Source organism: Micropterus salmoides, unplaced genomic scaffold (genome assembly GCF_014851395.1).
Source record: "Micropterus salmoides isolate LMB-PRFRI ecotype aquatic unplaced genomic scaffold, ASM1485139v1 Ms_hic_scaffold_18, whole genome shotgun sequence".
In the NCBI taxonomy this organism is placed as follows: Eukaryota; Metazoa; Chordata; class Actinopteri; order Centrarchiformes; family Centrarchidae; genus Micropterus; species Micropterus salmoides.
Window position 1 is genome coordinate 27,351,066 of NW_024040928.1, and position 274,157 is coordinate 27,625,222.

The 274,157-nt window shown below is 40.3% G+C and overlaps 2 protein-coding genes, 2 long non-coding RNA genes and 12 other non-coding genes across 23 annotated transcripts; 14 read left to right on the plus strand and 2 right to left on the minus strand.

The window, feature by feature from the left end:
* The first annotated feature begins 60,185 nt into the window (after positions 1–60,185).
* On the plus strand, positions 60,186–110,943 carry LOC119908502. Its single transcript, XR_005445299.1, has 4 exons — positions 60,186–60,449; positions 107,103–107,187; positions 107,267–107,299; positions 110,881–110,943. It is a non-coding gene; the product is annotated as an uncharacterized LOC119908502 (long non-coding RNA).
* col12a1b (collagen, type XII, alpha 1b) lies at positions 91,732–243,300 on the minus strand. Of its 8 annotated transcripts, none has more exons than XM_038726224.1 (78): positions 243,168–243,300; positions 242,244–242,355; positions 238,649–238,765; positions 236,958–237,101; positions 234,368–234,427; positions 233,091–233,354; positions 232,286–232,450; positions 230,565–230,738; positions 229,697–229,987; positions 228,401–229,003; positions 225,564–225,842; positions 225,202–225,477; positions 221,542–221,817; positions 211,990–212,259; positions 209,488–209,754; positions 207,505–207,697; positions 206,128–206,252; positions 203,375–203,524; positions 202,621–202,740; positions 200,747–200,911; positions 200,092–200,238; positions 198,054–198,193; positions 191,266–191,395; positions 189,220–189,365; positions 187,056–187,185; positions 186,038–186,174; positions 183,766–183,895; positions 181,060–181,199; positions 178,285–178,417; positions 178,139–178,156; positions 175,740–175,879; positions 169,356–169,485; positions 168,236–168,375; positions 167,575–167,704; positions 165,879–166,018; positions 165,667–165,796; positions 165,381–165,520; positions 162,601–162,730; positions 161,742–161,881; positions 160,003–160,132; positions 157,903–158,042; positions 157,580–157,706; positions 155,495–155,634; positions 154,066–154,195; positions 152,862–153,001; positions 151,878–152,007; positions 148,041–148,183; positions 144,057–144,186; positions 141,719–141,861; positions 140,247–140,376; positions 138,447–138,566; positions 137,837–137,983; positions 136,710–136,826; positions 133,428–133,580; positions 132,426–132,500; positions 130,161–130,300; positions 129,512–129,635; positions 129,288–129,431; positions 128,803–128,967; positions 128,652–128,690; positions 128,423–128,561; positions 125,346–125,488; positions 124,033–124,142; positions 116,899–117,057; positions 115,957–116,034; positions 110,923–111,009; positions 108,341–108,394; positions 107,939–108,034; positions 106,165–106,218; positions 103,070–103,123; positions 102,914–102,967; positions 102,443–102,514; positions 102,319–102,354; positions 101,576–101,642; positions 101,246–101,431; positions 99,944–100,012; positions 96,864–97,034; positions 91,732–92,672 (listed from the first exon to the last, which is right to left on the minus strand). In XM_038726224.1, exons 2-78 carry the CDS (start codon positions 242,317–242,319, stop codon positions 92,551–92,553), a joined length of 10,944 nt encoding a protein of 3,647 aa, XP_038582152.1. In that variant the 5' UTR covers positions 242,320–242,355; positions 243,168–243,300; the 3' UTR covers positions 91,732–92,550. The 8 variants fall into 8 exon arrangements, with proteins under 8 accessions (XP_038582152.1, XP_038582153.1, XP_038582151.1 ...); XM_038726225.1 differs by having other exon boundaries at positions 236,958–237,098; positions 243,082–243,261; XM_038726223.1 differs by having other exon boundaries at positions 243,082–243,261.
* Positions 166,027–167,674, plus strand: LOC119908503. The gene is made up of 3 exons (XR_005445300.1): positions 166,027–166,945; positions 167,030–167,091; positions 167,593–167,674. It is a non-coding gene; the product is annotated as an uncharacterized LOC119908503 (long non-coding RNA).
* A 3,678-nt stretch (positions 243,301–246,978) lies between the features above and the next one.
* On the minus strand, positions 246,979–252,945 carry LOC119909213 (cytochrome c oxidase subunit 7A2, mitochondrial-like). Its single transcript, XM_038727317.1, has 4 exons — positions 252,792–252,945; positions 252,352–252,441; positions 248,685–248,769; positions 246,979–247,242 (listed from the first exon to the last, which is right to left on the minus strand). The coding sequence occupies exons 1-4, from the start codon at positions 252,813–252,815 to the stop codon at positions 247,187–247,189; spliced, it is 255 nt and encodes an 84-aa protein (XP_038583245.1). The 5' UTR covers positions 252,816–252,945; the 3' UTR covers positions 246,979–247,186.
* Positions 252,946–254,627: 1,682 nt separating this feature from the next.
* Positions 254,628–254,716, plus strand: trnay-gua. The gene is given in 2 exon segments: positions 254,628–254,664; positions 254,681–254,716. It is a non-coding gene; the product is annotated as a tRNA-Tyr (tRNA).
* Positions 254,717–255,510: 794 nt separating this feature from the next.
* trnay-gua lies at positions 255,511–255,599 on the plus strand. The gene is given in 2 exon segments: positions 255,511–255,547; positions 255,564–255,599. It is a non-coding gene; the product is annotated as a tRNA-Tyr (tRNA).
* Positions 255,600–256,268: 669 nt separating this feature from the next.
* trnay-gua lies at positions 256,269–256,357 on the plus strand. The gene is given in 2 exon segments: positions 256,269–256,305; positions 256,322–256,357. It is a non-coding gene; the product is annotated as a tRNA-Tyr (tRNA).
* A 6,633-nt stretch (positions 256,358–262,990) lies between these two features.
* trnay-gua lies at positions 262,991–263,079 on the plus strand. Its single transcript is given in 2 exon segments — positions 262,991–263,027; positions 263,044–263,079. It is a non-coding gene; the product is annotated as a tRNA-Tyr (tRNA).
* A 1,015-nt stretch (positions 263,080–264,094) lies between these two features.
* On the plus strand, positions 264,095–264,183 carry trnay-gua. Its single transcript is given in 2 exon segments — positions 264,095–264,131; positions 264,148–264,183. It is a non-coding gene; the product is annotated as a tRNA-Tyr (tRNA).
* A 511-nt stretch (positions 264,184–264,694) lies between these two features.
* trnay-gua lies at positions 264,695–264,783 on the plus strand. The gene is given in 2 exon segments: positions 264,695–264,731; positions 264,748–264,783. It is a non-coding gene; the product is annotated as a tRNA-Tyr (tRNA).
* Positions 264,784–265,065: 282 nt separating this feature from the next.
* Positions 265,066–265,154, plus strand: trnay-gua. Its single transcript is given in 2 exon segments — positions 265,066–265,102; positions 265,119–265,154. It is a non-coding gene; the product is annotated as a tRNA-Tyr (tRNA).
* Positions 265,155–269,101: 3,947 nt separating this feature from the next.
* On the plus strand, positions 269,102–269,190 carry trnay-gua. Its single transcript is given in 2 exon segments — positions 269,102–269,138; positions 269,155–269,190. It is a non-coding gene; the product is annotated as a tRNA-Tyr (tRNA).
* A 1,009-nt stretch (positions 269,191–270,199) lies between these two features.
* On the plus strand, positions 270,200–270,288 carry trnay-gua. Its single transcript is given in 2 exon segments — positions 270,200–270,236; positions 270,253–270,288. It is a non-coding gene; the product is annotated as a tRNA-Tyr (tRNA).
* A 509-nt stretch (positions 270,289–270,797) lies between these two features.
* trnay-gua lies at positions 270,798–270,886 on the plus strand. The gene is given in 2 exon segments: positions 270,798–270,834; positions 270,851–270,886. It is a non-coding gene; the product is annotated as a tRNA-Tyr (tRNA).
* Positions 270,887–271,166: 280 nt separating this feature from the next.
* On the plus strand, positions 271,167–271,255 carry trnay-gua. The gene is given in 2 exon segments: positions 271,167–271,203; positions 271,220–271,255. It is a non-coding gene; the product is annotated as a tRNA-Tyr (tRNA).
* A 2,053-nt stretch (positions 271,256–273,308) lies between these two features.
* On the plus strand, positions 273,309–273,397 carry trnay-gua. Its single transcript is given in 2 exon segments — positions 273,309–273,345; positions 273,362–273,397. It is a non-coding gene; the product is annotated as a tRNA-Tyr (tRNA).
* The last annotated feature ends 760 nt before the right edge of the window (positions 273,398–274,157 follow it).

Consider the following 274,157-nt stretch of genomic DNA (forward strand, 5'->3'; position numbering starts at 1 on the left):
TTGAGCCAAGAGCTATTTAACTGTCTTTGGGATAAGACCTTGTTTTATTTTGTTTTATGGCTGTTTGTCAGCACGTGCGCAGCTCTTCTTTTGTTGTGTTCTGTAACAGGTACTCGGGTTGTAGTCGGGTCGTAACGGTTCCACTTGTGTATAGAATTCTGACAGACAGGTTCTCTGTAGCTCCAAGATGAGATGGTTATGCATAGAACATTCTTGGTGTGCTAGAGCCAAAAGAAAGGTACAAATCCCAAAATTATCCACCACAAAACATATAGTGCTCTAAAAACCCTTGTAGAACGGTTCTCAGACCTGAGCGCAGATTCTGAAGATACCTTTTTGGTACTATTATGACGTTGTAGTTCTACATTACATTATAACAGGGTGGTCTGTTATGCCAAGCTGATATTATTCTATATAGAACCTTTTAATTTTGGTACTCTTACCCAATAAAAAGATCTACGTTACAGTGCTGAAACGATTATTAGTCTTGGTTTTCAGACCTAAGGTCAGATGCTAGAGATTATGGTTCTATGACGATGCTGTAGTTATGTAGTTCTGCATGCTGAAATGATCTACCTGGAAACTGTTCAGTGATGTAAAGAAACCTTGTTGAAGGGTTCTCAGCTGAGCCAATTAGAACCTTTTGCAGATATTATCGGCCGATATAAGCTATTTGCAGATATATCTGCATCAGCGTTTATAAAAGCCGATACGAAAAGAGAAACTGAGTCGGATCCTTCCCTCATGTCGTGAGTGTTGCATAGCTTGCCCACCAGAGGGCGCGCTGCAGTTCCACAGAACAAAACATACTTAACTTAATTCAAGGGCAGCGTTTCCTCTGCGTCACTGTGTCATAGAGACAGCCTATGTAGGAGAGCCCTGTTATGTTATCATTATGATTGCAATGACCTGAGAGATGATATATGCTATTATTATTTTTAGTAGTATTATATTGGTATATTTTGTAGATTCTGTTTCGCTGGTCCCCACAATACAATATTTAATCTTAATTATTAGGAGTAATCAATAATTTAAAACAAGTCAGATATTTTAAAAATGTTCTGTAGTTTTATACATTTGACTCTTATTTATCAAAACTTTATTATACTTTGTTGTACTTTTGTTCAAAGTACTATTTATGATTCTACATGGAACATTTTAGTGCTAAATCTCTAAGGGTTCAACCTAGAATATTATTGGTGTTTTGACGATCTGAGGTACTTTATAGCACAATGCTCAAATGATCCACCACAAAAACGTCTTTTTGGTGCTGTTAAAACATTCCTGCCATGCTCATGTTCATATCCTACATTTCAATCACTGCCCGTTAGAAATGTGTCAGACTATTCACTCTTCTGTGATCAGCAAACCAACAAGTGCGTTCACAAGAGAGAACAAACATTTTTCTTCCTGCAGTACCGTTGAGTTTGATGCCAACTATTTTTATTAACTCTGGGGTTTTCCAAATCGCCTGAGGTGTTTGAATACTAGCTACATAAACTCTCCTCCTCCTTTAAAACCCATGCATGCGTCAAGTTTACTGTCATCCTTTATCCTCACTTGTTAAGCCTGCTCAGCTGTTTCATACATTTCTGTGGTCAGTGTTTTTGCCTTGGTTGCGCTTGTTTTTATATTCTTATGCAAAAGAGGAAGCATGCATGTTCAGCTTTATATAAAAGCAAGGACTTAATTTAGCCCTTTGGGAAAAGATGATAACCGTTAACTCTGTGTTCATATTTCATCACTTCTAATTGTCGCTTTGTTGCTAAACCCATCAGCTGCGTGAGGATGGGATTTATTTCACAGACACTGGGGCATGTGCATGATAAAATTATATGGTGACATGTCACATGGTGAATTCTCGGTGTCCACAAGTGTTTATTTCACAAACATGTCGTGAAAATGTTGATTTCCAAACATTTTCATGCCACATTTTAGGGCACCACCCTTCATTCATTACAAATTTTGAGCCCAATAATCCACATATGGGAATAATTTTGCTTGGATAGCTGCCTAAAACTGTTGTTTGCATGTGTGTTAATTAACCATGCCAAAATATAACAAATATATCAATCAACCTATATAGTGAAAAATACTTTTTATATCAGGATTTAATCATTTATCCAATGACATCAATCATGTGTAATGCTTTTTAACAAAAATCAACCACTTAGATATGATTATCACCAGTAAAGCAATATAAACTGATCTTTTAGTAACTTAGTCGAAACATGCCAGGGGGACAGCTGCTGATGTTCTACTTTCTTTACCACCTAGTCTCCAACGGTGTCTTTCTGCTGTCTGGTGCTGGACAGGGAGTGTAAGGTGGGTTTATCAGAACTTGTTGCAGAGCAGCTGCCTAATGCACACTAGAGGATTTTCAGATCTTAAACAATAGATCTGGGATACCACAGACATAACGACAGAATTAACCAATTTTTAATATTTTAATTATAAGGACGCACACATCAGACGATTCAGCCCACACGCAGGACGACACACTTTATACTAAACAGCTTCAGAGTGGCGGTACCCGGGGATCTCGCAGAATCAAACGTGACTTCAGACAGAAACAAACTTGGAAGAAGACTTTTGTCATCAGCTGGTTTACCTTGTGTGTGTGTGTGCGCTGTGTTTTGCACAGAAAAATAAGAAAGGGAATCAAACTGTGGACGATCTCGAGGCTGAGAAGAGGGAATCAGCAGGTTTATACATTTTATAATGGTCAGTTTGCTTTCATTGGCTGCTGTGGGTTTCTGAATAATCATATTTATGATTCAAAATTGGGGAGCCTCCGATCCAGTCTGCAACCTTAAGATTATTTCTATAAACCCCTCAGGATGATTTGGGGTGGTAAGCGGTTCCTCGGCTCGGGAGGGTGGTTATGCAATTATCCTCTAGAGTGCAACCGGCTTCATGACAGCAGGTGTGACTGAATCAAACCAATGAGCTAAGGCCCCATCCACACTATCCACACCATAACGATCTCCATCCACACCAGCATTTGAGCTGCGTATATTTCCCACAAGCAGGAAGTGATTGCGTCTATATTAAAACGACTGAAATCTAGTATCTGTTCACGCACACTGGACATGCGTGCACCGGTGTAAACAAGAAGCAGATGGTCTACTCTGCAGCTGCAGAAGATTTGTTGAAAGAAGAAAGTACTACAGACGAAGAACCACACTAGATATTTCTTTTGCATGGACCAACAATTAGGTGGAACTGGTACTTGTGTTGCTGCTTTGTATGACTTATAAGACCCAATCAGAAAGCCAAATGTGAGCGTCTGCGTCATCATTTCTAGTCCTCCGTTTTTGCACATCCGCACTAATACGCTACCCGGAGTGTTAAAATGAAAACGGTCAGCAGGGAGTTTTAAAACAAAAAGGTAGCAGAATGGATGGAGCCTAAAAGGGGCTAAAACATTTGGTTCATGTGAAACTTCTGATTAGTATAGCTTTACATTTATTTTAAATATCTTCATTGCATCAAAATGCCATATATTTCTATATGTACTTGTTACAGATTTCCATCAGAAGAAGACAGAAGAATTCCATCCTGATAAGTTCCTGATAAGACAAATCAGAAAATAGAAAAAAGTTTATTCATATTAGAACTGCATATTTACAGTATATAAAAAAAAAATTGACCTATTATTCCAGTCTCATCTGCTCACGTTGACAGTTTTGCGGTCACGTGATGAAATTGACTCCAATCCCATGGGAATCTTCCCAAAAATGCCTGCCTCTTATCTGCAGTGCGTCGTTTTATTACACAATTTATGCATTTAATTGATTAGATATGTTTGTTTTGTAAATCCATCCTTTTTTCAAACTATAGACCTATTCATTCAGACTAATATATTCCAGATTTTCCCCTGATGTTGCATTTTAAGAGCCTCTAATCCATGTGTTGAGTTTAGTGTCCCCTAAAAAGTTTTTCCAACAAAGACATAAATTTAGGAGGAAATAAATTTCTTGGAATTTGTAACTCCTATAAGTCAAATTTAAAGGAACGAGCCGCCACTGATTTCTAACTAAATCTGTTCATGTGTTTGAGTGCATTTTGCAGACAACAAAAGCTTTGAGAAAAAGAGGGATATGCAGAGATTCATGAACACGTAGTTAAAAGCATGTTGTGTTTTTTTTTAACTAAGCTGTTTGAAAAGTGGAGCCTCTTCAAAGAGATACCAATCCTTAAGTGTATTTCACCAAATGTTGGAGTGCTTCTTAAAAATAGTGCTGGCATAGAATATCTGATCCCGACGCTTCAGGAGGATAAAAAAAAAAATAATGCTTTCTTTGCTCACAGATTTGAAGATGTCACTGTTGTTGCCTGTGATACGGATTAATTAAAGCAGGAAACCGTCGCTCACAGTCAGACAGGCTGCACAGTCATGTGTGAGATCTCTCTCTCTCTCTCTCAAACAGCGGCCGTCAGAAATAATAGCAGGAATGTCTGAACCTGCAGGTGGTCTGAGGCCTCCTCGGTATCAGCAGACTCAGATTTCTCCTCGGAATTAAAACTCATAAATTTCTAGTAGCTGAGTTAGGTTTAGGTCTTTTAACTTTTTTTTTCTCCCCCTGAATCCTCAACGGTGGCTCAGAATCCTCCAATGAGCTGCATGACTTTCCAGTCTTACAATCATACACAAATTCACACGCCCGCTTTGTATATTGACGTCATGTTTTGAACAGGATGTGTTCCTGTAATATTACTTTGGGGTTACATTAAAAAATGTAAATAAGTTGAACTGCCATGAAACAAACTTCATTTGATTTGTGTTTTACTAGATTCTGGGACAGATGTCATGTGGACGAGCAGCAAACGTCAGCGAAAGGGAAAAAATTGCTTAATATATGTGCTCAAACATATTTGTCATGTTTTTGTGGCTCCAGGACTTAAAACTTCAGAATAGCTAGAAAATGCAGCTGTCACATTGACATGGAGGATTTTTCTTCCCTAACAAGTGCTGAGAATGTGAACTTCTGATGACAGTGAGAAATAACAGAACCAGGATGATGTGTTCAATCTCATATCTGTCTAAGACTATTTGTTGATGATATCTCACATCAACACAGCTGTCGAGTCACTGCTGCAAAATAATTTCGGTTAAAAGTTCCTGGAAGGAAACTGATATGTACCTTTTTACATTTAGATAAAGATTCCTGGAAAGAACTATGTGATTTTCAGCTGGTGCAACTTCAAATTAATAAAGTATAAAAAATTGTACAGCAGGTCACCTAAATGTGCAAGAATGTGAAATGCAACAGCAGCCAACAATGCAAATGAACATATATGGAGAATAAAGTTTCCAAGAATGACTGACGGGGCTTAAATGGATCTCAGTTTTTCCAGTCATTAACATTTTAAAAGTTTTTTTACTCAGGAAATCAACAACCGCTTGTAAACTCAACAAAACTACCTAATCTGAAATACCTTCACAACTTTTTCTTTATGACCCTCATTACATAATTCTTTCCAAGAAACTTCCCAGGAAATTACAGACCAATAAAGTGTTACCGTCTTCCTAAAGTATTTTAGTCTTGAATCACCATCCAAAAGTTCTTCTTCTGTTTTATTTAGAATGGTCATGCTGTGTCCTGCTTCAGAGATGCAGGCTGCTCCGGCGGAAAACAGACTTAAAAATAGAGGCGCAGAGTCAACAGTTGCAAATTCAGATTGTCGTTTTCACAAACTTACATAATTATCTGATGCAGTCACCATTCAACCATCTGACAAACACCTTTGGGCATACAGAACACAACACAGCTGCTTCAGGTGGATATTTACGGCAAAGAGATTAATATTTCATCATTTATTATTAAATTAATTACATCAAAAACATTGTTGATGTCAGCCTAACACCTGATAAAATTTTTCTGCAGTGCCGTAAGAAGGATGTTAGAAGGAGTTTGTGTCTTTGTGAGTCCTCGCTCTGAACGAATTCCTCCCTCCAGTCGTTTACGTTATATAAACTAGAGAAGTCTGAGGAGGGGGGAGAGAGAGAGAACGTCTCGCAGGAACGTTCTGTCATTTATGAGCTGTAATGCTTCATGTTGAAATATGTGTGGTCAAAGCAGTAAAGACTCCCAGTTGATTCATAGTTGGAGACTTAAGTCTTAATTAACATAATCCAGACTTTTGTTTTTTATTGAGAAAACCACAACAGTTATTGTGACGCTCAGTTCAAAACATGCTTCAATGATACATCTATAAGTTTCGGTGTATTTGCTTTGCTTTACTTTGTCTGAGACATTTTAAGTGCTGTTATATATTTCAGAAGCACACAAAAACACGTACTATACCTAATTTATCAGGGTTTCCCTCGGGAAGTTGTTTTGCGGAGGTGGTGAGCCACCAAGATCCAGATTCACCTCGTGACTAATTTAGTGTTTCGTGTAATTCATTTAAAAATCAATGTTTTAATGGAGACTTGCAGATTAGAGGATATGTGCAGATTTAGCGTTAGCACGACCCATGGAGTCACAATGACCACATTTTTGGGAAATCATAGACTCCATAAATGAAGTGGACGTAGCCACAAGGACATCACCTGTTTTTTTTTGTTTGTTTGTTTGTTTGTTTGTTTTGAAGCCTTGAGTTTGGCATTTTGGCTAATTTTGCAATGACCTTTGGCGTCGCTTTTTAACGCCCTGGGCACCCGTTTTGCGTAATTTTTTTGAGGTTTAAGGTTCCGCGGTCAAGTTAGCAACGCTTAGCAACATTACATATGTAACGTGCAGTTACACTTTCAAAATAAAACGCTAACACTTAGAAACACTGCCATTTTGAAACGACACGGTATTAAAGTTGTGAAACGTTGCAGTTTGGTTAGGTTTACGCACAAACTACTTGGATAGGTTTGAGACACAAAACCACTTTGTTAAGGTTAGGAAAAGATTTGGGTTAAAATAACTACGTAAGTCAGTTAACTTAAGTCACTTGCGTAACTTACACATTTTACGTAGGCCCTAACTCGTCTAACTTCAATAACAATATTTACTTTTTCTTTCACAATTGACACGAACACCAGTCTTCTAGTTCAAAGTTGGGGTTCTGGCCTTCCATCCACCCCAACCACCTCCTTACTCAGTCTTTTGAGTTAAATATCATATGTACCTGCTTTAACTGTCAAAAACTGACACTGCAGGGCTTCACCCACTGCATTGAACTACGACGCTATTGGGATCCCCAGTGCGTTACAGTCTGACTCTGATGGGTCTTGACCATGCGTCCATATGTGAAGAGTCGGGGAGTGAGAACGGGTTGACTTAACATGAAAGAACATCCGACTCCTAACAGAGAGCCAGAACTTTTTAGGGGACCAGAATGTTATAGTTAACTTTTATGAGTGAAAACACTCTGTGAAAGGGTTAAAGTTCTTAGAAGAAAACACAGACGGCACCCAAAAACAAGTTCATGGCTGGTTAAATGATAATTTTTGCCTCCATCCTGACTGACGGGTCACTGAAGGAGCCCTGAAGCCTCCCCTGCTTTATCTTCCATGTTCCTCTAAATGGGACCATAATTTACTAAATGAACATCATGCTGTGTTGAAGAAGAATTGAAACTAGCGACTGAGACCATAAACTCATCAGGAAAGTGTTTGCTGAGGTAATAAATCAGCTGAGAAGTAGCCTCAGTTTCTTAGACTCCAACACAATCAGTTCTTGCTTGTGGGAAATACAGCAGGTTGAAGTACAGTGGGTACGGAAAGTATTCAGACCCCTTTAAATTTTCCACTCTTTGTTTCATTGCAGCCATTTTCCAAAAATCAAAAAAGTTCATTTTATTTCTCAGTAATGTACACTCAGCACCCCATCTTGACAGAAAAAAACAGAAATGTAGAAATTTTTGCAAATTATTAAAAAAGAAAAACTGAAATATCACATGGTCATAAGTATTCAGACCCTTTGCCGTGACACTCATATTTAACTCAGGTGCTGTCTTTTTCTTCTGATCATCCTTGAGATGGTTCTACACCTTCATTTGAGTCCAGCTGTGTTTGATTATACTGATTGGACTTGATTAGGAAAGCCACACACCTGTCTATATAAGACCTTACAGCTCACAGTGCATGTCAGAGCAAATGAGAATCATGAGGTCAAAGGAACTGCCTGAAGAGCTCAGAGACAGAATTGTGGCAAGGCACAGATCTGGCCAAGGTTACAAAAAAATTTCTGCTGCACTTAAGGTTCCTAAGAGCACAGTGGCCGCCATAATCCTCAAATGGAAGACTTTTGGGACGACCAGAACCCTTCCTAGAGCTGGCCGTCCGGCCAAACTGAGCTATCGGGGGAGAAGAGCCTTGGTGAGAGAGGTAAAGAAGAACCCAAAGGTCACTGTGGCTGAGCTCCAGAGATGCAGTCGGGAGATGGGAGAAAGTTGTAGTAAGTCAACCATCACTGCAGCAATCCACCAGTCGGGGCTTTATGGCAGAGTGGCCCGACGGAAGCCTCTCCTCAGTGCAAGACACATGAAAGCCCGCATGGAGTTTGCTAAAAAACACCTGAAGGACTCCAAGATGGTGATAAATAAGATCCTCTGGTCTGATGAGACCAAGATAGAACTTTTTGGCCTTAATTCTAAGCGGTATGTGTGGAGAAAACCAGGCACTGCTCATCACCTGTCCAATACAGTCTCAACAGTGAAGCATGGTGGTGGCAGCATCACGCTGTGGGGGTGTTTTTCAGCTGCAGGGACAGGACGACTGGTTGCAATCGAGGGAAAGATGAATGCGGCCAAGTACAGGGATATCCTGGACGAAAACCTTTTCCAGAGTGCTCTGGACCTCAGACTGGGCTGAAGGTTGACCTTCCAACAAGACAATGACCCTAAGCACACCGCTAAAATAACGAAGGAGTGGCTTCACAACAACTCCGTGGCTGTTCTTGAATGGCCCAGCCAGAGCCCTGACTTAAACCCAATTGAGCATCTCTGGAGAGACCTGAAAATGGCTGTCCACCAACGTTTACCATCCAACCTGACAGAACTGGAGAGGATCTGCAAGGAGGAATGGCAGAGGATACCCAAATCCAGATGTGAAAAACTTGTTGCATCTTTCCCAAAACGACTCATGGCTGTATTAGATCAAAAGGGTGCTTCTACTAAATACTGAGCAAAGGGTCTGAATACTTATGACCATGTGATATTTCAGTTTTTCTTTTTTAATACATTTGCAAAAATTTCTACATTTCTGTTTTTTTCTGTCAAGATGGGGTGCTGAATGTACATTACTGAGAAATAAAATGAACTTTTTTGATTTTTGGAAAATGGCTGCAATGAAACAAAGAGTGGAAAATTTAAAGGGGTCTGAATACTTTCCGTACCCACTGTATACTGGAATTTCCCTTTAAGTTTGGCCCCTCACCTGGGACCAAATACCCTCAGGGGACACTCACAACAGTAGTCTAAGATAAGGTAGAGATTCCTGGAGGGGAATTGCCGAAACCCGATATTACACTAGTGCAGAGGTCAAAGGTCAGAGCCACTCTGCCTACACAGATGACTGTATGAAATGAATGTATGAAGAAAAGAGGATTGTGTGTTTTCACTTGAGGCTGATGGGAACCGTGTGGTTTGTGGTTTTACGATAAACTCAGCTCAACAATGTGGAGGATGAGGAGTGGTCCCTCGCCACACACACACACACACACACACACACAGAGGAATGTGGAGAATGCTGGAAAATAAAACCAGTAAATGAACTGGTGTCGTCACTGTAGAGAGCAGCAGGGTGGAGGGAAACCTGGAGGCGAGGTAACACGCCCACATCTCTGTTTATCAGCGAGAGCTCTGCTGCCTTTTTGGGTTTTGTTTTGGTGGAACATCTGCACTTTTCCCTTGTGAACATTTTCCCACGACTTAGACATATAAGCAAGTGACGCAGACTTGTGCGTTTTTTTTCAATCACTTAAATCGACAGTTTGCCTTTTTATAACCATTTTTAGTTTGATTAATATAATAATATAACAAGTGAAGTGAAAAAAACCCCTCTAACCTATTGTGAATCCACGCACCTTTTATTTTTTATTTCCTTTTATCTTAATCATATTTTTTTTTTTAAGCCCTTTGCAAATTAAAAAAAAACAATTTCTTTGTAGATCATTTTTAAAACAAAAATGCTGGCTAAAGTGCTTTACAGAGATGAAAATTACTTTGGTTTTAGGAAATGCATTTAAATTGAAATGACAGTGATGAAAGTGAAAATAAGTAAATGGATGAAATGGTATCTACAAAATAAAAACAATAGTAGTTTTAGCAATATCTATGGAGACCTTTTTGGTTTAATTTTGAGCAGGTGTTTAGTGTAACATTTAAATGCCATCATATATTTAATTTTATTTTAGTAGTTTATTTAGCAGATAACATACAAAACAATCTTTCATGTATGCAAACCAGGGCCCAGTTCTTCATACGTCACCCAACCTAACCAAAATATATTGACTTTTCTCTTATCATCTTGTGTATCATAATGTTGAACAACCTGATCTCGATAGATTCTGCTTATTTCTTTGCTGACGCCTTAACTTGTCATCAGGGTCAAAGGTCCTTTTTTAACCCTAGAGGTCACGGAGAGCCCTGAGAAGGTGTTTGCTGGTGATTCTTGTCTGTAATTTAAGGTAATCAGCATGATGGACCAGTCTTCTCTCTGACATCTCATAAGATTTGAGACTGGGTTCCTCTCCTTCAGGCAGCCATTGACCTCCATTAATAAAATCAGCTTGCAGATACTTGAAACTTGCTGCAGTTAAGTATAATCCATCACAGTCCACATGTAATGAACGTACTTACTGGATCTGTTTTTTAAAGTTTCCTTATCCACCTGGGGGCAATTGCAAGCATGGATCATTTTGAAAATGTCTCCCTCTTAATTTTTGTTTTTGTTTTTAACTGAAAACATGGTTTGACGAAGATAAAGGTGCAGCATTTTTCATTAAGTCAACTTGGTGAATAATTATTTCCAATACATGCAGATGTGTGTTGGGAAATTTGCTTCCTTTGAATATGTTGCTATATGTTGAATTCCTCGTGTCAAGCTGCATTGTTTAACACCTACAGGTCACTACCATCTGGATAGACTTTCTTAGGCACATCCACACTACGACGTTTTTGTTTTAAAAAGGAGACCTTTTGCTACGTTTGCACCTCCCGTCCAGACATAACGGCGAAGACCCAAAAAGGAGAAGCTTGAAAAGTGCGGACAGGTTAAAAACGATGACGCGGGCGCTCACCTTTGGCTTTATGAATACATAAATCTACATCTAGTGTTTTTGTTTCGGTATTTAAATTAAATTATCAGCAGGAACAGTTCCACTTTGTTGTCGGCCCGTGCAAAAAAAAAAATCTTTGCTGTGGTTCTTCGTCTTTAGTAGTACTTTCTTCTTTCGCCAAATGTTCTGCAACTGCGGAGTAGACAATCTGCTTCCTGTTTTCACCGGCATACCCAGTGTACGTGAACGGCCACTTGATGTGTGTTTTCATTTGTTTTATTATAGACGGAGATCAATTCTGATACGCAGCTAAAACGCTGGTGTGTACCGAGATCGTTTATTTTAAAACTCCGTTTTTAAACAAAAAAGTTGGTAGTGTAGATGTAGTCTAACATTCATGTTGTCAACCTCAAGGACAGCAGCACTAAAGAACTGTGTTGTATTCTGGGTAATAATTATTTAAAATTTTCTTTAATTCTCTTACTCCTTTCTCTGGGTAACTACCCAATTGATGTTGTACACGCTAATAGTTCTTACTAGTACTGGAATCGAGTGTCACTTGTTGATCTCTTACTGATGCTTTATTGATGCTGGTATGTTCCTCAAATGTAAGTCACTTTGGCTAAAAGCTTCTGCCATAATGATGTTGAAATTTATTTTCTTTGGGATAACGATCTGTGCATAGAGACAGATATCAGAAAACGGCACATCATTGAAAGCACCTGTGAATCCTTCACTCAGGCTTTCTCTTCCACACCTGCCCTCTCTTGGGTCTCAGTCTTGCAGATTGCAGTTCTTAGTTTTCAAATGTTATTGGTGTCATTGCCCTCTTTTTATAAAAGGTGGTGTTGAAAAGCTACAGGCAAAAAAATATTCTTCTTCTTCTTTACTGACAGAATTCAGAAAATGAGCCAAGCTGTCAGTCCCTCCGTATCAGGTATAAGGCCTGCATTGCGTCCACCTAAAACCGATTCAATTAACACGACACAACTTGATCAGCTGTAAACACCTTGAAAGAAATTGTGCAACATCCGAAATCCTCCTTTGGCTGCCTTGATATTTTCCCTACAGGCATTTTCCCATGTTTGTCGCTGCATGGGATCAGATCTTCCAAATATTTTCAAGACTTAAATGGACAAACACAATTTGAATGTTTAGCGCCTGAAGTCGGGTCACAAATCCTGAGGAGCATGGAACATGTGTTATGTGATTGACATGATATCTATTTTAGCTAAATTGTCAGGATTTTCTGTGAATGAATTAAAGTTCATCTGTAATACAGTAATAAATGCAATACAGAGTTTTATAGACCTCTCCTCTTGAGAATTATTTTCCCAAACTTTTCAATATTTACCAGATTTGGGATGTTTATGATATTGTCATGTTATGCTGTGCCCTTCTTTTTAAAATACTTCAAATATTTTCTAAAATATTGAATTAATCATTTTTGTAAGTCCTAATTATGTGATTACATTTAGCATGATGTTAGCAAAATGTGATCGGTTTTGTGCTTATAGACACTGTACACCTTGTCCTTTGTCATGTTGGCCATTTGCCTGATGAAACGATGGAGACCTTTTTCAGTTCAATAAAGTTTTGGGAGCTTTAATCCAGTCTGTGGAATCTATTAAAACATTTTGTTTGCTCTATTGTTGTTTTGAATGGTGTTACATAAGGTAATGTCACTTTTTTTTTAGAAGGAAACGCCCCGATATGTACTAACTCATACAATGTGGATGACATACAGGTCATAGTTAACTGTTTTTAACCATTTTATACAGAAAATAAACAGGAAATGATACAAAATGCGTAACGTGAGACCTCAACCAAACTGTGGCAACTGCACTTACAGACATTAAAATGTTATTTTTTAAGATAGGGACACAACTTTCAATTCTATTTCATATTCTTGCGCCTCCAGCCGCCATTAGGGGTCAGCAGAGCTCTCTACAGGGCGTCACCGTGTGCAGAGAGAGAGTGGGGGTTGTCGTGGTGGAGGGGCTGATGGGTAGTGGTCCACGGTGATATCATTTTCCATCAGTTCCTCTACCTCTTTGCTGCTCCGACAGGCAGCAGCAGAACAGATGAGGTGAGGTGGAGGAGGAGGAGGAGGAGGAGGAGATTTTTCCACTACCACATTTAACCTCCGGGCGACCGCGTCTGGAAAGACAATATCTCCCCCCCAAAAAAAGAGGTCATCAGTCAGAGCGAACAACATTTAACCCAGAGACTGAGTGCCAGTGATTCCTGTCTGGAGTGAACATGCACGTTGTAGCCGGCAGGCAGAAAAGAGTGTGTTTCTGTGGATTGGGGTTGCACAGAGAAAACTCTTTATCCAATGCTCCATTTCAGTCAAACAACTCCCAAGAATCTGCTGCACATAAACTATTGTCACCCGTCTGTGTCTTGGATCGGCGAGTTATTACGTAAGTGGAAATTGTTGATCGGTGACGAAACTGACAGTGAAGTCCAAACATACAACATCCAACAAAATATTCATTCACTCTCCATTTCCCTTAATGGTTGCATGTTTCTTCTGGTTGTCAGGATGAAAATTTAAATGCGTCACTGGTCTGTGGCTCTAAGAGCGACGCTGCCAAGCAGACGTCCCGGCATTCGCAGCATCTGCTCTGACACAACCTCACAACATCACTGAGCTGCTGCAGGATAACTAAACTGTTTGTCTTTAACGTTCAGCTTTAGCCTGTTTCCCATAATACAAACAAAACTGAGCTTTACACAAGGCTGCAAAATTTAGGCTTTACTGTTTCAGATACACTATATTGACAAAAGTACTGAGACACATTATTTTTATCGCATCCCATTCTGAATCCATAGGCCTTAATATGGAGTTGGTTCCCCCCTTTGCAGCTATAACAGCTTCCACAACATTTTGGAGTTTGTCTTTGGGAATTTTTTGCCCGTTCATCCAGAAGAGCATTTGTGAGGTCAGACACTGATGTTGGAAGACAGAGCCTGGCTCGCACTCTCCGTTCTAGTTCATCCCGAAGGTGTTGGATAGGGTTGAGGTCTGGGCTCTGAGCGGGTCAGTCGAGTTCTTCCACACCAAAACTGGGAAAACTATTTCTAAGTGGAGCTGGCTTAGCACATGGGGGCATTGTCATATTGAAAGAGGAAAGGGCCAAACACAAACTGTTGTAAGAACTACTGTCTAAAATTGTCTGCTGTAGCATTAAGAGTTTCTTTTACAGAGTAGTGGGACAGGGGTGTTCATTTAGTGTCTGTGGGTCAACAATTTATAAAAGCCAAGAAGTGTGACCATGTTTACACATTTTTAAAGCTAAAAAATTGTAATCAATAATCCATTCTCATACACAAACTTCTACACGCCATTCACCACAACGCTGTTAAATATATTATGCACTATATTTAGACAAAACAACAACCCGAACCACTACAAGGCCATATTGATGTGTCCGTTGCGAACAAGTTGACTTTATTACCCCCCACCCCCCAGAAAAAGAAAGCAAAACCATAAACAACTTACACCTACTGTAATATACAGTATGTGTCTGTACAGAGTTTTGTAATTATTTTTTAACCATACTATTTCATCAGGAGGGTTTTATTTTTGGGAACACACTCTTTAACTATCAGAATATGTGTTGCATCATTTTTTTCTTACAACAAATAAGAATGTAACTTTTTAAAATTTCTTTTATCTTTATTTTACCAGGAAGGAATTGAGATCAAAAATGTATTTTACAAGAGAGAGCTGGCCAAGGTAGCAGCCACACATAAACACAACATATTAAAATGCATCACATACAACATGACAAAATTCCCAGTAAACAAAAAACACTAACAAAAAGTGCAGCTATTGAAACACATTCTTTATGACGTTCTTAAATTTATCATTTGATATACATATGAACAGAAGTGGTACTAAATAAATATCATAACAAAGCCATTGGTTCCTATGAAAACGTGAGTGAGTATTTGGTGCAGCAGGATGGCGTATAGGGGATTGAGTCAGAATAAACTACAGTGTGTGTGTTCGTGGTGATGAAGGAACATGTGACCCAGTGCAGCAGTGCGGCTCACTGATGGGGTTTAATAGTTTCTGGAGAACAATGGGGCTCTAAGGCTCAGAGGAATAATTGCGATACACAATATTGGTTAGCAGATACATTAAGTCGTTGTTTGTGGGATTTGTAGAAGAAAAATATAGAATATAACCAGATTGTTTCTTTAAAACATGCATGGAGACCTGCCCAGATGGTCCTAGTGTGTCCAAACTTGTACCTACTGTAGCTTACTATGGGTGGATTTCTATTTAAATGGGTACATTTCCACGATCACTTTTAAAATGGTCCAAGTACCTTTTGAAAAATGGCTGCTGACCTTAAGCTATTAATGTAACTGCATGACAAATCCCCAAAGCTAAACGCTGTAGCTGTGTGTTGTGATTTATTTCATCGCGTCACAGTTTTGTGCACTCTGTCTGCTGTGTGACCTCAGAGTGATTCAGTTTATTCACTCTGGTCCGTGACTTCCAAAACTCTGCAGTGTCGGCTACTGCTGTTTAAACCCGCGCTGACAAGTGAGACTCCTTATTTTCATTTTCCTACAGCTGTGGGGCACAGAGCACCGAGCTGGAGTGACACGATGGACCCAGTGCTGGTAGAAAGAGTCTCCCAGAGAACATGAGAGACGTGAGCATTTTTACAAACAGGCTACTGACTTCACAGTAGATTTTCTGAATCAGCCAGCTTCCTCACCACCTCTTTCTAGTTATTGTTTTAAAGTTGTCAAGATGCTGGAAAATGTATCCATGCTTCATTGATCAAATCAGAAATGTAACTATTTACTTTAAATATTTTGATAATCAATCAACATCAAAGCAGTTGTGTCGCCTTTCTAAAAAGAAGAGGTGTAAAGAATTGAGTGTTCTGACATAAACCAGTGATGTTAGCATGCCTGGCTAACTAGCTGATTGCAACCTAGCATTACCTCAGAGGCAAAGAGTTAGCAAGTCATTAGCTAACTGCTATATTATTGAAGTTAAAGGCCTCTTTATACTTCTGGATCGAGTCTACGCCGTCTTGAGCGTTTACGCTAGGGCATCGGTGTCTGCGTCGCTCTACAGTTACACCGCTAAAACGCTAGCTGGCTTACACTGTGTTGAGTTCCTTCTTCATTGGTGTAGGCTACTGCAAACAATAGGTGCGTTTGATTTCATTTGGCGCTGCACAACGCTGACTTGACGTGATGCATGCTGGATTAAAATAAGGCATGCTGGTTAGAAATCGTTTCCGACTTTCGCCGGTGCTGCAAAATGGCACCGTGTCACATGACATTAAAACCTTGCGGGAACAAGGCGGCTGCAGGCGCCGAGTCCGGCTGCCACAGTTGCTTTTTTTCCCGGCTACACAAAGTTGGAACCACACTTTTGCCTGATCTCGCTGCATTTTTCTTTGCAAATGTCACAAGATCAGTCATTGATCTCAGCACACAGTAAGCTCACGCAGGTAGATTGTGTCCGAATTGACGACTCCGTTTTTATTCCCCATCCCTGCAGTCGCATGCAGCTCACGTAAGACTATCAAGTCAGCCGTAGTCACCTCGAACGCATCTAATGGCAAGTGAAAGTGAGTGGATCATGTGGGACTTGGAGCTGATTGATGTTGAACAGGAGTGAATTTTAGTGAAATTACTAAAACACAGAAACCAGAGAAGACGTCGGAGGAGATTGTGTGTACAACCCTTGAACCGGTTGAGGCAGAAGAAGAAGAAGAGGAAGATGAAAAGCGTAGGAGGAAATGTGATGCTACCAAGCCGACCAATCACACTTCTTGCGATGTGCAGTTTAATTTCTGTAGAGGTACATGTCAGGCTGCAACGTAGATTCGACGCAAAAGTATAAATTGGCCTTTAAACATAATGTTAGAGAAAGCTCTGTTCAGGATTGAAACATGGGGCACGTAGCTTTAGCCTCAGTCCTTCTGCTTTACTCACTTTCACGTGGGTCAACCAGAAACTTTAAAACCTCAGCTGGAGATGGACTTTTATTTAAGTAACTCACAATTAGAGTTATCTGGATACAGCTAATAAAGTCTGCCAAATTTGTCAGTGAATGTTGATTTAACCGTGATTAAATCAACATTCACCGACTTTAATGACACAACTCTGTTTATCACTAGGCCATTAGCTGTTTACATTCGGCCAACTTTTTTCTTTTTCTGCATAATTTGGCAAATGTTTATATTGAGATTTCTACATATTTTCTCAGTCTGAAACTGAGTCATCCTCCATGATGGAACAAACTTTTCAGAAACACATTTCATACCTTCAGAGGGTCAGTAAAATCTCTTCGGTAGGATATTCTTAATATTAGTATTTATACTTATTATAGTATTATTTAGATTTATATAATAAAGTGAGATGAATGAATTTGTAAATTATTAGCCAATCGACTGAATTTAAAATATAAATGTGTGAGGTTTAAAAATGGTTCAGCCAAACAGCTTGTAAAGACGAAAGCCCGATTTAAGATTTTAAAATAGTTTGTGGCAACATAAAAGCTGCTGAGAAATCCATGAATCTACATCTGCAAAACTGTCTTCTCTGTGGTTTAGCTTTGACTCTTGACATTAATCTGCCTTTGTTCTATTAATTCATAACAAATGAGTGATGAAACACTCAGAAAGGCCTGGGAGGTGAAACATACGTCAACGCAGGGAGCGCAGCTACACTTAAAGTCACTACAGACATGAAAATGATTTGTATTTGCACCAGAAGGGACACATATGGACAGTTAGAAAATACTATTGGTGGTAATTTCTGGTAAAATTACCTGAAAAATGTTAAAAGAGTCACTCTGAGGCCTTGCTACAGTACATTATTTAACTGTGGTAATTAACATGATTAAATAATATTATAACACTTAATTAGTGGCAGCAGCTTCAACACAAATACATTAAAATGTTTGGCTGCCCTCTCTCATTCATGTTAATAGGAAGGTGTGTCCAAACTTGACTGGTACTATAAGTCTTCACATCTTCTCTGAAATGTGTTGAATTTGTAGCAAAATTAAAGTTTTTATTTTGTCATGTAATTTATTAGTAACTGTTGTCACGAAATTGATTTTAAACTACAAAAAGAGTATTGACAGATTTCTTAGTGTTGACAATCCAAACAGCCATTTCTAATTATTACAAGAGAAAATATGTAATTATTAAAGCTGTACTCATAATTTTTCCACTGATAGACGACAAGACAACAAGTTAACATATCCATAGTCCTTGTATCACTTGACCAACATCAGCAGCCCAAGTATGTGAAAAATAAATGCCGCTTTAGCTGCTAAATGTTCCACTTTTTTCACCAGATAGACATGATTTTTAACTGATGACTATGGGCTGATAAGGTGAGTGATATCTTGGTTGTCTAAAATGGTTTAAACAGCCATGCTAACAGCTCTGTGAGGCTGTTTTTGGGGCACAGTGGTGATTTGAGCTAAATGAAAACATCATCATGCTAACATGCTCACAATGACAGCATTTGACAGCAGGTATTTACCACGTTCACTATTTTAGTTTAGCACATTAGCATGCTAACCTTTGCTAATTAGCACTAAACAGAAAGTACAGCGAAGCTGATGGGAATGTCATCATTTTAACCGGTGTTTGGCCATAATCCAAAATTTTACCTGGTGAAACTTGAGGGGATCACCAAAGTTCATCCTGACGGGAACATGAATGTCTGAACCAAATTTCATGACAGTCCATCCAAATACTAATTGAGATATTTCAGTCAAAACCGCATGCTCCTCCACACTAGTGCTCAACACGGGAGCCCCCCACGGCTGTGTGCTCAGCCCCCTCCTGTTCACGCTGTACACCCACAACTACGTCCCTCGACATGAAGAGAACTCTGTTGTTTGCAGACGATACCACCATCATCGTCTGGATTTCAAACAACGATCAGACTTCATATCGGGAGGACATTAAAAATCTTGCTGAGGTGGAGCAGCTGAACAGTTTCAGGTTCCTGGGAATCAGCATCACAGAGAACCTGACATGGTCATCTCACATCTCCACGCTGGTGACGAAAGCTCAGAAACAACGGTACTTCTTGAGGAAGCTTAAGAAGGCCAAATTCCCATGGCAAGTTCTTGTAGGCTTTTACTGAGGAGCAATAGAAAGCATCCTGACTGGAAACATCACAAACTGGCCCAGGACTGTAGGGCTCTGCAGCGGGGGATTAAAACTGCTCAGATCATCGGTACCCATCTCCCGAGCATCAGTGATGTCGGTGAGGTGAGGTGCCTACGCAGAGCCTCATACTCAAGGACAGTACCAACTACATCCCCCTGCTGCCTTCTGGGAAGAGATACAGAATTTTCTGCTCCCACACCTCCAGACTGTAGAGCAGCTTTTCCCCCCAAGCTATTAGACTCTTAAACTCTAATTCATCCTCAGCTCTGCTCCAGTGATGATAGTTTATTTCTGTTTACCATTTTTATTGCTTTTGTATTAATGTATACTGTCTGCTATGTAGCAGAAGGGAGTTACAAAACTCAACTTCATTCTACAACTTGTTGTACTGTGACAATAAAACTACCTAACTATGCTGACCTCATGGTGGCTCTCGAAGAAAAAGATCATCTTCAAAAGACAGATGACGTTCAGACCAGTCACATTAAGTAGGTACAAAGCTTTAACACCACTCTCCCTCCTTTTTGTGTTCAACCTTCCTTTCAGAATAAAATCCAAATCACACAGTGAAATTCTAGTAACAGTGAGTCTGCCCTAAAGGAACTGGGAGGCAGCATCATGTGGTGTCCTCCACATTACGAAAGGTTTGTGGTTTGAGTGTCTGGTGCAGAGAGACCTCCGCTGTGAATTCACCACCAGGCTTGTGTTCTCTGAAACAACTGAGGCTTTATATCTTCCGTCTTTTTGGTTCCAAAGTGTTCCTGCAGGCTGTTTCTTCTCTCTCTCTCTCTCTCTCTCTCGTCACCCAATTTGACTCCTTCTCTTCCTGTGTCGTTTAATTTATCCACTGGTCCACATGTCAGAGGAATTAGTCTGGGCTAGATCTGGGAAACGGGCTTCAACAGAGAACAAATGTGTGTAAAAGATTGTGTTTGCACTAATGACTGGAGATTAAACTAAATAAATACCAGCCAACACTAGCAAATGTGACACTCTTCAGGCCTTCAACTCTCCAGAAAAGGGTTAGCTGCCTGGATAGACAATTCCCTGCTACCGTACTAGGGTACCACCAACTCCCCTGATCCACAGCACTACACTCAGGGCTCTTCCTAACCTTGATGGATCGGCTCATAGTAGTACAACTGGAATCAAAACATATTAGATGCAGAAACTATAGAAGCTACCAGAAGGCAATTCCACTGGCTGCGAAAAGAAGTGTGATTGTATAGAAGCCTGTGTGAAAATGAGGCTACTTCTCAGCTGTTTTATTCCCTCAGTAAACACTTTCCTCATGAGTTTATGGTCTCAGTCGCTAGTTTCAAGTCTTCCTTAACACAGCATGATGTTCATTTAGTACACTGAACAAAATTATAAACGCAAGGTCGCTAACATGTCTCGCATCTGCTGCACTGTGTACATTTGACCAGCCCCCTTTGAAAAAGCTTATAAGGAGTCAGCTGTTCATTTTCATTTTTTAATATCAGTTTGCATGAATTACAGATGCACCTTTTAAGTCAAGCTAGCTGGCTGGTGCCACCCTCTCGTCCCAAAATTGTCACGTCTGGTTCCAACATTCACTTTTTTTATACACACCATGAATTTAACCAGGGATGAAATTGGGATTCGCCGTCGGGGAGGGGGTTCAGTTTCTTATGGGTGCACATGTGACAAACTGTAAATAAAATATAACAAGGGGAGACAACCCTCTTCTCTGAACACTAGTCCAAGTCATTCTAGAAACTGTTGGCAGTGCGCAAAACTGCAGCTGATGATGTTAAACTCTTTCTGTAAGTGCACTTTCCTGTGTGTCTGTATGTATTTTTATATACAGTCTATGGTATAGAGTGAATGCATTTTTGAAGTAAACCATTTCACACTTTTGACAGTTATTTACGGTCGGCTAAGTGAAGTATTAAATACACTTTCACCTGTTGTTGTTCTTCTGTGTTCTGTGTCTGCTATTTCGTTTTTCTTCACAATAAGAAATGAATCCGGCTGATTTCCTGTTATTTTCTGTTGTCTGAGCTCTTGGATTAGGACTTTTGCCCAAACTTGAATAACAAAATGTTATTTTTCCCAAATGAAGCATAGATTCTTATAAGAACTGAAAGATGAATTCAGCCTTATTCATGAGGATTATTTAAGACAGCTGGTTTGTCACAATGTGCAGCAAATGAAACACAGAAGCACAAGTGCACAAATAAATCAAACAATGGATCTAAATATAACATTTTAACTATTTTTCCCTGTTGAAGAGACTCATTCGAACTTTATCATATTTTAACATGTTTTATATCTCATACAAACTCTTATAACAGACACAACCAGCATCAGCAAAATAAATACCACCGTAATAAACTTTCACAAGAGCCATTTTAGTCTAAAATAAAGAAAATTGCACATGATATCACTTCTTCCCAAACCAGTAAGACAGATAATTGCATCTCAACTTGGGTGAGACAAAACCTGTTAAATATTTAGTGAGGAACATTGTTATTTCCATTGTTATTTTTTTGGTGGTAAATGGGTCAACCATGATGCTCGCAGTCAAATTCACAGGTTGTGAAACGTGTTGTTCTCAGGTCAGGACAGAAATTAGTAAAAAAAAACAAACAAAAAAAACAGATTTTTTAATAGCTTTTAAATGCACAGAATCCAGACATAGAAATAATAAGTAATAGAAATCTGTTCTAATAATGGCGTCATTTTACGTTTAAAAGTGGTGGGGACATGAGGACTCAGATTGGGGTGTGACGGTACACTTAGCTCACAAGATGTGACGATACACGATTTTAGGTTCACCAGAACGAGAAGATATTTCTAAATCTTCAATGCTGGAGTATATAAGTGTGGGGCTGGGGGTCCTCCCCCATAAAATAGTGAGTATTAAACACTTCATTTTCTGCATTTTGGTGGAAATGTTTATTTATATAAAGGGAAACACAAAATTCAGGTGGCAGGTGACAATTTAAAATACATAAATATAATGGGATATATAATGCAGTAAGGCATTCTGTGTTGCTTTCAGATATGTTTTCTCCTTCAGATCAGCTTTTCTCATTTAATATTATCCCTGCTGAGCAAACACACATACAGGCAATATTTAGTTATGTTCACAGGGAAAGAACAGAAAACCTGGCCAAAAAGAAGCTGTAACAAGATTTTGATGAAGTTACTGATTGGTGCATACGAGTATCTTGTTTTTTTCTTCTTTTGTTTCTTCTATATTAAAATTTTATTGCATGTTTTCTTATTGTGCAAATAAACCTTCCTCAAAGCGTTTCCTTTTAATTAACTTTTGCAAACTAGTTTTCAAAACATATGACTCATAAGAAAAGTGATAGGGGAAAAAATCAGCCATTTCAAAGAGTGGTGGGGACATGTCCCAAGGATCCCCAGTGTAAATGATGTGTTTACAGCCCAAACTGTCATTAAACTGCATTGAAGATAATTTCCCTAGTTTGGCAAACGAACACCTGATAGCTGACGAGGGGAAAAGTTCACTCACATAATAAATTATCCAATTTGGGTTCCTCCCACCAGACAGGAGCACGGAAAAGTGAGTTTAGCGTCACCGTGTATTATTATGGCAGGAAAAAGACTAAAGAGATTAATCGAGGCTTTTACTTTGGCCCCAGAGGGAGCTAGATAGTCAAAATCTAAATTTAATGGAGGTAATTATCCTGACTACCTCATTTATCTCCAATTGTACTGTCCATATTCATGGATCTTTGCCCAGATCTAATGGAGTATCGCTGCCTTGATCTTTTGCTCCTAAAATTACACATTCACTTTGTTTTTCAGAGTAATTGTGCTTTATTTAGTCAAATTGTCTTAAAGGTTAATGATTGGCAACATACTTTGCAATGTTATCGCTCTTTTTTGACATAGAGCAGTAAATAAATGGGGATATTAGTTTCCCTCTAAATTTAACATCCATCATCAATCAAACCGTTCTTTTTTGTTCTCATGTCAATAATGAGTTTTTCTTTCTTTGCGTAAGTCAACTTATTGGTACAGTAGATGGCTCAATTTACCAGAAACGGCTGATTCATAAAATTAGTTTTATCGAGGTTTTTTTAAAAGGCCAAAAGAAAAACTAAATCTAAAAAGATGATCACACAAATTTATCACAACTGTCAAGTTTGATTTGTCCGTGTTAATAGAGCATTCAGCTGTAAAATAAAGTAGCTATTTACGATTCTGGGAGCAACAACACTGAGGATTGTTTTTAGACGTCGGGGTGCTCAGTGTCACGAAACAAACGCATACGCGTACTGAAGGCAACAGAAGAACTCACATCTGATAAGAATCTAAAGTAATCGTTGACTTTGTGACCTCTTCTTGAACATCCTGTAAAACAAAAAGTGGAAAGGCTGAAATGAATTTTAAATAAAGAAGGAAAAGAAAATATTGGGGGAAGTTTTTTCAAAGATAAGTTTTGGCTTTTTACTTTCCTGGTAGTGTGAAATGTTAAAGTATATTAAAACTGCACGAATAAATATTTTTATAGAAACAATGAATCAAATGACTCCATCTTAATGTTGGGGCCCCTTTTAAGCGACGAACCCACAAAGAATTATCACCCAACTCTGCAGTTCTCACACACAGATTTATAATTTTTCATCCCATTGTTTGGTTTTTACAGCACATTTAATTTCATCGGTATCATTTCCAGGTGTTTTCAGCTCTCAAGCTGTCTTAACACAGAATGGGAAAACCTCCTGTTATTCCGACTTGGGAGCGTTAATGCATTATTCCAAGATGGTTCCCTCTGCTGCAGATTTGCACTCACATAAGCCAAAAATTAGCTACTTTTGCAGTTTTATGTACTGGGAGTGGTTTGTTAACATGTGAAACCAGATACAAGCAAATGATTTAGCTAACATGAGTGTTAATATTTACATGTATCTTCCGGCAGTGGTGGCTGTGCAGCCATGTTCCTGACCGTTTGTTGAGACTTCCTGTAGTTCTTTTTACCATCGTCACCATCGACAATATTGTCACTGTCAGCAATTCCCATTAAATCAAAGAAGAAATTCCAACTCAGAGGCTGAGGTTAAGGTTATCTCAGACTCTGTTGCTTGTGATTATGGTCTAAACAGTATGACGTGAACACAGGAGAACAAACCCACTGTGCACAACCTACCGAGCACCAAAACAGCAGATGGTTAAACTGTAGACTAGCTGGTGTAGAAAGTGAAACATTTAACAACTTAAAAGCCAGATATTTTACTCGGGTATTGGTGGAGACCAAAGTTGAGCTAAAAGGAGAGCGAACGTCGGACAAAGCTCCAGACAGCTAGATTTTGAAAGTATCCAACTAAAAAAAACATCCCTTTCCTTCAGGCCTCCCTTCAAAGCCAGTCCCCGAAAGCAGATGTCCATGTGCAATGAGTACACGAGCAGAGTGCACGTCGGTAGGCAGGCATTTGGACCGAATAAACCTGCAATCCGACAAATGCTGGATTCTTTTCATTTTTGTGTCAGAGCATCTATTGATAGCTGTTGGGATGTGAAGAGAATTTCCACAAATATAACACAAAAAGCTTTTGAAATAAATTGTCTACTCCAGCTTTAACGTTGGATGGGTGTGTTGATGCTAATACCGAATCAGCACTTACCCTCCAATCTCTTCCTACACATGCCCTAATCTACCAAACTAAACTAAAACACTTACATCTAGTTTTGGGTTAGGCATCTTTTTTTTTTACCCCTCAGTTGAAAAGAGAAGAAAAACATTTTCTTTTTGTCCTGGTGTGTGTCTGTACATGTATTTGGCCTCTAGACCTGCTATGTTGCACCTTAAAGAAGTTGTGTTTCAGCACATATGCAACAAGTACACGGATGCAAAGGTGCAGAGTGTTAGAGTGCAGATGGATGCAGCCGTCGAAACAGATGCATCAGACGGAGAGCCTGATTCATCTCCTGCCAAGTTGGCCAGGAGCCTCACAGTGTTTCTGCCCACATTTGGTTGGTTTGTTGGCAGGTGTTCATTCAAACCCTGCAAACACATGCACAGGTACAAACACACCCAGACACTTACAGGATAACAGGAGTCCAAAAGTGGGTTCAGACTCAGTGTAAGGTAACGTTTTAGGTGTGGTAGTGAAAAACTCAGACATCAATATGAGTGAGGCAAACACAGAGTCTGTGCTCAGGTTTTCCAAAGAAACATCTGCTGCACACCTGGACAACATGGATGCTGCTGCCTGCTCATCTATTTTCTGCAGCAGTAGCTTAAAAGTTGCTCAAATGTAATTTCTTTGCACGGCCAGCACAATTTTAGTGACTTAATGTTTTTTACATCCCAACAAGAACAGTTTGGAATCTGGTGTGTTGTTCATAAAGAGCCAGATATTCTACACAGCATACTCTTATTTGTCTGACTCATCCAACAAACGTCTATAAATGGTTACACATTCATTTTCGTTTTCGGTGTACTTCTGTATTATTCATCAATCAAATTGTCTTAAAGGTACATGATTAGCAGTTAAGTTCCAAACATACTTTACAATAATGTTAGCTCTATTTTTTTATATGAAGCAGTAAATAAATGGGGACTTTAGTTTCCCTCTGTAAATTTAACATCCCTCATCAATTAAACCATTCTTTCTTGTTCTCATGTCAATTATTAGCTTTTCTTTAAATTTATATTTGAAGACAGTTTGGAATCTGATGTGATCCACAGCCTACTACTAGTTTGTTGATTGATTTCCAAACAGCCATGTGCCCAGTTTAAAAATAAAAATAAAAATTTGGACTTGATTTGAAACCTAACATACGGTGACCAGACATCCCAGCTTTACCGGTTTTAAGCTGGGTGTCCCAAGCCCAGACAAATATCTGTAAAATACTAAAATGTCCTGGTTTTCAGCACAAATAATTATAATATTTTTTGCAGCGGTTGTATAAATCATGTTCTGTCCCACTCATTATTACCAAGCCAATATAAAAACATAAACAATGCACCCCTCGTCTGAATACAACATTTATTTGTCTGTATGTGTGTCAATCAATCAATGTGTCATTTTTAAAAGGCTGTTGCTAGCCTGTGTGTCATTGGCAAGTGTGGCTCTTTCTAACAGAATCTGTCAGTATGCTAACGCTTTGCTGTCATGCTGAAGGGAAAGTTGGTCTTTTCATAAGGAGGCATACTCCTTCGTAAAGTAACTGGCAACGTAAATGCCGCATCCATGGTGATGAAAGGTGTGCTGAAACAATTGTCCCTAATTGCATACATGTATATGTGCATGAGCGTGTGGCCCAGTTTGGGGGTTTGAAAATATGGTCAACCTAAGATAACATATAGCATGCTAAAATAACCGTAATCACCAGAGTATACACCAACCATAAGCATACCTTGCTGAAGCGCAGCTTAGGTTGATGAAAGTTGAGTCTGACAGTGTGGCATGTTCTAAAATGCCCACTGTACAAAGAAGAAACCTTTTCACCACGTTTATATCACAGGGTTGGGATGGTAAAGATTGATATGTTTACAACTGTTCACATCACCAGACGACTGAAGACAGATGATTGGAGATTTGGGGGTTAAAAATACTGTGTATCAACAATATAACTTTTTTTTAATGCATTTAACTAATTAAATACATTAAGTTAGATATTTTTGATATTACCTTGAATGTCCATGTTTGTTTGTCTTGTAGGCACTTTGAATTGTCAAGCACCAAGTCAGATTTTACATAAACAATTTGAGTTTTCCAGTCCTAATTATGACTGGGATGTTGCCATTGATGCAATGTACAAGTAGGAATCTAGTAATTACTGGACATCAACACAGCATGCCACCCTCAGGACGAGCTTCTTTTGACCCTCAACGATCAAAGAATAACAAAGTTGTCTCCATTTTTCATCAAGACAATATTTTTGTTTTTTCAACTGTAGGCTAAGAAACAATACAGCTCCAACCATCCTCTGGTGTGGCTAAAGACACGCTAGGGTATTTTTCAGTGTTTACTTCACTGTGATTTCTCATTTACCACCTTTATTCCCAGCTGTTTCCATTCTAATGTGAGCAGACCTTTGATCTGATATCTCTAACTGGAAAAAGATGTTGACGCCGAATTAAGCAGAGGCTCTACTGTGGCTGTGAATATAATGTGGCCCACATCTTAGAAGGATCACAATCAGTTTAAATAGCAGAAAATTTCCCAGAATTCGTCATAGTGGCATTTGCACCGCTGCGACCTGCACAATTTATTTACTGACATATGATACAAACAGGGTTTCTAAATTCAAAATGCAAAGGAACAGGGCGCGATGACAGACAGTAAACTGTGTAACATTCTGCAGTCACAGCTGGCACCATCATGGAGGTAAAACATGGCAAATAACAAGTCCATTGGCTCCCAGACCCTTGGCTGTGTACTGTTACTGGATCACAGAATGTTTCCTACTGTTCTGCAGACTAAGATTAAATAGTATTTTAACAATCATCCATTACTCGACCTGCAGTGTTGTAACTAGCAAGTTTGAGAGAGCTTGGAAACATTTCTACAGGGGGTAAATTACTATAAAATATCCCAAATGAGTGTGTTATAATATGATGAAAATGAAAGATGAATGTTAATAAAAAAGGATCCATGATGCAAAACATGCTGAGAACCAGTACGCTTGTGTGATAAGATCAGATTTTTACATCAGCTATTTCACCTCTGTGGGGTCGTTATCAAGGTGATGGATACTGCTTGGGTCGTTAATGCTCCTGGATGTTGTAACACAGTTGTTGTGGTCGCTGAAGTTGTGAGGCCAAGTCTGAACGTCACAAATGCGGCCAAATGTTCGTTTGTTCAGTCTCCTGGAAAGAGATGAAAGTACAGCGTTGTAAGTGGTGTCTCAGACCTCCTCCCCTGTTGAGAGGTGTTTTGTCTACGTTGGCGTAGATGCCTTTTAAACCATCTGTCCTCCTTGTCCAAAATATGTACATTGTTGTCAACGAAAGAGTGTCCCTTGTCCTTCGTATGTACAGGTGTTGGTCATAAAAAATAGAATATCATCAAAAAGTTGATTTATTTCAGTAATTCCATTACACACAGACTGATATATTTCAAGTGTTTATTTCATTTAATTGTGATAATTAAAACTGACAACGAATGAAAATCCCAAATTCAGTATCTCCGAAAATTACAATATTACTTAAGACCAATAAAAAAAAAGGATTTTTAGAAATGTTGGCCAACTGAAAAGTATGAACATGAAAAGTATGAGCATGTACAGCACTCAGTACTTAGCTGGGCCTCCTTTTGCCTGAATTACTGCAGCAATGCGGCGTGGCATGGAGTCGATCAGTCTGTGGCACTGCTCAGGTGTTATGAGAGCCCAGGTTGCTCTGATAGTGGCCTTCAGCTCTTCTGCATTGTTGGTCTGGCGTATCGCATCTTCCTCTTCACAGTACCCCTTAGATTTTCTACAGGGTTAAGGTCAGGCCAGTTTGCTGGCCAATTAAGAACAGGGATACCATGGTCCTTAAACCAGGTACTGGTAGCTTTGGCTCTGTGTGCAGGTGCCAAGTCCTGTTGGAAAATGAAATCTGCATCTCCATAAAGTTGGTCAGCAGCAGGAAGCATGAAGTGCTCTAAAACTTCCTGGTAGACGGCTGCGTTGACCTGATGCTGCCCTTGATTTCCAAAGGAAATGCAAAATTTACTTTCATCAGAGAACATAACTTTGGACCACTCAGCAGCAGTCCAGTCCTTTTTGTCTTTAGCCCAGGCGAGACGCTTCTGACGCCGTGTCTTGTTCAAGAGTGGCTTGACACAAGGAATGCGACAGCTGAAACCCATGTCTTGCATACGTCTGTGCGTGTTGGTTCTTGAAGCACTGACTCCAGCTGCAGTCCACTCTTTGTGAATCTCCCCCACATTTTTGAATGGCTTTTGTTTCACAATCCTCTCCAGGGTGCGGTTATCTCTATTGCTTGTACACTTTTTTCTACCACATCTTTTCCTTCCCTTCGCCTCTCTATTAATGTGCTTGGACACAGAGCTCTGTGAACAGCCAGCCTCTTTAGCAACGACCTTTTGTGTCTTGCCCTCCTTGTGCAAGGTGTCAATGGTCGTCTTTTGGACAGCTGTCAAGTCAGCAGTCTTCCCCATGATTGTGTAGCCTACAGAACTAGACTGAGAGACCATTTAAAGGCCTTTGCAGGTGTTTTGAGTTAATTAGCTGATTAGAGTGTGGCACCAGGCGTCTTCAATATTGAACCTTTTCACAATATTCTAATTTTCTGAGATACTGATTTTGGGTTTTCATTAGTTGTCAGTTATAATCATCAAAATTAAAAAGAATGAACACCTGAAATATACTAGTCTGTGTGAAATGAATGTATACATTATACAAGTTTCACTTTTTGACTGGAATTACTGAAATAAATCAACTTTTTGGTGATATTCTAATTATATGACCAGCACCTGTAAGTAAACTGCTGAGTCTTGACCTGAGGAGCCACGTGTTTGTCTACAGGTTGTTTTGTTACCCCGATATACAGGTCTGTGCATTCTTCACTGCATCGAACAGCATGCACTAGATTGCTTTTCTTGTCTTTGGGTGTGCAGTCCTGCGGGTGGACCAGTATCTTAGCGTCTTAGCATGTTCTTGGGTTTAAAAAACACAGGGATGTGGTGTTTGTTTAGTTTCTCTAAAACTCCAGACACATATGGAATCATGATGTTGTTGCATTGAGGATGAAAGGCGAAAAGTATTTGAGTATCTTCCACCAAGTCCAGTTGTCCTTGATTTTAACTGAGCTTGAATTATCCCCTACCACCTTTAGCAATTAAAGCTTAGTTCACACTACACGATTTTTAGCTCAGCGACCGTCGGGCTGTGATCAGGGGTAAATCAGTGATCAATCGGCTCTTTTCACAAGTGTTTTCTTGACAAAACGTGGTTTGGAGACCAGCCGTTGGGTGACATAGCTGCTGGCAGCCACAACGACTTCAAGACTCCCCTCACAAGACGGCAAGTTGAGGCCGACGCTGAAAGTCCTGTAGTCTGCACGAGCCTTAAAGTCAGAATGAATGTGGAAACTGAGCCAAAAGAGAGGAAACAACCTTTAAATTGTCTAATCTCCACACATTCTCAACATATACTGCAACTGTTTTGTTGAAATACTATTTATGACTCTACCTAAGACATATTCAGCCATTATGTGCGGTCAGCAGGAGATACAGTGGCTGCAGGTGTTCAACAGATAAATTATCAGCAACCTCAGGAAGTAATAGTAATCGGACCTTTCCTGAGCCATGATTTAACCATTAATCCAATTAACCTGTTAGCTGTGACAGACTGTGATGAGACACGCCTCATTTAGTTCAGCACGATGAGGAAACGATCACACCTGAAGCAGTGAAGCAGCTACCTCGCAGAAACCTTGAGACACGCACACATTAACATCCTTTAATGATCCCTCCTCGACCTGCAGAAACTGTATCATCCTGCATTAAAGGCTCATGTGAAAGATTGTTTTCTCTCTGTCAAGCTCATTGCTCAATAATCCACGCAACCGTTTTGCAAGTCAAGAGTGCAGACCTTTTAAAGACAGTGGGAATTGTTACCATCTTGATGCAGAGACTGTTTTCTTTTTTCTTCTCTTCAGCCTCAGCGAAAATCCAGGCAACCACATGTTCTTGTTTTCTCATGTCAAAGTCGAACCGATTTGCATATTTCTGCACATGTGCGTTGCTCACTCTTGGCGTGACTTCCCGGGTTATTTGAAAGGTATCCTTGTAAAGAGTGACATCAAAAGAGGAAAAGTGACAGAGGGTCACGCACCGAGCTGCATTCTGAAGGAGGGATGTGTTTGTTGTTCGTCACATCTGTGTGTCTTTTCTGGGACAACATACACTCGTGTTCCTTACTAGCCTGTTTTCCAGATCCCATAAATCACAGGCAAATGAATATAATGGATTCTTTTTTGGGAACACTGTGCTTCATGTCCACACATGTGTGAACTGTTGGGGATTAAGGGGTTTGTTCAAGGACACCTGCGCTGTGTGGAAGAGGGAGGGAAAGGGGCGGCATTTTCTTATATTGGTGATGAAATCCACATCCAGACATGAGCCCGTTTCTCAAACCTTTAGGCCTTTGCTACCAATCACTGCTTCTACACATGTAAGGCAAGGCAAGGCAAGTTTATTTGTACAGCACACTTCAACAAGGCAATTGAAAGGGCTTTACATAAAACATAAAAGCAGCGTAGAAACCAAAACCAACCAAGGCTGAAACATGGTTCTCCACCTGCACGTGAATGTGCAAAGGTGGTGTTTGGAGACATGTGAGCGATTGTTTATTTTTAATATTTGTACAGATTTTAGTTCAGAAGTTCAGTTTCAGCATGGAGGACTGCAAAACATGTTGAGATGTGAGAGAAGATCCGCTAAGGCCGTGATGTGTGTCATTGCTCAGGTTGGGGTAGCATTTTATTGAATCTGAAGCTAAAGAATATTTTCTACATCTTTGCTAATTAAACAACAAGAGGAGAAATAAAAAGCTAGATAAGAGATTCAGCAAGTATTGGAGCTAAACAAATCTATTTTGCTGAACAGGCTTTGGGAATCCAGAAGTGTAATTCATGCCTCACAGCGAAGCAGTGATTTCAAACAAACTCAACCATGCTGACCTCTCATCAAAGATTTTACACCATCTACTAGTATTAGGTGATTTCTGTGATTTTAGTGCACAGAGAGGCGAGCTCAGCATCTAATAGTAATAGTAATATTTGACGCACAAAGGGGACCCTTCAAAGGGTTTTATGTTATAAGCAATGTTTCCTTGCATTGGTAAATATGCTGAAATCACCCACCTACAGCTTATATCTGCTGCTGACTAGGGTTGAGCGAGCTCTTGGTTGAAACAAGGATCTGGTACAGATAAATATTATCATCAGAGTAAAATATGTCAGTTTAGAGTACGGATACCGGGACAGATAATTTAGTTGGTTGAACAGATAGAGATAATGGTGTACTTGCTCATCCCTACTACTGATGTTATTCTCCTTGAAACCTACCCCCTCAAATTTGCAGGCAAGACAGTTTTCCAGACTTTCCACAGTGCAACATGTCCACATAACTACATGGCAAAATAGGTTGTTTGTCCGTGTCTGCCAAAACGACACATATGAGCATTTCCCGTACCGGTTCAGCGGCAGGTGTGCCGGATCTTAACCACATAACATAAGTCACATGACGTTAAACAAGTGGTTAACGTTGTGAAATGGTTGCTATTTGGTTAGGTTTAAGCAACAGAACGACTTGGTCAGGTTTAGGTTAAAGTCAGTGTGTTATGTAAGTCATGTGACTTAACTCACGTGATGGAAGTCAGTCATGCTATTTAACTTAAAACTCTAAATAACACAGCATTTACTTGTTTTCACATGGGACTCAAATGCCGTTCTCTTATGTGAAAGTCCTGGGTTTGACGCATCGATCTGCCCCGTCCACGTCCATGTGCGGACGTTCTCTCTCTTTTCGTCACTCGACTTCCTCCTTTGCTACTGTCACACAGCCATTACAGGTCGCAGCCACAATAAATGTAAATATGAGTCGTATAAAGCTGCTTGAGCAAATGAACTATGGTCTTTCTGGTGAGAGCAGGCTCCCTTTTGTTCTTTTGCAATTTCAGCTGGAAGACCCAGGGAACGTAGAGATGAGCCCTGTATTTCAACAGAGTCCATCAGTGTAGATAAAATAACCAAATAAAGTGAAAGGATGGATTGACTCATTTAAAACTCTTTCAATTCCTTATTTAGGCATTTACAGGTTTATGACATTATTCTGTATCCTGTGTCTGTACGAGGGTCTGTGAACCAACTCGGCCTCCAGACTCCTCTCCTGCCATCCTGCTGTCAGGACTTTAATTTGATGAGGTAATCTCTTGTAGTGACAACCTAGACAAATGATTAACAGTCTCTCAGAAAAAAAAATGTTTTAGGAGTTTGACTTTATAATCTGTGTTTATTCTGGTATGTATCTTTGATTGACAGCTCACTTAAGACTTGACATAGTGAGGAACGCTCCAGGTCATCCAAAGAAGGTTAAAGTCAAGGTCAGGTTTCCACAGCAGCTTGTTGGGTATGTTGTTTTCTCTTAGCTGTTTAGAACAAATCTATCCTTATATGTTAATCTTGATCTGAGCCATAAAAATATATTTAGTTCAATAATTGCTTAAAGACGTTGTGTTGGTGTTTTTCTTCGTCGACCGAATGATTGTTGATGAAAGTTAAGTGAACAGATGATGGATGTTGACGTGCAGAGGGTTGAGAAGTTCAACATCAACTGAAATAAGCAGAAAATTATCACAATTGCAGCATGACGTTACGGCAAGGTGAAAAATAAATGAGATTACATCCTGATATTAAGTTAATGAAGTTATGCAGGTAACAATATGACAAATTTTGTTTGGCTTTCGCTGGTGCAGGCTGAAATATCAACCACTCACTGTCAAGATGTTTTCATGGAAATTAGATAACATGTCAGCAGAGAGAAAATGGAGATATATGTAGGCCTTTAATTGGCTGTTACATCACTGTTCAGCTCAGTATTTTAGGTTTTGTAGGTCACATCAGCCGCAGGGTTCAACAAACAGTCGGTTCAGTCGGGCATAAATTCTTTCCTTGACTCTGCCGACACTGCATGTTAGACTTCGACCAATTAGAGCTTTCCATCATTCACAACGTGTGTGATGTCAATGGGAATGAGGTGGGTTTCTGGAACAACAATGTAAACAATAATGACCGTACCTCTGTTTCACAGTTTACCTCGCAGCACCAACAAAATCATTCCCCGCACTCTGTGCACCCACTGGTCAAGAACACGGAATTTGTCGTACTCTGCAAGAGAAGGCAAAAATAAACTGACACTTTCGTCTTTCTGTCGATGCAGATGCAGCTGTCGGTTGTCGTCCGGTATGATACACTACACAGAATAAAACCATCAATGGTCATGCCAGACGCCCATTTTTATTCCCGACGCCCTTCATCTGTCTGGTCGGGCTGATATCGTGGATCATTCCTTTTGTACACATCCTTTGAAGAACTAGAAAAAATGTGAAATTTACACTATTGACAATATCTTCCATTTATTTTAAAGCCAATACAAATACAACATGCAATATGAAGACATAGAATGTAAAGAAATTTCTGGAAAGAGGAGTAAAGGATTTGCCGGTCTGGACAAAGTGGGACTCATGTTGACCAAGCAACGGAATTCAGAGACTGTTGAGCCCACATCCTCACAGAGTCCTGCCCCATCTACATCCCGGATCAAGCACTCGCAGGCGGTCCATGTTCCGAGCTGTGAGCACAAGACTCCGGCTGTTTTACGTCGATTAATCTTGCTGCTCAAACGTAGTCAGATGGACTCTGTTTCCCAAATGTCAGACTGTTTATTGTGAACATTATCATATTATCATCTGGTTGCTGCTGTTTACATTCACCCCAGATGTAAATTCAAAGAATGCACTGTGGAACGTGTCTGTATATAAATAACTGGATGTGTTGTTTTATATTATTTGTTACCATATTTTAAAATGTGTTGTGTGTGTAGCATGAAGGAGCTACAAATTTCGTTTCGCTATGCAGCCTTGTGCCGTATAATGACTAATAAACAACCTTGTTAACAAAAGAGATGACTGCCGCTGATGAACTGTTTCTGTTGAATCTGCTATCACATCAGTATTAAACAAACTGGATTGTGTATTTTCTCTAAAAGAAGAACAAACAACTGCACTTTTGTTCATAAGAAAAGATGTGTTTGTCGTTCTTCTCCTTTGCTAAGTTAAATATACCATCTACGGTACATCACATGTTTCGTTGCTCTGATTGGTTGTAGGTTTATCCAATTGCATCCAGAAGCGGTTTGGTCTGCACCTGTTGATAATCCCCCTTGGGAATACAAAATGAAACCGCAAATTAGTCTGCCAATGCCAGGATACCACATAAGCACACTATCAGTTGAAATAGTCTTCAGTCTTCTTCAACTACACCACCTTATTTCATTTCAGTTTACATTGTGATTTAGTGGTGCGTATTCCAAAACCTCAGATTACTGTGAAGGAATTTTAGGGGTACTGTGACACAGGTTTCCCCAGGTCATGATAGGGTCAATCGCTGAGCTAAAGTAAGCCAAAGGTGACTCTCCAACAGTAGGTCAGACAGACTCTCCTCTATGCCTGCTTGGTCGACTGGCTGATTCATTACACACTGGCTTTATGTAGAAAGAGACTTTGGGTTAACTCAGGTATGCATAATGTCTTGCTTTGAACCATTATTCAATAGACTCTTCATGCATGTATAGTGGGTCTTTAAACACTGAATCTCTGTAGGTCTAGGAAGTATCCTTCAGATTTGGTGTTGGCCTTGCACGTGTTCATACATTGTATGCTGGCATTCCCTTACCGGTCCATTTGAACCATACTGTACAAGTCTTCATCAGTCTCTGAAACGTTTTCACAACACCTGAACCTGTCTCACTTTGTTTTACCACAAACCAACTGACCCACAGTAATCTTCTCGGGCCCCAGGGCGGTTGTCCTCTTCGCTCCTGATTTAGTTCCTCTTAAGAGATATCAGAAAACAAGTCTGCAATGTAGACTAAAAACTGGAAAACAAGCTGATATATTACTTTAAAATGGAAGTTAGACGGACCACCCGCCCTCCACTGTGTCGTCCTCTGCAGCTGTGCACCAGGCAGCCGCTTCCCAGAGGGCATCGCCATGAGAGAGCTGTTTGGATCGCTTATGCTGTTAGCCACACGAACTGCTAAAAGAGGGCACAGTGAGGAACGACGACCTCTATAATGCCGCTCCCCAGCATGTCGTCCTGCTCTCTCTCTATCGTGTGCACAGATGTTTGAAGAGCAGGTTCAGCAGGGGGTAAACGAGAGGACGCGTTATCAGCTCTGGGGCTTTTTACATCAGTGAGCACCTGCGGGTTTAAGGGAAGGTATTTCTGGTCGATACAAACTAATCATGACGCTGAGATGAAAGAGAAGTTTAAAAGAATTTCCACGCAGCGCAGACCATCGCAGCGATCTGATGATCGTCTGTTAACACTCTCCTCAGATAAAGAAGAACAAATGTGGCAGGTGTTCGCTGACAGATTTTATTCCAAAACACTATAAATCTGCTTTTGAAAATAAAACTTTTACCATGAAATTGATCAGTTTAGATTTTAAAAAGTGACTCAACGAAGGCAAAAAAATTTCAAATGCGGCTATTTTGTTAGCAGATGGCTGAAAATGTTGCGAAACTTCAACCATAATTACTTTGTTTTGCTTTCAAGATGCACGTTTTATTTGAGTATTTATCAATGACAGGGCTGATTTGAGGTTGGAACGGCCTCAACTTGAACCTCCTCACCCACAAGAAAAATTAAGAATTCATATAGCTGGTATCAGGACAGACTTGGTTTCCCATTGTAATATGTATGCTGTTTTAGAGTGAAAAAAGTTAACTTCTTTATGAATTAAACTATGAAATAAATGTCACTAATGTACTTTTTTGTACTTTTCATGTGTATCATGTTAGAAAAAGCTTGTTAACAATATATCTGTGCATAATATTGGTGAGTTTTTGTACAATAAAGGGAATTTATATCATTATACCATCAAATAATTTACAATGTTTCCATCCTTTTACAGAGGAGCAACTGTAATCTTTTCCTTCTGTGGTTTTGTGGGCAACAGATCCAAGTGACAGCTGTCCTGACAGACCGTCCTGTTATAAGTCACTTTGCTCTCTCTGACGAACACCCGTCCTGCCAGTTTGAAGAGAACCAGCTGTCCATGTGTCAGACAGATGTAACAGACAGTGACAAACTAGACGGGGTTTAGTGTGCAACAAAAAAGTCCAAAGACAGATGCAAACTTGAACTAATCCAGACGTCAGCTTCAGAGCTACAGTCGTGAGTCCAACAGGAGGGCTTTGCTGATCTAGTATCTCGCTTCTGTAGTACATAGTACTAAAACCTTTAATTAACCTTTACAGCCATCTGTTGTTTTCTAATCTATTATCCATCTTCTGTGTCTCTAGATGAGTTGCACCTACACATATAAATACCTATGGGTGCTCCTGATTCAAATTGCTGCCTTATTTAGTAGTAAATTTAGAGGAAAAGACAGAAATTAGTGCAAACAGTACAATGAAATATAAAATAAATGATAATGTGTTTGTGCTTCAAGTACAGAACTGGCAGTTTGTACTTGTCTGAGGTCAGAAACCTCTTTGATTCACCACAGTCTTCATTGTGTTCCCACTCGGAGAAATGACTTGGACCCTGTTGTTGTTGTTGTTGTTGTTGTTGTTGTTGTTGAAGTTTTGAATGCACATGGCTTTGGTCAGATGTGCCCAACAAGACTCACAGTGGGTATGACTGTGCTGCAGTACTGCTTTGTGTGCTGGAGAGATAATGGAAACAAGGCGAGTGTCAGAGGATGAAGACAGATGGACTATTTAACTTTAGGTGTGGTTTTTATAATTTTAAGAGGAAACAAATAAAAGAAAGCTTTAATAGCACCTCAAAAAGTCAAATGTGCCATATTCTGGTGCACCTTGTATTGTATACATGAAGTCATTATCAACACAGAGGACGCTGTTATCCAGTGAATTCATTTGGTTCTGGTTTTCAGTGGTTCCACAATTAGACCCAACGGTCATGTCAAGCTCAGTCAATTTTAGTACTACAGCCCAAAATCACAAATGTTAAAACTGCCTCAGAGGGCTTTACATTGTTTAACAGGAGGAAAATGGAAGAAACCTCAAGTAGAGTGCAATAGATGTGCAGAGCTGATTTGCTTGTATCAGTAGGAACTCATGACTGGATGATGACCAGATTAATAATCATCATAATTCCATTCATGTCCATTTTTAGGACATGCGGGCCGTCAGAGAGGTACTGCAGATAAGGAATAATCTCCTTACAGTCTTACAGTAAATTACAATCAAGTCTTTTTGAACAAACAAACAAAGAAACTTCAGATTTTTGATGCAAGATTTAATTAGATACCTGGAACAGAATTAAATTCCTATAACACATCGGCATGGTTTAGTACATGTTTGTAGAAATAATGGGCTAAAACATACAATGTTTCTTTAAACAGCTTATTAGTGAGCATGAAAGTAGCAGGAATTAGTGGAAAGTTATTTCAAACATTTTTTTAAACACACCAGTTGGATATTTAGTCTGTACTTAAGGGACATTTTTAGCCTTAACCTATATTAGTAATTTAAATAGGCGGTATTCTGCTTTTTGTCTTTTTCCGTCTCCTTTATTGAGTTATATACCTTTTCTGTGCACTTTTCTGTGCATGTAATAGGTTTGAAAAGTGAAAACGCCAGCCCAAAGGGAGTTCCCATCTCCCACTGAAAACTCTGCTCTGAACTGTCTGAAAACAGCTCGTTTGTAGTCCAGCCGCTTCCCTTTCCCTTCCCTGAAAGCTAAATGCGCCCTCATATAACGCTCCGACACGCCCTCAAAAACAGCGGTGGAAAAACAGCGAGCTGCAGCACACAGCTCTCCTCTTCCTCCAAACACTAGCTGCCCTCCAGGCAGTCAGTGGACATAAAGTTGTTCCTGTGATATAGAGACAGAGCTCAGTTAAAACTTTATGGATGAAAGATCCTTTTGTTACAGATTAATAACTCACCACTCTGAAACTCTTGCTCCAGTCCATGTTGCCAAGCTGGTCGGCAACATGTACAGCTGAAACAAAGCGTGTTTGCTTCTCACTGACCCGCCCTTCTGTGCTTCTGATTGGCTAGTAGTCCTTAACTAGGAACTGTGCATGTGCAACTCCCAATAAAGATCATTTAGAGACAAGATGTATCACTCCATAGCTAAAACGAAGCCTTCAACACAGGGTGAAAAGAGGAGACAAAAAATATGGTGTTTTTTGAAAATGAAACCATGTAAACCTGGTCCAACCTTTAAATAGGATTTTGAACCTGAAAATGAGCAGAATACCACCTCTTTAAAGTATAATTCTCACCTGTAGCGCTGTATCTTAGCCCCTTTAAGTGCTTCAGGGTGAAGGTGGGGAAACTCTTCTCAACCACCATCAATGCGTAGCACCCACCTCGGTGATGCACGGCAGCCATTTGTGCCAGACGCTCACCAAACATCACCTTGAGGCAGAGAGAGAGGGAAACATAGAGCCAGTTACACTGGGGGATGATTAGATTGCCAGACGAGAAAAGCCAGGATGGGAATTCTGACAGGACAACGGGGAGCCCCCTACTCTTTGATAGGTGATAAGTGCCATCTTTAATGACCACAATGAGTCAGGATCTTGATTTAATCAGAAGGACGGTATCTCCTACAGCACAGCGGACCAGAGGGAAGCCTGCACCCTACTGGCCCTCCAACACCTCTTCCAGAAGCAGCTTGGGTTTCCCAGGAGGTCTCCCATCCAAGTATTAACCAAGCTCCAACCTGTCCAGGTTTAGTCATTCAGCAGAAACATGCTGTTATGGCTGCCAGCTGTGTGCCGGGAACTGACTCCTTCATGTGTCATCTTTGGCCTGCTCTTATTCATCAGCAGTATGTGCATCAACTTTTCTCTTTGTATTAAAAATGAGAACCTTTGTTTATTTTTAATTTTTTTTTTACATATGACCCGTAACACTGATTACATCATCTGCATCGATATTTAACGGTGCACACGTTGCAAACAAAGAGCAGTGAATTTCAAAGAGGCCTCGTCTTCATTTTCTTTTCTTCCATACTGTTGTCAATAGTTATCACATTCAGTCTGGATTGTTTCCACGTGAGATTTAACAGCTTGAATCAGACAAACTGAATTAATTCTTTGCGTCATATAAAGGAAGGAATTCTCGTCTCCACAACTCGCAGCAGTGCTTTCATTTGACGCCAGCAGGAAAACTCAAAACACAGCAGACACCTTGATTCACTCATTCCTGGTTAACACAGGGTTTGTTTGTTTGTTTGTTTGTTTGTTTGCTACCTTTACTGTTCTCAACAAATTACCCTGTTTAATAGCACAGCACACATTACAGATGATATTTAAATCTGGTATGTCTTGGCTGTACATTTGGGTTGCATAAAGAAGGACAGTAAAAACAACACGGCTGTTAATCAGGGCTGCAGGAACTCGTTAACCTCTGAATCCTTTTATTGTCCTTGTGAAATTACCTTTTTACCTGGACAGAGTAAAGTCTGTATCAGCCTTTTTCACAGACGACATTTTGACATTTGTCAACAGTCAGCGGGGAAAGTACAAGTTTAAATAATACAATTAATGACGGCTGGATTCCATTAAGCTGTTTCAGTTCAGTTGAACGAAAGCAGTGTTGTGCTGTGTGTATCTGTGATGTTGTGGATATCTGAATGTGAATTGTGTTTGTCGTGTGTTTAATGATGTTGATGGGACTGTGTTTACAGACGTGTAAATAACACATCACACCTGCATAGCTGGGGTCATTAAAGTGTGTCCAAAACTCTGAGACTTGTGAGATCAAACCTTTGGGGTCCAACGGAGCAAGTGAACAATGATGAAAACTCCAACATAGTTTACATCAACAAACTTTATGCGCTTTTATTGTCTGTTTTTGAACCACTTGTTAAAAGCACAGAGAAAGTTAGAGAAACATCTGTTTGACGATTAATCAATAAATGGTATTTATGGAGTCTGCAGACAGGGTGTCTACTGCTCCCCTCGGACACCTGCCTCCTTGCTCATTATGTGGCTACTCGCACAAAGTAAGATGTTTCTTCTGCTGGGAGGAGTGAAACGGGCAACACGTCACACCTAAACGACAAAATAGGTCTATTGTCAAATGTCCCAAAACGACATGTAACCGTTGGAAAGTACCAGTTTAGCAGCAGGCGTACCGGAGGTCTTGTGACACGAGTCACATGACACGTAGTATTAGCTATGTTAGGTTTAGGCAACAACACGAGTTGGTTAGGTTTAAGGAAAAGATTATGGTTTGGATTCAAATAACTACATTATTTAAGTAACGTGGCATAAGTAAAATAAGTCACCTATGTAACGTTATTTAACTTAAAACTTTAAATAAGTCTACTTTGACTTTGTTTCACATGTGTTTTGAAACTCTGTCTCCTGAGTGTCATAGGTTACGTAAAAAATACGCAATTAACGTAAAGGCCAATTTATAGTCCTGCATAGGGTCTACGGTCATGCATTTATACTTATATACTACTGCATAGGTGCATTCTGCAATTACACCCCCAAACGCTAGTTAGCGGTAGCGCTACAGTGTCCACTTTGTTGACTTTTGCCGGCCGAGCAGGCTAACTTCCGTTTTAGCGCTCCGCTGACATAAATGGGGGTAAAATTGTATACGTGCAGCTGGTGTAGCCTTTTCAAATGTTCCCGACCGAATATAAATTGCACTTAATGTTGTTATATTAACCCAAACCATGATATTTTCCTAAACCTAACCAAGTACTTTTGTTGCCTAAACCTAATAAAATTGTGACTTTTCAAAACATTAACTACTAGTTAACTAGATGTTTATTATTACTAGCTTGACCACGTACCCGTATGCATGCAAAAAAAGTTACAAGTGAGAATGTGTTGACCAACCACCATCCATCCACCCTCCTCACTGACTTTCTCTTTACACTACTGCACCTGACATCTCAGAGGTCACAGCCAAACAATAAAGGTAAATATGGGTCCTAATAAGCTGTTGTAAAATGGACCTATATGTTTTTTGCGTTGAGGAATTGCTGGAAAAAGGATGTGACTAATGTATGAGTCCATAAAGGCTGGATCACACAAAGACTTTCACTGTCAAACCTGTGGTCACAAAGAAGAATCAGTTACAAAGAAGAGAGAAAAGGTAAACTGACAACAGGAAGCAATAGGGCTTTAAGTTAGACCAGATAAATTGTTGTTATTGTTACCTTGCACATGTAACCGTCAGGTGTCTGATTCTTTTTAAGCCCCCAAAAGTCTTGTTTCCTCCTCCCTCGGTGCACATGTCTGTAATCTCTGATCTCATCGTGAGTCATGAACAAACCAGATATATTCTTCGGAGTTTAAGAAACCAAAATGAATCAGTGATTGGCTTGATGTGATTCACTGATTAAAAATAACACATGTATTGTGTCATAATTATTAATGTCCCACTTCAAGCTTGAATTACCAAAGACACATGATTCATTCAGCTGTAAGATTCACATTTGACCACTAACATCACAATGTGTGTGCAGTCGTTGGCCGGGCTTCTCAGTTTCCACGGTGGAATCACACTTTTGGTTTCAGGAAAGTTTGTGAGCTTCCATAAAACTCAGACCAATACAAAATGATTCAGCTCTGAGTGAAATGGTGGGACGTAATGTTGCTTCATCGTCAGTGAACACACATCTTTATCTCTTTTGTTACATAAAGAAAATCGTCACATGTTCAATTTCATCTCTGAGCAGCGACGAAGGTTCTCCCCGTATAAGACCACCTGTCATCACATGACCAAATCTCCAGCCTTTCCTCACAGCTCTAAATATAGCTAGTAAGTGAACCTAGAATTCTTTATCACAGATTTATAGTTAGCTATTTTGGCTTCTGCTTAATGGATGTGATGTAACATTTAAATTTTTCGCTGGTACTCGCTGAATAACTGCACAGCTCGCTACGTTGATGACGTGGATTCTGTCCCAAAACTCATAAGCTATATCGTAGCTGGACTGTGTGATCATATGGATTTCCCAACCCTGTATCCCGAGTAATTATATTATATTGGACATTTATGCACCTTGTGATTTTGAACATGAGCCTACGTTCAGTGTCAATGCACAAAGTAACGTGTCCTTCGTAGAGCCAAGTGGATAATTAGATGTGTGTGTAGCACATCTGTCTTTCATGCAGGATATAGAGGCAGAAATAACAAATCAATTTTCTGATTTGAATTGTTTCATTTAGTTCAGTTCATTGACTGTGTAGTTCATTCACTTTTATCAATGCTAACTGCTCGCATCACCATTCAAATGCACTTCAGTGCGCAGTTTGGTTGTTATTTCCACCTCCGTCTCACAGCACAACCCTGTTCCCAGATTCAAAAACAATGAAACAAAACTCTTGATGTTATTTCAGCTGCAGAGTCAGAGTAAATATATTTGCTTTCTAATATGGTTAAGATTAGGGAATGATTGGGTCTGTGACTAAACTTCTGATTCCTGCATGAAAGTCCGACCTCCACACCTACTTTTTGTGTTGCTACATTAGCACTCTACTTCCCGCATTAGCGCCGCATGTTGGCACTGGATGTACATTTTCCAACATGAACGTAATTGCTGGGGCTACAGCGGTTAGCCAGAATATTATGACCCTGCTTGGGAGTGCAGAACTAAACCAGTCTCTGCCATTAACCAAGCTTTTTCATCAACATAAACAGAAAGAGAAAACGTGCCATTTAAAAAAAAATAATATGCAGCTTTCCTGGGGTTGCAGCACCTGTTCAGGAGCTGCTTTAGTTTGTCATTTAGTTCCACTGCTACACTTTAGAGAGCAGCCTCACTGTTTCCTGTAATGAAGTCGGTTGCTTAAACACTTCCTGCCGCTGCTTCATAGCAAAAGCTTTCCAGCTAGCTTACATGTGTGATGATTTTCAGGTGCATCTTAAACCTCCCATTTTATCAAGGTTAGTTGCATATTGCCAGAGCTGCCATCCAGTTCTGTTTGAACAGAAAACATCTGGTGCCACTGCATCACACCCTCTGATCACGGTTTCTACACAGTACCTCAAGCTGTTCTGTATTCAGTTCAGAATGGCTGCTTTTAATGGAATAATGTGTTATGGTTTGTTGTGATGGAAGGAAATCTTGCAAAATCTTGAAAAATCACGTGTCACAGCTGTATTTGATGTAGCTGTCAGTCAACACAAGATGTTTGTTATTTTTATTTTTTTTGGATTGTTAAAAATGCTGACTAACAGGCATTAAAACATATAGTGAGGCAGTTGGCACGTGTTTAAAGAAAGAAGTGTAAAATGTTTTCAATCATGTCCCATCAGCACAACACATTTGCTACAATATCTATTACATGAATTCCTCTTAAAAGTATTTTCACTGGAGGCCGTCAGAGGTTAAAATAATGTTATGCTTTGCACGCTCTCAGGCTGAGCTTTGCTCTCAGTGGGATCCACACTTGGTATGACCCCCTTTATCCAAATTTAAAGAACGGAGCATTTTGATACCAGATGCCGGAATTTACAACCTCATTAGCGTTTCCTTTGAAAGTTGGACTTCTTTTTAGATTGGGTGAAATAAAACCCCATGCTGCTGTTTCCGACTGATTCAACTTATTTGTTCCTGAAGCTGGAATCCTGGCGTTATACTTAATGTCTCTGCAGTTTTGCCCCTTCAATCACACAACACTGCAAGGACAAATGCATCATACAGCGGAGAATAGAGGGACTCAATACGCCTGAATAATGTCTGAGGTCCACAGCAGCTGTAACTTCAACAGTGGCTTGGTGACTGTTTATAGCAGGTGGTTTCTCTCTGGAGTCAAAGAAATCTTGCTGTTGCTGCAACAGGCTTCACAGTCAGGTTTCTATCCAAAAGTCTTAACACAATTTCCAGATAATCAGCCAAAGAAAATGCTAATTAATACGAGTTTCTTCTGTTATGTGAGTTTAAGGAGTTGTAGATAGTCAGCTTGTGGTGCAATTAAACCATTGCAGCAGAAGAAGACACAACTAGGAGGCGTAATTAAAACAGCTCTGGTCAACCGATGGAAAATCATGTAGAAAACATGATGGAAATATGACATTTCTGTTTGCTTCATGTGTTAGTGTGAGGAAGGCTACAGTCTCCTCATCGCTCCACACAGATCTGATGCTTGCGTCTCATCAACCTCACAACTGTTTTCCTTCTTTTTCTGTCCTTTTCTGCACAAATGTCGCTGAAAACAGTGCAAGCTGCTGGTTGTTTTCCATTTTGTTTTGATACAAGAACACAGGACAGTTGGTGTTCTTGCAGGATTTGCTGGGTCATCTTCCTCCAGAGCTCCAGTGTTTAATGATGAGTGGTTCAGTATGTCCACTCAGTGTGTCATTTTTACTCAGTTGTCGGGTTTCTGCTGCTTCCTTACTGTCTAAGACTAAAAAAACAAATGTGTGAAACAATGTTTATGTGTGGTTTGTGTGCTTTATAGGTTCCAGCTTGCCTTCAGATTAGTCCCAAGCTTTAGACAGCAAGCAAGTCAAGAAGCACTGAAGTTGTTCTGGAGGCTTGTGGTCCAACACCTTTCCTTGAATTTGTCACCCGTGTGTCTAAATATTATATCCACACAAGCAACAATACACACTGTTACTTTCCTCCTGGCGAGTCTGTTATTTACTGGCAGGTCTTTCTTTCTCTGCAAACTGTTGCAGCCTGTTAGTTGTAACTTGTTGAAAGGAAAAAGCAAGATGAGGAAGTTTTGTAACCAATAAAAAAACAAACAGACAAAGTTGAACAAACCTTCAGTAATCCTACTTACCAGAGTGAATCATTCCGATCGTTATGTTTTGCAATCTATAAAATTGTATTTTCTTTTACAACTTGTTTTCGCGCTTAACAACATAAAACCATCTATAATTTACAAGCATCCTACTCTACATAGTAAAAACACTACATGCTGTGAAAGGTAGAACATACAATTCCTTTGTCAAATTCTTAAGACGTTAACTAATTTTTATCGATTTTCCTTCTTAATTTCAACAACTGGTGCAAGCTAAAGGACAATGCTGGCGATATTCTCGATTTTCTAAAATCCCATGAAAAGATCAAACCAACAATGTGTCTCTCAAAACTTCCTTCCTCCGTCTGCTCCAAGCCCATTGGTTCCTACTAAAGCTGAAAGTCTTTAAAAGCAAAAATAAATATATGTTTTTAAAAAACCTCTGTAATTTCCTAAAACAGCTGCTCACTGTTGTTTTCATCAAATCGTTTCTCAAACAGGAGGAAACTGTGCATGAGCTGGGGACTATTTTCAGCGGCGGATGAATCCACATGTGTGCTCTAGTGAGTGTTTAGTGCAGCAGGACGGTGTATGTGGGACTGTCAGAATAAAATTCAGTGTGTGTGTTCATGGTGATGAAGGAGCATGTCACACAGTGCAGCAGTGAGGCTCTCTGATGGGTTTGATAGTTTCTGGACAAGAATGGAGCCCTGTGGCTTAGAGGAAGATATCAGGCTGCGAGACACACACAGGACTTGTTAGTGGATGCATTTACTTTGTTTTAGTACTTTTCATGGGATTTGTTGACAATAAAATATAGAAAATCACCAGATGTATCCTTTAACATCAGCTTGTTTGCTCTCTCTCTTCTCTTTTGATTGTCACCCGCTGCTCAGCTTCAACCTCAATGGCCAAACTAAACTTTATCTTTATTGTTCATCACAGTCTAGTCAGCTCATGGACCAAATGATTTAAACTCCAGGATTTAAAAGCTTGAGCCAAAACTCTCGAGCCAAAACTCAGGGTGACTGAAAGCATCAGTTTCCTGAAGTCTTATCTCTCTTCACTGGTGATGCAGCTGATAAAGTCTGTCTGCAGATTTCCAGAGCCTTGAAGAGGAAAGGAAACCAGACAAACCTTAAATGACCCCCCTATAAAAAAAAGTATGTTGAGCCACTTCCCCAAGGCTTATTTATGTATGTAAAAGACTTACAAGGTGTTACAAGGTGTAAAGACATTTCGTCCATAACATAGAGGATATTACATAATAAACCTTTATTACACCATTAAAACAAGCAACATAAACACAACGTAAAGAGAGGCATATTGAGTCAACGCTGTAAATAGTGTTTACATTTGCAGCCATAAAGTCAGTTTGTTTTATTATTGACTTGGGAACATATTTCACACTGTTAACCATGAGACACACAGGTGGATGGATATTTCTATTTTATTTTTGTCATTCATGCTCCATGTTTCTGTTCCGGTAATTTGTATTTAGAAGTAAAATTATTGCAATTTCTGTAAGTAAAAGTACAGAAATATTATCATCAAAATGTACTTAAAGTATAAAAAATAAAAGTACATATTGTGCAGTAAAGAGTCACCTGTGACTAGTGAGTATTATTATTATTATGCATTATTAGTTATTGATGCATCAGTGTTAGAGCAGCATTTTACTTGTGTACTGAGATTTGTGAGTGTGTACCTGAATCTGCAAATTAGTGTGTTTAGAATCCATGTGTGCATAATGACAAAAAAAATCTCCAAATCTGTATTCAAGTTTATGTATTTGTCACTGTTTGGACTGCTTTTACTAATGTTTCCTCTTTCTAAAAGATTGGATAATTGTACTTCTTTGGGCCTCAAACAGTTATTTAAATAAAACTATGGGGAAAGTCATAGACATCTGAAATGTGACAATTGTTTGTTTGTTGGAAGTCACAAGCTAAAAAGGCTGAAATACACTGGTTTCATTTTTAACAGTGTGTCTTATTTCATAAATTTATCAGGTATATTTTTATGAAAAATCTAAATCAGGAAAGTAAAGGTTTCAGAAAAATGTAGAGTAGACCTAATTACAAGTCGTCACACATGAACGCATGGTTAAAACCCCTTGGCGTAGGTTTGTAACACACTGGAAAGCTCTTTGGCATCATTTATGAACAGAAAAATCAAAGTAAGGAGGTTGGGGTGAATGGGTGGGACAGAAACTGGACTTTCACCCAAGACGCTGGAGTTCGTTAACCATGTGAAACCAAAAGGCAACATTGATTGTTACGTTGTTAGATTAGTTAGTTTGTTAACCTACCTAGGTTGAGTAAAGTGACTGATTGACGATACTGAACTTACATAAGTTAAGTCACATAGGTAACATAGTTATTTTAACCCAAACCATGATATTTCCCTAAACCTAACCAAGTAGTGTTGGTTGCTAAACCTAACCAAATTGCGATGTTTCACCACTAGTTTTATTTTGAAAGTCTAATCGGAGGTTGCATAATATTTATTTGTACTAACCATTGCTTGACTTTAACACAGAGCCCTACACGTCCAAAAACGATACTAAGGGGGTAGCCAGGGTGTTAAAAACTATCCCAGACTTGACCAAGCGTCCATTTGTGACGATGTAGGAGTGAGAATGTGTTGAAGCACAAGTACCATAAAATGGAAATACTCAAGTAAAGTGCAAGTACCTCAGATTTGAGTAAATGTACTTGGGTACTTGCCATGACTGGTAATTTATAACATTAACTCTGCTTTGCATAGTGCTACACAAATAACCTAGACTTGCTTTTGTATGTATAGATAGTGTTTATAAATACTATGTATATTTTAATGTAAATTAATCATCTATCTTTGTCACAAAAACATCTTACGCAATGAATAAAGATGGATCAATGGATCGAGCACTTTTTTAATATATTGGGACATTGAGGTGTTACAGCAGCCAGGTCACAATTAGAAAAGTACGAAGAAAATTAAGGGCATCTAAGCAAAATAAATAGGACCAAAAAGCTTTCCAAAGCTTCTTCCAACCAAATTTTAAAACATCACACTGAAAAGAGAAATAAACACAACTGCAAAACCATCTTTCATAATTGTGCAATAATCCAATAAAATAAAGCAACAGATAAGGTTACTGACTGACATGGAAAGCCGGTGTGCTGACAGAAATAAAAGGTTTCCACTAAATTCTGCCTTAATGCCAAGAAGCTCTGAACGAGTGATCAGTTCCAGGGCAGGATGTTCCAGTCAGACATTAATTATTGTTCAGACATTAATTGTTGTTCCATGTGGACGTGATTATTGTAGCAAGCTGGAATATCCACGTCTGCACAGTCTGTCTATCTATCTTTTTAAATGATCAGGTATATTATAACATGTTTTTAGCCATGCTAGCAGCGTGGCTCGGCTGATGGCATCGGGGGTCGTTTAGTCCAACACTAGTGGATGGATTCCTATGAAACTTCAAACAACATTCATAATCCTCAGAGGATAAATTCTACTTACTCTGGTTATTTTATCAACATCAACAAGTCAACATTTCCACAGGACTAAAACACAAGTTCATAAGATAGCCCAAAACAATTGCCGTAGGCTACTTTAAATCAGTGCTAACAGGCTAATATGCTAAATGTCTTTACTTTTCAATCAAAGATCCAGATATTTTTCTAACAAAGTTGTTCATCTTTTATACTTTCATGCCCAACCATGCCTCAAAGAGCTCCAACTCTCATTTTCTCATCGTCTACTTCAAGAAAAGTGGATGCCCAAAATAACTTCTTAAACTTTACAAGCAATGTTCACAACTCTATAAGACATTTTACCAGGCAACGTATCTACATAGTATACCAAGGCTGATGACATTGTTATGTGCCATCTGGTAACTGTTTCTTAATGTTGACAACCCGACAGCCCAGAAAGTAATAGACACACATGAGAAACAACGAGCAAGGGATTTGTTTTATCTTCCTTTTATCCTCCTTTACACACATGTTGTGGGGAAAAAATCAACAAACACAAAGCTGCAGTTTCCTTTTCTCATTTTCTTAAATGAATTACCATTAGTGCACAATTCTACCACCCACATCTTTTCTACCTAATCTTATAATCTAATTTCAAACACATATCAGCTCTCCACACCAATACGACACGAGCAGCATGTAATCCTGTTCATTATTGTAGTACCTGCGTCACATGTGGATAAAATTAGCAAACTGGAAATCCCAGACAGAGGTTTACTCATCCAGTGACGACAGGTTTCAGAGCAGAATCTGTGCATTGTTTGTTTCTGAGAAGTTATGATGACAATTTGGTTATTTTACCCGATTTGGAAAATTGTGATTTCCCCACAAACAGGTTCTGCTGTCATCAGAAACATAACTATGTAGTGAGTGAATGTCTAGAATTTTTCATCTGGTGTATCAGATGGCGAGGATTACATTTTTGACATGGTGAAAATATTTAACATGGGAACATTTTTTACTTTCATGTTAGCTTTTTGAACATCAAATTTATAGTTTATACACATTCTTGTAATGATAGGTTATACAGGGCAACGGGGATTTAACCTAAATGAAGAAGCAAGTGGTCTGTGAACTATAGAACAGGGGTGGTGCACAAGACCTAAGGTGGACGGCCTGGGGGCTGGACAGATAGGTAGAACACCTCTGGATGACTAGAAGGTGGACGGCCTGGGGGCTGGGCAGGGGCAAAAGACCTAAGGCGGAAGGCCTGGGGGCTGGATAGATAGGTAAAGCCGCTCTGGATGATTGGAAGGTGGATGACCTGTGGGCTGGAGAGCAAGAGACCTAGGGTGTAAGGCCTGGGGGGTGAACAGATAAGTAAAGCCGCTCTGGATAACTGAAAGGTGGACAGGCTGGACAGGGGCAAGAGACCTAAGGCGGAAGGCCTGGGGGCTGAACAGATAGGTAAAGCCGCTCTGGATGATTGGAAGATGGATGGCCTGGGGGCTGGACAGCAAGAGACCTAAGGTGGACGGCCTGGGGGCTGGATAGACAGGTAAAGCCGCTCTGGATAATTGGAAGGTGGATGGCCTGGGGGCTGGAGAGCAAGAGACCTAGGGCGGAAGGCCTGGGGGGTGAACAGATAGGTAGAGCCGCTTTGGATAACTGAAAGGTGGACAGGCTGGACAGGGGCAAGAGACCTAAGGCAGAAGGCCTGGGGGCTGAACAGATAGGTAAAGCCGCTCTGGAAGATTGGAAGATGGATGGCCTGGGGGCTGGAGAGCAAGAGACCTATGGCGGAAGGCCTGGGGGGTGAACAGATAGGTAGAGCAGCTCTGGATAACTGAAAGGTGGACAGGCTGGACAGGGGCAAGAGACCTAAGGCAGAAGGCCTGGGGGCTGAACAGATAGGTAAAGCCACTCTGGATGATTGGAAGGTGGATGGCCTGGGGGCTGGAGAGCAAGAGACCTAAGGCAGAAGGCCTGGGGGCTGAACAGATAGGTAAAGCCACTCTGGATGATTGGAAGGTGGATGGCCTGGGGGCTGGAGAGCAAGAGACCTAAGGCAGAAGGCCTGGGGGCTGAACAGATAGGTAAAGCCGCTCTGGATGATTGGAAGATGGATGGCCTGGGGGCTGGACAGCAAGAGACCTAAGGCGGATGGCCTGGTGGCTGGACAGATAGGTAAAGCTGCTCTGGATGATTGGAAGGTGGATGGCCTGGGGGCTGGACAGCAAGAGACCTATGGCGGACGGCCTGGGGAATGGACAGATAGGTAAAGCCGCTCTGGATGATTGGAAGATGGATGGCCTGGGGGCTGGACAGCAAGAGACCTAAGGCGGATGGCCTGGTGGCTGGACAGATAGGTATAGCAGCTCTGGATGACTAGAAGGTGGACGGCCTGGGGGCTGGACAGATAGGTATAGCAGCTCTGGATGACTAGAAGGTGGACGGCCTGGGGGCTGGGCAGGGGCAAGAGACATAATGCGGAAGGCCTGGGGGCTGGATAGATAGGTAGAGCCGCTCTGGATGATTGGAAGATGGATGGCCTGGGGGCTGGACAGCAAGAGACCTAAGGGGGAAGGCCTGGGGGCTGGATAGATAGGTAGGACACCTCTGGATGACTAGAAGGTGGACGGCCTGGGAGCTGGGCAGGGCAAGAGACATAATGCGGAAGGCCTGGGGGCTGGACAGATAGGTAGAACAGCTCTGGGTAACTGAAAGGTGGACAGGCTGGACAGGGGTAAGAGACTTAAGATGGATAGCTTGGTGGCTGGACAGATAGGTAGAGCAGCTCTGGATGACTACAAGGTGGATGACCAAACTGATGGCGAAGGCAAACCGAAAGTGTGACTGCACGGGCAAGGATGGAGTGCCAAAAGAAAAGGACAAGAAAAATCTAAGTAGCCATTAAAGAGGTGGTATTATGGTTTTTGGCTTTTTCCGTCTCCTTTATTGAGTTATATATCTTTTTTGTGCATGTAGGTTTGCAAAGTGAAAAAGCCCAAAGTCCAGCCCAAAGGGAGTTCCCATCTCCGACAGAAAACTCTGCTCTGAACTGCCTGAAAACAGCTCGTTTGTAGTCTTCCCTTTCTTGTGACGTCACAAAGAAAATACGTGTCATAATGCTCGCTGAGCGACTAGTCCGATACGCCCTCAAAAACAGCGGTGTAAAAACAGTGAGCTGCAGCACACAGCTCTCCTCTACCTTCCAAACACTAGCTACCCTCCAGGTAGTCAGTGGACATAAAGTTGTTCCTGTGATGTAGAGACAGAGCTCAGTTAAAACTTTATGGATGAAAGAGACTTTTAATAACTCACCACTCTGAAACTCTTGCTCCAGTCCAAATTAGCAACCTGGTCGGCAACATGTAGCCTACAGCAGAATCTAAGCTGTTTACCGTCTTTTTGCTGACCTGTCTTTCTCTGCTTCTGATTGGCTAGTAGTCCTTAACTAGGAACTGCGCATGTGCAGCTCCCAACAAAGATCATTTGGAGACAAGATGTATCACTCCATAGCTAAAACGAAGCCTTCAACACAGGGTGAAAAGAGGAGCTGCAGCAATGTGCAGTATGACAAAAATATGGTGTTTTTTGACAATTAAACCATGTAAATCTGTTCTGGTACAACCCCTAAATAGGATTTTGAACCTGGAAATGAGCATAATACCATCTCTTTAACCATTACTTTCTTATGAGCTCTCAAAGTAACGAATACAATATACTGTTGTATAAGTGACTTTCAAAATGTCTTTCACCAATTACCAATAGCTCACTCAAGCTGGTGAACAGGCTGTAACCTTAACCATAAATTAGGTCAGTCAAATTTTGAAATGCCTTCTTGTTCTGAGAATCTTTTCCTGGCCTTTTAACAGGACTTTAGAAAAGCCTAAAAGCCTTGTGTTTTTAATCACAGTCCAGTGATGCCATTTGTGGTGAGTGTGGTCAAATACTGACCAATCTTCCAGGGTAAACCATGAGTCACTGAGAGCAGACAGACCACATGTTTCTGAACAGGTAGTGTGTTTCTGAGGTTTTGTTTTGAAGGTTCAGTCTCCATGGAAAGCTTTTATTGAAGCCACGGAGAATGAGGAGGAGAGATCGACTCCCAGTCTTGGTTTATGTCCTGCTGTTTGAAAGCCTGACCTGGCCACTCTCGCTATTTCTGGGAGAAGTTTACTCAGCAGTTCAATGTTTAAATTATGCAAGCTCTCTTGACATTTTATTAAATCAACTGGAGACCTTTTTATTCATACAGGCATTTAGTTAACATAGTACATCTTCATCTCTTTTGTACTGTCATTTTTACTACTTTAATCTCTCTGGCATTTTGTTTTAGCTTTAATCAGTAGACCCCCTAATAAATTAAAAATAACGGACTGTTTCTCTGTGTGAATCTAATCTTAGTAGAATAGTAGTAGTAGTAATTAAGTACAATTTTGTACTTTACTTTTTATGTGTTTTTATGCATATTTATACTAACCTACTACACCTCAAGCAGCTCCAAAATGCTGTAAAATGCTTCTCTAACATTGATGCATTAGTGTTAACAATTTAAGGGTGTCAGATTGATTCAGATATCAGGAGACATTCTACAGCACAACATGGGCTACTCTGATGTTTGAAGTATATTCTGCTGATAATACATCTGTATTTTTACAAATGCAGGACTGTTCTGTCAGATGTTCTAATATTGTTTATGTTTTATGTTTGTCTTTTTCTTTCATTCTTGATCTTTGCTTTGTCCCTCTTTTCTCTCCACCTGTGTTTCTTTAAGTGTTTTGTTGTCTTTCATATTTTACACCTATATGGTCAATTTTGAAAAAGCAAAATAAATACTAACATAAAACACGTTTGTAAAATGTTCAGCAGTGGATCTACTAAGACACCGACCCACCCCTGCCACCGGTGTTTTATTATCTGTTTGATATATAGTATTAGATATAGAAGATATATTATTTCTGTTTTTGGTAATTTTATGATGACACATTTGTGATGCAGTTTTGATGCCACACCATAATGTCCTTGATGGATGAAATTCTTTTGTGAGCTGCATTCTCTTTATTTCAAAGAAACTTCATTGATTTATTTGATTTCTTCCCAGCATATTAAAAACACATTGGAACAGAGTTCTTGGTATTGAGCAGTTTATGGTAGGCTGTTACAGCAGCACATTAATGCCTATGGTTTGGGATCAGCTATCATGTGGGTGGATTATTCACGTGTCCACATGCAGTAGTGGAATCTAACAGTCTAACACTGAATATGCAATAAATACCTTGATGACACAGTAGATTAAGGTTAAAAGTCAACGCGAGTCTTGCAAAGATGCAAACATCTCGTTAAGAAACTACATGTGTGAAATAAAAAGTTAACTGATTTTCCCTCATTGATTTATTTAGTCTTTTAAATGTTGTGAAATTTCACTTATCCTTTGTCAAAGGCAAAATGTGGAGGAAAACAAGGACCCTAAACAGTTGTTTATGATGTTTTAAAAAAATGTTATTTACATATAATTACACATATAAAAAAAGAGCAATTTGTTGAAAGACATTCTCGCTTCTTAAATCTAGGTCATCCTGTTGCCCAGATTTTTTGTTCTCCGGGAGCTTTTTTCCAGGAACTTTCTGCAGTTAATCTGATTGTTCCTCAAGTTCTGACTCTCTTAAAGTAAAGTGTAATAAAAGGGACATCAGTCTGAAACAATCTCTAAAAATACACTTTATGCTGATGTACATATAGTGTAGGGATGTTAAAGGATTATTGTCATGAGTAATGTCGCTGGCACTGAAGAAGTGAGTTGTGAGTGGTTAGAAATATCCTTTAATCTGTGTTGAGGGGTTGTTTTATACATTTTCCAGAAGACGACTGCTGAGTCGGCATGTAATCTTTCCATGAACACTCACATTGATGCACATGAAAATTTATCGGTTCAGTTCTCATTTTTGCTAAAACACACTATAAAAATCTTTTTCCATCCCTTGGATTTATTTTAGCTATGCTACTGCATCATAACTCAGCATCTGTTACACCTTGGTGACTTGTCTGTTATTTACATACTTTGTTAATATGGCACATTATTAAAAGTAGTTAAAACCGGTCAGAAAGAAGACCTATAGTCCCATGTACTAGTTTTAGCATCTCTTCATTTGCTCTCTGTCACCTCTTGGATTCATGTCAACAATTTAAATTTGATTTACATATCATTACACAACGTGACACCTTTTCATTTCGAAGCTGCCCTCAGTTTGGAGCTGACAAACAAACGTCAAGCTGCAGTGTATTAATGTGACTTGTACACATAATGAGGAGCCATCAGCACAATATAAACCACATAACCGTTGTCCCAGTTCAGGATCTGGTCACCTGGATCGTTCAGAAGACACGGCTGACAAAGGTCAAAACTCACCAAAATGAATGGTTCAGGTGCTTCTTGTAAAGTAGTGAAGTCACAATGTTCATCACCAGTGAGTTGCCTATAGTTAAATTTTTAGTAGGACACTAAGAGCTGCAGAAAATATACTTATTCTCTGTGTCTTCTGAATTTGTGCCCTTGTGATGTTTTTTGTCTTGAAGTGCAGACTTTGGAGGATCTAGTCCCTTGAATTGAGATGCAGCCAGATATACTGACACTCAGGGTGTGGAAGACCATCTTTTCTAATGTTCACCACCATTCACCATTTCACTTTACAGCAAAAATACTCCTCTCAGGGCAATTTGAAAGGATGGACGGAAGATGATGTGTAAATCTCTACCAGCATTCATGTTAAATTCTGTTGGAAATGCCCAGATCAGTTTTTATTATTCCCGAACTCTGCATGCAATAGAGTATTTCGCAACTTGTAAACCATATTTTTGTTTTCCATTTTGTTACTAACACAATGGAAGATCCAGTAAACCCCATCAGGGTCTCTTCTGCTATATTAATCCCCATCTAATGAAGTCCTGGCCTCTGTGCTTCTGTACTGAATTGTAGGTCAAAGCATCGCTCCCAATAATCGTTGATTAAACCTTTCAGCTATTTGTGAACTGTAATGAAGCCCAGAGCCCAACACATAACTGAATAAAGCAGCTGCATGGGGCCCCCAGGGGCACCCAACCTTACAAAAACCCTCACAAATATATATTATTAGCAGTTCCAGCAAAGAGACATTTCCCTTCTACATGGTTTGATATGAAACTGTTTGAGGTTAAATACTTACGAAAATATGGCTATAAATTTGTGTATCACAATATCTCACAACCCCTCAGATTTGTGACCCCTCCCAACCCCTAGATTGGGAACCACTGGACTAAGCTAGCTAACTTTATATAAAGCAGTAAAATACTGCTCTGCAGAATGAGTACTTTTACTTTTGAATACATTTACCTGATGTACTTGGATTTTAAAGGAAGACCTTTCAATTGTAATGGGAGTATTTTTACATTGTGTTGTTATAATTTGACTTAAGTGAGAGTATTTCTTCCAAGAATCCAGTGTTATCCATTTAAAAAAACATTGTTTTGTTTTTTTCTACTTAAGCCCATCAAAAAGTTTTGGGCCAACTGACGTCATATGATATGATAAAATAAATAAACAGGACCTAATAATATTTGTTTCTAAGTAACCATATGGTTTAAATATGCTCATTGTATCAGTATGCTTTAAAAAGTTGTAATCACAACCATTTGTTTACAGGATTATATAACAGTAACACAATATCCATCCATGTTTGTTCAATTATCTAATAACATCATATATAAAATGTCGACGGAAATGTAATTGACTCCAAAACAAAAATCATCTCATCCTGTAACAGTGCTGCAGAGAAATGCTGCTTTGTGATTGTGGTTGTACTTGGAGAGTAACTGGAGAAGTATGAGGCACAGTGTTGCTGATAGAGAGCAAACACAGCCACAACACTCCAATTAGGCTAAATAAATACAGACACTTGACCTCTGACCTATCTTTCAACAGGAACGAAGAGCTGCAAAAACTTATCCTGTGAGGGCTGAGCTCTGACCCCGGCCTGTCAATCACTGTCACCCCCCAAAAATAAAAAGAGTTTTCTTACAAATGACTGAACCAACCACTACTCTACCCTGCCCATGTGTAAGTATTGGGGGAGGCTTTAGCTCAGTCTGTTGGGACTTGGTTTGGTCCCGGTGGGTCGCCAGTCCAGCATGGATTATTGCCGATGGTGCCCTTGAGCCTGAGGACCTGAACACCTAACTGCTCCCCGGGTGCTACACAATGCTGTAATTAGGATGGGTTAAATATAAAGAACAATAAATTCTAATCCAAACCTTTTTATATAATTATACATGTATAATAATTATATAAAATGGAGAATACAACAAAGAATATGGTTCCAGAGATACTGATATTGTTGCATCAGAGGTTATGATTGGCTGTCCTGGTGATGTGTTGCGCACATAAACATCATACACTGGTTTCAGAAACCAGAAATCTTTTCCCAGTTTTGAATAACCTGGAGCACTTTGATATAATCCAGGAGGCTGTAGCTTGTAAACGCCTGATCCTGGTTTCTGAACATTCCTGTTCCATGTAAAAGTCACATCCTGAATAAAATCCAAACCAGAATAAACTCAATACTGTGAAACTAGCGCAGATGTAAACACACTCGCAGATTTGCATGTAGCTCGGGGAAACCATAGATTTGTGATCTGGCTAACAGAGTGCAGATATGTGGCTATAGTTCAACAAAATATATGAAATTGTATCTGGACTTTATCTGGATACGAGACATTTGAAATGTCAGGTGTAACTGGGGCCTTAAATATATACAGTATATGTGTTTTAATGCTACATGCAGCAGCTTTAATTAAATGTGTCAAAAGAATTGTGATTCAATTTTGAATGTTTTGTTATATATTTGGTCTGCAGCACTAGTGTACAACAAGTCTTCCAAATGGCCCAGGGGTTTAAGGCACAGACCACGTACCACAACGTCCCCTTATTGGCCCTATTTTTAGTGATGTAGCCATGTTCAGGGTAAAGTATTATAGAGTATAGAGTTGCAAAAAGAAAATAAGCTGTCTTAAAATAGATACTGTACATTTTTGCTCTAAATACCTGGCTGCAGGTATCTTAGGCACAAAACAACAAACTTTTCTTTTCAAATTGCACAACAATTTAGCTAGATTAGGGACATTTTCATCACTGCTGCACATTAATTAATCCCTCAGCGGCTTTTCAAACTGGACTTAATTTCACCAGGCTCCAGCTGAGGGGAGGAGGGTTCCCCTCTTAGAAAGGTCCGTTTATTAAACAAGTAAATATTTCCACTGACATCATGCCCATTTTGGAAACACAAAGTGTAAAGTCAGAGGATCTGCTCCCGCTCTGTGGCACGGCCATCTCGACCGATCAGCGTCACTTACCGGCTAAATTTGAAGCAGCTGTTGGCTCGCTGGCACGCTGTAGCCGGCTACCTTTGCCGTCCTTCCACCTTTAACTTCAGCATAACATCATCTTTGAGCCAAGAAGGCTCAAATTTGAGGATAATGACCTGTTTGCTCCTGCTGAGATGCCTGAAGAACGCACAGAGATCATAAATCATCACTGCAACTGGAGTGTGTGATATACAGCTTGAATAAAGAGATATAGCCTACTGAGTGAAACTTTACTATATTATATTTTGGATTCCCACACAGAAGGTAAGGTTCACAGCAAGTCCCAGCAGAGCTACTGTACAAGTTAAAGTCAAAAAGATTATTTTGACCACTTGGGGGCAGCAGAAACAAGTTTTAAAAGAAGACATATTATGCATCACTTTATAAAAGTTGATATAATAGTCACCTGTTTAAACATTCAGCAGATGTGGAGCAGCATTAGCATACATTTGGAGTTGTGTTCGTGTCCACCTGATGAATGTAAGTCCAATAATAACGCCATAATTTAGCTCCATTTTTGGTCTCTACCAAATCCTGAAGAAAATATCAGTCTCTTCAGCTGCTAAATACTACACTATGTTTTGTGGATATGGCCCGTGGACTCTTTCATTATTGAAACTAGCTGTTAGTTAGATTTAATAATTTCCACTGGGGTAGAAGAAAATGTTTTTTTGTCTCGTACACTTACATAGTTTCAGTTTGATCTAATGACTAAAAAATCTTGAAACAGTGTCCTCTTACTGTCCAGTCCCACAATCCAGATGGGAAAAGTTCTGTCTTGATAAAAATGTTCATATGTTCATCTTGGTCGCCTACAAAGATTCCCCTTGAGGCCACAGCAAACTTGTCAGAGCAGCACCAAGCATTGTATGATCTTTTTCTGCCCTGGATTTCACCTCTCAGGCGGTTCTTCTTGATGGAGTTTGTTGGGGGCAACTTAAGATGAAGATCTGCAGACTTTACAGGGCAAAAAACAAAAGTGCTGAAACTGCTGAAACTGCTACATGTTGTTTTGATTTAAATGTGACAATAAAAAATTATAATATTCTCCTACAAAACTTACAGAGGGGACCAGCAAAGTCAGCATTAAGTATTAAAAGATTGATTTACCAATGTGCCAAGAAAACCAACAAAAGCAGAGCAGCAATAGTGCTGTGGATAAGACCTTTGGTGTGGGAGACCCAGGTTCAATTCCTACTTCTTATTTAACCCCTAGTTGCTGAAGAGGTGTCTGGCATATAAACAGTTGTATTTTGGGTAAAAGTGTTAAATGACTAAATGTAATGAAACAAAACCAGCAACTTGTCAGACAATTGTTTCTACTGTTTTTATTGTCTCTCCACATTGGTGAAACAGCGCCCCTCTCGGATGGTTTGTTAGGTAATAGTGGTGAGACATGGTATTGCAGTTCTACTGTAGAAGGGAAGCCAGGTGAAACTGACATCCTTTGATTAGAGAATAGTTTCAAAAAATTAGATGCGGTCACTGTGAACTCTGGAAAACAACTGTGAAGTTAAGCACTTTGACACTGCGACAAACTGCACCAGGCAAGCAAATGTATTACACAAACAAATAAAAAACTGTTAGCTAGTTTTAAAGTGATGCTGTGGTTTAGGTAGCTTGTTTAGGTAGCAGCAGTGGAGACAGGAGAACCATCGTCACAGAAAACAAGTGCTGTGGGACAATGTGACATGGATATATGGATACGGACCTTTAATTACACCTTCAGTCTCAAATAAGGTGAGTCAAGTACAAGTTATCTGTCTGTCTCTGTTAGCTCTGTGGCTTTTAACGTTACTGATGTTTAAATGGCTGCCGTGGTTGTGTTGTGTCTTCACTGGCTGTTTACTTGTTGATGTTACAGAAGTTAAAATGCTTTTAATGCGCTGTGTCTTGATGTTATGGAGGTTAAAATGATTTTAATGGGCTGTGTCTTGATGTTATGGAGGTTAAATTGCTTTTAATGCGCTGTGTCTTGATGTTATGGAGGTTAAAATGATTTTAATGGGCTGTGTCTTGATGTTATGGAGGTTAAAATGATTTTAATGCGCTGTGTCTTGATGTTATGGAGGTTAAAATGATTTTAATGGGCTGTGTCTTGATGTTATGGAGGTTAAAATGCTTTTAATGCGCTGTGTCTTGATGTTATGGAGGTTAAAATGCTTTTAATGCGCTGTGTCTTGATGTTATGGAGGTTAAAATGCTTTTAATGGGCTGTGTCTTGATGTTATGGAGGTTAAAATGCTTTTAATGGGCTGTGTCTTGATGTTATGGAGGTTAAAATGCTTTTAATGCGCTGTGTCTTGATGTTATGGAGGTTAAAATGCTTTTAATGCGCTGTGTCTTGATGTTATGGAGGTTAAAATGCTTTTAATGGGCTGTGTCTTGATGTTATGGAGGTTAAAATGCTTTTAATGCGCTGTGTCTTGATGTTATGGAGGTTAAACTGCTTTTAATGGGCTGTGTCTTGATGTTATGGAGGTTAAAATGCTTTTAATGGGCTGTGTCTTGATGTTATGGAGGTTAAAATGCTTTTAATGGGCTGTGTCTTGATGTTATGGAGGTTAAACTGCTTTTAATGCGCTGTGTCTTGATGTTATGGAGGTTAAAATGATTTTAATGGGCTGTGTCTTGATGTTATGGAGGTTAAAATGCTTTTAATGCGCTGTGTCTTGATGTTATGGAGGTTAAAATGCTTTTAATGCGCTGTGTCTTGATGTTATGGAGGTTAAAATGCTTTTAATGGGCTGTGTCTTGATGTGATGGAAGCTAAACTGTTTTTAATGCGCTGTGTCTTGATGTTATGGAAGTTAAAATGCTTAAATAATTGGTCTTGTTTTCCTGTACACTGAAGCCGTTGTAGTGTTGTTGATGTTTACACAAACACACTAAGTTAATTATCAGTATTACTAACTTAATCAAACTAATTTGTATTTTTTCCTAACTTTCTTCTTTGGCAACAGAGACACCTGTTCACTGTGTTGGATTTTCAGTAGTTTGTAATCTGTGCAGAAGATCGTTGTGATACATTTTCATCCTTCTTTTGGTTTTTAGCTGGTCTATAATTACTTATAATAAGTAATTTAAATACTTTAGGCCTTGCTGGGTATTCTTTAGATCTGCAACTAATGACTATTTTCATTGTTAGTAAATCAGCCAAATATTTTCTTGATTTACAGACTAGTTGTTTGGTCTATAAAATGGCAACAAAATCCTTGTGAACTCAAGGAATTTAATAAACTCTAGCAGACAGGGTAATCCCAGCTGATGTTGGTAGATCAGTTTATTGAGTTGTATCATTCTGGTTGTAAAGGAGAGTTCAGTTTTCCACGATGGTCTAAATGCTGTTTGAAAGGCTTGTCTATCCTTGCAGGCTTCCTTAGTGAATGTTGGCACAACATTTTCCTTCAGTCTTATTGTAATGTTTTACAACGTTCATTTTAAACTGAATTTCTCCTGCCCCTGCTGCTTTTCTGTGGTGGAGCAACACTTCACTCTGTCTCCATTGCAGCCCGAACAAAAAAAATTTCATTCAACCACAGCAAAGCATTTCAAGGTCAATTTAACCCAAATTCTACAATTGTCACTTCACTTAACCCTGTGCCCTGTGGTAAACCCCACTCAACTGGACCTCCCTGTAGTTTAAAGCAAATATCTTATTGAATTGGAGTTGGTAACGAGTTGTAGGCCAACAGATATGCTCATCCACTGAAGTCCTTGTTTTATGGATTTTTTCTTTTTTTTTTTTTGCTGCCCATTTTAGCCTATAAAAGTCACAAGTTCAGCATGTAGCTAATAAAACGGCATGCAGCCTCACAAATGTCACCCTGAGACCAACGTTTTTTAAAAGGCCAACAGGATGTTCACACGTCACCTACTTAACAGTAATCGTTCCCGAAAGATGTTAATCACATAATGGACTGAACTACACAAAGTCAGTGGTCATAATTTGGTTCATCTTGTTTTGGCTTTGGCACAAAAAGACTGTAGGCTCAGTGTCTGTTCACCAGAGTGGCACAACGAAATCCATTTGCGCGTGTTCATGAAATAGGTGGGGATTTGCTTCCTGATGTAGTGGCTACCAGCAGGGCTAGGTGGCAAGCTACTGTTGCTGGTGAGCAAACTGCTTAAATACTAGCTAACTGTTTTGAATGCTAGTGTGACTGGGTCCTTCAGGGTCAGCGGATTTGTGATTTAAGTTTTAGGGTTAGTCTAAAAGTCTAGTCTAGGGTCACTCATTGACAGCCATTTCCTCTGGTTCACCAATCGTCCAATCAGAGCTTTGTAGGCGAGATGAAGAATAGGGACATCTTTCTTATTATGGCCGCACACTAGAGGATAATTGGGTCAATTTTGGGCCCGATTGGCCCTCCTGACAATGAACTACAGCTCTCGTCTCGCACGATATACATCACCAACACGTTAACGCTGTAATGCGAGCTAAGGTTCATTGCTAGCTACTAGCCAGTTAGGTAACTTAACAAAACATGATCATGTGCTGAATCAATCCGGAGTTGAATGGTTAGTATCTTGTGCATGCGCAGTCGATATTGACTAGCAGCTGTGTATTGTGTGCTAACCTCGACAACGTGGCTGGATTCTACCGTTAACATAGCTGTCCTTATTAGCTAGGCTCCTTGCTTGCTAATAACTTTTTTTGAAGGTGGGTCTCACCTATTGACAGCGTTGCGTTAAGAACATAGAACATAAAGTTATCAGAGTTAACTTGAATGCATCAGTTTTGGACAGATTTTAGCATTGGTGTTCATGATACTCACCATTCACCTCTGGATTGATTCAGCACATGATCATGTTGTGATTCATATATCATGGACGAAGAGGAGCGGCTATTCAGACAGGTCTGTTGTCAATAGCCGCTTTTTAGCTTATTTTCAGCGAGTATTGTGCCAATAATGCTGCTTGGTTGTAACAGAGACCGAACAATGTCTGTGTGAAAAGCCACAGCTGGCATGCCGGTGTTGTTTTATTGTTATTATACACGTAACTGTCTTTTTCTATGCTGCTGGTTTGGGAAAGCCGGATCGCTGTGTAAAAGCACACATGGTTGCAAGATTATGCCGCAAAAGTTGGTTTAGTATGAACGCAGAATGAGCAAATGTTTTCGAGTTTATTATGGGATCTTTGTATGAAAGCAGCTGTTGTGTTTGTGAGAGAGAGGGAGCAAGCCAGCAAGCGAGAGGAGAGGCTGAGTGAATATCTGTGCTGCACAAAGCTCTATAATTAAATGTGAGTTTACCCATTTTAAATAGAAAAAAAAAATCAATGTATGGGAAACACTGATCTACACATGTAAGTTCTTTGAATTTAGCTTCAGTCATAAAGAGAAAGTTTTATGGCAAAATCCAACTTTCTTGACTTGCAGAATTTTATTTTAAACTGACAAAACATCATGTGTAGTTCAAGGCAAAATTCAAAAGGGATCAAAATCTTCGTTGTCTCTCGCCGTTGACTACAGTACATTTCTTTTTTTTCTTTCTGAAATAAGGTCCCACAGTTGTCCACTGCTAAGAGAGGGACTTTACCACACAACATACAGTGTGAGTCAGTGTGTTGCTATGGGCCTATTGGGAAATGTAGTACTTAACTAAATTAAACATAAAAAGCCAGTAAAACAATTTGATTGAACATATTTACTGTAATAAAAACGTGTGTGTGGCTGACAGTTTGCTCATCTGTCTATATTTGTCTAAACCTAACATTTTATTACGTGTCTCTGTATATGTGAGCGTGTGTGTTTGTGTGTTGGGTATCACACAGGTGTTCACACATCAACACGGGTCATGTCATGTGAGCTTTGCCTCTCTGTTGACGGCGCCAGCGCTCCCACATGGTGCAGAGTGAACATGTTTATCGGCTGTGTAAATAACAGCAGAGCCGAAATTATTTCAACGCGCGAACATACTGAACTAATAAGTCAGAACATGTGTGTCCAAAAAGCCACAGCAGGTACAGGAACAGTGAAACAATAAAAGTCTATAAGGACGTGCAGGGATTTGAATCCATCCATCCTAATATGCTGTACTGTATAAAATTATTTGCACTATGATGCACAAATGTGAAACAATGCTATTAGTGATAGTTATTACTGCAAAAAGGAAATGAAAGGGAAAACAAAGAACAATTATTTGAAAGAATATTCGCTCAAGCTTATCATTACCTAAATATAATTATTATTAAAAAACTATGATATAACATTAAATATGACACATAATAAGACTGGGTCAAATGTACATGTCAATATACTACTCCAGTTGCACTTTTTATTCTCTAAAACTAATACCAGTCACTCCAGGATTTCACAATGTCGCGATTGCAACTATTAACACAAATTCAGCAAATCCCCATGAATTCAGCGCGACTTGCGATTTTGACCTATCATCGCAACTTTTTGCAGATTTGACTTATCATTGCCATTTCCCACAAAACGTTGTCATACGTCCTTGTCACTCAGCTCATGATGAATGGGGGCAAAAACAAAAGTGTTGTGTTTTATAATTTTGTTCAGTGTATAAAAAAAATGGTTAATTCTGTCGTTATGTTTGTGGTATCCCACGTTTTTAAAAAGTTGAAAGATTTGAAAATCCTCTAGTGAGCACCAGGCATTAAAGCATTGCTAGGTGGTTATTGTGGTGTTCATAGGTTGATTTTAAGTGTTTTAAATAGCAAAACCTGAAGTAAACTGTAATTTCTCAAAGTTGAACAGATTTCAAAAAGTTGACTTAAAGCCATAAAGTTGAAATTGTAGAGACCTGTTTGATGTTTTGTCCAGTCCTAAACCCAAAGATACTTAGTTTACAATGATATACAACAGAGAAAAGCTGCAAAAAAACCCCCAAAAACTTCCTTGTTGACAAGACACAGCAGATGTGTGTAATACCAACGTCTCACATTTACTACAGCATGATGCAAAAACTGTTTTGCAAAACACGCAGGTATTGTGGTCTGACATACTGTAAAAGGAAATCGTCTAATGACAAAAACTTTCCCAACACATACGCAGCGAATAGTAGAACGGCTGCATGGAGGTCAGATGAGAGAAATCACTGTGACACAGGCAGAGTGACAGGCGCAGCCTACTGTCTTGTTTGTCTGACACTAAACTGTGTGGGTGATTTAGGAACATAATTTAGGAATTAAAAAGACGAGGGGGCATCTGAACATGGCCCATCATCATAATCAATGTATGGTGGGTACTGAAATGCAACATCTGGCGTTTACTGCAACTCCTGCATCGCTCCAAATTACCATCCTGCTCTTCTCTCACAGCTGGTTTTTCCTCCCACTGGCATGAGAACTGTACAGCAGTGAAGGTTGTCACAACAAAAGGCAGATTTCCCCAGGAGATCTGATGCATGCATGAAACAACTCTTCAATCAGACTGTGGGCGGGAGTCATGCTTTCATTTGCTCTTTATTTACAACTCACAGAGAGCACGGACTCATTCCCAGGCGTGTCCTCCCATGAGCAGGATAAACAGAAACAAATAGAAATGAAGAGCACATAAATACCTGAGAGTAAAAAATATTTTGAGAGACGTCGTTAAAGGATTTTTGAGTCAGTGAAAAATAAATAAGACTTTCACCAGTCTGGTGCTCATGTTGATGATAAAATGTTCTGCCAATAGTTTGGTTTCTTGAAATTTGATGGATTTCATGCCAAAAATGAAATACTTGTTTTGGCAGATGTTCGCTTGACATTCATTTTGCAACCTTCCTGACTGATGCACCTGCTCTTTGGACAGTCTGTGATTTGAGGCTGACCAGCGATGATTGCTAAAATTATTTTGTGTAGATAATAATTCTTATAAGTTGTGAACGTGATATGATCCACTTCTGTAACAGTATGTCTTTTTTACATGGTGTTCACATCTGTTTGTCTCTTGTATTTAGATGAGTGTTGCAGATTCTGTTACGCAACTCAAAGGTTTTCGAGTCCAACTCACAAATATTAAGATGTTTGAGATTGTGAAGCAGGGTGGATAACACGCTTGTTAGCAAATAGTTTGTCTGCTCGACTAAATAATACAAATCAGAGATTGAACGGGTAAAATTTGTCTGATAAACAACACTTTCATACTTGTACATGCTGTGTTAAATAACTGATTGCAAAACACAGTACATTTCATATACGTCCTTGATTTAAGTAGTCTGTGCAGAGTACTACAGGTGCTTGTCAGTCTTTATGTGCTTGTTGGAGATGCTTTTTATGTTGAAGATTGTGTCTTTTCCTTCTTAAACAGTTTCTCAACCTTTACTGGACACTTTTGTACGTCCTAAAGTTCTGTTGTTACCCAGCAGTTGCAGTTTTTATTAAGTTGTCATGTGAATGTTACTGTGGCTCACTTTAGTTAAATGTTTTTAAAAGTATGGATCCAAATAAATCCAAAACAAATGAAAATAAGTGTATAAAAAGTACTGATGATAAACTGTGTGTTTTCTACCAAAACTAGTTTATTGCTAATGTCACCCTAATATTGCCCCTCCAGAAAAACACAGGGGCGCTCCCGTTGTCGATTATTAGCGCAAATGATCCTGTAGTTTGCTCCCTGATTTCAAATTGTTGAGCCTCTGATCAGAAACCCGCAACAGCAAATGAGAGGAAACTGACCGGGAAGCGTCACCAGCATATTGTGTATCTACTCTCGCTATAAAATGTATAAACCTGCTGATTCCCTCTTCTCAGATTCGAGTTCATCCAGTTTGATTCTCTTCTTTTGTTTTTTGTTTTTTGCGCAAAACGCAGCACACATAAGTGCAACCAGCTGATGACGACAGTCTGCCTTCACGCGAGATTCTGTAAGATCCCAAGTCCCCTGAATTGCCACTCTGAAACCGTTTAGTATAAAGACCAAGTGTGTGTGGTCCTGTGTCTGGACTGAATCATCTGGTGTGTGTGATCTTTAGATTAAAGTACACTGAATTAAATTATAAACGCAACACTTTTTGCCCCCATTCATCATGAGCTGAACTCAAAGATCTAAGACTTTTTCTGTGTACACAAAAGGCCTATTTCGCCCAAATATTGTTCACAAATCTGTCAGTATCTGTGTTAGTGAGCACGAGATAATCCATCCACCTCACAGGTGTGGCATATCAAGATGCTGATCAGACAGCATGGGGACTGCAGAGGTGTGCCTTAGGCTGGCCACAATAAAAGAGTTCAGCTCATGATGAATGGGGGCAAAAACAAAAGTGATGTGTTTTATAATTTTGTTCAGTGTATAAAAAAAAATGGTTAATTCTGTCGTTATGTTTGTGGTATCCCACGTTTTTAAAAAGTTGAAAGATTTGAAAATCCTCTAGTGAGCACCAGGCATAAAGCATTGCTAGGTGGTTATTGTGGTGTTCATAGGTTGATTTTAAGTGTTTTAAATCGCAAAACCTGAATTAAACTGTAATTTCTCAAACAACAGATCAACAGATTTTAAAAAGTTGACTTAAAGCCATAAAGTTGAAATTGTAGAGACCTGTTTGATGTTTTGTCCAGTCCTAAACCCAAAGATACTTAGTTTACAATGATATACAACAGAGAAAAGCTGCAAAAAAAAAAAAAATATATATATATATAAAGCTAAAATGAGTAACAACACACAATGAAATAATTATAATATTTGATGGTTATAATAATTTTGTTGATTGACTATTCAATTAATGGATTCATTGTTTCAGCACTAGTTTTGTTGTTCATGTAGCACCCACAATTTCACAAAAATCACATTTATGAGTGTTGCTCTTTTAAAATAAAGTAAGCAGAAGGCCGTGGCAGGTCCACGATGCAGCTGGAGCATCAGGAGGTGACGAGGTGTCGCCCGCCGTCACACTGCTGCTCTGGACTCCGTCAGCTCCGTCTGCAGGGAGTCCGCAGCCGGCTCCTCCCGGGAGGTCGGCTGTTTGCTTTTGGCAGCGAGTTCAGGAGAGGAAGTGGGGATGATGGGGAGCCACACTGTTGTTGTTTTCTCTCACACTGTGCATGGCAACTAAACGTACCCAAGACCCTGAGTGTGGGCCCTAGGGCTAAGAGAATAACGCAATAAAACTCTTAGTATTCCAGCATTGAAACTTCAGATTCTGTTAGTCGCAGTGGACTTCACACCGTAGAGCATAACTCTGAAATCCCAGCTGATACGAGCCAGCACATCCTGATCATTTGAGGTAATATCTACCAGCTCACTGGATGGAGTTGTAGGTTTGTCACCAGTGAGAGTGAGTCATCCCTAACAGCCTGCGAACAATAGAAAAGCAGCTCATTAATCACCTAAATAGCTCATCTGAAAGAGTGTAATGACACACAAAAGGAAAGAGGTGGTGATCAGGCAGCAGCGTTAAGTGAAAACAGGGCTGCGCCGTCCTCACCGTTGGTTCAAATCCCAGACTGGAAACACAGATCAACAGTATGGGGATCCGGGGACGAATAACATCAATTAAATAAAAATCAATTCAATTAAATAAAGAAGTTCTGCACAAGATGAGCGATGAAAACCAAAAACATCTGCTGAGAGTGACCCACACAGCAATCCAGGACTCTTCAGTAGTGCTGTGAATCTCCTCTGGATTCGTTTCAGAGGGCTGCGATGTTCTTGAAACAATTATCGATGCATCTTGATGCATCAGCATTTTTGATTTCTATACATGATTTATTTTTTCTCACTGTGTCATACTTGCTACTGTTAAAATGGTTCTAAACTAAAGGAAACAGATTAATTTCCTTCCATTATCTTTAAATTTAGTTAAACAACTTGCATTAAGGGGTTAGGACTGCTCAATTATGGCAAAAATTATAATAATTATTTGGTCACTATCGACATCACGGTTATTTAACACGATTACTCATTGACTTTGTAAACATCATGCATTTATGTAACTTTTTTAATTTAATGCTTAATTTTTTTATTATATTAATTTCCCTAAAGCTTCCAAATAGCCCATGAAATTATGAATTTTAATCCAACATTATTAACTTTAAACAGCATCTTAGAGCACAGGAGGATGACGGCATCGCAGGTGGGTTGACGCACCATTGACAAGGGAAACGCATTAAAAGGGTTGGAGCTAACGATGACTTTAGTACTCGAATGATTGTGATGTTGCAACCCAAACTCACGGCCCAACCAGGAGAACAACAAACGCACTTGTGGACATTTTCAGCTGAGGACTTCGGCTTACTTTGGCTAGCCTTCAACTCAACAGTTAAATGCTAAATGCTAGTGGACGGACTGTGACTTTACAAAGTTGTTGTTGTTTTAGCTTGAAATAATCTCATATTTTGGACGCTTTCTTCTTTGTCCCTCGCTATTTTCTCTCTCTTCCTCCACTTTGCAAACAGCGGCATCATAATCACATCGTGTTCACACAGCGTAAGCGCGATGTGCGACAGTAATAAATGTCTGTGCGAATAGGGCTGTCGCGATAACTGCAAAATTAAAATACCGCGCTATTGTTCAAGCTTAACGCAGAGAATGGGAAGCACCGCAACAACCGCAGTGTTCGTACTGTACACTTCAGGGCGTGTTAAATTAATAAATGAATACTTCAAAAGTTCTACAACCGTAACGAACTCTGTAACGGTTGTAACACGTACATGGCGATCCATGGGCTGTACTTGACCTGACTTCAAACTTGGAAGCTGTTAAGTGTTGCCGTGTTTTATGTTGTTACTGTTTATTTTAAAAGTTAGCTAACTTGGCGTTAGCATATTGCGCGGCTAATGTGGCTAGCATGCTCGGCGATGTTGGACTAACGTGATCCTGAGGGGGACAGTCCAGGGAAACTGTGGACAGTAAGCCTCATTTGAATGTCACTAACTAAGCAGCGTAGTGTGTCGGAAGCCTGCAGCTGTTTTTCACGTTGCTTTCTGTTGAAATTTAGTTATAACGATACTACAGCGCAGTGGTTAGTTGTGGACAGCCATTCTGCTCCACAGCGGCGTGCGTGTGTGTGCGTTGCTGCTTTATGTAAATTTACTTGACATGCCCTGAAGGTAATGATATAGCTACGTCTGAAGGTAATGATATAGCTTGGCAATGTTGTTGACTAGCACGCAGCAGCTAGCTTGCTCAGACCATAAAGCTGCTGTTAGCGGCTCGCTGTGCAGTGAGGTAACGGATACAGACACTCTTACTCTGCTAATGGCACCAAATTACTTCATTGATGAAAAATGCGATCATTCCGCACTTTTGAGTCCCAACATATTGCAGCCCTACGTGCGAAACACTGCAATATATTTAAGTGGATTAAACGAACCGTCGATGCAAAAAATTTGATAGCCGTGCTGAAATAGATCTATCATCGATTTATAACACAAGCAAATCGTTTTATCTTGATCATTTGATTTCATAATCGCCGGATTAATTGCACAGCCCTATTAGGGGTGTAAATGCAGAGAAATATATATTTTAATTTAGAGAAATGTTAACATTCAACAAGTTAAGGCACTTAAATTCTGGCATTGTCAATAAGAAGACTGATTAAACTACACTCGAAGGCACGTTGTAGTGAGGATTAACCACTTTCACCATATTTTCTCCAACACATACAGTATATGCAATAGGGGTGTGCATCTTCACTGATCTCACGATTCGATTATCCGGTCAACGATTAGATTCGATTCCACGATGCATCATGATACATCACCTCAAGGGTGAGAATGTCTAGCATCATTACAATTATGAGTGCTACAATGCCATTTTAAAACAAATTGGAGAAAGTATTTTTCTCACTATGTGACTACTTGGTAGTCAGTAATGAAATGCAGATATTTAATGTTCTTCATATAAATGTAGCTAATATAGCAAAGCATTATTACAGCATTATTACTGACCTCTGCTGCTGCTATTTTCATTTCTGATGCTGCTGTTATTAGTATAGAGTCAGATGGGGGTTGAACTATACACTTTTCAAATCACTTTCACGCCACCTTACTATATCTGTTCATGCCACCTTAATATATCTGTTCACGCCACCTTAATATATCTGTTCCTTTTTTTGTCTCATGTAGTGTGTTAGTTACATGTTTGTTTCTTGTCTTGTAAGTTGATTGTTGTAATCTTGTATTGAGCACCATGGGCCTTGAGAAACGGCATTGGGTTCATTGTGGACTCGATATGTGCATGAATGACAACAAATGAAATTGAACTAGCCGTTAAAAAGCGTCCCGCTCAGCTTCCAGACTGCAGTCTAAAGAGGAGATGTTAGCTAACTTTAGTGCTAGCTGCCTTAACTTATCAAGCAGTTTGGAAAACAACAGACAGACTTTTATTAACGGACACACTGTGACCTAAACTGTGTTACAGCCAGACTGAAACGTAGCGCTCATTTTTTCACCTTCTCCGTCCGCAGAGGACGCTAGCTGAGCGCTAACGTGCTGCACCAGTGTGCGGGTTAAAATCAATGTTCGTTACGCATTGATTTTTATCTATCATGTGTAAAGTTTAGTTGCGGCTGAACAGGAACAACCACACGTCTCCGTTGTGTGCACCGCACAGACGGTCAGGAGCTTCATTTCCGAGTTCCGTCAACATTAGTTTCTTTTTCGTTCCGTCAACATTACGTTATCAGTTAACCTTTAGATAATCGATGATTGACATTTGTGAATCGATTCATAATCATCCAAGTCCGCATCGCGGTGCATCTGAAAATCTATTATTTTCCGACTAAATCGATGAAATCGATTCATAAAATGCTTCGACACAAATTCTTTGCATCGATGCTTCGTTTAATCCACGCTACCGTCAGTCCACCGTAAAACGAAACTTTTGTCGCCTCGGCAACATCACGACAGCGCCTGATCAGAAAGCAGCCGGTGTTCTGCCAGCGGACCACAGACAAGGTAACAGTAACAGCAACTTTAGCATTTAACTGAAGTCATGATTGATTGTTGAGTTGAAGGCAAAGTCAGCCGCAGTCCTCAGCTGGAAATGTGCACATGGCTTCTCATGTTCACCCAACATGAGCAGCCATAATATTTCACTTCAGCATACAAAGTTTTTGTGTAACTTGTTGAATGGTAACAACAATACAATCTGTTTTCCTTGCCTGGCCCGGTAAATTGTGCAATGTGAGGCGGTTGATGGATACTGTCGTCGGCCACACAGCACTGAACTGAGGTCTAACGGACTCCGGTAAACTGTGCAGCCGTAGTGCTGCTATGTAGAAGACACACGGTAGCCTACTGACTGAATTTTTAATTAAAACATCATGCAAGAGACAGTTAATGTTTTATTTATGTAGTCACACATTTGAATTCACCTAGGCAGTGTCGAGCATTTGCAGCAGATCCATTGTCAGTTCTCAATTAAATTCTGCCCAGGGAGCTAAAGAGGTAGGTGTGTTTCTCAGTTGTTGGTGGAGACCAAACCAGAGCTAAAAGTGGAGTGAATATTAAACTTAAATTCGACAGGTGAACACAAATAACGATAATTTGTCTGTGGGACGTGAAAGCAAGCAACATGTTGATCATAATAACTTCACGTGCCGATCATATGTCAGGACTGTGTGTCTGTCAGCTCGTTGGTGCAGTTCTAAATAATTGCTAACTAGAGCTTTAAAACAACAGACAAACAAACAAACGTGTAAGGCAGCTTACTTTGTATGATATTGATATGTAAGTGTTCAGATGTTTTCGTGATTTGTCAGTAAACACACGGGAGAGTTCTCTGATCACGTTTCCAAAACTTGATGCGAGAAGATTAATCTCCCTGTCAGATCAGACTGGTGCTGGTCTCTCTTTGTGATATCCAAGTTTTCCAGGAACCAGCTGCCAGTGGCCGTGAAGTCAAGAGAGGGAGAGCTGTGAACCAAGTGTCCTCAGTGTGATTTGTTTTTTCGTTTTTTTTTATTGGAGGGGTGATTCACTAATGATCTTTGGACTCAGCAGGGTGTTTTCCACTGCTCATTAATCAGAAGGGAAATTGCTCTCTCTGTTAGTCATGGTCAACATGTGTCTTGGTTATTCTTCACTCCATTTACAGTCAGCAGCAGGATAACAGGCTACTGACGAGTTATTAGTTGACCTCTGACCCTGTTTTCTCTCAGCATCTCTTATAAAAATCACCATATAAAGTAATAGTTGTCAAAATCTTTTCAATATATTCAATATAAACCATTACGATAGTATTGCACAGGAATGATAAGGTAGTTTATTTTTGTCTCTCTGTTTGTATTTTATTCTGACTCCATTTTTGCTGCTCAAGGTTAACTGCTGCAGTTTTTCTGGACTATATTTCCCAGAGAGAAGCTGTCGGTGGCCGTGATGCAGCTTAAGATTTGTTTGACTTCCTGTAAAATTTTTGCCATGTTAGCACCGTTACTATAAGGAAACCAATCACATGTTTGTTCGGTCGGCCACTCCACCACTTCGGACTGAGATATCTCAACAACTATGGGACGGATTGCCATCTTTTTTTTGTATTTTTATTTTTTCATTCATCAGGGCTCCAGATGAACTTTTTTCACCTTGTGCATGGCCCAGGACCAGAGGGCTCTGCAGCGGGTGATTAAAACTGTTCAGAAATCATTGGTACCCATCTCCCGAGCTTGGTGAGGTGCCTGCGCAGAGCCCAAAGGATACTAAAGGACAGTACCCACCCAGCCACAGCCTGTTCACCCCATACAGAAGTTTCTGCTGCTGCATCAGCAAGCTATCAGATTCTTAAACTCTAATTCATCCTCAGCACTGCTCCATTGATTATAGTTTATTTCTGTTTACCATTTAAACCATTAAAATTGCTTCTATATTAATGTATATTGTCTTCCACGTACCAGAAGGAAGTTTAACCACATGCATTTTATAGAAGAGACATGCCACTTTAAGAATCCTCAATACAACTCTACAGGGAAAGCCTGTAACGCCAAAGATGGCGGTTGTCCCACCCCTCCATCTAGAACGCCTTTTATTTTGGGGGCAAAGTCGTTAAACTTTTCCAGCGATTTTTTTAATCAGATTTTACTGTCTTTTCTATTCATGTAGTTTTTATGTCCCGGTGACCAGTAAAAGTGCAGTTCAGGCTCTCTCCCCGTTGCCAAGATGGCTGCTGAGTGGCATGACTTGCCTATAAGGACTTTGGTTAAACTCATTTTCACTCTACAACCTGTTATATTGTGACAAAATAAGTCAACCTAACTAGTTGTTAGTGACATAATAAACGTCGATAAGAGAAATAAAATTTATTTTGCTCCATTCAAAATTATCTGTTGGGGCACCTTTTCACCTCAATGATAAATTAATTCATTTTAATTCAGTTTTATAAACTCCTGGACTTAAGTAGTTCCTGTGTTTCAGCAGGTTTTCTGCTCATGTTCAAAACTCCCAAATCATCCCCTGGAGAACATGAATATCTGTACCAAAGTTCATGTCTATCCATTTAATAGTTTTTGAGATTTTTGGTCAATATTCCGTCCACAGATGTTAAAACAAACCAGAATCATTCCTCCTAATTTTAATAACACTGTAAATAACTTTCTGTTGTAAAATATATGGGCCTTTATGTTTAGCGGGTGGTTATTATTCAACAACACATCCACGTAAACTTTCCAAAGGGGAGCCGGTTTCTCTGTATGGAAAGAAGACGAAAACGTGAATGTAATCACTTTAACTGCCATTTATTGTGGAATAAAACCCGTAGTGTTTACCTGCAGTTTGTCACAACCATTTACGGTCTCGGGGTTGTGGTCACGCAGAAATGTGAGCCGTCTGTCAGCCTTCCCTCAGATTATGACAGGGGGCCGTAAATGATAATGGGCAAAATGCACAGCTGTTAAATGCTCCCTGTTTGTTTAATATCAACATTTATTACAGCGGCTATATAATCCTATATGAGCTGTAAACTAAAACTCATAAACACAACTGCAGGAAGAGAAGCCAGCCTTTTACCTTGAATACCCCGAAACCTGGATGAGGTTTCTGCTACTGCTTGTTATTTTTGTTAAGAAGCCAGCACAAGCCAGCATGAACATGCTCATAATGTCAAATGTTCCTGTACTCAAATGTGTCCTTGATTGCGGTGTAGACCTGTAATATGTGCATAGCTCTACTCTGGAAATGACAATATGTCTCTTCATATTTACATTTTGAAAACAAACAGATGTTCAGGTTGCTGCAAGTGCTCTTAAAAAGTCTTAAATTTAATTGACAAAAGTCTTAAATACTTTCTCTTGGCTGCTGTAATGGTAAAGCACTTTGTTACTTGTTTTTGTGCTCTACAAATAAAGATTATTATTGTTATATAAACAGTTTTTCTGTAGTCTGGTGTCAGGAGATGTTACACGCCTATAAACTAAAAGTGAATTGTGCTGCTGTAACAAACAGCACTGCACCTAAGAAGGTCAGTGTGTCAATTAATTTATTAATACTACGCTAGTGGTTAATCCATCCATCCATTTGCTGCCCCTTGTAGGGGTCCAGATGATTTTTTAATATTATTATACCTTTATTTAACCAGAAAAAACCTGGCTGAGTGTCCTGGCTAAGGAAAGCACCAGCACAATTAACAAGGTTTTTTGACATAAAAACATATTACATAAACATAAAACATATAACTTATTTATAATGGGAATAAATAGGAAGTTTCAAGGTCATAAACTATCAAAAAATTTTAAATATTGACCACAGTTCATCACAAATCAACAAGGATCAAACATGTAAACAGTCATAACATCTACAGTCAGAACTTCCAGCCTCCAAGTTATTTAAAAGTACTTTGCAGCTGATTCCAAGCAAAGAGAGCAGCGTACTTAAACCACCATAGTCTCTCAAAATCCTGTGGGAAACACCGAGGCCCCATCGTCCCTACTGGCTTTCATTGATGACTTTCATACTTTGGATAATATGACTTAAGAACGCTTTATTTACTTGTTTAAAGATTAAGTTTACATAAAAACATGTTGTGGCCCATTAAACTATACAACACAGTAAAATAGTTACATGATGTACCCCAGCGCCCACAATAAATGTCCTCATGTAAGGTAACATCTTCAAATGTCGCGTTTTGTCTGACAAACCGTTTAAAAACGCACAATATTCAGTTCACAAATCATGTATGATTTAAGAAAAGCATCAAATCCTCACATTTCAGAAGCTGGAACCAGAAAAACAAAAAACATTTCCGCTAAAAATTGTTGAAGCTCTAAATCCAATAATAAAATATAATAGTTTAACACTCATTTTCAGATTTTTGAGTACTTTTACTTTTGATACTTTAAGTGTACTTTGTTAATAATACTTTCCATTTCCAGTGCAGGACTTTTACTTGTCATGGAGTATTTATACATTGCAGTATTGCTACTTTTAGCAGTAAGATGCTAAATAATAGAATCCGAACACTTTCTCTGCCGCTGATCAGCTTTTCCCTGTAACTTTAACCAGGGTCATCTTTTCCAGACAGTTTTGTGTTTTTGACTAATTATGTGCCTATGTGTATGTATTTGCTTTATTTATATAACCTGTTGTGTGTGCGTAATTAGCTGGTAGTGTTATCTATACTCATGCCTGCTGCTGTTTTACGAGGGTACTTTGCCTTAAAGGCTAAAGTCGGGGAACAAAAGTCTCCTGCGCAGTTAATACCACAGATTACATGAAAGGCTATAAACACGACTACCTGCCTCTGCAGGATGGAGAGCGATGATGTCTGGCTGTGTATGATAAATCCCCCCTGCCCTGCCGTATACCTGTGCACCACTTCACGTTTGTCAATGCAGAGACACTTTAGTCTCTCTCTCTGGATTCTTCAGGAAAAGAACATTTTCTTCAAAGAGAGGAGCGTCGCATGTGGCAGTCATTACAGGATCTTTGATTCCTTCAGTTGACTCCTGGGGATGGAAAATCCTGTTTGTTGGACAGACAAATTCAAAATCTGGAATGAGGAGTGACATTTTGGTCTGTAACAGGGAGAAGATGTTCAATAACTGAGGCATGTGTTTCTTTATGATTTCATTAGAGTCTGAATGGAGTCAGTTTTAGACTAAACATTATTTTATGTCCCTGTTTTGTTCTCTTGGTCGGCAGAATCTCACTGCTGTCAGGCTGTTGAGCCACGAGTCGATTCCCCACGATCAATGCCTTGTTTTCTTACAGCGCCTGTGTGAAGTGGTGAACGGCGTCTGAAAGAGCCATGCGACACAACACTAGCTATCAAGTTAACAATCTGTATGGTAAAACGTAGCTAGCTTCCTTCCAGTTATCTCTCTGTCTCAAAAAAAAAAAAGAGAGAAAAACGAGAAACATTAAAGGAAAATTAAAATGAAGAAAAATCAGGAAAGGTTCTTCGATGAAAGTATGTATGAGTTCACTGACTCAGCCGACCTGATTGCCGCCTCCTTTTCTTTTTAGAAGTTTCAGCACACAGGACGCATTATTATGGCAAACAAACTTCTGCCATCTTTATTGACGATTGTCAATAGCCAGGATGGGCTGTTTTATACACGGACAGTTTAAGCACTCCCTCCATCAGACCACACAGTGTGAGCATGTACATTGTGACCTTCGGCTTTACATCGCAGATAATTTACTCATACAGTGTGAGTTGGAATTAAAAAAAAAAACAAGATTCAGCTTTAGTAATTTGGGAAAGATCTCTCCCTCTCAGACAATTTGTCGCTTATCTAAATACACAGACATTATCTGATAGATAAACGAGAGAGAGTCAAAGCTGATTTAATTCAGCAGCAATAAGGATTTCATATTTTTACTGAATCAGAAATACCTCAAGTTTCTTTATTCAACACACACATTAACAAATACAGACAAACGGAACATTTTCTCTCCATATTTGTAGCTGCGCAACCCATGAAGTGATCTGACCGGGAGAAGTTTAAAAAACGTGACTGACTGCGTCTTGATTTGAAAATGAGTAGTGTGTGTCTGTGACAAAGCCAGAGATTAATGAAGACCATCTTCTTCCTCTCAGACTGAGGACAAACTCCCCAACAGTCAGATCCCTGCTGTTCGCTCTGATGCCACATTTCCACGGGCACATACTCAGAAACATATTAGTTTGGGCTGCTTCACACCTGGTTTAGCTTCCAGTCCTCTCAACAGTCCAATGGCAACAAAAATTACTTTAAAACTCTGATTTAATATATTACACGTATTACTTTCAGGAACTTTGACTGATACTGTCCATCCTGAAGGAAAATAAGGAGGTGAATATCTTAATTTAATGGCTATATTAAATTTCCAGTTCATACTTTCCAGTGCGGTTTATTTGTTTTTTATTTTTAAAAGATCGAAAAGTCAAGTGTTCTTCATATATTTGCAGCTATTTTTACAATGAGCCCTTTTTGTTGTGTCTTAACAGAAGACACTCAACAAAGATTCTTTCCAGATTTACCAACATGGTTCAGTTTAAGGATTACAGAGACCAGGGCCGCACAATTTATCGTTTCAGAATCATCATTGCAATCTGCCCACGCACAACAGTCTGATTGCAGGACGTACGATGTCAAGTGAACTGCTGCTTGATACAAAAGGAAAACTCTTCTAATCTACCAGAAAAGTCTGTCTGGTCAGTCAGTCAATCACAATATTGTTCTTGATCAGATTATCAAACAAACAAAGCAGGCCCCGCCCCCGTTAGTTGTTGACAACAACTTGAATATAAGTCAGGAAACGGAGAAAATAACTGAAACAGTGGATTTGGTTACAAAAAGAAAAGCAACTTTGTTTAAAATATGTTTAATGCAAGAAAGGATAGTTTGCACTCAAAAAAGTCTTCATTTTTCAGCTTATTTATTTTTCTATTCTACAAAATCGCCCCAACAATTTTAGCGCGCTTAATTCTTTTCAACTAGAGCAATTGAAGTCATCTGGTGAAAAGTCCTGTGTTTTTTTTTTTTTCATATCGCAATATAAATTGCGGAAAATAAAAAATATTGCAATGTCAGTTTTTTCCCCCCAATATCGTGAAGCCCTAACCCATGCATCTTTCAGACAGTGATCAGCTAAACAATTAGGGATGTTGTTGAAAATCAAACCAGTCATCTTCAACTTAACAGCCGGAAAACACTTCTGCAAAGTTAATCAACCAAGATGACCTTTAATCAATCTCTCTCTGACATTCCTATAGACCACGCATTGTCACGATCTTTTACCACATAACGTAGTGGCGTCTTCACAAGTGTACGACGTGATGACCCGAAAGACAGAAGCCTTGAATGAGCAATTATTTTATTTTAGGTAGATTGTAACAGGATCATGCAAACAACAACTCAGTACAATATCACCAGACTTATTCTGTAACATGTAAGCTTGTGGATATTGAGCTACTTTATATCAGTTTATATCATTTATTTACTATTTTATATACAAGATCTCACAAAGACATTTTGACATATGACATTTTCTACTTAGCGGTGTCCTCACTTTTGTTTCCAGCAGTTTAGACATTAATAGCTGTGTGATGTGTTATTTTGAGGGGACAGCAAATTTACACAGTTATACAAGCTGCACACTCACTACTTTACGTTGTAGCAAAGTGTCATTTCTTCAGTGTTGTCGCATGAAAGGATATAATCAAATATTTTAAAAAAATGTGAGGGGTGTACTCACTTTGTGAGATACTGTTGAATAAGTTAATCCATAACAAAGCATCACATTTTATAAACTGATCTAATGTTTTAAATCTTAAACTGCCAAGTAACTGCAATTCTTAGATAGAGTGAAGTATAAAGCAGCATAAAATGGAGATACTTCATGTACAAGTGTCTTAAAATAGTACATAAGTACTCTCCTCCGCTCTGTGTGTCATGATGTTTGCTTGACTAGTGATCTGTGAAAGTATGGGAAACTGTCTATAAATAAAAGCCAGAGTGCAGCCATGATAACAATTTAATTATATTTATTGAGTCTCTAAAATTATTAATGTGTTTACATGATTTGTTCACCGTGACGACTATCACACAAATTCATCTCCACCAGCATCTTTGCAGCCAAATCAGACAAAAATACTGCTTCATCGTCATTTAAAAACGTCTCGGCCAGAGAGAACCAAAGCTGTGCGACAGTAAATTATGCCTTGTTATCAGTTCGGGAGGTGTTCATAGTTTCTGCTTAAAAACAAATCCGAACTTTTAAATTTCCTCGTGAGATCATCTGACTTGTCTTTGGATGAGCTGCAGCCGCTGATTTGGCTCATTTAGCTAAAATTCATTAACAATGATCAGTCGTCAGGAGACGTTTTCTTTGAGTTGGGCCTCAGGAGGTTTTATTAAACTGAGCAGAGAAAAGCTTTCAGCAGCCAAAACTCCCAAATAAATAGCACAGGATACGATACGTGTGTGTGGAAGATTTTGTATAATCTTAATTGAAGAGCTCCAACTCATCATAATATTGGAAAGATTGCAAACTAAAATGGTCATAAAATCACATTTTTACTGACGTTAGTTCAAGTTTATTTATATATTTTGGATCTTACTGTATTTTTTTCAGGCCAGTTTTTGACATACCAGCAATTTTTGTGAACAACTGGGTGACAAAGCATGAAGCAGATACTTTGCAGACGTTTGCCTGTTAGTTTGTATCTGCAGCGCGTCAAATTGTCCACACCTCGTTACAGATGCAGAGTTTGATGAGGTTGTGTTTGCATCTCATCCCTATTAACTGTGCGTGCTGTGATCAAAGCGCAGGATGACGTGAAAGGCGACGATGAAGCTTTAATGTTGACACAGTAGTACTTAGTAGTATAATAGTATTCCATTTTATCGTTCTATTGATTAATTATATTTGCCTTTTAATTGTCCAACAATAAACTCAAAGTAAAATCAATAAATAAATACACTTCAATTATTATATAAATTATTATTCTGCTTTAAATGATGAAACTTTTATCAGTTAATCGTTTAGTCAATAAATATGTCAAATTATTGGAAAATGCAGATAACTTCTGAGAGCCAGGTGTGACGTCCGACTGACTCATGATCCAAACTCAAAGATATCTGGGTTACAATTATATAAAAGCACAGGAAAGTAGGAAATCGTTAAATTTGAGAAGCTGGTACCAAGTACATTTCAACAACAAGGTAATTCAAAGTGCTTTACATAAAACATAAAAGCAACAGGGAAATATAAGAAAAAGTTTAAAAGAACATAGGGAAATTGAAAAAATAAACATTAAAATATAATAAAAGTTACAGTGCAGTGTACAATCAGGGTTAAGAGTTAAATGGAAAATAAAAGAAAACAGGCTGAGGGGTTGAGCAAATAATTGAGTTACAAGTATTTTGAAAAGAGAATAAACAGAAGTACCAGCGCATGTTTAACAATTTTGCTTGATTAAACAATACAGCTAATCAATGAATTGTTTCCCCCCTTAAGGCTTTTAAATGGTACTTTCATGGGATGAAAACAGTGGGTCACCAAAACATGTAAAGTAAGTCCGACTCACAGCTCTGATTCACCTGGTAATATCAATTTAAGTTGTTTTATTAATTCATAATTTAAAGACAGAATTTGCAAATAGGAATGTTCACTTAATTTATTTTATTTTTTTAAATCACTTCATTCTTTGTCATTTTTTACCTTTTTAGAAGTTAATAAATTGATGTTTATGTGATGAGAGTCAAAGTGGATTGTTGACTTTTAAAATAGTCTGAAAATCTTAAATCTAGGTCCGCGTACTTGGACTTTCCACACAGAGACTTCCTTGTGGAGTTACTTTTGTATCTTCATTTAAAGGGATCAAACAGAAAAGGAGAGCAAAAACTCTGGGGGCAAAACTATCCACAGAGCGCAGGAAAGCTAACAGTACATTTTTGGCTGCTATGTAATGTTAGCTAACATTACATTTACTGGAAGTAACGTTAATTAGCCGCATGTCATTACTACCTGCAGGGTTGAGAACATCGGGGACAAGCTCAGGCTAAACTGGTTTATGTCTCTGTCCTGAACACGTATTGCACATCCTGATAGTTACATTATATTTCAGTTTTCAGAAGAGTCTGAAAAACTGGTTGTTTGGAAAAGAAAGGACGGTGGTGACCGTTTCTTTTGGATTTCAGTGTACAAATATAATAAATAATAATTTCTCATGTTACCTATTTTTTATGTTCTACAAATGTCAAAAGCTGTGAATTAAAACACAAAAAACAAATGTGAACAATCATATGTATAATAAGTCAGATCATACAGTCGTATGCAAGATCAGTAATTTAATTTTGAGCTATCAAATAACAGTAGTGAAATTAGGTTCATTGGATGAACAGAAAATGTGCAATATGCATCAAAACCAAATTAGACAGGTGCATAAATTTGGGCCCCCCATCAGAAATATCACATCAATATTAAGTTGAGCCTCCTTTAGCAGAAATAACGGCCTCTAGACGCTTCCTGTAGCCTGTAATGAGTGTCTGGATTCTGGATGAAGGTATTTTGGACCATTCTTCTTTGCAAAACATCTCCTGTTCGGTTAGGTTTGATGGTTGCCGAGCATGGACCGCCCGCTTCAAATCACCCCACAGATTTTCAATGATATTCAAATCTGGGGACTGGGATGGCCATTTCACAACATTGTACTTGTTCCTCTGCATAAACACCAGAGTAGATTTTGAGCAGTGTTTTGGGTTGTTGTTGAAATATCCAGCACCGGCGTAATTTCAACTTTGTGACTGATTCCTCAACATTATTCTCAAGTATCTGCTGATATTGAGTGGAATCCATGCGAACAACAAGACTCCCAGTACCGGCACTGGCCACACAGCCCCACAGCATGATGGAACCTCCACCAAACTTTACTGAGGGAAGCAAGTGTTTGTCTTGGAACGCTGTCTTCTTGTGCCGCCATGCATAACGCCCCTTGTTATGACCAAATAACTCCATCTTTGTTTCATCAGTCCACAGGACCTTCTTCCAAAATGAAGTTGGCTTGTCAAAATGTGCGTTTTCAGACCTCGAGCGACTCTGTTTGTGGCGTGTGTGCAGAAAAGGCTTCTTCCGCATCACTCTCCCGTACAGCTTCTCCTGGTGCAAAGTGCTGAATGTTGAACGATGCACAGTGACACCATCTGCAGCAAGATGATGTTGTACGTCTTGGAGGTGGTCTGTGGGCTGATTTTGACCGTTCTCACCGTCCTTTGCCTCTCCAATATTTTACTTGGCCTGCCACTTCTGGCCTTAACAAGAACTGTGCCTGTGGTCTTCCATTTCCTCATTATGTTCCTCACAGTGGACAATGACAGATAAATCTCTGCCATAGCTTTTTGTAGCCTTCCCCTCAACCATAATGTTGAACAATCTTTGTTTTCCGGTCATTTGAAAGTTGTTTTGAGGCCCCCATGTTGCCACTCTTCAGAGGAGAGTCGAAGAGAAAAACAACCTGCAACCTTAAATACCTTTTCTCATGATTGGATGCAACTGTCTATGAAGTTCAAGGCTTAATGTGCTCACCAAACCAATTGTGTGTTCCAATTAATCAGCGCTATGTAATTACAGGTATTCAAATCAACAAAATGACAAGGGTGCCCAAATTTATGCACCTGTCTGCTTTTGTTTTGATGCATATTGCACATTTTCAGTTCATCCAATAAACCTCATTTCACACGGTAACGCACGGTAGCTCCACTTTAAAAGCTGCAGAGCTGTAGTCTCTGTTTATTAGTCACTGTAACTTACACTGTAAATGTCTTATTGTTGACCCCTTTCTCTTTCTCGCCTGTCATTCTCCGGTCTTGTGTAGAGCTTTGCGTGCATGCCGTGCGGCCGACAGCTGCAGGCACGTCGCGGTTCCTCGCGGGTCTATTTCAAGAACTACTTAAAAACAATGTAATATTGTATGTGGTTCATCAATGGTGATAAATGATCCGAACGTCCTGCGAGTTGCAGACATTCTGCACAACAACTGTTAAGTTTAAGGCTCCGTCTCTACAGCAAGTTCCTCTTCTGCCACTACACACTGACTTTTCCCAAATCTAATGGTTATAGTTTTACATGTTTTATATGCAGATATAAAGCAGGACGCACTGTGTGAGCGCACAAAAAATTACAGCCTTTACCAGCTACAACTCAATACTCGGGGAAATACTGACTTCTTCAAACCCATCTGATTAAAATTATCTTGTGTGTTTTATGAGGAACCTGATGAAGACTACAATCGAGGCTTAAAGCAGTAAATCATGGACTCAGATTTATTACACTGAAGCAAAGGTTTGTGATGCCAGCAAAGCAAAACTCCAATCAACAATTTTCTGTAAAGAAAATACAGAAACAATAAACTTCAGAGACTGAGGAGTCAGATTTGAACCTGGTACACCTGAAAATGATTCACCGTCAGCAGTATTACTCTCACAGGTTTACAGTTGGGGTTGAGTGCCTTGCTCGCCGGCACCACGGGGAATTAGACGGAGCTGATGTTGTGTCTCATAAGACATTTCCAGGGAAACAATGACCGCGGCTATATTTCAGTTTATGGAAACGTTTTTTTTCTTTTTTGATGAGTTTTCATGATATTCCAGTGACACTGACGACATCTCCCTCTAAACGCAGAGTCAGCATCTGTCTGAGAGCTGCGGGCTGCACATAATTGAGATATAAATGAAGTCTTATAAAAGTGTTGAGTCTCTTCAGAACCCTGGGAGAGATCTTGCCCCATCCACATCTGACTCTGACTGAAATTTGACGTGAGTTTCAAGCAGTCACTTCAAGGATGTATCTCTGTAAGGCTCTGTGCTGACACATACACCAATATAAAACCAGATAATAGAAGAACAGCTGTGACAGAAGAGGTCAAGAAGTAATTTAGAAAAACGTGCCATCCATATAGTTTGTCCACCAGGAGGGCAATTAAAGTTTTATTCACTTACATGAAAAAGATCTGAGAACAGTAAAGTTTCCATCCAGCAGTTTTGTGTTCTGGTGTGTTATGAACATCACAGCCACACACGGTGTTTAGTCTCGTTAGATAACAGAAACCTGCTGATCTGCAAGAAACCCTCTGTGAATAACTCTAAATCACAGGGTCAGCTAGAGGAAAGACGGAAAGAAGAGGAAAGAAACATAAATGTGGGAACACAAGTCGCCATCCAGGGAAAACTGATCTGCATGAAGACCTGGAAAACAAACCAGGTGGGAATGTTAGTTGATATTTTTAATTATTTGATAGATAAGGATCAAAATTGCTCTTATTCATCAACCGCCGCAGCAAAAGACATATAAAAGAAACACAAGGCAATTTAGAAAGACACCCATAAATAATGTTTAAGAATAATAAAATCTATTTAAAGGCAGAGTACTGCTGTCCTGGTATTGTTGCTAATAGCAGTAACATTTCTTCTGCTTCTTTACCATCCTGTTACTTACTCAGACAGACATGACACTAATTATGTTTTAGTTTAGTCTCCAATATTCTGCCAAAGTGGTCTGCATTTAAAGTGAAGATAACCGAGGCGGCACCAGATAAGTAAAGAACACAACATGGACATTTCTGCAGAAGAGAGCAGTGACGTATTTGTCTCTCATGCCAAATAAATTCTATTAAAGGGCTATAAACTGTCTAATAAAACGTTTACATCTGGGTTTTTTCAATAGAGCCTGACGCAGACTGTATTTTCATATTGATGCGAGTGGTTGATAAAGCCGATGGCCGATTTATATAAAGCAGCTATCAAAACAAGTAGAGAATGTAAAATTTCATTATGCCATGCAGAGAACAATCTAACATACCTGTAATCTTAGAAATATGTTGTTTTAGATAGATAGATTATTTTCATTTTCTAACACACACACACACACTTACTGTTTTATTTACTTTTATTTTTAATATTTATTTGTACGGAATTTTGATTTATTTATTTTATTACTTATTGAATGAAATGTATGAAATTTTTCTTATGTAATTTATATGTAGCTTTGGCAGTACTGTTATACATTCAGCCCAATAAAGCTTGATTTGAATTCGCTAGAATTTGGCGTCTCTGTCAATACAGCTCCGGGCTCGCACTGCCAGATCCTGCGCTAGTAGATTATGATGACTTAACGTGATGATGTGCAATATGTAAGCATCGGAATAGGCACACGCTGTCTCAATTTTCGCCTTCCGTACTCACACATGCTATTTTAACAAACTTATTACACCACCTCAAGCAGAAGCACCTGGTTGAGTACGAGGAGAGCTCAGCAGCTACCGTGAGCCCCGAACCAGAAACGTTTCCAGTGTTTTTTCATGTCATCAAGAATCCATTATCGCAGAAATACCCTGAAATATCATGATATTAATGAAGGGCCACATTTCTCGGACTCTGGATTGTGTTTGTCAGCGCTGATCCCCCCTGAGACGAACTCCTTTCATAAATATTGCAGTTGTTCACTGGAGTGAAACTGGTTGTGTGTGTGCACAGTGGCAGCCGGTGAGCAAACCAACGCTGTTGCCAGACTTTCCATGAGGTCATCTCTGGCCAGCCAACCTCTCTGAATTTATACTTCTGCTAAGAGCCTCAGAAACGAGCTGGAGGATGAGTTTTTATTGCTCTTTACAGCGACACATAAACAGTACGTCTGGTCTGCGCTGAAAGCTGCTTCCCCCCCTCTGAACGCAGCGAGGTGTCATTAAACGGATCTGGACTGATTGTGTAAAAATTCTTCTCCATGTGTTCGAGATAATTTGGGCTCCTTCTGTGCAGCTGAAAACAGCTTCATCAATCAGAGAGGGGCTCACTGACAAACGAGGCGTCACTCCAAACACTGATTATTTTCACCAAATGTGAAGAAGAGGCACGCGAGCTCAGACCTGCAGACGCTGAGCTGCAGGAAAGTAGCACTCCAGTACTGTACTTACGTACAATTTGGAGGTACTTGTACTTGGGTTATTTTCATTTTGTGCTACTCCCATACTTTTACTCCACTACATCTCAGAGGGAAATATTGTCCTTGGTACTGCAATACATCTGATAGTTAGTTTGTAGATTCAGATTCAAAGTGTATATCAAGTAATACATTATGAGATATATATATATAAATTTGTTATAGCCAGCTGTATATAAAGGAATTAAAATACCATCCACCAACTGCAAAATTAAAGTGAACACATTAATGAATCAATAATTATAATGTACATTATTCTGAAATGGGCCATTTTACAAAGTAAAATTTCAAATGCAGGACTTTTGACTCTTTTACCCGGATCTCAAAGCTGCACAAATCAATATCTTGATCAATGACTATTGGACGGCTATGGATGAAATGGCCTGATATGTGTGTCTACTCTAGAGCTGATGGTTAATCAGCAAAATGGATCAACTGAGAAAATTAAGGTGTTTTGATAATTGATTAGTCGTTTCGGTCTCTAGTTTCTGGCTTCCTAAATGTGAGGATTTGCTGCTTTTCTTAGTCTTTTGTGATAAATCACTGAATTTGTTTGGGTTCTGGCCTGTTGATCAGACAAAAGAAGGAGTTGCGTCAGGCTTTAGGAAGCTGGCATGGACCTTTTCTCTCAATTTTCAGAAATTTTATAGAGGAAAGTGGAGAAAGTAATCTGATAATTGTCAATAGTTAGTTACAACCTGAGTCTACTCGCAACAGTCTGTCCGGCTGCATCAACTTGTCCACAATACATTCATAATCCCAAAGCTCTGATAGGTCAATTACAGCCGTCACAGCAAAACGATTTATAAATATATAAACTCAGCAAAAAATAGGAAACGTCCGTTTGTCAGGACACTTTTTTTTTTCAAAGATTATTCTGTAAACATCCAAATAACTTTACAGAATCAGTAAACATGCACCTGTGGATTCGTCGTTAAGACACTAACAGCGTACAGACGGCAGACAATTAAGGTCACAGTTATAAAAACTCTCTACTGACTCTGAAAAACACCAAATGAAAAATGCCCATGATCCCTGCTCATCTGCATGAACGTTCCTTAGGCATGCTGCGAGGAGGCATGAGGGCTGCCAGTAGTAGCCAGTGCCGTGAGATGCCTGAGACGGAGCTAGTGACTGAGAGAGATGCTGGACCCTGGCATTTTGTCAGAGACGAATAATTAATCATTTAAAAAATAATCAGATATACTTAATGTACACGAAGCCGGGGAGAGGGCGCTGCTGTCCCTCCACAAACTGAGCTGAAGCTTTCTGAGTTTCTGCTGCTGGCAGATGGTGGAAAAACGGGCGGCTGTTGCTCAGGAGGTAGAGCGGGTTGCCCGTTAATTGGAAGGTCGGCGGTTCAATCCCCGCCTCCTCCAGGCTGCATGTCGAAGTGTCCTTGGGCAAGATACTGAACCCCGAATTGCCCCTGGTGGCTGTTCCGCCAGTGTATGAATGTGTGTGAATGATAGTTTCTGTTTGAGCACTTGGGCTCAGATGTATGGTGAATGTAGTGTAAAAGTGCTTTGAGTGGTCGAAAAGACTAGAAAGGCGCTATACAAATACGGAGCATTCAAGCAACAAAGCAAAGACCCTTTTTGCAACCGGAAACAACAGGCTTTATGGGAAATGTGGTCTTAATTTGTAGAATCATGAGCTAATGGTACTAGTGGTGTTAGACAGAGGATACCAGTAACCTTTTGATTTATACTGATCATGTATCAGGGGAACGTGCGTGCAGTTTACAGTTTATTCCTATTGACCTTCAGTCGTTGGCAGTTGTCCCAAAACATTTCATCATGCTCAGATGTGCTTTGAATTTTGCCACCATCAAAGATCGGATCTTGGTCCATATTATTTTGCAAGGTCCAGGGAGGAACTTCAAAGCTGCAGATAAGCTCAACCATCGCGGGGAACAAGGCTGTTCCGCCGTCCTCATCCCTTTCCAATCAGACCGCAGGAGGTTTCTGATTAAAAACACCAGATCTTAGTTTCAGATAGAGTCGCTGCTTTGTGTTGTCTGACTCTACAATTGAGGAAAATATTTAAAAGTTCTTGTTTAGTCTTGATTTAACAAACTTCTTCATCGACTATCGTCCTCTATGGCCTTCTCACACTATTAAAGTATGGCTGCAACTATGATAACTTTTTTTATTGATAAAAATAATCTATAGATGAATCATCAAAAAGCAGGGGGGAAACTGCCGTAACAACATCCCAAAATGTCTTTTAAATTGCTTGTTTTAGCCAAATCAACAATCCAAAGGTAGGAAATATTTGACTTACAATCAAATATGATACAAATTCACATATTTATGACTCGAATGATCATCAAAGTATTTGCAGTTTCATTGGTTCGTTGGTTTGCAGGTTCTATAGACTAATTGTTGCAGCTCACCAACAATTATGCTGTTTTTACTCCCTGGATCTTTTGTTCCACCTTTCAACCCTTTTTAGATGAACTGTACCCTATCAGTGAAGCAAAACTAATGCAGATGTGATGCTGAGGCCAACTGGTATTTCTGACTTTCCCACTCTGATAATCTAAACTGTCTTTATGGGATCATTGCCGTGTAACTGGTAGCTACAGATGAGTCACACTTGAGTAGAGGTGAACTCATCTGAGCAGCCGAATGCCGATGATGAGGTGTTTCCATGGTGTAGATGTGATGTTTACAGCTTATAGATGATTAGTGCGTCTCACTTGTGTGCTCAGCTATTAGGCTTTATGTTTGTGGCAGTGATTCAGGGGGAAAATATTTGAAGAGAAAATAGCAGTGAGCGAGTCAGGACGGTGAAGTTAGCTAATTCTCAGCAGCTCCAGAGTTTAGGGTTGTAAAAAAAAATAAAAAAAATGCAAGCATTCAAAAGAGTCTGAGGAGAAAAGCACTTTTTCTCCCCTACTTTCCTGACTGCCCTATTTATGCCTTCCTTTCCAAGTTTCCACCCCAAGATGGAGGTCTTCCCCTCAGAGACTCAACATGGTGCAAATGTGCAGATGAGCCAGTGCTGAACTTTTTACTTAACCAAGGTCCGTCAGTGCCCGTTAAAACTTAATGTCATCACTAAGTCTGAGTGATGTTGCCCTGTGCTTTAAGTACCCCTCTAGTTGACCAAAGTATTTCTTATTCAGTCCAAGTGCCCCTATACTGTTGAAGTGGGATGTTTTCATATACCATAGCCAAATACATTTGAACTTTTCCACATTTGTTGACATAGTAAACATTCCCCGTCTCAGACCATACACTACTTTATTTTAATAATGTGAAACGTCACAATAAGAGAGAATGATTAATAGCAGCTTTTATTTCTTTCATCACATTACCAGTGGTTTAGAAGCTCACATAACAGAGTTAGGCCTATTTGGTAGCCGTCCTTTTAAATAGTTTACCTTGGGTCAAACGTTTCGGGTAGTTGCCGGCATTTTGGTCCATTCTTCATGACAGAACTGGTGTAATGGAGTCAGCTTCGTATGCCTCCTTGCCTTTGCCAATTGGACTGGGTTCAGGGCTTTGTGATGGCCACTCCAGTACCTGGATTTTGTTGTCCGTAATACGCTTTGCCACAACCTTGGAAGGATGCTTGGGGTCATTGTCCATTTGGAAAACCCATTTTCCCTGGCTGATGTCTTAAGGTTTTGCTTCAGTATGTCCACATAAATTTCCTCGTTGTCTCAAGTGCCGCCCTACTCGATCTAAGTGCCTAGGTCATCCCAAGTATCATTCTAGTCCGTACATGTACCCCTGAAATCAACCTGTAGTGCCAAATACCAAACTAGTCAGTCCAAATGCAGATCTTGGTGATCAAAAGTTATTCTCTAGTCAGTCCATATGCCTGTGTTGTTAGCCAATAATCTCCTATGTGCCTCTTCTAGTTTTTCAGCCCAGTATCCAACCCTTAAGGGGTACCCCTTTAGTTGAGCATAATGCCTATCTAGTCACCTTAAGTGCTAAAAGTGCCCTTTTAGATAGTGCAAGTGCTGTCCAATGTGATCCAAGTTTTTGACCCAACTGCCCCTTTAGTTTTTGTGTGCGCCGCTCAGATCACTTCCAAGTGCCCCATTAGTTTACCCTGGTGCCCCTTGCTTCAATCACAATGCATATATAGCCTAGTCAGTCCAAGTACCCCTCAAGTGCCCTTCTAGTCGGTTCAATCAGGTGTGACCTGCTTGTAGTAGAGGAGCCTCTCGTTATTCTTACAGAGTCACAAAAAAACCACACAGGTGTAAATTTTCAGTAGTTTTATTGAAAAATGCCTCTTCTGTTTTCAGAAATAAATAAGAAAATAAGGCTGTGGAATTCACAATCTGCAGTTCAAACATGAAGCAGCAATACCATTTCCATAGTCTTGCACGCAGGTTTTTTTCCGACTGCATTTTATACTGAGAGAATGACAACAACTATATTCTGGTTAAAACAAACTGAAATGTAACAAAACATGTACTAAATATACACCACAGACATGCAATTCCACGTTTTGTTAAAATTAACTGTGACGGAATAAAAGGTAAACTGATAAATATTAAAGTCTAGAGATACAAAATGAAAGCGGTGTTTAACTGCTGTAATGGAACTGAACCTCCTTAGAAGACAAAACTGAATGAGAAGGATTATATTTAACATACTGGATGAACTATTACGGATCTGATGTCCCAACACTGTGAACAAACATTTTCTTTCTTTTTCCTTTAGCTTTGTTACTGTTCAACATTGCTAGATCTAACTACTTGATGCAAATATGTTACAAGCATAAGACACAAGTGGGGGAAAAAGAAAGCTCACAGGTTGTTGTTTTTTATGGAACATCATTTTTCTCCCATTTGTTGTTAAATCCATTGCCCCCAAACTCCCTCCCTCTGTCCACACCTTTCCCACTGCCACAAAAATTTATATTCACATACGTTTTTAAGGCATTTAAAAAGGTCATTTCCAATAGAGTCGAGGTGTCAAACCCCATTTTTTTGTGTATAAATGTGCATAAATCCAACAACAAACACAGTTTGAACAAGAGAAAAAAAAAAAAAAAAAAGACAGCATGGCTTGTCTTAAGATGTTGGCCTGCTGGAAGCCTTTCTTGATAGTGATCTCTTTCGACGCTGGTTTTGCGACAGCTCTTCCTCCTCGGGGACTGGGGCTACTCTGGTGTCGGGTTCAGGTGGGTATTGGCCTGCTCGGAGATAGCGTTCGGGCCAATTGAGCGTAAGTTTTACTCAGCATGCACAAAAAGAACGTGTTTAAAATGTAGCGTTTGCATCTGACTGACGACTAAAGCACTGACACAGATGGTTAGTAAACAGCAGGGGTGTGTCCACAGTATTTTTGGGGACGTTTTGAGGAGCGTCTTGATGTGATACAGCAGGTGTTACAGGTACAATTTGTCCCCATTTTTTGATCACTGGTTTATCAATGTCTGCTGAAAACTAATATTTGTGGACTGGAGTTACCGAACTAACAAAGCTAACAACATTAGCCTGGCTAACTTATGTAGTTTAACCAGCATGCTGTTGCACCAACTGTGTGAAAGTTCAAACTAGAGCTGAGGCAATTAGTCGATCGACAGACAATTAATCAGCAACAATTTGGTAATCAAGTAGTCAAATCATTTTTAATACGAAAACACCAAACATTCTCTGGTTTTTAGTTTTAAGGATTTGCTGCTCTTGTTTACATTCTATTGAACAAATGATTAATGGTTAAAAATAATCAGCAGATAAAATAATAATGAATAATCATTATTTGCAGACGTAGTGTAGGAGGTACGGTACATCAGTTTGCACAATACATGTTAGTTACAATAGAGTGACAATGCAACTTAAAATTCACAATTCAAAGTCATTCACTGTTATATGTTAATGTTATGAATCAGGACTAAAAATTTGTAACAAGTAGATTGTGAAAAATGAGGTGTAAAAGTTAATAAGCTACAACTGTTATTTTAATGTAATTATCATGCAGTAAGATTGAAAGCTTAATCTTAGTAGATTTAATAGGTGATTTGAAGTGATTGATAGTGTTGCCTAATAACACATTTCAATAATAAAATGTGATATTTTATCCTTTATAATTAAACAGTATTGTACGTCTCTTACGTCCTGTCACTAGTTAGTCTCTCTCCCATTTTATCTGAATGCTGCACGGTATGATTTTAGACAACTTGCTGTTTAATTCCAGTCTGCAATGAAAATGGTGCGTTCCATTTGACATGGAAAGTCGGGAGAACTGCACTACGCCGACTTCATGATCCAAGATGGCTGCTGCGAGAATCAACAGTGGTGGTTTTTATGGACTAGGTGGCTAGGAAGGCGTTGACAGCGTGGCTTGTCCATTTTGCAGAGGTAATTGGAGGTAAGCTAGCTACGCTTAGATCGTTAACTTGGCAGCTAGCATTGTGTGGACATTATTAGACGGCGCTCACCACTTTTGCGCTGGCGCTGTGAGGGGGGAAAAATGGCGCTGATCGTGGGGAATCTTCTCGTGGCTCTATCGAAATTTGGTGAACTTTACTCTAAAATGAGTCTTTTGACTCAAATAGGGTCAGAAACGGGCTGAAATCATGCATTTAAGTAAAACTAACTAGACATAGTAACGTAGCAGTTATTAGTTCAACAGGCTGCAGGTTATTATGACTTAAAGTTATACAGTACAGTCATACAGTACACATCAGCATAAGATTCTTTATATCAGGATACTGTTTTTAAAAGAAAAGGCTAAGTAAATTATCTTTAACTTTCAGGAGTGCACTTAAACCCTTGATTTAGCAGGTGAATGATCTGGTGGGATGGGGGTAGGTCACCCAAGGCTCCTTTGAACACGCCCCTGGTAAACATTTCAGTGCTTTTTCCCTTTGTGTTGCTGTTAGAAGTTCAGGTTTTATCAAAGCTGTCTTTTCTCCACAACTCATTCATTTACAAAATAAAACAGTAAAACATTTCTGCATATAAATCAACTTCTTCTACCACCAGCCTGGAGACTCTTCTTTGGAGTGGCATAATTAGTAGTTTTTTTTATAACAACATACAGATACATGTCAGGGAGGAAAGTAAAATAAAACAAAGCTAGATTCATTTTTTAAATGGCAAAACTAAACCTCCAGGGGTCACATGTGTAGACTGGCCCTGAGCAGTTTAAAAAACAGCTACTAACACATGGGCAGGAAAACAAAATAAAAATTTGAAAAAGAGGCGTTTTTGTTGGCATTCAGCAAGCAGCAGGTTGTTGTTGTTTGCAAGGCACAAGCTTTAAAACTACAGATGTTAAAAACTAAATTTAGTGGACTTGATTCAAACATCATTTACAAGGCACAAATTAGTTTATTTACACGTCACCTGGAGAGAAATGCTGTTAACAGAGTTGTTGGTGCTGTTGTTGCTGGCGATGCTGTGGTAGTTGCACTCTGTTACAAATCCACCTTTTGTTAGTATTTGTTTGGGTTGGTTGTTGTTGTTGATGCTGTTTGGTGCATGCTCCTCCACTGAACACGTTTCTTTGTTTGGTCTTTGGCTTCTAGATGCAAACAGGCCACTAAGCAGGTCGGTGCCATCACCGCTGTGCAGGTGGGGTTTTGTTCTACTGGCTGTGAGTCGTTGTTAGTACTGGTTTCCCTCTTTGTTGGTGTTGTTTTTCAGCAAAGTTTGTTAATGGTTTCCTTTTGGCGGTTATCCTTTTTAAAAACAGCTCTAGAGCGTGTGAGCAAGTTACAGGACGTTTTGAGTTTTTTTTTCAGGAAGTCAGTGAAAGCAGCATAGAAAGTCTACTGTGAACCTGAAACAGGCCAAAGAGGACAGAAGGTGTCAGTTTGGTCAAAGCAGAGCGAATACACAACTTTTTCTAAAGATTAGTGACTACAGGTTTCAAGACTGTTTCCACACATGCATTAATCCTCATTAAAAAGCACACCCAACATTTTGGGAAACCCTTGTTTGCCGTCTTAAGGCCCCTAAACACTGTGTGACTCTGGGTTGTACCAGACAAACCAATCTAAATACAACAGTAAACGACAGTCAGAGAGATTTTAGACGTAAACACTACCGGTCAAAAGTATTAGAACTAGTTTTTCTAGCTTCATTTCCTTCCATTTCTGCAGAATAATTTGGAAGTTGTTCACACTTGATCCCTGAAAATTGTATATCTCTGAAATTGGTTGGGTATTCTGCAGCAATGGAAGGATCTGCTACAATTAAAGTTGCTGCAAAAAAACTAATTTTCAAACACCTTGGAAAGGCCTGTTAATGCACCCTCAAACTTTATTTGTTCTATATTAGACAGAGCAGCTGGCAATCAGTTGATCCTACAATGAAATAATGAACAAAACTCTTTCATCTAACTGTTAATTTTATATCTGAAAATGTCTGTTTTGGTGACGTAAACATTTTTAACTTTGGGAGTTTGCCGCTAAATTTTGTACCTTTTTTTTTAGGTTTTTAACTGGACCTCTACTTATATTTCAATACAAACTAGAAAAATGGGGGTGTTCTATAACTTTTGACTGGTAGTGTAGATGTCTGACACACCTCAAAATTAATAATCAAGATTTTATTTGACGTTTGCATGGTGTGATATGCATCGAACCTGTGAAATTGTTTCTACAGTGGATAAGGGCCTTGAACCAGAGTCACATGAAATGATGGATATCAGTGCAGTATGTAGGTAACAACCAGGTATGACAACTTAAAAAGAGAGTAGGAACACTTTAGAGTGATTGAAATGCAGCACACTGTTATTCCATGATTAGCCTAGCTTAGCATAAAGACTGGAAACAGAGGAACTGCAAGCCTAGCTCCATTTTGAGGTTAATTTGAAAGTTTGTTGAAATTCTCTATACTGGTACTTATACCTGAGTTTTTGAGAAGTAATCATGTCTACAAACCCCTTTTTAAATTATCAAAAGAAAGCAGAACTTTCTGTAAAATACAAATCTGCCAAATCATAATTTAAATCATTAAGGATTTTGTTTATGATCCGTGCCAACTGACAGTCCCTAGCAGACGCATTTGAGCTGATGCCAAAACAGTATTAAGCTCTTAGCAGTGACTGTTGGATGGATTATTTACTAGATTGTTCATTATCAAGATATGAGTCAGCTAGGCTAGCAGTTTCCCCTGCTTCCAGTCTTTGTGCTAAGCTAGGCTAAACATGTCCTGGACCTACTTTCTTTGCACTCAATCCATAATCTCATTTTTGACTCCGTGGGAGACAGAAATCAAATTTATCTCACAAAATGTCATAATGTTCCTTTTTGGAAAGTTTTATCCCAAACTGAAGAACCCACCAGCTGATTATTTGCACGTTTAGCAGTCACAGGATGTTATTTTATACTCTGACAGCAGGTTACTGCATCCTGTGCAGTCATTATACGTACCTCCGTATCCTTGCCCGTTGTAAGGAATACCGACACACTGAGAAGAGTCGCAGTATCCAGGAGGTCCGGGGGGTCCGCGGACTCCGGCGTATCCTGGACGTCCGGGGGGACCACGAGGTCCGGCAGAGCCTGAAGGGCCGGGAGGGCCTGTCCGGCTTTCTCCTGGTGGACCTGAAAAATAAAGACTCATTTAGATCAGTAACCTATCACAAGGACGTACCAGAGGGAATAAGTCAGATTTATACTGTTAAGTGCTGAATTGTCCATGATTAATCACAGTTTCTCTGTGTCAATTGGAAAGTTGGTGATGATACGACAGCTGTTAATCAAATGAGGATGCAGGCTTTTCATTTATACATTCAAAAACAGGCACTAAAATATTTCATAGCTTTTCCCTTTTCCCTTCAAATGTGGTTCCACCTTGTGCTAAAGGTTGTGAGCAGAGTATAAATCAGTTAAAACAGAATATTTAAGATATTAAATATTTAAGATTGCATTCTTAGCTAAACGACAACTTAACAGTCAAAATAATGTTTTGTTTGTTTCGTTTTTAAATCTTATTAGCGTAGCACGTGGTACTAGCACTGAAATACCATGACCCAACAATGATGAACTGAATAAATTGTTGAAACAAAAAGGCCAAACATTTGCAACCTTCAGCTTCTCATTCTTCATTTATATGATAATAAAGTAGAAATATTTGGATTTTGGGATGTTGGTTGGACAAAAAAAGGAAATTTCGTATCATTAAATTTAGGTTTATGATATTGTGACTATTTACTGACTTTTTATAGTATAGACATAACTGACAGATTAAATTAATGACAATAAGTTAGTTGTAGCCCTCTATATTACAGCACCAACTTGTAATTGGACCTGAAGTAGAGATTTAGGAGACAGAAACTTGCATCTACATTTTCCAAATACTTCCATCTATCAGTAACTTAAATTTGACAGATGATGGAAACGCTGCAGAGCAAACAGTTCATAGCTATTTCTGATTCATTCAGTGAGAATTCAAGTTTATTCTTGTAAAGCAAAGTAAAAGAAACCCCAGGCTGTGCTTCGTGGTCTCTGAAGCAAACCCGATAATTGTGGCTCATTGTGCTCAAACTCCAGCTGGAAACATAATACTTGTTTTGTTTTTTATAAATCTGTCACTGAAAGTCTCGGGCACAACATTTGGAACATAGAAATAAAAGAAGGTAAACTGTGAGAGGGGGGGGGGGGGGCAGAATCTGCTGATCCTTTTTCCTCCCTCTGCGTTATGTCTAGACACGGACAAAGCCGGCTTGGAAAGTTTCCCTGCCGGTCTGTCTCCCCCTCGCCGTCCTCCTCAGCATGTGTTGTGAATGAACCTCCTCCTCTTCCAGGACTGTTCCCTCGCTGCTCCGCTCTGCTCCCACAGCTTCCACAACTTGACCTCGTTTGCTTCAGGAAACCTTTTTTTTTTTTTTTTTTGGTGTAGTCGGCTGCTGGATTACAGCCGGGCCGGATTGGATGTGTGATTAGCTGGAGCTTCTCTGAGGCTCCAGGCGGGATGACATCATGATTTTGTGGTTGTTGTTTGAGCTGATTTTTGCAGGACAAGCTGCAGCGTTTTGTGGTGAAATGACATCCTGAAAGTGTTTGTCTAAGATGTTGGTTCAGATTCTGACATTGCAGGATTTGAACCTTAAAGTTTCAGCGACACGCCTCCACCTGCTTCCATTTAAAGGTGCTTTAAGACGGCGAGCTGCGGTTGATGACGGTTAGGTATTTTTGCCACCACGGCTTGTCACGTCACCATACCGACCACAGCGAGAAACAGATGTAGGAGCTAATTTTACAGGTGTGAGGTCGCTGAATCGTTCACGTCTTCACCAGCAATGAACAAACAAAAATGATCAGCTTTAAAGTTAGATTATCATATTTGAGCCAGTATTTAATGTTTTTGATCTAAGGTGTCACTATATTAATAATATAGCTTACCATTTCCTCTGTTTTAAAACTAATCTCCAAATCTTTTCTAGTTCCTGCTCTTCAAATATGAAGATGTGCTGTTTTCCTCTATTTTATATAATTTAAATTTCTTTTTTTTTTTTTTTTTTTTTACAGCAAACCTGTGTTTGAAAATGATATAGTTAAGGGTTAAATCACCAACTAGTATAACAGATGGAAAGTATCGTAGTTAAAATGAGCTCCACATCGACCAGCTATAACTATAATAGTACATATATGGTATCACCACTTTACTGCCTAATGCATACTTGTACCAGTGTGATGTTGCTATTTTTTACTGAAGTAAAAGATCTGATTTTCTTCCACCGTTTTGAGTACCGTAAAACTTTAAAAGCAGAGTTCCAGTTAGACAGCTTTCTCCTTTACTGGCCTGATGAGTCTACACGTTTTGACAAATAAACACAGGTCTCCATTAGAAGTGTGGTCTGGCTTTTATAGAAGTTCTTTGGATGTATAAAACCTCTTTAAGGCCACCAGGTCACCCGCTTGAGCTCGTTCTAAGCTGCTTAGGTTGCGCATACCCAATATAAATGTTTAAACTTTTGTCAATATGGACATGCTACACATCATCTTCTTCACAGTTCAGTGGTTCAGATTTAAAAGTATGGTAATCAAAAGAGACAAAAAAGTAATATTTATACTGTTTAAAATATTACACATGAGCGAGAATTTTGTGCGAAAGGAATGAAAGGCCTGTCCTAAATACAGGCAGAGTGAGTTCAGTGATTGAAGTTTTAAGGTAATTAACTATTTAATACTTAGTACCAAACACTGCAAGCTGCAGCTATCCACCCACTGTACCCTCACTGCTACAACTGTTTGTTAATCGGGTTCATCGGATAGGATGTAGCTAAAGTTTCACCCTGCTGCTGCCTATCCAATGTAAAAAAAAAATACAACAAACTTCACGGAGCATCAGCTCACATTGCAGCCACCACTCATCTGAAAGCACCTTGAGGGCTGAATGGTCGGGTCATACCTTTGGTTTAGCCCATTAGCAGACTACAGATACCTTGGACTCTCATTGGACAATTCTGAGGCACAACTCTAGTTTTTAGATTTTAATGTTGGAGACGTACCAGGGGGCCCTCGCGGCCCTTTCTGTCCGACTCCTGACACTCCTCGGTCGCCTTTCTCTCCTGCAGGACCTGAAGGAAACACAAGATCAGGTTTATGTCTGCTAAACAGCTGGAGGTTCAAAACCTGCAGTGGATTTGATTAATAATCAGGATCTTGCACTGATGTAAAACACTTGATGTGCAGAATTAAACTATTAAATTGCATTAATTGGTAGTGTCCAAACCAGTCCTACTTTTTGGCTGAATAAGATCTTTTCTTCGGGTTACATACGAGACAGAAGTTACTATAATTAAAGGTCGACTTTTAAAACCAGTTTGAGCTGCTCGGTATTAAGCTACATGGCGAAGGCGAATAAAAAAAGCTTTAAATGAAACTTTAAGTTTCATAATCGGCTGTTTGTACAATGATTTGTCTTTGTTGAAAGAGGAGTGCGTTAGGATAGTGACGTTAAAATTGTTTCTGCTTTTCTTGAGGACGTTTACATCCACATCAGATGAACAGTTAACCTCTTTATACACAGGCAGATTGTTTTGTGTAAATTTAAATAAATATAAAGTAAAGATGTTTAATATTTGGCCAGCTTCACTCCCTGCTTGTTTTGGGGGATTTGTTCGGGCCTAAAAAGTCTGATTGCTTTCTCTGTGCGTTAAGGATCATTGGCTCCAACTCATACAACCACTGTTCACTTAGCAGGGATGTAAACACCCTTAAATTAAAGTTGAAGGCACTTTAACCTCATAGTCATTGTTGTTTCATGTCCCATTCAAAGAGCTGAAGAAGCCAAAACAGTAATAAAAACCATGTCACTGTCCGGATAGTGTTTCTCTGCACTTAGGTGTTGATCTCTTTCTGCACAAACTCCAGCATGTTTACTGCAACTGGCAAGAATCACTTAAGTTTTTAATCCTCGTCCTGTAAACACAAGTGATTGTTTTGTTTTTTTTGGAATAAGTGATATAAAGTATCAGCACCATCAAACTGCTGCATAAGAGCTCTTCAAATAAGCCTCCTCCTCTAGTATGATAAACTGTGCTCCATGCAGCTTTACCCTCGGTCGTCAGTGTTTTCTCATATGTGATTTGGTTTTATGCTTTGGTGATACAAAGACAGAGGAACGTCAGACTTTAGAGTATAAGGCAGTGAAAACAGAGGTGTTTCCCGATAAAGCCAGGCCTCGTTAGCATCTTGTGATGGTTTTGTGATTTTTAAATAAACCTGCTGCCGTGTAAATAATCACTGTGCTCCCATCCTACAAATCATTCCAGGTCAGTGTTACTTCTTTAACCGCTCATGTGTCGTACCTCTCTCTCCCTGCTGGCCGGGTAAACCTGGACTTCCTGGGAAACCGTTTCTTCCTGTGGGGCCCGGCTCTCCGCGGGGTCCCTGCCTGCCTGGGGATCCGGGAGGCCCCGGAGGGCCGGGGCTATTGCTGCGGTACATGCCGTTGGGGATCTGGTTCAGTAACGTGTTGACGCGAGTCATTTGTGCTGCAGCAGCAGAGGAGGAGAGAGGGGAACATAACGGTCAGTGGCAGAGTTACTGCATCATGAAAGACAAGAGTTTGGAGTCTGGCCGTTTTACAGTGCCAGAAACATTTCCAATGCAGTTCAAGGGAAATATGTTCTACTTACCGTTTACTAGCTGCTCGCAAACCTGTCTGGCGATGGTTCGCATCATGTTCTGAGGAGCAAAGTCGCCCTGGGTACAAAGAGGAAAGATTTTAAGATCGATACGGACAAAAGATTTTATACCAAACTTCGACAAAATGTTCCCTGATTTTTGTGAAAGAGTTTCCTTTACTGTAAAATGTTTATTGGCTCAAGAATAAGTTAACTTAGTTCCCTTTATCGTGGTCGCAGGTTTCCTTCCTTTTCATTACTTCTGTGTTTCGCTCTCTGTATTGATTGATCTACAGTTTCTGTCTTACAGTATATTGTATATCTGGAGCGTCTTCCCATGTCTAGTTGTATTAAAGCGCAGGTGTGTTTTTTTCCCTTTTAATCAAACCATGATGAAGTTGAAGACTTTTTAAATAAAAAAAACCTGCACACTGATTCCTCCTTTCTTAAGATTTGATGTTTTTGGCCTTGTAGGACTTCTACAACAAGTCCACCAGAACAATGCTGTCCCAACAAGTAGTTTAGCTTACGATGGGTTAAAACAATCAGATAAATCTGTCTTGTTATCTTAAAACTCAACACTGAAACAGGAACATGTTTTTTGCCACATTGGGCCACAAGGTATTTATATCCCGAATGACTCGTTTTCTTGCCGTAGCTTCTTCAAGTAGGTCCTCACTTCAGATTAAAACTTGTTGTTATGTATGACGTTCTTTAGCTTCTAAGATGTTTGAAAGAATTTAAAGTTTACTCACTCTCTCGCCCTTGTCTCCCTTTTGACCGACAGAACCCTAAAAACAGAAAATCAGATCCGTTTAGTGTCTGGAAAAAAACCCATTTCAAGTCCCACAAAGACGGCATGGCAGTGAGGACACTCACAGGAGAGCCAGATTCTCCAGGGTTTCCTGGGTTTCCTGCAGCACCTTGTAGTCCTGGAGATCCTGGAGGTCCCTGTAAGGAAACAGAAAACCACTGGGTCAGAAGACCAAGCCAGAAAACAACAGTTTGGATATAATTGTTATCACATTCAATAAAAAAATCCCCTAATGAATCACAAAAAAAAGGATGAACAAACATCAAAGCCCTTTACAGATCTTGAAAATCATCCGTCTTGTTAAAATCGAGAATCAGATCATTTGAGTTCAGCTTGTTAAAATCTGGGTGGAGAAAATAAACAAGTCACGTTTCTCCTCTCTGAAACTATTCGTCATTGAGCAAGGCACTTAAATGCTTAGTAAATCGCTTCAGCCGGGTTTACGTGCAAACAGACCGGCCAACAGCGCAGGAAGCAGCTCCCAGGTGTACACGCGTCAAAGCTTGAACTCCCAACAAACCATTAAAAACTCTTACCATGGGCCCTGCGGGGCCTCTGGGTCCAGCTGGTCCTTCTTTTCCTGGAGGGCCCTGGAAATACGAGATAAAGAGTGAAAAACGGTGCAGATACTGTTTATGTTTAAGGAATCCAGAGAGCATGGTTGCCATTAAAACCAGCCTGTCCGTACTCACCCTAACTCCAGCTGGTCCGATCGGGCCGGCGGCACCAGGAGTTCCAGGTGAACCCTGCAAACATGCAAGAAAACAACTCAAAGCCCGTTTCACCTTCCTGCTTAACTAAAAAAAGATCACCTTTGCTCCGACCGAACAAACCGGTTTGTTTCAGCGCCGCATTTCTGCCTGTCCACAGTAAATCTCCTTTTTGCGCTCATTTGCTCAGAAACCCTGCTCACTATTTTTACTGCCAATCCTCTCTGGTCTTTGATGCCTTTGCATAAGATTTACAGGGGACGTAATATATTCCAGATCAGTTTTATTGGCCATTATAAACCAGGACCCGCTTGGTCTGCAAGTCATTAAATGCATGTTGCCATAGCATCCGCTCCAGCATGGTCACCTGCAGCACTGCCCGCTCCATCAGCGCCATCCACGTGGAGATCCAGTCTGAGGGTTTGTTTGAATAAAGAGCTGATTAATCAGTCTTAACCATGACTCCACAGTGTGCAGCTCTGCAGGGAGGGAGGGGCTACAGCCTCCTATCTGAGAGCTCACAGGCTTGATCCTTGTAAACAAACTCTTTGTCCCTAAAGGTCCCTCTGAATCAGCAGGAAGGTCAAATTCTTCCAGTCTGTTAGACTAACTGGTGAAACCTCAATAGGTGGCACCAATAACCTTTTATTTTCCTGGTTATGGCTGTAACATTATGAAGCCTGCCCGACCGCATAAAGACATCAGTCAAACCAAAATAACTGTTACACAAACACAGATTCTGCCTGTCTGACATGCAGAGAGAGCTGCTGCGTTGTGTCACCGAAACTAAACACGCTGACCTCCTCCAGCACCAGGTAAAGACGGGGTCTTGAAGTTGTCATGCCTTGATCTGCACAGTAAAATCAGAAATGGAAATAGCCAAACAAAGTGCAAGCACTTAAGTGCACCCCTCTCTCTCTCAGGCTTTCCAACTATAATCTTCCACCAGGCTGTGCAATTACACTTAAATTGAACCTTGACCACAGATAGGTTGATCTCTCAGGAGCACATCTAATGGGTTCCTGGCCAAGGTTGACGCCTTATATATTTCATAAAAGCGTAATTATTTCCTCTGATGTTGGAGAACGTGCTCCTTATTTCAGACGAGGCTGCACAGTGTCTGGGGAAACCCTAAATTAGGATTTTTTTTTTGTCACATTTGACTAGACGGTGTTCTGGCATTGATGGCTCACTAACCTGCACTCTGAACATCTGCTTTTAAGAAGTCTTCAAGCTATTTAATATCCAACCTGCTGGATGTAAAGAAAAGAGATCTCTTTTTTTTTATCCATCCAAGAATGAAAAGCTTCTTCATTAAAAGGGGATTCTTTCGAAATCCACAAAGGTTGAAATTAAGGAAGTCAAACAAACATGACTCCACAGGTCAGAGGAGTTCAGGGGGGCGACTTATAGTATTTTCCTGTTGACTGCGGCTGTAAACAGATTTAATGACGCAGATCTCCACAGAGGGATTTCTGGGCTTAAAGTGACAGAAGGAAACTGAGTGGAGGGGTTAGTTTTCAGTCCCTGCAGCATTTTGTTTGCCCTCTCATGACCTCAGCTGCGATCAAATCCTGAATGTGACCTGACCTTAAGCTGTGCTGGAGGAGACCGGTCACACAAAGCACCTCATACGGACTAACTAGTCATTATTCTACTGAAAGCTGTCTGAAAGTCTATTTTGTCATCCTTCACCTGACTAACAGGCACGAGTGTCTTCTTCTGTTTCCAGCTGGACGACGCATAAAGACATCAGTCAAACCAAAATAACACAGACGCAGAGGAAAGTTGAACCAATTGAGGGCTTTCAAACCAAAACCGCTTGTTCGACAGGCAGAAATTCCTGTCTCCGGCTACGCTATAGTTTTTCCAGACAACTTTTTATATTTAATAAAATTATAATCATTTCCGCTGACGTTAGAGAAGCTGCTCTCTATTTGAGTTGAGGCAGAGCAACTGTCAGTCACATCCGAGTAGATCGTGTTTGGGCGTTAATGGCGCACCAACCTGCACTCTGAACCTCCGTTATTCTTTACATTCATCTCTACTGCCGTTCTGCTTTTAAGAAATCTTTTAGCAGGATGTAAAACAGCTATGCAAAAAAAAACAAAAAACCCCAAGGTTTAAATTAAGTAAGTAAAACAAACATGACTCCACAGGTCAGAGGAGGGCACTTAGTATTTACCTGTGAGTGCAGCTGTTAACAGATTTAATTGGGCAGATCTCCACTGAGGGATCTCAAGGCTTAAAGTGACAGGAAGTAACTGACAAGAGGTTTCTTTTTTCAGTCCCTGCGGCATTTCGTTTGCCCTCTTGTGACCTCAACTGCAATGAAATCCTAATGTGACCCGACCTTAGGCTGTGCGTGAGGAGACCGGTCAGACAAAGCACCGAGTATTTGAGAACTTGATTTGTTTTCGTCATTCTTCGTTAAACATGTGATACTTCTATCAGGAAGTCTAGGAATCTCAAACCGTCCAACACTGGCATGCAACGTCCTGACTGATGCTGCAGTATTCAGGTATATAAAAAAAAAGGTGCTGGTGGGAGAGAAAAGCTTTAAAGTAACTGGAGGAACCTTACATATGAGGGCCTTCACTTCAGGAAGAAATCGAAACAGCTCCTCGTATTAATCACTTAGGATGACTCAATGCTTCAACAGTGACCCGTGATGTTCTTTACTTTCAGGCCAAGTCTTGCTTTATAAGCTTAGGTGTCATTTTTCTCTTCCTAGCCCTGGATATCTCAGGTTGGACCGCAGCTCCTCGTATATTCTCAGATAAAACAACTTGCATTAAGAGGAGGATGTAGCCGCTGACCGCAGGCCAACACTTAACCAACGCTGTTAATCAAGGTGACTTGTTCTTGGCTCGTTCTCTGCAGAAATTTAATTTAAAAGTAATATTCCTAAACCTTGTGCAGAGAGCTGGACTCCCCTTTCTCTTTTCTCTGAATCCTCCCCAGCTGGAAACCCGTCAGGGTCCGGCCACACGCCAGAGTAGTAGTCAAAGTGTGAATTATCCCCGTTTCCTGTTTAAAATCCCCAAAACCCTTTTTCAGGCCAGAGCTGCACTTACTTTCTGTCCAGGTAATCCAGAGTCACCGGGGTCTCCCTTTGGTCCAGGGCGGCCCTAAAGGCAGAAAAAACAACAACAACATGAACGAACACTGAAGAGATCCGTAACACGACATTCAGAAGAAACATGTTACAAAACACCAACATATAAAAACTCTCTGCCGTGCGTTCTCATTTGCTTGTCACATTATCTTTTTCATACTACTTCATGGTTTTATATGGATCCTCTAATGACCCCACTTCCACTTTCACATTCAAGACTTGCTAGACTTTTGCTGCTAGCAAGCAGAGCAAAGTGATTTTTTTCTTTCCCCCCAATCTCTGGGCGGGATTTGTTTCGTTAAAGTCAAAATGTACAGACTGCGTTTACACCTGTATTCTTTCTTATCCAGATCCAGACTCCATGTTAATGGCAGGTGTAAATGGCGTCTGTGTAGTTTGGCCACACTCCTTGAGGAAAAAAAGTTAAAAGATCACCTCTTTCTCTGCGTCGTCCTGTTGTCTAAAAGTTCCCATCAGAAAGCTCTTTTCTGCTAAGGAAAGGTCGCAGAGCAACATTGCTTCAGTCGAAGGTCACCTGAGCTACCACTGCTGCAAACAAGCTTCGACAGGCTCTGATGACATTTTCAATCAGAAGGCAGTAACATTAACATTAGCCTAGGATGCCAAAAAGTAATCTATTATCTTTCAGTGTCGATTAATCTGTCTATTATTTTCTGGATTAATCTATTAGTTGTTTGGTCTATGAAATGTAAGACAAAAACATTGGCAGTGTTTCCCAAAGCGACGCCCTCAAATGTCTTTAATTTGTCCACAACCCAAAGACATTTAGATTACTGTCACATAGGAGGAAAGAACCCAGGACATGTTCACATTTACTAACTGATTAATATATAATCAAAATGGGTGTAAATTAATTTAATGGATTCATCCTTGCAGCTCTACATGTGACCCTCAACTCTAACGTGGCGTTCTCTCAAGATCATCCTGCATCACCTGAGACGCATCATGTTTTTCATGCCAGGTTGGATGTTTTATTATAAACTATTATAAGTTATAGAGTGCTGCTGGTTGCAAATTCTTATTTGTATTATTTATTCCAGATATCGTCCTCTAAATCTTGGACACTTGAACAGGTGAGTTATAAAAAGAAATTTATAACCCGCACAGTTGTCATGGATGGTGAGATTAGCTAGAGAGACCAGGCTGTAAACATGCTTATTTCTGCATTTTGGGCATTTTAACACGGGGTCTATGGGGGTTGACTCGCTCTTGGAGCCGGTCTTAAGTGGCCGTTCAAGGAACTGCAGTTTTTGGCACTTCATTTTTTTTTTTTTGGGCTTCATTTATCAACCACGGAGGTTTCCGCTTGTTAAAATCTCAATCTGCAAAGTAACAAGTAGCTACAGCTGTTAAATTTATGCAGTGGAGTACAGAGTAGACAGTCGTCCGTAATGGAAATACTCAGGGGCAGTACAGATACTTAAGGACAGTACTTTACCGCTTCCATCTTGTGCGACCTTTCTAGAGAGGATTTATGAACATCCCGTGATACTGAGGTCTCGGTTCTCTCTGGTATCACGTCTTCCCCTCAGACATGAAGGAATGTGAATCTCTGCCACAGATACTCCCCAGCTTGTAAATTCCCTTCACAATAAATCAAATAATCCCCGCTCCCGTGTGCCGACGCATCCTGGGATTTATGTTCAGTTGCTGAAAAAAAGACATCACCCGTGTGGCTCAGAGCAGGGAGTCAGGTGTGTTTATAGACTTACTGCCTCTCCTGGAATCGACAGCCCGCTGGGTCCTTGAGGACCGGGCAGACCCATGGGCCCCGGTGGTCCGTTATCTCCACGCGGGCCGATCGGCCCCTGTAAGTAAATAAAAGAAAGGTTGGATAAGAAATATTTAAACACAGGAGGAATTTGTTGCTGGATCTCTCTCGGCCCAGTTTAAGTACATCCAACAGGAGGTGAGGAATGCTGCCGCTCGGATCGGACCGAACCTTCCCTTCGTATCAGGGAGGGGAAAAAGGCAAAAACACACATTCAATAAGTGGAATCAGATGTTCTGACCCTCTTCAAAGCTTTTCTACTTTAAACAATCTTTTGTTTTCATTGAGGGCTGATAGTCTGATCCAGCTCAGTCAAGTTTTAAAATGAGAAAAGGGTACTTACAGGAGAACCGGCCTCTCCTCTTTCACCTCGGGGACCTTTGCTGCCGGGGGCACCCTGAGTAGGAGGAGGAGGAACATTTGTCATGTTAACACAAGAAAGACAAGAGAGCAGACCGAAGGTGCATCTGTCAACTCCGACAAATACCAGGGGCTTTAAAGCCACCTAAAAAAAGTATTTAAACTTTAAATGTTTCTCCTATGTGAGTAATCAAGTCACAAAAATCTCTTTAGGGGTTATTTATCAACTCTTAAACTTCAGTTAATCATCAACAGGATCAGATTTGACTGACAGTGACCCAGAAAAAACATCCCGCGAACTGAACTGTTTGGAGAAAATAGTGTGTTCATGCAGGATTCCAGCACTCACAGCAAGAAACCGCCTGAGAAAATAGGTTTAGGGCCTTTAACAACTATTCATCTTGTATCCAGTCCTAAAAGCTTAAGTGTGAGAATATACACACTCTGAATTCATTTAGTGAGGCAATACGTCTGGTGACATTTCTATATTTTACTGATGTGTGAGCTGTTCTTTAAAGATCTATGTCTTCAGTAGGAACCGATGGGCTCGGAGCTGAGAGCCACAGACAGGAAGTCAGATGAGACAGACAAACATGTTGTTGGTTTTGGTCTTTTCGTGGGATTTGCTGACAATAAGAAACACAGACCACCACCATACTACTAGCACTTATCGGTATATTAGTGGGAGGAGGGGAGGCTTTTCCATCAGCTGTCAGACAGGCCGGCCTTCGACGTGCTGCACCACATTTTATCTTCTCCCCCCCTTTTAAAGATTTTATGAGGCATTACAAAGAAGATTCCCATGGTGAATGTGCTTCAGGGCGCAATATTTTCCCTTGTACAACATACAAGTATATAAATAACCATAAATAACCTGACAAAGGAGAGCTTTTATATGTGCAAGTAGTAATATCACAATGTTCCATTAACAATCCCGGGTAGAATGTTAAAATCCACAAGTTTAGATGTAACGGAAGACTAAAAGCTTGAGAAGCCCACAAAGGGTCACATGCTTCTCCACAGGTTCAGCCACATTGTTTTATTAATGCAAAACTCCACCAGAAACAAGTCAGGCTTTTTTATTTATTTTTTATCTTGTGTTGAATGTTAAATAGTAACGAGCAGCTCCGGCTTTACGTTTATATACACGCCGCTAATTAACAACAAAGGTTGATAAGTAACGTGATGCAACTCTGTTTTGTTTTTATCAACATAATGTGGAAATGTTCTTGATGATCTCCAAAAGGTTCGCGGTTAACATTTCCTACAATATCTGTTGGTGGGGACTAAAGCACAATTACCGTTTCCATGGTTTTGTTTAGGCAATTCAAAGCACTTGATTAAAGGTTCAGGAAATTATTAAATAATTAAAATAGTCAACGCTTTCAATATTTCAACAAAAAACACAATCTTTCCTCAAAGGGAAACTATTATAATTACTAAAAAGCATAGATGCAAAGCTTCGTTGAATCCATATACCTATACACAGCGCACCGTTTCGCACAGACTATTATTATTGACTCACATTGCGCTTATGCTGTGGGCAAGTGAAGGCGACGTGATTGCAAAATGGAGGAAGATAGAGAAAATAGCGAGGGACGAGAAAGAGACAGGCCAGAGAAAAAGAACGTGCCCGAGATCTGGGATTATTTCAGGCTAAAAGAAAACCTCAACTCTGTCCAGCGTGTCTTCGGTAACACGACAAGTTCTTAGTTGTAATAAACATGCATTTGTTGTTTTTGTTCTCTGACTGGTTAGTCCGGGAGTTTGGGTTGTAACATTACAGTGATATTAGTATAGATATAGTACCCAGGGGGCGCCAAGTAAAAGTATTTCTTATCCGATTACTCGAAGAATCGATGGAATAATCGGCAGAATACTCGATTACTAAAACAGATAGCTGCAGCGCTACATCAAAGTGAGCTTCAAGGTGTTGGAGAGTTCTAACGCATATCTACTGCTCTTATTGTCTCAGAGGGAGCTGTGTGATAAATAAATGTCCTCGAGTGATGTCACTTCATCGTTGATTGAAGACCTCTGTGTAGCTGCTGCTCATCTCTGCTGCAGGCTAAAGGCTACATTAGCCACTACTAGCATTACAAACCACAATTTCCCACCCAACTGTCTGTGGTCCAGTCGCACTCTGGGTAATGTGGAATAAAAACAAACAAAAAAAGACACTCACTCTGGTTCTGCTGCATCGATTCTGATACTTAGAGTCTGACAGTGTTACGGGGAGAGTGCCTAAACCTGAAAACAAGTGGGACAAAGTCCTGCACTTTGCACGGCCACCTAAGATTCATTGAGGTCTAAGACAGTAAACATAATCCAGACATAGTGTATCAACTAAAACTAACTATTTGTAGAGGACATGGTTGAGCTGTCAAATAAAAAAGTCTGAATCTGAAATGTAGTGAAGAAAATTTATCCAAAATGGAAATACTCAAATAACTGTGCTGAACTTATAGTGACCCCCTGCCTCTGTCAATAACAAGTTACAGACCATGTTTTTATGTTTTTTAGGACAGACAGGCAATCAGAAAGACGGATTCAGGGGACTCTTACCACCGGTCCCTGAGTCCCTGGCAGCCCGGTGCCCGCTGAGGTACAGCTGCAGGAGTTGGGAAGAGACGGACACTTCAGCTCGTCTCTCTGGTGGAGAAAGAAACACAGTCAACAAAGACATCCGCTGAGTGAACCTTTAGACCGAGTGTGACGAGCCAAAGAAAATTTAACATTAGATCTGGAGTGGAGTTTTAACATCTAACAGCGACCATGTCACTTCATTAGCAGCAGATGACTCATGCAGTCACGGTTGAAATCATTAACAGTCACTGACAAACTGTTAAAAAGTGTCCAGAACAATAAAGCAGTCCGGCAGATCTGAAGGGTTTCTTTTAAAAATGCTCCAAACACATTTTGAACTAGTGTAACACCATATTATAAATGTCTGTCACGGTTTACCCCTGAGAAATATTTCCCAGTGTTGCTGTTCACTGCAGAGGTCAACAGTTCAGACACCATTCATGTAGGTTAAACTGTTGCACAAGACAAAGAGCAGAGCCAAGATGCCGTCAGGAGATGTTTTCTGGAGCCGCCGCACCGACAAAGAGCACCAGAACAAATCTACGGCCACAGTGACGGCACCCTGGATGATTTTCCAGTAGGAGGGAGGAGGGGGTTGTTTTCTGGTTCAGAGATTTCAGCACGACAATGAAATGAAGCTTTTGTGAAAGTAAAACCTCAAGAAAATAGTTAAGGAATCTTAAAACCGCAATCTCCTGGAGAGAAGGACTCTTAAGGACGCCCAGGAAGAGTCTTCCGGCGAAGCGGATGCTGTGTCAAGTTAGACGGATAAAAGCAGTCCTCCTTTCAAATGAAGAACTAAAAACTACAAACTGAAAGTTAAATACCTGATTTTCTTACTTAAACTTAAAAAGGTTTGTGTTTATCAATAAACTTTGGTCCTGGAATACACCGAGACGCTCAGACGGATTCAGAGCTTTGACGAACAAAGAGTTGAGTGACAAGTTCAGGACTAAGTTCTCCCAGTGCGACCGCAACCTCTTATCAGCGACCAACCAGAATACGACATGAAATGATGCAGAAAACGATTGTTTAAGTCATTTATCAAGAACAAATGTGAAACATTTACTGGTTCCAGTTCCTTGAGTGTGTTATTGACATAAAAATGTGATATCCTAGGGTGTTGGACTCTTTAGTTTGTTCATCAATAATGATTAACTGTTGGTGCCAAACATTAATCGCACATTTGATTTTGTATAATCTGGATCCTACAAATGTAAATTTCTTGGGAAAGTTTAGTGATAATTAACTTTACTGCATTTCTTCAGTTCCATGGGGCGGTTATTAAGCATCACTCGTGATATTTGGCTGGTGGTAAACTCCAAGTGACATTACATTTGGCGTTCAGTTCAGGCAAAATAGCAGGTTGGGAACTAAAATAAAAAAAACAAAATTGTGCTTCTTCAATCTGGTGTGGTGTTCATTAAATGAAAAGACTGGAGTCTCAGTGTTCATCAGCAGTTTAGCTTTAGACGAGGCGATGTTCAGTTTCGTTCATAGTAAACATCCCAGTTTCGTTCTTGGCTCAAAATTAACACATTAGCAACAACATTGGCTTTCTGGGAAATGCATTTTTATAGAAAAATGAGCAAAAGGCTACTGAATTTTTTTTTTTAAGTAGTCTCAACTTGCTTGCGGTAATTTAATTGAAGAATAAACTGATTTCTTCACAATAACATGAGGACGTCATTTAGCAAATTTAAGTTTGGGTTTTTCTGGATTTTAGACATGCTTATTTTTAGGATTCTCCACTGACACAAACAAACAAAAAAACAACTTTCAAGGCTTCATTTCCTTCCATTGCTGCAGAATAACTAAAGAAGGTAAAGACAGTTATTGTGGAAATTGTGTCTTGCTGGTGAGGGATTAAACAATTAAGTAACAACCAACCGTTGTCTTCGTTTATTGTCTTTTGTTAATAAATTCTTCAGAGAAGTACTAAAACACATATCCAGCCGGTCCAGAGACCTGCCGCCTAGGGCGTCTTGCCCCAAGCAAAGGGATGCATCACAATTTACACAGTCTAGGTTTCTATGTTTTGGGGATCAGAGATCCTCTCTCGGCCTTGAATGAACATTCCAGGAGAGGAGAAGAACAACAAGAGAGGAAAACACCAAAACAATCTCGCAGCTCTGACCTGAACCCTAGTAAATGTGGACGGACTAGCATAATGAGTGTAGTATGATAATATTAAAAGATACATAAAAGATTAAATGTAAGAGGACACAATTTTCTGCCATAACATAAATTTCAGAGAGATACAATTTACAGGGATCAAGTAATGAGTTAACAACGCCAAGTTATTCTGCAGCAGTGGAAGGAAATGAAGCCTTGAAAGTTTATGCAACACATTTCTACAGGTGTCCCGCTGTGTAAACACCTCGAAACAGCATGTTAATCCACCCTCCAGAACTTTATTTGTACTATATTTTATACGTTATATATAACATTAAAGAAGGAAGACAGAGCAGCTGGTCATCAGTCGATCCTGCAGTGAAATAATGAACAAATCTCATTCATTTAATTGTTAATTATTTGTAATTTTTGTACGTCTGCTGTTCTAAAACCGGTAGTGTACGTCTTTGTTCCATATTCTCCTTATGAGTGGAAGTAATAGTAACTATCTAGACTTGTGTTGCAGGGTTTAGAGCACCAGCTAGAAGGTCTAAAAATGTTTGTAGACGCATCAGTTCAATTGTTAGGGTGAAGATATTTCCACACTGAGCTCCTCAGTTTGGATCATTTAATAATTGTCAGCAAAACAGCCCAATCACGCAGCTGTCCTCGCTCTGCAGCAATTGAGATAATAATCCACCAGAGCGGAGTCCTTTTCAAAATCTTTTGGCCGTCCAACTGCAGACGTGCTACACTCAGACAAAGCTTTGTTTGTTACGGCGTCTCCGGAGATCTCTGCTGGGACTGAAGTGAGAAACCTTCACATTGAGAAAGGCCAGAGTCCAGGCAGCCACTAAACAACAGCCTGCGCTGTTCTGCATTTAAAAATCTCGTACTGTAGCTTATGCCAAAATATTAAACTGCCTGCAAACAAATGTTCCCCTGTTTTTAGCCTCGCAGTGGTCTTGAGAAACACCAGATTTCGTCCTCTCTACCATAGGGGTTGATGCGTGAGGGGTGAAGGGTGAAGAAAGAAGGGAACTTTCCTACAATGCTGTAAAAATGTTGTTCATGTTCATCTGTATTCCTTGTTAATGATGAGAACTATTAACGACAAATCACTCACTTGTTTTCTACTGAATTGGTCCGATCCACGTCAATGTCTCGAAAGACCTGATGCAGATGGTAATGTAATGATTGTGAGCTGAAAGCATTTTCTTATTGCTAAATCCAATTGGGTGGTAAAATTAGATTTTCCACTGCAAGCAGCAGCGTCTGTGGTGGGATGCTGCAGCCTTGCAAAGTAAAGCCATGTGGTTCCTTGACAACCCCCACACCACAATTTTATTTAGACTTTCCTTGATAACCGAGTTAAATCTGACTGAAGTTGAACTCCCTTCATAGTTTGTTAAACCTCTGTGGGTGTGGTCAGAAGGAGCTCAGGTGACACGCGAGGCGACATATAGTAAGCTGAATCTCTATAATATGATAATCAAACATCAGCAGGTAGTAGAGGTGAGAGTGAGTGAGTATGCGTGCATAAGTGAGTATGTATAGATGTGCGCAAATGTCTTGCCTTTCGTGTGGGAGACCAGGGATCGATTCCCACTCACTGCATCTGACCAAGAATGTTATCATGTCCCAATAATCCCCAGACCTGCTGCAATGTCAGATGAGTGGGAATCAAACCCAGGTCTCCCATGCCAAAGGCAAGAGCATTAACAACTGTATGACGGATCCCACCCTGCCTCCCCTCAAACATATTCATACTCTAACTCGCACGTATGTGCAAGCAAAGTATTCAATTTTGGCCTAGGCGGCTTCTCATATTAGAAGGAACGTCACATCAGACAGTTTGGGTAGTTAATTTGTACATTTATTTTCATGTAAAGATATTTGTGTTAAGCTGAACCTGCCCGAGCGCTTGTGCACCTCATGTCCTGCTGATCGTAGCTATAAAAGTTGGTGAGTAAAATGTCACCATAGCCAACTGGACTGATGGTGAAAACCCAGAAAACAGTACTCAGGTTGTAAAAAAGCAATTCTGTCAAATGTATGAAACCAAGCTGCCTTCCAGCAATCTAAAAATCACGATTGTGTTTTGTATTATATCTCACGGCCTATTGTCCTTTTTTACCCTGTTTATTTGTCTTTGATTCAAGCCCATTCTGATTATGCTGCTCAGAGCTTTGATCTGCTGCTGAGTCTGAAAAACAACTGTAAGAAAATCAAGGACACTGACCACTGAGTGCAGTCTGGACCACTACAAACACTCATCTGCTTTTTTTTTTACTGTCAGGAGGTTATAATTGCTTCCACTCTGAACTGAAACTAAATGCGTTATTAAAAAGTTTAGCATTGTCCCGTACTTTAGTTCCAAAAGTGAGGAAAGAACAAGTGGGCCGTTTTCTACAAGTTATCACGCAAGTTATCAGTCAACACGCCCAGGGTGCACTACAACATATTAAAAAACAAACACAAACAGGATAAAATGCACTTACAGGCGTGAGATTTAAAGATTTTGGATGCATCTTTTGTATTTAGTGCTGCTGTGGATACAGGAATAACCTCAAGATTGTGTGCATAAAAAAATCTGGCCTTGTTTATCCAAGGTGACTTAACTATGGCCACATTTAAAAAAACTTTTAAAAAAAGCAAGCTGTGCATTGAAAGCATGTGTCTAAACGGGCCTTGAATATCCACAAACTCTTTATTTTGCCAATAATTAAAAATGTTTTTGTTCAGGATGGAATTCAAAAGTATATATGGGAAGAAAATCTTCAGTCTCCAGGTTAAAGAGGTGAGCGGAGGTGAAGTTTAAAAGGCCCCATGTCTGTGTTTCATGAAGGTAGGATGTGTGTGTGTGTGTGTGTGTGTGTGTGGGGGGGGTTCCCTTACCATAGATGGGAGGTCACAACATCTGTCCCTGCTGGTCCAGCCCAAGCTGCAGACAATATCGAACATCTGGAGCTGGAACTGTGGAGAGGAAACCAAAAAGAAAAGAAAACATGGAAATGGTGTTGTGGTACATGTGTCTCTGATACACCCTGCACAGCTCCCAGAAGACAAATACAACAGCAGAGAACGCAGCACAGCCAAGTCCCATCAGCTCCGGGGGAAGACAGGAACCATGTCATCCTGCAACCACGTTAACGTACACACCGCTCGGTATGTCCAGTTTAATCACCTTTAATCCATGACTCTGTGTCCCGGAGTTTTTTTTCCCCCCTCCAGATTCTGAGCTAAAGGGGTGTTAAGTGCTGTACAGCAACATAACATTTAAACACCAGGGTATTATTAAAATAGTGTCAGCATTCGAAAACTATAGCTCCCATGATGCTTTGACAACAGGCTAATGGATTTGTTTTGCTACACACCACATGTGCGCTCTCCTTTTCTTTCAGTCTGAACTTATAATAACAATGAGAGGAGAGAATCATCGACAGTGTCTGAAAAATGAACTATTCTAAAATTATCACTTATGGCCGCTGTTCAGTTGTGTTGTAATGAGAGAAAATTAAGTGCTTATGACACGGCTTGGAAAATAAAATCTGCTCCCTTGAGTTCCTGATAAACTTGATGAAACGGGTAGTTAATGTTATCGTTTTTATTAATAATGGTTCATATCTTGAAATCATGTTTATTTTTGTTACATCTAACTGTTGTTGTATTTGCAGACTGCCGAACCGTAATCCTCATTGGGGACATTAACATATTCAAATTCTGAAATAACAAAATTAAAGTGAAATACATTTAAAATCCTTGGGACTTCACGGTTTAATCCGATCACTTCTTGCTCTCTTGTTTGTGTAAAACTCTGCAGGATCAGGGCTGACTTACAGTTGCTGATTCTCCTTTGGAGCCGATGGACTTGGACATCTTGCCCAGGACCTGGTAACCATCCCTGGATGTGTTTCCAGCTTCCTTGATCTCCTTTTCAGCCACTTCTTGGCAGTCGATGTTGAGTTTGACGCCGGTGGATGAGACCAGGATATGGAGCTTCAGAGAGAAAAGGGGAAAAGAAGAAGAGGAGAATAGATTTTATTGGCACATTCTCTGTTATACGATCAAGTCCTGTGTCTGGTTTCTATCCTGATGGCTTGCACATTATTAGGTTATGCTGCCGGTGGAGCGATAGCTCAGGGTGGACGTGACTCTCTTCTCTCCGCTGTAGCTCTGTTTATTCAAAACGCTGCAGGAATGTAAGAGAGCGCTGCGTTCTGCTCATTCAGAAGAAAAACGTGCTCCATCAGAGCTGGACTGTAAAGAAGCTCACACGGTGCGTTGGCTTTGGCCTCCTTCCTGTTGAGGTGAACATTAAGGGATATTAAAAAGTCACAATAAAAGTAATGAATCATCACTTCTTCACCTTGTTGGTCATTTTCCATGTTGTTGTATGCTCCTCATTTAAAGATGCCAAATGCCCTAAAAGCTTTTATTTTCAGTAAAAAATAGCGACTTCATAGCAGGCCAATCAGGAAGCAACGTTCCAACACATGTTCTGTCTCACAGCACAGGATCTCAGAAAGTTCTGATCACTGCTCTGTAACGCTACCTCGTTCGACTTGCTGGGATCATTCTTATGCAAGTTAACATAACTGTAACACACAACGTCTTAAGTAGAGACGTTCGTCCGCCATCAGTCTTTTTAAAGGGCACAATATAATGAATTTCTACCATATTCAGACTGTAATAAGATTACCAGTGGATCAGTTGAGGCTGCACCTTAATTAACTGCTTATGCATTTTGTTTCTAATATTTCCTTTTAAAATAAAACTACTTTTCTCTTCCAGTTGATAAAGTTAGTTAAACACTATTTTTCTGAGTTCCACACAGTTTGGTTTATGGATTTTATATTCAGGGAAAAGAGCCCCGACATAGAATTGCTATGTGATATTGGTAGATACTGAGTTGATGTATCGAAATCGATATATAGAAAAGAAAAAGTTTTTCCAAATCTCATCTCTTGCCACAGTAGGTTTGTGTATCGAGAACCGGTTCCAAGTTGGAATCTGCACCAAATTTCCATGAATCGGGCATTTTGATTCTGCTTATCTCGCTTCCTGCAGTGAGCATTTTACAGTTCGCTTATCTGCCGGGACCTGCTGCGCCGACCTAACGTCACCTCATTTGTTACGTCAACAAAGCATGAAGAAGAGAGTCCTTCCGTTTCCGGTCCTGGGCCGTGGCGGGCCGCAGCAAACGCTCTAAAGTTTGGCTTAGCTTCACTAAAAAAAGAAAAAAAAGAGAACGACAGCAGAATGCAACAGCTGCAGTAAGGAGGTTTGGTGCGAGGGAGGAAGCAGCTCCGACATGTGTCGCGCTCTCCCAGCTACAATGACGCCCCAGATCCAGCTAACGCCAACGGTAGCAACGTCTCAGGTACAAAACACAGGTGAGCCGACGTTCACCTTTTATATATAGACTTTAGATAGACGAGTCCCCAGAGACGCCCCTCTAGTACAGACTGCTTTCACTTTAGCCATAAGGGGAAGATGAGCAAAGAGGATGAAGGTCACCGAGATCTGTGGTGAAGGGGTTGGAATTGATAAAATTTAAACAATAACCAACACTATTCAACAGATTGAAACATCCCTGCATACCATTCTGACGTCCTGCTCAGCCACATCTTTTCTCCCCCCCCCCCAAAAAAACTGGAAATGCATCCCATTTTAGAAGGCAAATCTCCCAAAATTCCTTCCATCAGTCTCGTGTAAAATAACTGAGGCGGCAGTGGATTTATCTCTGTTATACACACACACACGCCACCACAATGCATTTCTCCTTAGTCAGATCTCCCTCGCCACATCTCATGATGTCATTTTGCGGTAAGCCATGAGTGCTGCCTGTACAACAACTTTTTTCCCCCCGGGGCCGGCCCCTCTGGTCAGCTCCAGTCCAGCTGTGAGGAGGGAAAACGCTGCTTTACAAAGCCAGGGGCTGGCAGCTGCAGCTCGTGGTCGGGCAGCGGAACGGCAGCACAGTGTTTAACAAGAAACTGTCCAAGACAGACTTGAGGGAGGGAGGCGCAGCGGTGTTTCCACTCACACTTTGCATTTCAGGTGTCTATCTGATGCTCAGCTGCTTTGGAGGAGCTTCAGCCTGTCGCTCTCAACACTTTAACAGAACACGCTCGTCTGTGGACGCTGTAGGGGATTAAGGGAATATAAATTTCCAGAACAAGCACTGATATGGTCACTTTCAATCTGCCAGTATTTAAATGTGATCAGGTCAGTACCAAAAGTGAAAAAAAACCTCTGTGTTTCACTCAGATTCTTATCTTTAGGCTGGAAAACCCTGAGATTTAGAGGAAACTCTGACACATAGTTCCTGTAAAACATAAACTGATGTATTGGTCTCATGAGGATCTCTCTCTCTCTCTCATAATATCAGCTATTACTGGCATCAGACCTGAGAAAATAATAGGCGGTGCTGAATACAGAACTTCATTCATTTCTCAGGCTGTTGTTCCAGCTCTGGAAATCCTTTGAGCCTCACTTACATGAAGTAAAAGTTTATTGTAACTTTTTAACAATCAAGGTCGGCGAACTCAGGTGTTTCGATTATGCCTGGTGCACACTCATAAACGATATCACAGTGGCGGTTCCGTGGATCTCACAAAAACTGATCAAATGGGAATTCAGAAACAAACATGGAGGCAGACCGTCGTAGTCAGATGGTTGACCTTGTGCGTGCTGTGTTTTGCACAAAAAAAAACTAAAGAAGACAAACTGTGGATGAACTCGAGGCTGAGAAGAGAGGGATCAGCAGGTTCGCTCTCATTTGCCGTTTCTGATCTGAGGCTCCCCAATTTTGCTCTGATTCAGCCAGCAACTTTAAGATGATGTCTGTAAACCCCTCACACTATAGGATCATTTTAGCCAATAATCTGTACCAACCAACCTCGGCTTGGGAACGGCACCAGAATCTGACCCAGAACCTGAAAGCTGTCAGGTACTCTTAAGAAAATATGATACACATTTTAAATGACTAGAGTGGGTATACCCTACTACTCTCTACAGCCAGACTAACACAAAGTATTTGTTGACAATAACAAAAATATAGAATAACACCGCACTTGTTCTTTTACAATGACATTTTATATTGTAACAGTTACAACAGTGGTGGTTACAATAGGACAAAAAAATGGGAAAATTACCTAACTTTCTTCTTCATTTCCAGATTACAACTTGTTTTACAGGCTCTTCAGGCACTTTTGGAATCCACCTTTAGTCATTCAAACGGATGTCTGGAAGCAGCGCCTGATTTACAGACGGATGTTTATACAAGATAAAAATCCATCTTTCTGTACAGGCTCCCTCGCTGCAGATGGAAAGTTTTCTTTGACCTCTCACAGAGTTTTTCTGTCTACAAGCAACAAAGGGGACGGAGTAAGGCTAAGACTACGACAATTTACCCTTTTGTTTTATAAAAAAGGAGGCCTGCGGGTTAGAGAAGCTGGCATTTCAAATCTCTGGACTGGAGAAGTGACTTTGCACTGCGGACGTCCCAATCATAGTCCTTTAACATTGGGTATCTGCCAGTACACAGTCCAATGCAAACTCCTGAAACTGACGTGACACGATCCGCTAGAGAGAGAGGACGTCTCACTCCTTCGGACCGGTGGGAAACGCAGCGGTACAGCGGCGTTAGAGTGGAGGTTCTTCCCCTCACAAAAGATCTTTGGCTGAATCCAGACACCAGCAAAGTTTTGGCTATTGGCTTGCCATCAAGTTCCTCAGGAAATTAAACGTTAATTAGCGACAGCTGATGTGACCTGCTGCCACAGCCGTTAGTGATTTTAACCCTAAAAATGAGAAGCTGCTACCTGAAACTGCTCTTTGCACAATTATCTAATTTTTACCAGTTTCTGAATAAATTAAGCTGTAAAATTCAGAATCTCCTCATTAAAAACACATTTTATTCATTTTCAGACTCTGAATCTCCCTCTTGATCTAACGTCTCGGAGACCTGCCCATTAGTCAGAGCATCTTTATTTTCTATCTTTGTCTCTTGAGTCTCGATCGAAAGGACAGTTACTGGCAGGACTGTTAATCCATTTCTCTGCAGTTGGCGCAGATGCTCCAGCGTGGGCTGAAAGGTAACACAGAGCTCGAAGGGAGGATCTTTACTCTTAATCCTTGTTTGTTGATTCTCAGAAACCCTTCAGGTGTCTGCAACAGACATTTGTGTTTGACTGATGTCTGCTGTTAAACACATCTGCGGGAGGATTTCGGAGACCCACCCAGAACCGAGTTAGCTGGTTGGTAAAAATGCAGGAGAGGGATTAGAGAAGTGAGACGTGGTGGAGTGGCGGGCCCTGACATCTTTCATCGACTGTCAAATACCAAGGCAGTCAGGTTTCAAGTTACTGACAGCAAGTTCAAAATGTCCCAGCACACCTGACAGGCTTTTAAATCTTTACCTATCGATTCTTCAGTCCACTTATTTTTTATTACTGCCCGAGGATTCAGCGAGAGAAAAGGGCAAATATTCGGAGCTGAAGTGTCAAAGGTTCAGCCTTCATGATGCACGTGTCCACCCTGCAGCAGCGTCCTTTAGCACGACGCTTACCTTAAGGAACTATTTCAGCCTCAGGGATCGATTCTGCTGTCAATTTCTCTTCTTCCCTGACGGTCTTAAGAATTTCAGGACAACTGGAGCAAACAGGTCAATGACTTTTTCCAGAAAAAGTCTTTTTTTTATTTTAAGCTGAGTGGGTGATGGATTTTTACAAAGAGTCATTTTCATGTACTGAAACGTCCCGCTTTCTTTTTTTCTCCCCCTTCCTGAGGGAAGAGACTACTTGCAGAAAAGAAATACATTTTACATCCAAAATAAATTATGGCTAAAGCTGCAGAGAGGAGCAGTATTATCAGGGGGCAGCTGTCACCACAGTACAGCAGGTACTTTGAATCACTGTCTCCTGTATTATTACAAACTGTCCACTGAGAGACGGACTTTAAAGCCGACACGGACGCCTCGCCCCGCAGCAGACGCAGCGTGCAGAGGCATGCTGGGAGGTAAAACCACCGTGCAGTAAGAATTCTTCCTGCGGTCGGCTACCAGAGGCAAGAACGAGTGCCTGCTATCCAAACCTCCTCCTGAGCTACTAGGAGGGGAAAGTGCAAAGAGAGATGGATGGAGGAAAAGCACCGCCTTCCTGCTGGCGCTCCTCGGCCGCTCTGATGTAATTGTTTAATAGCAATAGCAGTGACCCAATATTTTCCAGGCGAGCGTCCCAGCAGGGACTGCACTGCATTTTTTATAGTCTCTCCCCGTCTCAGAAGAGCTTATGGATCCTTGAATTGTTGCACGTCTGTCCACTCAGCTCCACCCCAGCGGTCTGTCTTATAAATGAGTTGCTATCAACACCACAGCTCTGACCTCCGCTACAGTTTATAACCCCCCCCCACTCTCCACTGCAGAGTCTGTTAGTCATCAGGCCAAAGAAAAAAACAAAAACCTTTTGCAGTGACAGTCCCATTCAAGTCTCAGATGTTGAAGGAGCCACCGTTGTACTTGCAGATAAATAAAAACCAACCTCGCTGGTTTGGCAACGTCGTTATGAAGACATTCCTCAAAAATGATTTGATGCTGCCGACAGTAAAATACTCTTTTTTTCCCCCCCCCATCACAAAGACCATTTACTTTGTTCTCCAGACATCTTTAGCCACATCTCAGCAGTTTATTTTAGGTCATGTGATAACAGCTACACCATCTCCACGACAGCTGCGCAAACTCCCATCTGCTCAGACATTTTATTGACCAAATTAGTTTTTATTCCATTTCGCAAGATGCAACTTTATCCCCTAAACCACACAATGATGGCAGCTGGAAGTCATGTATCTTGCGTGACACAGCATATATTCTCTGTCCTAAAAATAATCCAGGTACAATGCAAAACAGATTATAGCACTAAAACCCCTCAGCCCTTGCAGTTGGGCGGTCAAACACGTGATAACTCCTTAGAAAACGTTACATCCACATTCATCACCCGAATCTCACCATCAAAAAGTTGGACGTTTCTCTTATTGTGACACTTTTAGGGCGCGAGTAAAAATTAGTCATCTTGCGAAATGGACTGACAATCCGTTTTACTCTGCAAAGGGTCAAATATCTTTCGTGTCAGCAAGATATTTGTCTTTAAGGAGCCCTGAAATGTCTTCAGAAACACAGTGTTGTCAGAGAGCCTGACTAGTTTTCCGAACTTTGGTTTCAAATTTGATTTCAGAAAAAGTGGCTCACTCGGTTATCTGTCACTCGAATGTATTCACGCAAAAGTCTCATAAAATGACATGAGAGGCACAACCGGTAGCTACTAATGAACACGCAGTTTTCATTTTCATTCAGCATCAACGTCCATCACTGCGCCTCTGGCTGGATATTTAAACCAAACCAATTCAACAACAAGACACCAGTCTGCCTTGCTGATCCCTTTATAACATCCAGACAGCTGGATGGACAGTCTGAACTGTATGTAATCAATAATAGCCACTCTTCGCAGCGCTCGACTGCGTTTTACAACCTGCAGAGGACCATCTGTTTGTCTGAGCCCTCGTAACTTTTCAGGAACACGTCTGTAGTTGCATGTGAGGTGCTCTTCACTGTAATATACAACACATTTGGAATCTCAGGCATCCGCAGTATCTGTATCACCTCGGGACGTCCAGCGGGAACAAAGCGGAGCCATTCGATTGATGTGCCAGGCTGCGGTCACGCTTGCAGCATAAAAAGAAGGTTAAATAATTCAGCCATTAAGAGACACATTTGACTTCCAGCTTCGTTCTGTTCCTGCGTGGACTTAACTTGTCGTGTGTTTAGTCTGCTGTCCAAGCATCTTTTCTGCACGAGGAAGGATCTTCTGGCGTTAATCCAGCTCAGATTAACAACAAGGTGTCTGTTTGATGGCCTCTTCTGTAAAGTGTCGGGAGCACACACTGAAAGTGCACAACGCTTGAGCTGTTTTTTACCTTGTGGAAGCTTCCGTGGAAGATCCTCTTCACTTGATCGTTGTTGAACGTGACCCTCTGGATCTCCCCACGCACGTCTTTGTTGTAGAAGGACACAGTCTTGCTGGAGGCTGAGCAGAGAGACAATGATTTTTCTTTTTAATGAATACTGGAGGTCAACAGTCAACAAGAAAGTGCTTTGAAAGAAGATGTGACTTAATTGCTTCAGCAAGTTTTTTTTCCCCCCTTAATCACAAAAACATTAAGCAAATTGTGCTGTATACAAGTCTAAAAACATAAAAGCAATATTTACACAAGATGAACAAACTTCAGCTTCTGATGCACATGCACTTTGGGCAGTTCTTCTGTGTTGCTGATCATCATCTTAGAGGTTTTACAAGTTTAAAAACGTCAAACCCGCATCACCGACGTGCAGAAAGTCAAAATCGGACACAAGGAGTGGCGTCAGTGTCTCAAAGCATTAGAATGGAATAAATTCTAAATGTTTTGAGCAGGAGATCTAAATTTATACAGATCAAATACATTAGATAAATGAAGATGATGATTTTTGGAACAGCGCAGCACACTTTCCACACAACATTACCAACTAACCTGGTTTTAACCCATTAAAAAAAAAAGCAGTTTTAACCCCAACACGTCTCCACAACCTGCAAATGTTCCTTTGGAGCATTTTTAGGATGTGAGATTCAGATATCCTGTATTTTAAGCCTCTGGTATTTACAAACTAGACTAAATCTACACATGATCCTGCAGTTTAAAATAGTTTGGGCCATATTGCCCAGCCCCATGACTCATGATGATATGATCCCATCCTAACGGTTTGAAAACAAGCGGAAACTGAAGCAGAGGTCGAGATATTCACTTTTAGTCCATGTTATGAATCAGACTCCAGAAACACTGGTTCACCTACACTTCCCATAATCACCCTCCCTCCCTGGTGAATGCCCAGAGTTTGTTTCCCCTTTTAGGAGACCTCAACCTCAGTGTCGTCCAAGAGTCGTTAATCCAGATCAAGTGACGGTCGCTGGAGGATTTCTGCTGAAGCCCAGCAGAGAGTCCTGCAAACACACTGAGGATTTACGAGAGCCAGCTGAGCTCTCTGTGACACGAGGTTCTTGTGGTAAAAAGTCGTCGGCTCGGTTATCAACAGCCGGAGGGCACAGCCGGCTCATTACACCCCCACTCAACTCTTTTCATGAACAGATACGACACAATGAGGCCCAGCTGCTTCACTTCCCCTCACACATTACCGCGCTCTGTTTTCATGCCAGACACACACACTTGGTTGGATAAGAATAGAGGAGGATATTTACGGTCGATGGTGACGCCAGTTTCTGGCTTGTGATCTTTGCTCGACACCTGCCAGATGTCGAAGGCCTCGGTGGGCGAGTCGGGCAGGAGGCGGAACATCAGGATGATGGTGTAGGCGTGGGGAAGACCTTCAGGGTGGACCTCTCTGTTCGTGAGGCAAGAAGAGACGTGAATTTAGATTTACTGTCAACATGTCGGGATTTACCTGTTGCTCTTATCCCAACGGACTGACTGACAGCAGGTTAGAGTACAACTGCGGGTCATGGATGAACGAGGGCCCACAGTCCCCGAGAGGACTGATGTGAATCATGTCTTCTGACCATAGTATACACATTTCTGCCCGTCTGAACACCCCTAGTTTTCAAATCTGCAATTCTGGTAGATTTTTTTCCCCCTCTCGTTAGAGCTCGTTTGGGCAGAACTGAACACTGCGCCCAGCATACATAAATCTGATGTGACCACTACATATATCGTTTATGGAAGAAGCTAATGAGTCTCACTTCCTCCTCATCTCTAATAACAGATGCCCATGCGCAGAACCGATCGGGCAGGATGTTTACGGATGCAGCGACACCGCCAGTCTTTCACAAAGCAACATTTGTGACCTGTAGTACCTGTGAGCTTTTCAAAACAACTATGTTATTTATTTCAATATGTTTTACTACATTTATTTGCATTTGTTTAAAAGGAGTTAATTAAAAAAGTTTCTGAATAGGCCTCTACATTTTCTGGTTTTAAAATCTGTGCCAATAAAACTGCTTTAGAGGCAGTGGGTCTTGGTCTAGTCACAAACAAATTCATGATCAGTTTGTTTGTTTGATGGGAACGTGATTCGCTCTCAAGCTGACCCGACAAGGCGTTCTCCTCACACTTTGCACAACCGCTGGCAGCTAACCAGGGAATGAATAAAGCTCGTCTGACCGTGACATAAAACAAAGTACAATGCCTTCTTGCTTCCCGTGTTTACAATCAACGCATTTAACCAATGAGCGGAGCGAACGTTCTCTGGCGGCTTTGTTTTTTGGTGCATTTTGGTTTCTGTGTCAAAAGAAACCAAACTGATGGGGAAATACAAAAATTTAACCAACTCATCCGCTCTTTCATTCTTTGAAATAAAACCATATTTTAGCTGCTTAGGCTTTCTTTTAATTACGTTTTGTTTTTATTCTGGTGTTGAAACATCTACATGAGAAAAGGATTAATACTTTTTCCACCACTGGCTCATTTTTTAAAAAGTCAGAGCAGGATGTTTCTCATTTGTCCGTCTGATGTCACTACACATTTTGGAGAGTCAGACTTGGTAAACAGTCAGAACTCAAGCTGTTTTCCACCACTCTGGTGTTGCATGTGATATTCTGGATATGGGACGCCTGTGCTGGGTGGAGGCCAGTATTAACAGTCTAGTTCGCGGTTGGATTTGTACCGAGTGGCGTGAGGGAGGCTTGTTGTGTGAAACAGCAGGTCAGGACCTCCAGCTCAGTCCTGCCTGACTTCACGGAGCATTGTAAATCCACTGACCCAGTTTGTGAAGACAATGAGCTCAAAACGGTCTGGACACAGCTGGTGCAGGACGCTGCCGACACAAACAACTTAGAACAACAATGGCAACAAATATGCAGCGTCACCGGGGGAGCTCTCCCTGCAGAGTTCGGAGATTTTAGGTCTACAAAGTTTTCTTCGAGGACGTCAAGAGGAAAATATGTTTGCCGTTTAATTTGTGAAAACATTGTTGCTAGGTGAATTAAAATACCGTGACTGATTTTGTGATTGTTTCAGTCTCTTGCTCCCAAACAAAAAATGGTCTTCAATAAAAGCAATTAATGTAAAAATGCATAAATAAACCAGTGACGAATTCAAATGGTGTCTTATGAGCCTGGCAAACGCCCAACTTGAAGGACAAACAGGAGTTGGCGTTGCTCTGAAGAGAGACACATTTAATTGGTTGAGCTATAACTCAAGGGGCGGGGCCAAACGTTCTTCTTACCAACCAAAACAACGCACACTACCTCTTACTAAGGTAGCTTTGTTAGCTCAGCTGACTGTCCAAGCTACACATTTTCAAGCTAGCCACTTCCTCAAAGGGTTTCTTTCTAAAAACTAATGCCTAAAGTGGAAAAAAAACGCCACCATTATAATATATTTATAGGCTATACTTAATTTGGATAGTTTGCCAAATAGTAACATTTATGAACAACTTATGCACATGCTTTGATTAAAAAAGCGGCCCTCTTCAAACACTGCTAGATACACTGAAACATGATAGAAATTTAGGTTTTCAAAAGAGATTTGTGTGTTTTTCTTTACTGGACAACAACAAGTAATATCTCACCATTTTAAACAAGATAAAACCATTACCTTATTAGAATCAACAGCTCAGATGAGTGTTGTATCCACTAACAAACCTGCTCAGAGCGATTGTTTAAATGCTGACAAAGTAAATGTTTTGTTTTTATTACAAAAAGACCAGTACGGCAGTAGATACAGAAAACACTCAGTTTCATAATTAGACCAACTAAACTAACCTAGCAGGGATGCTGACCTTCTACAGTCATCTACAGAAATCCAACCACATTATTACGTGTTTGAATAAATCTCTTTGATTCTGACCACATTTTAAGTTTTTAAGGCTGTTCTCAGTCTGCTTACATGTAACGTACAGATGTACAGTCATGAAAAAAGTGGAGGATACTGTCCAGTGCTGATTTGGGAAAAGAGGTGTTTAAGTACGCTGAGCTGGTCTCACTGGATGCATTTAAAGTCATTTTAAATCTGGCTGTAGATGCTTTGACTGATTCATATTGCCCCTGTTTCATACTGATGAATATTTTGGATATTTTATGACCCTTTTATATTTATTTTCATAATAAGTTGTTATAAGTTTTTATGTCTGCAACCCTATTAATTCTGCTGCTGCCTGTCTTGGCCAGAACACTCTTGTAAAAGAGATTTTTAATCTCTACGAGACTTTTACGGTTTAAATAATTCAAGTTTGAGTCACTTCGCATCGGTCCTGGAAAAAAAAAAAAAAACAACACAATCTTCCGCAACCAAACAAAAGTTTTTAGATCACGTGACTCACGTTGATGGCTGGGTCAGGAAGGCGTTTTTGTGGAGTCTGTATGCCGTGTAGCTATTGAAGGAGCCCGGCTCCATAGAGACGCCTTTAACATAACTGTAGGTCTTCTCTGTCAGGTTGAACGCTTCGAGCATCCTGAAGCCTGAAACACAAGAAAATGAAGAGTTTTGGACATCTGACCGAGGAATTCAGGACACATTTAAAAAAAGAACAGCAGTGATTTTGCGCTTACCAGGTGAAGTAAATCCATTAAGGAAGATCAGGGGACACGCTGTGGAGCAAGAAACAAAACGTGTGACGTTTAACCCCACATTCGGCAGCCGAACAGTAAACAGTTGTGGCTTTTTTTTTTTTTTTTTTGCTGCAGTAGATATTTAACTTACATGATGTTGCGGTTTCACAAATGAATGTAATCAGGTTTTCCTTGATGGTGTCGAAAGCGTCAAAGTCGTCCACAACGAAGACGTGTCTCTCGCTGGGTTTGCTGCCGATCCCCTGCAGCTCCACGAAGTCCACATCCGCAACACCGATGGCAAACACGCTGTAACCTGAGGACGGCACACAGAAACACAGTCAGAAGACCAGCTCACCGATTTGTTGGTATCAAATCTGTCCAGTCACCCCTGAGGGAGGGAAACAATCCAAATTTTAACCAGAGCGGTTTTACTAATATGCATTGTTCAGATGGGTACAAGCTGTTTCTATTTAGTCTGTGGGTTTCCAGAAATTTATATATTTATCTCTATTATGGGAAGTTTCATGGTTGAAGACACTGCAGTCCTGAAGACGCCAGTTAAAAATGAGATCCAGGTCACTGCCGTACTGTAGTATATTCTGTCTAACACAGATCATGTCATTGTCCCATTACCTGCGTGCTGCAGCTTGGCAGCGCTCTTCTTCACCTCGTCCTGAGAGCGTCCGTCAGTGATCGCCACAACTACCTTGGGGACATTTCTCCTCATTCCATTTTCAATGGAAAAGGCCTTCTCGTAGGTGTGTTTCAGCGCTCCTCCTGCTCAACAGAGGAAAGCTGTCAGATAAACAACTCACTGACTGACTGACTGACTCACTGACTGAGGTGTGTGATCGCACCTGTCTTGGTGTTTCCTCCTCGGTACGGGATGTGATACAGTGAAGACATGGCGACACCTTTGTCTTGATAAGCGTTCAGCCTGAACTCTGTCTTTGCGTCGTCGCTGTACTGCACAAATGACACCTGTTTGGAAAGTCACATCACTGACATTAACAAGACACCAGGGTCAAGCGTAGTTACATACGTATAAACACTGTAGTCCCACGTCACAGATTTGTCCCAGAGGGCTGACAACCTCTGGCTGAAGATCCTTCATTTTAAAACGTAAAAACACACAAAAGTCGAGTTTATCAGAGGAAGGAAATGGAGAAACTTCAGAAAAAGCATTACATGTCTGCAGGACTTGCAAAATATTGAGTTAAATAACATTTCTAATCTTTTCCGTACCCTCTCTGGTTTTTAGTGAGGTTCCCTTTTCAGGTTTCTTTTACCTGCCACTGTTCACAATCTTTATTTCTTTCCCCCTTTTCGTCGGATGTGATTGCGCTTTAATCAGAGCCCCATGGCTTCCATCCTCACCTTTACAGATCCAGTGTACTTCTTCACTGTATGCCAGTTACCATAATGTGTTAATTATGCAAATAAAAAATTGCATGAAGCAAGAGTGCACCGCTGTCCTGCTATTGGTTCAGCGTTTTCAACACCAACCTGCATTCCTGAGGGTCCGATGACGTCGAAGGCGCCGATCATGCCGTAGACAAAATGCACGACTTTGGTGAAGCTGTCCTCGCCGATGCTCCAGGAGCCGTCGATGAGGAACACCACATCTGCTTTTGCGCCTCTGCAAACTGAGGCAAGAAAACAAGTCAATATGGGAGGCGTTAAAGTCCACCGCCAAGGATCACAGGCACCAGCAGAGAAAATGGCATCACACGGCATAATTATTATTTGCGAGCTGGAGTGCATTAAAATAAATAAATAAAAGTCTGCTGAAAGCGTGCAACAAAACAAAATGATTGAGAAAAATGACGAGATGGGGCCATGTATAGTAATTATGGGTTTCACTGTTAAGAAGAAAAACAAGCAACATTTGGTCACCAGAAGGGTTGAAAGTGAGCTCTCGTTAACGGGTTCCTCTCAGACGAAAACGAATTGGGCAAAAAGCTTTGAATAATCTTTGCCTCATGTGCCTTCGTCAGAGTTTTACACAACACCGAATGACACAAACAGATTCTTTGGACCGGTCTTGTCTTCCTTTTTCAACACCTGAGTTCTCAACGTGGTTCCCTGCATGCGCCCCACAGGGCAGGCAGCACACGTGGCAGCCATTAATCCGCTGCTGGCACGTGTCGGATCCAGAAGGAGTTGGCGGTCAAACCTCCGCCTCGGCCAAAACGCTGCTTTGGAGGAGCTCGAATGAAAAAGACTCGATCCATTCAGTCCTGGGATGATCCATGTTTCAGAGTTTTTGTAGGATTTTGGGATGTACATGGTGATTCTGAAAGTGGCGCTGCATTGCGGAGTTTTAACAGTCACTTCTATGCTTCTTTTAGCTTCCACAACCCCAAACCCTTTTTGCAAAATGTAAATTTGAATGTTTATAGATCAGATTTAGCACAGTTAATACAAAAGACGTATTTATACCTTTGATTCCTGGCTCATAACGGTGTCTCTTTTGTGGAGCACCAGTGTCGGCACTGGTCCGTTACACTACTAGTTACTGGGAAAAGTAATATTACTGTAATCCAGTAACTAGGAGTGTAATGGAATACTTTTCCAAAACAGTATTATTACAGTTACAAATCCAAGTAACTGGATACTGAACGCGGCATCCTTGACGTGAATGCGCGACTGTACAGCAGGTCAGCGGCACCTGACCTTGTGTTGTTCATAAGCCAGAAAGCAAAAGGAAGAGAATGAGGGAGAGAGGTGTTCTTTTGACGGCTGTAAGTAGCCTATCACTATTATTGTGTCACAGCCTAAGATGCAAAGAACAATGTCGTCTAGTGTAAACGCTGTGAGACCATCAAAAAGCTTTCAACCGCCAACAACTCTACATTTAATTTATTGAAGCAGCACAGCGACGTGAAACTTGCAGAAAGAAACTCTGGCAGCTGCTGCCACTGATGCTCGGACTCGTGGGGAGAGAGTGGCGTTGTAAAAATACTGGTTTTATAAATACATGTGGAGAAAAACAGTTGTTCAAAAGTCGGGATTTACTTGCTTTATTTTATTATTTCAGCTGGTGGTGTTAAGAAGCATTGTATGTTTAAAAAAATAAACACCTTCCTCCTTGCTGCTGTTATGAATGTGATATTAACGTCTGCTTTGTTTGGGGGGTAGTGAAAGTAATATAGTAAGGTACTTTTATCACCCAGTAACAAGTTAAGGAGTAATAAGTAACTAGTAGCTTATTACCATTTCTGAGTACCTTGCCCAACACTGGTCCCAACAGGAGGTCAAATAGAAGCTAATCCCTTCTCCTTAAAAAAGTGATCACCGTCAGTGGTGCGCTGTTAGTCAAAGACTTAATTCATCCTTGTGTGCAAAGGCACCTATTGCACTGATTCCCCTGAAATGAACCATTTAAACTAACTGATTTTCACAACCGCAGGTACGTTTTTAAGCTCATCAGTGTGCTGCCAGCTAACTAGCCTGCAAACTGACATTAGCGGTGCTCTATTCCCCAAGTAGATGTTTGGTCCCTTGTCCGGCAAAAGAAGAAATATAGATTCACTAGGAGACATTGGGTTGAAAGCCAATGTGGGTTGCTGATGAAAGTCTGATGTATAGATTCTTTTATATAGCTATATCACTGAGAGTGTCGGCCTATCAGAGAACAGGGATCTAACTGCTTCATACAATAAAGTGAAATGATTTGATTGGCTGTAACGACCTTCTCTGTGCACATGGCCAGAAAAACAATTGTGCACATTAGACAGCAAAGGATTATGGGTGTCGTTAGACGCTTACCTGCCCATCCTGGGGGGATGGTGGGCGGAGGGGTCGGGGTTGGTGGGAGCGTTGGAACCGGAGTGGGCTTCACCACTGTGAGTAACAAAAACAGGCCATAAACATCGTTCTAATGAATACAGAATAACAGTAAACATGTCACATGATGAAGTCATTGTTTTGGATCAGTCCTGTGAGATGATGTAACTCAGTGTTTGTATAGTGCAGAGCGTCTGAATCCTGCTTCACATCTCAGACACCGCAGTTCACATTTTCACTAGGCGCGTTGGAAAGATGCAGCTCGTTACTACGATCATGTTTCCTTTGATAAAACCGAGGTGCCGGGTTCTGGATGTGGAGGCAGCTGGCCGGTGTTCAACAAAAACATCTCACAACATTCATTTGTGTGCTGTATATTCTCTCAAACATGTCCAGTTTGATTTTGATTAAATATTTGATAAGAAAAACACATTTTCCCCCATTCATCACATGCGGCATTCTTTCTCATAGTAATCAATAAGTAGATTGCTCTAGATCAAGTAAGAATGTGCATTTTCATATTAAAAACTGACATTTTTCATTTAATTCAGATGTTTATAATGCATTTAAACAGCACATATGGTAAACATCCCTGATATAACTTCTGGTGGTGATGGCGCAATGGATAAGACTATGCCTTTGGTGTGAGAGACCCGGGTTCAAAACCCATTCACCATTGTGTCCTTGTGCAAGACACTTAACCCCTAGTTGCTCCAGAGGCGTGAGACCTCTGACATGTATAGCAATTGTAAGTCGCTTTGGATAAAAGCGTCAGCTAAAATGAATAAATGTAATTTCAGCGGTGAACGGTGTGGCCTGAACACGGACACAGCAGCACGTAATGTCACCTGTAAGTGACCATAAGTTGTTACTGGGTCACACATTCACTCGGAACATGACTTATGCTACAGTTGAGCAGATTTGTCTGAAGACTACAAACATGACACAACAACAACAACTTCATTTCCGAAATGCAGCACTTACACGTTCTCTCTTTGGCGCTGACTCCCGGGCCTTCCAGATTTGGGGTCTGAACGAACACAGTGGCGGTGTACAGAGCGTCAGGTGAGAGTCCGTCAAAGCAGTACTGAGGCAGACCGGCGGGGATAGTGATCTCATGTTGTCCTTTACTGGAGGCTACAGAGGAAGGAAGCATGGAGAGTTTTTACATCAATACCTCAGACGAACACTGACCGACTAACGCCATTTTAAAATGGTCAGGTTTAAATCTTTTACATTAAGCTCAACCAAATAAGATTTTCCATGGCTTTACGCTCCACTCTCTCTTCCTTTGTTGGGAAGTCTTTTCTCAAACTTTCCACAGTGGGAAACCATCTTTGAACAAATCATTTACACATTTTTCTGGCAGGGGGGGGATAGACAGAAGGTTGGTCCTCTGTTCAATTATTTCAGTAAGATTATATTCTGATAAAACTGTTTTCCTATTAAACTTAAATACTAAATCAATTGTAGCTCACCAATGGTGCCGTACGCGTATTAAAAAAAAAATTAAGACACCTTTGCTGATCATTTAAACGTTTTCATGGGACTGATTACATTCACATGGGAACATTGATTCATGTACTCTGTATCCGCTAAGTGAAAGCAGGAAGGACATTGTGATACAGGGGCGCTCCAGAGTTTGTCCTGAATGGCTGGAAATTCGCAGTCCAAGCCTTGTAAATCACACCCAGTGGGTTTTATATAGTTTTTTTTAAGCTCTGAATCATTGTGAAAGATTAATATAAGTGGTGAAAACTTGAGATATTTCCTCCAGGGGTATGATAGCATTAATGATAATTACCAATGACTCAAAGATTACTTCCCCAGGTGCTTACATTTCTGGCTTTTAAAGAAACGAACAACTGGGCCCGCTGGCTTATACTGCTGGCAACTTCAGTCCGTGTTTCAGCTTCGTAAACGACGAAAAATCTTTTTATTTTACAACATTTTGCCATTTCTGTGCTCCAACAGTGCATAGATTTATGGAGAAATACTCTATAGGGTTACTTTTAAAATCTCTGACAACTTGGTTCAACATTCAAGCCAACCCTCGACTCAAAAATGCGTTTTGCTTATTGTTACTTCACGTTTGAGCCTCACTGTAGGCAGAAAGATGTGCCGAGTTTGGTTTTACATTCATCTGCTGAGGCAGGAACGTTTCTTTGTGCTCACCTTAAATCTCAGATTTTGATTTACAGACAGCCAAACAACAGATTCTGATTCAAATGCTGTCAGCCCTGATTGGTCCATGGAAAAGTATGTCACATCTTTTTACCAACTGAGCCCCGCCCACTTGAAACCAGTAAAAAAAAAAAGCTCAGACAAAAACTCAAACAAAAAACCCCAAAACATCTTAATTTGGAGAGAACTGTGTTCATGCAGGACAGCGTCACTCATTAGGAAACTGATTGTGAAAATACATTTTCAGGACCTTGAATTTTTGTCTCTGAAATTGTGTATCTGCTTTTCTTGTTCTTTATTTTTTAATTGGTTTAACTGGTTTGTTGTGAAGCACTTCTCCAACTCTTGGTTTGAAAAATGCTTGATGAATAAAGTTAAAAAGACGTCATGGGGCTCGCGTGTCATGCATTTAGTGTCGGTGTTGCTGTATTCTCTGTTTTGTTGCTAACGGAGGAAAATAAAAGATTAGCTAATGCTCCTAAAACAAATTTGTCAACATCTCAGTGATGAACAAACCCAACAAGTTACCCTTTTACAGTGACATGTTTACAGCTCTGCGTGGTTGGACAATGATATATTGGTAATAAGGTTTCCGGTTTACACTGTGCGCTCTAGTAAGCACAAACAAACAAAGCGTGTTTACCGCAGAGACAGCTGCCACAGAGGATGATCGCTGCTCTTCAGTGGCCTGACAGCACAACTCTTAAAATTAGAAGGATTTTGTGATTCTCTGTTAAATGACACAATCCAGCAGCTCTGGTGACGCAACACTCTCAGAATGAGCTCTGTAATATCAACAAGTTATGATCAAACTCGCTTTATATAAATTGTTCTGGGAAAAACATCTCGGCCTCTCGGCGAGATCTCCTCCAAAACAGTGGCCCCTATTTATCAAAGACTGAAGATATACAAGTGATGTTGACAAAATATAATCCCTGAAACACTTAAGCAGGATATTAGATAATTCTTAAGTCTTAAAAACTGGCAGCCACATGTTCTTCTTCTAACCAGCGTTTCCATGGCTTTTAAAATACAGAGGAAATATCAATGGAGAAGACCCGTGGCCTCGCTCACGATTCCCCGCTCGCAGTTTTTCCACTTACTCATCTCACCACCGTCTCCGACCGCTGTTTGCGTTTCCATTTGAGAACAAACAGTTGACTGATTTGTTGACTTGAGAGCACCGTCTGCTGCCTTTCACTGTGACGGATTCTCAGGCAGAAGAGTTCTGATCCTCTGGTAGTGGTTAACCCGCCATCTGTCTCACGCTAGCAGACCCATATTTGTTCTGGCAACCCGTCATAGCGGCTCGAATGGCTAATGACTACCATATAGATATTCAAATGTGGATGCTCCCTATCCTGGTTTTTCCTGCTCTTTAACCGCCAACCCGTGTCCATGTGCGAATATGAACCAGATGGGATTCAAAGACCCCGCAGTAATCGAAAAGGATGTAATCTTTACAGACAGAGACACAATTAAAGCTTGGTGGTCGTACGCTTTAAATCCCGGCCAAAACTTGCATCCTGCTCCGAGTAATAATCACAAGGAGGAGGCCTAAAAGATAAACAGTCTCCGAGAGGAAAAAAAAAAAAAGTCAAGACTAGACGTAATCCAACAGCAGACACAGTCTGCTAAACGCTATGAAGGATCTGTAGAATCCACGGCCACAGGGGTGACCTCATCTGGAGGTAGGCCTTCAAAACATCTGCTGCGAGTCTTATTGCACACATTACCGCATGCATAACCTCAAACAAGTCACCCCCGATCAAGATCGGACTGTTGAGAGTGGACCACACCACCACATCAAGTATTAATAGGGACAGTTGACGAAATGCTTTACTTGAGAAAGAAGCTGGTGTTGTCGTTTTGTCTCTGTCCAGCGTAGACAAAAAAATTAAGCAACAGTTCTAATAATTGATTTTTCAAGAAGTAAATGCGGTTGCTGTATTTCCAGCACGTTCTGTCCAACAAACAGTCCCAAATCTCAAAGATATAGTTATACATAATGTAAAGTTTGACATTCAAAAAAGTGGTGGTTATGTTAACTGGTATAAACAGTGAAACGTCGAGGAGACTTACGGTCCGCAGGGTTGAGTTTGATGCGGTACGATGTGGCCGCCCTGTGAGGAGTCCATTTGATGCAGAACTTGTCGTGGTCGACGTTGAAGGTCTCAATGTTGGTGACGTTCAGGTAGACTGAGGACAGAACGTCACATTTCAACAGATCAAGACATATCAAAAGAGACATTTCTGGGTTTCTACCGCCCGTTTGGAAAACGTTTCATAAATATCCTGAGGAGATCCTGAACGGTGCAAACTCACATTTGTTTAAAAGACAGAGAGACTGTTTTTCCCCTGGTGGATGTGACACCCAAGTTAAATAAGTAAAAAATCCTTTTATCCTTTGTGGTATGAAGCAGTTTCGGAAGTTGGATATTTCCACTGCTGATGCTTTCAGCTCAAAATCACCCAGATTTACAGAGGCATGCTGTGGAGTTTTCAAATTTTCACTTTTGTAACGTTTTAATACACCCTAAACCAGAGTTTGTACCTCATTAAGGACAAGTCCAAGACAGGTTTCACACCGTTTGAGACAAGTCTCAAGTCCTGCAAGTCCAAGTCAAGACTTAAGTCTTTAAAAAGAAAATTGCAATCGGCAGTTGGGTCTCTGGTCGCAGACAGTATTTGTACCAACATTGTTTCCAGAAAGTTAAAATAAAATGATTTGAAAGATTTTGCCAGGTTGAAACTAAGACATGAAGGTTTTCACTGAAGTAAGTCAAATCTCAAAACATTCACATCCCAAGTCAGCGTCCGCGAGGCAAAACCTTTCAAGTAACGTTTCATCCAAGTGCAGTTGCAGTTGACTTTAACCTTCTTTGGACAACTATGACCTTGATAAATCGTCCCTGACATCCCAAGTCAAGTGTCAAGTTCTTTTGTTGTTTTGTTTTTTTTACTTAAATCCCACACATTAAATTCTTTTTAAACGTCACTGTATTTGGGTGGTAGAAACCTCAGCAGATGAGATCTCAGAATCTGAGGAAAAGCTTAACTAGGGGACAAAAAAAATACCCCTGCTGCTAGGTGCCATCGGGCGTGAATGAGAAAAATGTGTTGTGATTTTAAATAACTGACTATTTTCTAGAAGTTCCTGGCAGTAGGACTTCATGCATTTGTCCGTTCTACACAGCAACTGTACGTACGTGTTGTTCCCTGTCCGAGGAGCGGTCCGCTCACGCCGCCGGTGTAATGGGCCACCACTTTAAGATCGTAGGTGGTTCCAGGCTGCAGGTTGTGCAGAGTGTAAGAGGTCACGTCGCCCACAAACATGTCTATAGGCTGGTTTGTGCCTGGAAAGACAAGAGAAATAAAATGGTAGGAGTGCAGAAGTGAAACATGCATGTGACCACACCACACTGTCTTTAATCTGAGAGGAAGTCCTAAAAGTGCAATGGATGAAATCACAACAGCTACTGAGCTAACATGTCAACAAATCCCATCTCCAACTGACCCTCAGGAATGATCTTTCATGCTTAGTGAAGCAGTTTCGAACTGTGAACTCACACTTAACTAAAACTGACTGGGTTTATTTTATATTCCTCTGGTTATATTAAAATACCATTCAGTTATTTTCCTCTTTATTTTTTTTAAAAGTAGTAGTTCCAAAGCTGGGGAAAGGGACTCACCCCCTTTTCTTCCTAAAAATATTCAAATAAATCAAACTTTTCATGGTTGACCAACATTCACTTCTTTTGAAAGAGCAAACAGCCACATAAATGTTCTGAACCACAGAGCAGTGACATATTGTCTCACCTGCAGGAGAGTAGATCAGTTTGTATCCCTGGACAGGAGCTGGCACCGGGTCCCAGGACACTCTGAATCGGGTGTACCACTCATCTGAGACACGAAGGTTCCTGGGACTCAAGAGGCCGACTGCGACGAGAGTGAAGACACATGTCAACAACAATTTCCACATAAGTCAGCTGGAGGCGACGTCAACTTGCTGAATCTTCAGATGTTTTATAAAAGTAAAAAGTGGGGAAATCCGTCTACCCGAAGCTCATCAACATCCCCAAAATATCAGAGATCCGGTCTGTGGTAGCTTAAGGCTGCTCTGGTTTTAAAAGAAGCATCTTTTTACAGTTTTAAAGTTGTATTGTTAATTGTTTTGCACATTTGTTTTGTTAAAATAAGCGACACTTTCTCAGCTGTTCTGAGATTCTGCTTCTTTTGCCTTTTCAGTATATAAAAACTGAACCACTAAACCACTTCCAGGGTGAACATTTCTACCTCCTCGTTAGCAAGTCACTGCTGATTACTTTGCCCTTCATTCGTTTTTGAAATTCATTATGTGTGACATTGCACAAGTTTAGATTTGGGTCTTTTCTCAGCCTTTGAGCGAGCCGGGCGTCTGCGGAGCTCTGACTTGGACTGACGCCTCACACACACACACACACTTTCTTCCCGTTTCTATTGTTTGTATAACTAATGCTACTGCTCACCAGTGAAGTGCTCTCCCATTTCAGCTCCTGTGAGATCGCAGTGGTCTGAACTCGTCGCGTTAACACATGTTGGCACTGTTGACTAACGTATGTCTACTGTATTTATTTTCACTGCACTCCCCTCTCCGGCACCGCTGGCCCGTGGAGCTGCGAGCGGAGGGTGTGTTTAGCTCAACTGTTCTATCAGCAGCAGAAGGCTCGGCGGGAGCGAGCCGTAACGCAGAGTTCACAGGTTCAATCCCTGCAACAAACTGTGAGACCACAGCAAGACATTGATACCCATTACATCCTTATTGGAAATGTTGTAAAGCAGACTGGAGTGCAACTTTTTCAGTTTGTTCTAATGTGAGTTAATGTGAACAGCTCCAATCCGTAAAAGGAAGCCTCCGTTGGGAAGTTTGAAAGTTGGCTCTAAAAAGTTTGATCCACACCGCCATACTTTCTCCGCAACAGAGCTAGGTACACTGCTATGTTGCACAATCGCCTCCTCACATCTCCAGAGTCTTTGTGGTCGACAGTTGTTAGTAACGTACTGATGGTATGATGGTGGAGAAGTGGATTATTTTGCAGGAGCAGTTAAACATCTTCTTTCTGATGTTCTAGTAATGTTGCGGTATTTCTTTAAAGTGCTAAAAAGGACACCGCAGCCCCTTTACAATCAACGTCCAACTTGGTGATCCAAAAATAATTGAATAAAACTGGTGATTTGTCTGCTGTTTGACTGGAAACTTGTCATTCTTGTAAATCCGATTGACTTAAACCTTGTTTGCTACACAACTATAGCGCGTATTACAGAGCCAACATTGTGATGCGGTTGAAGCTGAAATATGTAACTTTCAACACATTATCATCTTCTGCAGGAGCGAAAAAGCTCATTAAAAGATCAGAAATTGAGAGATTAAGATAACAGTAGTATCGGTCGGATTGCCATAAAAACAGAGGACTTTTAAGCAGTGCTGTGCTTGAACGCATCCTGTAGCAGAGGACTGAAGCGGCACCGCCTGCGTAGACTCTGTGAGACAATCGGACTTGCGTTGCTGGACATGCTGTTGAGTTCTGGCTCCGTTTTGAACACACAAAAACAGGCTGTGTTAGAGCCCGGCTGCCTCACCTGTACGTCCGTTTCCATTGAGGGACCCTCCGGGGCCCTCGGCGTAGATGGCCACTACAGTGATGTTGTACGGGGTGTCGGGGAGCAGATTCTGCAGCATGGCGTTGTTCCTGTTTCCTGGAACCACAGTCTGAGGATCAAAACACCAGGGAGTCAGAGGCTTTCAGACACGGAGGAAAACGTTTCAGCAAAAATGAGTTTGTTGCTTTTACATTCACAGAGAATCCTGAGAAGACAGGGAGAAGGTTTCTAGAAAGAAACTCTGTGCTCTGTGTAGGTGTTCCTGTTTGCTCTTTTCTTGCAGATACATTTATAACGAACGTTTATGTCCATGTCAGCAGACGCAGCACCAATATAAGCTACCTCTCAGCTGCCTGTTCACTCTCTCACCAGTCAATATTTAAACATGAAAATACATTTTATAATATAGATAAATAGAAGAAATCAATTTTGACGTCTTTATCGTCCCGTTTATTAATATCTGAAAGTATTCAGACTGATCTGTCTGCAGAATACTCTCTAATAATCAGGAAATTGCTGCATGTGGGAGCTGTGTACAAACACAAACCGTCTCCATTAGCCACAGATGCTAAATTGTAATAATTAAATGCATTTATAAATGGTTATGAGTTCCAGTCTGGAGAAATCCTTTCATTGGCGTCCCTCCGCTGCAGTTAGCCGACTCATGCAGAACAGGTGTTTCACTAACAAGTGAGAGAGGGGGGAGCACAGCTGGGCCGTCTCCGCCCTCCACCGCAGGTCCAACTCATTATTTAGGACTATTAATAACGTTATTATGGCCAAATTGTAGTGTTTGTTTAACAGCGCCTGTAATTAGTCTCAATAATCTGTGATTTATAACCTGAACGAGCCAAGGGAATCCGGAGATGTGACTTCACTACATAGCTTGCATGGAACATCACGGCAAATGGTGAACCGTGAGAGTGTATCAAGAGTTTATCTAAAACATTTATCCAAAACAGAACACGTCTTTACCGGAAGTTAATCTCTCATTATTGCTAAAACGTAGACGGTCGATTGGACAACATGAGCATTTTTCTTTGTTACATCTTAACAAATCCGTCTGCCTCGAAGGGTTTTCTCACTTTGAGGATTCTTGAAAGAGCTGTAAAGTGGTTTCTGTCTTTAATGTGTGCTTCAGATTTCTTTAAACAGCAGCTTTTCTTGTCAGTCAAATGCGTCGTCGTGGATAGGACTAAAGTCTGGTAAACACATACCACCATCGGGAAGCAAAAACACTAATAAATGCACCGAAAAGGACAAAGTTTAGTTAAACCAGTTGTGTAACACATGTAAATTAGAAACTTGTTTAAAGGCTTTTTATGCTTTACAGTATCTCCTTTTTTTTCCTAGCTCTACACTTTTACAGTAAAATTACAGTGATGTTATTTTGAGGCCGCAGCGATTACTGTATTTCAGCCTCAAGGTGTCATTTTTTTCTGTGTGCTTACAAATTCAGTGATGGGGTCTCCGGTCATGGGGGCGTAGGCGATCCTGTACTGCTGCACCGGACCCTCTGCGTGGTCCCAGCCGATGGTGAGGGTGCTGGTGGTGGCGTCAAACACACGCATGTTCCTGGGACCAGCCCGCGGCACTGCAGCACAAACACATCAACAAACACTGTTGTACAATGGGTTTGATGACACATTGTGACTTCCTGTACACCATAACAACATTTACAGGGGTCATTTAATCTGGTATTGATTTTTTAAAATGATGTTCCTTGTCCACAAAGACAAAACCATCCAGTTTTGCACCTTTTTAAAGAATTTTCACGATTGAAGAAATAAAATAGAGACCAAAACATCTAAATTCAGTTTGACAATTACTGTTGCAAAGTGCATTAAGAAAAGAGCTGTATTTGGAATCACCTACTACATGCTACCGGGGACCCCAGTATGCAGGGTGTACACATACTGCATACTACCATGAAATGCAGTAAGAAACTGTTAAATCGATTTAATTTGCTGTATGCAAGGCCAGGCTTAGCTGGTTTCCGGTTTTGGAGCAGGAAAGATTGCAGCCGACCCCTCCCACCTTGGACACAAACCGTTTCAGACTGCGGTCCACCATGACCAAAACCTCTCGCCACAAACACAGCTTCTTCCCGTCTGCAGCTAGCCTCATCAGCAAGGCCCCCCCACTGACGCTCCCCCCTTAAAAATAATACAAATGTCTCTGCACATGTAAATATTTCATATCATGCACAAATCTGGCACATTGCACATATCTGTTGTTAACTGTTAATCTTTGTTGTTGTATATTTTTATATTTATGTACACAATACTCTTCTGTTGCAACACGTCTGCACAACACAAACCCGGAATATTGCACATGTAAATATGTGCGACGTTGTTCTTTCTCTGCAAAAGAGTTTTATTTTTCTCTTTTCTTTTTATTATTCATATAACTTGCATTGTCCATTCCATATTTATATATATTTCTAGATTTATTTATGTCAACTGTATGTTTGTCTACGTGTAGCCCCTTATCACTAAAGCAAATTTCTTGTATGTGCAAAACACTACTTGGAAATAAAGCTCCTTCTGATTCTGGAAAACGTAAGTAAACAATAGGGGGAATATAAATATATGTAGCCTACCACTTATACCATTATTGTCTAATCTTGTGTAAGGAGAAAAAGGAAGCAGCTGATATGTAACGAAATGTTATAGCTGCATTTGTCCTACCAACAATAACAAAGCCATAACGCTTGTAATGGTGTCTGTTGTTTCTGTATTATTACTGTGTTACTGTTTGCGGTTGTTCAGCACGGCTTGTGTTGTGTTTTTGATCAGTCCTGTTTTGTTGCTGTTGCTGTCTTTATGGTGTTTCGATGTCCTTGTTCTGTACATTTGATCATTTTTAAGGTCTCTAAACATCTTGGGGAAGGACTGCAGTTGAAAATTAGCCAGGAGATTTTTTGCCAAATCAGTATGACATCTGGGTATTTTTGGCATAATGCAGATTTTGCCTTTGTTTGCATACAACATTTAGGCCAAGCCCATGCACACACCATACCATGTATAGTAGGCGGTTTTCAATACAGCCAAGGTCTCTTTTTCTAATCAAACAGACAGATGTTGAATTAAGCTAGCAAGCTAATGCTAATGAAACTTCTGTAGATCTGCTTGAATGTGTTTCTTGGGACAATTAATTAAAGTTATTGGGAATTTTAGGTGCGAGGCACTTAAAAAAACGGCACAATTTACTTTACAGCATATTTTCATCACTTTACTCAATCTGTCTCTTATAAAGTTAAATAAAACAGACAGGTGTGCTGAAGCAGTGCTAAGGCTAGTCAGAGAAAGTTTACTGGCCAGTAGGTCAAACTAGAGTTTTAACAAGTTTTTGACTTGTTTTGACTATTAACCGAATACAGAGGCAAAGGCGTCATTTTCGTTTAACAGTCAATAAGGAAACAGAAACAGACATTATCTGGATGCAACTCCCGTTTTATGAGTACATAAGTGGCAGAGCACATGTGAAATAAGTAATGGCATAAGCTTCTTATTTTGTTAACATTAACTAGTTTGGAAAGTATGCTCCTCTTGTCCTGTTTGCGCTATTGTACTAGCTGTTTGTTTTATGACAGCTACCAGTGAAGCACCACTGAACCCCTCTTGATAAGATCTCGTCATTTGTTGAGAGAAACTGTGTCAGAAACTAAACACCGATTAACTTGTTGAGATGAACACTTATGCATCCATGCATGTGACTCACAGTAAGCAGGAGTCAGCCACCTGACTGCATATGCTGTCAAGGATGCGAGATTGCTGTTGTACTTACGTGTTTTGCCGTTGTTCTTGACTGGCGATCCCTCCCCGTCGGCGTACAGAGCTGAGACAGTGACCGAATAGGGAGTGTCTGGGATCAGGTTGTCCAGGAAGGCATTGTTAATATTTCCTGGAACCAGGACCTTTTTGGAGAAAAAAAACAAAATCCAAGAGTTAAAAAATGTATAGACATCATCATCACCACCACTACAGCCACAGCGGGAAAGCTTTGCCTATTCAAATGAGCCTCTTCACGCATTACATAGAGATCTGGCAGTAATAACGTACATAATGACCTCACTGCTCATCCCACATCCAGTTATCTCCAAAGCATTCAGCTGCCAAAGCTTTGCTGTAACACTAACAAAAGGCCTGGGAGGTTAGCCGCCAAACAAATCATTCACTCAGTAAGTGGACCGACGGATAAACAGTTTCTGCTAGGAAGCGGCTGGAGAGTGCGGGATCTGTCGACGACTCAGCAGGTTCAGACATGTAGCTCGACGTGTTTTCTAACAACAAGTATGACTGCAGACCGTCTCTTGTCACTGGGATTATCACGGCACCTATCCCCTGCTTTCTGAGCCATAAAAATCAATCCATTACATCATGGGAAATATATCTGCTGGTTGAACTCCAGTCCACCCTCATCTTAAGCTTTTGTTTTGGTTAAAGCAAATGTCTCAAAGGGTTTTGAACCCTAAGCTTCTGGACCATGAAACTGGTTCTTCAGTGATGAGGTGGTTGAGATCCCACAACTGGAAGCACACATTACGCCTGCTGACCTGGGGTCAAATCCCTCCAGTCCACGCACTAGTAAGGCCGGTGGATTGGCTGCTGTCCTTTTAAAACACAATGAATTATGTTAGACTGGAGGTGTAGTCATACAGCTGAAGGCAGAGCTGCTCGAGGGTTGAGATGCAGGTCACTGGTTCAGGAAAATCTCAGTGTATGGAGCCAAATAATCCTAATTCATGTGGTTAATTGTGGGCTTTTAAGAGGGTTGTGATTACTGTCTTAGAGAATCAACTTGAACGATCCACTGATATGGTATTCATGACTTCATCAGTACAAACTTTCTAAAAGCTCAACTATGATGTTTGCTAATGTTTTTTTTTTTTTTTTTTAAATGCCAGAACTCATGAAGTAAAGAATGTTATTTTTACTGATGACTTTTGTTGGCTACACCTTTCTTGTCCCTAACATAATAGTTAGCTGCATGTCAGACAACAACAGTAACTAAAAAAAGTTACTTAATAATTTTAAGGTTAGCCAGTTAGCATAGCTGACCCCTCATTGGTGGTCACAATACCTTTGGTTGTACCAACGTGGCTCCTTCCACCGTATAAGGATGAACTACAATGTACACCCATCTTCAGAAGTGTAATTTTAAAATGAAAAGTTGAGGGATGGAAACAGTTTGTTTTGCACTGTTTACTTTAGTAAACCTTCTATAGAGTTATAATAGCTAGTCTATCCCCAGACAAATCTGTACCTGCTTCAGCTAGATGGGAAGTTTCCTGGCACCCATCGGCCAAATTAATGAAAATAACCCAGGAGCATGTACGTTATATGATCAAAAGTGTGGACAACGCATTCCTCTGATTAAATCAAATCTTAACACTGCAGCATAAAATTCTGTTGTGTCCTTCCAACTTTGTGTCAACAGCCCGTGCTCCTGTTTCAACACCCCCGGGCATAAAGAAATGGGTCTTCCCAGTTTGGTTTGGAAGAACTTGACTGACCTCCACCCCATCCAACACCTTTCAGATGAACTGGAGCGGCGACATTAAGCCAGACCTGATCACCCAACATCAATGTTGGACCTCACTCATGCTCTTGTGGCTGAAGCAAATATCTGCAGCCTGCTTCTGGTAGAAAGCCCGACACCAGAAGAGTGGAGGCTGTTAAAACATTAATACCCATGGTTTTGGAATCACATGTTCACAAATCACATGTGGGTGTAATCTTATAGTTTCCACATATTTTTGGCCATAAAGTGTATTACTTTCTACTCTAAAATCTCTTTTGGTTCTGCCTTCTCAATAACTCCATCCAATGATACAACCTTAGAATTTTCTATTTCAAAGCGGCACTGTCTCACTCAAATCAATTCCTCTGTTGATTAATAAGTTTACAGCAGCTGCGGGGCCTGAATTGACACATCTGTCTTTATACATTACACTGAATTAGTCATTAAGTGTTGGCAAACCTCTGCATTTCTGAGCTCATCTTTGCGTCTTGTCTGTTTCTCCAAGCCAAACCAGCTTCCTCTCAGAACAAAACAAAATCAAAGTTAATTAAAAATGAAATACAACAAAAGTGAAAATAGATAGAAATTGTGACCACGGGGGATTATAAACCAGTGTGGTGACCATGGGTGTTAATAAACTGTGCTTCACTATTATCAAAGCAGATCCTAATCAGCAAAACAGCAAAATTAGATTATATCCGTATGGCCCTGAAAACGTCAAACATAGGAGCTTTTACTGATGTCAGTCACAGATGTGTCTGATGTGCAATACTTCCAAACTTCAGTCACAGAGTTCAAACTCTTTGTGGGGAAATATAGCCCAGTTTTCTCTCCCTGCGATCCAGATATGTGCACTGGTGCATGAAATCAGTGCTGATGGAGAAATTCAAAAAGCTGACAAGTCATGATTTCCATATTTAAGAGCATCGCCATAATAACTGCTGTTCAAACATCTGTGCAACATCAACACGAACACTTAGTGAAACAAATGGGAACGGCCAGAAGGGACCACCTGTTGTTTCCATGAAAGAGACAGACCCAGTGAAAGCTGTGACCCGGCTTTGATTTCACTGGTTTAATCAGATGTGGAGGAGAAACGGATAAAACTGATTAAGACTTTCAAACAAACCAAAGTAGATCAGCCTGATGCAATAAGGTTAGTAACACTCAATACACAGAGTGGACGAAAATCCAGAGGAGGGAAAAGGTCCCATGTCAAGACCAAAAGCCTCAAGTTAAGACCTACAAATCTCAAGTCAAGTCCCAAGTCAAGCCTCAAGTCTGGTCCCAAATCAAGACCTGAAAGCCTAATTTCAAGACTGGAAAGCCCATTGTGATATTCTGAGGTATGACCAGTTGTCTGCAATGACAAACTCACCTTTTACCTCCTCAGTATGCAGCGTGATTGGCTGCCATCAGATTGATTCAAAGGATATCCATTGTCTGTGTAATGAAGAGCTGATTTGCTGCCCACTTTGTTCATTCATTCCTAGTCAAAAGGTCCAGGTGAAGTCAGGAGTAACTGATGTTAAAGTCGAGTACCAAGTCTTTTCTCCTTTAGTCTAAAATCCATCTCATTTAGTAGGTTTCAAAACTCTGCTCTTGTCTAATTATTTCTAACTAAAATAAAATTTAAATTCAGAAATTATTAGCGAATTAATCAATTTTCCAGTTTCTCAAGTGTGAGAATCACCCGGTATTCTTTGTTTTAGATCCATAGAAATTGATAATCTTTGTGTTTTGGAGAGTAGGCCAGGCAAAACAATACATTTGAAGATGTCACCTTAGGCTCTAGGACATTTTCATTACTTATTGGCCATTTATAGACTAAATGAACAATTGAGTAATCCAGACAGATTAGTCATTAATAAACATAATCATTAGTCTTAGCCCTGTCTGTCATGATCTCCTCTTTATCGTAGAAAAACAAGACAAAAACTCCTTGTGGGATGATATAATTCCCCTTTATTTCCAATGTAATCTCGCTTATCTCCAACAAGAGTTGACCTGCAGCCTTTGCAACAAGTTTGCAATGGGGGAAAAATGTATTATCTGATTAAACTGGCAGGTTTTTAAAAAACTGTTTAAAAGGCAAAATAACATAAGAGTTTTTTTTATTGTCTTGTCTTTACATTTGTAGCTGCAATGCCCCTCCTTTGTGAGTTGAGATGGCAATCTCAGGGACACCACCTGTTCCTGCCCTGCAAATTCTGCTGCTAGCGATATGTAGGGGAGAGAGTTACTCACCGACTCTGTGGGTTTGGATCCGGACAAGGGGGCATAAGCCACCCGGTACTGATGAACCTGGCCTGTGGCGGGCTCCCAGCGCACGTTCAGGCTGTTGGGGGTGGGGTTGTACACCTGTATGTTCCTGGGTGGCGTGCGGGGGACTGCAGGGGTCACACAGAGGTTAAGAGAAAGTGAGAAGTGCAAACTTTCTTCATTTACCAACAAAACCTCAAAAATCGAATGGGCTTGTTCAAAGTAGATGCCATTTTTAGGACCCAGAAAATGACGTTGATGGATTCACAAAAACATGTGTTTACATTCCTGAAAATGTCACTGCTGGTAAGTAAAGTGCTAAACAAGAAATGGAGTGAAAATCAAGCCCGAGGAATAGGTTCTCAGTTTAGGCTTTGCATTTCTTAAAAAGCAACAAAACTAATTCTTCAAACAAATGACAACTGTGAACCTTTTAGTGAATTAAAACAATAAATGAATGAATCTTCTACTGTCAAAGTTTGGAATTAAAACAAGCTGATTTTTGTTGGAATAATTAAATTAACAACATTTAATGGAAGAATAAATTGTCTTTGCAGTGGCACTCACTACATCACACTCAAACTTGAGGTTTAACTCAAATGCTGACTGCAGCAAAAGTCTCCTGCAGGAGAGTCGCTTTATAGTGTCCATGTGGAGAATGTGTAGAGAGAAGTAGCACAGTTCTGGGTTTATGCAAAAGCCCTAAACTTCCCTTTAAAACCGAACCAGATGTGCATATCCCCCTGGTATTTGGAGCTTTACCCAATAAAACAAAACTAGATGCTCTAGGTAGACTTAAACGTAGCCTTTTCCTCAGTAAGGAAAAAAAACTCTAGAGCAAAACCTTTTCCCTCATGTTTTATAACCTCATTGAACAAATAATCTTTTAATACCTTAAAAATACAGAGGACACAGGCTCTCAGGATGTTTTACCTCATCCAAGACAAAATTACCTTCTATCCTACAGAGAGATTATGTAATTCTGATCTAATTTTTTGTTATCAATCATTTTAAAGCAGTGAGCACCATTTATTTTCACATTTTTGGACTGAAATTCAGTTTTTGACCACACAAATGTGACAAATTCCTCCTGGGGCAGAAACAGTAAAACTGGACAGGAGTTACTGGTAATAAAAGATCATTAACGTCACACTAAGGCTCATATTCACTGATAGACTGACTCACAAAGAGGACCAATGTCTCACTACAGGGATGGAGAGGTCGCCTAACCTGCCAACAGACAGACGTGACTGGTTCACTTTTCGCTGCAGCCAACACGCAACGCACATTCTACTACAGCGTCCTCACGGTCATTCTGCATAAACTAATGCTTCACTGCCTAAAATGTTAACACAACTTTTTCGAGCAAATAAATGATAAAAGACCAACAAGATGATCAAATATTTCACCTTTTTCTAACTTTGAGAACGCACACACAGCGAGGCGTCCACCAGTTGCACAACTCTTCTCCGGTATACCATACTTTTAGTGTTTGAATTGTATAGAAGGAAGCCAGAAACCCGCTCAGGCACCACCCTAAGAAAAGCAAGACAGCTGTAAACCTTTGGTGAACAAAGAATGGTGTAGCTACTGGAGAAGAGTTGTGCAACGTGTTTTAATTTAGATTTTTGCATTGGCCGCCACAGTGGGTTGCCAGATGAGACCACTGTGGTGTCATTGACATGAATAGGGGGGCTGTTTGACATTTCTGAGAGTTATAGTGCAGAAACACAGCCACACTGAATGTCGCAATGAAAACCCAAAACATTTACAACTGCTACAAGTCTCAAATTTGTGCCAATAACCAAATCTGTCCCCTGACGGGTGCATTACGTGTAGTTGTATGTGCATATGTAGTTTAGAAAATGCTTCAAGCCCAACCAATAAAAACACTTTAGTTGGACATAAACTGACTCTGAAACAAAGTGCTTCACATCACATCTGGATGACAATGAAGCCTTCAAACTATCCCCCACAAGAAATAAAATATTCAGGTTTATGTTTGCCCGCTGGAGCGGTCTGTGGGATCACAGTTGTGCCTCACTCATAGCTCTCCTATTAAAAACCCCAGGATGCATTCTGCTGACTAGGCATGACATGCCGTCTGGGCAGAAACAAAACTAACACAACAGGACATCAAACCACACAGACGCAGAGCAATCAGCAAATTGACAGTTCTCAAAAGAGAGATGATTGAGTTGTGAGAGATTGAGTGTTTCTCCATCCAGTAGTTTAAAAAGTTCCACATAATCTTGGTTTAACTTTCTGCTATAGATCACTTTGAAATAAGTCTTCAGCTTCTCTTTGTTCCATCGACTCATCCTGAGGGCCAGTTTCAAGGCTGATTTAGGGGGGTTTGGCTAATTCTGCACATTTTAGTAGTTTTTACACCTGTTTTAAATATTCTGTTTGTCTATAAAGATGTTTCTGATGTCAGACTTTGCAGAAGAGCAAAAAATAATGAGTTGCTTCAGTCCAGATTCAGGTTCACCTCAGGGAAACGAAATCACAGAGCAGTTATCGTGAGGACATTAGTGCAGAGACAAGGTTTAAAGAGGTGGTATTCTGCTCATTTTCAGGTTCAAAGTCCTATTTAGAGGTTGTACCAGAACAGGTTTACATGGTTTCATTAAAAAAATAAAATAAAAAAATAAAACACCATATTGTTGTCATACTGCACATTGCTGCAGCTCCTCCCTGTGACATCACAGGGATGAAAGGGAAGCGGCTGGACTACAAACGAGCTGTTCAGGCAGTTCAGAGCAGAGTTTTCTGTGGGAGATGGGAACTCCCTTACTTTGGGTTTTTCATTACATGCACAAAAAAAGGTTTATAACTCAAAAGGAGAGGGAAAAAGCATAATACCACCTCTTTAAACATTCATCTCAGTAAAGGTGTATCTGCTCTCTACAGCCCAGTGCTGCTGACCACTGACAGGCGCTCATTCAAACTGTGGCCTTTGACCTTTACTTCACCGCTGTAGGAGATGTTTAAAATTCTTGCTCAAGGAAACAGAAGTCCACTGTCACGGGAAGTCTGTCATTTTAAAAAACAATATGACACTAACATCCAAACTACAAATGTTAAAGATGATTTCTACAAAGTTCAATTTAAATTCCAGGAGTTCCAAATGACTTGTGTTTTACTGCCTGTCAAAATGAAGCAAATGCATCTACCCACTGCATAAATGGACCACGAACAAACATATTTGTCAAGAACAGAGAACGGGTGTCAAAGATTTTCAGGACGAGGAGCTCAAAAAGACTCTGACAAATGATTTCAAGAGTCTGACAGGAGTCTGTGAGAACGATGGATTAACTGCATGTGAAAACATTTAAGTTCTGCTTTAATGGAAGTATTTTGCGTTTCACGTTTTACGAGAGAAAAGGGTTTCAAAGACTTGGACTAAAATGATCTTTTCCCCCACAGGATAAGTCTGATTAAATGTTTTCAAACAGATGTATGAAAGGGGTTTGTTTTATAACCAGGTCAGCTATGTGTTACAGACTGAGCTTGTTACTTTAACAAAGTGTTAGCCTTGTTAGCCTTATGTTGCTAGGATAGCGAGTTTCTTCATGTCCGTCTAAAGTGTGTCTGCTAGTGTTAGTCAGCCATAAAAGTGTCAAGTCATCTCAGTTTAAATCGCCAGTTTCATAATCTTTCTGTTGTGTTTTTGTGGGTCTAATGGGTGGAGAGCCTTTATGGATGTGGTTTCCTCGTTATGCTTCTGTCCACAAAGCAGCAGTATTGATTTTGTATGATTCAAATTTAAACCTTTCTAAACGTCTGATCCGACAGGTGTGAGGACAGTCGAGGACTTACGTGTCTTTCCCATATCAGACTGGCGCAGACCTTCTCCCTCTGGGTAAACTGGAACCACAGTCACTGTGTAAGGAGTGTCTGACAGCAGGTTCCTCAGGATGGTGTTGGTGGTGCCGCCCGACACCTGCTCCTGCTCACACACAGGATTATTTTACAATTATTATGTAACCAATGTTTTACATCCCAGAAAGAACTAAATTAAGCTGTGGCTCAGCAGAAAACACAACTGCCATTATCACAGGTTAATTTTAAAATTTCCAAAAAAAAAAAAAGAAGAACTGATCAGAAGCTTCGGACTCACAGTAGAAAGAAAACATGAAACCGTACACTAACTTTGTTTACAATGGTAAGGTAAACAAAATCATACACACACCAATTACTTTACAGACAGATGGATGAAATGTAGAATTATTAAACAAAATGAATTTCCTTTTTTCCACCTTTTTGGTTCCGAAAACATCGACAGTCAAGACGATCACGGACAATATCTTCTAGCTCATATATTCTGCCAAATGCTAACTAGACTAACGAGTGTGCAGTCACGCTAGCAGCTCTGTGAGGCCGTACTTTGGCACAGCAGTGCTTTAAACTGAATACTAACGTCCGCATGCTAACATGTGCACAGTGACAATGCTAACACGCGGATGTGTAGCAGGTACAATGCTCACCATGTTAGTGTAGCGTGTTAGCATGCTAACAATTAACACTAAACACAGAAGAGCTGAGGCTGATGGGAATTAAGTTTGCAGGTATTTAGGCATAAGACATAACAAAAAGAAAAATATTTTGACAAATTAAATCTTGATTTAATGATGGCGCTTAACGGAAGGTCATCCTCTGGGAACCATGAATGTCTGCACAAAATTTCGTGGCATTCAATAGTTGTTGAAACACTTGGGCCAAAGCGGTGGACTGAGAGCCATGCACTCTGATCACATTAAAAAACTAAGCAACAAAGCACAGGAGGTCAGTCTGATGTCTCACCATGTCCTCGGCGCCTCCGGACGCGGGAACATAGAAGATGCGATACTGGCGGACGTTGCCCTCCGCCGGCTCCCAGCGCACCTTGAGGGAGCTGGTGGTGGGATCAGTGACCTGCAGATTCTTCACTCCGCCCAGAGCCTCTGTCAACACAACGGAGGGTCATTACATGATCATCGGTTTCCTGTTTGAGTTACAGCCACAGTCAAGTCAGACTAGCAGCTACCAATTTACTCTTCTCTTTGGCCTTGTCGGAGCAACAGAAGGGTTTGGTTTACCGCTTCAGGGAGGAGTGTCAAAGGGACATCTGCTGAAGTACAAATACTTTTCTTTGATCATCTAAACTTCCCGCTACTGTCATTACACCAAAACATTGTGCTGGTGCTTTGTTATGCTTCCAAACACGTTCCGTCATGGTTTGGGGTTTTATTTTTGTATTTCCTGTTTTATGTTGAAAGAGTCCTTCTTATGTGCACTTTTAATTCTTGATCTCTTGTGGATTCGTTTGCCTTTTTGGACAGCTTTCCTGATTTTGACCCTTGCCTGCCTAAAACTTCAATTTAGTCCCAAATAGTCACCTGTCCTATTACTGGCCTGGTGTGGCTACATGTTTTGACTAATAAACGCAGGTCTCAATTAGACACCGGGTCTGGTTTTTATAGAAGTTCTCTGGATGTATAAAACCTCTTGAAGCCCACCGGGTTGCCTGCTTGATCTAGTTAGATCATGCATACAAATATAAAACGCTTAAACTTTTGTCAATATGGACATGCAAGACCTGTTAGATTCTCCACAATTCAACTGATTAGTTCGTTTTACGGAAACAGAGAGCATCAAAATATTACTCATTCAGATTTACTGGCATGGTAAATCCTTCAGTGATTTAAGCAAATCTATTAATGATCTTTCTGCATTTGGGTCCAATCCCTTGTATTCCTGCTACCACAATTGCACAACCGTGACACATGCGTCACATTTATAACATAACAAACCTAAGTAAAGGAACTTTTCTTTAGTCTTAACATCTTATAATCTTCATATCTTAAGGTTTGTCACATATTGATCTCAGAATCTCAACTTTAAGCCTTTGATTGGTGGATTATATGCAGCCTGTGTGCTCTAGGTTTAAAACAAGTTAGGACAGGTTTTGGCAGAGCTCTTTGTAAGCTAGATGTGGTTACAGCTGCTTCGCTTTGGACGAGCTCACTTGTCTTTCCGTTCTCCGACATGCGTTTCCCCTCCACGTCGGAGTAAATGGGCACCAGCGTCACTTTATACACGGTGTCTGGCTGCAGGTCTCTCAGCACCGTGTTGGTCGACATTCCAGATACCTGAGTCTGTAAAGGACAAAACGACAAAGTAACACATCTGTGTAGGAATCTCAGCCATGGAAAAAATTATGTTGTACACTAAACTTGTCCATGGTTGGTATTTATTTTTTATTTATTTATGTGTAAATGTGTTTTAAATACAGTTTCCCCCTTTTTATTTCCCCTAATGTGGCTTTTATTTATTCCTCAGTGTCTGACATTAACAGTATTATCTTGCTCCAGCTCTTCATTTAAGTTATCTGATGTTTATTCAAACCCAAAAACATTTCACCAAAATTCAGCCTGACATGCTCGTCATCTTTGGAAACTTCGATATCTTCACTACAATCTAAAATAAACTTCTGTGGGAGAACAGTGTTTGGTTGAGCGAGGTTAAAGACCAAGAACAGAGCCTCGGATCTCCCTGTTTACTTTGTTTGGCTACACTGATCTTGACTGAAAAGCACCTTCTGCTACTTGTTCTTGTTTAAAGCACAAATCTGGGCGGCTGTGGCTCAGGAGAGAGAGGGGATCGTCCATTAATCAGGTCGGAGGTTCGATGCCCGGTTCGTACAGTCAGCATGTCCTAACCGTGTTTCCATCTGACGAGCTGGCTTGGCAGCCAGTACCATCAGTGTATGACTGGGTAAATCTTCTTCCAGCTCTTCCCTGAAACTATGTGATGTGCCCTTTGAAGCTCTTTTTCCTCTGGCCCATAGAGATCAATTGTTTTCCAAAAACTATTAAAAACACAGCTGAACAATAGCAAAGAATTGCTTTCATTACTCAGTGTGTTTGAATATCAGATTTGGCAGAAAGAAAAACCTCAAATGGCATTTTAACCATCAGGGGAGTCTAAAAACTGACCTTGGACTTGAAGTAGCTGACATAACTTCTCCACAAGATCTATTTAGTAGCTGTTCTGGAGCTTTTGAGCGTATCACGCAATCTTCATCTGTAAATGGAGTTTGATCACTTGTCACCTAATGTAGATGTTCAGATTTGCATTTTACTGAGCACTTTAAGGACTTCTCTTCTGTGCTTACATATACAATTTCCATCTGCGGAGGAAGCTCTTAAGGTACAACCGAAAGCTCCAGAACAGCTACAAAATGGACCTTTTAATCTGATAGTTTAGCCAGCTAGTTTAATTTGGTTTAGTTGGATTCTCCATTGGCTTCTGTTGCAAGTCCACACAGAATCAATATCTGAGACAGGTGTTTAAAAACATAAATAAAATGGAGAAAAAATATAAACTGACAGCTTTCCATTTTCGTGGAATTTAAGTTGAAATGAGTATTTTAAATATCCCCAATTAAAACCGACCATGCTCTCGGTCCCTCCGGCGGCGGGGACGTAGATGATGTTGTACTGCCTGACGTCGCCCTCGGCCGGCTCCCAGCGAACTCTGAGGGAGTTGGTGGTGGGGTCGATCACCTGGAGATTCTTCACTCCGCCCAGGGGCTCTGAAAGAGACGGGACACATCACAGTCCGAAACAACTACTGCACATCATCCGCGCCGTTTGCTTTGTCCTCCAGGGATGGGTGGGGTTCACCTCATCAGGACAGTCCAGATGTCTCAAAGTCGAGGAGATTGTCAATCACAGAGGAGTCTTTTCCTTTCCTGTGACGGTCTAAACTTTGTGCTATTCTACGAGGCAAAAACATCCCTATTAAAAAGTATTTTAGCCAGAGTGCACCTGCAACTTTCTGTTTTCTTAGTCTTTAAAGGATCATACTTCTACTTTTTGACCTATTAACTACAAACTGAATTTATTTCATGCTGAGACCATTTTGAAAACTGTCTTTTTGGTGGTTGTATCAAGAATGCAGCCACGTGTCCTGAAAATATACTAATTTTATCTACCAGCTACGCTGTAGCCAAATAGTCCAAATATTGAACAACAGAGTGAAAGAGTTAAGAGGGTTTAGGTCAGGGCACCCTGGGGGCCTAAGGGTTTAAAGCTAAATCTTCCTCCAGCATTTTATAATGGAGGCGCAGCACGTCGCTTGAACTAAAGAGCGCCTTTTCTGACATCAGAAGAATGTATTGCATTTTTTATTAAATATAAGGCTTGTTAAGCTTCAGAAAATCAAGCAGAAGGGCTACGTCACACAGCAAAGTCATCTTACTACGGTGCTTCATTTGCCACTTGTTATATTGCAGCACGGTTAAATGAAGTGCAAGTGCTATATGAGGTCGGCAGGTATAACGATGGATCTCGACCAGCTTACCACCTCACTAACCGGTTTCATGAGTCTGGCCAGGGATCTTTTCCTGTCAGCGTTCTCCTGAACGCTCTAATAAAAAGGTAGATAATGGCACAAAATATAATATCTGCTCTCATGGAACATTTAGGAAGAGATGGGCACTAGTTGCAAAGGCCATGCCGCAACTACGTACTAAAGATTAACAGCACCTCTGTTTTGTTTTAAAAAGTACAATAAAAGTTAAAAAGTTCAAATGAAAACAAAGATCCAATAAATAAATCATGCAAACACCAATGGCATGAAAGGAATACTGGGTGTTTTATTGTTGCAATAAAACACTGCTTTCCTGGATGTTGGATAGTCCTTGAATGCACCAGCAGGGAGAGATTAACGAACCAGTTCAAACCAGTAACTGCATGATCACCCCTGCAAGGCTGGAAGTTAATCTGAATCTGAAAATGTTTAGTATCCTCTGGAAACTGTTCGGCCATTTAATGAAGCTATGCACACGTTTTAAAGACCCCACGGAATAAAGGACTAACTTCCAGGAGAGTGAACAATGGGTCCATTTCAAGTCCTTTAACTGCATCCACGTTTCCCCTCACTTTAGTCTCCGTCTTATTCTCTCCCACCAACACCACAAGGGAGAGAAGCGAGGAAAAGCAAAGGCATTATCCGAAGCGACGAGTGAGGAACTTTAAAATAAGAGAATCGGTACGTAACGTGCGGCTCTTTAAGGCGGCGTACAGTTTATAATAATCCTTCATTGTGCTATAATACAGCCAACAAGACAAACATCACATTGATAAAGAAAAGATGGACATTCTAAATTACGGTTAAAGGCCAAATTAAATAAGTAGCACAACATTTTTGCCAGTCAAGTGAGACGTCATGACTCTGGAATAAAATGGGCCAGAGTCTAGTAAAAATAACCCTTAGTGTGCACCAGATAGATTAAGCACATTTCAGTTAGATCACATTAAATAAACTTTGCTGTCTCAGATACATTCCTGTCTTTCTTTGTGACAAACAATCCAACACAAAGCACGAAGGGTACTGTCAGATTTGATTATTTGACTCTCTCAGGAACAATTTCACACACGCTTCCAGGAATGTGAGCCCTATCTACGGCTGAACTCATTGTGGGTTCATGTGGACAAGAGCTGAATATCTTCCAGTCAGGACGGCGGGTTACTCACTTGTCTTTCCCTTCTCAGCCTGCCGTATGCCCTCCACGTCTGGGTAGACGGGAACAACAGCCACATTGTAGACGGTGTCGGGATCCAAGTTTCTCAGGATGATGGTGGTGTCTCCTGAGACCTCCTCCTGTTCAGTTAAAATGTTAAATCCTCCGTCAGCATTATACGACTTAATCCGATAATAGTGAGAATGTCTGAGTCCACAGTGCTGAAGGAAACAGACGTGGAGCTGTTCGAGGCTGCTGACAGCGTGTAAGGCCTTGAATATACAGAAACTGTACAAACAGTCCTGGTGCATCATAGTTAACTGAAACAGATCCTACCATTCGGTCCTCTCCTCCCGGTTGAGCAGTATAGAAGACCTTGTAGCTGCGGACGTTGCCCGGCGCCGGATCCCAGCGGGCCGTCAGAGTGCTGATGGTCGGGTCGATCACCTTCAAGTTCTTCACTCCACCCAGGGGATCTAAGAAGGATGAGCAGGTCCAGGTCCATCTCAATTAGTGCGGACAGGATTTGTTCAATCAATCAATTAATTTACAAAAATTTTTATGATGTCTACTCCAGGGTTTCTCAAACCTCTACTGGAGCAACCCTTGTCCCGCATGTTTTAGAGCTCCCCCAGCTCCAGCACAGCTGATTTTACAGTATATAATCAACTTGTTATCAAGCAGCTTCAGGAGTTCATAACGAACTGATCATTGACAAGGGGAACTTCAGCGCACTGTTAAACGACATTTCACCAAAACCAGACAGCATCAGACTTGAGTCCAACCTGGTCAGGAGGAGGGTTGTGGCTTCAGACTTCAGTGTGAGTAGTCCGTGGCCTGAAAGTGACCCCCATGTGCAGAAAAATAACACGTCACACGCAGCAGCACGCTGTATGACAGTACACGGAGCAACACAGGTTAGCCTGGTTAGCCATCGTCCTCTCATGGGTCAGATTTCTCCCAAATTACAACTTTCTGTTCTTTTCATTACGGGTTCTGGTGCTGTACAACACAGCTACCCCACAACTCACTCCCTCCCTCTCTCTCTACTGTGTCCGCATGGACATGTTGCATGCACGCAACTCAGAAAAGAGCTCGCGGTCCGGTGGATTATAGGTGGAAGAAAGGGAATTTGTGAGCAGATGAAAGCAAGGTAGAGGAGGAGGAGAGCCACATGTTTAATTAAGGCTTTTGTTGAGCTTTTTCCTTCACTGCGGCTCCGTCTACAGCAGAACTGTGACAACAGCTGCTCTAGAGGGACGTCAAACTCGCATCAAGTGTCTGTTTGTCCAGACTCAGGTCGCATTTAAAAAGATCGTATCGGATTTGAACCACAAATGGAAGTGGCCCAAATCTAGACTAGAAAAGTCCATGTGTCTTGGCCCGTTCACACTGTTATAAAAAGATCAGATCTCAGTCACATGAGCAAAAACATTTTCCTCACTTTGGCTTGTAGTCTGAACGGAGCCTGTGTAAACGACTCTAGAGCTGCAATTAATCGCCAACTATTTTGTTAATCGATTAATCACTTTGGAAGTTTTTTTTCCCCCTTTTTAAAAAACTGGAATTTGAGTCCTTTTTTTTAAATGTGAGTATTTTCTGGTTTCTTTCCTCCTCTGTGAAGACATTTTTCACCATTTCCTGGACCTAACAACTTATCAATTAATCATGAAAACAATCTTGAGATTAATAATGAAGTGATCGTTAGTTGCAGCTCTACTCGACTCACTGCTGTGTGCGTTCATACTTCCACCTCGGCCACATACCAAAAGACAACAGGGTCAGCTGTGTGTGAATCATAATCCATTTTATCTGATAGCGCTGATGCCTGAAGCTGCGTTAATGCTATGGTGACTCAAAGTCTGAATGAATGGTGGTTTTAACTGTGCTCACTTTGAACATGGCAAAAGTAAGAATCACACGTGTTTTACAGCATGTTTTCAAGGCATCACTGCCACCTAATTAACAGTTACAATGCTTAATTATAAATGCTACTAACCTGAGTGCTCTGTGATACTTTCCTAAAATGCCAGTACGTCTGTTTTTTAGGAAAAAGTCTTCAGTTCTGACATATTTCACTTTGAATTAAAAGCACTTGTTTTATCATTTAAGATGATTTGACAAACGCTTGCATTTTTAGGTTAGACTGCTGACTAACAGAGCTATGAATTTGAGGTTACATCACTAACCATCTGTCTTTTATTTCATATGTATTGAGCATTTTTATTCTTGTTTTACTGGTGTTTTAATATTTTATGGTACCCTGTCACATGACTTTGCGTCTTCATTCGGTCTTATTTTAAGCTCATGTGGCAATAAAGTTGTTTCTTGCTCTATTCTCTTATTTTTCCCCAGCTGGCTCAGCCTTGTTCTTCTCTCAAAGCCCGAGTCACATCCTTCAGCTGCAAATCAATCAACAGTCTCATCTGAACTCACTTGTTTTCCCATTCTCGGACTGCGACTTGCCCTCCATCTCATGGTAGACGGGCACGACTGTGACGGTGTACTCTGTGTTCGGCTCCAGGTTCTTCAGGACCGTGGAGGTCGTGGTTCCAGACACTTGGTCCTGGTCGGGGAGAAAAGGAATAGCTTTGAACCGGGTGACCTCAAGGATCTGGAGAACGCTTAGAAAAGCCATTACCGAGAAAGTTTGGCAAATGCAGAAAGACTCTCAGACTGAACAATGTCACAGTTTAATGCGATGCGAGCCCAGTTTTCTTGGATGCATCTTCAGTCTGTAACCGTCTCAGTAACAGGAACAGTAGAAGCTCAGAGATAAAGATGATTTAGGCAGAGAGCTTCACTTAAAATGGTCCTGGGGCAATCTGGGCAATAGAGCAAACCGCCAAACTGGCAGCACGAAGGAGTGTATGCTTTGTGCTGCTTGCACTCCTTCAGGCCTCTGCTGCAAATATAAATTTGTTCTTTGTCCATTTAATCCAATAGTAAGTCCTAAAAATCTGCCAATAAGCTTAGATAACTTCAGTTGTTTCCAAAGCAAGTGACATAATCATGAGGGTAATGAAATGGACCCCCACGAGATATTGTCACTGCTTTATAGAAAACAGTTGCCACAGACTTTGAAACAAGTTAAACTATCCCACATCACTGTCAAATGTTTTCCATTAGTTGTAGTAAATGTAGATTTCAAAGAGAACAATATTATCCAGAGGTTTTCATATTTCTTGATAACTTGATATTGCACCGTTTGCATGACGAGTAAAGAAAGTTCTTGCATGAAACTGCCTTGGATACAAAGTGTAATCATCTCACGCCACTGGCTCTTCTCCACTTGTGTTGAGAAAACCTGAACTTGAAGCCAAAACTAAATATTTTGCTCACACAGTGCAGTACCTGCTGTTATTTAAAAAATAATACTTGTGCTTTCTATGTGATGTAGTCATGGCCTGCAAGAGAAAATGTCTTACTTTTGACGCATTTAACAGAAAGAAGAAAACGTTTTAATTATTTGTATTTTGGGACCCTGCAGCAGCTCTTTTCTTTTTTTTCCTGTTTATTTAACTCCTTAAAATACAGTTTCCTCCCATTTTTCACCCTGAGTACCTTTAATGTTGGAAACATCAACAGTCACCTTAAAATAATACAAAAGAATAATGATCATAGTAAACAGAGCCAGTCAGAAGAGAGAGGATTTTTTATTTATTCACTTAGCTGAAGCTTTTATCCAAATCAACTTACAATTGCTGTATATATTAGAGGTCGCACGCCTCTGGAGCAACGAGGGGTTAAGTTTCTCAGGGACACAGTGGTGGATTGAACCCGGGTCTCTCACACCAAAGGCATGTGTCTTATCCACTGCTCCATCGCCACCCCAGTTAGAAATACCCAATTAAAATAAAAGGTTAATCTGTCTCTTCTAACTGCCACTGAATAATCATTTGGACTTTAAGGTAGCCAAAATGTCTTAAAGTGGTTTGAATTAAAACATCTCTCATTTCACATTTCAGGCAGTTAGAAAAACCAAGATACTAATGGGGCATGGATGAAGTTCCCAGCTGCTGGTAAATCTCCAACATCTGGAACTGGCAACTCTCGACAGTTACATAAGTTCTGCCATCACATGTCTTTTAGATTTCAGCAAAGATCAACTCGTCTTAGGAAATGTCTCAAACCTGGTGGCATAATATCTACACAGTGTATCTACACAGTCTTACCACATCCTGCTCTCCTCCGGCGGCGGGCACCCAGATCACGATGTACTCGCGTACGTTTCCCTCAGCGGGCTCCCAGCGGACGTTCAGGGTGCTGGTGGTGGGATCGGTAACCTGCAGGTTCCTCACAAAACCCAGCGGCTCTGGGGAGAGACACGAAGCAGGAAGACAAATTTAATGCTTGGATCAGATCGTCACACAGCTGCTGTCTAGTCAGAGTTTACTGGTGTCTCCGGGAGGCAGTTTGTTCATATGTTGGACGGCAAGAAAAATGATTTTTTCCTTTAGGTCCACTGATTCAGACTCTGTTTTACTCTGCTGTCATTGAGATAGATGCTTTTGTATATTTGGGCTACAATTGGGAAAATATTTTGTGGTTCTGTCATTCAGATTGCTCCTTGCTGACGTCAATAAATCCATAGCAGAGTTTGGAGAGTGGAGATTAAAGTCAAATAACTTCAGTAATTCTTCACCTTCATTAGTGAAATACATTTCCCCGCTTCACTCATTTATCCAGTCTTTATTTGGAGAAAAACAACTGACACGAAACAACACTTACTAACTGACCATATCAAATATAAATGTGACTGATATCTAATTCATAAGAGGCACTAGACAAGGAAGCAAAAAATAAAAGCCGTGGAAAGAAAGAAGACTTTTCTGCACAATTTTCTGCGTAGCAACACTTTTGTCAACTAAGAAAAAGGTTGTATGCAGCTGTTCTTCAGAAAGACTCTGAAAGGTAACGCTCCATTGATTTGAAGGACTTCTTGGAGGCTCAGGTGCTTTTCAAGGTTCATGGAGGCACTTGAACTTAAATAAAATCTTAAAGACCACACTGCCAATAACCACAGACACTCACTTGTCTTCCCGCCGTCCGTCAGACTGGGTCCGTCTCCCTCTGCGTAGACGGGGACCACGGTGATGGTGTAGCGGGTGTCCGGTAGAAGCTTCTCCAGGACGGTTTTAGTGGTGCTCTCTGACACTTGCTCCTGCAAAGACATAAGTGGTGAACTCAACACCCTGCAGAACTGCCCTTTAACAACCACCACCCCACAAGAGCCCTGACCTTTGACCTTCAGCCTTCAGCAAGTGGAAAGACTAATATTACTGTTCAACTGGTATTTATTTTTGATGACTGAAACTAATATATTTTGTGCTGAATATTTTGTGACAATATTAAAAACATCATTTGTGCAGAACAGTCTCTTAAATAACAGTCTTTTATCCAGCAACATGCTCTTTTGTTTATCTACAAAGCACTTTTTTGAAAACTACCTCCCTATATATCATCCTTAATTGTTACTAGACTAACAAATATCAGACAAACAATACCAGATCACAGATGTGGATTTCTCTAGAGACTCCAGCGGTTTCCGCAGAGTTGGGTAGGACTGCTTTCATTCCTTCGCTCCATACTTAAGGAACAAACTCAAAGACCAAATTCAATTTGAACACTCTGGTGTCACTTACTCAATTTAGAAATGTTATGGAGAATCAATATGATGTTGTATGTAATTGTTTCCATTACTGTACTGTTTTTAAATCTATATTCACTTGTTTGTGTGTCTACTCTTCATGTTAAAATGTTTACACAGCAAAAAAAGAGATCCGGGTCTGTTTTCCCTGTTTAAATAAAGTTAAATTAATAACCGTCGTAAGACTTTCCACTTACACCACTTTCCCAGGTTGAAAAGTGTTTATTTTTATTTACTGGAACATTTTACGTTTCCCAGCAATTTGACCGACCAAACTTAATGGCAGCAAAAAACAAACTTAACTTAATTCAGTGTTTCCTTAAGTAAAAATAAAAATACTTATAAACATGACTGTAAAAGGAAAAAAACAAAACATGAAAAGAAAAAACTTTTCAAACAAAAAGGACATTTATAAAGAAAAGTATCTCCTCAATGCCATGTAAATGTTTCCATTTTTCAAAATGGGAAAAACCTTTGTTTTTATGATTCATTTTATATGTAACGGAAGAAGAAGGCAGCATATGAAACTAAATGAACAGCATTCATATTCCTCTGGCAGAGAAGTTTCTCTGTAAAATTTACTTTGACATGCTAATTGGGGGTAAAAAAAAAAAAAAAAAAGTTATGTCACCGCCGGAGACAAATGAACCACTTCTGAACACGAGCAGCCAAATTGTCAGTCAGCCGCGCTGTGAAGCCGTTATTTCACGGCTCTCTACAGTCTGACGGCAGGCGATTAACATACTTATTTTATTACACATACTTACTTGGAGATGTAAACACCAAAAACATGCACTTCAACGATGAGGGATACTCCTATTGCAAAGGGATTTAGATGCTTTTGTGTGGCAACTGCATGATGGGATTATCCTGTCAAAAAGCATGACATCACTAAATCCCTGTTGAGAGCTTTGATCGTTTTTTTTTTTTTTTTTTTAAAGTCTGACAGCTTTTTTTATTAACTTCTGCTGCACAACCTGTGACATTTCAAAATGGATTGTTTTTTAAAAAAAGCACGTCGCTCCTGGAAATTTGTCCAGATTTTTATGCATTTATTTATTTTTACTGCATGCATTGAAAGGTTACCCTAGGATCTCATTTCATCAAGTGTAAACACATTCAAGGAGGCACAAACTACATCAGTAGACACAGAGTGGCTCTTAAAAGGCACACAATGTCCCTGTGTACAGTATTTCAACTAGCCGAGAGCTTGTCACGAAGTAAAGGTGTTAACAACCCGACACTGTGAGCCAGATAAATGGAATTCTTGAACATCTTCCACATCAGATTGCAAAGTCATGCAGCAACAAACTGCAACAGCCAATAAGATCTGAACCAACTGAAGAAGACACTGGTCTGAACTCAGTTTATTACTTTATAGCTGGGTCAGATAACTTAGCTAACCTCTGTATAAGAGCCTCTAAAATCTCCTCATGACAGAGGCAGCACTGATTAATATCCAGTTTTGATTAAAAAGACAGTTTCAGCTGCATCAGTCTAATAAAACTTCGTGTCTGCATGTGCTACTGTCAGTGTGTTTGTTTGGTTGTTATTACCTGGTCTTTGGGATTAAATAAACTTTATTTTCTCTATAATCATCTCATCACTCATTGTGTTTCTTCTGCATGAATCCAAGATTTTCCCACAGGGATCATAACAATTTAGCTAATTAATCTAAACTAAAGTTAAAGCAATGATCTGCTGGCTGTCATGTTCATTTACAATTAACAGCTGTTTGTTGTTGAACTCATTCAAGCCTAAGAACAGCGACAGACAGTTTACTTAAAGGATAATTTCAGCGGTTTTCCCGGCAGCTGAGCCAACTGCAGTGGCTGCAAAGTATTGTCCTCAAAAAAGTGCTTCTTTTTGCCACTGATAGACAAGATCATGGAAAGGATCCCTACGAGCGACTACCGGAGACAGCCTTGGTTTTTAACAGGAAACTGAAGTCTGAAGGCGAGCTGTTGCAGGAAGACGAGGGAGGGGAGTTTGTTGTCTTGGAGTAACTTTAGGAAATACAATCTTGCGTGCAGTTCCTCTACGTACACAACCAAACTCCTCTTCCTCGTTTTGCATCGTCGTCTTTACAGGGAGCCCTGGCGGTTATTTGGTTACCAGGTTTCATCAGAGAGTTTCCTGTAAGCTAAACGCAAGAGGATCTTACCACAATCTCCAGTCCCCCATCTGCAGGAACGTAGATCACTTTGTAGCCCTGAACGTTGCCGTCAGCAGGATTCCAGGTTACGGTGAGAGTGGTGATGGTCGGGTTGGTCACCTTCATGTTGCCCACTCCTCCCAAAGGCACTGGCAGAGGGAAAAGGATTGTTGTTGGTCTTAACTTTGCTGCAGTCCAAATATACTTTACATTAACTGGTTATAATAAAAACCTCCAGCCCCTGCAGGAACGTCTAATTTATTGAACATTCACAGGTTACAAAAAAGTAACTTACATGTCTTTCCGTCCTCTGACTGGCGTTTCCCCTCCCTGGCAGGATAGACCGGTACCAACGACACTTTGTAGAGCGTGTCGGGCATCAGGTTCCTGAGGACGATGGAGGTGGTGCCTGTAGGAACTTGCTCCTGTTCACCAAGATTAATAATAAAAAGGTTAGTCTCCGAACTGGCAGCATCTGTTTTTGTCCTCAGATGTTAAGAGTCTCACCATCTCCTCGCGGCCACCAGCGGCGGGCACATAGAAGACCTTGTACAGGCGAACTGCTCCGTCAGCCGGGTCCCAGTCCACAGTCAGGGAGGTCATGGTGGGGTCTGACACCCTCAGGTTTTTCACTCCTCCCAGTGGTCCTAAACAAGAGGACAGGTCAGGTGGCTCATAATGGGCATCGTGCGAGAACCACTCGTACGAACAGATTTGATCTTAAGTGGCTTGTACGAGTGGTATAGGAGAACTTGCCGCACAAACGCAGTATATGAGCCTGTTAGTTAGTCTGCCGTTGTCCAAACCTTAAATTATAATACAAAATATTAAATTACACTTCATAATTGCGTTGACATTATCCATATAAATGTTCTCTCTGTCAGTGTGTGCTTTATTGGCAGAGTTGGATCAGGTGTGCAGGAGTTTGGCGGCAGCAGCAGCCTCCTCTGCTTTACATGCCTTCCTCTCCCGAACAGTTAGTCTCATTCCAGCTCTTGTAACGTGTCTCAGTGTTTTTGCTCCCTGGTTAAGGCCTTTTTCTTTCTGCCTCCAGTCATTCCTGGTCCAACTCCTGCCTCCGTCCCACAGTCCCGATCAGCCCGAACCTGCGCTGGATCTACACAACTCTTCCCTCTGCTCGGATCCTCAGTCCCTCTGGGCTGCCTGTCCACCTGCCTCGCCTGGTTTTGCTCCCCGATTCAAAGCCCCACCCAAAACCAAGAGACCCTTAAATTACTTACTTACTCTGTTTGGCAATAATCTCTTTTGCACATTTTGGTCTCTGGGTCTGCTCCTTTAGCTTGCATAACAGCTATTGTGTAATACTACAACATCAAAAGGCTTAAATGATGCAGTAATTGAAGGTTAATTCGTCTCTGTACCTGAGAGACAATCGTGAGAGGCGCAACTCCGCAGACAGCCACAACGATCCAACCCTTTTCCGTTAATTTCACTGCTGGCGCTGTTAAAAATCATAGATTTCCTTTTTGAAAGCAGGACTCCAATCTCCGATCAGACGATGTCGTTTTCAGGAATGAACGCTTCTTGACATATGGGGCAGGATGCCTTATATGGTATTATTGGGGTGTTAATTATGCTAATTTTCATTTCTCCTGAACGCGAGCTCAGTTACGCACAGACATTCATCATGTTTACAGGGTTCACTTACACACATTACCTGAAGTGGGAGTGTTTGCTGAATCGGACACGCAAACAAAAAGTGAGTGAAAGTTAAGATAATGAAGAAAATGTTCTTGCTTGAGGCCCAATGTTTCAGTGAGAGTCAGGAGGGAGTATAGAATAAAGGTATTGTTCATTTGTGTAAACCAGATTGGTGTTTAATTTAATTGAGATACTTTCACAATATCCTTTTTTATTATTTACACCATATGTTTTGGTGTTGAGGTCCTTGTCCCTGTTTCTCTTCTTTGTTTCCAAACACAAATTTAAAGAGCAACTTAACACACCATTGATGTGCTGTAATACACAAAAAAGGGTGAAAGAGCACATTTTACTCAAGGAGATTAACCTTTTATTTACGGAACATTTCAGTAAAGCTCAGTTAATGTACCATGTATGTAGGTTTCATGGAATACTAAGTAGTGTAATTTCTTGTCAGGACTTTCTTGAAAATGAGATGATGCATCTGAAGGAACTTATCCTGTAAAAGTTTAATTGGTTCAGTTTCAGGGTTCAGTCTTACTTGTTTTTCCATTTTCAGACATCATCTTTCCATCTCCCCCAGCGTAAACCGGCACCAGAGAGACGGTGTAGAGGGTGTCGGGCTGCAGGCTTCGCAAGACGGTGTTGGTCGTGCCTGCAGTCACCGTTTCCTGAGTTTGACAACAAATCACACAAATTAGCTGCTTCCAGACCCAGACAGAAGACAGAGGAACAGGCATGCAGCTAGAAATAACTATGGAAAGTTGGTTAGTGGCTACAATGCCAGCATCACCAGCTTTCAATACGCCTTTGAGCACTGCAATTAACCCCCCCGTTAACCCCCAGTGAACTTCAACAGTAACAAACTGGCTGGAGCTGTTAGCCTGGGGGCTATTTGACAACGCAGGATAAGCACATTAGCCAAAGGAAAACGGCTGTGAAATCGCTCATTAAATTGTGTTCATTATCTGTCAAGTATCTTTATCGACACGCACGACCGAATCAAAGCTGACATTTAAACTCTGTCTCACGAGAAACTATAAACAAGGAGAAGTCTGAAGAATCAGGGCTGTGGGGGGGGGGGGAAACCCCGCTGTTTTTCTGATCGTGCAACCTTCACAAACATTTACGGTGGGACAGACACAGTTGAATGATTTGGGCGTCTTGTTTAACGCTGCACATGGTTGTCCTACCAGTCCTACCATGCTCTCAGCTCCTCCGGCGGCGGGAACATAAATGACTTTGTACTCCTTCACTAGACCCTCGGCGGGCTCCCAGCGCACGTTCAGGGTGGTCATGGTGGGGTTCAACACCTGCAGGTTCTTCACTCCACCCAGAGGCTCTGAGGGAACGTAAATACAGATGTTTAATCAGCAGATGTGTCTGTTTTTTTTCTCCATTTAGTTAACTGTGCTGCTGGTACTTCACTTTGACACTACATGTTTCTGAAAGCTGCAGTTTCGGGCTTTGCAAATAAAAGATTTTATATTCAACATGACTTAAGCTCATTAAATATTACCATAACAATGTGTGTCTTCACTTCCTTCCTTGCTACTTTCTCTGTACAGCTGTCCTGTGAAAACCATGCATCTCCCAAACTTTAATTTTTATGAGCTATAAAAACAAATTGTTTTCTGCTTTGTCAAAGGGAATCCTTTTTCTACCTTAAAAAATAGGCTGATTTTCAGAACCCACAAAGGCACACATGCAGTGCTTCAGTTTATCTGAGAATTTCAAAACTGACATTTTTGGAAAAACATGGATTTACCTCTAGAGCTGCAACGACCAGTCGATGATTCGATTAGTTGATTGAAAGAAAATTGTCAACCATTTTTGATTGATTTTGATAAATGATTAATCGTTTCCATCATTTTATAAAAGCTAAAATGTCAAATATGTCCTGGTTTCATCTTCTTAAATGTGAGGATTTAGTGCTATTCTTTGTCATTTATGTTTTTAAATGAAGAGTCTTTGGACTGTTGGGTAGAGAAAAGAAGCAATCTGAAGACGTTACTTTGCATTTATTCACTTTTTAAACGATTAATCAATAATGAAAATAGTTGCATCGCTAAATTGGAGAGTGGCACCTTGTTTTTGTATCTTTTCTCGATCGATTTATAAATTTTTTTCACCATTAGTACTGTGAGTACATGTTGATACTTTAAATCAATGTAGAACTTATTTTCCTTCTGATATCACTACTTGAGTACTTCTTCCACCGCCGTCAGATACACAAGTAGCAGAAACAAATATTTACTGTTAAACTTTTTAAATGACCCGACTGCAGTACAGTGAGAACTATATTCTTTGAATGTCTCTTACTGGTTTGTCCTTCGCCAGAGATGTCTGCGCTCACGCCGCTGGGATACACGGCGGCCACGGTGACAGAGTACAGCGTGTTGGGATCCAGCTTCTGCAGGATGACGCTGGTCTTCTTCCCTCCAACCTGCGACTGTTCACAGGAAACATGTCAGCTGTGAGACTCAGAGACAGGAACGTGTGACAAGAGGCTGAAGCATGAACGAGACTCTCACAGCCAATAGACACGTCTCGGGTAAAGAATGCTGTAACAGCACCAACACATGGTTCCTGGTAAGTAGTCGCTGTCAGTGGCCTTAAATGTGGGGTTATTCAGTTTGAACAACAAACAAAAAAAGCTATGAAAGATCAAAGCTGTAAAAATGCAAATAAATCCTCATTTCAGGATTGGTTAATTCAGAAGTTCCTTCCTCTGTTTGTCATTAAACACAATAAACTTATTATTCAAATGTGCAAACATGAAGCCTATGACCTTAATCTATCCAAATGTTTTCAGAGAGTACGTTTTTCAGCTCTCACAGAATAAAGTCATGTTGCATACATAACGGAAACTTTGTCATTAGCTAATACAAACAATAAAAATATATGAAATCATGTACCAAAGGCGAAATAAGCAGGACAACACTCCATTAAAGCTACAGAATTTCTAAAAGATGCATCTTAATGTCTCTAAATCTGTAATCACTTATCTCTTCTGTCATCGCTCAGCCTTCCAAAAACTAAACCAAAATTTAATTTGCAGTGTGTCATGCTTTGGAGGCTGAGCCGCTGTTTCTGAGGACGATGTTAGCAAACTATTTACATTGTTTATACAAGTTAAGTATTTCTCTGGAAGGGAATCCAAGTAGGCCTTTGGGAAAATCCTGAGCAAACAACTCTCTGCAGTATATCATGAAATGGATACGACACTCTAAACACATTCATAGACGGTATAAACACTTTGCCTGGTAGCTAAGAGATAAAACGCCAGAGGGTATCGCATCACATTTACATCAGTATTTTTGGTATTCTGATTTAAATTTGTATTCTGGGAAACATGCAAAGAGTTTTGCTCAGCAGCTGTTCGGTGTCTCTTGTAGGTATCAAACTTAATCATGAGATAACCGGGCCACATTCTGCTCAAGAGCTTTTAAACATTTATTGGATTCTTTACTTTATAGTTTCATTACTTTGAGGGACTTCTTAGTTTTTATCTTCAGTTTATATTTTCAGGAGCATTTTGTTTTCCCAGTACAAGAGAACCTTAATCAACTGTAATGATCTTTTTATCCTGCAGCAGGAAACACAACAACTTTTAAATTTGCTGCAACATAAATTCTGTTCACATCAAATCAGTTCAAACTAGTCTGATGATCGTAAAAACGTTCAGGTACATTACAATTGAAAAATCTCCATTCTGCATAAGGCGTTTCGCTTTAAAATCTGAAAATCTGAAATCTGAAGTTGATTAATAAAAAGGATATGTCTGGCATTATGCCATCATGTCAACAAATCCCATGAAAAGACCAAAACCATCTTCCTGTCTGTGGCTCTCAGCCCCATAGGTTCATACTGAACACATAAATTTTTAAATTTACAGCTGCTCTCTTTAACTTTCATCAATCTGGAGTAAATAGTGCATTTGTTGGAGACTATTTTCAGCAGCGGATGAATCCCCATGTGGTGCTCTAGTGAGTATTTAGAGTAGCAGACGGTGTATGAGTCAGAATAAACTACAGTGAGGCTAATAGTTTTTTAATTAAAGTTTTTGGACAACAATGGAGCTCTATATCTCAGAGGAAAAAGATATCACGCTTTGATACACACACACACGACACTTGCTGATTTTGGTCTTTTCATGTTGTTAATGGACAAAATATAACCAGACTTATCGTTTTAAAAGCTCAAATCAACTGCAGACTCTTCACAGGGACCCCTTTCATCTCTGTGGGTGTCCTGTATGATTTATTCTATTGCGAGTTACAGCAGGACCACCTCAGGCTGAAGCTATCATTCTTCTTGGCTATAATATCTCTATATATTTAATAATATAACATACAGCATCAGCACAGAAATGGACAACCTAAAAAACTTACTTCCCCATAATATCTGCTCAATTCCCAACGCGGACATTAAGTATTAACATTTTTCGGAGCAGTGAGGAAACCTTGAGCTCATCCTGCACAAACAAACATCCTGTCTGGTCTCACATGACTGATGTTAAAATCAACAAGCCTGCAGACGACAACACGACACCATATGCTCTCAGTCTTCTGGTATACACATCTGACGTAGCGAGGGGATCAGAGATCCATTAGACAGATTTGTCCCACTGACATCATGACTCGACCCGGACACGTTGTTTGGGGGAACACTGTCATAATATCTCAGACACGCAATAAAATGTGTAACTCACTGAAATTCTTTTTCGTACAGCCCAACAGGTTTTCCTTTAAAGTTATTTCCAGCGCTAATCACGGTTGAGTCATTGTGCAAGAATGTGAGGTTGGCGGCCGAACGCAGGACTCCACTAACTATGCAATCGAGCTGCGGGACGCTGTCATAAACCAAACGTCCAAATATGATGAGGGAGCTCAGAATGGCCAGAAATCTCATCTCGGAGCGTTTGGCGGCATTTTGCTGAACCCCTTCAGGATTTCTTCTCAAGAGGGCGACGGGATTTTAAAACAAAATCCAACTAACTGTAAATGCAATGTTTCTGGCAAACTCTATTCCCTGATTTATTGATTCATTGTTGTCAAACATCTGTATTGTGACACACAATGATCAGTCTCAGTAGATGTTTGGTGATGGTGTATTTTGCCTTTAATATAATGCAACCGAGTCCATTTCTTCCAGGTCTACGTCAGTACAATTTTGAGGTTCTGCAATTTGACTGTCCATTTTGGCAGACTTTCTACTTTTAGTCAATTGCATTTTAGAGGAAATATTGTATGTTTTTGCTTCCACCACATTTATCTGACAGTTGGCCTGCTTTTGCAGATTAGTCTCTCTCTATAAAAAATATTAAGTCCCTCCCCGTCCAGTGGACCACCATGGTACTTTTGGATTTGTGGTTTTAAGACAAACTGACTTTCTTGCCGAACAAAATTATTGTTTAAATTGCACATAATGTGTAATTCAGGGCACAATTCAAAAAAAAAAAAGTTGTCGCTTGTGGTTGACTAACATTACATTTATTTATTAGCTGATGCTTTTATCTAAAGCGACTTACAATTGCTATTTATGTCAGAGGTCGCATGCCTCTGGAGCAACTAGGGGTTAAGGGTCTTGCTCGGGGACACAACGATGGATTGGTCACAGTGGGGGATTGAACACGGGTCTCTCACGCTAAAGGTATGAGTCTTATCTATTGCGCCATCACCAACCACTACCGTACGGGAGGGACTTAGGCTCTATATCATGAGATGCTTGTGGTTATTAAAAACCTTTTGGTTTGGTTTTGGGAGGCCTGTCAACATAATATTTTTCAAAAACACATGTTTTTTTTTTTCCCCATTTTAGAAATGTGATGATACCGTCTACACCAAGCAACAACCGCTGCATCTGTAAAGTAAAGCCAACACAGAAGTGTTAAACCTGCGTTCTTTCTTAGCCGTTAACTTGTTTTCGAGAGCTGTCTGTGTTTTATCTCAGAGCAGGTTTGACCCTTTCAAAGTGTGTTTTCACTTCATTCATTTCACACTCTAAGAAGTCGGCTGTTAATTTTTTTCCAGTAAGTACATTTAGTTTTTTTGCTAGCCAAAGTTAGCATCCCAGTTAGGATCCCAGTTAACGTGAATTGCGGACGCACCTTGCAATCCAAGGTAGCTAGCTCCAAATATCTTGTCCAAATATGGTCATGTCTGGTTTAAAAAACAAACAAAAAAAAGCCAAAATGCCAAACCAAAAGGGTGACAACGCGGTGGCTACGTCCTCTTCTTTCATACAGTCTATGGTTTTCACTCCACTGTGAAGACAGAAGTCCATACTGAGTAGGTTCAAACAATATCTGCCTGTGTTATTCCTGTAGCAACATCTTCTTCCTGGCTTCAGTCGATACACCTGAAGTGTCTGTTTTTATTTTAACAGAAACGTGCGGATGTCAGACATGCAGTATTAAAAGCATTTTATTTTTCTCAGAAGTAATAATGTCTTGGAATTTTCTTTGTTTGCATTTGTTGAGGCCTTTAACCCTAAATACTTTTTTAATCTATGAAGCACACACACACACACACTTCAGTTTTCTTTGGCTATTAAAACCGTTTCATGGGGAATTTTAGCCAATATCTGATGTAAAAGTAAAATTCTGCGTGTTTTGGCAGGCAAAAATAGCAAATTTGTCCAAAAAAAAAAAAAAAAATCTAAAAGCATGGAAAGATACAAGGTTTCCACGTGGCGTAAAAATGAAACTTTTTCACGATTTTCTTTAAGTGTACTACAGATTGCATGAATACAAAGTTGTAGGTTACAAATTTTATTGCTGTGGGTTTTTTTTGGTAATTATATGAAAAGGACTTCTGCTCTTCCAACTCGTCACATATGGACTTTTGGTCAAGACCCCTTGGCGTCGCTTTTTAACACCTTGGGTACTACTTTAGTGTTGTTTTTTGGACATGCAATCAAGTTACCAGGAATGGTTATGCAACATCTGGTCAAGGAGGGAAATGAACACCCGTCTCCTGGCCAATTAGGGCCCAGCCATCCACCTCAACCACTTCCTTACTCTGGCTTTTCTTCTGACATTTAGATCCAACACCTGCTATTAGTGTTCAAAACTGACACTAAAGGGCTTCCCCCAGTGCTTTAAACTATGACGCTAATGGGCTTCCCAGTGCGTTACAAACAGACGTCCATATGTGACGACTTGGGAGTCAAAACGGGTTGGCTCATCTGCTGCCCTGATGTATGAATACATTCAAGAATCATCAACAGCTGTCTTTTGACAGTGTTAATCCCTGATTTATTCAATTTATTTTGCATGTATCTCTAAATATCGCAAACATCCCTTACTTTAAATGATCCGTGTTATAAAAACATATGAGCCTTTTCTTTTAGCTTCTTTCCCTGCAGAGATTTGTTTTCATTTTGGACATCCTGAACGTGTATCCCCAAAGGGAGAGAAAACATCCCATCATATTAAACAGTTCATAATTGATTTGTTTCTAAATGTGCACTGGGACTAGTACTTGACAGATTTAGAGCTCTCCATCATATTGAGATATTCATCCATTTGTCGTCAAGTGGCTAAAGCACGCTGGAAATGTTCCCATTGGTCAAGAAGCAGCACAGCCGGCACCACCGCACCCCAACATGAGTAAAATGAAACTACTGTGAGACCATATCAGGAAAATCCACCCTAAAAAGGAATTCAGTCATATTGTTCCTCTAATCCAGGCCAAACAGATGACCCCCAGTGTTTGTTAAGTCATGTGGTGACAGGAAAGGGGGATTAGTTTTCTGGTAAACCTCAAATTTACAAGACAGTCCATGAACTTAAGCCAATTTGGGTGTAAAAACTTAGATAAACATTTTAGAAATCTCTACAGTCAATCTATTGTTCAGTGTCAATAGAGCAGCTCCAAAATTGGTCTCTTGCTAAAATGAAGAGCCAGTGTGTGCGTGGGGGGGCTTGTTTTACTATATTGGTGTGGTCTTAAAACCGGGATTCCACTATACATGAGGGGTGATTTGTACTTATTGCATACTACAGGGTAACTTCACTGAAACACCATTATTAAAACACCATTATTAAAACACATTTATTTCACTTTATTCCATTTTATGAATTTGATTTTCTTTCTTAAACATTGTTTTAAATGCATTTCTCTGTCTTGTGCAAAGCACTTCTATTTGCCTTTGTGTTAAAGTGCTATATACACTGCAAATTCTGCCTTGACTAGTGGTCGACCGATATGGGTTTTTCTATTGCCAATATTCAGACAGCAGGGCGGCCAGTGGCCGATACATAATACCGATATCAAAAAGAAAAGTCATGTACAATTCCATTATTCCATGCAAAGTACAGTCATGTTAGCCAGTAACGTGTTGTTTTAGATGAACCTTTTATTAACAAATGAAATACAAACCTACTGTAGATCTGTGGTTTCGGCCTTGACTTGCATGGTGTAGATTAAAAACATTTCACCAGTCTCTTTTTCTGACTGAACCCTTCACTACATGCTACAAACGCATAATTACTTTCAGTTTGTACAAAACAGGTCGAATCTTAATTAAGGGGAACTGAAGAGCCATTTTTGTGATTTACATATGCAGATGACAGCGCTCTATTTATCTATATGTATGTATGTATGTATGTATGTATGTATGTATGTATGTATGTATGTATCTATCTATCTATCTGAAAATGTTGCTTGGTGTTACTGTAAAAATGAGCATCAGACTTACTATGAGAGGCTCGCCTCCAGCAACGGGCTTATAAGTGATCTTGTAGTTCTGGACGGGGCCGGGGGCAAGGTCCCACTTCACCGTCAGCGTGGAGGTGGTGGCGTTGAAAACCCTCAGGTTTCGAGGAGGCTCAGGAGGCACTGGGAGCACACAGAGAACCACAGTGAGATAAACAGAAAGATCACTGTATTCTGTCTTTGATTAGCAATGATGATGATGGTGATGGTGAGGATGATGAAGGCGATGATGGCAACGCTCACCACGATCCAGCAGCAGGTCACAAAAGCTGCAAGGGCCAATTGTAGAATGAAAGCAGCGGGATGATGTGGTTAAAAACAGGAGTGGCAATATGATCAATGAAGCTGCTCAGAGCAGGGCTGGAGTTCAGTAACTTCTCATTCAATTTGATTTATCCCAATAATTTTTAGGGCTGCAACTAACAATTATCATCATTGTCGACTAATCTTGCAATTATTTCCTCGATTAATCGATGAGTTTGTTATATAAAATGTCAGAAAATGGTGATCAGTGTTTCCAAAAGCCCAAGATGATGGCCGCAAATGTCTTTTTCTGTCCTCAACTTAAAGATATCCAGTTTACTGTCAAAGAGTAGTAAAAAAAACTGAATATATTTAGTTGGAATCATAATAGTTGCAGATCTAAAAAAAATTTAGCAAGTTTTCCTAATTACAGTTAGAACCCCATTCCAAAATGTCCTTTTAGCATTTGGGAAAATACAGATCACAAATAACATTTTCAAATTCTAAAAAATCTGCTAATTAAAAATATGGGATTATAAGTAATGAATTTAGGTTGTAACAAATTTTAGATTTGTATTAGAGGGGGAAGAAGAACACACTGAGAATATAATAAACATGGGTTCTAACAAAAACACCTTAGGGAGAAGTAAACACATTTTAGGGGACACTAAAAGTTCTGTTATTGGTTATTGTAAAATCTGGGAAGGCTGTATGGCAAATTTTATACAATTAGGAAATACCATAACACATTTTGAAAGGTAAATTAGAGTCTCACTGAGCTCCAACCCTACAGCAGAAACACTGGACAATAATGCAACAACAGGCAACAACATTATTTTGATGAATGAGGTGAACATTCATATTAAAAAAACCAAAAGAAAAAAAACAGCCACAATAACACTGATGAACAATGAACATTGATGAAGGATGACATGATAAAAGTACGTTACAATGTGAGATGAACAGAAATGTTATTATGACAAAGTGGTGATGGATGAAGGTAAAAATCAAAATGGCTGACAGTGGAATTAAAACAATCATTCACATGGATGGAGGTCTGTGGAGGATGACGTGTTACGGGTTTAACTTGATTCTACGTTCACACCACAAACTACTGCACATCTACTTTGACGCAAATCCAGCTGTACATCATATGTTTATTAATGACAAACGATGATACAGAGAATCCTCAGGTCCAGCGTTAAGATAAAAAATGTTTGTGCCCAAAACACTCACTATACCTAATGATATAGTTGTGTGTAGCAACAATCTTGATAATTGTTTTAAAAAGTTTAACAAAAGTTAGAATTTGACCCGACATTGTTTGTAAGGCATCTTATCACTGTTGGCACCACAAAATAGATCACAGAAATAATTTATAATAACCAATACTGCCCATAATGCTAATTTTGAGGAGCTGTTAAAAAGCTCATACACACCATCATTAATTACAAAGAAAAGGCAAAAATAAAGTTAAATGTGTCACTATAAATGTTTGCCTCATTACAATAACCTACACAGAGACTAAATAATTAATTTCAGTGAAACTATGGTAACTTATTACATGATAGGTAAAGGATAATGCACAAAATAGAGTCATACACCAAGTTGCTTATTTTCTTTATCAGGACACTTCAAAAATAAAACTAAGGAAAATGAAATGTGAATGGTGTTTATTTATAGTTCTATTGGCTAGTGAGGTGACAAACTTTCTCTTTTTGTTATTTATTTTACTGTTTACATAAAAAAAAGCATCTGTATTTTTGCGATGGTTACCCGAAGCCTAACGTGTGCACTCATTTAAAATGGTGGATGATCTGCTGAGTAAAACTATAGTTGAGGTGTCCAGATAAAAAAATTTTAACCAACAACTCTCTTCATGGTATAAATTTCCTTATTCAGCTAAGCCTGAAGAGTAAAGCTTCCTTGTTTCTTTGGTTGCAGAAAATCAACAAATGTCGAGTTTTCAAGTTGCTTGTGGTGTGAACGCACAGTGGAGCACTGAAATGCACGTACATGCAGTAAAGAAAGTAAAAGTGTACTCCCATCATCACTGTCCCTTATGCTGAACGGTATCATTCCACACAAAATCATAAACATTACAATGAAAAAGGAACCTGTCCTTCTCATTTGACATACCTACTGCAGGCTTCAACACTAGAAAGAGATGTTGAGAAAATAACAACATTATTTTTTTTCAAAGAGAGTCACGTCTGTGAGTGTAAAACATGATGGTTGTTTTTTGGAAGCTGGTCGTCCGATGAGAGTGTTAACGGCTTGCTTACATGTGCGCTCCATTCCCATCAGGTCCTCACTCTCTGACTCGTCGGGGTAGATGGCCGTGACGGTGACATCGTACTCAGTGTCGGGGTCCAAGTTCTGCAGAACGTGGGAGTTATCATCCTCATTCAAGATGGACTGGAGATGGTGAGAGGATGAGAAGATGAAAAATAAGTCTAGTTTGTTACAGTAGTAGCAAGGAGAATGCATGAAGCTATCACAGTGATCCAGTTAGGACATGATAAATAATTTTTTAAGTGTGTAGTTGACCCCTTCACCCAAATGTTTGGGGCTTTTTTTGGTTATATTGACAAGCAAGAACTCCTCACAAAATATGAGAGAGCAGGTATGGGGCGGTTCTTTAGCCAAAGTCCATTCTAATTTATATCCCAAGACACTTTGGAGTGCATTTTCCTCTGCATGTACTCTGTGGAGTCACCTCGCTTCTTAAAGATCGAATGTCGGAAGGCGTCAATGCAAGTTGAGTGTTTTCTTCATATTCGTTTGATGCTTGTTTTCCTTCAAACTCAATTTGATGTGCTTTGTGCTCATCAACTAAATTTACAGAAGTCTCTTGTCAGTCAAACATTATGGCGGGTAAACTATGAAACAGCAAGACAGAAACTTTTTGTTAAAAGAAAAAAATTAAATAAAATAAAAAGTACAACCCTGCAGCTTGTTTTCATAATAGCCTGTGGCAATGATTTTCTGTTGATTCACTGTATTCAATCACTGGTTTGGTTTTTAAAAAGAAAGGGCAGCCCTTGATTAAAATCCTTGAATGATAAATAAGGACAAATACAGTTTTAAAAATATTTATCCTGCAGATTTACCCTCATGCATTTCATTCAAAACCAACCTCTGAGACGAGACACATTTTGCATAGTTTTCATCGGTCAAGAACAATGTTAAATTATGAGATAAAGATTGTAATTATCAACCTGGTATGGATTTTACTGACATAGCTTTTGTGTATGTTGGGTGGGGGGGCAAAAGAACCAAAACAACCTTAGAGGGCCAAAGTATAACAACAATAAAACAAAGAGATTATTGTTGCTTCAGCTAAACTGGGTGTTTTTACTTAAGTCTTGGCACACACAACACCTGAGTTTTGTGAGGCATGGCAGTTTAAGACATCTGTGAAACCACAATAGATCATTTTTGAGATCTTTTCAACTTCAGTAAGAAGAAAAATCTTAAATGACGGTTCTACTGCATGGCTGTTTCATATTGCTTTTAAACAAAAACATCTCCACTTCCATAATCTTTAACTGAACTGACCCTCCATGAAGAGCAATCCACATGTTAGAGAGGCAGGACTGTTACGGGAAGGTGGACAATTTAATTCTGGGACTAGATCAGAAAGCAGTATCAAGCAGGTGCGTTTTCAAAGCTCTTAACTTGAACTCAGAGCTGTACCGCTGTATTTGAGTTCAGCCTCCAGCTTTAATCAGAAGAATGACACACTGCGAGGCTACAGGCGAAAAACCTCCACCAGTGCTTGGACTCCGTACGGATGACGCAACTCAAACCAGATGTTTAGTGTCACTGCAGACAGACAGAGCTGTCCAAGCAAAGCTCATTTGCATACTTCAAGAGAAAGCACTTGACCGGGTTGTTTATCCAGCTGCTGACAATGCATTTGATAACAATTAGAAATGTAAAGTGGACAAAACAAAGACTTTTATCTGGACACAAGTCAAGCCAGTAGATGTTGACTTGACATTTCCAAACTTTCTGAAACTTTTCGGAGACATGTCTTTGTGCACCTCAAATTTTTCCCCCAGATTTAAAAAACACTTCCCAAGGATCCACCTGTTTATAATACAAGTAATGCACATGCATGTGAAATAGTTGAACTTCCATTTACTTGACTAGTTAAGGCTGGAACATGTGTCTCTGGGCTGCACACGAGTGAACGAGCACGTGTGCCATCAGGAGACATTCCTTTTAAACTTGTACCACTTGAATAACATTTACGACTTAATAACATCCTTCGTTTATGTGCATCTTTGAACTAAACCTTTCAACATCTACAGCTGTAATTATGCTTCTGCAAAGGACTAAAGCATTTCCTGTATATTTACAACTATGTTTTGATTTCCTACCTTCCACGTATCATTTAGCAGAATGAATGCCACACTGGCTTAAACCTTACATAACAAATTGTTACTTTATGAAATGCCATAATCTAGTGTTAAATACGAAAAGGAACTAACTGCAATATGCTGCTGGACAATCTGATAGAAAGACAAACCAAATAAGCAACCAGCAAAGTCCTGAAAGGCCCCAAGCCTTGTTCAAGTTTCCCAAAAGTTCTTGAATGTACAACAACAAGGGAGAGTTTCCCAAAAACTGTCATTGTATTGTTACGTTAAGCAAAATAATTAAGATGACAAAATGTTCACTATGATGGATAACCAACATGTTTAAGGTGAGCTGAACCTAGTAACCTAAAATATGTATTGTAACCTGTGCCTTGTGAATGTGAAGTACAGTAGTAATTTATAGTAAATGGACTAAAACATAATAAAATAATGGTAGAATCACTTTTATCAGTGTCTTTTCAATTTGATAAGATAATGTCTCATCTGTCTTCTACTCATTCATTTCATATTAATATATTATTTTTGTTTATTGTCTATTTTGGTCTTCAACAAATCGTTCTGCTCTGGCCTTTGTCTTGGCTCTGTCTTCAAAATTCTGCATTTAAAAAAAAACTGACTGTAGCTTAAAAATAGCATTTAAGAAGCAGGCCCGTCCCATATTGGCTAACTTACATACTGGAAGTTGTTCTCCCCCCTCTTGGTCCAGCCGATACGATAGAGGGCCACGTCCGGGGCTCCGTACTCCCAGGTGGCTCTGAATGAGGTCTGGGTCACTTCGGAGAACTGCAGGTTCTTGGGGGCAGGAACAACATCTGTTCACACAGACAAAAACAAAAGGGAGGAAGGATGTGTTGGTGATTACAGAAGGGGTCTGAGAGATGAGGCAACATTATGTGAAGGCTGTTTAATGTAGCTTAGTGTGTAGTTGACCGCACTTTGTAGGCTGTGTGTGTTCTTGTACCGCTATCTTTATGGAGGACCAGATTATGGACCTTGACTGTGAGGACTTTTTGAAATGTGAGGACATCAAAGACTTGTTTTAGGGTGATGGTTAGAGTTATCCTAAAAATCTGACATGCACTTCATTACTTCAGCCTGACATTGTGTTAAAGTTCCAGCAACACAGTAGCTAGATTTTGAAAGTATACAACCAAACAAACTCCAACCCCGTCCTTTGGGCCTCTCTCCGAAGCCAGTCCCCCAAAACACATGTTCATGCGAAGGTAGTGCACACAGCTATACATGTAGACAAGCAGGTAGGCCAGCCAATCATTTCATTCATGCTGAATATTATGCGACAGCCACAGATATCTTTCATTTTTGTGTCAGATAAGTTGATTTATTGATTGTCGTCAGGTTCTAAAAAGAGTTTCAACAAATAAAACAAAAAATGCTCCTAACAAGCTGCCTACCATAGCTTTAATGTTAGCCAATTTCTTGTTTGAATTGGGGATATTTTGTGTCTTGCACTACCAATAAAGTAAAAAAGTAATTTTTCTGTTGCTATGTCTCATGAATGCAGCTCGATAGCTAGCTAGGTAGGGAAATAACTTCTTAATCCAGCTAGAGTAGAATTAGACGGTCTATAATATCAATTGGTGATCCTCATTGATAGAGCTTGAGAACGTGTGTGTGTTAATACTGAAGTTTTTCCACAGTTCCTCTGGGATTAATTAGAAACACAGCCAATGCAGTAAATGATCACACACAGATTTTAAATGTCTATTCTCCTCTGGAAGCAGTTTTCAGTGCAGGAGGGTAAGTGAAGAGAAAAGTTAATACAGAAATCGTCTTAGTAGTAGTTTTAAGTATTTGAAGCAACATTATGTAGTTATTTTACCTTAAAATAACAGCTTCAAAATCATGTTGATGGTACACTGACTTGAGATATACGGACGTCTGTCATTGCTGTGTCGGCCTTGCAACGCCTGCTATTAGACTATGTAACACTGGAAACCTAGGCAGAATATTAAGCATGACAACGGCGTAATGCTTTGATGTACAACGTCACACACAAACAAAACTCTTCAGCAAGCTACAAGAAGAGACAAAAGCACATTCATTTATTTATAGCGGCCCGCCACAATATCAACGCTGACCACCACATGATTGATTTTTTTCCTAGGCCTATTTGATTACAAAGCGCCGTAGCGCATTCGCGCAGCACATCCTCTCGTTCGCCCCTCTGTCTCTCTCGCTCTAACTCGTGAACACATTTGCACAAATCTGTGCAATGTGGGAGACCCAGCTTAAAAAAAAAAAAAAAAGTTATTGGTAAGCATGTAAGGAGCCTAGCTAATAAGAGATAAGTTAATGTTAGAATGCAGCTGGGTTTTTGAGGCTAGCACGCTGTATAAGAAGCTGGTAGTCAATATCGACTGCCCCCCTGTCATTCTGTGGGGAACACTGAAAAGTATATAATGCACAAAGTAAGTTCTTTGACTAAGCTAGCTCGATATTCTCAGTATGGATTTTATGGCCAAAACTGCAGAAGGACAGAAGACATCGGAGGATGAGAGCAGGAGAAAAAGAGAGTGACCGAGCAAGACAAGAGTAAATATCAGACTGTATTTTACTCGGCGTAAGCTTGAAGAGGTGAAAGGATGCAGGACAGATGCCAGCTTTTTTTGTCAGACCAGTCAGTAATAGCGTATTGGCTGCTCTGTGTCTTATGTTGTTGCTCTTACTTGATGTTTCGCTGTTAGCAAAGGTTGTCGACTCAGACAGAGGTTTCACAGACAGAGGTTTAGCTGCAAGCTATAAATCTTGAGTGGATATTACCAAACTAGATAACACACGTTGCCGCTGCTGGTGGTGAGCGGCGCCAGTGTCAGGCCGGAGCCAGGCGAGCAGGCAACATAACCGGGCTCAGAAGCGTCCATGGACGTAACGTTAGGTAACGACAGAGGCGAAGAGACAGAAGGGGACATTGACAAAGGAAGCTAAGAAGAGAAAGAGAGAGTGACCAAGCAAGAGGCTGCCGGACATTGGCGAGAGCTTTGTGAAATAAAAGGCAGCAAGACAGACCGCAAGCTGGCCTTCTTTCTGTTGGACTAGTGAGTAATTTCTTGTCTTGCTTTATGTTTGGCTGTGTTAGCAAAGGTGTTTGTGTAGGTAATGTAATCATAACTAAAGCACATGTACAACTGTCCTTATTTATGACAGCGCTGAATTACACTAGGGGGTGCTAAATCTTACATAATGTTGCTCTGATGAGTTCATTTAGAGATTTTCACATGAATCCCTGGTGATACAGCTATGAAGATAGGTGAATGGAAGTTGCTTAAAATTAAAAAGGTGAGCAAAAGGAAAGAAAAATAGAAAAAAAAATGGAATTGCAGGATGAACAAAAGAAAAAGATGAAAAGCAGATTCAGACCTGTGATGGCGCTTCCGAGCATCGGGTTTGCAGGTCCCTCGTCGTAGACTGGGGTGACGGCCACATCATACTCAGTCTGGGAGGTAAGGCTTCTCAGGTCCAGGGTGGTGACATCACCACTGACTTCAGCCTGCAGGGGACAAATTTAATCATCAGCAAAAAAAACTTCTCAGTTTGTTACTCTAATCATAGAAAATGTACTTAATCTGCATCAAAACACAGAGTGGCAGCCAAATCCTGGAGAAACCCGAAAAGTAAGTATTTTAAAATGTAACTGCAGGTAAAGACAGCAATATTGAAGCTTAGCTAAGGAGCTTGGGACTAGGGTTATTTGTGTAACCAATAAAAAAAAAGTAAGCACCACACAAACTTTACTTTAAATATGTTGACATTTTAAATATGATATTTGCATTTATCTAAACATTAAATCGGTGAAATTTCTCTTTATATATGTGATCTTCCTTGACCAGGAGTCCCTAAAGTGTTAAGGAATTCCATTGCTGTTCTGGTGTTTTGAAAACTGCTTTCTAAAAAGGTCAAGGATGAATTTTGAAGCTAGTACTCCTTCCTTATTAGCTAAATGTTGCCTAGCAAAGCAACCAGTAGAGATTTTGAGAAAAATGATCAAGTATCTGTGGTATGAGGGGGATATTAATCCCTTATGTTGCCAACAATGTGTTTTTTATTTTTTATTTGGTCAAAACCACATCAGTTACTCTGACTATTTGAGTTTTTGGAAAGACTACTTGTTCTGCTTTACGTGAAATCAATATACTCACCAAGATAAATACAACTGTATAGAAATTCAGGGCAAAGCTTGAGGTATAAAACGCTGAGAAATGTCTCTTCTTTCGAGTCTTCCATTTCAAGGCAGAGCTAAATAAAGTAAGCAGCAGTAGAGAACAAAAGCCTCAGCACTCCGCAGGCATTAATCCAATGTGCGTGCTTCTTCAAGAAGCCTTCAGCTGTACTCCTTAAGAGGAGTTGAGCTGATGCGTGTCATCCATCACAACTTCCTGGAAACATCTCGCAGGTGTCCACCGGCGGCACCTTCGGCTGACGATTCAGACTGTTTGTCCTCCGCTGACATCCAAGTGAGAAATTATGAGGACGCAGTGTTGCTGGGATGATCCAGTCAGGCTGGGCTGACGGCCTGAGCCAGCACTCCTCTGCCAGCAGACTGCTTTTCTCACAAAGATCAGCCAACAAAGCGGAGTTGCTGCTCTGCGGAGAGGCCCGGCTGTAACTCTTGACTTGGTCTTGACTTGGTCACTTTCCCAGAACCAAGATATCATTGCTGACTAAAGCAGCACCCTTATGAAGCTCTTGGTGAGGTTTTATTGTTTAAAGCCACCTTTCAATGACCTTACAAGCAATACGGATATTTTCAAGCAGGTTTTGCAGCTGTACATCCCTGCTATACACATGAATCTGATTTAGGCCATTTAGACGGTACTTTCAAAGTTGGAGAGTGTTTGAGCTGCGCAACAAGGACAAAGGAAAACGCTGCCAGGGAATTTTAATGATTCCAAAACAAACAAAACCTACATCCAGCTTTGCTAAAGATGTTCTTGCAAATCTTTCATAATCATAGAAAACGGATGCCCTTTAAATCAAATAATGGCCAAAATGGAGATTGTCAGATCTTTAAGCGATCATCTTACTTTACGCCCCGTTGTCTAGCATCTGGTGTTTTGATTGTGGTGATGGTGCAGTGGATAAGACTATGCCTTTGGTGTGAGAGACCCAGGTTCAAATCCACCACTGTGTCCCTGAGCAAGACACTTAACCCCTAGTTGCTCCAGAGGCGTGCAACTTCTGACATGTATAGCAGTTTTAAGTCGCTTTGGATAAAAGCATCAGCTAAATGAATAAATTGCTGTTCGGCCCAATTATCTAAAATCAAACTTCATGTTAAAAGATGTCCATCAAGTTAGAAGAGCTCCAGGTGAAGTCTTAAAAGTTTAGTCTAATCAACAGTCCAAAACCCAAAGATATTCAGTTCACAGTGATCTTAAAGCAGCTAATCATCATATGAGGAGCAAATTTTAGTATTCTAGCATCTTAAATTTGTTCGTAACGCATCCTGAATGAAAAACGCATGGCTACATACAGCCACAAAGGTTCGTTACCCTTCAGTCGAGAGGATTCGGTGCATTTTATCTGTCTGTAATTAATCTGAGCTAGTACCCAGGCAGTGCTTTATAAGTCCTTCTGTAATCCTGCACTGAAGCTAACACAAAAGGACAAACAGACAAAACCTCAGTTTTACCTCTCTTAGGTCTCCATCCTCATGTTTGTAGGTGATCGAGTACTTGCGGACAGCTCCGGGAGCAGCGTCCCAATGGAGCCTCATGGTGCTGTGAGTTACATCAGTGATTCTCAAGGTTCCAGCCGGAGGCACGGGCACTGAGGGAGGACAGGGGACAGACATCCAATAAAACATTTACTATCCCTGTCAATGTTTTTGTGAAGATATTAAAAGATGCCGACGCGCATGGTGTGGCCAAAGCGTATTAATGAATAGCTGAAAAACAGACAGCAGGTCTGTTTTCTCTATATAAACCATCCAAAATTTCAATTCCAGCTTGTAGGAGATGTGATCCAGCTCTTAAAATCTTGCAGTATCTAGTATCTTGCAGACAAAATGCATTTCTTGATAATCAGTAATTGTGTTTGACAAACAATTCCCCGAAGACAGAATTATTCCAACAACATCTACAGCTGAGATGATCTCCTCCACGCTTCTCACCATTTTTCTGTTGCTTTTTTTCCATGGATGTCATTAGCAATCTTGCGAGCTATTTAGAAAGATGGCTGACCCTTTCTGCTTCAATCAGGGAAACAGCCATTGTTTTAATTCAGGCTGGACTTAATTGGCTTACCAAGGCGGATAGTGTATGCATGTATCGTAGCTTTACATTTGTCGCAAGTAACCAACACCATCAGCTTATTTTAACACATGACAGAGAGACTTAACAAATGCAAATGTTCCATATGCTATGCTAGCGCACTTCTGGTCTTCCTGTTTTAGACAACAGTCTAAATGGGACAGGCTGTATACCAGCAGAACAATAAAAATATTATGAATTCTCATTTTGGTGGGGGAATTGTCAGAGAACACTATAGGAGATATTTTGCTAAGTTTTTAACATGAGCAGAAAACCTGCTGAAACAAGAGCTACAGGAGTCGGTCCCACATAGGCCTATTAAAAGAGGTTATTTCCCCAAACGGAGACACAAAGAGGAGGGAGGGTTAAGTAGTGTGACATCAGTTTAAAATTACGTACAGGTGACTCCTCTCCCTTCCAGAGGGTCGCTGGCAGCTTCTCCGTACAGGGCATAAAGGGAGATGGAGTACTCTGTGTTGGGTATCAGCTGCATCAGCTGGACGCTAGTTACATCTCCTCCAACACGAACCTAAAGAGGGAGAGAGGGGAAAAACAAGGAAAGAGAGAGAGGTGGGGGTGGAGAGGGAGGAAGAGAAATGCAGGTGGAGGTCAGACAGAACTTACTCAACACCTGGTGAACAGGCCTGCCTCTAATCCCTGCTGACCTCTGAAAAAAAACCACTGATCCTGCGTAGCAAAACTAAAACTGCACACAAACTGAAGATGTACACAAATGTTTCTGCTCAATTTATTACCAATAATCTCCAGTATACTATGTGGCTGAGTCCACTAAAACACCCACGTGTCTTCTTCTGGTCTGGGAATGTTTTACCGGGTTTTCTTTTGTTCCAGTAAATCTTCACGCTACATAATCAAATAAAATTTTAGATGAATTTTCTTTCACATTTGAGTCAGCAGTTTTTGTTTTTCCTGTTTCAACATGACAATTCCCCCCTGCACAAAGCTAGCTTCTAAAAGAAATGGTTTGGTGTGGAAGAACTTGACTGGTCTGCACAGACCTCTGAGCTCAAGCGAACATCCAACACCTTTGGGATGAGCTGGAACGCCGACTGTGAGCCAGACCTGATCACCCAACACCACTGTTGGACCTCACTAAAGCTCTTATCTGCAGCCAGGTTCCTACATGTTGGAAAAACTGACACCAGAAGACTGGAAGCTGTTAGAGCAGCTGATTAATTCCTGTGGTTTCGGTTGTTTGGTCGTACACATACTTTGGCCATGTAGTGTATACTACATTATCATCTAACATTATAAGTATAGCATAGGTCTTGAATTTTTCCTACTTTCCAGGCTTACATGAAATAAGCAAAACTACAAGTATGTCCTTTAACTAGCAACATGCTGTGCCAAAAATAAACTGATTCAAATAATTTTAGTGTAACTGATTAATGCTGATATATCATACAATGCTCCACTTAATTTTGAGGTCCTGATTCACATTTGCACATTTTCCAGGCAAGACCACCGTGTTGAGCATTAAATCATCCATTACATTTTCCTCTGCTGTATAAATGCACATGTAGGGTAACAACATAGAGGCGTTCAGTTCCACACGTACAGCATCTGTTCGGTTTATATCATCCCGATGACTTCAGGCCATGAGCTAATCCTTCCCATTACCCAGCGTGTCTGAGGGCTTTGCATTTTGTAGGCTTGGCCTTAGCCACGCTGATAAAGTCCACTTCCCTTTCTGCTAAGTGCTCATTTTTAACGCCATCTGGAAGAAGTGAAGCTGCGCGCGAGCAGAAGCCCGCCCTTTTAAAGTCAATGTGGAAATGCTGAGCACACAGATTAAGATGTTAGCAGGGTCTATGTGTGTTTCTTATATTTGTAATTGGTGTCGTAGTGTGCTTGTATTGCTTACATTGTGGGGACATTAATCACTTATTCACTTTTGACAAACAACAACAACAAAAAAAAAACTATTCAGCTAATTAAATGGTTATTTTTCTGTTACGCTCCCCTACATCACAGCACTTTGTCATCACCACATGAATCATGTTTTAGGACCGCTCAACATCCACGAGCCCCCTGAAGAGGATCAACGGCCCTCGGGGGGCCCACCTCCCAAGAACCAGTAAGCTAATAAATCATTAGCAGGACTCAACGACAAGCAAAACAACTAACTAACATGATGTCTGAAGATTCTCAGTCATCCAGGTCATAGTTTTCCAACGAAGGTTAAAATCAAGGGCAACTGGACTTGGTTGAAGATGAAGTCCTTTGGATGAGGGACGAAACGTCTTCCAGTATCTTCAACCAAATCCAGTTGCCCTTGATTTTAACCTTCGTTGGAAAACTAACAGGATTCCGACATGACAATAGTTTAGTTTATAGTTTTAGTTAGTTTGTTCAGTGGAGCTAATTTTTTTACTTTAGTTAGCTAATGCCACAACCAACACAAGCTAACAGCTCACTTACCTTGGTTGTTACTTGGAACAGAGGAACATAGGATTTCATGTTAATTAATCAATCACTAGTGCCTAAGCAGAGGTCTCTTAATAAACTACTTCCGATGTTGAAAACACCAGCTTTACTTTACCTCCTTCTCCTCCTGAGGCTCAGTGGCGTTGATGGCTTTGTACAGCAGCATGTAGCCGGTGGCACCGGCCGCCTCATCCCATCTCACCCACATGGTGGTTGAGGTCTCATCATAAACATTCATGCTCGTCACTGCTGACAGGGGCACTGGGAGAACAAAAAGCACACGGTCAGAGCGAGGAACGGCTCAAAGTAACGCCAGCAACAGTTTACAGTTAGATATATTTTAGTGGATTAGCAATGATACCAAATATTCAGAGAGTACCAAGGATGGACAATCTGCCGTATTATAGAAATTCAGTGCTTTTATGTAAAGTATCTGAAGAAGATTAATGGAAACAAGTTGGAACAAATGACTGACTGTGGGTCAGAAAAGATGTTTTATGATATTTCTATATTTGAGAAGGTTCTGGCACAGAAAAAGGATAATGAAATGATATGAAGAGGCAAGGTCATATTTTACAAAGAGATCATAAAGTTTAGTGCTTTGATGTGCAGATTATTTGATCTCATGTCCAGAGAAGGTTCCCGATTATCTAAAGAATATTTTGTGTGTTTTGTTTGTTTGTTTTGGCTTTATTGGACAGCACACAGTGCTTTGCCTGCACACCAAGCAACCAGGTGACTGTTCTCTGCAGAACAAATTGTGTTTCAAAGTTTTTAAAGATTTACATCTCGAGTAGAACAATAGACTTGTATGAAGAGACAGAATAACACGTTGTTGGTTTTGTTTTTATGCGATTTGTTTGACGAGATAGAACAACATCAGCCTTTCAGAGACAAACCTATGGGTTTTTACACATGAGATCCTGACAAAAAAAGAAAGTATTGCAGAAAGGAAACATAACATAGCTGTAGTGGTGACTAAAAATGAAACAAGTTGTCTAAATAAGTTGTTTTCCACAGATGAATAGGTTATTTGTAAAATCCTAACTCATTAACACACAAGAAAAAAGTAGTCTCTTATTTGCATGCAAGTGTGGTGACAGTGAAAGACACAGCAAAGACAAGGCGGGAATGTGGCGATCTCAGGCTGGCTACTGAAATATCTAATAGACTTTTACTGTGAAACAGGATGTACTGTTTACAGCACCCATAAATTCTTGTTTTAACACAGAAAATGTGTGATTTGTGGCTATTTAGGAGTGTGGTGTCGCACAATGAGATACATTCGCACAATCTCACGACTGTTACTTCGCCAGATCAAACGAAGACACCCCCACCCAAACCCGCAACCTCCAGCCTTTACAGTATTTATAATCGAGCCACACTGACAGACTGCAGGCAGTGTTTTCAGGACATTATGACCTAACCAAGTGTTAGTTTAAACAAAACCCACAGTGATCTAATGGCTGCTGGTGCCATCCAAGAGGACGACAACTGAACAATCAGTTATTGTTTTATGACAGTGGGAAACGTCTCATTGTAAAAAAATCAGTCGCACATTTAAGAACAAATAAAGTGAACATTAAAGGACTAATGAGCAAATAAAGGCACTTAGAGCCCTGCACTTAACACTTTGTAAAATTATATCAGTTTATTTAAGATGTACGCAAAGACCGCAGCCCTGATGAATTACTTTAGAACTGTTGTCTTTATGGCGCAAAGTGACTCACAGACTAGAATCAGCTCGCGGCATTGCATCATGGGCCATTTGTTTGTGTTAAGTGGCTTTCTGCCTTAGATCAGATGCTAAATGTACGTTGTATAAACAGAGATGCTGGAGCAGATTTGCAGGAGGAAAAAAAAAAGCATTGATGTGTGTGAAAAAGGAAAATGAGCAGAGAAATCAAGTTGTTTATCTCACAAACCATATGGAAGAAACGGAACGCTTTCCCACAACAGTGAAACATCAGAGCAATGATGCTATCTGCCTTAAAAGCTCCTCTTTAATCACGTGTGTCGGCCGGGGTCTCGTGAAAAGGCCTTCGAAAATGGAAACTGAGCACTTCTCTCATGAGGCAAAGAGGAAGTGAGTTTTAAGGTTTAGTGGTGAGGGGGAGAAAAGGAAGAGATGGGCAAAGAGGTGAGGAGGAAACACACTTACAGGTGGTCTCGGTGCCCTTCAGAGGATCGCTGCTCTCCTCGCCAACCACGGAGTAAACCTCGACGAAGTACTCAGTCAGAGGGGTCAGGCTTTGCAGCACTACGGTGGTCACCGACCCGTCGACCAGCAGCTGAAACGATAAAGAACTGGTTAGGACACCACTCTGACAAATGATTTTAGGATTTAATCCAAACAGTTACAAGAAACATCATCATAAAGTCTTATTGGCAGGTCTCATTGGCTACGAAGAACCTAAAGACGCCGACACCCTGCCAACGAACCTGGAACCAACCAAGGCTTTGAGCATCCGTATGGATTTGTATTAACCTACATTGTGTTGAGGTGGAAGCAGAAGTCTCAAAGTGTGAGATCTCAAAACAAAAAGATGGAGAAATAAAACCAGAACTTTCTGCATGGGATCGATCGTAGTAGAAGTTTAGAGGTTAGTATTGACTCTCAAAACCTTTATGGTACTGAAACACATTTTGAAAGCGTCTGGTCAGACTAATAATCAGGTAGTTCCAGACTTAAATCTGCCACTTATAGACTGGATTTTACTATGATAAAGGATATGGAACATCTGAAAATGTTTGGCTCCTATTTGAATAAACTGTTTCTTAGAAAAGTTTAGCTATTCTATCAACATCAGTATCAAAAGGTTTTCAAACTATACCCAGACTAATCTCACCAAGAGCTCAACATGAATCATTTGAAAAGTTACAGATTGCTATAATCCAAATACTTAAAATATTATTTCTTTATGAATTTGTAGAGTTCATTTTAAGTCAGCAAAATTTGTGTTCATTATCATCAGCACTATCAATGTATGAGTGCAGTCAAGCAGGGACCCAAGGTAAAGTATGTTTTATGAAGTTTGAAGCTGACGTTTGTTTTTCCATGTTTCTCATTTTAGAAAACAAATCTATTCATCTCATGCAACCACACAGAGCAAAATCACTGCAGTCCGAAAGGACCTCTCTTCTGATTATCAAGGTTCAGGTCCAGTGGGTTGAAAATAAAATGTTCTCCTCACCAATCAGGCAAATCCAAACACACACTTTAATCAAAACTTAAAGGCAGAGCTTTAAAAGCATTGAGCACTTTTGTTTCATCAAAGTAATGAAATTTGACTTGAACTGCCTTGAGTTCGTCTGACAGAACACAGGACTAACTTTTCTTGTCAGAGCGGCCGGTGAATTAAAATCTACCCAAAACTTCAGACCCAGAATGATTGAAAGATAAATATCAATAAAGGTAAAGGTTATCTGCTGGAGAGCTGAACACATTTTTGCTCATTGATCAGACTTCTTCAAACTTTTCCCCCCCCGTCTTGCAGATGGCATAGTGTCCATTCCAAGCATACATTTCACTCACAATTCAACGTTAATGTCACATCAAATGATGAACGATGATGAGATCAAGCACTTTGGCAGCTAATGATTATGCAAGTTTGATATCTGAGTTGATATCTACATTCAAGATTTGGATGAAACTTGTCTGTCAGTCAGCGATTGGTGGCGGTCCAGGTCTTTATTTTCACCATTGGGTGATTATAGTCTGTTAAGCCTAAACTATCGTGCTGCGTTCAGGTGCCGCTGGGAAAGGCATCATGTGGGAACGTTGGCCGCTAAACAAGTGTCACATTCCTGTTTTATTCTGCTGGAAAATCAAACCCAGAGGCCAAATGACAAACAAACACAATGAGGCTGCAGCTTCACAAGCTGGAGGAATGTTCCGCTTATTGTGATTTGCAAAAAAACATCCCCCTTTTGCCCTTTTGTTATTTATATCTGTAATTGATTAAGTTCATCCTGTTTCTGTTTTTCTAAAAATCGAGTTTCGTTTTTCTTGATTCTCGTGGAGCGACCGGTTTTAATCTTTGCTGAATCGAGATACAGACACTTCATTCTAGAAAGTTCTCAAAACAAGTTCATTTCTTTTGGGAACAGGTTGAAATATTTGTCCTTTTTCCTTCACTTGTTTTCAGGAAAAGGGGAATTAAATACAGACATAACTTAGGCACCACAAAGCTTTTGTTTGCTTGTTTTCTTATTGACTGAGTTATCATCAATCCACATTTCAAATCGAATTAGATGTTTCAGCAACTTAATGCCAGCTGTTTCCCCAACCGTATTTTAGCTTTTTTATTATTTTGCCAAAATAAATTTTAAGATAAGACTCGAGCCATGAATCTGATCGACTGACACCAAAGACTCCTGACTTCTTAGACTTTTGTTTTTTACCTTTGCCTCCAAGCCCAAAGATAAAACAATGTTGTTGTTTTTTTAAAGCGTGTACTCGTTAAACAGGTCACATGAACAGGATAAAAGGTGCGGCGTCATTGCAGATACCTCTGATATTTACATTCAGATGTATACTCTGCTGTGGTGGCAACACATGAATAATGCACAACTTGAGAAAAATATTATTTCTGGAAACTTCATAAACCGTCACTCTGATTAAAAGTTAAAGCAACAACTGAAGAGGACTGGTTAATCATATGTAGGTCACATGCTTCCACCTCAAGCTCAGATCTGTGGAGGGAATCCACCTGGAAAAACATTTCAGTTCTTTATAACTCCTAAAATAAAAACTTGACAAACAACAAGTGAGAACACGGTCAATGCTGGAGAATGTGTGGGAATATTGTCATTTTTATATTTTTGGGGCGTGTCCTAATCTCTTCTTAGTGATTCATCATTAACCCAAGGCTTGATTTAAGTTTTACTGTTATGTATTTGGGAAACTTTCCAGCTGGGCTGAAAAAGCAGGACAGATATTTATTACAAATACTATTAAGTAGTAGTTAATACGTAGTAAAAAAGCAATAAGAAGGAAATTGCTGAATAAGGAACTTCCAGTAGAATGGACTGAAATAGTTCAGGGCGTTTATGTTAACTAAAAACTGTGAAAAATACTGGAAATCTTACTTGAATATGAATCGATTGTGTTACTTTATATTTGCTTGGAGTTTTTTGTTCTATTTATTTATGTACTGACTCTGACATCTGACTCTAGAATGAGTAAAAAGGACCTTCTCCTCCTTAAAAACACGGCTTTGGCTGAGCTAAAGCCACAGATCATAAGAACCTAACTTTTACATTTCAGTGCAACTTCTTATTTGAAATGTTGTTTCTTACAGAATGTCAAGCATTTCGTATATATTAACAGTAAATTTGGTTTCACTGCAAAAACTGAGCACTCAAAAACAAGAAAAAGCAAAAAAAATGGAGGATATTACTTAAAATAAGCAAAGTTATCTGAACAGGAAAATTTCACCAGTCAAGTAAAGATATCTACTCTCCCACAGATCTCTTAAAACTAGTGCAGCTAGACTAAAAACAAGTATATTTGATACAAAGAAAATATTTAGGAAATATGTGCTTAAATTTAGCATTCGCTGGTGCCAACCTCTTGAAATAGGGCTATATATTTAGTGAATATATCTTAAAACCAGACAAGCTACACTAAAAACAAGTACCTTTGTTTGGATACATAGGAAAGATTTAAGATTTATTTTCTTGAATTGTTCAGGACTTAAAAACACAAAGTTTAAGACTCGGAGGTGACTCCGGACTTCATAGTCAGACTTGTGACATGTTCTAGATTCTAGGTTTTATTCAAAGTGATCCAGACAACTACTTAAACTTTCAAACACTTACAATGACACAAAAACGCCCACTTCAGTTCATTGCCAGAACCTTTTTAGGTCTATTTATTGTACATGTTTCTATTTCTCCCTCACGCATAAATATTCCAGCGTCACAGTAATAAGCGTTTCATCTCTCGGCAGATTGCCATGCCCTCCACACTGACCCTCCGTGTTACTGGCTGCTTGTTGCACCGGTTGTAAATCACGGTCGATGAGTCGTGTACTAAATACCGAGCATGTAAATATCATATATCTCATGTTGTCGAGTTCATACATGCTGTACAGAAGATGAGAGGCTGTACGGTGAGGCTTCTCAGCCCAGTGTGAGGTCCATAACGTTAAACTAAGTGGATCCAGTGGAAACTCAGCTTGATTTCAGACGAGCCCGATTATAATCACACAGGCTCCATCTGACAAGGGCCAATAAAAGCACAAAGGATGGAAAAGACCCAGTGCTCTGTTTTTAAAGGCAGGACTGACAGGAGGTTAAGTGTAAACTAAATGCAGGTTTCCCAAAGCAACTGGGATCCAGATTTCAGTCCCTGAGGGCCAAGTACACAGGGCATTGAATGAAAGCCAGACCTGGGTGTTTGGAAACACTTCCATGGGTTGGTTTTTATCCTGTCTTGTGAGGTTTACCACATAGGACAACACATAGCAGAATATTAAAACAACAGGAGGGGAGTTAAGTGTCAATTAGTCTGTTTTTGTGTGACAACCTGTCATTATCAAAATCCACAGGAAGTAGTACAGCTCACCTGACTGGTACGGGTCACAGACAAAGAGTTGTCGGTTACAGTTTAAGGGCATTAATAAGCAATGCTATTTGATATTCAGGATGTTTTCCAGCACTCACAGATGGTAGACATAAAGTTTCTTCACCAGGAAGCACACTGGGCAGATTCCTTTAACAAAGTTCTATTAAACAGACCAATTATCTGAGTGTGTTGACCATTTATACCTGGAACAACAGAGTACAACTGATCCCAAACAACTACGATGGTCTCAGCTCTTTATATCTAAAACAGATTTAAGAAATGAGGGAGAAGGAAAGATTTTAAAAATCATATCCACTACATCACATCCCCTTTTCCTATTGGATTACTTAATGAATAACTGTGCTCTTTTGTCTTAATCAAGAAGCTCCTCTTTGAAACTTTGCCATGTGAACTGTGATACACAAGTCAACTTGCTTCGTCAACTAGTTTTACACTTACAGAGTAATACACTGCAAGTCTCAATCCTCTCCTTAAAAAACAGCTTCTCACTGGAGTTTCTATCAAACTTAACTAAAGCAGGGAGGAAAAAACGCGGGACTATTTTCAGCGGGGGATGAATCCACGTGTGGTGCTCTCATGCAGTGGTTTTTTTCAAAGTGGGGTCCTTGAAGGGGTTCCAGGGGGTCCCCAGCAAAAAAAGGAATCATTTATTTTCAATATAATTCCATCCATAAGTATCATAGTGACCGAACGTACGACTTTCTTTGGTCACACATTTCATACACTTTCTGGAAAAAGACATCTAAAAGCCAAAATCCTATCAGATGGGTGGTCCTGGGACAAAATAATTTTAAATGGGGGTCAGTGGTCTAATTTGTGGTAGTTTAGGGGTCCTTGACGTGAAAAAATTTGAGAACCACTGCTCTAGCGAGTAATTGGGGCAGCAGGACGTTGCATGTGGGATTGGGTCCAAATAAACTACATTGTGTGTTAGAAGCTGTGATACGTGTGAGCTCTATGGCACAGTGGAACAAATGTACATCAGGCTTTAGATACACACAAGATACTTGTGAGTAGATTCTAGGGATAAGTTAAGAGGTGAGTACCAACTTTTTGGTACGGACATACATTCGAAGACTACTGAAAGCTGGCATCAAACGTCCATTGAGACTCATAAAGCAGATAGTTCCTGACTATGTCATAAGATATCATAAGAACAGATACTTCAGTACCAAGCCGATGCCAAAATTCTGAAAACATGACGTTACTCATTTTTCTAGGAACCTTAGGCACCGAGGATCCAACACAGTGACAGCTCCACTGTTGTATGTGGAAACCAGGATTAAGTTAGTTTAGTAATTAACATTTGTCGGTTTTCGCTGACGTTACCTTCAAAAGCTCCGTGTCAAAGACTTGATTTCTGCCAGTTTAGGGAAATGTGGGAGAACTAAGTTACGCAGATGTTCAACTCAAAAAAATCACCAAAGATGACGATGCAGTTTGCAGCGCTAACAATTGAATGTCTGTCCAAAGGAGTTAGGGACCGTCATAAAAGCGCAGTAAGATCCATTTCAAATAGTCAATAACTTTTTGTTTTTCCAACATAGAAATCCTGAACCACTGCCAATATAGATAGTGACCACCCTTAAACATTTCACACCTGTGAGGATTAGGAAAAATAAGAATTTTGACACATTGCAAGGTTGTAATTTTAACGGTTTGCTCATTTATGAATTATCTACCTTGGACATCCTCACAACTTTCACAGCTGTATGTAGTTTCTTCTGACGTTCAAATGTTTTTTTTATTAAAAAAGGAGTGTTTGTTGAAGTACATGGGATTTATTGTTTTGTGTTTTACCATGGTATCAAATTGGGTAACAAGAATGGTGGAATTTCACCGACATTGGTATCAACTACTAAATTTCCAGTGTTGTGACATTCCTAGTGAACCCATTCATTGTTGGTTTTAGTCTAACATCTGAGACGGTTAAAAACGCAACCATCAATTGGAATAAGTCTAGGTTGTCGGCATCTCAGGTTTTTTGCATTTTACCTGGCTATCCTTTCATACCCCTGTACCATTCTGAGAGTGTTCATCCCAATAATGCTTAACAAGATATCTGTGAACATCCTCAGTCACCCAGGTCATCGTTATGCATCCATCTTGGATAACTATGACCTTCATAGATAAATCTGATGTTGCACACACTTGCAGTATGTTTCACCCCAATAAAATCCTCCTCATTTTGTTTTTAGTTGATTTTAACTTTCTGTGAATACACGGAAATGTACTAAAGAAACATTATCTAATTCTATGTGAAGTGAACAAATGTTGTGTTTCAGCTTATGGTTTTGAAATGTAGCAGCACTAACTCGATGGAGGGTGAGAGGGAGGGGCGAGAAGCTTTAGCTCACCTCCTGGATGGGTCCTCCAGCAGTCGTGTAAGTGACACGGTACTTGTCGACGGGGCTGTCGGGTGCCGTCCAGGTGGCACGGAAGGAGTGGTGGCTCACCTCCGAGGTCACCAGGTTGGTGGGCGCCTCCAGTTCAACTCCTGAAAAGTAAAGAACAAGAGCTGGAATGTGATCCGACATGCCAAGTATTTCACACCGTGAACCCTGCCACCACAAATCTGTCCTCGTCGTGTCTGCTCCACCGACAGCGACGCTGTTGCCCCGCCGTATATTTCATCTCATCTGACAAAGGCTTTCTTTAAAAAAATGCTTTTCCCCGGCTGTGCTGTAAATCATTTTTGTATTTCCTCTTAAAGTTGATTTACAGTTTAAATTTCCAATGTGAAAGTTTCCATCAGACGCTTTGAGTCTGTGTCGCAACATCTTTGGATGGTCTGAAATAATTGATGTTGTCAGGCAGAATCAAGTCAAATTTATCTATCTGCATTTTTGGATCGGATCTTCTGTTATTCTATTTTTAAGAGTAGAATTGACTTGCGAATAATAGAACACTTTGTTCTCATCTGGAGAGTACAATGACTGCATAATTTGTACTTTCTACTTGTCAACAGTCATCAGTTTCATCAATCAAACAGGGTAAAAGCAGCTGTACCAAGGAAGTGTAATTTGGCTGATATTTATGCCTTTACTTTAACTAAAGGTTTATGTCGTCCTTCATAGGCAGAGCAACATTCATGCCCTCGAGCACCCGTTAAACCAAATGAAAGACTGGAGTAAGATTTCAAAAATATACGGTTGTCAGGCTTTGTAAATTATGGAAAAAGTATAACTTTCTGTGTTGTGAAAATATTAGTGAGCTTTGTGGTACGGTGTGAGTTCTCGGAGACTCATGATGACTCAGCATTGTTTAATGAGACTCTACCGCGGAGATCTGAGCATCAGTTTACAGAGTGTAACACCATGCAAAGTCAACACCAAAAACCTGAAGACGCCTTCTTTGGCCCACAATTTCTCTTCTCTCTTTCTAGTGTCTATAGGTTTTTCCCTACCAGGTTATCTTTAACTGGCCTTAATCTGAACAGCCAATCTGCCGAATGTTTAGATCCAGCACATTATCTAAGACATGTTGAAATCTAATGGTCTCATGCTTCCCGTGACCTGTACCTGAACCATGTCTTACCCGATACCTGAAAAGAAGTTTCCCCTACCTTCTGATTTTTCTGACCTCCTCTACCTGTAAGTACAAGAAGGTGTAAATCTGACTCAGCGGATGGAATTACAGCTGTGCGCAGCAGCCAAACTGGCCGCGGGGGCCATTAGCTCAGTCTGTGGGAACAAGAGGGTCGCCAGTTCAAGTCCAGAACGGACCATTGTCAAAAGGTGCCGCTAAGCAAGGCCCCTATGCATTTTACTGTGTCTATAAAGTTAATTTTCATTATCAAGCTTCATTTTGAGCGATAGAGTTCAGAGTCTTCAAAATGCACAGGAAGAGAGACAAATCTCAAACAATTCAACCTCACATTAAGGTTTCAGTTTCATATCTCAGGTGTTGTTTTTAGTGCCACAGTGGGGAAAATATTTCTGCATTCACTTTAGATGAAGTTGCAAGATGAAAAATGACCATTTGTGGTTGAAATGTTTTCAAGTCCATGCAAAATTAAAGAACTCGAAACAAGACAGCAGTGTGCGGATCCTTTTTCATGAAGGCAAAATATTTGTCAAAAGGAGATAAGTCAGGTATGCAGCATCTGAAACAAGTTATGCTATTAATTCTATTTAATTTGTTCCACAGCGGTTTTTTGTCATTCATTTGCCAATTCATACCCATTATGAAATCACTAAAGTATTATTTTAAAGTGAAATTGTTGATATTTCTCAACAGTCTGTTAATAAATGGAGGCATATATTTTCTTACCTACTAGATTAATAGACAGACAGTAAGACTGACCAGCAAAGATGTCTTACTGTCAGAATACAGACTTTCTTGACCCATACTTCTTGATGATTTAATTAAAGCTACATGTGACATTTTTCCTACCTGGGCCCTTGACGCTGTTGCACAGGTTGTCAGAGAGGGCGTCAACGATGTCCAGCAGGAACTTGAAGTCGTCGACGTTGTACATGTGGATTTCGTCGGGGTCGGTGGCGATGGACCTCAACTCGTTCTCGTCGGCGTTCTTCACACCTGAGTGAAAAATATACTATCACAACTGTGCCAAAAAAAAATTTGACTATCGTGTCTTTATCTAGTTTGTAATGTCTTGCCAAAGTGACACATATGCCAACCTTCAAATGTAACTAGTAAATTACTAAGCTGTCTAAACTTAACTAATCCCATGTATTACAAATTGTGGGTCCTTTGCATTCAACTATATACTGCACATTACTGCTGAGCATTTCCCAAACTTGGCTTTATTTCCAAGCAGCCATTGCAGTTCATTTTAGTATGCTTTGACAATCAACTTAAAGAGAATTGAAACTTTTCTGATTTGATTTTAATAAAATAAATAGTGTCCACCCCATAAAATTGATTTAATTTAACACTGCTTAAATGCAGGAAATCAATCAAAGATCATGAACAATTTTAGAATATGTAGGACGCTAAATCATGGAAAATCTGTCTTGTGGTCCTCTAACTTATATTTTCTTTAAAGTAAGTAATTATTTTGTTTAACAGAATTAGAATCACTCACCGACTGCGTAGAGCTCGATGCCGCTGTCTCTCAGGTCTTGCGAGCTGAAGACGATTTCATCCTGGGACTTTCCGTCAGTGATCAGGACTCCAATTTTGCGTGCGTCAGGACGCAACCCTACGTTGGGTTTGAAGTTGTTTTGAAGGATGTACCTCAGAGCCATTCCTGTGTGACAGGAGCAAAAAGTTTCACAAATGTTCCAGCTCAAAGCCCACCCATCTCCAAATAATTAGCCTACACTAGTACCAACACAATCTTCAAATCACAGCCAGTAGATTAATCGTCCACAACTACTCGGCTGTAATTTAGGATTAGTTTATATTGTGTTCTATTTTGTTTGGGGTTTTTTCTCCCTCTCTGTGCTGCTGTGCGTGTCTGTATATGTGGGCGTGGCTATTTCTCCAGGCACCTGGCTCACCTCCACACCTGCTGGCAATTCCCTCTTCACCAAGCTGCTGACAAGCTCTTGGCTCCAGACAGCCCCCGTTAGGTTGTTTTACATCTACTGTGAGAGCAGTTCTTTGGGTTCCACTTGTGTCTTTTTGGAAACCAACTAATCCCTTGTGACTTCGCAGCCATGTGTCTTCCACCTTATCAGTCACACCATGCTGCCATAGCTTGCCAGTTGCCACTGCTGTGCCCACCAACTTCAGACTACTACAACTCCCCTCCGTCTCAGTTTTTTAATGAACTCCTTTTGTTGCATTTTAAGTTTGTTTAATCTTTTTTGTATTAAGTTTTTTAAGTTTAAGTTTGTGTCTGCTCTTGGGTCCACAACAAACCACCAAAACAATAGTACAAAGTTAAACTGTGTTGATTACAATCAGAAGTTGTGTTTTAGCAATATTTTGGCAGATTTGGGTGAAAATATGATTGGTTTAAACATGCTGGGCATACAGGTGGATAAATGTTTTTTGATGTAAATATTAAACTCCAGATTGGGGTTTTTCTACCGTTATCGGTCAACATTCACCCAGTCTGTTAAACTCACCCTGATTCAGAGATCACCCATGCTACACTTTGGTGATGTAATTTACATGTCTGCAGGTAAGGGGCTTCTCGAGTGGCTATTTATTTTTTGTTAACAATGCTTGTAACAGGACACACCACTGCAATCTGTACACCTCCACAGACTGGACATCCCTTCGTACTCGATGTAAGATGCACTGGTTTATGCTTATTTACAAAACTCTCTTAGGCCTAACCCCTCCGTATCTGGGACGTCTATTTCATCCCTTCTTCCATCACCTACAGCACCCGCTCTTCTGGTCACATCCGGTTACAAATCCCTGCAGCTAACACCTCATAAGGTTGCACCGTATTTCAGTTGGCTGCGCCCAACAATTGCAACCAACTAAACTCTCCACTCTGGTCACCACTTCACTTTTAAAGGCAAAATCACCGACTCGTTTACAGAAACCTGGAACTGCTTCATGTGATGCTATGTGTTGTTGTTATATGTAGCTCTGCTGCTATCTTGATTGTTTTCATTATTCAACTATTGTTCAATTATTGTCTTGTTACCATGTTTCTTTATCTGTCTTTTAATTATTTTCTCATCGGGTCTCTTTGTGTCTTTGTGCCTGGTTTTAAGGTTTGTTGTTGAGACTGTGTTGTTGTCCTGTGTCTTCTGTCTTTTATTTATTTTCTTTTATTTAATCCCAGTACCCTTTTCCCCACAGGTGGCGTTGTCTCCTGCTGTTCTTAATTTACTTGCCTGGTAAATTAAAGGTATTAAAAAAACTTCAAACTCGCACACTTTTTTAAGAGTAACACTTTTGATCTTCTTTTGATCTTCTTCAGCACTACATTTGGATCCCAAACTGGGGACAGTTTGAACCTGGTGTGGATTGGACAATGTGCTAATAAATCACCTGTCATGGTGTTGCCTCCTTTGTATGGCAGGTTGGCAACAGCGTTCATCAGGGACTCCTTGGTCGGGTGGGCGTTCAGGTGCCACTCGGTCTTTGGGTCTCCACTGTACTGAGCCAAACCTGCAGAAAACACAGAAACATGCAAAAAAAAATGACGCCAATGACACAGTTATACCATTAAAGATGCGGTTATTGTTGTACGGAAAGGTAAAACCATGCAATCACATTAAGGCATCCAGTAATAAAAAGTCAAAGTAATAACAGTAGTAGAATGAGTAGCTGTATCCATAGAACAGTGGCAGCAATAGTATTCAAAGCAGCATAGAAGTACTAAAAGAAGTTATAGCAGTATTACATAACAAAATTAGCAGTAGCTATAAAAACACGTGGCAGTAATAGTGGTGGAATGAGTAGTTGTACAGGGTGTATTAGAACAGAAGTAGCTAATAGTATTTGTGGTAGTATTTAAAGTAGTGGTAGAAGTAGTAGTAGTAGTGGGAGCAGTAGCAGCAGTACTAAAAGCAGTTATAGTAAGAGTTATATTGTTAGTTCCAGTAGTTGTACAAGTCAATACCCTAATAGTATAAGTGTTAACAGTAGTACTAGTTGTAGAAGTAGTGGCAAAAGTGGAAAATTAGAATACGTCAATCTTTAATAGTGTTAGTAATCAACATAAGCAGTAGTACAGGTAATAATTACTGCAGTGAGAGCAGTGGTTGTATGAATAATAATAATTGTGAAGTGAAAATATTACCAATCTGGACTCTTTGTGGGCCGATGTCGAACACGCTGACCATGCGAGCGATGAAGTTGCGGATGGTTTTGAAGTTGATGCGCCCGATGCTCCAGGAGCCGTCGACCAGCAGCACGATGTCGGCCTTCGCTGTGGTCTTACACTGATTGTCTGCAGAGAGACGGCGAGGGTGAGCGAGACACCCGGTACACCACAGACACCCGAGAGTGTCCGTTCAGATGGAAATGAAAAATGTGTGTGGGGAAAGTGTGAAAAAAGTGAGAGGAAATTTGGTATGGATACATCAGGAAAGAGAGAGAAGTGAGGATCAGGACTACATCACAAAATCACAATTTATACCGCAGAATGTTTTACAAAGTATTATGTAACACAAATAATTCACACTCATAACATGTTGTTTAACCGCTGCCATTTTAGGATTAACTGCTCTCCTTCTCTCTCTCTCTTCTGGGCCTTTTATTTTCTCGCTCTCTTCCATCATAGCGAGTCGTTTGGGTTTTTACATCCAGCGGCGAATCAGCCCCTGGTCTTTCCTGGCTGACACTGAGGCTGCCCCCTCCAGCAGCAGGAGTAAGCCTCTCTGACACTGTGATATACGGGGCCTCCTGTTCCCCAAAGTTACTGCACATTCCTGTTCCAGGCACCTGTAGGGGTGAAAAATGGCCGCTCGTCCTCTTTTGCTAGGACAACGCGCCCTGGCCGATGCCAAGGCTTAATGACAGGGCCCCTGTGTGTGCAATTGAAAACAGGTTAGGAGACAATCGATTTAAATATTTTTGTTCTTTTTCAGCAGGCTGCAGAAACAGATGCTTGCAGCTAAGAGGAACTGAGTCGGATGCTTGGCCGCAGACTGTTTGAGTTATACCACCGCCGGTAAACAACATGCTCGTGTGTCCCTCTGACATCCATTAATAAAAACAGATGTCATAAACAGAGGCAGCATTAAGAGGCATCTAATATGCTGCAGACAACAGCTGGATCCAGTGTCTCTGAGTCCCAGAAAATAAATATCCAGCTCAGTCTGACTGTAGCACATAAATCACTGGTGTCCTGCAGAAACCTGCAGCAATTCTGACTTTTGTTGCGCTCAGGCCGGTGTCTGAGGATGCTTTAAACCCCGAAATGAAATGGCGTTTCAATCCAAAGTCAAAACGCAAATCTGTTGGTTCACTGAGGTTTTGATTTTTAAAATGTTTTTTGGAGGGAACTTAGTTGACTTTACTGGTTTTGTCAGTGTAGTTGATAATCTATGTAATTATCTAAACTTAACAACCTTGAAACATGGAGGAGTAACTTGATAAAACAATTCCAACTCAAGATCCACTTACTAGCATTTTTCCAGAGCTTTCAATAGTAAGCACGATGAGCATCCATTTTAAGCCAGATGAGTAGTATCATCTAGTTAAGAGTATTATGGATGAAATCATGATCGCATGTCAACAGATCTGTCCCCATGACAGCTGACCACGAGTGTATTTATGTCTTTTATACTTTAGAACAGGAGAGTTTATGCATAAATCTATTCACTGATATAAAAACCTCTTCATATCCAATTATGTAAATTCTAACAAGCTATCCTTCAATGCGTTTGACCGTGTAACAGTCATGGTAAACAAGCTAACGTCGTTAACACTTCCAACGGTGGTTAACTTGTACAAAAATCTTAAAAACACGACCTTTCCGGATAATGTCGAACAAAATGTCGCTGGAAACAAGTCGAATTTTCTCACTTTACTGTCAAGTTTTTCACACTTTGTTTCAAAGATGAACGTTTTCAAAGGAATAAAGCATTTAATGACCTGTAAAAAAAATAACGTTTTTGCAGCCTGTGAAGGCCGCCTCGAAGCAGCTCTGCCAGACCATATGGACCTGTCAAAAACTCTGGACTAAAGCCTCCACTAAGCAGACCGCCATGTGAGAGCTGCAGTTTAATATATGAGGATCTCTGAGTGGAACCTCGGTGGAACATCCTGGCCTGTTCCCTGCTCGGTGGGCAGTCGGTCACCGTGTCTGCTCCCCATTACAGCAGGAATTTCTGCCCAGGGTCAGCACCTCCTTGGGGTCTTATGAGAAGCATAACATTTTCCTAACTGCATACATCCCGGCGGCAGCTAACTCTCTGGATCATAAAAAAATAGTCTTTAATTGCAAGCAGAGCCCCTTTTCCACGCTTCGTACAACATAAAAATGGGAAATATCTACTTTTGCTTGACTAAAAAAAACATTTGGGCAGCAGATACTGAGTTCAATACTTAGTCATCTGGGAGCTAATGAAGATATATGTTTGTACCGACACAGTTAAAAGTCAGCACATCGTGGGGTAGCTGCTCACACACAGGCAAATACGTAGCACGTGTGGTGGTCAGGGAACATGTCCAAATGGCCACTTTATAAATGTAAGTGTCAACACTATAGCACACGTCTCTCAAATGGCACGTCACTTTGCTCCAGATCACACTCCGAATGAGAGATGAGGGCGGTGAGGTGACACGAGCCAAAAAGCTCAAAATTATTTGTACTAATCATAATCATCTGTGTTGGATTTCAGTCTGCGATTCCAAAGCGACTTTGATATTAATTCCCTTCGACAACAAATAATTCAGCATTCTGGCACTAATCGTTGCGGCACTTCGAAGTCAGAACACTCCGGTTCTGAAATGACTTGGATCGGAGAGCGTCTGGTTTGCAGGCCTGCTCTTTTAGGGCTGCTAATTGTGTGCAGGTTGTAGTGTGATGGAGTTATCAGCTTTTACCAGAAGGATCGAGAGGGGGTGGCTCAGAAGCGTCGATGAGGGTCGTCTTCTCTTTTCCAGCCAGAGGCATACTCTCCCCTCCGTCGAACATCCCAAACACGGCAACAGAGTATGTTGTTCCCGCCCTAAGGGAAAAAGGAAATTACATAAACCTATATAACAGTCGTCCACAATCTCATTTAGAAGATTTTAAGGCTAATGAGATGTGCACAATTTGAATTTGGTCTTTCAAATTACTGTCGTTAGCTTGTAAAGGCCAAAAAATGCGTATCTTCCCATGACCTCCATTCCAAGGTTAGACATCCATAGTTTGAAAAAGGTTCTAACAAACTCTTTTTGTTTTAACAGATGGTAAAACAGGTCCATTGTCTCTAAAATACGGTGGATAATATGGACCTGTTTTACCATCTGTTAAAACATAAAGAGTTTGTAACGGTGACTAAATGGTTCTGATTCTCTTTTAAAATAAGTCAATAACATTCAGCAAGCTGCAAAACAAATTATATTAGTGTTTACTTGAAAACACCAAATGTTTTGGATAAAATATCCATGTAATAGCTGTTTTAGTTTGTACAAGTGTTTTGCTAGAGTGTTGCAAAATGGTTGGTATGGCATCTCTCAGTGGTTGCCATGAGGCTAACAGATTTCTTTCTCACGTGCTCAGACAGGTGGTGATGGTGGAGCATGGTGAGGAAATTTGAAAAGATACTATTTATTATTTTTATTAAAATAATATTTCCAGGCAGCTGTGACACCTGAACACCACTGTACCTGTTGCAATTATGTAATTATTATAAGAGTGCGTGAAAACTAGTTAGCGAGCACATAAGTCTAAACAGGTAGCTAAGAGTAATGGATAAACACTTGAAATAACAAGTAATCAATTAACTAATCGATCCGTTGTCAACTATTACAGTCAATAATTTGCCAACTATTTTGATAAATCAAAATTCTCTGATTTCAGCTTCTTAAATGTGATATTTTGTTGCTTCTTCACTCCTTTATGACAGTAAACCCCCAAATATCTTTGACAAAACGAGACATTTGAGGACAACATCGTGGGATTTGGAAAACAAGGATTGACATTTTTCACCTTTTTTTTGACATTTTACAATAGAGGGCAACAATAAACAAAGAGATTAAAAGAAGAAGAATGCTTCCTTCAGTCTTAAGGTTGGTTTGATCAGCTACACTACTACCATACAAAGCTGATGTTCCCACTATTTAACCATGACTTTTGGTTAATCATTTGTAGGGCTGTAAGTAACGATTATTTTCATTGATGTTTAACTGATCAGTTGTTTGGTCTGTGAACTCTCTAATTAAGACTTAAAATCCCTCAGAATACTTAAATATCTAATAGTTAGTAAAGCTTACCTGAGCTCCTCTAGAACAACTGTGTTATCGTAGGGACCAACAAGGAGTTCCCCCAGGTCAATATCATTCCCAGCGGGGTGAAAGGTCACTTTGTAGCCCTTAACATTTCCGGGTGCAGGATCCCAGGTGACTCTGAAACTGTTCTTAGTGGGCTCTGAGGTCTGAAGGTTCCTGGGAGCCTTGTAAGGCGACACTGAAATAGAAGATCCCCGCCAAAACTTCAGGACAAACTTGCGCAGAAAAAAAGTTTAACACAACTCCAACTCTCGGCAAAGGTTTTGAAGATCAGCCACACCACATTCAAGCCAGTTTCTCATTAGTCCATAATACAATACCTTGAACCCGGTGTCATTCGTTAAAAAAGCCCAGTGTCATGCTGTGTGTTAGTAATGGTAGCGTGTGATTGAGCACGTGTTTAACTGTGATTTCACTGGTGAAAAGACACTGCTTCGCAGCGCAGCAGCACCTGTAGCGTGAAAAATACTCATCTTAACAAGTCGTTTAAACTTGAATTCAATCCTAAAATCTTCATTTTTATGGTGGAACAATTGGGAAAACACTGCGACTTGGACGAGAGAGACCCATTTCTTTCCAAGGCAGCATGATCTGTGTTTACGTTTCTCTAGAAACAAGTGGCAATACTGTCCAACAAGCCAGTTTTCTCTATTTGTTTCCCAATATTGATATTTAATAGGAGAACATCCGGGAAGCGAGTCCTTATCCTGACCACAAAGGGATTTGTGTGATTTGGGGGGAATTTGAACAATCTTTCCTACTTATCCTAGAGTCTGATAAAGTCATAGATGTCCTGTTGAGCAATGAGATTAGATTTGATCAGCTAAATTACAGGATGTCTCTGGCATCAAGCAGCAGCTCCTTTCAAAATGAGGGAATTCCTTTAATACTTTGTACATGTTCATTTAACATTAAAAATGTTCATTCTTCACTTGTATCAGAAATAGAGAGTCTAAGTCCCTCCCCTTCCGGTGGACAACCATGGGAGCTTAACCCCTAAACGCACATTGTCGCGAATTCACATCACACCGCTTCCAATCACTGCAGCCAAGATAGGCAAGTACCCGAGAACCTTCTGCAAGCACCGGTTTCTCATTTATGCCTGTTGTCGCTAATTTGTATCATACCTACATGATACCTGAATTTTTATCTATTCTATGTTCCATAGACAAATGAACAATCTCCACTTAATTTATAATCAGCTTAAAGCAAATGAAAACTATAAAAAAAAATATAGTGTTAATTTTGTCAGCCATTTTAAAATTTAGCCTTAGGTCAATTGTTTCACACAAAACTAAATGTTACTTTTTACTGTTTTACGACAAACTGCGACTTTTTTGATGGACAAAATTATCTACTAAATTGAAAAACATCATGTGTGTAATTTAGGGCACAATTCAAACAGGATTAAAAAATGTAGTTGTCGCTAACCGTTGGCTACCGTATGTATTTTTCCTGAAATAAGGTCCCATGGGTTGGAAGCAGAATGGAGGGACTTGGGCTCTCTATATGGAAATATACCAGTGTGGGAGCATGGAAAGGTGGTTGAAGTTTAAGATTTAATATGGTAATATTTTTCCCAAATAAGATTCTGTGAAGGGTGATTAATGGAAAAAGATTGACTGACAACACACTGTTTCCCTAATTCCCTAAAGAATTGCTTTTTGATCCCATTGACATCCAACAATTGCATAAAATAGGCTAATCTGACCATTCAACACAGCTTCAAACTGCACACAGAGACCAAAGAAACAGATCCATGGGTTTGTCTGACACTGGGTAAGTAGCACTAATGGTAGCACTGACCAAAAGCCAAAGCTAACACAGGACAGCCTATGACTCTGGCAGGAGCCATAAAAATCAATGATAATGTTTTAAGAATGAACTCAGGTTTAAACGTCTTGGTTTGGATGGACATGTTTCTGCAGTGTATTGTCTGTCATAGGGTTGAATTATGGACCAACGTACGTGTCGTTCCTACTCCTTGCCTTGCTTTTCCTTCCCCGCGCTTGTAGATGGGGTGAACGGTGATGTTGTAGGTGGTCATGGGCTGCAGGCGCTTCATGACGGTGGAAGTGACCGTCCCAGGGATTTTGAGGGCCACTTCTTTCCCTCCACCACTGGGAACATACTTCAGCCGGTAGTTGATCACCTTTCCCGGCGCCGGCTTCCACGTAACTTTCATGGTTCGCTCAGTCTCGTCCGACACAATCAAATTTTTAGCAGCGGCAGAGGCTGAAAACAAGAAAAACATTTTTTACAACCGGATTCAGCCTAAAGCATGTGTGCAGTAACCCTGGACTGACCAACATGAACACTTAGATTTAAGTTGGTATATTCAGATTCTGCAGGGCAGAAACTGGAATATATTTTTATGCTTTTTTAAACATAATTTGGTGTGGCTCCCCATAGATTCCCAATGCAGTACCAACAAATGCTATTACAAATATTTAATCAATTAGAGAACCATCATACTAGAGGTGGATGCCACTGATTTGATGATAAGGGCTAAATATTAGTTTGTCACATAATGTACATTTGTAAAGTAAACACAGGCCAAAGCCACAATGTACAGCTCATTGTGTAGAGTTGATTGACTGAAACACAGAAGCTTTGTTTGATTGTTGCGTAAAGTAAACACACAATTTCTTCTACCATCACACGTCCTTTAGCAGACCATACTTTATCAGTGTTAATGTTCTGTATGTGCAGGACTATTATATTATTATAATATATTATTTTTCATCTAAAGCCTAAAAATAATCATCTTTTCCTCCCTCTCTTTTCAGGCCAAGTGTGGTTTCCCTTTATATTCCTTCTGTAATCGTTATGTATTCATAACTACAGGCATAAACGTTGAGTAATACCATCAGCGCCATGCCAAAACTAATTGGTTATGAATTAGGCATTTACCCAGGAGTGATCAATTGGGAGGAAATGCTCACCACATTTTCCTTTTTGCCTGAAACAACCAACTATAAAATGAAATTAACTTATTCCGATCCTGCAAGTGATTAAAAACACTTTGTAAGGGAATAATATGTATATTTAATGATCCCAAGGAAGGGTTTTTTAGACTACTTGATTTCACTCTGGTGGATTTTTATGTGTGGAAAAAAAACATGGCATCCAACTTTTCAATGTGTCAATAGATTTGAACAAATCTGTGAAGCTGGAGATGGAATAACTCTGCTGGAAGGATGCACCGAGGAACAATACGTACTAAATGCGTTAGTGTATCTACACGTTGCTTTGTTTTGGGTGGCCTGTTTGTGTGGATTTGGACAATTGGTTTCCCATGTGTTTGCATGCAGAATGAGGAATGTGTTGACATTTTTAGAGTGTGCTTCATCTCTGATGCAATATGTCAGTATGCAATTCACAGTGCGTCATTCACGGGACACACACGTTGTCCCAGTACTCCCCTTAGCCGTGAGCTGTGTTATTTGGGAGAATCTAATGCAGCAAAACTGTCACCACGTTGGTGTTTTACTCTAAATTATAGTTTGAAACAAATCTAAAATAAATACCTTAATTTAAATTAGGACTATTTTTAGAGACGAGAAAGCTGAAACACTGGAGAACAGTACGACAATGGAAGCTCTGAAACCGTGCTTTCTGTGATAAAAGGAAGTATTAAATCTACATCGGTTCAAATTTATGGTGCCTTGTAAACAAAATATAGTATTTTCTGCCAAATGTCGAACACTGAGAATACAGTCAACATGTCCTAAGCTTCCCACTGAGGGTTAAAGAAGGGTCATCTCTGCACCCTTGAGCAAAACATTTGAAGTGTTTCAGTGGCGCTGCTCTTCCCTTCAAATATATATTGAATAAATATACATTTAGCTGACGCTTTTATCCAAAGCGACTTACAATTGCTATACATGTCAGAGGTCTCACACCTCTGGAGCAACTAGGGGTTAAGTGTCTTGCTCAGGGACACAATGGTGGATGGGTCACAGTGGGGGATTGAACCTGGGTCTCACACTGTGTCTTATCCATTACGCCATCACCACCCACATATACAACTGAATTCAATGGACGGACCTCCCTCAAAGGTAATAATAATAACAATAATAATCCTTATTTGTAGAGCACTTTTCAAAAACAAGTTACAAAGTGCTTTAACAAGTGTAAAGACAATAATACCCAATAATACCAAGTGGAGCTGCCTGAAATAATATAACTGGACTAAATGTTATTAGCTAATTAAATCACTTTTATCTAAAGCATTAGCTAACAGTGATTTTATTCTTGCAAATCTTTGGTTTCAGCAATATTTGTATCTGTGTACAGTGATTGTATTTTTTGGCCTTTTTTGTATACTTCCTTTTATTTGTAACTGTGAGGCACTTTGTAACCCAGGTTTTGAAAAGCGCTTACAGATGTTGAATTTAACCAATGAGATGATCTTATTATTCCATATCATTCAGTGTGTCTCTAGTCTGCTGGAGTCTGTTGTCTTACCATCAGTGGTTTCCTGTCCGGTGAGTGGGTCGCTGTCTTTGTGATCGTAGACGGCGACCACAGAAACTTGGTAGAGCGTCTCCGGGCTCAGACCTTCCAGCACGGTGTTGGTTTCGTCTCCTGGCACTGTTTTCTCTCCAGCCTCCTCAGACATCAGCGACTTCCATCGGAGCCGGTACATCTTCGGGTTCCCCGGCGCCGCTGTCCAGGACGCTGCAAAGCTGGTGTCGGTCACGTCGCTGGTGACCAGGTTTTTAGGTGGACCCACCTCTGAAAACAACAAGCAAAGGTGTATATTACTATGAGTTTGTGTAGTGTATTTTAATGAATACTACAACAAGAACAGTACACAAAAATAGAAAGCAATCGGATTTACTTATGTAGTGTTGATAAAATGGATTAGTGGATTCAATAAGAGTAGAGTTAAGTTACATATTTAATTTAATGTTCATCTTTACCTTGGCATTTAGATTTTGGAATATAAAAGTATATTTTGTGCACAATAACTCCCCAATATCTGCTAACAGATGTTTTGAAACTCTACTGTGGGCAGTGTTAATATTGTATAAAGTCATTATGACTGGGGTTGCTCAAATGTTCTTTCCAGTATTTGACAGTTTTTTTTTTTATCCATCTTCCCTTTTAAACAAAGGAACCATTGGATGTGCTGGCAGATCACATTATTTTCGAAAATGGAAACTATTAAAAGGCCATCGAGTGGACAGAAGAATTGAACAACTCACCACCGCTATAAAGAGAAGAGAGGACTGGGAGAAACAGATGTGATTTTTTTTAAATACTTCTGAGGATATTTTAGGACATTTCTGCTTCATTAGAGAGTAACAGAGCATTGGGAGACGGGAGACTTGGACGAGCAAAGACATGAAACTTGTCAGGAACCGGATGAACTCACAGTGTCCACTGAGCCAGCGGGATAACAGCGAGAGGAAGAAATCTACTGGACATCAAATCAGTGCTTCCGTCTGTTGGTAGCGTGTCAGCTGCAAACTTTCATATTCAGTATTTTGCAGACACATTTAAATGTACCCTTTTACCTTTTAACTAGCTAGCCTTCAATGAAGCTGGTGACCAAATGTCTTTCTTGTGGGTTTTAGGAACCTTGATTATTCTAATGGCCCTCTGACTAAAAGGACATTTTCAGTTTATAACTTGGGTCTGTATTTTTGTGGTTTTGACTGTCATTTCAAGCTGAACCAGGACGTCAGTCAGTAAACTGTAACTGATGTTAAAAAGCCCTGTCAGATTTCTTTTGAGCAATGTTGCAGCATTCATAGTTCTCAGCAAGTAAAATGTTAATATTACCGATAAAAACATTTGCCAAAACTATGAAAATAAAACAGCCCATCCTCAGCAGAAAAACAGCCGTATAGATTAATTATTATATAGCTTATTACGTCCCATATTCATATTTTTCGTTAGGCTGCAACCTTTAGTGGCAAAATATATCAGGTGACGTAGTATCAAGTGCAATTAAGTCCATGTAAGGGGGTGGTTGCCTGGATAGATGAGTTAAGTAAACTCAAGAGACCAAGGTTTATGTCCTGTTGCTCTAAGAGTAATCTTCAGTATGTTGTTTGTACAACCCAAGCTTTCATATTTTGTAATGTAATGAACTTTGCAGCCTGTAGGAACTGCAAACAGACAGGCTTTAGACTCCTGTAGAAATGGTGACCACGTCGAAAAAGCAGTTAACACAAAAAGAGAATGACACATGTCTTTTCCTTTTGTCTGTTCATTTCTCATAGAGATAATTTGTGAAGTTTCCCACAAAAATAGGAGACGTTTTTTTTACACAAATTTAACCTTTACTCAAACCTAAACTCTAACCCAAAACACACTTTTAGTCTAACTTTAACCCATCATCATAAACCCTAAATTCAACCTTACAAATATGTGCTCACTCAGAAACTGCTTCTTGCACAGATGGTAAATCAAGAACATACATACACACCCACTGTATTAAGTGTTTTTAGAGGTTTTCATGACCTCAACTTTCTGAGGGCGGCAGCGCACAGAAGCCAAACCCTTACAAACTTGTTTAACCAAATGAGACCAAACCTAAATGCTGCCACCACAGTGGCTCATGTTGCTGCAAGCAGACATACAGTCACTTTCTTATACAAACAGAGCAAAATGCTGGAAATTTTTGTGAAAGATGGAAGGGGAGGAGGAGGATGGAGGGTCGATATCAAATGTAAATGCTCCTTTAGTTTAGGGTAGGTGACAGCATATACAGAGGGGGCGGAAAAACGGAGAAGCCAAGTTTCCACAAAGTGATAATTATCACAAAACATCAGATCCAGCTATATAATCAAGAGGGTGAGTATGAAATAATCACATTGTAGCTTTTGCCAATTGATACAGATCTGGAGAGGGAGGGGAATAAAAGGAAAACTCCAGGCTCCACAAATGTTTATAGTCGGAAAAATTGTTTCTGGTCTGGATTCAAAACAACATTCAGGATACTTTATTTAAAAAAATGTCTTTGTGCACACGGACGAGGGCCAGAAAGCAGAAAAGGGTGTGTGTCTCTGTCACAAGCATATAATGATATAGGTTTTAAAAAGATAGATTTTCTCAGCAGCTATATTCCGCTGTCAGTGCTTATGGTAAGATGTAAAATGCTTGTTTTATATCAACTCTAACCAGGCTTTTAATTTGAAGTATTTCTGAATATGAACAACACATCAAATTTATGTTACAACAAAAAACAAGGATCCAGGATCGGAAACAAAACTTCCGATCCTGGATGGATTGCACTTTGCTTAATTCACGTAGATATATTAGTTTGTTTTTGTCTGTTATTTATGTGCTGCTCAGTCGTCTTCACCACACAGACGCCACTGCAGCCATCATTAGCAGGGAGCCGGGAGCTGCTGCCATTTTTGCGCGCTGTCTCTCAAAACTGGAAGCCGAGTCTGGAGGCTTTCGCTAAATGACAGCCACAGACAGCCATCAGATGGACTACGGAATATCTGGCGCTCTGCAGACGCCACCTCAAACGCACTCAGAACTATTTTTCCACAACTCATCAGGAGGCAAATCTGAATAAAACCGCAGGACACTTAATGCACTTTTGAAGGTATTTCCACTGCTCTCCTCTTATCCATCCATCCATCCATCCTCTGCGCTACACAAACGTATATAATTTGGGTTTACATGACGCAGCTTACGCAAAATCAAGTGAGAGCTTCAAAAAGCTTTGCATCGTTGTCTTCCATGAAAGCTGCACAAACTCCTTCAACTGAGGAAGATGGTCGGAGATAATATTTTTGAGTACCAACCCAACAGCTGATTTGTAGTTATACAAGCATTTATCTAGAGACAGAAATGATCTGACTGGTTAAGTTTAACTTTACAAAGAACAAGAATCAGTAGATTATGCCTTGAAATGCAGCTCCACCTCTGAGAGATTTCTTATGTTGGTCTGACACAGTGCTGGAGGAGGAGACTCAGTCTGGGACTCCTTGCTGCTGAAACCTTACAGTCACAGTGGAAAGTAAAAGGTCTCTTGGCTTCTTACTTTGTATAAACTTGGCTACTTGACATGTTCCATCTACCATCAGCCATTTAAAGCACCTTGAGGTGCAGAGTGTGACTGCTGTTTTCGTACGGGTGGCCCAGATGGGGGGAAAGAAAAATCACTCTGGCAGTGTTGTTGGTGCTACTCCACATTAGAAGAGGAATCCCGTCCAGTTCAATGAGCAAAGCAGTAACACTGCCAGAGATGGGTGTTCCATTTTGGCCCCTCATTCCTTTAAATGGGACCACTGCATTGCCTCCCATTCATGCAAGGTCTTTGCCCACACCAAAGAAGCCCCTTACGTTGTTTTAAAGCAGCAATGTTTCCACTAACAGTGTCTGAAACCTTTATTGCAACTTGGGGCTGCATCCAGAAAGAGAATTCAGTGGGTAGCTACCGGGTGGAGTCTATGACGGCAGGCTTTTTACCCTGCCTTCGAGTTTTACCATTCAGAGGCAACACATTAGGACACTTGGTGTCTTTTTTTAATGCCCTGGGGACCCCTATGGCGTCATTCTTCCACGTGTAGGGCTCCGTGGTCAAGTTACTAAGAATAAATATTCAATGTCCGTTTAGACTTTAACAATAAAACCAGTGGTAACGTTGTGAAAAGTCAAAATTTGGTTATGTCTAGGCACCAAAACTACTTGATTAAGTTTAGGAAAACATCATGGTTTGGGTTAAAATAACTGCATTACTAACGTGACTTAAGTTACATAACTTACGTACCATAACTAAAAATCTGTGTTGAATTTTTGACATGACAAAGCGTCGGTGTTGGCCCTGCGCATGACAAAGAGCTGATTTAGAACACTTTAAACATGTTCAAATTACGTGTTCATACAAGCTAGTTAGTTTGAAGCATACTGACACCTTTCAGCAAATGTCTTTCAAGAACCAGTTCTGAATTAGAACGGTTTTCAAATGTTTTACTTGCAGTTTCATTAAGAGTACCCAACCAATTTAGCATTGCACTCAAAACTGATGCAGCAGAACCAGAGATATGGTCTTTTTTTATTCCACATTCTTCTTCCTTGCCACAACCTGCCGCCTACATTACCCACAATGCAACTCGGCCACCGACAGTTCAGTCGGGAGATACAGATGTGTTATCCTAGTATCCTTTATGCTCGTTCATCACGACTATAAACTGCAAACTAAATTGAGATGGAGAGTTTTAGGTTTGTAAGCAAAATGTGTGTGTTTCTGTCCAAGCTCATATGTTCAGACAGTAAGTCCAAACCTCACCTTAACTCCTACTTCTACTTGCTGAAGCAGGCCTGGAAAGCTGTCACAGGTAAACAGTGCAAAAAACTAATTGCATGCCAGTTTGAGGAGGCTGATCACACCTCAAGCTTCAAAGCTTTGGATGTTCAAAAAGTCTATTTTTCTAATCTAGACAAACGTGTCTGGTTTAAAGGTCGACAACCACCTATTTTTAGATTGTTATGAGGTTTCTTGGGTCATGAAAGTCACACCAGTATGAAAGCCGACACGAAGCTCTTGAACATGAAAAGCCGGACAACAAATGTCTGGAAAACCTCAAAGACACCTCATCATTCCAACTTTACAACTCTTCGTTTCATTTGCATTTGCCTTTGAGTTTTTTTGGCTTCAGGGTTCAGTGGAAACCATTAAAAATAAATTGTATAATTTCAAAGATGCACTGTCATCACTCTGACAATAAGTTTTCCTTCCGTGATTCCTGAAACGTTCCCTTCTCTCTACAGTTTTAAAAGGCTTTCCATCCCACTGTCACGCTGCACCGGTCCTGCAGTCAGGAAGTCCTGGTTAGAATCAAGTTTTTGGGTTATTTCCAAATGAGTGTTAAAAGTGAAGCACTTGAAAAAAGCAGCTGCAGTGCCTGTGTGGACAGGTCTACACCAAACAACTGAGCAACATGGACAACATTTATATAAATGTCATTTGACTTTATCCGGGGATCTACAGTGCCATTGTTTGAACAAATTAGGAAAGATTGAAAACAAAGCCTCTGCAGCATTTATACAGTAGTTTGGGAAAAGACTTGAATTAGCTCTGATACATCACAGAAAACATCGCAACCTGCTGATTTTGGCATGAAGAAGAGTTTTCCATCTTAGCTCTCATTTGCTCGTAAACAGAAATCTCTTGTGAACAAACGAGGCCCTGATGAAGCTTAACACAAGCCCTTACTATACAATAAGAGTTTTTACAATAAGAAAGAGTGAGCTCACTGGTTTTAATGTGGGTACAGTATCAGTGCAGCTGAGTTTTCCACTGCAGATCTGAGCAGGTTTAGCCCTGCATGTGAGGGAAACAAAGGTAATGAGGACCCTCCTGCCAGCTGCCTCTGGTGTGGGCCAACGCCAGCGATGTCTGGAGGCCTTACCAACGCACCAAGTGTCCTCACCCTGAACCAGCGCGTTGAATGCAACACAGTGGAACAAATGCACCGTGCTGTGCCAGTACGAGCCTGACAATTTGAAGCATCAGGGAGAAAGAACAAACAAATGGGAGTGTTGTATTGATTGCATGGCACTGTGACCAGGGAGGAATCAGGAGGCTCGGCAGGCCGAAACACAGAAGCCGTGGACAAGACTATTAAATTCCAGGCAAGCCCTCACAAGGTGGAAAGACAGAAAGACAGCAGAAAAGAGAGAGACAGAAAGAAAGTAACATGAAGAGACAAAGAAAGACACACAGAGGGTGAAATAGAGGGAGAGCCACAAAAAATAAAGAAATAAATAAAGAGAACTGAAGAGAAAAGGGAGGGGAGATGAGAAAGACAAAAGGTGAGAAAGAGAGACAGCATGAAACGGAGACAAAGGGAGACATAAACAGAGAAGAAGACAGAAACAGAGACAGGAATGAGTCAGTCTTCCCTGCTCCTCCTAACCCTCCAGCCCTGCTCTCAGCTGAGTTGCATTCCTGTCCAGTCTTGCTGTTTCTCATCTTTACCTCTCAGCATGCGTGGTGGCAGGGCCAGCACTGACAGTGTTGGAGCCCTAGGCGAGATTTGAAATTGTCCTCAGGAATTGTTTAAAAAGTTAAGCAGCCAAACTTACAATTTTAGCAGCCAAGTCAATAATCATGGTCAATAATAAAGTAGTTTGATCAGCCTCCACATCATAGCCTCAACTGGGAGACCAAACCTAACCTGGTATCTGGGAATGTGTCCCCCCGTAAACTGTGTGTCGACCCAGAGACACTGTAGTAAATTTATGGGGTAATGTAACATTGGAGGGGACAAATGAAGAGGAGGGTCTGGGGGTCCTCACCTAGAAAATTTTAAGCATGAAAGACTTCATTTCCTGCAGTCAGCTGAATATTTCTTCATCAATTTATGGTTAATCTTTATGTATATAAAGCAAGCACAAAATTCAGGTGGCAGGTCTAAGACTTTCTGTATGTACACAAAAGGTCTATTTCTCTCTAATATTGTTCACAAATCTGTCAAAATCTGTGTTAGTGAGCACTTCTCTTTGCCGAGATAATTTACATTTATTCATTTAGCTGACGCTTTTATCCAAAGCGACTTACAATTGCTATACATGTCAGACGAAGGTTAAAATCAAGGGCAACCAGTTGCCCTTGATTTTAACCTTCGTTTGATAACTATGACCTGGATGACTGAGAATCTTCATAGACATCTATACATGTCAGAGGTCGCACGCCTCTGGAGCAGCTAGGAGCTAAGTGTCTTGCTCAGGGACACAATGGTGGAAGGGTCACAGCGGGGGCATGAACCCAGGTCTCTCACGCCATAGGCAGGCATCTTATCCATTGCACCATCACCACCCTGGAGATAATCCATCCACCTCACAGGTGACAGCATGGGTATTGCACAGGTGTTCCTCAGGCTGGCCACAATAAAAGGCCAATCCAAAATGTGCAGTTTCACTGTATTAGGGGGATCCAGTAATTTAATAAAATCAGTCAGTACACATGCTTCGCCTCCCCTCCTCTTTTGTTGGGGGAGGTAACCTCTTTAAATTAATTCATTTTAATTCAGTTATAAACTCTGACTTGATTGATAAACTGGACTTTAATAGCTCCTGTGTTTCAGCAGCTTTTCTTTTTTCAACTGTCTGCACTAGATTACTATAACGGTTTACGCCAGTGTTGCATCAGCTGGGCTGGGTTTATTGCACCGAAAACTTTCTCTTGCGGTGCCCCCTGACATTTTGCAACCTAGGCAACCACCTATGTCGCCTATGCCACGGGCCGCCCCTGGCTGATGGCCAAGTCCAATGTTGCTTATACGGCATGTGGCTCACAAAGCTACAAACCCACTGTCCGAGATGCACCAGCGAGAAAACACAGATCAGCACAGATTTGTTGCAATAATTCCGAAGCGTTCACCATCCATCCATCGTCAACACGTTTATCCTACGTACAGGGTTGTGGGGAAGCTTCACCTGTTTCTTTTATAAACTCTTTTCATAACAATTATTTGACTGCCATTTTGTTGTTATTGGATAGTGACAGGTGAGATACAGATAGGAAGCATAGACAAGAGAGTGTTGTGATCAAAGTGAGTATGTTGAAACTGTATTGTGTGTGTCTTATCTGCTAGGGCACCAGGATGCAACTGCATAGCTCATTTTGCAAGTCAGTGAGACATAAATAATGTCCCTTGTCTGCAAGGGTCTGCACAGATCATCTGCATGCAGCCCAAAATGTAGTGCCATGATCTGTATGTGCAAAGTCGACAAACAAGCCAAAAGCTTCACAGCATAACGCAGCGAATGTTGTTTACAGTTTCTTTAACTAAATGATTAATCAAGTAATACAGCCCTTTTATAAATATCCGGCTTCTTGGTTAAAAGGAATCACAAACAACTTTTTGGGTGCACTCACTTTTTGTTTCACTTCCTAATAGAACGGTTAAACCAGGGATATTTTAAAGCTGTGTGAACGTGTGATTATTACGTCCCATAACCCACAACGACTTAACGCTAAAATCAGCTAAACCTCATTGTTGTAAATCTTTGTGCTAAAATGATATGGGCTTTAAGATGGGCTTGGGGGGGATAGGATCAGATCCTGCTCACGATTTTAGTGGGAATGGTTATTTTAAACAATCCATTTTCTCTGTAGCACCACAATGCTTCATTTATAATGGTTTGTCATGACACATTTTACCTTTATCAATGAATTGCAGCTACTGCAGTTTGGATATTTCACATTTCCATATTGTGATTTATATAATATTTTGATTAACTATTATGCAATAATGGTAAACCTATAAGAAACCTGGATGGCGTCTTCCTCTCCTTCCTCTCTTCCTCCTCTCCTTCCTCTCTCCCCCTCTTGTACTGACTGTTTATTATTACTCTCCTGTAACAATAAGCCGGACGTTTGACGCCCCTCTGGGTATTGAAAGTAGGATAATTTCTAACATTTTACTCTGGAGCAAACGAAAACAAAGACTTGTATCACGTTTGTTTTAAGAGCCTTTCTGATGATTTGGTCGTCTTCCAGGTTTTAGTCACAGCAATTACAGTAAAACCTCAAACATTAGCTGTGGCTGTTGAGGCACACAGTCATAACAAAAATAGAGTAATCACTTAATCTGGGAGGATCAGTGAGTCACAGCTGTGTGCCACAACTGACACAGAAATAATGTCTAGCTTTAAGTTACTAGTTTATTTTGTGTCTCTATATCAGCTGTGAAGACAGACTTTAGGATATTTTGATAGGTGTATTTATTCTATATTTTGTAGACAAGGCCTTACTAAAAGTCTATTTTATGTCTGAAATACAGTAGATCAAGTGTTACTGTGGATTCCAGGATACATACTCGCACTACAAAGGGAGCTCAATCTTAAGAATCTTGATCTTTAAATAGCCAATTTTTAAAAAAATAGCTTTATAGCCTCTTTTAGCTCCTAGAAGTGTTTTTGCAGCACTTACTGTCTGGTTCAGTGTTTCCAGACAGACGGAGTCAGCTGAAATATTTGTTAGCGTGTTAGCTACAGCAACTTTAAAACCCAGGGAGATGTAGAGGATGGTATCTGGTTTACCTTCTAGCGTGGTGCCTCGTCCCTCCAGGGCGTCACCCAGGCCAGACGGGTATCGTGCACTTATGGAGATGTCGTACTGGGTACCCGGCTGCAGGTTCTTCAGGAGGGCGGCCGTGTTGTCGCCCTTCACCGAAATTTCCTTCTTGGGGCCGCTGCTGGCGGAGGGTCTGTACGCCAAGCGGTACTGAAGCACATTCCCTGGTGCCGGCTCCCAGGAGACCTTCATGGAGGACACGGTCTCGTCAAAAACCCTCAGGTCACGGGGGGAACCCTTGGCTGAGAAGGTGAGAAACAAGAAAATTGAGATGAAAATTTTGGCTGTTTTTTTGTGGGTGTTCGTTTCGACAGTTATTTATTGATCCTGACATGACAAGTTTGCTCTCTTTAGAAATGTAGAAAATAAGAAATCAACGGGCTTCATGAGAAAACTGATTGTCTTACTTTATAATTCTGACATTAGATGTTTAGAAGTTTTCATTTTCAGAGAACAATTATTTAACAATTGCAAGTACAAACAAACATGAGAATTAAGTAAGTAAGCAAAGAGATAAAGGTATTTGTTTGGATCCTGTAGCTTTTTTCTGCACTTCATGCTTAACCTTGCTGTTATGGCTGCATCTAACTATTTCTTAATAATTGTACAGCCCCCATAATTTTCTATATATTTTCATTTAAAAAATGTATCTAGCAATGATTGTTTGATTGATACAGTGATTAATTGCTTTGTCTGTAAAATGTCAACAAATAACAAAAAATCCCACATTCTGTGGATCTAAGATGATGCTATCAAATTGCTTGTATTTGTCCAGAAATGTATATGAAACAGGAATAAATCCTCAATTGAGATGCTGGAACCAGTGAATGACTGGTATTTATTTAGTAGAAATCTGACTTATTTACTTAATATTTACATAATTGATTCTTAAAATTGTTGTGAAATAATTTCCTGTAAATGTATGTATCATTTTAAGATTACACAGTATTGAAGATCTCTGTGTTTTGTAAGTATTTCAACTTTATTGGCCACATACACAGTACAACGCATGTGGAATTTGTTCTCTGCATTTAACCAATCCTAATTAGAAGCGTTGGGCAGCCATTGTGCAGGGCAGTTAGGGGCTTGCAGTGCCTTGCTCAGGGGCACCTTCGGCACCTGGAACTGGCGACCCTCCTTCCTGTATCATTGAGTATATATATGAGTGCCTTATGCGACTTAATAATAAAATAATTAGCATATGTCTGATTTTCATAAGCAAAAGTATATTTACACATCTTGCATCTTGCAACACTAGCGCCTACCACTAGAGATCCACAGACCAACCGTTGAGAAACAGTGGATGAGCAGGCTTGTGGCCTAACAATTGTGCATCATGTCCTTGACAGTTGCGCCAGTTGAGCTGCACAGTAGAAAGTTGTGTTTGTACTGGGCAGCTACCAGGATGTGATTTAGTGTAAGAGACTTTGAAAGTGAAGAAAGGGCATGTTCACACAGTCCTCCCTTGAAAATAAAATGTTAAAATGAAAAGCCTTGACTCATGTGCCCTGCTTAACTCCCTGATGCTTACGCCTACTGCTGAGTATTACTATGAAAGTCATTGTTGCATCTCCCTGATGTGTTTTTTCCTACTGAGTGATGAAAAGTAGGATATCAAGTGAAATACAGTTCTTTTTTCCTCTTCCTTTTCATCTTCCTAGGTGAAGATACCAACGATGGTCGTTCAGTCTTGGCCTCAGGTGAAGATACCAACGATGGTCGTTCAGTCTTGGCCTCAGGTGAAGATACCAACGATGGTCGTTCAGTCTTGGCCACAGGTAGTCTCAACGACTGTAACGACTGTCGTCACAGCAACAAGGAACACTAACGAACCAGCGGTATCGATGACCCGAGATAACGACCCCACTGAGGTTAAATAGCTGAGTTTCCCTGCCAGTCAGTCAGAACTGAAGAAGTCCTTTGGATGAGGGACGAAACGTCTTCCAGTAGCTTCAACCAAGTCCAGTTGCCCTTCATTTTAACCTTCGTTGGATAACTATGACCTGGATGACTGAGAATCTTCATAGACATCTTTTTTCCTCCCAGTGGTGTTCAGAGCGAAGTGATTCCCAGTGGCTGCTCTAAGTGTTATTGCCCCCACATGGGACGTAGTGGAAAAGACCACAAGCAGAAGGGCAACTAATGCAAACCCTCAAGGCACTGCATCAATTCATAGTTTTGAGATAAAGTAATGTCATGGTAAACGTCGTAATGGGAACAATATTGTAAGCCATACAGGGGGAAGAAAAAGCCATCTGAGAGCCAGCTGGGTGTTTCATGTCAAAGAGAGAAGCTGGGATGAAACCTGCCTCTTTTTATAAACGTCAAAAATATATTTTTTTAATTCACCTTAGACGACAAGCAGCTGCACCGTCTGAAGGAACTGGAAGAACTAGCAGGGGAACGGTACATCCGGATACAGTTAAAAATGCTGTTGTTATGGTAGACAGGAATATAATTTGTTTATTCCCTGTTAAAGTGTTAAAGCTAACAGCCCAGTCTGGAAGTTTCTCCATGAGATAATCTCACTTTAAGAAACTGTGTAAGATCACAAACGTATCTTAACGTCACCATCCAGAGTCTAGAGGGTTGTTAATTTCCTTCTTCACTGTTTATCACCTTTGAGTACATGTTGACCCATTTCTATTTGCCAGCCTTCTGCGCTTCCGTCTGTTTTTCATTCCTTTCCCTGTAAGGCAGGACAGATCTGACAAGGAGCTCGACGGGTGGCAGGTTGTACTAACACTGTAGGGTTAGGACTTCACTTTGCACAGGGCTCAAAAATGTGTGGACTCCTGGTAATCCCAAGGTCATTTTGGAATGAAAGCAAACGCCAAATGACAGATGATGACTTTGAAAAAAGCCCACAGTGAACAAATAGAGTCACTGAGGATGTCAGAATAAAGTCTGAAATCACACAAATAAAGAAAAACAGCTTGTTTTCATCACCCAACGTCTTTGTGATTTAAAGTTACAAATAGAGTTTTATAGTTTTGTCCAATACTACAAACACAATGAGTGGAAGACATCTGAAGGCACCTGTTGTGGATCAGAACCAGTGACTCAACGATTACTTAACCAGCTACTCAGATTTTTGGACTTCAGAGCTCAACGTCTGGCCCAAAATCTGTTTTGGAGCAAAGATTCGCCACCTGTCTTCTAAAGCCTTGTTAACCCTTTGCTCTCTAGGGCACATTTTATGAGAAAAATAATAATGTGGAATTTTAAATGGCTTTGTGAAATTATTCTGTTTCTCTACAGGTTTTCATCACACAGCAAACATCTGTGACTGAATCGAAAGAGCTGTGTCAATCTGATAATGTTTTGATTTGCGTACATTCTCATTGATTTTTGTTCACATTTTGCTTTACTTTGAATGATGGCACATTTCCCATCATGCTCTGGTTGGTAATGTTGCTTATGAGCCGAGATCTTAAGTTTTATGGAGCATACGTTTTAAATACATTTTAAACAGATTTATTGATGTTTGTGCTCGATGGACACTAGAAACAGTAACTTATTTCATCTGTCATCTGTGTTCTGGATGGACTCAGTTATAAGAAGAAGTGGTGCACCCTGAGAGCCGACATTTCCAGCCTCATATATCATATGAAAGTTACACTCACCTTCTTTGGTGGTGCCATCAGTCTGCAGCGGTGCTCCAGAGCCAGACTGGTATTCAGGAATGACAGTGACGCGGTAGGTAGTTTTAGGCTGAAGCTCCTGCAGCACAGTCGTTGTCTCTGGGCCGTCAGTGGTCATCACCAGCTTCGAGCTCTCGTCCCCAACAGGTTCGTAAGTCAACTGGTAGCGAATGACGGCTCCTGGAGCTGGCTGCCACGATACTCTGAAGCTGTCTGTGGTCTCTTCGGATACTCGTAGGTTCTGCACGGGGCCAAGTTCTGCAACACATGTGAATGAGTAAGTTAGGGCGTTACTGCTCCCATGTGCCAGCTTAAAAAACAAAGGTAAATGTCTTGAGTGATACCTTCTAAAGTGGTCTCATAGCCGGTAACAGGCAAGCTGTCCCCTTTGTCATACTGAGCATAAACGTTGACTTCATAGCGGGTGAGTGGGGTGAGGTGGGGGAAGAGGGTGGTGAGTGTTTGTCCGGGCACAGACATCGACACATAATGCCCATCGTCATCATCTGCTGGCTTGAACTTAACCAAATAGGACTGGACATTGGGGGCGTCAATCTCCCAGGAGGCCCTGAAGCTTCTGGGGCCAACTTCTGAGAAGGACAGGGCCCTCGGTTGGACCAGTTCTGGAGAAAAGCCAGATTTTTAAACATTACGGTTACCTATAGGGTTAACATTTAATGTGCATATTCACAGCTCCAAATCAAACCTTCAAGAGTGTTTTTGGCATGTTGTGACTTTGGTTGTACTTGTAATATACTGTACATGGGTGGAAGTCCTGTTGTTACAGATTTTATGATTCACAGTGAGCCTCTAAAGATGTTGTTTTCCCACACGATCATTTGAGGCTAGACCCAACACAACCCTGACTGATTTATTCACTGAGGTCTGCAACTTATCTTTCAGTTGTTGTTTTATCTGTGGACAAGAGACTTGTTTCATCAAATAGCTGAGCACATCTATTGAAAAACCTAAAGTAGTTCAGCTATTCACATTTACAAAGCTCTTTTAGGCCAAACTCTGTACTCCCAGGGTGTTATCCTCTTCATATTATCTTTATCTTGGTTAAAAGTGAGTTTGCACTGTAGAATAAACAACCAAGACTCCCGTTAAAAAACAGTAGCAACTAAAGGAATCCAGAGAGTATCCGACCTACATGCCATTTAATTAAGATGTACAATCTACAACCCATCTGACAGCTCCATTATTCAATCATCAGGAGGGCGGCGGCTGTTAAGCTCCCCACTGTGGGAGCTTTTTGAGCCAGTATTTTGGATGGAAGCTGTGACTGTGCGGATCATTCAGACTGCTGTACACTTCTCTCTGTTGACATAAAGTCGTTATTATATAAGAATTATATAATCGGCAATCAAAGCTGGTATGAGTCACATTCTGCGCTGGCAGAAGTGGAAGCTCCTTTTGGCAAATTAACAGAGTGATTCATATTTGGCTTTAAGTTGGTGAAACAGCATTCGCAAGTAACTCTTCTTGCTTGTTTGAACTTGACTACCAGATGTTCAGGGGTGGCTAATGATTTCAGCACAGAGAATGCATTTGAAAGTCAAGTTTTGTTTACAGATACATGAGGGACAACACGCCTGACAGCCTGGATTGTCCTGATGTGGTAATAATCGAGTCATCTGGTGCTTCAAGTAGGTTTAGATATATGCTAAGAAATCTCTGCGACCACTATTTGACCCAGTTCTAATATTTCCACATGCAGGAACTCACTCTGCCCTTGAAAGATCAAAAGGTTGACATGTGTTTAACACATTGAGGCAAAAAGGAGAGTTCGGTTGAAATAGACACTGTTGGAAAAGGGACAAGAAATTAATTGTGTGCACATGTACGACTGTCCATATGCACACAAGGAAGAGCGGTAGAGTTACATCTGAGAGCTGCAGTAATTAATTGTTAAAATGTTGGTTTGATCACTACAAATGTTTTAAATCATTGTAGTTGACTGGTAATTCTTATTACAAATATGCTTCAAATTTATTTGCTGAGTCCACAGAGTGATGAAAAGCATTCATCATTTCTCATAGTAGATACACAAATAAATACAACAAATCTAAAAGCAGTTTCAGCTCTCCATGCTAGATGACTTCAAGCTGAAGAAACTGTAATCTGGACAAGCAGCAATCCCAAAAGTATTAACATATTTTGAAATGATTTAAAATTAGCATGTTAGCTCAATTTACAAAGAGTTTTTATTTTTTTAATGTTTAAACAAATTGGTAATTGATGGAAACACAACCTCAAAATAATATACTGACAGTTTTGGTGCTCCAAGGTTGGTATATTTTAGTTCATGCTAAGCTATCTTATTCCACAAAGCTGGCATAAGTACAGGATTAGCATGCAACGTAGCAAACTATTCCCACAACTGAACAATGGATAAACACAGGTGAAACAGCTCCCAATCTTCTTTCAAACATTGAAAATATACTGTATGACTGCAAACTCACAACTGCCTCTCACAGTGTGACAGTAAAGATTCCAGCGTAATCACTGCCTAAAAAATCATTCAATGAAGGAAATCCATCTCATATAAAGCATTTCCCATAGAATAGTATAATAGTGCATTATTTTTTATGTTTTTATGCTGAATGCATAATGCCCTAGATTCAGCTAAATGTATGTGTTCAGTATGTCTAAACAAATCTTTAAAACCAAATCCTCAAGCTGAACTCAGTACGCAGAATCATCACTGTCAGCAATACACAGTATGTTACGTCCTGGTTAAAAGTTTACTGAAACTCACACCTAATAAACAGTGCTTCTATAAGCCCAGTTATGTACTGAAGCAACACAGTAACATTACAGTAGAAAAACATAATGAACTATATAATTACAAATAATCTTTGTGCAGAACTCAAATGAAACTATTCAAACCAAATAATTTGTCATTTCCAGCTCTACAGCAAAATAATACTAATATTCTTCATTACCTATTTATCAGAAAGTGCCATAAAATACATACATTGCTGTTGCAACCTAATTGTGTTAAATATAAAGGCAATTTTTGCTTTTAACATAATTTGGTTTCTTTCCTGACTCAAACGTTATGACAAGAATCAAGCCAGAATTTGACAGAATTTTCTAAAACGACAGTAGATTGCTCAAAAACAGATGAACAAAGCACACTGTCATCAGCATAAAGGATTAAAGCAATTTCACTTACGTCTCTGTTGGATGTTGCGTAGTTCTTGTTCAATCCTCAGGCAGATGGACTGTGTGAGCTCTTTGGAAATTCTCTGGAAGGCATCAAAGTCTTCTACGGTGTAAACGTGGGTCTCTGCAGGCCTATTGGCGATGGCCTCCAGCTCACTTCGAACAGCGTCCTTCACGCCCACTGCGAAGATCTCCACATCAGAATTCCTCAGTTTGGTGGCTGGCTCCTGGAAGGCGTCGGAGGACTTCCCATCAGTGATAAGGATGGTGACGCGGGGAACGTTGGGGCGCGCCCCTCTACTGCCCTGAAAGATCTTCTCTCTCACATAGGTCATGGCTCTGCCGGTGTTGGTGGAGCCGCCACGGTACGGGAAAGACCTCACAGCTTTGACCACAGCCTTCAGGTCATGGTGAGTGTTCAGGTAGAACTCTGTGTGGGGATCCCTGCTGTACTGGACCAAACTGATCTGGACCTTATCTGGCCCAATGTCAAAGGAGGTCACCAGCACCTCCACGAAAGCTCTTACTTTGGCAAAGTTAGCCAGACCGATGCTGTAGGAACCATCAACCAGGAGAACGACATCGGCTTGAACATCCACGCCAAGAGAACATTCTAGATGAGAAAAACAAAAATCACAATCCAAATGTAAATGACTAGCAAAAATATCTCTATTGTTATCTATCTACTTTTATTATATTTTTCATCATCTTGTATGTCATGACAATAAGAGGTACACTGTTGCTGGAACTTATACCTGAAAAATATAGTGCTTTGCCAGAATAGTATTCTATATATATTCTATCTATATAGTATATATATATTTGCATTTAATGTCCTTGAACAGTGGGGCTTGTTGATGTGAGGCACCCATGTTTGCTTGATTGTGAGCTTTCAGAGAGTCATAATTAAGACTTCAATGGACGGTATTTACAAGTTAGAAGCTAGTGATTATTTTAAATCTCATATAACACAATCACAGCATCAGGTTTGACCAATGGAGGTTTGTGGTGATGCAGAGTTTTGATTTTCTAAATATGTAGCTGCAGCTGGAGAGCAATTAGCATAGCTTAGCACAAAACTGCTACTGTTTCAAGTTAAAAAATATGCTTATTAACACCCCTAAGCATTACTACTTATTATAGTGCAGTGTCTTCATTATTTAATCTGTGAAGAAGCAGAGATGCAAAAACAAAAATGGCTTTAGCTCCATACCAATCTGGCATGAAAGTGGTATTGATCTCTAACTCTAATATACTTCTATAATTGACCAGATGGGAAATTGTACCATCATTATGTTGTACTCACCCACTGATACTTTAACTGGCTGTGTCTTCTGCATTGCCGTGATGGGCTCGCTGGGTGTCAGGCCCTTCAGGGCGTACAGACTGATCTGGTACTCTGTGTCTGGAGAAAGGTCTCTGACCACCACCGAGCTCTGGCTCGGGCCCACGTACAGTTCCTGCCGCTTGCTGCCAGTCATCATGGGGATCATCTGCACCTTGTATCCGGAAACCTCTCCGATAGAGGGATCCCAGCTCACCTGTATGGACTTTGAGGCCACCTCCAGGATTTGTAGGTTAGAGGCTGGCTCGACGACTGCAAATATCAGAGTCAGTATCAGAATTATAGGATTATCTGAATCTCATCTCACAATAATTGTACAAAAATATGTCTTGGTGGTGTTCGTTTAGTTATGGCTTGTTATTTGGGTCCTTATTTTAAAAAATGTTTGCTCAAGTCAATGAAAATTAGATAAAAGAGTTAATGACAGAAAAAAAATGAACAAACAGATTATAAAAATGACTACATATTATATATCCAAACTTAAGGAACAGTTATATAGATATTTATAGCAGATAGCAGATGATTAGCTTAGCTCAACGCAAAGACTGGAAACAGGGGGAAAAAGCTAGACTGGCTCTGTACAAAACGTTATTGATTAAAATAGCTAAATACATGTAGAATATGTTAATTAGAAATCTTTAGAAGTGCTGGTAAGTTGATTCTGTTACCTTTTGGACAGAGCCACCCAGGCTAGTGCTAGCCTGGCTCTCGGTTTCCAGTATAAATGCTAAGCTAAGCTAAATGGTCATCAAACTCCCAACAAGAAAGCAAAGGGACAACAAACGACAGATTTTTTCCCACACTATAAACTCCAGGTATAACATCTCACCTTCTTCCCCGCTGACGAGTATGTTGAGTTGATCGTCGACCCCGGCGCACACCTGAGTAATGAGCTTTTTCTGCACATTCTTGATCACGTTAAAGTCAGCGACATTAAAGATGTGACTTCTGTAAGGAGTGGACGCCATCAGCTTCATCTCCTCTTCATCGGCCTGTTTGATACCTAAAATGGACAATGATAAACAAAACATCTTGGTAAATGCAGAGTATATGTATGACCATTTATGGAAACAGAGAAATTGTTCCATGGCTACCATTGTTTTTGTCACTGCCTTCCGAGATATAAAGGCAACATCAGGGAATTCATAGCAGTCCTTGTAAAGCTGCTGGCATCATGGGTCAGAGGTAAAGGGTGAATTGCTCCAGGTTTGTAAATACTGGATGAAATTAGTCTATAAAGACGTGAAGTGAAACATTTATTTTCCACGTTAGTATTTAAAAGGTTCTGCAGCTGGATTCACCCCCAGTTGACAACAGAAACGCCAAGCCTCTGGCTGGAAAGTCTGACAGCATGGGCAGTTAATACAAAACTGGTTGGACTGGCAAGTTTTACAATACACATACATACACTTTATTAAAGCTGTAAGCCTTTACAGGATAAAGTTAATTTAAAGTTTGACTAGAAAAAGTAAGTACTTTTAATCCTTCAGTAGGGATTTTTACTTTTTGGACACTTTCTGCTTTTTCTCAACTACATTTTTCTGCAGATTGCAGATTCTAATTTTTACGTTAACTTTGAGAATAAAATAAAATAAAAATTTGCTGTCATTGTTCTTTCTTTCTTTTTCTGTCTTTCTTATCTGTTTTCTTATCTGTTTTTTTCTTTCTTTCTCTGTCCTTATTTTACAGGTTGACCTTTTCACCTCATTCCTTGGTTCCTTATCTCTTTTCTTCAGTTCCTCCTTCATTACTTATTAATGTTCCATCTGTCCTGCTTTCTCACCCTTCCTTCATCATATATCTGACAGTATGAAATTAGCTACAGCTGGAAAACTAAGCTCCTCTACTCTGTGTTATCAGGACTTTTCTTTGGATAAGTCTGACCGTAAGTACTTTTACTTGTAACTGAAATGTTGGTTTTAATACTTAGATGTCTGATGCATAAAAAGTTTGTGTAAAGAGGACTTCATTGTTTATCCCTGACATCCTAAACATATATTAGAATGGTTTCTTAGTACAAAAAAGTACCATGTGTTCACATATAATCAAATATAACTGCAAAAACATCACAACTCAATGAAGCCAAACTCTTTTGTGATTTGAGAAAACTCCACCATCCTCAACCTTTCAAAATCCTCTTTAATCCTAGATACCATCCAGAAACACAATGGCCAGGCTGATGAAGTCTGTACAAAAGTAGTTCCTGTATGTTAGCAGCTTCTCCTGAAACAACTGAGAGCATATTTCACGAGACCCTAAGCATTTTTTTTATCAGTGACCTGGTTTCAGATAAGCTATTTTTATTATTTAACCACCAGTCCTCTTTAACACCATAGCAACAGCCCACTTTCTCCATCCTTAAGACTGTGGAAAGTCTGACAGTGAAACCTGAGTGTAAACATAACATAAAACTTGCTATCACTCGCATGTAATGTTAATGATGTAGGAATTTCACCTTCTGTTATGACATCATCACAAGCAGCTAAAAGCATTAAATGCGGATGGAAAATGTAAAATGTGGAATGTAATAAACTTGTTCTGGCTACGTACCGAGGACAAAGATCTCCACCCCCTTGCTCCTGAGCTGCTTGGCGTAACTCTCCACTGGATCGTCAGATTTGCCATCTGTGATGATCACCAGCACTTTGGGAAATCCCTTCCTGGAGCCGGCCTCCTCGGTGAAAGTGTTTTTCAGGAGGTAGTCGAGGGCATCGCCTGGAGCACCGAGACGGGCAGCGATTATGTTATAACTGATGCACAAGCAGAAACTGTGTGCTTCCATAGTGTAGGTTTAACACATCTTAATTATAGTCACTAAATATTAGGAGAACATTAACCATAAACTGATTATTGGTGTTGGTGGTCTTTGATTTTGTGATTTTGTGGACTTAATTCTAAAATCTTAAATATTTTTTGATCTTCAATTGGTTCTAAATACAAAATAATGAAAATAAATAGCAACATACTGATTTAGAAAACCTTCACTTAATACTGTTGTCATAGTGTAGACTGAAGGCATTAGTTTGGTCTGCTAAAACTGAAATATAAAAATTAATAAATCAACACGCCCCTTATATGATTAAAAAAACTTTGTGATTATTATTTCAGCTGATTAATTTCATTTAATCCAAATTATTAATTAAGAATAGAAAATATTTTGAAATAGCCATTATTTGTTGTTTCTACGTACTAAAACTTTAATATAAAGTACTTTTTTTTAAAACTGTATACAAAGGAAATTTACCTTTGTAAAAATGTATTTATAATTGTTATAATAATAAAATTATCATAATATAATAACAGAAACTAAACTGTAGAAATCAAACGTTTAAAGGATGTGAGCAAAATAACGTACCTGTCATGGTTCCTCCTCCCTTGTATGGCAACGAGCCAATGGCTCTGAGTAGCGCCGGCCGGGTTAAGTGTCTATTAAGGTTGAACTCTGTTCGGGCGTTGTTGCTGTACTGGACCACACCCACCCGGGATTTTTCCTCTCCAATCTGAAAGGCGCCGGCCGTCGCTGAGATAAAGTTGCGGATATGTTTGAAGTTCGGCCTTCCCACGCTCGAGGAGCCATCCACCAAGAACACCACGTCGGCGACGGCACTGAAAGAGCATTCTGGGACAAAATAAAATGAAAATAAAATTGACATGAAATTTGGTTTAGAGAGTCGTGCTACCAGGAGGATTAAACTGGTGATCTGGTTACATTCACGCTTTCAGTTGAGAACATGTGGCACTTTTTTAGTTGCCTAAACTTATAACCAGATCTTAACACTAATGTAATAGTCACATACAAAAGTAATCAAAGGTTTTACAGAATTCAAGGTTCTGGACAGATGAGAACCTGGAAATGTACTGTACGTGCTGAATGTCGATATGATTTAATATTGATTTGTTTTATTTCGTAAAGATCTGTATTCCTCAAAATGAACATTTAATCGGTTTTCCCCAATCAACTCAGTGTTTTTAAAGCTCATTAATCATTATTTTCTGGTTGTTTAACAATCCTTAAAGAGCTGTTCGCTCACACTGGATGTTTAATCAACCTGTACTGCTGTAGGTAGATACACTCGGCTTCGCCCTGCTTTCTGGAAGTTTCCTTGTGACTTTCCTCTCATGCAAAGAAGGATCAACACAAGTTCGTCACCATCTGCAGAACGGGGCCAGGGCAGCAGCAGCAGCAGCAACGCTCTTGTAAATCAGCATCTGTAATGGTTTCCACTTCTCTCAGCACTTCAGGGCTGGGCTCTTCTCAGCTCGCTCCCCAGCTCCAACAGCAGCCTCCCGCCCCACCTACGACCCCCGCACTGAGCATGTGCAGCTTCCTCCACATTGGCATAATTGGCCGGCAGGGGACCAAACCGATGACCGAATACTTCAGAGATTTATGGGGGCCTAATTTTGATTATTGCTATACAATGGGGTGTTTTGTAGTAAGAGTCTCCCTTCGCTGCTGAGATCATGCTGATGGACGCCGCCCAGCAGTGAGGAAGACGGATCGGGAACAAAAAATGGAAAAGTCGAGGAGGTGCAGCGAAGACTTGGATGTTTGTGACTCATTATCTTAGCAGTGATTGAAACCCCTCGTCAAATTAACGTTTGAAAAAATGAATGAACAAAAGGACTTACTGACTGAATCTGAAGGGTCTGGTTTCCTGGGCGTTCCTCCTGTGCTGCCACTTGACTCAACTAAAAGACAATAACACATCATATACAAACGTTTGAGGCAATTCAGATAATCTATCCTGTTGTTGAAAGTATCCTCAACAAACCCTAATCTTCATTTTAATATTATGTTATGAACCTCTTTCTATTGGTTACAATCACTGTTTATCCTCATCAAATGGCAGACCATTCTGGACCAAAACTTTTCCTTGGTTTTCAGACATGTGCTCTGTCCTCTCATCTGAGTTTTTTTTGTGCAACATTTCCTCCTCTTAGATACTACGAACATGAAAAACGAGCTCCCAAATGGCGAAACTAACGAGTTGATGTCATCATTTCTGATAGATTTCCAGGGAATCTCAGGAGCTCGGAGGGATTCTCAGATCATCAGTGTTTGCGGCGGGTCCAAGCAGACGTCCCCACCAAACTGCTGCCATTACGTTAGCGAAGACTTCACTCACTGCTGGAAATCTGGGTCACAACTCATTTACTGATTCATATAAAAGTCAAACTTTTATTGGACTGTTATTTTTTCTTAATTTAAAGCATTTTTAGAGGCCTCAATCTTTCCCAAGAATAAAACAACACAATTTGACAAAACAAATAAATACAATTTTGTTTTTAATTGTCTTGTGACCCATCATGTTTATTTTGCACCCAATCCCCAGCCTGTCCTCATTTGCAGGGCATCAAATACCTACACTCTGTTACGTCCATGTCTTATACCAACAGTCAATCTTTAGCGTCATTGTTCAACGTTAAAGGTAGTAGAAACCGATCTTTCACCCAGTAGACTGGTCTTCAAAAAGCTACTTACTAACTTACTCAACTCATATTAGTAACATGTTTATTGTAACCCAAACCATAATCTTTTCCTTAACTTAACCAAGTAGTTTTGGTGCCTAAACCTAACCAAATGAGGATGTTTCACAATGTTAACCAAGTCTAACCAGATGTTGCATATTCATTCTTGCTATCTTAACCATGGAGAACCTATACGTGCTAAAAACGATGCCAAAAGGTTCCCAGGGCTTTAAAAAGCTACGCCAAGGGTCTAGACCAAGCATCCATATGTGGGATGAGAATGTGTTGCCATGCCATATATATATTTATATATTTATACAGACTTTTTATTTTAAAACACGTTTGATTATGTCTTGCTCCTCATGACTGTTTTCAGATAGTCTTGTTTTGTGTTTTAATTTATGATAAAAATCATGAAGCCATATTGTAGACAACAAAGCTCTTAACTTGCTGCCTGACTAACTGACTATCTCACTTTTGTTTTATCAAAATGTCTCCAGCTGCCTTAAAAAGTAAGAACAAATCAAAATATTGAGGTTCAAAGATTATTCTTGACCTAGGAAACGGCAGTTGAGAAAGCAATCACCACTTTAGTAGCTGTTCGGCTTTTACACTATTTCTTTTTGGGAAACATATAACATAAAATATGTCTGATGATGACTTTCTTAAAATTTCGACAGGTTAAGTGTGAATAAACGGTTTATTCTCAGACAGGAAATTCATCATAGCTGGATTTGGTCCTGATTAGCTTTCTGAACTTGATTAAAGACATCATTGTGCAGCTGTCTACATTGATCTGTCCAAGGCATTTCACTGTAGATCACAACATTCTCATTGGCACAGTAAATAGCCTTGGATTTTCTGTTGACTGCCTCGTCTGGTTCAGTAATTATTTCTTATATAGGCTTCAGTATGTTAAAGTTGAAGGCCTGCTGTCTGAACCTATAGCTGTCTCTATGGGGGTGCCACAGGGTTCAATTCTAGGGCAGACTTTATTCTCATTATACATCAATGATGTTGCTCTAGCTGCTGGTGACTCTTTTATGCACCTTTACGCTGATGACACCATTCTGTATACATCCGGCCCCTTGTTAGTAACTGTATTAACAAACCTGCAGAAAAGCTTTAATGCCCTACAATGCTCCTTCTGTGACTTAAAATTATTACTAAACTCCGACAAAACCAAGTGCATGTTTTTTTTTTACTGATCATTCCCTAAACCTGCAAATTTATCTAATAATATCACTATGGAAAGATCTGGACTGGAAAATATGGACACCTACAAATATCTAGGTGTCTAGATAGCTCATTCTCCCTCCAGTCTCACATAAACCATCTACAGTCTAAAATTAAGTCCAAGGTAGGCTTACTATTCCATCACAGGGCTTGGGATGATAATCTTTTCCTACATATATGCTTGAGCGTCATTTGCATAGATATGAAATTTGTAATGAATGTATAAAGGCAAAATAAAAAACTGAAATATAAAAATGCAGAATTAATGAAATCTGTCCAATCTGGCTTCCAGTCTACAACATTCAGAGCTGAAAACTACGGAGCTCCTAAAGTCCCATAAGGTGATATATTTAATCTGGTAATTTTCTGTAAATAATGCAGAGGTTTGACAATATAACAGAAACACACTCTGGTCTGTAATACATTGTCATGTGTTCCTGTTGTTGTTTGGGCCTTTAGGTGTATTCGGTTGAATGTCTGGTGCTAATTTCGACACACACACTCAGGGACTCACTTGTTATCTGGCCAGTGACGGGCAGACTCTCCTCTCGTCCATAGTAAGCAGATATCGTTACGACATAATCCACATCTGGACTCAGGTCTGAGATGGAGGTCTTAATCGCAGATTCAGGCAGAGTAAATTCTTTTGCTGGTTCTTCTAAAAGAATGCACAGAGTCAGAGGGAAGCCATTAGGAAACTATTACATTACTCCATTTCTCTTTCAAGAGTCAAAACAGGGCTTCAGAAAAACCCGATTCAGGCTGTTGACCTGAGGACTGGAAGAGCCGTGTAAACACAAAACAATATAATTCAATTTAATGAAAACTTTCTGCATTGCTATGAAATCAAAACACATGATTTTAACCATTGCGTACCCACTTCTTCCATTAACTTAATGTTAATTATTTATTATAAATGCTTTTGCTTCACATAGACAATAGGTTTTTGATTCTACTAGAGATTTCTGATGCCTATTGTGCAGGTTTTCAGGGTTAATAATATGGAAAGACCCATTAAATTTGTACAAAGCCCCTTAAATAACACCATAAGCCCTTTATTTCTCCTTTTAAAGTAACTTAATAAACCCTTAAAGGGATTTCAAGACTAAGGTAGTTTTACTGAAAAGTTCAACATTTTGAGAAATACTCTTGTTTGCTGTCATGGTTAGCCTAGCATGAAGACTGGCTGAAAAGGGAAACAGCTAGCCTGGCTCTCTCCAAAGTTTGGAAATCTGTACACAAACAGAAATGTAAAAAGGCCAATTTCTGGTTTTAGGGGGAGTTATAAGTTGGGACTATTTCTTGATTTTCGTAAGTTAACGTTAGTAATATGCAAACTAAAATGAGTTCTGACAGTTAAGTTAGCTAACAGAACAAAACAGTTAGGCAATTTTTTAATATAACGTTAACAGACAATGTAGGCGATGTAGAAGAACTTTTTTGGTTTTATGAACCACTGAGCACCTTTCATAAGAATGAACGGGGCCCCACCTCTGGCGCAGTTCTCTTTATACATCAATTGTTAGTTCTGTCAGTTAGCTCTTTCAGTTACGTAAGAATACACAGCAGTTGCATCTAGCAGTTACTGGGTTTGGTACATATTTAGTAGCAACTAATCTCTATGTAAGAACTACTCTGAGTTGTACTAGTAATGTATAAATCTCCGCTTAGTAAACACTTACTTACTAGTTGGATAGTTTAACTAGGCCAAGTTCGAACTGATGAGAAAGTTGGTGTTTACAGCTCCTGGCTCTGTGCATGGGGGCATAGGCCTTTTGCAAATTGGAGCTTTCTCTTCATTAACACCCTCAGACCAAAAGCAAGGTTCAGAAAGGTCATCCTGGGTAATATTAACTTTACATCACATTTTCATTGTTTTAAAAAATTCTGTGTTCAAGTTACTTCGAGTTAAGAGTAGATGTCGCTCTCTCTATGACTCTCTCATGAACTCTGGTGGATGTGACATCAAAACTCCTGAGCTAAACTAATGCTGACAATTTTCCATGGCAGAGATAATGTTTTTCTCCCCCACCCCCCTTTTTTATCATTACAGCTCCTGAAGCCAAACATGTGTCTGCAGAAATCTCCAGATAATTGCGGGGAGTGTTGAGTCTTGCCAGGCAGGTTGACGTCTAAGAGACTTTATGACACTTGTAATGTTACAGGCTCAGCAGGACATAACTCGCAGGTTTAATTAGCACCCACCTGTGTCTGAGGTCACTTGTATTCTGTAGCCTTGTATCGTGGACTGCGGTCTGCTCCAGATCATTTGCACCGTGTTCTCATTTAAAATCTTAAACCGCAAATCTGACGGAGGGTCGACTGTGAAGAAAAAGAATAAACACAGTTAATCCTGCAGCTTTAGAAGGTGGATGTATTGTAATGTGAAGTATAAAAGGATTTCCCCAACAGTCAACACTTCCAAGTCAAAGTTTGAGACAAGTTCACTGTTGGAGCAAACAGCACAAGACAAACCAAACTACAGATGTGAGGAAAGCCATTTTGGAGAAAGAAAAATGACCTCCGTTTGAGCTCGTGTGGCCGGCAGCCACAGTCAACAACTCAAGCAACACATTGAGACAACAAACACAACAAAACAACACAGGATTACCTTCCTACAGATCAGAACAATCAAGAAGGAAACACAAACAGGGAGGGAAGATGAAAATTTGAAATTTGGCTATGACCTACGGAAGTAAAAAAAGGCCAATTTAAATTTTAACAACTATATATCTAATTATCTACTACAAAATACCCCATTTATATTTATAGCACTAAAAGATTTTTACTGTAAAAACAATTTATCTGAATTTAAGTACTTTGAATTATGCAATAGAGAATTCATGTTACGTCAAAAAGTTAAATTAAATTAAATTTTCACAATAAGTATTCAGCAGGTGTTAGAATCAGGTATGTAAGTTGCATAGTATTCAAGTAGTTATGGCCTGTCTTTTCTTCCATACAGGTCAGTTTTTTGTAGTCTGTATCCAAAAATCTATTTGGCTGCTGATGAAGAGCAAGATGTTTTTTAACTCTGTAAAAAAAAAAAAGTAAAAATGTTTCCCCCCTGTCAACAAAGTACAACATGGACTGGCTGACACCAAGCAGCCTGTCCATGACCTCAATCCAACTCATGATGTTGAATTGACAAAAGAACAAAAACACACAAATCTGATGAAACTCTGCTTTGTTGATTATACAATGGATAGAAGATCTGATTGATCACTTTAATCATCTCCATTGCAAACCTCATAAAAGAATACACAATGACAGTGAAGACATGTGTACATCTTTTTTTTTCTGCTTACGTTTCCAACATCTTCACCAGAGGTTCTTAAACTACTCCAGCTCCAGAAACCAAATTTTAAAGATTTTAATCATGTAATCTTCCCTCTACTTTTGTCAGAAACTTACCCTCCAAGAATCCTTTTTAGGATCTGGACTATAGTTTAAGAACCGCTGGTCTTCATCACGTTAAACAAACAAACAAGATAAAAGTGCACACAGATTAAAGTTTAACTCGTGATCACTGACACGGAGGATCATGCATGTGTACATGAAAAGTTGTTTACAACAACTTGGAGCAACTGGACAAAAAGTTTCCATGTACACGAGAGGGACCACAGATTATTATTTAAAAATATTTTAAAATGATATTCTTCAGGTTGGGGTGGAGAACGCCTATCTGAATCAATCAATCTAGCTTGCTAAAATGCACCGATTTTTTTGGTTTGACTTGATAAGACCTTAAAATAAATAGACAATAACTCAAAGATCTACAATTAACCTTATGTGTAAGTATCTCAATGACTCGATGAGCTAATGACTACCAGTGTAGTTCTGAATGATGCTTTCAGAGTTAAATAATGAGCTTGTTTTTCCAGCAAGAAAGTATTAACATGAAGAAAGCAACCAAAATCTATAAATCCCTTCACATTAAAATAGCTCAATGGGGGGGCACCCTGGTGGCTGAGGGGTTAATGATACTGACTATGAACTGCAATGTCTCTGGCACACTCAAGCAGGGGAGGGATTCAATTTGGCCACTCCTGTACTGGATATCTTCCAAGTGTTTAGACATTTATCTTTCAAAATCTTCAACCAAACACTTATTTCTTATATTCTGAACCATTCTCTTCATGTAACAGACGGGTGGAAACACTTAATCTTTTCATGCTGGAGGAACGTCAATCTACAGTAATCTGAGCTCCAGAGTTTGTGCTCATTTTAAGAAACACACGATGTAGCGCCGCTAGCATAGCCCAACGAAAGAACACAAAATTAAAAAGTAAATTATACAACATATAATCTAGCTAGAGATTAAAGATTACAGTATCTATGCATTTTTTCTAGACCACCAACCAGTTTATCTGTTAGTATGAAGAATATCATAATAAAATATTGTCGTAAAGCCAAGACTCAGGGTGACCTGGTCAGGGCTTGACTGGGAGGGTTACAGGACGTCAAAAATGGAGGAACCACCAACCTGGGGAATCAATTGGTGAATCAAATCAAGGGCCGCGGGTGCTGCTGCTTCTGTTTCCAAACTCTTAAACTAGAGGGACACTTGTACAAACACACATCGTCGACACTCGCATCCACGTTTTCTTTGACGCTTTCAGGATCTAGGCCTCTGCTCTAAACTGCTTTTATTTTGTAATCTTTCCACCTGAAATGTGACAGTTTAGAGCACAGGCCTTCCTGTTCAGAGCATTTTCCTCTTCAAGGTGTTTGAGCTTTTAACTCCGGCCTCTAACTATTCCACTCGGCAGAATATATATGACCCTAATCTGGAGAGGCAGCGAGGGCCCTCCCGCTGGGATATTAAAGAGAGCCATGGGAAGTCAGAAAGTCTCCTGGAAGGAGAGAAAAGAAAGATTCTTCTGCTCCTGCTGATTTTATGAGATTTTACTGCAATTTCTTCTTCTTCTTCTTTTTTTTTTCTGAGAGAAAATCCTGAGGCACCGTGGAGCATATTTTCTCCACTGCTAACCCCTAAAACCTCTGGAAAATAATGTGAAACTCATATTTTGTCTTTCCGTTCCATCAGGAGAAAGGATGTAGGGAGGAAACTTGGCCACGTGCCGTCTGGGTTTCTTTTTTTTTTTAACTGGAGAAATGTAGGCAACTGTAATAGATAGTAGATTTTGAGCAAGGGCCCCTCCTGGTGTAAAACAGATCCAACTACATCTGTCTGTGTGCAATATTCAGTAGAGGGTCAAATACATGCTTTTCCTGGTTTACTTTCCTTTAGGATAGATTTTAAGATATATTAGTCTTTAAAGACCGATAGATGTAAACATTGGCATAGAAGAAACACCAGACTGCTGGACGTTTGGGGAGAAACTCTAACAATACTAACTTTTTTCTTCAAAATGTCGCCTATATAATCACCAACTGGAGTCATGTGTCATCTTTTGAGTCTCTGCTACATCACTTCTCTAAACACATTGCATTCATGGCTAAAAGCACTTCTACTGATTTGGTGGAAATGCTCATATCCATAAATTCAAACCAGATATTTGAAGCAGAGATGTTATTTCTCTTCAAAGGAAATCTCACAAATTCCAGAAGGAAACTGCAATCAATGGAAGTGAAAAGAAAAATCATTAATCAAAAATTAAGGTGAGGCTGAAGTGTCAAACCAGTTCAAACAAATCAATTCACAAACACACATTTGCTTTCTCTATGTGTTTTTTTTATTCAGACTAAAATATGCAGCTACACAGAGAAAAGGCAGAGGTGAGAGGAGTTGAAGTCAGATGTGTTGGATCACAGAGAGGAGGAGGAGCGGCTTTACCTTGATTCTGTGCCTGAGAGGAGGACAGCAGCAGTGCCAGGAGGGCAGCCGCCGCCAGAGACAGCCTGCTCTTCATCTTCAGCTCCTCTGGCTCAGCAGCACATGAATGAAGCTGCGAGAGGAACGAAGGAGGCGGTTAGACCTTTTGACAGGGCTTCAAGAGACCTTTAAGAGCTCCATCATCTGCCTCGTGTAAATCTACTAACGTTTAAATCTACATCTATCAATTAGGCTAGTTACTTAAAAGCCACCAGAAAACGCACTTTTCATGGCAGGAACATCCACCAAAGTCACATTTCCACGATCCTCGCGCTCGTATAAACGGCTCCCCAGACAGTTAAATATCTTAAATGACAGACTATGTATGATGAAGTCAAAATCCACAATTTAACAGTGTCAAAACAACAATAAAGACGATATACGTAAGATAATGATTTAAATCATGGAAAATCTATTAAAATAAAGGCAAATATTTCTTCTTTATCAGCATTAGAATCAGTCTTCTCTTCCAAAAGCATTTTAAAGTCTGGTGCAACTACACTGCAACGCGTCCAATTCAGTGTCTAATAGCTCTGCTGATTAGATATAACCACTCTTTCCACAGTTGAGAATAAACGAGCATCAAAACCTGGCGCCGTGCGCAATTACGCACCGCAATACCAAGAAATAATCCACGCGTTTCTGGAAATATCCTGATTGAAATCGGATGGTACTCAAATAGTGGATATAATAATGTCTGGAAATTACACAGCATTCAAATAAGATGAACTAAGTGTCATATTATCACCTGAAACTGCAAAAAAAATAAATGTATTTCAAAAGCTCATGCAGGACTGACCTATAGATGAAACTGTCGAATTGGTTTTGTTTGGTTCAGGAAATTAAAAATGAAAAAGGTTTAAGTCTCTGTTGTAGACCCCCAACCTGAGAAAAGGGAGAGTGTGGTGGTCCGGTGTTGAAGTCAGAGAGCTCCGCGGGTTTTGGTTCCCAGGCGCGTCGGCGAGCCTCTTTCCAAGTGGGAAGACTCTCCACACAATCTGCTACTTAATAGGGGGGCTGTTCCCAGCTCTGCCTGCCCAGCCGCGAGCTCTTACGACATCTAGCCGGGCCAAAAAATGATGTGTAACCTCTCAAAGTGCTTGGAGAGACACACACAAACACACAAGGACGAATACACACATACACACAGACTCGGAAACTTTTACATAGTTTTCTGCATTCCTTTCCGGTGATGGAGGGCTTCTGTGCGTCTCGGCCGCAAGGAGACAGGCGCGCAGATCTGCTTTTCGGGAAGAGGGGGGATCAGCGGAGGGAAACTGACAGTGGCTTTTACCCCCTTTTTCATTTCGTGAATCAATGGGAAAATATTACATAGTCTAGTAAACTAAACCCCAAGCCAGTCTTTTCCTTTTTAGTGCGTAATTCCTGTTTCCAGGGATGGAACACAAGTTTCTGGGGTCCTCAGCAGGATTAGATAAAGCAGCAACACTTCTGACAATTAAAGGTACCCCAATGAATCTTGCCCAAATGTTTAATACACATTCTGTGCAGAGTCAAACAGAGCGTATTCAAAAAAGGACAGGACATTATTGCAACTGCAGAATCAATCCCTGATTTTGTTGTTGGGCCCAAAAGTTCATAGTCCAGATTTGTAATAACTCCCCCAAGTTTGATATGAGGCTTCGATATTTATTTAGCAGAATCCCACTAATTGTTTGTGCCCACAAATTCCCTAAGATTGTTAGTTGTTACAACATGAAAATGTGCTATAGTTCCCCGAAATCCCAAATGTTGTAAGCACACAAAAGCATCCCCAAATTTGTTATGAGTCATAAATGAACATTTGTAAGTAGTGTTACCAAAATTAATATGGCACCCCCAATATTTATATCATAGAATCCAACATTTGTGTAAAATGTGTCAGCGTCTCAATATGTAAAATCCATCCAAACTGGCTGAAGCATCACTACATAGCCATGTTTAGCAGAACACCCACAAAGTTTGCTAGGTGTCATAATGCAAAATTTGTCTTGGTGCCTCACATCTCAAAACTTTGCACAGAACCCTAAAAATTGGGTTGGCAAAAAAAAAATCTCGGTAATCTGTTATTAGCATAGCCTGTGTGAAAGAAGTGCACGTTGCCACCGTGATGTCACTCATTGGTTTGTGGACTACCGTTTTGAAGACTCGAGTTTGGTATTTTGACCGTCGCCATCTTGATTTTTGGAACCTGATGTGGCCATATTAGGACCAGAGGGTGGAGGTAGCTAGCTTGGTACAAAAGGTGCATCCGTAATTAACATTGACTGCGATGTTAACAGGGATGCTTATTTTGACTAACGAAAAACAGGTTTAAAATGTACTTTCCAGAAAAAATGAACCGTCAACTCCTGAGAGTGTCTTTTAGTATAACCAAAATCTCTATCCTGATTGACAGGTTGGTTGTAGTGACCTGTCAATCACAAGTAGTCCCGCCCTAAAGCCTCCCCTGCTTCCTGGTCGCTTTTCCTCTAAATGGGACCATAATTTACTAAATGAACATCATGCTGTGTTGAAGAAGACTTGAAACTAGCGACTGAGACCATAAACTCATCAGGAAAGTGTTTACTGAGGTAATTAATCAGCTGAGAAGTAGCAACATTTTCTCATAGACTCCTATACAATCTGACTTTTTTATTAGTCATCAAAACCAGAACATTTAAATAGTTAAATGATGACAGGCGCCCCCTTATGGCCCTCTGCTGCCCTTCAGCTTGCTCTGTCTCCGACTAACTCTGAAGGTTATCAATTAAATTTCACATAAATGTTGCCAAAATCATCAAATGACTTTTTTTTCTCAGTTGGCAGGTTTCTTGGACCGTCCCCTCCTGGTTTTCAGCACCGTCCACTTTGCTTCGCCTTTGCTTACGCAGCAGATTCCTGAGTGCTGATCCGTGTAGATGGAGGCTCTTCAGCTCATCTGGTTACTTTAAAGTGTTAAATCTTTCTCTGTGCTGGGTGTGGACTGATAGTAGAACAGGCCCGGGGCTGTCTCCTTCTACACTCTCGAGTTAAATTAAAACAGACAGCAGAGAAGATTCCACCCAAGACTGAAGATGAACATGAGGTATTTGCTAAATGAGACATTCCTATTCGGGATGTTTTAGGTTTGTTTTTAAGCTTGAAAACAAGAAACAGAAGGTCGTTAGAGGATGTGGTTATTTACATATGGACAGGTTTAGGACTATCCTAAATGTTAAAGAGCATTAATCCCTGAACATGAAGATGTCATTCAGAGACCTGCCCAGAGTACCAGCTGATTTCTTTGTAAACATCGCCCTCTAGTGACAGAAAACACACAGTGTTACTACCAAAAATATGCAGTTTCCTGATTTTGTACAAAGATTTTGAAACATTTACTTGAAGCAATATATAAAAAAAATCTTCTCATGTGAGGCAAGGCATTGACTGTTAAATTTATCATGAATCAACAAATGCATAACTGTTGGCGAAAGCTTATTTCTACACAGCACTCCCTGTGAAGGTTTGTCTGTGTTCAAAATTACATTCCTAGTATTTACATTTTCTCCCTTAATTTAGAGTTACAGTATCCACACAGTGGCCATAGTGAGGAAATACTGAAGAATACTGAAGATAATAGAAACACCTGTAAAGTTCAACAGCAGCACAAACCACCAGCGGTGCAAAGTAACTAAGTACATTTACTAAAGTACTGTACAGGATAACATATTTGAGATCTCTTTACTTGAGTTTTTTTTTTTCCTTCAACTACACTACAAAAAAGAAGAAATGTTGATCTTTTTTCTTCACTACATTAACCTGACAGATGTAATTACTAGTTTACTTTACAACAAGACACATAATGAAAATGATCATTAAGTGCTGCCAATGTGAAATAATTAGCATAGCCTCAACCAACTACAAGAGAAAATACTGCTTGACATTTAATGCTTTTGTACTGTTACTTAACATTTTCAATGCCAGACTTCAACTTTCTTATAGTGTATTTTTACATTTAGGTATCTGGTAAGTACACAGGACTGAATGATCTTCTGTAATGATCATACAGTTGCACCAAAACTGAACATCATAAGCTTCATGAGGGGAGGATTTACTGCAGGGATGTTGTAGTAGACTGAATATTATTAGTATTTGCTAGGTGTGCCTGATAAACTGGATACTGAGTGTAATAAAAGGTGTTTGAGCCAAATACAAAGTCTTAAAACAAAGACAAATTTCCAAGGGATCAGAGCATCAACAGAGTACAGCAGGTGTCAAATGTTCCTGGAAATCAATTTATAAATCATTTAAAATAACTTTTAAATTTTCAAGGTCGAGCTAAATGTATGCACTAAAACTTTGAAACTAGCTATGCAAGCTTCAAGACAGACTCAAGTAAGGTCAAGTTTAGTTATTGGAAACATGTCTGACATGCATGAGTCTTTTTTTTTTTGTAGTGAAATATTTAAAAAGCATCAATAATAACAATTTGACCCTGCAACATAAAATATGTCAAAGGACCCGTGACCTCGCTTTCAGTCTGCCTGTTTAAACCCTTTTGTTGTTTCCTCCAGAGGAATTCAACGATAACACCCTGAGTCCGGAGCCGAGTGACTCCGAGCCACAGCGTCTACATGGCGAGGGGCTGCGCATCTACGAGACCTACTGCCTGGACGAAAGCATCGACAAGAGCCTGTGCTGTATTTAAGAAATCAAAGAAACACTCATCAACAGGTTTTAGTCATGAGAGGCATTTTTTTTTAATTGATGTCATCAGAGAGATTACAAGAAATAAATATTGATCCCATGAACGTGAAACAACATCCCACCATGACAGGAAACACGCAGCCCGGCACAGACGGAGGATCATCATCTTTCTATACAACAACAGAGCGGCTGGCCTGTTTTTAAAGTGGAAGTAAACGGCTGAAGCAGCGGAGTCGTTATTTCTTCTGAGGGAACGCTGCCTTCACCAGTTCATACACAACATACGCAGCTCCTGAAAGGAAAAACAAGGCCGGTTAGCGGGACATGATATAGAACAGTTAGATTAAACAACAACTGTGCAGCAACAAAAGCAGAGACGACGGATCTAAAGATATTTCTTAGAGGGCTTAAATGATGTAAGACAGGTCTATCTTGGAGTCGTTAGCGGACCCTATAAGTGTTCACTGACCTTCCAGCTCTAGTTCATTCTCTCATGTAACTGTCCTTGTTGGGGAGAAAGCATTTAGACTGATAAAGGAGGTTGGCAGATATTCTCTGGGAATCTTAGGAGAATGTTTAAAAGAACGTACTGGCTCCGCAGATTAGAGTACAACTCATGGAGAGTCATAGATTCCAACCTGACACAGCATTGGAATATAAAAATCAGACAGACTGGAACTATGTAGAAAGTGTTGCATGAAGGACACACAACGTGTCTTGATTTGAACCAACAGAGTCTTCACACATGGATAGAGGGGTGAACATGAACCTTATTCAGACACTTAGTTAAACTCTGTAGATCAAAGACGGATAAATATCTCCAGAGAGGAAGTATTCTTGAGAGTTGGTGTTGGTATGCTGGCTCTGCATGTCCTTGTCCAAGTCTCATTAAACCTTGCTAAATTAAGTCTTCATCAGTCTGCGAAACGCCTTCGTCGCACCTGATCCTGCCTCACAATAGTTCTTCAACACCGGATCATTAAGCTCCTGCGATGACTGCACTAATCCAGCTTTTAATGTGAGGGTGAACATGCTTTGTGAGTGTTGTTTTTAGAAAAGGAACTGTTATATCAGAGGTCTGTGGTGTAATCATTGTTATATGAACTTTCCTTTACGTAGCTGCAACAGGTGAAGTGGTCGGAAGTTTAGTGGGTTCTGTGTTACAGGATTGCCAGATGAACTCAACCAAGGAATAAAGCTTTTTGGTGGATTGTATGTTGGGACTTTTCTGCATCATCCCATCGCCTAAACAGACTGTGGCGAGGTTGCGTAAGTTAGCTGTTTATATTATTGACTGCGGGGTCTCACCACGCTTCACCTGGTATCTTTTTTTTTCTTACCGAGGAGGACATCAATTTGAATCCGGACCATTTAAGTTATTTGAATGAACATTGTTTGCAATGTTTGTTTGGTGTGTCGCAGTGCGGCTGAGCGAGTGTGTTTAATCCTGATTTATCTCTAGATACACGCTGTTGAACCCATCATATGGATTTTCTTTCGTTAATGTAATGTATACAGTTGCAGCTTGAGTGTTTATTGGGGTTATTTAGGTTTTGTTTAACTAAAGTAAGCAGGCCGCTGGCTGTAATCACCTCAGAAGGTCCCGTTACCTTATCTAACTTTTCTCTTGCTGTTTTGGTGTAAGGCAAATTGTTACAATTCTGGCGGCTTTGACAAGAAACAATTCTGCAGGAAAAAGATGATGAAGTTTAAAGCAGATGGGGATCTTCTCACCCAGGACAGTGAGGGTCATCGTTGTTCTGTACAACAGAGCGTCGACGGTGCCTCCTTTTAAGTGAACTGGCATCCCGTTATCCTCCTGCGGGCGAGAAAATGATAGAAAACTGCATTGAATCACGGGTACAATGAGCGACACCTCTGCAAGATGACTGGATTTTTACACCTGGGTCATAAAAAAAAACAACAAATCAGTCCCAGGCTTTTCTTCTTCTACTGTATGTTTGTTTATTGTACAAACTACTACTGGAGACATCGAACAAGCTGCTAAAAAGGGGTCACCACTAAACTTACCTGAAGACCTTTTCAAGCTCACGTTTAAGCCTGGCTTTTAAAGAAACACTACTTGTTCTAGCCGTAGTCAACAGGAAAGTTATTTGCTACACTACTTTATTTTAAAGAGACACATCTGGAGATATTCTATATTTTCCTTCTCGTCAAATCTCAGCAAAAGACCAGTTCAGTCGTCTCTTTAAATGTTATGTCGATGGCGGAGAGCTGAAAACAAAATCCTTTCACGTACAATTGTCCTCCTAGATGGGAAAACAATTCAGATTATTAAGAAACTCAGATTACTGAGACCAACCTTATCATGTACAACTGATTTCCTCTCCTTTAGCTTGTTCTTCACAGTAATTCAGTTAGACTGCAAGTCTGAGTGTCCAATTTATTTAACTTCTTCTAAATATTGGCATTAAAGCCAACATTCTGCTATCATGATCATTTTCACCCACAATAATCTAGTAAAAACAACCAGACTGGCCTTTTGGAAATTTGCATTAAGGCTGCAATTACCAATTATATTTTATTGTCCATCAGTGTGCAGATTATTATTATTATTATTATTTTTAAATCAGTTAGTCTATAAAAATGTATTACCAGAGCCCAAAGTGCCCTTTGTGAAACCAAGAGTCCAAAACCCAAAGACTCTTCATTTACTCATAAAGGACAAAGAAAAGCAACGTTTCCTCACATTTAAGATGATGAACCAGCACATGTTTGAGCAGAGTCCCCATTAGAGACTTAAAGGGACTGTTTAGAGAGTCAGAGCTCTTCAGGGTGCGATGACCCATCAGGCATCAAAAGGTTTACAGCTCATCATGCAGACTGGATTCAATCATTGCGGGTTGTAAAAAGCATATTTCAGCGGCCATCACCAGCGCAGGAGAACAAACCAGCCATAAAACTAGTTTGTTTAGTCTACAAGACACCTGGGCAGCTTGTTAAATCACCAAGTTCTTCATTTTCACACTAGCAGGGGCGACGTTTGGCTGCCTGAGCTGTGAAAGCAGCAGCAGCAGACACTATAATCTACTCCCCGGCCTTGCTCGACATCAGTGAAGCTCAACAAGTACTGCGTGTAGGTATTTAACTCACTGCAGGTCCAACATGCATCATTAGTACTTCACTTGTTAGATACCAGCTACTTATCTTTGGAGCTACAATGACAGAAGTTTCATGGCTTCATGAGAAGAACCACTGCTAAAGAAATGAAAATACGCACCATTCAGCATCTGTAATATAAAATCATGTATATTCCTGAAGTTCTCATATAGAGAACTGGAGTTTATGGAGTTCAAACAAACCACTTCCTGTCTGGAAAACTGCACCATGGTCAGATTTTTTTTGCCTCATATTTTCAAGGTTTGATTTCTCCAAACGAGACTGAACTGCCACAGAGGGAGGAAGTATCTGACCTCATTAAACAGGTCTGCTTTAAGCCTTTCAAGATTCTTAGCTTATGTTCTTATCTATTCTCTGTGTTTATGAAAACCTTTGTTTACATTTTCAGGGGCCGCAAGCAGCAACATTTCTCATAACTCTTACATGCATGAGGGTAATGCTTAGTCATTCTGTGGCAGCAGTGAACAGTTTCTCAAGTTTAACCCTGAAAACACGGACTAAAAAGGATTTGGACGACTCACTACAGCTTCATATAGCATATAATACCCTTATTTGAGACCTCTGCACTCCGTCTGTGACCTTGTGATTTTGTTACCTACTGAGAAATATCACAGCGTCATTTATTTTTTTTTTCCTGCTGTCCAGCATCGGTTTTAGATCTTTTAAGATGTTTTTGTGATCTCACAGACGTCTGCTGTCTGACCAGAATGGTAATGAAATGTTTGTCTTTCTCTTCTTATTCAGTGAATGAGCATTAAGATCGTTTTTGCAGCAGGTCCGGCAGTTACCGGTGCAGTCGGTGGAAATTTTGGGTTTAGACATTGGTTTCATTCTGGGTAAACTAACTATCACTCAGGGCAAAGAGAACTGTGAGATCACAAACTCGCTTTGAAGCTGTAACCTCCTGCCGGATAACGGGTAACAAGATGATGTTTAATGTTTTGCAAAAGGAAACTATGACAGAATCACAGGGTGACCTTGGTAATACGGTTTAAATAACTGTCATATTAATAAGGATATCCTCTGAGGCGGATATAAATGATGTTAATCACTTTACATGAGATCAAACCACTTATACGTAACAAAAATACTTAATTAGCTTTTTGTTAATGTTTTTTTAAACCAACTTGCTAAGAATAATTTATTCAGACAAAAAAAGAACTACAACTTTGTATCATAGCAATAAAACAGGAGAAAATTGAATAATTGAGCCGAGTCGAGCATTTCCCATTAATTGCCTAATTGAATTAATTGACTGTGAAGGGCCAAGTCTCATTACGAACCGAATATATTTTTACACTTCTCATAACCAGAAAGGTGGCGGGGCACCCCTGGAGTTCAGCGATGTGTAAATCAGTACTCGTTTACAAATCCTGTTCTTAGGCACCAAAAGTGTTTTTACCTTAGCTGAATGAAAAGAAATAAAACTATGCTGAGAGTTCTCGTCCGGTAAGAGCATTGATAAAGAACCGAGCAAATAAGAGTACGGACGAGATAAAAGATACAATCCAACTGACACCAAACCCTACAGCTGGTTGGATAATCCCAATTCTGATCCCTTCATCGACTTCGCCTCTTTCACCAAATGTTTTTTTTGCGATTCTTATGTAGTTGTACTTTAGGAGATTGCAATTACTTCATCATTGAGCATAGCTGTTTCACATCACTGAGTGTAATGTGGAAAACTGCATCCTGCATGTGTGTTTTTTTTTTTTATAAATATTGTGATGATAATAGATTTTGACGGTTTTACGTCAAAGTACCTCCTCGGGGTAAGAAGTAATTTGACCGCAACAGCAGCACCTAAACCCCTCCAGAAACCGAGGGAAATCCTGAATGTGTTCATGATTAAATTGTTTACAAAAACAGAAGGTTCTTCTTAGATCTAGCCTCTTAATTTCAGTCTCAAAGTGCAACAGATTGAAGCATTTAAAAATGAACATGACTTTTCTTTCAGTCTCCTGTGGGAAACACTGAGGTCACGCATAGTATTTCATCCCAGCTTCGCACATAAAGGAAAACTTTGACTACCTAAACCACTGACACTGTACTAGATGAGATTACAAACGCTATAACTACAAATGTGAATTATTATAGTCTTTAAAAAGGTTGTCAGGAAATCGGACAGTTTTTGAACACCATGATCATAACAGCACATCTGAAGGTCAAAAGTAAAACTTAAGGTCAAACGAGACGTTACGTGGTTTAAAACAGGGTCTTATAATACTGTAGTAACGTGAGCGGTTTCTTGTGGATTTACCTGAAACGCCTTCTGTTTCTGTGGGACTTTGTTGTCGACCTGTCGGCGGGCGGAGCTGGTGAAGGTCCGCCGCGCCACCTGCTGGAGCGCCTGCAAAACAACAACAAACCGGCAAAGTCATCACACACACACACACACACAGACACACGAGGACGTGGGTGGCATTACTGAACCCGCTTTTAAACACGTTTAATGTTACATACATATTTACATCGAATACAAGCGGCTAGAGGCGAGAAGTGCTCGTTAAACTACCGCGGAAGCTAAGCTAAGCTAAGCTAATGCTAACTCTTCCGGCGGCTTTGACCCCTAACGTTAGCTTCGCACTTTCTATCCGCGCTTTTCCTTTTCCACGGCTATCCAGACACATATACATATTTAATTAGTTGAATGATAATTATACAATGGAAAGGCACACTTTCAGTAGAAAACAGACTTACAAATAAGTGTCTGTAACTGTTCATCTTCACAGTCTGTCCGCAGTCGCTTCTCTCACACAAGGACGCCGGAAAACTCCACTTCCGCTTTCAGCTTCTTCTTCTTCTTGTTCTTGTTTCCGGCAGACTAGACGCATCTGTGGCGTATTGCTGCCCTCCTCTGTTCGCTATTCACATCTCAACGCTAATTGCCTATATCATTTTGTATAAACCAGTTTTATGTAGGCGCTCGATCACTTTCTTCATTTTGTTCCAACTATCTAAGTTAACTAGGGTGCGCATGCTAAATATAGTTTCTCCAATTGCTCCCAGGTCTCTAAACAATTTCCTCCTTGGCGAGAGTATTTTCTACAAAGAACTAATACATGCTTCACTGTTTCCTTGTCTCCACATTCACATTTTCCATCAGGGTGTTTACCAATCAGAGCCAGCCCACAGTGCCCAAATCTCAGTCTGGACAGAACTACTGCATCTTACCTCTAAAATCACATCTTCCTTTCTCTAAAGTTCTTTGTTCTGAATAATATGTTCTCCCCTTTCTTTCGTTTTCCCATGATTTTTGCCACATTTCTTTCACTGACCAATTTATTATTTCTGTGTAATCTGGTAACCCATATTGTAAATTAATTTGAACTCTTTCCTCCAGCACGGCCTTCTTTGCCACCACATCTGCCTCCTCATTACCCTCCACACACATGTGCGCCTGTACCCACACAAACCCCACCTCATACCCTGCTTTGTGAATTCTATACAACACCTGCATAATTTCCACAAGTAAATCGGGTCTAGATTTCATTATCGTATCTTTAATTGTAATCAGAGTTGCTGCTAAGTCGCTACATATAACTGAATATTCCTGTTTATTATCTTCTGCAATTATTTAGAAGCCGAGATGGGTTTCTTTGCTTGAAATGTTCAGACAAGATTAACTTGTCCACATCCAGCACTAGAAGGTAAAACACACAGACAAAGATATGTTATGTCTATTCTGTGTAGTTCTTCTGATATTTTTTAGAAGCCGAGATGGGTTTCTTTGCTTGATATGTTCAGACAAGCTGAGCTTGTCCACATCCAGCGCTAGAAGGTAAAACACAGAGACATGTTCTGCTATTTCCGTGTAGTTCTTCTGCAATTATTTCAAGCAGGTAAGTCTGACCAGTTTTAAACAAGCATTTCCACAGTGTAATAAAGGTTTCTGTTATGTCCATGTCCTTGTTATTGGGTGTTCTCAAAAGTGATGCGTTCCCTTCGATAGCTCAGTTGGTAGAGCGGAGGACTGTAGATTCATAATGTCAGAAATCCTTAGGTCGCTGGTTCAACTCCGGCTCGAAGGAGGTGCTTTATGTTTGTGTCCGACTGACAAAACAAGAAGCCGAGATGGGTTTCATTGCTTGATATCCAGCGCTAGAAGGTAAAAGACAGAGACGTGTTCTGCTAATTCTGTGTAGTTCTTCTGATATTTTTTAGAAGCTAAGATGGGTTTCTTTGCTTGATATGTTCAGACAAGCTGAGCTTGTCCACATCCAGCGCTAGAAGGTAAAACACAGAGACATGTTCTGCTAATTCCGTGTAGTTCTTCTGCAATTATTTAGAAGCTGAGATGGGTTTCTTTGCTTGATATGTTCAGACAAGCTGAGCTTGTCCACATCCAGCGCTAGCAGGTGAAACACAGAGACATGTTCTTCTAATTCTGTGTAGTTCTTCTGCAATTATTTCAAGCAGGTAAGTCTGACTTTAGTCAACAATGAACCAGTTTTAAACAAGCATTTCCACAGTGTGATAAAGGTTTCTGTTATGTCCATGTCCTTGTTATTGGGTGTTCTCAAAAGTGATGCGTTCCCTTCGATAGCTCAGTTGGTAGAGCGGAGGACTGTAGATTCATAATGTCAGAAATCCTTAGGTCGCTGGTTCAACTCCGGCTCGAAGGAGGTGCTTTATGTTTGTGTCCGACTGACAAAACAAGAAGCCGAGATGGGTTTCATTGCTTGATATGTTCAGACAAGCTGAGCTTGTCCACATCCAGCTCTAGAAGGTAAAACACAGAGACATGTTCTGCTAATTCTGTGTAGTTCGTCTGCAATTATTTAGAAGCCGAGATGGGTTTCTTTGCTTGAAATGTTCAGACAAGCTTAGCTTGTCCACATCCAGTGCTAGCAGGTGAAACGCAGAGACAGAAACATGTTCTGCTAATTCTGTGTAGTTCTTCTGATATTTTTTAGAAGCTAAGATGGGTTTCTTTGCTTGATATGTTCAGACAAGCTGAGCTTGTCCACATCCAGCGCTAGAAGGTAAAACACAGAGACATGTTCTGCTAATTCCGTGTAGTTCGTCTGCAATTATTTAGAAGCCGAGATGGGTTTCTTTGCTTGAAATGTTCAGACAAGCTTAGCTTGTCCACATCCAGTGCTAGCAGGTGAAACGCAGAGACAGAAACATGTTCTGCTAATTCTGTGTAGTTCTTCTGATATTTTTTAGAAGCTAAGATGGGTTTCAGTGCTTGATATGTTCAGACAAGCTGAGTTTGTCCACATCCAGCGCTAGCAGGTGAAACACAGAGACATGTTCTTCTAATTCTGTGTAGTTCTTCTGCAATTATTTCAAGCAGGTAAGTCTGACTTTAGTCAACAATGAACCAGTTTTAAACAAGCATTTCCACAGTGTGATAAAGGTTTCTGTTATGTCCATGTCCTTGTTATTGGGTGTTCTCAAAAGTGATGCGTTCCCTTCGATAGCTCAGTTGGTAGAGCGGAGGACTGTAGATTCATAATGTCAGAAATCCTTAGGTCGCTGGTTCAACTCCGGCTCGAAGGAGGTGCTTTATGTTTGTGTCCGACTGACAAAACAAGAAGCCGAGATGGGTTTCATTGCTTGATATGTTCAGACAAGCTTAGCTTGTCCACATCCAGCGCTAGAAGGTAAAACACACAGACAAAGATATGTTATGCCAATTCTGTGTAGTTCTTCTGCAATTATTTAGAAGCCAAGATGGGTTTCATTGCTTGAAATGTTCAGACAAGCTGAGCTTGTCCACATCCAGTGCTAGCAGGTGAAACGCAGAGAAAGAAACATGTTCTGCTAATTCTGTGTAGTTCTTCTGATATTTTTTAGAAGCTAAGATGGGTTTCTTTGCTTGATATGTTCAGACAAGCTGAGCTTGTCCACATCCAGCGCTAGAAGGTAAAACACAGAGACATGTTCTGCTAATTCCGTGTAGTTCTTCTGCAATTATTTAGAAGCTGAGATGGGTTTCTTTGCTTGATATGTTCAGACAAGCTGAGCTTGTCCACATCCAGCGCTAGCAGGTGAAACACAGAGACATGTTCTTCTAATTCTGTGTAGTTCTTCTGCAATTATTTCAAGCAGGTAAGTCTGACTTTAGTCAACAATGAACCAGTTTTAAACAAGCATTTCCACAGTGTGATAAAGGTTTCTGTTATGTCCATGTCCTTGTTATTGGGTGTTCTCAAAAGTGATGCGTTCCCTTCGATAGCTCAGTTGGTAGAGCGGAGGACTGTAGATTCATAATGTCAGAAATCCTTAGGTCGCTGGTTCAACTCCGGCTCGAAGGAGGTGCTTTATGTTTGTTTCCGACTGACAAAACAAGAAGCCGAGATGGGTTTCATTGCTTGATATGTTCAGACAAGCTTAGCTTGTCCACATCCAGCGCTAGAAGGTAAAACACAGAGACATGTTCTGCTAATTCCGTGTAGTTCGTCTGCAATTATTTAGAAGCCGAGATGGGTTTCTTTGCTTGAAATGTTCAGACAAGCTTAGCTTGTCCACATCCAGTTCTAGCAGGTGAAACGCAGAGACCGAAACATGTTCTGCTAATTCTGTGTAGTTCTTCTGATATTTTTTAGAAGCTAAGATGGGTTTCTTTGCTTGATATGTTCAGACAAGCTGAGCTTGTCCACATCCAGCGCTAGAAGGTAAAACACAGAGACATGTTCTGCTAATTCCGTGTAGTTCGTCTGCAATTATTTAGAAGCCGAGATGGGTTTCTTTGCTTGAAATGTTCAGACAAGCTTAGCTTGTCCACATCCAGTGCTAGCAGGTGAAACGCAGAGACAGAAACATGTTCTGCTAATTCTGTGTAGTTCTTCTGATATTTTTTAGAAGCTAAGATGGGTTTCTTTGCTTGATATGTTCAGACAAGCTGAGCTTGTCCACATCCAGCGCTAGAAGGTAAAACACAGAGACATGTTCTGCTAATTCCGTGTAGTTCGTCTGCAATTATTCAGAAGCCGAGATGGGTTTCTTTGCTTGAAATGTTCAGACAAGCTTAGCTTGTCCACATTCAGTGCTAGCAGGTGAAACGCAGAGACAGAAACATGTTCTGCTAATTCTGTGTAGTTCTTCTGATATTTTTTAGAAGCTAAGATGGGTTTCTTTGCTTGATATGTTCAGACAAGCTGAGCTTGTCCACATCCAGCGCTAGAAGGTAAAACACAGAGACATGTTCTGCTAATTCCGTGTAGTTCTTCTGCAATTATTTAGAAGCCGAGATGGGTTTCTTTGCTTGAAATGTTCAGACAAGCTTAGCTTCTCCACATCCAGTTCTAGCAGGTGAAACGCAGAGACCGAAACATGTTCTGCTAATTCTGTGTAGTTCTTCTGATATTTTTTAGAAGCTAAGATGGGTTTCTTTGCTTGATATGTTCAGACAAGCTGAGCTTGTCCACATCCAGCGCTAGAAGGTAAAACACAGAGACATGTTCTGCTAATTCCGTGTAGTTCGTCTGCAATTATTTAGAAGCCGAGATGGGTTTCTTTGCTTGAAATGTTCAGACAAGCTTAGCTTGTCCACATCCAGTGCTAGCAGGTGAAACGCAGAGACAGAAACATGTTCTGCTAATTCTGTGTAGTTCTTCTGATATTTTTTAGAAGCTAAGATGGGTTTCTTTGCTTGATATGTTCAGACAAGCTGAGCTTGTCCACATCCAGCGCTAGAAGGTAAAACACAGAGACATGTTCTGCTAATTCCGTGTAGTTCGTCTGCAATTATTCAGAAGCCGAGATGGGTTTCTTTGCTTGAAATGTTCAGACAAGCTTAGCTTGTCCACATTCAGTGCTAGCAGGTGAAACGCAGAGACAGAAACATGTTCTGCTAATTCTGTGTAGTTCTTCTGATATTTTTTAGAAGCTAAGATGGGTTTCTTTGCTTGATATGTTCAGACAAGCTGAGCTTGTCCACATCCAGCGCTAGAAGGTAAAACACAGAGACATGTTCTGCTAATTCCGTGTAGTTCTTCTGCAATTATTTAGAAGCCGAGATGGGTTTCTTTGCTTGATATGTTCAGACAAGCTGAGCTTGTCCACATCCAGCTCTAGAAGGTAAAACACAGAGACATGTTCTGCTAATTCCGTGTAGTTCGTCTGCAATTATTTAGAAGCCGAGATGGGTTTCTTTGCTTGAAATGTTCAGACAAGCTTAGCTTGTCCACATCCAGTGCTAGCAGGTGAAACGCAGAGACAGAAACATGTTCTGCTAATTCTGTGTAGTTCTTCTGATATTTTTTAGAAGCTAAGATGGGTTTCTTTGCTTGATATGTTCAGACAAGCTGAGCTTGTCCACATCCAGCGCTAGAAGGTAAAACACAGAGACATGTTCTGCTAATTCCGTGTAGTTCGTCTGCAATTATTTAGAAGCCGAGATGGGTTTCTTTGCTTGAAATGTTCAGACAAGCTTAGCTTGTCCACATCCAGTGCTAGCAGGTGAAACGCAGAGACAGAAACATGTTCTGCTAATTCTGTGTAGTTCTTCTGCAATTATTTCAAGCAGGTAAGTCTGACTTTAGTCAACAATGAACCAGTTTTAAACAAGCATTTCCACAGTGTAATAAAGGTTTCTGTCATGTCCATGTCCTTGTTATTGGGTGTTCTCAAAAGTGATGCGCTCCCTTCGATAGCTCAGTTGGTAGAGCGGAGGACTGTAGATTCATAATGTCAGAAATCCTTAGGTCGCTGATTCAACTCCGGCTCGAAGGAGGTGCTTTATGTTTGTGTCCACCTGACAAAACAAGAAGCCGAGATGGGTTTCTTTGCTTGATATGTTCAGACAAGCTTAGCTTGTCCACATCCAGCGCTAGAAGGTAAAACACACAGACAAAGATATGTTCTGCCAATTCTGTGTAGTTCTTCTGCAATTATTTAGAAGCCGAGATGGGTTTTTGCTTGATATGTTCAGACAAGCTGAGCTTGTCCACATCCAGCGCTAGAAGGTAAAACACAGAGACATGTTCTGCTAATTCCGTGTAGTTCGTCTGCAATTATTTAGAAGCCGAGATGGGTTTCTTTGCTTGAAATGTTCAGACAAGCTTAGCTTGTCCACATCCAGTGCTAGCAGGTGAAACGCAGAGACAGAAACATGTTCTGCTAATTCTGTGTAGTTCTTCTGATAGTTTTTAGAAGCTAAGATGGGTTTCTTTGCTTGATATGTTCAGACAAGCTGAGCTTGTCCACATCCAGCGCTAGAAGGTAAAACACAGAGACATGTTCTGCTAATTCCGTGTAGTTCGTCTGCAATTATTTAGAAGCCGAGATGGGTTTCTTTGCTTGAAATGTTCAGACAAGCTTAGCTTGTCCACATCCAGTGCTAGCAGGTGAAACGCAGAGACAGAAACATGTTCTGCTAATTCTGTGTAGTTCTTCTGATATTTTTTAGAAGCTAAGATGGGTTTCATTGCTTGATTTGTTCAGACAAGCTTAGCTTGTCCACATCCAGCGCTAGAAGGTAAAACACACAGACAAAGATATGTTATGCCAATTCTGTGTAGTTCGTCTGCAATTATTTAGAAGCCGAGATGGGTTTCTTTGCTTGAAATGTTCAGACAAGCTTAGCTTGTCCACATCCAGTGCTAGCAGGTGAAACGCAGAGACAGAAACATGTTCTGCTAATTTGTGTAGTTCTTCTGATATTTTTTAGAAGCTAAGATGGGTTTCTTTGCTTGATATGTTCAGACAAGCTGAGCTTGTCCACATCCAGCGCTAGCAGGTGAAACACAGAGACATGTTCTTCTAATTCTGTGTAGTTCTTCTGCAATTATTTCAAGCAGGTAAGTCTGACTTTAGTCAACAATGAACCAGTTTTAAACAAGCATTTCCACAGTGTAATAAAGGTTTCTGTTATGTCCATGTCCTTGTTATTGGGTGTTCTCAAAAGTGGTGCGTTCCCTTCGATAGCTCAGTTGGTAGAGCGGAGGACTGTAGATTCATAATTTCAGAAATCCTTAGGTTGCTGGTTCAACTCCGGCTCGAAGGAGGTGCTTTATGTTTGTGTCCGACTGACAAAACAAGAAGCCGAGATGGGTTTCATTGCTTGATATGTTCAGACAAGCTTAGCTTGTCCACATCCAGCGCTAGAAGGTGAAACACAGAGACATGTTCTTCTAATTCTGTGTAGTTCTTCTGCAATTATTTCAAGCAGGTAAGTCTTACTTTAGTCAACAATGAACCAGTTTTAAACAAGCATTTCCACAGTGTAATAAAGGTTTCTGTTATGTCCATGTCCTTGTTATTGGGTGTTCTCAAAAGTGATGCGTTCCCTTCGATAGCTCAGTTGGTAGAGCGGAGGACTGTAGATTCACATCCAGCGCTAGCAGGTGAAACGCAGAGAAAGACATGTTCTGCTCATTTTGTGTAGTTCTTCTGCAATTATTTAGAAGCCGAGATGGGTTTCTTTGCTTGAAATGTTCAGACAAGCTTAGCTTGTCCACATCCAGCGCTAGAAGGTAAAACACACAGACAAAGATATGTTATGCCAATTCCGTGTAGTTCTTCTGCAATTATTTAGAAGCCGAGATGGGTTTCTTTGCTTGATATGTTCAGACAAGCTTAGCTTGTCCACATCCAGCGCTAGAAGGTAAAACACAGAGACATGTTCTGCTAATTCCGTGTAGTTCTTCTGCAATTATTTAGAAGCCGAGATGGGTTTCTTTGCTTGAAATGTTCAGACAAGCTTAGCTTGTCCACATCCAGTGCTAGCAGGTGAAACGCAGAGACAGAAACATGTTCTGCTAATTTTGTATAGTTCTTCTGATATTTTTTAGAAGCTAAGATGGGTTTCTTTGCTTGATATGTTCAGACAAGCCTAGCTTGTCCACATCCAGTGCTAGCAGGTGAAACGCAGAGACAGAAACATGTTCTGCTAATTCTGTGTAGTTCTTCTGATATTTTTTAGAAGCTAAGATGGGTTTCTTTGCTTGATATGTTCAGACAAGCTGAGCTTGTCCACATCCAGCGCTAGCAGGTGAAACACAGAGACATGTTCTTCTAATTCTGTGTAGTTCTTCTGCAATTATTTCAAGCAGGTAAGTCTGACTTTAGTCAACAATGAACCAGTTTTAAACAAGCATTTCCACAGTGTAATAAAGGTTTCTGTTATGTCCATGTCCTTGTTATTGGGTGTTCTCAAAAGTGATGCGTTCCCTTGGGATAGCTCAGTTGGTAGAGCGGAGGACTGTAGATTCATAATGTCAGAAATCCTTAAGTCGCTGGTTCAACTCCGGCTCGAAGGAGGTGCTTTATGTTTGTGTCCGACTGACAAAACAAGAAGCCGAGATGGGTTTCATTGCTTGATATGTTCAGACAAGCTTAGCTTGTCCACATCCAGCGCTAGAAGGTAAAACACAGAGACATGTTCTGCTAATTCCGTGTAGTTCGTCTGCAATTATTTAGAAGCCGAGATGGGTTTCTTTGCTTGAAATGTTCAGACAAGCTTAGCTTGTCCACATCCAGTGCTAGAAGGTGAAACGCAGAGACAGAAACATGTTCTGCTAATTCTGTGTAGTTCTTCTGATATTTTTTAGAAGCTAAGATGGGTTTCTTTGCTTGATATGTTCAGACAAGCTGAGTTTGTCCACATCCAGCGCTAGAAGTAAAAACACAGAGACATGTTCTGCTAATTCCGTGTAGTTCGTCTGCAATTATTTAGAAGCCGAGATGGGTTTCTTTGCTTGAAATGTTCAGACAAGCTTAGCTTGTCCACATCCAGTGCTAGCAGGTGAAACGCAGAGACAGAAACATGTTCTGCTAATTCTGTGTAGTTCTTCTGATAGTTTTTAGAAGCTAAGATGGGTTTCTTTGCTTGATATGTTCAGACAAGCTGAGCTTGTCCACATCCAGCGCTAGAAGGTAAAACACAGAGACATGTTCTGCTAATTCCGTGTAGTTCGTCTGCAATTATTCAGAAGCCGAGATGGGTTTCTTTGCTTGAAATGTTCAGACAAGCTTAGCTTGTCCACATCCAGTGCTAGCAGGTGAAACGCAGAGAAAGAAACATGTTCTGCTAATTCTGTGTAGTTCTTCTGATATTTTTTAGAAGCTAAGATGGGTTTCTTTGCTTGATATGTTCAGACAAGCTGAGCTTGTCCACATCCAGCGCTAGAAGGTAAAACACAGAGACATGTTCTGCTAATTCCGTGTAGTTCGTCTGAAATTATTTAGAAGCCGAGATGGGTTTCTTTGCTTGAAATGTTCAGACAAGCTTAGCTTGTCCACATTCAGTGCTAGCAGGTGAAACGCAGAGACAGAAACATGTTCTGCTAATTCTGTGTAGTTCTTCTGATATTTTTTAGAAGCTAAGATGGGTTTCTTTGCTTGATATGTTCAGACAAGCTGAGCTTGTCCACATCCAGCGCTAGAAGGTAAAACACAGAGACATGTTCTGCTAATTCCGTGTAGTTCTTCTGCAATTATTTAGAAGCCGAGATGGGTTTCTTTGCTTGATATGTTCAGACAAGCTGAGCTTGTCCACATCCAGCTCTAGAAGGTAAAACACAGAGACATGTTCTGCTAATTCTGTGTAGTTCGTCTGCAATTATTAGAAGCCGAGATGGGTTTCTTTGCTTGAAATGTTCAGACAAGCTTAGCTTGTCCACATCCAGTGCTAGCAGGTGAAACGCAGAGACAGAAACATGTTCTGCTAATTCTGTGTAGTTCTTCTGATATTTTTTAGAAGCTAAGATGGGTTTCTTTGCTTGATATGTTCAGACAAGCTGAGCTTGTCCACATCCAGCGCTAGCAGGTGAAACACAGAGACATGTTCTTCTAATTCTGTGTAGTTTTTCTGCAATTATTTCAAGCAGGTAAGTCTGACTTTAGTCAACAATGAACCAGTTTTAAACAAGCATTTCCACAGTGTAATAAAGGTTTCTGTTATGTCCATGTCCTTGTTATTGGGTGTTCTCAAAAGTGATGTGTTCCCTTCGATAGCTCAGTTGGTAGAGCGGAGGACTGTAGATTCATAATGTCAGAAATCCTTAGGTCGCTGGTTCAACTCCGGCTCGAAGGAGGTGCTTTATGTTTGTGTCCGACTGACAAAACAAGAAGCCGAGATGGGTTTCATTGCTTGATATCCAGCGCTAGAAGGTAAAAGACAGAGACGTGTTCTGCTAATTCCGTGTAGTTCTTCTGATATTTTTTAGAAGCTAAGATGGGTTTCTTTGCTTGATATGTTCAGACAAGCTGAGCTTGTCCACATCCAGCGCTAGAAGGTAAAACACAGAGACATGTTCTGCTAATTCCGTGTAGTTCGTCTGCAATTATTTAGAAGCCGAGATGGGTTTCTTTGCTTGAAATGTTCAGACAAGCTTAGCTTGTCCACATCCAGTGCTAGCAGGTGAAACGCAGAGACAGAACATGTTCTGCTAATTCTGTGTAGTTCTTCTGATATTTTTTAGAAGCTAAGATGGGTTTCTTTGCTTGATATGTTCAGACAAGCTGAGCTTGTCCACATCCAGCGCTAGAAGGTAAACACAGAGACATGTTCTGCTAATTCCGTGTAGTTCTTCTGCAATTATTTAGAAGCCGAGATGGGTTTCTTTGCTTGATATGTTCAGACAAGCTGAGCTTGTCCACATCCAGCTCTAGAAGGTAAAACACAGAGACATGTTCTGCTAATTCTGTGTAGTTCGTCTGCAATTATTTAGAAGCCGAGATGGGTTTCTTTGCTTGAAATGTTCAGACAAGCTTAGCTTGTCCACATCCAGTGCTAGCAGGTGAAACGCAGAGACAGAAACATGTTCTGCTAATTCTGTGTAGTTCTTCTGATATTTTTTAGAAGCTAAGATGGGTTTCTTTGCTTGATATGTTCAGACAAGCTGAGCTTGTCCACATCCAGCGCTAGCAGGTGAAACACAGAGACATGTTCTTCTAATTCTGTGTAGTTCTTCTGCAATTATTTCAAGCAGGTAAGTCTGACTTTAGTCAACAATGAACCAGTTTTAAACAAGCATTTCCACAGTGTAATAAAGGTTTCTGTTATGTCCATGTCCTTGTTATTGGGTGTTCTCAAAAGTGATGCGTTCCCTTCGATAGCTCAGTTGGTAGAGCGGAGGACTGTAGATTCATAATGTCAGAAATCCTTAGGTCGCTGGTTCAACTCCGGCTCGAAGGAGGTGCTTTATGTTTGTGTCCGACTGACAAAACAAGAAGCCGAGATGGGTTTCATTGCTTGATATCCAGCGCTAGAAGGTAAAAGACAGAGACGTGTTCTGCTAATTCTGTGTAGTTCTTCTGATATTTTTTAGAAGCTAAGATGGGTTTCTTTGCTTGATATGTTCAGACAAGCTGAGCTTGTCCACATCCAGCGCTAGAAGGTAAAACACAGAGACATGTTCTGCTAATTCCGTGTAGTTCGTCTGCAATTATTTAGAAGCCGAGATGGGTTTCTTTGCTTGAAATGTTCAGACAAGCTTAGCTTGTCCACATCCAGTGCTAGCAGGTGAAACGCAGAGACAGAAACATGTTCTTCTAATTCTGTGTAGTTCTTCTGCAATTATTTCAAGCAGGTAAGTCTGACTTTAGTCAACAATGAACCAGTTTTAAACAAGCATTTCCACAGTGTAATAAAGGTTTCTGTTATGTCCATGTCCTTGTTATTGGGTGTTCTCAAAAGTGATGCGTTCCCTTCGATAGCTCAGTTGGTAGAGCGGAGGACTGTAGATTCATAATGTCAGAAATCCTTAGGTCGCTGGTTCAACTCCGGCTCGAAGGAGGTGCTTTATGTTTGTGTCCGACTGACAAAACAAGAAGCCGAGATGGGTTTCATTGCTTGATATGTTCAGACAAGCTTAGCTTGTCCACAACCAGCGCTAGAAGGTGAAACACAGAGACATGTTCTTCTAATTCTGTGTAGTTCTTCTGCAATTATTTCAAGCAGGTAAGTCTTACTTTAGTCAACAATGAACCAGTTTTAAACAAGCATTTCCACAGTGTAATAAAGGTTTCTGTTATGTCCATGTCCTTGTTATTGGGTGTTCTCAAATGTGATGCGCTCCCTTCGATAGCTCAGTTGGTAGAGCGGAGGACTGTAGATTCATAATGTCAGAAATCCTTAGGTCGCTGGTTCAACTCCGGCTCGAAGGAGGTGCTTTATGTTTGTGTCCACCTGACAAAACAAGAAGCCGAGATGGGTTTCTTTGCTTGATATGTTCAGACAAGCTTAGCTTGTCCACATCCAGCGCTAGAAGGTAAAACACACAGACAAAGATATGTTCTGCCAATTCTGTGTAGTTCTTCTGCAATTATTTAGAAGCCGAGATGGGTTTCTTTGCTTGATATGTTCAGACAAGCTGAGCTTGTCCACATCCAGCGCTAGAAGGTAAAACACAGAGACATGTTCTGCTAATTCCGTGTAGTTCGTCTGCAATTATTTAGAAGCCGAGATGGGTTTCTTTGCTTGAAATGTTCAGACAAGCTTAGCTTGTCCACATCCAGTGCTAGCAGGTGAAACGCAGAGACAGAAACATGTTCTGCTAATTCTGTGTAGTTCTTCTGATAGTTTTTAGAAGCTAAGATGGGTTTCTTTGCTTGATATGTTCAGACAAGCTGAGCTTGTCCACATCCAGCGCTAGAAGGTAAAACACAGAGACATGTTCTGCTAATTCCGTGTAGTTCGTCTGCAATTATTTAGAAGCCGAGATGGGTTTCTTTGCTTGAAATGTTCAGACAAGCTTAGCTTGTCCACATCCAGTGCTAGCAGGTGAAACGCAGAGACAGAAACATGTTCTGCTAATTCTGTGTAGTTCTTCTGATATTTTTTAGAAGCTAAGATGGGTTTCATTGCTTGATTGTTCAGACAAGCTTAGCTTGTCCACATCCAGCGCTAGAAGGTAAAACACACAGACAAAGATATGTTATGCCAATTCTGTGTAGTTCGTCTGCAATTATTTAGAAGCCGAGATGGGTTTCTTTGCTTGAAATGTTCAGACAAGCTTAGCTTGTCCACATCCAGTGCTAGCAGGTGAAACGCAGAGACAGAAACATGTTCTGCTAATTCTGTGTAGTTCTTCTGATATTTTTTAGAAGCTAAGATGGGTTTCTTTGCTTGATATGTTCAGACAAGCTGAGCTTGTCCACATCCAGCGCTAGCAGGTGAAACACAGAGACATGTTCTTCTAATTCTGTGTAGTTCTTCTGCAATTATTTCAAGCAGGTAAGTCTGACTTTAGTCAACAATGAACCAGTTTTAAACAAGCATTTCCACAGTGTAATAAAGGTTTCTGTTATGTCCATGTCCTTGTTATTGGGTGTTCTCAAAAAGTGGTGCGTTCCCTTCGATAGCTCAGTTGGTAGAGCGGAGGACTGTAGATTCATAATTTCAGAAATCCTTAGGTTGCTGGTTCAACTCCGGCTCGAAGGAGGTGCTTTATGTTTGTGTCCGACTGACAAAACAAGAAGCCGAGATGGGTTTCATTGCTTGATATGTTCAGACAAGCTTAGCTTGTCCACATCCAGCGCTAGAAGGTGAAACACAGAGACATGTTCTTCTAATTCTGTGTAGTTCTTCTGCAATTATTTCAAGCAGGTAAGTCTTACTTTAGTCAACAATGAACCAGTTTTAAACAAGCATTTCCACAGTGTAATAAAGGTTTCTGTTATGTCCATGTCCTTGTTATTGGGTGTTCTCAAAAGTGATGCGTTCCCTTCGATAGCTCAGTTGGTAGAGCGGAGGACTGTAGATTCACATCCAGCGCTAGCAGGTGAAACGCAGAGAAAGACATGTTCTGCTCATTTGTGTAGTTCTTCTGCAATTATTTAGAAGCCGAGATGGGTTTCTTTGCTTGAAATGTTCAGACAAGCTTAGCTTGTCCACATCCAGCGCTAGAAGGTAAAACACACAGACAAAGATATGTTATGCCAATTCCGTGTAGTTCTTCTGCAATTATTTAGAAGCCGAGATGGGTTTCTTTGCTTGATATGTTCAGACAAGCTTAGCTTGTCCACATCCAGCGCTAGAAGGTAAAACACAGAGACATGTTCTGCTAATTCCGTGTAGTTCTTCTGCAATTATTTAGAAGCCGAGATGGGTTTCTTTGCTTGAAATGTTCAGACAAGCTTAGCTTGTCCACATCCAGTGCTAGCAGGTGAAACGCAGAGACAGAAACATGTTCTGCTAATTTTGTATAGTTCTTCTGATATTTTTTAGAAGCTAAGATGGGTTTCTTTGCTTGATATGTTCAGACAAGCCTAGCTTGTCCACATCCAGTGCTAGCAGGTGAAACGCAGAGACAGAAACATGTTCTGCTAATTCTGTGTAGTTCTTCTGATTTTTTTAGAAGCTAAGATGGTTTCTTTGCTTGATATGTTCAGACAAGCTGAGCTTGTCCACATCCAGCGCTAGCAGGTGAAACACAGAGACATGTTCTTCTAATTCTGTGTAGTTCTTCTGCAATTATTTCAAGCAGGTAAGTCTGACTTTAGTCAACAATGAACCAGTTTTAAACAAGCATTTCCACAGTGTAATAAAGGTTTCTGTTATGTCCAGTCCTTGTTATTGGGTGTTCTCAAAAGTGATGCGTTCCCTTGGGATAGCTCAGTTGGTAGAGCGGAGGACTGTACATTCATAATGTCAGAAATCCTTAAGTCGCTGGTTCAACTCCGGCTCGAAGGAGGTGCTTTATGTTTGTGTCCGACTGACAAAACAAGAAGCCGAGATGGTTTCATTGCTTGATATGTTCAGACAAGCTTAGCTGTCCACATCCAGCGCTAGAAGGTAAAACACAGAGACATGTTCTGCTAATTCCGTGTAGTTCGTCTGCAATTATTTAGAAGCCGAGATGGGTTTCTTTGCTTGAAATGTTCAGACAAGCTTAGCTTGTCCACATCCAGTGCTAGCAGGTGAAACGCAGAGACAGAAACATGTTCTGCTAATTCTGTGTATTCTTCTGATATTTTTAGAAGCTAAGATGGGTTTCTTTGCTTGATATGTTCAGACAAGCTGAGTTTGTCCACATCCAGCGCTAGAAGTAAAAACACAGAGACATGTTCTGCTAATTCGTGTAGTTCGTCTGCAATTATTTAGAAGCCGAGATGGGTTTCTTTGCTTGAAATGTTCAGACAAGCTTAGCTTGTCCACATCCAGTGCTAGCAGGTGAAACGCAGAGAAAGAAACATGTTCTGCTAATTCTGTGTAGTTCTTCTGATATTTTAGAAGCTAAGATGGGTTTCTTTGCTTGATATGTTCAGACAAGCTGAGCTTGTCCACATCCAGCGCTAGAAGGTAAAACACAGAGACATGTTCTGCTAATTCCGTGTAGTTCGTCTGAAATTATTTAGAAGCCGAGATGGGTTTCTTTGCTTGAAATGTTCAGACAAGCTTAGCTTGTCCACATTCAGTGCTAGCAGGTGAAACGCAGAGACAGAAACATGTTCTGCTAATTCTGTGTAGTTCTTCTGATATTTTAGAAGCTAAGATGGGTTTCTTTGCTTGATATGTTCAGACAAGCTGAGCTTGTCCACATCCAGCGCTAGAAGGTAAAACACAGAGACATGTTCTGCTAATTCCGTGTAGTTCTTCTGCAATATTTAGAAGCCGAGATGGGTTTCTTTGCTTGATATGTTCAGACAAGCTGAGCTTGTCCACATCCAGCTCTAGAAGGTAAAACACAGAGACATGTTCTGCTAATTCTGTGTAGTTCGTCTGCAATTATTTAGAAGCCGAGATGGGTTTCTTTGCTTGAAATGTTCAGACAAGCTTAGCTTGTCCACATCCAGTGCTAGCAGGTGAAACGCAGAGACAGAAACATGTTCTTCTAATTCTGTGTAGTTCTTCTGATATTTTTTAGAAGCTAAGATGGGTTTCTTTGCTTGATATGTTCAGACAAGCTGAGCTTGTCCACATCCAGCGCTAGCAGGTGAACACAGAGACATGTTCTTCTAATTCTGTGTAGTTTTTCTGCAATTATTTCAAGCAGGTAAGTCTGACTTTAGTCAACAATGAACCAGTTTTAAACAAGCATTTCCACAGTGTAATAAAGGTTTCTGTTATGTCCATGTCCTTGTTATTGGGTGTTCTCAAAAGTGATGCGTTCCCTTCGATAGCTCAGTTGGTAGAGCGGAGGACTGTAGATTCATAATGTCAGAAATCCTTAGGTCGCTGGTTCAACTCCGGCTCGAAGGAGGTGCTTTATGTTTGTGTCCGACTGACAAAACAAGAAGCCGAGATGGGTTTCATTGCTTGATATCCAGCGCTAGAAGGTAAAAGACAGAGACGTGTTCTGCTAATTCCGTGTAGTTCTTCTGATATTTTTTAGAAGCTAAGATGGGTTTCTTTGCTTGATATGTTCAGACAAGCTGAGCTTGTCCACATCCAGCGCTAGAAGGTAAAACACAGAGACATGTTCTGCTAATTCCGTGTAGTTCGTCTGCAATTATTTAGAAGCCGAGATGGGTTTCTTTGCTTGAAATGTTCAGACAAGCTTAGCTTGTCCACATCCAGTGCTAGCAGGTGAAACGCAGAGACAGAAACATGTTCTGCTAATTCTGTGTAGTTCTTCTGATATTTTTAGAAGCTAAGATGGGTTTCTTTGCTTGATATGTTCAGACAAGCTGAGCTTGTCCACATCCAGCGCTAGAAGGTAAAACACGAGACATGTTCTGCTAATTCCGTGTAGTTCTTCTGCAATTATTTAGAAGCCGAGATTGGTTTCTTTGCTTGATATGTTCAGACAAGCTGAGCTTGTCCACCAGCTCTAGAAGGTAAAACACAGAGACATGTTCTGCTAATTCTGTGTAGTTCGTCTGCATTATTAGAAGCCGAGATGGGTTTCTTTGCTTGAAATGTCAGACAAGCTTAGCTTGTCCACATCCAGTGCTAGCAGGTGAAACGCAGAGACAGAAACATGTTCTGCTAATTCTGTGTAGTTCTTCTGATATTTTTTAGAAGCTAAGATGGGTTTCTTTGCTTGATATGTTCAGACAAGCTGAGCTTGTCCACATCCAGCGCTAGCAGGTGAAACACAGAGACATGTTCTTCTAATTCTGTGTAGTTCTTCTGCAATTATTTCAAGCAGGTAAGTCTGACTTTAGTCAACAATGAACCAGTTTTAAACAAGCATTTCCACAGTGTAATAAAGGTTTCTGTTATGTCCATGTCCTTGTTATTGGGTGTTCTCAAAAGTGATGCGTTCCCTTCGATAGCTCAGTTGGTAGAGCGGAGGACTGTAGATTCATAATGTCAGAAATCCTTAGGTCGCTGGTTCAACTCCGGCTCGAAGGAGGTGCTTTATGTTTGTGTCCGACTGACAAAACAAGAAGCCGAGATGGGTTTCATTGCTTGATATCCAGCGCTAGAAGGTAAAAGACAGAGACGTGTTCTGCTAATTCTGTGTAGTTCTTCTGATATTTTTAGAAGCTAAGATGGGTTTCTTTGCTTGATATGTTCAGACAAGCTGAGCTTGTCCACATCCAGCGCTAGAAGGTAAAACACAGAGACATGTTCTGCTAATTCCGTGTAGTTCGTCTGCAATTATTTAGAAGCCGAGATGGGTTTCTTTGCTTGAAATGTTCAGACAAGCTTAGCTTGTCCACATCCAGTGCTAGCAGGTGAAACGCAGAGACAGAAACATGTTCTTCTAATTCTGTGTAGTTCTTCTGCAATTATTTCAAGCAGGTAAGTCTGACTTTAGTCAACAATGAACCAGTTTTAAACAAGCATTTCCACAGTGTAATAAAGGTTTCTGTTATGTCCATGTCCTTGTTATTGGTGTTCTCAAAAGTGATGCGTTCCCTTCGATAGCTCAGTTGGTAGAGCGGAGGACTGTAGATTCATAATGTCAGAAATCCTTAGGTCGCTGGTTCAACTCCGGCTCGAAGGAGGTGCTTTATGTTTGTGTCCGACTGACAAAACAAGAAGCCGAGATGGGTTTCATTGCTTGATATGTTCAGACAAGCTTAGCTTGTCCACAACCAGCGCTAGAAGGTGAAACACAGAGACATGTTCTTCTAATTCTGTGTAGTTCTTCTGCAATTATTTCAAGCAGGTAAGTCTTACTTTAGTCAACAATGAACCAGTTTTAAACAAGCATTTCCACAGTGTAATAAAGGTTTCTGTTATGTCCAGTCCTTGTTATTGGGTGTTCTCAAAGTGATGCGTTCCCTTCGATAGCTCAGTTGGTAGAGCGGAGGACTGTAGATTCATAATGTCAGAAATCCTTAGGTCGCTGGTTCAACTCCGGCTCGAAGGAGGTGCTTTATGTTTGTGTCCACCTGACAAAACAAGAAGCCGAGATGGGTTTCATTGCTTGATATGTTCAGACAAGCTTAGCTTGTCCACATCCAGCGCTAGAAGGTAAAACACACAGACAAAGATATGTTCTGCCAATTCTGTGTAGTTCTTCTGCATTATTTAGAAGCCGAGATGGGTTTCTTTGCTTGAAATGTTCAGACAAGCTTAGCTTGTCCACATCCAGTGCTAGCAGGTGAAACGCAGAGACAGAAACATGTTCTGCTAATTCTGTGTAGTTCTTCTGATAGTTTTTAGAAGCTAAGATGGGTTTCTTTGCTTGATATGTTCAGACAAGCGAGCTTGTTCACATCCAGCGCTAGAAGGTAAAACACAGAGACATGTTCTGCTAATTCCGTGTAGTTCGTCTGCAATTATTTAGAAGCCGAGATGGGTTTCTTTGCTTGAAATGTTCAGACAAGCTTAGCTTGTCCACATCCAGTGCTAGCAGGTGAACGCAGAGACAGAAACATGTTCTGCTAATTCTGTGTAGTTCTTCTGATATTTTTTAGAAGCTAAGATGGGTTTCTTTGCTTGATTTGTTCAGACAAGCTGAGTTTGTCCACATCCAGCGCTAGCAGGTGAAACACAGAGACATGTTCTTCTAATCTGTGTAGTTCGTCTGCAATTATTTAGAAGCCGAGATGGGTTTCTTTGCTTGAAATGTTCAGACAAGCTTAGCTTGTCCACATCCAGTGCTAGCAGGTGAAACGCAGAGACAGAAACATGTTCTGCTAATTCTGTGTAGTTCTTCTGATATTTTTTAGAAGCTAAGATGGGTTTCTTTGCTTGATATGTTCAGACAAGCTGAGCTTGTCCACATCCAGCGCTAGCAGGTGAAACACAGAGACATGTTCTTCTAATTCTGTGTAGTTCTTCTGCAATTATTTCAAGCAGGTAAGTCTGACTTTAGTCAACAATGAACCAGTTTTAAACAAGCATTTCCACAGTGTGATAAGGTTTCTGTTATGTCCATGTCCTTGTTATTGGGTGTTCTCAAAAGTGATGCGTTCCCTTCGATAGCTCAGTTGTAGAGCGGAGGACTGTAGATTCATAATGTCAGAAATCCTTAGGTCGCTGGTTCAACTCCGGCTCGAAGGAGGTGCTTTATGTTGTGTCCGACTGACAAAACAGAAGCCGAGATGGGTTTCATTGCTTGATATGTTCAGACAAGCTTAGCTTGTCCACATCCAGCGCTAGAAGGTAAAACACACAGACAAAGATATGTTATGCCAATTCTGTGTAGTTCGTCTGCAATTATTTAGAAGCCGAGATGGGTTCTTTGCTTGAAATGTTCAGACAAGCTTAGCTTGTCCACATTCAGTGCTAGCAGGTGAAACGCAGAGACAGAAACATGTTCTGCTAATTCTGTGTAGTTCTTCTGATATTTTTTAGAAGCTAAGATGGGTTTCTTTGCTTGATATGTTCAGACAAGCTGAGCTTGTCCACATCCAGCGCTAGAAGGTAAAACACAGAGACATGTTCTGCTAATTCCGTGTAGTTCTTCTGCAATTATTTAGAAGCCGAGATGGGTTTCTTTGCTTGATATGTTCAGACAAGCTGAGCTTGTCCACATCCAGCTCTAGAAGGTAAAACACAGAGACATGTTCTGCTAATTCTGTGTAGTTCGTCTGCAATTATTTAGAAGCCGAGATGGGTTTCTTTGCTTGAAAGTTCAGACAGCTTAGCTTGTCCACATCCATGCTAGCAGGTGAAACGCAGAGACAGAAACATGTTCTGCTAATTCTGTGTAGTTCTTCTGATATTTTTTAGAAGCTAAGATGGGTTTCTTTGCTTGATTGTTCAGACAAGCTGAGCTTGTCCACATCCAGCGCTAGCAGGTGAAACACAGAGACATGTTCTTCTAATTCTGTGTAGTTCTTCTGCAATTATTTCAAGCAGGTAAGTCTGACTTTAGTCAACAATGACCAGTTTTAAACAAGCTTTCCACAGTGTAATAAAGGTTTCTGTTATGTCCATGTCCTTGTTATTGGTGTTCTCAAAGTGATGCGTTCCCTTCGATAGCTCAGTTGGTAGAGCGGAGGACTGTAGATTCATAATGTCAGAAATCCTTAGGTCGCTGGTTCAACTCCGGCTCGAAGGAGGTGCTTTTGTTTGTGTCCGACTGACAAAACAGAAGCCGAGATGGTTTCATTGCTTGATGTTCAGACAAGCTTAGCTTGTCCACATCCAGCGCTAGAAGGTAAAACACACAGACAAAGATATGTTATGCCAATTCTGTGTATTCGTCTGCAATTATTTAGAAGCCGAGATGGGTTTCTTTGCTTGAAATGTTCAGACAAGCTTAGCTGTCCACATTCAGTGCTAGCAGGTGAAACGCAGAGACAGAACATGTTCTGCTAATTCTGTGTAGTTCTTCTGATATTTTTTAGAAGCTAGATGGGTTTCTTTGCTTGATATGTTCAGACAAGCTGAGCTTGTCCCACCAGCGCTAGAAGGTAAAACACAGAGACATGTTCTGCTAATTCCGTGTAGTTCTTCTGCAATTATTTAGAAGCCGAGATGGGTTTCTTTGCTTGATATGTTCAGACAAGCTGAGCTTGTCCACATCCAGCTCTAGAAGGTAAAAACACAGAGACATGTTCTGCTAATTCTGTGTAGTTCGCGGCAATTATTTAGAAGCCGAGATGGGTTTCTTTGCTTGAAATGTTCAGACAAGCTTAGCTTGTCCACATCCAGTGCTAGCAGGTGAAACGCAGAGACAGAAACTGTTCTGCTAATTCTGTGTAGTTCTTCTGATATTTTTAGAAGCTAAGATGGGTTTCTTGCTTGATATGTCAGACAAGCTGAGCTTGTCCACATCCAGCGCTAGCAGGTGAAACACAGAGACATGTTCTTCTAAT

Bases quoted from the DNA above. Each gene is read 5' to 3' on its own strand.
- LOC119909213 (XM_038727317.1), bottom strand. From the start codon at position 252,815: ATGAACAGTTACAGACACTTATTT. The intron at 252,442-252,791 runs GTAAGTCTGTTT...GTTGTTTTGCAG, and splicing joins ACAGTTACAGACACTTATTT to GCGCTCCAGCAGGTGGCGCG. The intron at 248,770-252,351 runs GTAAATCCACAA...TCTCGCCCGCAG, and splicing joins AGAAACAGAAGGCGTTTCAG to GAGGATAACGGGATGCCAGT.
- col12a1b (XM_038726224.1), bottom strand. From the start codon at position 242,319: ATGAAGAGCAGGCTGTCTCTGGCGGCGGCTGCCCTCCTGGCACTGCTG. The intron at 158,043-160,002 runs GTGAGTTCAGAT...CATCCTTCTTAG, and splicing joins GTCCGAGAATGGGAAAACAA to ATCCCCTGGGTGGAGTGAAG. The intron at 97,035-99,943 runs GTACGTCTCCAA...TTTATTTTTCAG, and splicing joins AGGGCCGCGAGGGCCCCCTG to GTCCACCAGGAGAAAGCCGG.